Source organism: Melitaea cinxia, chromosome 1 (assembly GCF_905220565.1).
Source record: "Melitaea cinxia chromosome 1, ilMelCinx1.1, whole genome shotgun sequence".
Taxonomy (NCBI): domain Eukaryota; kingdom Metazoa; phylum Arthropoda; class Insecta; order Lepidoptera; family Nymphalidae; genus Melitaea; species Melitaea cinxia.
In genome coordinates this window covers 12,225,334-12,513,691 of record NC_059394.1, presented here as the reverse complement: position 1 = coordinate 12,513,691, position 288,358 = coordinate 12,225,334, and the positions used below count along the sequence as shown (strand labels likewise).

Sequence of the window (288,358 nt, the reverse complement as noted above, 5' to 3'; positions counted from 1 at the left end):
GTTGGAAAGGGGATATCTCTAGTTTGGTACCATGATAAGGAAACCAGGATCTGATGATGGGATCCCAGAGAAATCGAGGGAAACTCTCGAAAATCCGCAATAACTTTTTACTGGGTGTACCGATTTTGATAATTTTTAATTTAAACGAAAGCTGATGTTTATCATGTGGCCACATATAAATTTTATCGAGATCTAATAACTACTTTTTGAGTAATCTTTGATAACGCGTAGTTGCTTGACTATTTTTTCGTCGATTTACGTTGTATTACTTGTCGATGTATTTGAAGTCGGTTTTTTTTTCGTTTGCGAGCAAACACAATTATTTTACTAAAATTGTGTTGTAAAAATGCGGCCATTCATTGAAAGCCAATTATTTGGTTTTTCATTTCTTTTCCTTACAATTTCACAAATGGAAATGATAATATGTTCGCTATACCCTACAATCTATTATCTATTCTATACAAATAAATAAAATTGAAGTGTCTGTTTGTAATATTAAAATAGCCCCTTCTTACTTAATGTATACGGATGCATACGCGGTACATATGCCAAAATAACATTTTATACGATTTTTGTCTGTCTGTCTGTCTCTTTGTTTGTTCCGGCTAATCTCTGAAACGGCTCTACTGATTTTGACGGGACTTTCACTGGCAGATAGCTGTAATAAGGAGTAAGTATGTAATAAGTCTACTTTTATTTTAGAAATTTATTTATTTTATAACTCAGCGAATTGAACTTGATAACTTCTTTGTTAAATTCCACGCTAACGAAGTCGCGGGTACAGCTAGTTATAAAATAAAAATACAGTTAACGAGAAATGCAAATAGGTACGTAGACAAGGGAATTTACATTCGTACTTTTATGAGAAAAAGTATCTAAGGGGTTTAGATTAATAATATTAATAATATTGGGGTTAGGATAAATCGATCTAGCTTGGATTCAGTTTTAGAAAATGTCGTTCGAATTGTCGTTGTCATCTGTGTTTTCAGAATATCAGTAGAAGGTAAGGTAAGTTTATTTATTCTTTAAAATGTTACAATACCTTAGGTGGGAAATCGGGCGGTACCAACACGAGAAGACTTCGATTCAAATGCACTTGTCTCATGATCGATTAATTTTTTCTATTTTTTTTTTTTTTCTAATTGTCCTCGTGATTTTTTTATTTAAATAATCAGTTCATATTTTGTTATCATTATGGTGGCAAGATCTAAAAATATTATTCATATTAAATATTACATCAGTATTTAATTCGCATTTAATACAATTTTCAAAAAACACGATTTACCAATATATTTAAGGAGTTAGCTTTAAAAATAAAAATGATGTTAGGAGGTTGATCAATATTATAGTAAATTGGTTATCCGTTGAAAACATTTTAATAATGTAAATCATTATAACTCCTGAATTTTTCAATCTCAGAAGTTTACTCTCGATTTTTAGCTGAATTCAAAAAAGGAGAAGGTTAGATATATATGTATTTTTTATGTGTGTTGCGGATTACTTCGTCGATTATGAACCGATTTTGATGTTTTTTTTTTGAAAAGGCGATATCTCAAGAGTGGTACCATGATAAGGAAACCAGGATTTGATTATGGATAGCATCCAAGAGAAATCGAGGGGTACCTTCGAAAATCGTGCGATGTACCTAATTGATGTCGGTTTTTTTCGTTTTCCAGCAAACACAGTTATTAAAATTGTTTGCTTTAGATAGCCAGGTTACGGAAAATTATAAAATATTAACCCACGGCATTATCTTATTAAAATGACGATAACGATTGGGTATAGGTTTGAGTTTGTTTATTACACATGTTGCATTTTATAAACTACGAATACAATATATATATATGTCCTTTGGATCAGACTAACATTTAATTTAACTCTTAAAATTTGTCGATTTCATACGATAATGATTTTCGATAATGATATAGACCAAAATAAAAGGGTATTATCGGGAGTAGCTTTGATACCGTTGATTTGTTTGAGTTTTCTATGAACAAAAATATTTATTTTAATGATCTAGATTATAATGTAAGTCTGCGTAATTCTTATTATTATTTTTTTCTGTATGTAAGCCTGAGACAATTCTATTATTAAAAATTATGTCAATTCATATTTAGTAAAGAATGCTGAACTAAAAAAGAAATGATAAGTTGTTTCGTTAAAAATTTCTTAAATAGTAATAAAACGTCATGTATGTTATTAATTGATTACATGTTGAATATTCTATGCTATTAATTTCCACTTAAGCTTGATTTTACGAACAAACTTTATCAAATAATTGTTAATATTGATGATTCATACAGTGACAATCATAGATATAATTTTGACGCATTGTTTTAAGTGTATTATTTGCTATTTGATAAGAAATATTTTTTGATATGCTACAGAAAAACGTACAATTTTTAGGTACTATTCAGTACGTTTCAAATGTTTCCATTAATTTAGATCTATTGTAAGTATATAGAATTGTGTCTAGTGTAAGACGTCTCTCTAGCTAAGCTTCCAAGATCTTGCCAAACCGAAAAAGATAAAAATATTTATCGATTATAATCATTAAATAAACAGAAAAGTTTACGGTTACGGTTATTCGGACTTTTAAGCATGCTCAATAAATGTGCAATTTTCCGCAATGCAGAAACTAGAATTATGTGTTAATAGTTCTTTTGGCACTAAAAGGTAAGTTTGATTAGAAAATAAGAAAATAAAAATAGCAGGTGCTTATGATTTCGTCTAATTTTTAATAAAGTCATAAAAAGAATATTAATACCAACAGTAAAAACTAGTAGAATAGCGAAAAAGGCAAAGGTAATTTTTCCTGAAGCATCAAGAAGGCAAAACATGACAGGGACACATCATAAAAAATATAACACTTTAAAATTAGTATTTAAATCGATTACCTGAACATTTTGATAAGATCAATTTCAATCCACAATCATCGAATGTCGAACTCTGAACTATACAACACCAACATTTATAGTTAAGACTCTTTCAAACCACTCGCTACAACATACACTCTTCCCAAAGCCGCAATCAGCAACGGAAAGCGTTCGTTGAATTGATTCAATTAGCCCACTCCTGCGCACTTTGACTGAATTCTTAATCGCGGAGATGTTTTTCCATCGGAGGATCAAATGATACTGTCGCGGTAATCTTTTATCAACGCTTGTCCTTCTGTAGTCCACTGTATCTACTGGAGCTTGAGACAATGGTTACGCGAACAAACGTCGCTGCCGAATCTATTCTAATTGACGAACGCATATCGAAATGCTCCGATTGGTTAAATGATTATACGTATTTGTTCTTGAAATGTGTCTGTGATAATAAAAATGACTGTCTTTGTTTGTTATAACTTTAATAAACTGAATATAATCTACATATTAATACCCGAAGCAAAAACTTCGTAGCCCTTTTTACAAAAATTGCGCGGATGGTGGAGTATGAAATTTCGCACACTTATAGTATATATTATATACTTATAGTATATAGCGTGACTATGGGCAAAACACATGAGTTCACGTTATTTTTGGCGTAAACTTGTGGAGGCCTATGTCCAGCAGTGGACTGTATAGGCTGTAATGATGATGATGATGATAGTATATAGAGATGATAGAGAAGGAGTGCAGAATGTTGGAAGGAGTGCACACTGTTTAATGTTCAAACTTATTATTTAAATCAATTATGGTCGAATTTCAACCACTGGGCGACCACTAGTTTATTGAATTAAGTAAACATAATACGATATAATTGTTTGTTATTTGTAAATGAACCACTTGGAACATTTTATTAGGCAATTATTGATGTTATTATTATATATTAATAATTTATGCAATTTTTGTAAACGATAGTTTCATAGATAGTTATATCTATATATCGATGCCTAACAGCCAAAAAGGGTTAAGCGACATTTTTTGAGAAACTGAGTTATATATATAGTTAGAATCGAATACAACTATATATATAACTCAGTTTCTCAAAAAATGTCACTTAGCCCTTTTTGGCTGTTAGGCATCGATATGTTAGAATCACAATAAAAAAAATTCTTATTTAAACTTATTTCGTCAGATACTTTTAGGACATGTCTACTGATTACTTTTGAGTCGTTTATACTTATTTTACTTACATTTATTATAAGTTTATGGATGCAAAATAGTTTACTTAATATTAGGTCCTTCATATGAAATTGGCGTTTTGTGGTACTGGCCACTTTGATCTCAAATATTTCCTCTTTGGTTAAGAATTCAAAATTCAAATTTATACAGCTTATTTTTACTCATGCATTTGCTTGCGAAAACCGTAATTAATTTGTTTTTTTTTTTCTTTTTTGTTTTTCATCTTTGCGTCACTCAGTTTACAAGATGGAAAACTTGAAATATTGTATTATCTACGAGTACAAGTTCCACCGTGGCACCAGTGCTACAGAAACGGCTCGAAGGGTTAACGATGTGTATGGCTGCGGTGTCGCATAAGAAAACACATTGCAGTTTTGGTTCCAACGTTTTCGTTCTGGAAATTTCGACCTGCAGAACAAGCCCCGTGGACGGCCGGAGACCAAAGTTGATAATGAAGAATTGAAGGCTATTGTGGAAGCGGACCCAGCACAAACCAGTCCGAGTGCAGACTGCGGTATTAGTGATAAAACTGTTTTAATACACTTGAAGCAAATTGGGAAGGTAAAAAAGCTTGAAAGGTGGGTAACTCATGAATTAAGTGAAGCAAACCGACAAACGCGCTTAGACTGCTGCGCTACATTACTCAACCGGAACAATAATGAAGGAATTTTAAATCGAATGTGTGGTGAAAAGTGGATCATAAACGATAATTGGAAGCGCTCATCACAATAGCTGGACCCTGGCGAGTCAGCCAAATCCTACTTCAACTGATAATTGACTCAAAAAAATTTACTCGTGAGCTTTTGGTGGACTAGTGCTGGTGTCGTTCACTACAGCTTTCTTAAATTGGCTAGACAATTACAGCAGATATGTATTGTCAGTAACTACAAACCATGATGGAAAAGCTAGCTGCTAAACAACCAAGGCTAGTCGATCTCTCTAAACCATTGCTGCTTCAGGACAACCATAGACCACTCATCGCATAACAGACGGCTACCAAATTAGGGAAGCTTCAATTAGAATGTCTAAGCCATCAACCCTACTCCCCGGATCTTGCTCCAACAGATTACAATTTTTTTTCGAAATTTGGATAACTTCTTGCAAGGAAAAAAATTCAATTGCGATGCGGCAGTCCAAACCACTTTCAAACATTTTTTTGATTCTCGTCCGAATGGTTTTTTTCGTAAAGTTATTAATAAACTACCAATAAAATGACTTAGGTGCATAGATAGCAATGGTACATGTTTTGATTATTTAAATATATTATATAATAAGTCTTTACCTATGAAATTACAGTTTTTGATGAAATAAGAAGAATAAGAAATAAGATAACGCACTTTTTTTTTCTATATTTTTTATTTTTATTATTCAAAGTAATTACCCATGGAATCAATGCATTTTTGGAACGAAGTTCCTTACGGTAAGCTTGACATTTGGCTGAACGACCGAACTGAAAAAATGTAATACTAAAACCGTAAGAAAAATATATAACGGAAGTGACGTAATATCAGTCACACGACTGTATAATATGACGTTTGTAAAACTAAAATATTACTAGTATTTTTTTTTTAAATTATTTATGTAATTTTATACTGTCGACAAAAATAAATAAAGACACATGTTTTTTTATTTCACTTAATAGTTTGAATTATTATTATTATTATTATTTTGTTAATAAAATATTACACATAAAATTATATACATTTTTGTTTATTTTTTAATAATTGTATAAAAAGCTGAAAAAGTAAAATATATATCGTTTTTGAATTTTGTACCATAAAATTCAAAGCGATAGTTTCGCGTTTGTTTTAGTTTTTCAATAATAAGTTATAATTATGGTGTCTTTGCCTTATAAATTTTATTATTCTGAAGTCATCATGTCGTTAGCCCCTGAAGAATGTACTAGGATTCTGACAATGCTTAAAGAGGGGCATGGGAAGAATCATGCGTTTTTTTTTGTCTTGATTTCGCTGTTGTTATGCAAACATGCAATAATATAACAAAATAGCTATCAAAGTGAACGAACAGCAAATTTCTCGTTCAGATTTTTGTATAAAAATATAATTCAATTTTTCATAATATTTCAAAGCTTTCTACAAATTTTCCCAAAATTTTCTTCATTCAAGACAGCAAAAAACTATGATTTCAATAAAAACAAATAAATTAAATCAATCGAGCTGAGTAGTATATATGAGAACTTTTTTAAATCTAAATATTAGTTCGTGAAGCAAAAACTTTGTACCTCTTTTTACGAAAATATCGCGGATGGAGGAGTATGGAAGTTCGCACACGAATATCGTCAGCAGTTGGATGGTTAGCCCGCCATCAGTTGGCTTTTTAAGTTCCAAGGTGGTAGTGGAACTGTGTTGTCCCTTAGTCGTCTCTTACAACACCCACGGGAAGAGAGGGGATGGCTATATTCTTTAATGTCGTAGCCACACAGATATAATAGAATATATTGAGAGTATTCTTTTAGTACTTACTTTATGCATGCAATTTCTAATTATTACGTAACGTCTCAAAAACAGTTACGTTCTAAGTCTTTTTTTAATACTAGCGCTGTAACTAATTAATTACTGAATTTCACCAGCTTCATTAAAAAAAAAAGAGCTTGGCGCTCAGAGCCTTATATAAAATTTTAATTTGGCTAAAAACCGCGATAAAATTCGAAAAAACTGTTCCATTATAACGATTAAAATTCTGTAAGCATTAGAAAACAATATAAAAATTTAAAATAAAGACAATTGACCTTTCTAAAATATTAATAAAATACACTTTACATTACACAATCAAATCGATCAAATACTCATATAAATTTGAATCGATTTATCGTGGGTATCGAATACCGAGTCGTATGGTAAAAAAAATCATTTATCAATATTTTCAAACTCTATCTCTTTATATCTTTTGATATATACAAAAATTTAAATTGCTCAAAGTGTTAAAAAACTGCTTAAGTTGCATCTATAATTGCTCAAGTACAGTTTGGAACAGATCCACTTTCCTTAATTTTTAAATAAATATAAATAGTTTGAACAAATAAAATAATGATATTTGTAATAATTGTGTTTGCTCGCAAACGAAAAAAAAATCGACTTCAATTACATCGACAAGTAATACAACGTAGATCGACGAAAAAATAGTCAAGCAACTACGCGTTATCAAAGATTACTCAAAAAGTAGTTATCAGATCTCAATAAAATTTATATGTGACCACATGATAAACATCAGCTTTCGATTAAATTAAAAATTATCAAAAACGGTACACCCAATAAAAAGTTATTGCGGATTTTCGAGAGTTTCCCTCGATTTATCTGGGATCCCATCATTAGATCCTGGTTTCCTTATCATGGTACCAAACTAGGGATATCCCCTTTCCAACAAAAAAAGAATTATCAAAATCGGTACATCCAGTAGAAAGTTATGCGGTATAATACAACGTAGGTCGACGAAAAAAGCATCAAGTAAAAACGCATTATTAGATATAACTCAAAAAGTAGTTGTTAGATCTCAAATAAATTTAAATGGGACCAATTGGCACACACCACCTTTCGAGTAAAACAAAATTTGTCGAAATCGGTCTACCCGGTCAAAAGTTCTGATGTAACATACATTAAAAAAAAAAAAAAAATACAGTCGAATTGAGAACCTCCTCCTTTTTTGGAAGTCGGTTAAAAAAATACTAATCGATAGATTTTCAATAGTTCAATTCAACTACGTTGTCCTTTTCAATTGCTCACCTTAAACTATTTAATTAAAAATCAATAATGAATGAATTTTTTTTCAACGACTTTATTAATTTTTAATTAAATAATTCAAGGTGAGCAATTTAAAAGGACAACGTAGTTGAATTGAACTATTGAAAATCTATCGATTAGTATTTTTTTTTTATTACAAATATCATTATTTTGCAGGCTGGGGTGAGGTAGGTCATAGCTATGCTCCATGGTTTTTACCCTGCCGCCATATTGCGAGCACACAGCTGACACCTGACACTTAACAGCGTACAAATATGCGTTCCACTTATAAAATTCGCCCACGCCCGAGGCGTTTTTTACGGTAGTAGAACGATGGCGTCGTGGGCCTTAGGTGGAACGCACTCATTGTTATTACCCCAAATAACGTCATGCGCTCTTAGATATAACGTGGAGTTTCGGCGGGATTTTTAAACAAATAACATTAAAAGATGATTTTGAGTATTTAAAGGGCTATAAATAAATTAAATTAATTTTTTTTATGAAAATAAGTATCCATAAAGATTAATTTAAAATGCTTTCTGAAAATTTGTTCGATCCCCTATTATGTTTTGTTTTTAATCGTACTTACTATTTCTTAATCTTATTGGCCCCGTTCCACCTAGGGCCCACAACGCCATAAATCGCGACCGCTGAAATTGCCGCTCCACTGAGGTAAAAAAAACGCCGCGACCGTTGTACTTATAGGCGAATTTTGTAAGTGGAACGCATATTTGGGAGCTGTCAGATGTCAAGTGTGTGGTCGCAATATACCAGCATGGTGAAAACATGTAGCTGTGGGGGTTATGAGTGAATATTTCGCGAGGATTGGTGTAAAACTTAGTTCAAAATGGTTTCTCGGGAATTAATCGTTTGGTTTCTGCAGATCGAAAGAGAGATAACATTCAAAATGTGACATTGACAGTTGTTTTTTTTAAAGTTCCCACCACGTTGTGATGAAAGCCAACTATGACCCACCTATATTTTGTGGGCGATGTAGTTGCGAAAAGTGACCTTATCTATAACGTTGAGCGATCGCTCGCGATGTAACGATGCGTAGATGGAACGATGGAAAGGGCGCCGAGGGCGTTGCGGACGCTTAGTGGAACGCGGCCATTGTAAAATCTTTCATTTGTGGCTGTCACAAAGACAACATACTGACAGAGAAAAAAGCGCGGGAACTTTGAAGTGAAAAGGCGGTCTTTTTTTTTCAAAAATATTTTATTTATTTTATAATTCATTCACTGGAGTTTTTTATAAATAAATACTTATAAATTAATCAAGAGATGGGGAGAAGTAAGAAAAGGAAAAAGAAGGAGGAAGATAACGCTGAGGACGACTCGTTGAGCTCCGACTCCGAGTCCATAAAATCTGTTGAGCTAACAGACGCCGAAAGGTATGCCCCGTTTCGGGTAGCCGATTACGTGCGGCACTACCCTGAGAACGGGGGTAATTTTGACTATATTGTATTCCTGGAGAGTACAGAGGCTGACAAGCCAATCGGAACAAGAGACATGATGACACTCGCTAATAGCATAAAAAAATATAATAAAGGCGTGAAACAACTAAAACGCATTAATAAAAGTAAAGTTGGAGTTATCTTTGATAGACCTGCTTTTGCTAACGCGGTCTTAGGCAACAAAAAATATCTTGATGGGTACAAACTTAAAGCTTCCCTTCCGGCTGCCGCTACAGAGGTCACTGGGGTAATTTCTCATGTGCCTATAGAATTATCCAATAAAGAAATATATTCAGCTCTAACTAGCACGAAAAATATTATATCTATACGTAGATTTATGCGACGTGTAAGAGAAAATGGAGAAATAAAATTAATCCCCACAAAAACAATTTCTATAACCTTTTCCTGTCCCAATTTACCAGATAGTGTGGACCTCAACAGCTGGCGGTTCGAAGTACGGCAGTACATCCCGCCAGTAAAGCAGTGTCTAAAGTGTTTAAGATATGGTCATATTGCAAAATTCTGTAAAAATTCACAAAGATGCAGCATTTGTGGCGAAGGTCACAATTTTAAAGATTGTCAGACTCCTTATACTGCAGCCAGTTGCTGTCACTGCTCTGGCAATCACATTGCCATATCCCCTGCATGCCCTGTTAAAAAAGAAAAAATCCAGCTTAACAGAGATAAATTTCAGAAAAAAAGCTTTGTTGATGTTTTAAACAGCTCTCACTTTCCATCATTAAACAAAACTGATCAGTTCTTATCTCTTTTAAATTCCGAAATAATACTCAAATCTATTACAGAAGCTTTAGTAAAACTTATAACACTAAACAAAAATAATGAAATACCTATCTCTTCCCAAAATATTAAAAATGTCCTGCAAGATACATTAAAAAAGGTTACTAATAAATAATTTGTACTTTATGGATACTTTAAATATTGTGCAATGGAATGCTCAGAGTATTCTACACAATCAACATATTTTTAATTATTTCCTTTTGGACAAAAATATTCACATTGCGTTAATTTGTGAGACTTGGTTAAAGCCTTGTCAAAAATTTAAGATACGTCATTACAATGTAATTCGTCTTGATTCAGGAAACACCCACAATGGCGTAGCCATATTAATACATAGCTCTATTTCTTATTCTAAAATTGATACTTTTTATGATGACTCCATTCAAAATGTTGTTGTTCGTATAAAATACTCTAGCAACAAAGAACTTACTATCATAAGCTTTTACAGTCCAACTAATTGCAATCCTGCTTTTTCTAAATCTAAACTAGACAGGTTAATTAAAAGTTTACCAGAACCAATCTTCCTAGCAGGAGATTTTAATGGCCTAAACTCAGCCTGGGGCTGTTCTACTTCTAATTGTCGAGGCAAAGACATTTTAGAGTCTATCAATAACAATAATTTGGTTATACTTAATGACGGAAGTATGACCACTGTTGGTTCGCACATATGGAGACAGAATGCTCTTGACTTAACCATAGTATCACCTTCATTGGCTCTAGAGTGTGACTGGTCAGTACATGACGATCCCTTAGGCAGCTACCACTTTCCTGTAATCACAAAAATTTTACTTAATAACAATCATTACAATGCCACTCCTATTCCCAATAGTAGCTCACTACCCTGCTTCCCTAACCTGAACAACGTTGATTGGAACATTTATAATTTAAATGTCCAACTATTGCTCACTGAATTTTCTCTTGATACACAAGACCCCCTTCATAACTACACAAAATTTACAGATATTTTACACTCAGCACTGTGGAAATCATCTTCTATTTCTAAGCACTCTTTGGTTAATACAGCTTTATCTTCATGCTCTCCTTCTAACTTAAATTAAAAAAAAAAAACTTCTTCCTTGGTGGAATTTCAATTGCACCAAAGCCGTATTAAATAGCAAAAACGCTTATTTGACTTTTAAATCTGATCCCACTGAGGCTAATTACATTAATTTTAAAAGACTACAAGCCACCAAAAAATATATTATCAGAAATGAGAGAAGAAACAGTTGGATAAAACTTTGTGAACAATTTAACAGATCGACTCCTATATCAGTCATTTGGACGTATATGCGAAAATTTAACAAAAGCTATTCTCCACCTTCCCATAACAACTCTGACTATTCTTGGATCTTTGATTTTCTCAAAAAATATACTCCAGATACTGTAGAGCCAGCCTTTAATCTTAATTCTTTCTGCCATATTCTTCCTAATCAAAATTTTATTATAAAATCTTTTACCATTGTCGAATTAAATTCTGCTATTTCATCCAGAAAAGACTCTACACCTGGCCTTGACTACATTTCATATAAAATGCTTAAACACCTGTCTTCTCAATCTAAACTAATTTTATTAAATATCCTGAATCTTCTTTGGGAGCATAATCTTATTCCTATGGATTGGAAGGTTGATTGTTTAGTACCTATCTTAAAACCCAACAAGGACAAGTTTAACTTTGATTCATATAGACCTATAGCATTGACTTCTTGCATGGGAAAAATATTTGAACAACTTTTAAAACAAAGATTGGAACATTTCATAGAGTCTAATCATATTTTACCTTCTAATCAGTTTGGTTTTAGAAGAGGCAGGTCTTCAAGGGAGAGCATTGCTCACTTACATCTTGATATTTATAATGCTATACAATCAAAGCAAGCTCTCGCTGGAGTTTTCTTCGATGTAGTTGGAGCCTTTAATAATGTTAACCATCATATTCTATCCACGGAATTAGCTGCGATTGGTTTACCTGTAAAAGTTATACAATGGATTTTTAATTTTTTGCACAGTAGGAAGGTATTTGTTAAGTATAATAATAGACTTATTGGTCCAAGGCTTTCTCATAAAGGTACATGTCAAGGTAGCATTTTGAGTCCATTGATTTTCACACTTTATATACATAGATTAAACTTAATTCTAGGCTCTCATATATACAATTTACAGTTTGCTGATGATTTGGTAGTCTATTGTTCTAGTAATAATATAACTACCCTAAATCTTAAGTTAAACGAAGCTTTAGTTAAATTAAATTCTTATTTTAATTATCTTGCATTGGACATTAGCTTTGAAAAGTCTAAAGTCATAGTTTTTAATAAAGTAGGGTCTGAAAGAATTAAAATAAACTATAATAATATATCTCTTCTTATCACAAATGAAGTTAAATTTTTAGGTGTTATATTCATGAATAACTTATCATGGAACAAATATGTAGACCACATAGTTGATAGAGCTCTTAAGGCTCTTAATATTTTAAAGTCTCTTGCAAAAACATATTGGGGTTCTGATCCAAAAATCCTTCTTACCCTATATAAATCTCTTGTACGCAGTCATTTTGAATATGGATTTCTATGTTTTTCTGCTAATGACAAGTTGGTTAACAAATTAAATATTATTCAAAATCACAGCCTGAGACTTATCACTGGCGCCATGAAAACAACCCCAATTAATTCGTTACAGGTCGAGTGCAACATTTCCCCTTTACACCTTAGATTTAAATATTTGAAATACTGTTTTTTGCTAAAACTGTTTTCCATTAGTAATCATCCTCTAATTAAAAAGCTTAATTACTTACATAGTGAATATCCTGTAAATGCTCCATTAACTTCTAATAACCCATTTATTCTCTTCGAATATTCATTCATGTTAAATCTAAATAACCAACACAAAATACACAGTTCTAGCAATTGGATGTGTTACGAAAAGGAGTTTGACTGTCTTATTAATCAAATCGATATTATTATTGACCATAAGCTAAAAGAGCGCCAGGAAGTTTACAACCTCATAGCACAATACTCTGATAAGTTCAAACAAGTTTACACAGATGGATCAAAAAATGATATAAATGTTTCCATGGCCTATTATGTACCTCATCTGAAGTTTGGCCAAGGCGTCAGATTGAAAAAGGAGATATCAATATTTACAGCTGAAGCTCTAGCAATTACTGCTGCCCTAGAATTCATTAAAAAACAAACTAATCAATATTGGCTGATCATTACTGACAGTATGAGCGTTCTAAAGGCTTTAGATAATTATCAATTCAGTGCTAATACAAACTTCATCATTTTAGAAATAAGACATCTCCTTTATCAACTATCCAGAAGAAACTACAACATCAAATTATTGTGGACACCTTCACATATAGGAGTAAGGGGAAATGAACATGTGGACTTTCTGGCACGTTCAATTGTTGACAGTGACAGCGGCAGCCCTGTTGATGAGAATGTTGCCGTACCATACACTGATCTATTAGTTGCTATTAAATCAAAAATCCTATCTGATTGGCGTGATCTTTGGCGACAAACCTTGTTAAGAAAAGGATCTTGGTATGCTCAGATAAATCAAGATATTGGAAAAAGTCCTTGGTTTACTAAATCGCATCAACATAGAAGCAGAAAATATTATACAATACTATGCCGCTTGAGATTTGGACATTGCAGATTTAATGCACATTTGAATCGTATGCGTATCATCTCATCGCCCGTTTGCCCACATTGCACCAACAACTCTACACAGTCTTTAGATCACATATTTTTTGAATGCTCCGCTTTTAATCTGGAACGCCTCTTATTTATAGCCAACTTGTTATCAACTTCTGGACCAAAAAATGTCCCGCGCAATACACAAGATTTATTGAGTAATTTGGATAACTATACTAGTATATTTGAATTTATTTGCAATACTATCAATGATATTTGAAACAGGATCAGGACCTTCATTCATCGGATGTGAAATTTTATTTTGATATTTCAGGCTTCGGCCTATTACAGACTTGGTTTCGACCTCGCCTATCACTTATAGACAAAGAAGAGTAGACGAAAATATGAAATTTCAGACTTGGTTTCGGCCTTACTCTACCAGTCATCGAATCAGAAGAACAATAAAGTTACTTCAGACTTGGCTCCGGCCTTTTGATATATCAGAACGAAACTTACAAATTCAGACTAGGCTGTATGGATTATAGTCCTTTGCCTTTCCCTATTGGGGATAAATTTTAAAACAACAACAACATACTGACAGAAATGACACATGACAGTTATGACTTTTGTCTCAGCGTTTGCGGCTTTTTGCCTGTGTGTTAATATTTTGGTATAAACAATTTAGTTAAAACATCAATGTTTATAAAAGTTTTTACAAATGAAGATGAACGCTACTAGTTTGTATGTTTCTACTTGTCGTTTGATAATTCTCGCTGACGCAGCTGATAAAAGTTCGTGGACAGACTTGTTTCGTTTGGTTCCTTATTTACGACAATCTCTATCGTGTACTGTGTGCGGTAATTTATTAAAAGAACCTTACACTCCAACTAGCTCCGGCTGTCAACATCACGTCTGTAAAAACTGTAAAGGCGGAAGAAAAAAATTAAAACCATCGTGTAGTTGGTGTAAAGATTATGAGAACTATACAGAAAATTTACAGTTACGCATACTTTTGCAGTGTTACAAAAAACTTTGTGAATATTTTATGGGAACTGATACATATAAAACATTACTCGAAGAAGATGAGATAGCAGCGGGAGTGAATGGCGGTACAGTCGCAAGTTCGGGCTTAATAGATTTAATACAAGAAGGAGCGGGATTTAACGACGACTACAAAAGTACAGCGGGTCTCTCTAAATCCGCTTATAGCATACTACCCTGTGTTTATACCAACTCAGCTTCTACACAGACTCAAGCGGCATCAACATCAAGTAATTCTGATTCAAGATCAACTAATAAAGATTCTCCAAATTCTAGAGATATTTCAAATGGGTCCCCACTTTACTCTGTTATGTATGCAGGTTCGGGAAATAAAATCACGATCAAACGGAAAGCAGTTGATGAAACAGATTCAACACCATCAGAAACCAGACCAAGAGAGAATAAAGTGAGTCAGTCAGGTTAATTAAGAGTTCGCAAATATATTTTATCATTATATTAATATATTTTTTGTTTTCAATTTCAGTCAAATCAGCTCGGTTTTAAGAAGCCATCAAATAGAACACGTAGCTCAACTAGTAGTAAGAGAAAAGGATGTCGATGTGGTAATGCAACTGCGACGCCTGGGAAACTGACATGCTGCGGACAGAGATGTCCATGCTATGTAGAGAGTAAACCGTGTACTGAGTGCAAGTGTAAAGGATGCAGAAACCCTCACAGACCGGATGGAATGAAGGTAATAAAATTTACCATATACATCTAATAATAAAAATAGATAAAATTGTCTTGTATCATTTGTAAAAGGTGTCTTTGTTATTAACAAGGTTAAAACAAAAAACCTTTAATATAAAAATTAAATAATGACAATAGATTTATGTAAAAATTTCAAGAATCAACAATAAACATCTAAATTTTTTCCACAATACATGAAACAAATATTTTTTTATAGATAGGTATTTAGGCAATTTTATAATATACAATTTTTTCATGCAAAATATTAAAATTTTATTTTCTAGGTCAGACCTCACATACCTCAACTAGACACACTTCAACTAACTCTAAGCAGCAACCCAGACAGCTCTCCATCCTGTTCAGGTTCAATGGACAGTCTTGATACTGACACCCTCACCATGGAAGCAATGGAGGAATCGTTAACATTTACCACAGAATTAAAATCATCTAATATTAAAGGTATATTTGATTTATTACACTATATTACACAACTATACAAGTGTAAAATACTGATATATAATGTACTGATCCCCGATGCAAATGTCAGGATGAAAAGTAGCCTGTGTGTTATTGTGAATCTCCAGCTATGAGTGTACTAAATATATTTACTATCAGATCAGTCTGTTAGCAAAAAGAGTAAAAAGTCTCCTAAACTTTCACATTTATAATACAAGTAGGATATGTTAATTGTTTAAGTTTTCCAGTTAAGTGAATGAGTTATTTACTTGTAATAACTTAGTATTTTATATACCTTCCTCAGATATCAGGCTTATCAGCTTTCTTATTAAAATTTGTATTTATTTTACTTAGGAAAATTTTCTTAAGAATCTAATTGAATCCTTGTTATATAAATCATTCTTATTAAATTTATTAGGTTGTAGTTTTTTATCAGTATCTTATCCATACTAATATTATAAAGCTGAGAGAAGAGTTTGTTTGTTTGTTTGCTTGATCGCACTAATCTCAGGAACTATTGCTCCGATTTAAAATTCTTTGATGAGTGTTAGATAGCCAATTTATACAGGAGGGCTATAGGCTATATATCATCACACTAAGACCAATAGGAGCGTAGCACCAATGAAAACGTTTCAAAATCGGGGGTATTTGTCAGGGGTATCCTCCTGAGGAGTATCAGGGGTATCAGGGGGATCCTTTTGAGGGCTTAGAGTTAGCCCAAAGTAACTAGACGTAGACGAAGTTATATGCGGAAGCTAGTTAAATATTTTTTATACTTAATACTTACACTAGCAATATTATTTTCCAGTATACACAAGTCAATTACAAGACATATCACCGTCATTACCAGCTACAATAATGATGGATGAAGAGTTGCCTGGCTCGCCAGATGATGACATGAGTTCCCCTCATGATTACACTCAATGTTCTCCAAGAGATCATGACTTTGATCCCGAATCTCCACAATCAACAGGCACCCATGACCTGAATAGTGACATAGAAGTTGATGTATGACAAAAACTGTCACTTGTAGGTGACTAGGACTATTTATATCCTTGGTGTTTTACCTTGGAAGACACAGAATTTTGTCAAGTTTTGTGGAAACTTGCTAGTCACCCACCTATAGACTTTTGTTAATGTAAGCGTATTATGATTTAAATCAATCTATTAAAATCAAAACTATTTTTGAAGTAAAACTTCTTTCTTAGGGAGTAAGCTCATGAATGCATGACGAGAGCGTTACGAAAAGTGTGCGTGCGAGGCGAATGCAATTTGAGAGGGAGATATAAGTTAGAAAGAGAGAGTGAAGCTAGAAAGACAGAAAGTTACGTTTTGTATATAACTGTAGGGGCAATTAAAGAAGTTTTACTTCAGTCGTGTGGTCTAAAGCACACGATTTTTTTTTTAAGTAATGTCCAATGTAATATAGAGGCTTTTGGTCTGGGATTGTATTAAAATATTTTAAATTGTAGTCACTTAAATTTATCATTTGAATTTGAAATTAATTGCACACAAATTTAAGGAACACATTGTCGGAACTCGACATTCTATTTTTATGTATAAACTTTGAACCAAGTAAGCGTAAACTTCAATATGTAAATAGGATATGGAGCCTTACTCAGGACCAAGAGCTAGCAACATTAAAAATATGTAGTCTAGTAAAATTTCTATGTTTTTATTATAAAGAATAAAATGGATGATGTTTTTTTATAAAAAGTAATCATAACTTTCCAATGAGCGTGTCCCACTGACCGACCGCAGTGACTACAACGTCCTTTCTATCGTTTCATCTGAGGCCCGTGCTCGTCGCGAGCGATCGCTCGACGTCGTGGATGAAGTCACTGTTCGCGACCACATCGCGCCCATTTCGCCCACAAAATATAGGTGGGTTAAAAATATGTTGCTAGTTCTTAGACTTTTCACTTAAATACAATGAATGTCAATAAAATTGTAGTTTGTAATAAAAATGACTTCTCATAAATTTTAAGTCATCAATCTGATATAATTAATTACAGTGTATATATTTTACTTGTATGACTTCATAACGAAAATTATGTAAAAAATCATTTGATTATACTGTTTCTGATTTATTGTTAATATTTGATGAAATTGTACAGAGACTCAGGAAGAAAAATTTCCAGCACTTTCGAATTTTTTCATTTGAAAAATTTATCTTCTAATTTCTGCCTAAAAACAATAATACGATAAATTTAAACAATACACACACACTCTATTTTTAATTATAATTTAAATATTTAGTATCAAGAAAAAGGACATCTAAATGATTTTTTTTTTCAATTATAAAATCGTTCTATGAAATTTATTATTAAAACAGAGGTAAATAAATATAAATATATACGCTTAAAATACTTTGGAAGACCATTTTATATTTCAAGTACTTCTGAATTAATTACTAATTTAATAGCTTTAATTAATAAATGTGTCATACATACATGTCGCATTCAAAATTTAAAAAAAAAAATTGACATATTTAAACTTTACGTAGTTATTGCCTACCATGTTATTTTTAAACTATAGATATAATTTCATGTTTCCAATTTAGTAAAACTGTTATGTTGTCAAGCTCAAACCTTACTGTACTATATATATATGTGTATATGTGTACTATTATATGTGACTATATTTTTACCATGCTGTATAATATTGAAAATAAGAAATGTATTTCCACTTAATTGTTAGAAAAAATTTGGTAAAGCACAACCAGTATTTTTCAGTCTATTGATATAAAAATCCACATAAAACATACCTACGTAGTAAATTTTTTTTAATTAAATTCTGTGTGTACATACATTTAAGAATATATTTTTTATTATTATTTCTTATACTGGGTTGTAATAAGAAATATAATAAGGTTTGGATGTAATATTTATTGTTTGATATTATAATGTTTTTATGTGCAATAATAATATTTGATGATAATTAGGGATGTCTAGGATTTGTTTGAATTTGAAATTGAATTTTTTTTTAAATAAGTAAACATCAAAATTTCAATCTGTACAGATTAAATAGAAAGCACAAAGAATATTTCATCTCTTAACATATAATTGTGGTATATTATGTAAAAAAAAAAAAAAATCAAAGTTGTGATTTTTTTTTTATTTCATTCTAAATTTATACAAATGAACTATAAGACACAAAGACAATTTAGTATCGCTTGTAAATCAGATACAGATACAGAAAAGAGATAACAAGAAATTATGTTTACATTAATAACAATAAATATGAAAATGAAATTTTAAAACAAATGTGCAACTGTTTAGTGGCTGAGTACTTATAAAAGTATGATATAAAATATTATCCTACAATAAAATGTAATGACGAATGATAAGAAGATTGTGAAAAAATCCAGTTAACTTAATAATTTAATTTCCTTTATTTAGTTTATATATACAACATTATGAATTTTCCATTTAAAACACTTTCTATGTTACACATTTCAATTGTGAAAAATATCAAAATAAGCTCGGCCAAAGACATATATTCATAGCGTTGGTTTTATGTACAACTACGATAAAATAATATAGTATAAGCAATAATGTACGTTGTAATGCCAATAAATTAAAAATATTGAAAATAATTACTGTTAGCTAATTAAGTATGTGACTGGAACGAACACAGATAATATTAAGTATTATAATGTGCGAGTGTCGACTATAAGTGAATCTGTGATATCATTATCACCGACATTTAGTTAAATAATCTTGGCGTTTTTAATTATTAATAATTTTGGCATTAACAAAAAGCACACAAGTACAAATGAAATTGTATAAGATGAGAATCATAATTTAAAAAAAATATATATATTATTAATAATAATTAATGCCATTATTATCTTAATTTGTGTATGAAATAAAAACAAATTATTTTTGTTAACTAGATTTTTTATTATTAAAATGTTGCGTTATGTTCCATAGATTCAAAATAGAACTAAAAATTGGACCCTAAACCTAAACCAGACAAGAACGTCAAATAATAATATTTTATTCAAAACCTTATTTTATTCATTATTTATTGTAATTTTTCAAAGATTTTAGACGAGGTCCAAATTCTATCGAATTCCCGTTTTAGGACCGATACCAGTGTTTTTTCAGAAGTGAGAAGTGTGCTGTCTCTGTTGCAATTAACTCGACTTACTTCGTAATCCAATGATCCTACGATCGCAACAGCATCGCGGCAGTTCGCGTCGACTAATAAAAATTCGTGTTCTAACTTCACTTCGGATTTTATAATTTTAACTTCTATACCACCATCGAAGAATGACTTGAAAATTTGCAAGTCGTCACTATCATGCACCACGATTCGTATTTTCGTGTGATTGTTCTGATGTACGCTTAGAAGACATTTGGAAATCGTTTCGCTTCTCAGGGTGGGGACACACACGTCTACAGTCTCAGTTGCGTGCACAATGATGTAATAAATACAGAAGAGATTATTTAAACCCACTTTCTTATTTTTTTCGTCACTGTCTGAACCGTAAAACAAAATTTCGTTTAAAGATTCATTTTGTTTGTTGACGGATATAAAGTCTGTAATTTTTGTTATTTTGGAAACTATTCCCGATAATATCGAAGCACTTCCATATATAAAATTAATCCAATGACTGGAGCTCATTTTGGTCACTAGATAATAGATATTAAAACGAATAGCGTATAAATTACAAAATTGATTTCTGATATTTTCTGACTACCCTATACTCCGATTTCCAAAAAAACGTATTTACTTTACCCACAATAATTTGTAGATAACATTTTTTTAAGCTGGCAAAACGAACAAGACTAATCTACAACTGATGTTTGGTTTACCAAAAAATTATTGGTTATAGATACTACTGAACGATATTAGAATATGTTCAACCGCCCTTCCCAAAAGATGTGTTTTTTTTTTACTTAAACATTGTTGTATAGTGTAGTTTATTTATTTTTATTACTGTATTTTTAGGTTATCATTATGGCTCATTATATTATTTACTAGCTATGCCCCCGGCTTCGTCCGCATGGAATATAACAAAAAATAGTTATAAAATAAATAAATTTCTAAAATAAAAGTAGCCTAAGTTACCCCCTTATTACATCAGCTATCTACCAGCGTAAGTCCCTTCAAAATCGGTCCACCCGTTTCAGAGATTAGCCGGAACAAACAGAAAGACAGACAAAAATTGTAAAAAATGTTATTTTGGTATATGTACCTTGTATAAATCCATATGCATTTAGTAAAAAGCGGTTATTTTAATATTATAAACAGACACTTCAATTTAATTTATTTGTATAGATGTAATGTTGCAAAGAAGAAAAAACGAGTGTGCCTTAGCCCATACGACTTCTTTAGCAATAGGCCTGCACTGTGTCTTAGATATACGAAACGTAACTGGCTATGAGAGAAAGAGAGTAAGAAAATGTGTTCTCGCGCCGTTCTCTCTTGCTCCGTTGGACTCGCCCGATCACATTTTTCGTAACGCTCTCGTCACGCATTCCAGCTTACTTCCCAAGTCAAGCCTGCGTAAAGAAGTTTTACTTCAAAAAGAGAACGTCACATCTAGGTACAAGTAATCAATGTCGGCATTGAAATAATTGTGTTTGCAGGCAAACGAAGAAAAACCGACTTGAATTATATTGACAAGTAATACAACGTAGGCATGTGTGGCTACGGCACTATAGAATTTAGCTACCCCCTCTCATCCCGTGGGTGTCGTAAGAGGCGACTAAGGGATAACACAGTTCCACTACCAACTTGGAACTTAAAAAGCCGACTGATGGCGGGATAACCATCCAACTGCTGGTTTTAAAATACACAGGCCGAAGACGGGCAGCAGCGTCTTCGGTGCGACAAAGCCAGTACTGCGGTCACCAACCCGCCTGCCCAGCGTGGTGACTATGGGCAAAACACATGAGTTCACGTTATTTTTGGCGTAAACTTGTGGAGGCCTATGTTCAGCAGTGGACTGTATAGGCTGTAATGATGACAACGTAGATAGACGAAAAAATAGTCAAGTAAAAACGCATTATCAAAGATTGCTCCAAAAGTTGTAATCAGATCTCGATGAAATTTAATGTGACCACATGATAAACATCGGCTTTCGATTAAATAAAAAATCATCAAAATCCAAACACCCAGTAAAAAGCTATGCGGATTTTCGAGAGTTTCCCTCGATTTCTCTAGGAGCCCATCATCAGATCCTGGTTTCCTTATTATGGTACTAAACTAGGGATATCTCCTTTCCAACAAAAAAGAATTATTAAAATCGGTTCTTAAACGACGGAGTTATCCCAGAACATACATACTATATATATATATATATATATATATATATATATATATATATATATATATACGAATACTGTCGAATTGAGTAACCTTCTCCTTTTTTGAAGTCGGTTAAAAATAATCAATTAAATACGCATTATTAGGAATAACTCAAATAGTACTTGTCAGATCTTGATTAAATTTTCATGGGAATACATGATAAGCACCAGCTTTCGGTTAAATAAAGAATCACTAAATTCGGTTTCACTAATTCACTAATTCTAATTAATAAACACAAAAAATGCAGTCGAACTGAGAAGCCTTTCTTTTTTTAATTCGGTAAAAATATAGAATTGAAGCTTAAAATTTTCAACAAGTAGAATTTAATTTTTAGATTTTAGTCACTTATGATTAGTTATTAATATTATAATATAAAAGTCAATTCTAATCAAACAATAAAAACAAAAATAAGTTAAATATAAATAATAATTAAAAATTTACGCCATCTAGTGTCGAATCGCAATACTGCTTTGCTTTTTGAATATTCAAAAAATAAGATAATTCTTCTTCTCATCGCTAGAGGGGAGATCAATTAGTACATAAAATTTAATTAACGAATTAGTATTGAAAAAAGGGTGTGCTTTAGATCACACGATTTAAGAAAAACTTCTGTAGTTGCCCCTACAGTAAGGGAGAATGACGTCTCTGCTGACCCACTCCGGCGCAAACGTACGGGGGCAAGAAGGAGACGTTTTGCCCACCTCCACCCCCCTCGTAAGAGTGGGGTCGGCGGCCGACAGTCGGGGGACTTCGGCCGGCCGACTCCACACATCTAAGGGGTGGCCTTGTTTTGAGCGAGGCCACCCCACCATTGTGCTGGGGCCCGGGGTCTTTGTCCGGGCCTACCGCCGGGGCGAGGTGGCGAATGCTAGCGCGACCCCATCTTGCCCCACCCAGGTGGACACGTGGTGGTTTTTTAGTCAGTAGGAGTCTGACATAACCCTCTGGCGCCCCCGTGCCGGAAGGCATCCATGATGGTTTTTTCCCACGTAAAAAAAGGGGTTTTTCTCAAAGATAGGATTACAAATGAGATTATCCGCGAGAGAACGAAAGTAACCGACATAGCCCATAGAATTAGCAAATTGAAGTGGCAGTGGGCTGGTCATCTGTGTCGCAGGACCGATGGCCGTTGGAACAGACGGGTCCTGGAGTGGAGACCGCGTCTTGGCAAACGCAGTGTGGGATGTCTTCCGGCCCATTGGACCGACGATCTACGTAAGACTGCCGGTGTAGGCTGGATGAGGATTGCGGAAAACCGGGATGTCTGGCGCGAACTTGGGGCGGCCTATGTCCAGCAGTGGACTGCAATAGGTTGAACTGACTGACTGACAAGATATAATTATGTAGGTGTATAAGGAGAGTATAAACTAATAGTAGGAATTAAGTGCCACCATAATATACAATTGGAAGTATAGGTAAAGAGTATATAAACAAAGTAGGTGCTATTTGTGGTAATAAATATACATCCGAAGTATAATCTGAATGTTGACGTTTATTGATTTTTATACCTTTACAAAAGTCAATTTAAATTATTTTACATTTAAAGATTTTATTGATTGAACTGTTATAAAAGTTTATTTTTTAACTTTATTGAAATGTCTGAAATACGACCAATAGTCGCAAATAATACTACTTGTAAACGTCAACGTGTAAATTTTACTAACGCAGCAGGAGATGTAGTTGCAAAGGAAAATTCCACACATCATAAAACCAGAAATAACATACCAAAGAACCTACGATACGATTTGGAAAATGCTTTAGTTGGAGTAAATACAGTAGTAGTAGTACATAATTCTTAAACCTAGTAAAATTAATCATAACAAGCGCGAAAAGATGGCAGTAGAGTAGAGTTATGCTCGCATTTGTTCATTTTTCTATGATATAAAAAAATCTTATAGCTGTCTTATATTCTTTAATGAATTATTTAACAATTTTGAAATTTTACACTTTAATAACTATATTTGTATAATTCTTAATGTGTTTAGTTGTGTGACGTATGGTTTGAGGAGATCAAGCCGTATCTGATTCGCAACAACATTAAAGTTCACGGTGACGCCGGAGGAGATCTTAAGTGTTCTGCTTCACCTGACTGCTCACACGTCGATCCAGGTACACTTAATGTACGAGCCATCTTTAGCTCTACGTTCCCAAGCCTTTTAAACTACTTTGAAATATCGTAGCTTGACATATGTAATGAATAGGAATAAATATCGGGTCTAGCTATAACTGTCAAGAGATTATATTGTTATCAGAGTTTATTAAGTACAAAATAAATGAATGTCCTTCGATTTAATATAAGTATGGATTTTTCTTTTAGCGTCGACAGCAGTCTCGTGCGAGCTATGTAGACTCCTCTTCAATGCAGCAAACAGCATCGAAAGCGCCGTTTCTCAAGCAAGCGCAGCGGAACCTTCAAGTTCTTGTAGAGAGTAAAATCACAACGCAGAGAGAGGTTTTTAAAAATGTTTTCATTTCCCGTAAATATCATCACAACATTTCGTATATCAGTTGCAGTGCTTTAAGTAATACAATATAACAATTGTGTGCTATAAGTAGTAAAAAAACATTTCTTACATTAAGTTTCTGTCTACAGTGTTGATAATTTACATTGGTGGTTTTTGTAGCTCTATATTTATGAGAGTTACAATTGAATTAAATTAAGATTAATTCTTAATATAATTTAGAAATTCTTTACAGTGCTACTAATCATTTTTTAAATAAACACAATATTTTCCACTATCTAATATCGTACTAACTGGTTATTCAATGATCATCAAAATTAAATTTATTTGGTCTAAATAACGTTAGTGTTATTATTTCTTGTAGAATCAACGAGACAACTGTAAAAAAGAGACAGTAAAAAAACCGCGTAAACGTCGAAAGTGCCCACCGCAAACGCAACCGAGGCAGCTCATACCACGCCTTTGTCGCACTATCAGCTGGCAGCAATACAAAGAAGTATATAGTGTAAATCATGTGATTAAAAAACCTGTGTGTAAAGTTAGTATTCCCAGATGTTAACGTAAAATGTATTACTAGTAACAGTAATTTTAGCTTCAACGTTGTTGCGTTTTTCAAGAATAATATTTAAACTATCTTACAAAATTAAGCATTCAATAAGCGATTGTTGATGTTTTGAGATATATACGAAATTTAGCAATCTGTGAGAAAACAAATCTTTTATTAAATCTAAGAACTTAGGCTGTCTAGATATATACTCTCTTCCATGAACAAAACAGCACTTAATCTTTTGTACGCAGTTCTTAAAACAAAAAAATATTCTTCAAACTGTCGATGCTTCAACACAAACAGAAAAACCGGTGAATTTTATGAAAAAATGTCTCAAAACAAAATCAAATATTAATCCTGAACTATCGAAATTTACGCAACGACCTGCAACTACAACGATTTCTCATCCGAAGAAAAATAAACACTACACAGTAACTCCTTTATTTCAAAACGTCAGTATAGCTACTTTGTTTTTTACTTATATATTTTCAAGAATTTCTATCTATTGCTTTTTTCTCAAAAATATATTGACGAAGTCCATTATAATAGTAGTCATGGGTTTAATCATATTCAAAACCTCTACTAATATGGGATTGTCATTTTAGAAATCTTTAAATAAATATATCTGAGGTAGGATACAGCAGGATATATCCTTCTTAAAATCTGTAGCGGCCTGGCTGGGTAAACACCTCGACCTTACAAAAGACCACAGCTAAATAATACTGCTATGTATTCAAACAATATTGTGGTTCTTGTGGTGAGTAAGGGGACCAGAGCTGCTAGGCGATTTGGCGATAGGATCGGCAACGATTCCGATGCTTTTAGTGTTGCAGGCGTATATAGGCTACGGTAATCGCTTACCATCAGGTCAGCCGTACGATTGTTTGCCGACTTAGTTGTAAAAAAAAAAACACGATATTTTAGGGACGCCATTGTCATGAGCGACACTATAGGACACCATTGACCATGGAATACATGTCTCACAAATATTAGTGTTGATAGTGACCGTGAACTCCATCCCATATCAAACTTCGTCGCCACCTACTTCCCCTTAAAGTGTGACGTAATTTATGGATGGCCCTAAGCGTAAACTGCAAACCCATTCTAACCTAATTAATAATTAATACCTATTTTATTTATTTTAATACTAATATAAAAAAAAATCTTAATATTCCTTTTTAATTTAATTTAAGAACATTTTAATATCCTATAATTTTTTATAATTTTTAATTTTTTTATTATTATTTCTATATGAAAAGTATGAAAAAAATATAGTTTTACTTTTTAGGATATTTTGGATATAATTGCAGAAAAACACGATAAAATGCTTAAAGTTTTATATAAAAGTCCAAGAAAAGAAGAGTGTCCTTCAGTTATGAATTTATTTTCGCCTTCTACGGATTATTGCAAGTCTACAAGATATAACAAAATACCACCTTGGAAATAATGCATCTTCAGAATTGGCGTTACCTAACCTTAAACAGGTTTTTTATTTAAATCGAAGATATGAGAACTTTTTAAACTTTATGCTTTTAGAAAGTAATCCAAATTATTTGTTAGATAATTTTCACCAGTAAGATAAAAATAACATCAACACTCACACGACTTTTTATTGGTATACAACTTAGTCTATCTCTTATCTTACGACTCTTTACAAAATTACAACAGGCATATCGACTATATAAGGGCAGTACAGTTAGTGTTTTCACACAAATAAAATAATTTACAAAAAGTCGAACATATACATCACACGTTTAAATTACTAAATAAATAAGTCACATGTCACCGAGTCTCGATCGCGACCGCGACAACTGGCCGCCGTCCGGCCGGGGCCGACACTCGCACGCTCTTTGGATCCGAGAAGAGTTTATGGAATGTCCACGCATCACATTCACGCTTTTCATCGTCGTTAATTCGTATGCTTCACATAATCAGTCTCGAAGTATGCGGTGGCGCCATGCGCGCCCTTCCTATCGAGCGCACGAACGCGCACGAAAAGAAACGCGGCTACTAAAGATGCCACAACCAATACCAATAATAGCATAACGAGACCAGCTACGAAAGATGGCACGGACATGCATATCGTTTCTGGATCTGTTGCTGGGGACTGGATCACAACAGTCTCATTAGCTGCAGCGTTATTTAAAGCAAAGTTTACGTCTCCTGGTGCTACTACTTGAATCGTTCGACTCGTATTGACATCAGTCATCTCTTGAGTATCACGTTTATAAATTCGTGTTGATACTGATACTGACGTTTCACGTCTCCTTCTTATTCCAAGTAAACTTTCAGGTAAATCTTCTACTGATCGTGGACGTCCGCCTAGTGTTGCAAGGTTACCGTGGCCTTCATCTTTCCTCTTCACTGTGTTGTAAACACCGCGACGTCCCGGTGGTGGAGGCGGTGGTAGATTGACATCATCATCTTCACGATTAGGTGCAGGTGATGATGGACTAGGTGCATTAGGTGTTGATGAAACTTGTGCTTGAGGGGGTGGTACCGAATCCTCTCGTTTTTCTGAATATGCTCCTTGAACATCAGCAGGATGTCGTGGGTCTGGGAATGCTGGTGGCACTCCATATTCAGAATGCGGTGCGGGTGGAGGTGGTCCATATTCTCCATGACCTCCATTGGGTAACCCATACTCTCCTCCTGTTAAGGCATTACCACCCAACAAAGGAACACCATAATCAGCTCCTAAGCCGCCACATTTAGGTTCAGGGCAGTTGTAACGACAAACTTGGATTACACATTGGAAGTGAACATTCATAGAATCTGGGAATTTAAATGCTTGGAAGTAAGCAAATGACACAACTGAGGCGGATTGACCAAAGTTTTTAATTTTTTGGAATTTACTCATTATTTTAGGTCTTACAACGCATCCGTATTGATCTACCAGTTGAATAGGTGCACGTTTACCATCATGTGCGACACAGTTTCTTACAAGCATGTCGAATTTATTTTCGTCATCTTTAATTGCTAGAACCATTGTCATAGTTTGTCCAATTTTTACTATACCCGACACTTCCGAAGCCCAAGGCCCCTTTCCTACTTGTATTTGCATCCAGCATTGCAAGTTGTCGCCGAGAAAGTTAGCTGTAACAGCATGTAACATATCTACTTGGAACGGTCTGAAAGTGACTGCCTTTTCATAAAAGTCGTACCACGTACATCTTAATTTTCGAGCTTGATCCCATACCTCTTGAACGTAGGGGTCGTACTGAACTATGATTGTGTTTTCAACATATGATCCACTTGGTGTAGGACTTCCATAAGCTGCTACGTTGTGATTAGCTGAACTTGACATGCCACAACTATTAAGGAATATTTCAAACGTTGCGCTCAAATGTCCCGTTCCTGGTTTCAAGTGCATGCAGTGAGGATCACTGTAAAATCCCTTTGAGAATATCATACCGTAGAAAGGTCGATCAAATTCGATATTAACTCTCATGTGAGTTTTTTCACATTGCACTTGTAGATGCTTTATTTTTGGACTATCTGGTGTTGCGAGGGGCCAGGGATCATCTGTATGCGAAGCAGGAAGAGGTGGGCCATACGCTCCACCTCGGTGTTCTAAGGGGAGCGAGGCTGAATCTATCGGTGGCTCGCATATTGCATCCTGAAAATAAACAAAAAATATCTATTATATTCTATTTTCAACAAATTAAAGAAAAAAAAAACCTGAAAATTGAATATTTTGTAACTATAAATCGATGAAATTGATGAAGATATATAAGTGTAAGTAGTACTTTTAAAATTTGGTTGAATTTAAAAGTAATATGTACGTATTATAAAAGTAAGTGATTTAATATTTATATGGAATGCATCGTTGGGTATAGAACATTCCGACGCGCGGGCGCGTCGCACTCTAGTTGGCGGCACGCGCGTGCGACTGGCTCGGCATCTCTCGATTGCTCATTCTTTCCGACTTTCTACTCTGATGGATAGCTGGCGAGATCAATTATAATATTAATCAGCGCAATCACACCGTTGAGATGAGTTCCGTCGGCTTTCTACATGCAGCTTCTAGCTGATTCTATAGCCTTATATGTAAGCCTTACGGACGATGGCAGAAAAAAAACAAAATTTTAATTTTAAAAACACGTATTTTCTTCTTGAATCCATATATATATTCTGTTAAATGAACTTCTATTTAAATTGATATATCTAAAAAAACGAAGTTTAATAAACAAGACAGTGAGTAACCTAATTTTTTTATGTGCATTTTACCGGCTATTAAATGTTATTTCATTGTTACTATTTAATCTGTTAATTTACACTTACACAATTATAGATCGTCCTAATTACTTCAGGTACTAACACTTTTAAAGTAACAAATATAAATATGACTTTGACAGGCCCCGGGCTATGCTGTTGCTATCGTATTTTCTAAACCGGTTAGAAATTACCTACTGCTCGAGATCATCGAAGAAAGCACCGGACCTACGCAAACATGCGCAGGTTTAAAAAAAAATTACAGCTTTCTTTGACTATCCGCAAAGAAGGGCATAGTTTTATTGTGAGATCAGTTATTGTAACATCGAAAGTTGAAAGTAGAGTTAGGTATTATAAACTTCACATTTCGCGATATTAACTTGCATCGCGAATATATTTCAAAAAGTATGAAAGCATAACATTGTACTGCGTGCGTGAATGCCAGCGTGACTTTTTACGACTCTGTAATAAAATACTATTTTAATAAGCATATCGTCTGTTTTCATGTTGTAAGCGATGATGTTTAAGAGAAAACAATACTATCATTAATATTCATATCATTGTATGCCTTGGTTGTAAGACGCTATCGATAAGATATCGCTATTCTTTTATAGTTTTAACAGAGAGAAAAATATAAATCACTTAGGAATTGAGGCATTGTAATCTATAACAACTACCTATTAGCTAAAAATAGTTCACGTAACACGAAACTCGTAAAAAAAAATTGAATTTGTATTTTACGGAATGAACACCTATATATAATACTTAATACGTGTCATCATAAGTACGTCTTGTAATGCGCTACTGTAAGAGCGAACAAAGCTTAAAGCTACTTACTTTTTTTTGCTAAAACATTTCCGTGTTTTTCAGTTATAATATATATATGTATAACTATTGAATTCAATACAAACAGGACACAAACGAAGACAATACTTCAATTATAAAAAATTGCAATTTATTCTTACTAGTTATCAAATTGACAAAGTAACATATAAGTGTCAGGTGTCAGTGCGCAGGTGAAAGCATAGGTCTTCAACCACTTCCGTTTCCTCTCGATTGTAATTATCATAATTCCTCAAACATGTAATCATAAAAGTAAACTATAAAAAAATATAATAAACTAGCTGATCAGGCGAACACCAGACTGTCATATGATTTTTTAATGAAGATATCGATTTAAAAAACAATCTTTGAGCAATATTCTGAAAACAAAGAACGCAAAAAAAGACAATTACCCAATTTACTACAATCCCTGGGAAGTATACATTCATCAACAATTTATTTTTATTTATATTAATTGAGAAGTAGCATAATAACGGACTTGTTTAGTTTTTAACAATTAATCTTCTTATATATAAAATTCTCGTGTCACAATGTTAGTTACAATACTGCTCCGAAACAACTGAACTGAAATTTTGTGTGCATATCGGGTAGGTCTCAAAATCGGCCAACATTTATTTTTCATACCCCTAAGTTATAAGGGGATTTACAACATGTATGGCAAAATAACGTTTGCGGCGTCAGATAGTATAATTACAAAAGTTACTCAGGTAGCACATTTATATTAGTAGTTATAAACAGCGAAGTAAATAAAAAATAATCATAAAAAATAGGTAAAGGTCGTCCACAACACAGATAAGACATTCCGTTAAAATTTAGTACAGCAGAGATGAAAGTTGTCCAGACCGGATTTTGTTTTCGTTTAACATTGTTTGTAATTCCTAATAATGTTTAAAGGGTTACATCGGTGTTTATACTGACGATAAAGAGAAGATAGAGAAGAAAATAGATAACAAGATTGTTAACACCGCGACGTGTCTAAAATTGTTTTTGTACAATTGTTTTATGTAAAAACAATTTTCACCAAAATTATTATAATCTCCTCTATAATTATGCTCCAAATAAAATACATATATTTAGAACTAAAAAGTATTTAGATTTGGTTAGTTAGTGTTTCCTCGCGTTACTTCTACGAGTATTTTAGGTTTGTTCCGTATCCAACTCTGACAACTATGACATTGAATTTAAATTGCTACACGAAAATTCTCTTAGATTTTTAGTTACTTTATTTTGGCTAGAAATATCCAATTCTTCAATACGAACTCATAAACATAAATATGTACACGAAAAAAACTGTTCTAATGAAAACTTAAATGTGACCCACACCGCATAAGATTAAGGACCGCTAGGCTAACTGTATAATCTACAAATCGAAGGAAGCGGTATTAATTTTTTTACCTCATTTTTTAAAGCCAAATATTTAGTATTACACTTTCATCTTCAAAACGTAAATACCATTTTATAAAAACGTTTTAGGTCATTCATATCATTAAAAATCTACATTTATTCGCTATTCTAAATTAGCTTTAAATACAAATGCAACATCTTATCAACAATTTTAAAAACCTCAATTTCAAATTTGAAACTAAGATCTATAATTTTTTTAATTTAATACTGTACAAAGTGTCAAAATTTAAATTATTATAATAATTGTATATATTGCAATTTATTCTACTATTATTATTTTTTAATCCCCGACGCAAAAAGAGGGGTGTTATAAGTTTGACGTGTCTGTCTGTCTGTGGCACCGTAGCTTGCGGACGGATGAAGCGATTTTAATTTAGTTTTTTTTTTTGTATGAAAGGTGAGTTACGGGCGAGTGATTTTAGATATGTTGGATAAAAACCGGTTGAATCGTTTAAAAGTTGTGGGGGGTGAAATTGGGGAAGAATAACCGAATGTCTGCAAATATAATCTAATGGGGTCTCAAATGAAAGCGCATCACGTGCGCATTACAAAATAATATGTTCAATGAAAATCGGTTGAGCCCTGAAAAAACTCTGGGGGTAAAAGTGGGGAAAATACCCAATATCTGCAAATATATGTGGTGGGGAGAAACAAAATCTACATTATCATAAGTGTACCTATAAAAAGAAACTCAATCTTAAAGTACCTAAGTATGTACGAGTATTAATAATTCTAAAAAAAAAAATACATCGCGTTAGGGGCCGCTCCAAACCTAACAATTCAATGACAAATAGTCTAAACTTACCTAACTTAACTAAGCAACATAGATGAATTTAGAAATAAAATTATGAAAAGAAAACTTTTATAAAATTACTTCAATATATTGCGTTTCGGATACGACCGTTCGGAAACGACGTCTGCCCAAATAATAAGGCTCGGGTAAAAGAGGTAGGCATGTGATACTAATGAAAAAATAAATAGTAGGTAATAAATAAGTAGTAACGGTTCCTCAACGCGATGTATTTTTTTTTTTTTTTTGAATTATTAATACTCGTACATACTTAGGTACTTTAAGATCGAGTTTCTTTAATTATTTTTTATTTTTTAAAGGCAACTCAGATTATTGTATCGGGTTTTTTTTTTAATTTTTAATTTAATTTTTATTGATCTCGGAGTCGACCTTGCGAAAAATCACGTGCGTGCGCTAAACTTTTCCCTTGAAGCTCTAACTTAGTTTAATTTCGTAAAAAAAGTGACTAATTGACGAAAGGAAAATAACTATTTACGTACTGTACAACTTATGGCACAACTTAAAATTCATTATTAATCTTTAATAAATAGTTATTATTTATAATCTTGAATGTAAAAACTGAAATTTGGGCGCGAATTCTAACTATGAAATTAGTATGTAAAAAGTAGCAATAATAAAAGTTTACCGGCAAACTTTTACTGAAATTCATTTTGTTGGATTCGCGTACTAGACTAGGCTTTCTTTATTATTTAAAGTACATTTTGTTCGTGTACAAATATGTGTACATCATATTAACAATTGTAATAGATTTTTGTTTCCAATAAATTGAAGTGATTGGCAACTCACGTTGTCCTTTACAGATTATTTTTTAATATCAGTACCTGGGTGACAGATATCAGTAGCGGGCTGATGATAAATTACGAATAATATTTTCTGATTTTACCGACATAATAATAAAAATATGAACTGGTTATTTAAAGAAAAAATCATGAGTACAATTAGAAAAAAATGGAAAAAAATAATCGATCTGGAGACCTGGGGATTTGAACTGTGATCTTCTCGGTCGATTCCAACCGGTCGATTTTCCTTCTGAGCTATTACAACTTTATCGACAATTGCGAAATTTACCTTCGTATTCTAACAATATTGTAGCCATTTTTTCATAAGAACAGGGATAAAACGACATTTCTAAAAATAAATCCTAGCTAGATGGATTTATCACCCTCGAAACCTCCTATATACTAAATTTCATGAAAATCGTTAAAGCCGTTTCTGAGATTCAGATTATATATACAATAATTGCTCGTTTAAAAATATTAGATACAATGAGCTATATTAATTTAAAAAATGCTATGTGTGGAAGCAATTAAATGAAATCTTGAATATACTTAAAAAACCAAGCAATATAACTTTACGGCCTGCTAAATTTCACTCAAATTTACTATTCATTAAGTTGTTTGTTTATGAAGATAAGGCTGATTAAAATGAGTAAAAATAACTGCTTAAACTTTTTTTATGACGATAAGTTAGTCTTTGTAATACTTCATATTAGAATTATTCAACTCGCTCAGTAATGATCACGGCTAAAAAGGAAATTGCCCGCACAAAATGTTGCATCATTGTAGTTACAAATTTTACCCACAGTGAAAGTGCAAATCTGAAGGTATTGTAGCGTTTATTGACTCAACGTGACACTCGTTATCGTTTTAAATATCGCGTTAATGATTACGTAATTTATTACTTGCAATACAATTTTAGCTTTTCCATTATAGCGTATTATATAAACTTTATATGTTTTATATTTTATGGTGAAAGCAAACTTTCGACTTAACGTCTCTCAATATTTACATGTAATAATATATTTCAAGTTGAGAAGTTGCGATGTATGAACATCAGTATATGCAGTTAATTTCCAATGGTTCACTGTTTTGTGGATGTGCTAACGGAATCATTAGCCTACTTGCCAGGAACGCGAGCGGAAAAAGCTGAATAACGTAGTAGTGTTGAGAACACATATACGTATATAACAGATATTATACTACTTTATGAATATTTATTTTTATGTTGATAAATAAATGTAATAAAAAATAAAAATATTCTGCTATCGCTACATGATAAAAAAAAATGAAATCTCTAAGTATACTGGTTCCTTTTGCCACTTAAATATATCAATTACTACAAATTGTAACTTAAGTTTATACGTTATGTATTAATAGAACTAACTGGTTATGTTCGTATATGTACTGAAAAATCTGTTAATAATGTCTAAATACATATCGAATTATATTTATAGTACTTGCAGTTGTGAACTTCAATAACTATGTGTTCTTCAATATTAAAATTATTTCCTTACTACTTTTTTTTAACGAAATAGCAGATGTTTATTGGACTATTATTACTATCAATACAACGGAAGCTCTATTTTCTTACTTTTATAATGAGCGATAGTGAATACGTTGATATAAAAATGATTGTAGCTGTTGCGGTGAAATCTAATGGTATATTGTTCAGTGAGCGAACCAATGACGATGCACATATAATAAAAGCCATTAAGCGTTTAGTTTGTACGAACGAAATAGATTTAACGGCATGGTTTCAATATTTTCATTTTGATACTGTAACAAAACTACGTGTAACAAAAATAACTAATGACAGGCATTTATATGTACATATAATTGCGTAATATAAAGAAAAACAAAAAAAGTAAAAAACAATAATTTATCATTGTTATATTAATTTTATTTTCTACTTCTTTATTTGAAAAGTTTAAAGAAGTTATAGTTAGAAGTTAAGTTATAAAGTATACCAAAAAAAATATCACATATATTTATAAAATATTCGCACAAAATATAACAATGAGAAAAAAATTGATAATAAATCACGTGTTAATTTTTTTTCGTTTCCTAGTTCGTAAGTACAACAAAAAAGGTCAAAATTTGTTTTAATTATGAAATCGCTTAATAACAAATTACTATCGATAAAATTAATTGCTTTTTGGAATAGACAAACTCACCTGTAAAAGGAGCGTCGTGAAGACCAGCAGTAACCTGATCCTCTTCATAGTCACAGTCCAGTCAGTCAGCGGCCTGCAACCAACGCAACACATTGAGGTGGGCAAAAGGAACGGCGCACGCGACGCTTCGCAATGCGCGGACGCGTGCGCTAGTGGCGCTTTGGTTGAAACGCAAACGCACCGTGCATGGTGGTAAAGACTGGCATGCGCGGACGCAGTAGCTCGCGAGCCCCTCTCAGTCCCCTCTTAGCCGCGCGTGGGGTTGACCTAATGACCGAGTGCAGCGTGCAGCGCCGGAACTGCACCGGCATATCTTTCACTGATGCGCTCCCGTTGAGACGAGCGGAAACCGCGCGTGGCCTTCACCTCCTAGTCGCAAGGTCGTCTTATATGTACAAGTACACATTTTATTCTAATAAAATGTGTAAAAGCCTATCCATTACTGTTACTACTTATAATAGACTTTTTGTAGCGCCAATAAATTAATTGATGATCTTAAAGTAACCAACTTTAAGTTGTTATTACAAAAAAATATATTTGATAAGTTTTTTTTTTAAATTTTTAAATATAACCTTAACATATTCAATATTGTTTATGAATTTAATACAAGAACTGAATGCTTTGTATATTATATTTTTAGGAATATTGATTCATACCGAAAAACGTAAATAATAAATACTTTGCGGTTACAACTCCGATTATCGATCAAAACTTCGATTGGATTCGATTATAATTTTCTCTCATCAGTCGAATAGTGACTTAGAAAGTTGTCTGTTAACATTATATTTTGTATAAAATACTTAAGGTATTACCTACATATTACAGTTTTTGTGCCTTGTACACTTTTTTTAATAATTCGATATTTTATTAAAGAGAATTATATGTATATAAAAGGGGAATACAATCTAATTCAAGAAAAAATATCTTTGAATATTAAATACATATATAGTATTTTTTGTTTCATCTTCACGTTAATATTATCGTTGCGATGAACATAGCAATTATTTTTTTATGTTGCCGATCAATCGGACCGAAACTAGGCTATTTGTTTGCAAGAAAGTGGACCCTCGGGCATTTGCTATTTTCATATAATCTGTATAGGATATTATAATAATGGTCTGAGTAGCAGGTGCCGAGCAAGTTCAATTAGCGGCGGACAAGAACACGGCAAATATAGGCCGACACTTGTTTAATCAAAATCACGACGTGAGCATAAATATAAACAATAACCCTTAAATAGATTCACTTTCTACTTGTTTTTTTTTTTATAAAACATTGTGTCTGATTTTTTAACGTTATTTAAATCATTAGCTATAATATCGTTTCATTGTAATACAACATTATTACTAAATCCGAAAAAGTTAAAACTATATCGAAAACTGACTGCTTGAACACAAAAATACGAAATGTGTAGATGTTGAAATATTTTAAGTTTTATAATAAGAATTCAAGATTTACTTATGATACAATGGTTTATAATTACAAAAAAGTTAATTATTAACAATAAAAAATGCGATCAAAAATATTAATATATAATGCCATCAATCAAAGCTTTTTGTCAGACTGAAGAGCTTCCTTCAAATCATCCACATCAGTATCTTGACATCTTAATAAATATATTACATTCGTTCCAAATTAGTAGGTATTGTTAGCAATAGTACATTTACTCATTGAACCATTGTAAAGTACACCTAAGGCGACATGCAAAATAGTCTGGCTTATGTTTGGTTATATTATTGTTTCGTTAAACATATCATTTATTTAGTTTTTAGCTGTTTTATTTAAATAATTAAGTTATAATTAATATTTTGTGAGGAGTCTATATTAATATTATTCTATTTTTATTTAGGACTGTCTAGAACTACTTTAAAAAGGTTTGTATATTCACTGATATGAATCGTTTCTAAAATCTCATTGAAAATAAATCAGTTTTCCAAATTACGAACGAGTTGAAAATTAATATACAGATATAAATATAAACAGCAAAACGCAGACTTTACTAAAACACCACATATTTTACTTAAACTCTCTTATATCCGTTACGGAATTATGATAAAATCGATGGTAATAAATAATCTAACAGCAACAGATTTCATTCGAGATGGTTAAAAGAAAGCAACGTGAAATGTAACTTTAGTCAAGACTTTCCATTTCTCTATATCAACTCAGCAATTCAATGCAGCATACGTTTAGAAACCTCACATACGTCATATTTTGCTAAGATGTTCGTTTAAGAGTAAGAAATTAAATACTCGTGTACAAACGCTTGCAATGCGGATTTGCTGCGAGAGTAATCATTCACGGAATTATTTATTATTAAAAGCAAACATATTGTGTATTGCAAAATATTAATGTGTTCCTTTTTATAAAGTATTTTTATAACTTCAAATAATTGTATTATTTAACTAACGAAAAACTTTCCTAAAATGTTACTTTTCGTCATTCTTTAGAACGAAGTATAAACTATTTGAAATTAATCTATATACACACTAAGGATCTTAAGGAAGAATATGTGCTGTACTTAACGGACGGTTAAATGCATTATTTTCATTTATTGAAACTAACTTAGCTATTAAGTCCATCTTTTTCCGGATGCTTTTGACATATTGAGAGCACGTAACTTCAAAACCAAATGTTTACTGTTTTGTACCTATATAATTATTTATATTTAAATTTATTAACATGTAACTACATATAATTAATAAAAGACGTAATATTGATCTATTGATTGTCTGTAACATCCCGCGGCTGGGCATAGGTCTCTTTCTCCGTGTAGAAGAAGGATACATAATATGTTAAAAACTAAATATAAATTAATTAAAATAATATCTTTAAAAATAAAAATTAAAAAGATATACGTATATTATTGAGTCCAAAATCTCTCTAATAAATTTTAGTAAGATGTTAATGCGATTGAAAGTATTTTATTAAAATTATATACCTCCGGTAGAATCGAAAAGAAATAAATGAAAATCAATAAAATAATGATATATAGTTTCTTTAAATTGCTGCACTAATCTTTCCAAGTCACTTTTGGCTCTGATGCACGTGCCTAAATACTGAGACTACTAATTAGTTGGCTATAAGCATAAAGTTTCACTTAATTATAGAATGACTCTTCTTCTAAATTATTCGTTAGTTGTACTCGTAATTTTGTATGTAGAAAGTAAGACTATAACACTAACAAATGTGGGTACGTCTAAACATTTCTTATCATCATAAAATTTATCCTATTACGTATCCAGCTTTCTATTATCATAACAATTATGATGCGAAAAGTGAAATTTAGTTGTTATGTGTGTAAAAAGTTACAAATTTAATGACTTATTTATTGATAATTTAAAACAAAATGAAAAAAAAAAAACGATAATCAACCATACTCAAACCACACATACACATACTAACATCTCACGCTAAGAGATTTCTCTAGAATTTGTCGTCGACTAACTGACAAAAAAGAAAAATAATCTAAGTCTATTGAAGCGTTGCAAGAATAGCATAATTTACTAGCGTTCCACTATCCAACAAGAATGAATTATACTGAGACAAAGATATGGAGGCATTGAATTTGTCTTACTAGCTTTCATTTCTAAGGAAAAACAACCTTCACGTCACTTTTATTGTGCACTGTTTCATTATTTACCAATTTTCATTCAATGATCAAATGCATCAGCATCCAAGTTGTCATTGTTCACAGTTTACAATGACTTAATTTCTCATAAAACAACCATGCCATTGAATATTGTTGATCTTAAGAAATAAAAGATAGAGATTAACGTAGTTCTTGTCAATAGATAATCCTATTATCCAATCACACAAAAAAAACTATTCACACAATTAGTTTTTATAAAAAGAACGGCATTATCATAACTCATTAAAACTAAGGATCGTTTACTAGTGATAATAATATTTTACTATAGCTATAAGTGATTAATAGTAACGATTGGGTTTAAAAAGTATCAACGACAATATTAAAAGTTCGAGTTTTTTTTTTGAATAGGTACTTACATCTGTAATACATTACAATACGTAAATTAAAATAACATAATCCACGTCCTTATGTTTTATATAAATACTAGCTGACCTGGTGAACTTCGTACAGCAATATTTTTTAATTTTGTAGTAAAAATATATCGGTCCTTATTCAAAATAAAATATAGCCTATATTCTACATTGGACAAAGTTACATATCTGTGCAAAATTTCATTAAAATCATTCCAGTAGTGTCAGAGACTCGCCCACATAAATATCGAGACACGAGATGTCTAAGTATATAGATGTATTTACGTAAATTATCTTCTATTTCAAAGCACCTGTAAACGTTAACAATTTGTATTGACACCTATTAGATGATTCGGTGACGAGAATGAGAGCCCACGATGCAGGCTCAAGGTTACGCCACGAAACACTTTCTCCGTTAGCCACAGTTCGTTGCTCTCCGAATTTTGCATCTTTGTATCAATGGAGACCTGACTAACTTTAAAGCTGTGAAACGATTATTATGAATTACTCGAAAATGAATCTAAAATTTTACAAGATAAAGACTGTTATAAATTGCAATCAAGAATGGAGTTAGTGCCAGTCGATGTTTACGTTCAATGCCCATGTTAATGGCACTGAGAAACGTAAGGTGGCCCACTTTCTCTTTTAAGCATACGTGGTCTTTCTCTTACGAGTAAACTCCATACTTGGAAGAGCGAGATAACACTATATTTGAGAGGCAACTTCAGAGCTACCTTGCAGCTCGCTTTCTTCACCGCACTTGGCATTAGAAGAGCGCTAAGTCCGGTAACTTTCGTTAGTATGACAGCGTAGATTCTGCAAGCTTGTTTCGACTATTATTAGTTGTACGCAAACTCAATTGATACGACTAATGATTCTGCCTATTATTACGTAATGTACTGATTAGTAAGGCAGACCACGTTTTTATTGTTCAATAGTATAGTTTAAATTTGCATACAATACTTAACATATTATTTAATATTATATTGTAACATTATTGATATAATTAACCTACTTATGAAATACCACAAAACTTTAGCATATACGTATGTAACTTTAACAGCCAGGATGTTGCTAAATACTATGTCTTGCTAATATAATATAAGATTTATCAATGTTTAATTATACGAGTCCTAGTAATTTCCTATCTTTATTAATTTCGGTTTTTACAAATACTCGGTACATCTTAGGTTTTATCTCAGATATATAAACATCTAGTGAGTTTTGGTAAGCTTGAAGAGGCGTGAAAAGGCGTATTCGGCCGCCGTAGCAAACCCGCACAAAGCCGTAGCAGCCACTACAAATGTATAGAACAATAGCGCGGGCGTAGATACCTACGTTTTGGTTAAGAAAAAGGCGTGCAGGCAGTCTGCAGTATAATAGACCTTAGTAGAGATATGAAGTGTAGTTGGCAAAATTTATAATTTATGAGGATTCCACAGTATATATAAATAAAAATTATGTGGTGTCATGGGACACCAGGTAGGAACGAAGTTCCTTCGGATAGTATAGAAGCAACACAATTTAAAAAAAATGTTAAATTTTATATATATTTTCTAGTTCTTGATTTTTTTTAATTTTGTTGATTGGTTTTTAAGTACATAAAAGTATTTAGGAAATTTAGTATTTTAGGAAATAACAAATACCATATATTACAATATAATTTAATAATAAATAAAATAAATCAAACAAAATAATAATAATAATAATTCAAACTATTAAGTGAAATAAAAAACATATGTCTTTATTTATTTTTGTCGACAGTATAAAATTACATTAATAATTTTAAAAAAGTTTACTAGTAATATTTTAGTTTTACAAACGTCATATTATACAGTCGTGTGACTGATATTACGTCACTTACATACATACCTCATTTATTAATCCTGGTTTTTTTAATTATTATTACATACTATTTTCATATACTTTGTTATTATTAAGAACTGGTGAAACAATAGCTTTAAATGTAGTTTCTCTTTTCAGGTTAGTTTATAAATAATTTTGTATTAAATAATATTTTGTAAAATTAGTTTATATAATAAAAATAAAAAACCTCTCTTTTAACCTCTCCAAAAAGCAACGCAATTATAGTTTTACTGTTTACCATAATATACAAAAAATAATTATAAATTAAGACATTATATACATATATATGTATTAAAGTACTTTTGCTAGGACTCACACCAATTTATAACCTAACTCATATAGGTGTCGTATGAGGCAAGTAAGGGATAACACAGTTCCACTACCACTTTGGAACTTATAAAGCCGACTGATGGCGGGATAACCATCAAACTGCTGGCTTTGAAATACGCAGGCCGAAGACGGGCAGCAGCGTCTTCGGTGCGACAAAGCCAGCCCTGCGGTCACCAACCCGCCTGCCCAGCGTGGTGACTATGGGCAACACATATGAGTTCGCGCCATTTTTTGGCGTGAACTTGTTGAGGCCTGTGTCCAACAGTGGACTGCGATAGGCTGAAGTGTGTGTGTGTGTGTGTGTGTGTGTGTGTGTGTGTGTGTGTGTGTGTGTCTAATCATGCATTTCGATACATTAGATAAAAATTTTCTATATAATGTTGTACAAACACCTAACCGAAGTAAACATATTTAAATGAACTGTGTCTTAATAAATTATATTCTACAACGATATACATAAATTGCTGTAACCTATTTGAACTGATTTACACTTGAAGCTTAAAATATTTAAGTAGGGTAGCAAGTGAAGTTTACAAATAAAGTGCGCTGTCAATTAATAGGTAGCGCTTTCCAATATCAAAACTGTGTTAAGCCTAAAGACCTGCTTCCGTATCTCCTGGAAATTGGCCGCTTTTCTCTGAGAAATTTACATAACTTGTCTATTAGACGTGGACACATCATGTCTATTGACAGAGTCCTATCTAAGATGGTGAAAGAAAAGGATTAAGATGGACAGTTAAGAACAAAGTTAATTTAAAAGTAATAATTAGAAAGGAAATATGAACAAACTACCTCAAAAAATATTTTGGCATAGATTAAGAATCAAAGTATTTAAATGTACTTATTATCTCAAAACATATCTTATCTTATTTTTTATTTGAGATCTAACGACCACTTTTCCAGCTATATCTAATAATGCGTTTTTACTTGACTATTTTTTCGTCAACCTACGTTGTAATACTGCATAACTTTTTACTGGATGTATCGATTTTGTTGTTTTTTAATTTAATCGTAAGCTTGTGTTTATCATATGGTCACATTTAAATTTAACCGAGATCTGATAACAATTTTTTGAGTAATCTTTGATAACGCGTGTTTACTTAACTATTTTTTCGTCTACCTACGTTGTATTACTTGTCGATGTAATTGAAGTCGTTTTTTTTTATACATAAAATTCTCGTGTCACAATGTTAAATAATATACTCCTCCGAAACGGCCGGACCGATTTTTATGAAGTTTTGTGCGCATTTCGGGTAAGTATGAGAATCGTCCAACATCTATTTTTCATATCCCTAAGTTATAAGGGAGGGATTAAGGGGGTTAATAATATATATGTCAAAACAACGTTTGCAGGGTCAGCTAGTATATATATATATGCAATATTGAAGTACAAAGTTAACAACATTTATAACAATTTATAATATATACGAGATGAGATGTATGAAATATAATCGCAGAAAGTCTTAATATTTATTGTCTTGAATTTATTAAACTCCATTTGTCATTAAAACAAATGTGTAATATATATAAAAAAAATTGTCCGCGAATATTATAAATGTGTTAGACACGGTCCGATTCTAGATTATCTCCTCCCAATATTTCCATTCTTGCTCAGCCGGAACTTACGAGCAGAGAAAACTCGCTACATCACTGCACCGCGCAATTTCGCGACATCCGATACCCGGCATCGCATAACAACTGCATTAGATGTCGTTCGATACTATCTATAGAAAACGCGTTCAGTGCTGAACACCTGAGCTTAGAAGTACCTTTTTTCGATATAATTAACTGTGTCCTATATGGCTTTTCTGATTTACTAAGTAGAAGATATACATCGTCATTTAAATACTAAGACATTCTTAGCATAACTACGATAGAGCCGTAATAAGATATTATTCAGTATCTGTATCTAAATATTTAATGTGTTTTTTAATATATTCTTAATTAAGACAGAAATGTACTGCTCTCATTTTTATAACTCACCATAGATTTTCGTATAAATAAAAAAAAACTCTTGTTTCAGTGCGTTAGATTAATGATAAATGAAACGAATTTTCGTTTCTAGTATACTAAATAACAATAGCTCACGATCGAGTCTAGAATGATCAATGGAGTAAAGGCGGACAAACGAGAGAAAGTCGATTTATGTCTCAAGGACGAGGGCGACGTCCGAGGTTGCGCAATACCGTGAGATAATTGATGCGCTCGAAGACCGACCGACAGAGCCGGATGACCAAAAGTATGCATAGCGTGAGGGCTCAAAAAAAAAACTAAGTCAAAGTGATTTATTCCGGACACAGAAGAAAATTCCACTAAGGCCGTTGAGTCCGAAGTGCTTTATTCTTTATCTAGAACCGTCTCATTGTACTTTTATAAATAATACAAAATATTATATAAATACCAAATATTATTCATTAATATTTTGTATAGGGTAAAATTTTATTGTTTTGTAGTTGCTTGTATTCTATAAAAGGAGCAGGGACCTGTGGTTTGGGGGTACTGCATGACCTGATTCGGCCCTGCCGACCAATTATGTTGAAATCACAAAGCGGATACCAATTTAAGGACGATGACTTCATCGCGCCGTGCTTTTGTTATTGTCATCCATAATAGACGGAACTTTCACTCAAAGATTGTATAATCTTGGATTCATATTTAACCATTTTTTGTTACTTTATTTTTATTTCACCATCCACCATGATCTCATTTGAGTTCGTATTTTGTAATAGATTTGAAAATCCAAATGCTGACAGGTTCTATAAATGGGTACCTCCTTACAGTGAAGTAAACTATGTAAGAACATCACGTCAGGTAATAGATATTACAAAGAAACTAAAAGTTTATACATTAATTCCTTTTGTTTTACATAAGAAATAAGTATTTAAAGTTATTTACAGTTGTGTGCCTCCTGAGATGAGAGATATAAGTCGAGTTATACACTTTTTGTGATGTGATTAGATTAGATCAGAAAATTTTAACAAACTTTTTGGTCTAATTCATGTTCTTCTGCTAGGATTTGGAAATATTTTTTTTTGGAAATTGATATAACTGTGTTAAAAATAACACAAGCAATTATAGGTATACTAAGCAAACCAATATTTGATCACTTAATGAACAGACGATCGTATGTTCATGCTATACGATATTTATTTATTTATTGATATCCCTTTGAACCCAAACTTTCGTAAACTGATAAAATTTAAGTAAATTATGTGAAAAGATGAGCGATTAGCACAAGAAACAGTTTAAGTGGTTATATTTTTATCGTTGTTTGAGAAATAGTTCGCTAGGATCATTATTCTAGAGTTTCCACCAAGAAAAGTTATGGGTGAAAAGTAATTTAACTATATAAATATCATTAATTACATAATTTTAGTTCTTAATAATTGTAAAAAAAAGGTTAGTTTTTTCGTAAACTTCTATTAAAATTAAATTTTTCACCAAAAAAGACTAAAATGTATGATAAAATAATAAAAGAGACTGTTTTAATCTACAAAATAAGATACTTCAGTTAAACTTAATCCACTAAGTTCACGAACAAGAATTTTTAAAGCCTTGTTTTTGCTTTTCTGAAAAATGATGTTTTTCAACTTGTATCACTTATCACAAAAGGTAAAGAATTATAAAATCAAGTCAAACAATCCTATATTAATTAACCGACTGATTAATTCTATCGAGTAAAAAATAACTATTAAATGTAGTTCTTTTATAATTTAAACTCCTACATCCGCTGACGAAAAATTTTGGACAATTAACTCCTAAGAGCGTAAGCGAACGAGAAAAGTGTGAACTAAAAGTTTGAATCTTTGTTAGTTTAAAACTTTAATAAATACACACACCTCAAGTTTTGAAAAGTTCCATGTTTAAAAATGATGGAAAAGTGGTCAAAAGGTTTTATCGTAGTCATTTCATTTTCAAATCTAGAACGAAATTCATTACAAAACTTTTTTTAAGTAAATGAATTGATCGATACAGTGAGTCACCTAAAAATATATTTAAAACGTATTTGACTAGAAACTATTACGTTTGTAATCTTTATAATGAAATAAATACAATAAAGACACAACTGATCGCGTTACAAGCGTGATCCTTCAGCGAGCACTTTCACTAGCACGCATTGAGCTTATATTACGGCCTTACAGATGCGTTGCGTAACCGCCCCAGCCTCACTCACACTTAGGTAATTACAAGAATTACAAGAGAAAGTCGTATATTTGGCTAAGAAATGATATACCATACATGAAATATATCAGTTATTTCCGCTTTTTAACGACCATTGCATAATACAATTCAATTGAATTCATGTGTATTATAGTTAAAGACATTGAAAACTGAAATGGGAAAGTGTTCAATGAAATAAAAATTGAATGCGCATTATACTTACGAAAGAATTTTTCGGTGGCATAAAGTCTCCAATTGAAGTTTAGAAAACCTGCAACAATACAGAAAAGTTATTGTTATACTGGGGTCTAAATTTTATATATAATCCCATTTACAATTTATTAAATATTTAAAAATTATACATACTCATAAAAATCTGTTTGTATATGTATCCTATACATATAAGTGCAATCAATGCACGCTATGTTATTAAATAATATTTTACTGTAATAATTATATAAATGTTACAATCATTAAAGCCGTTTTCAAACGACTTTGTTTTGTCTTAATGATAGACACCTTTAAGGGATTTTGTTTAATACTAGCTGTGCCCGCGAATTCGTCCGCGTGGAATTTAACAAAAAAGTTATTGTTCAGTTCTCAGAGTTATAAAATAAATAAATTTTCAAAAGAAAAGTAGCCTCAGTTACTCCTTACTACATCGGCTATAAGCCAGTGAAAGTCCCATCAAAATCGGTACAGCCGTTTTAGAGATTAGCCGGAACAAACAGACAGACAAACAGGTAGACAGACAAAAATTGTAAAAAATGTTATTTTGGTATATGTACCGTATTGACATCCATATGCATTTAGTAAAAAGCGGTTATTTTAATATTACAAACAGACACTCCAATTTTATTTATTTGTATGGATATAGATAGAATTGGGCTTCAATATAAAACAATTTTGTCATAATAATAAACACTTGTCTACTGCTTGTCTTGCAAGTAGAAACCGTCCTTGGGACGATAGCGTGGAAACTAAACAATGAGCTATTTTCGCGATAAACAGGCTTTCCGTATCGCTTCTACGGAAATGAAAGTGAAAGTATTTATACCTTGTATTGTCACAAGTAACAATGGTATATTTAACATAGTATAATGAGACTTTGTTGAAAATAATATTTTATGTAGTAATTAATGCCTTTTATGTAATATCTATTTTTACACCAAATGATTTTAATATAACTTCTAATTAAGAATTTGACGAGAATCAGTTTAAGCGACTTCGCTATTAAATAAATCTTCTTTAGCGCATAGTAAAACGTTTATTTTTGTAACTGCTAATCCTCATACAGTAAAGAATATAGTATAATAGGTCTAGAGTCGCAACATATACTATATAGAAAATAGATACAGTAAATAAAATAGATGAAATTTACTAGTGCGAATGCGTACAAGATGAAAGTGGTGAAATCTTAAACAAGTCGCGAGAAATCGTTGCCATAATAAATAATGCACTAGTTCAGTCAAGCCAGCCCTTCGCTCGCCTTTATCTAACCAAACCAGTTACCAACATATGCATTTTGACGGTGACGCTTTAAGGTATAAATTACTGACGGTTACAACTTTGTAAAATTAGAAATCTGTATAGTTTTTTATTGAAAATAAATTTAGATTCTAATTAAATTGTATAGTATTACAGCAGTTTATCCTCAAATTTTATATTTAATTATTTATTTTAACATTTCACGCATTATATTTACAGAATAAATTTTTGTCGATTGTTTATGAAATAAAATAAACTTACATATGCAACATAACAAAAATTTAAGTATCTACAAACATGCTCGTAAAAATCTATTATTTGTTACAATTAAAAATATTTCAATTTAAATAAAGAAATTCAAACTGTTAAGCTTGTTAAACCTATAATTTATGCAAAAAATCGAAAGTGTATGATTAAATTTTAATGCATGGTAATCCACATCTCCGCATTTTAATATACTAGAAATGAATCTTTAGATTAATGGTTTTGTTATAAATTTAATGACTGTAATTATATAATTTAGCTGTTAAACATGTAATAAAATTATGTTTAAATAATATAAAAAATACTGTGTGTGAGCAATTCTCACCCGGCAGAAGTGAAACTTCTGGAAGGTAGCCTGCGAGAGATTTTTTAAGTAATGTATTTTAAATCATTTTTAATCACCTCCTATACATTTATGTATTTATTTTTTTACGTGTGACGCATTTTGATTTCATCGAGTTTCAAATCACAATCAAGCATTCTAAAGCAATAGAAAAAGGATTAAGAATTACAATATTTAAAATTAAAACCAATTTTATTTTTAATTCAAAAAATCTATTTAATGTGTCGTTAATTTAATTTATTATGGGTTAAGAATATGCAAAATATAAAACTAATTACGACTTTTATTGAACTAAAACTATCTCCTATCTCTGATATTGCCGTAGCTTTCTTATAACTCGATTATCACTTCAACTCGAATCGTATAAAAGCGTAAAATATCATACCACAAAAACTTTTTATACTTAACATTTTATGGTAATAAAAGTTATTGTAAAAGACAACAACATCCGTCACAATTAGAGCAAAATACGCCAGCTTACTTTCTCGTGATGTTTCTCTTATTAATCTTTCAGAACTCAAACGAAATATACATATACAATCACAAAGAGAATAATTAATTGCATTTAGTTTCTCTAACTTTTTATTTTTTGTTAGCATCTGATCTATGTAATTATGTAACATAGAAACTTTTTTATGTCATATTTTTTACATTTCGTATCGATAAATAGAAATAAATTGTTTTCTTGTTAAATTTAATGTTTTTTTTTTGTTTTATAAGATAAACATGTTAGCTGACATAAGCAAACTGGAAATTCTTTTTCTTGTAAAGTTGAAAGATTGTTTATGTGTCAAAAAATTCAAATACTGAATTATTGTAACACATAAAAACTAAAATCACATTACTTACGTGGGTTAGTTAACATAAATAGAATAAAATATTATGTAAAGTCAGTATTTCAAGTCATATAAAAGACTTTATTCTTCCGAAAACTACTCCATTTTTCAATAATATTATTAGTGTTGTTGATTTTTCAATAATGGAATCTATGTAATAATGCACTCATAATTATGGCTATTATTTGAAATAATTTTCTGAGCAATGCTTTTCACAATTACATGAAGGCACTCATAATCAACCGATGTACTTTCGTAGAGCCTCTAGAGAGACCGAAGTGAAATCGTTTAATGTTCCCGTGCCAGTACAAACCGTGATTGCTGCCATATAGGGGCCCTATATCACGAGAGTAATGGTGTTTTATACGGGCGCACTTTACAAATGCCTATTAACATAGAATGTGTTAGTAAAAATTACATTTATATAAGCACTTTCAATTTTATTTTATCTTAAAAAAATAACTATGTTTCCGGTGTACCTATCACCGGAAACTAAATTATTACTTTCGTAAATTAATTGTATGGTAAAGTATTATAATTTACGCTATCTTTAACTTTCTTCGAGTTTTTAAAAATCTACGTATTTTTAACGTGAAATCAAAATATTAATACTATTTTCGCATTACGATGAATATTGAATTACGTAAAATATTCTTGATTTTATATTAAAAAAAAAAAACGATAAATTATTATTTTTCATCAATCATGATATAGTCGGTCATATCCACTAATAAATACAGGTTGTGGCTCATTTCCCAAGCAAAAGAAAGGAGCTCCACTTCTAAACTATGCCTTATAACAATAACGACTTGCTCCCGCGCACTGATGGGATCGCACTTGACGGAGAACAATTAAAGTTTTTCTATAAGATAACTTATCATACTGTGATAGAACAGTCCCATAAATAAAGATGCAATTATGATAAAACGTTTCTTTTCAGCTTAGATTATTATGTTGATCGATGATGATGTACATATTTATTTTAATTCAAAAATAGAAATGGACAACTTTCATAATAGTTGGAACAGAATGATTTAAAAATCGAAACTAGTTCTAGTGTCAAATAGAATGTGTATTAGGCCAATGATAAATTGACATTTTTTTCGTTATAAGAGTAACATATTTACTCGACATAGCGAAAACATTTGTTTATTACGCAAATTGAACTTTTAATCGATTTAATGTTTGTTGTTATATAAATAATTAGAAAATTCCATCGAACTGCTGGCTTTGAAATACACAGGCCGAAGACGGGCAGCAGCGTCTTCGGTGCGACAAAGCCAGCCCTGCGGTCACCAACCCGCCTGCCCTGCGTAGTGACTATGGGCAAAACACATGAGTTGTGGAGACCTATGTCCAGTAGTGGACTGCGAAAGGCTGCTGTGATGACAAATAATTAGAAACACATAAATATTCAATTTGTATGACAAAAATTAAATTATCGTTACTATAACAGATTGAAAAAAAAAACTGTTTTGAGATTGAATTTCTATTATAAAAACTATTCACTGCTGCCTCAATATTTGTTTTACCTTATTTTCAAAAGTCTATGGGTAATTGTTCGCTAATTTTATTTTAATCACAATTAGTTGTTTGAATATATTTCAATGTCCCCAATACATAAGGAATGCAATTACTTGATGTTGACGAAGACGAATTCAAGTCCAGTACCCGGATCGCCATACGTAACCTGCTCCTAGCATTCAGACCACATAGAAACTTTCCTCTGACTTTGAATTAAATATAAAGTTAAATTTTATTAATATTAAGAGCTATATTGATATTGTAAAAATACAAAATCTTAATATGCATATATGGCAGACATTTTTAACCGACTTCAAAAAAGGAGAAGGTACTCAATTCGACTGTTTTTTTACGTATTTACCTCAGAACTTTTGACTAGGTGGACCGAAACCGCGTATACACTTGACTATTTTTAGTCTACCCACGGTGTATTATACTTGTCGATTTAATCGAAGTCGTTTTTTTTTTCGTTTGCGAGCCAATACAATTATACATTTTACCATTAGACAGCTGCGTAATTAAGCGTAAGTTCACTTAGCTAACTAAATTTACATAAATTTTTTTTTCGGCAACATAATAGATTAAATTATAGCGCTTATTAAAAAAAGTTAAAACAAAAATTATAACCGCAAAAAATAACATTGCGCAAAAATAATTAACTGGATACAATGACTATATGTACTTATGTATTGTAAATTCATCATGAATTCATCTAACACAACACGAGAATATTTGTTGTAACATAATAAGTGTATTAGTTGAACAAATCAGGTGTAAAGATAGTACTAGGAGTGGCGAAGCTGGTCTGACACACTGACTCGCTTTCCACTTACGCGCTGAGCACCACTCGACTGGCGACCGCATGCCACGATCCGTTTTAAAACAACTTCCGAATTTCTTGAGCAACAATTATGAAAATGTTGTTGTTATATACCTACGATGCTATTTATAATCAATATTTTATAGTGTGACCTCTATATGAAAAATGATTAAATTTATAATATTTTAATATGTGTAATGTATAATGAATTTAATAAAAAAAAAAACTAAACTAATGAATAATAATTTTGTTAGATATTTAAGTAAGAAAATCAAGTACTTAAGGGTTGTTTAAACAAGTTTAAGTTTTTATCATATACACATTGACATGTGGCGTACTTTTAGCATAAACGCAGAGTACCTACTTAAAACTTAAAAAAATAACTATTTATTAATTTAATACACTAAAAACTAAAATGACAGATATTGTTTGAATATTTAAAATTAAATAATTATAAAACAAATTAAGTGTCAATTCCATTTACCACCGTGAACATTCGAAGTAAAGAAATATGATTGTAAAATAAAAGAATTAAATTGAGATTTTCATTTCATAAACAAAAAACTTAATATCCCTAGTTTGTCTGCAGGGATCTGTCATAGTTACATATTTTAACAATAACTATGCATACCGCATCTAATTTGAAGTGCAACTTTTAAACAAGTAAGTCGTCTTGACGGAAATTAAAACTCTACGTACTCATTAACGCTTTCACCGTGACATTTCCGTTATATTCGAGAATTTATCTCGCAAATACGAAATCTATAAAGTAAGGGAGAAAGTCGCCATTCAAAAGGTTAATAAATGGTAATATAAGATATAAAATACCATGTGATATTCGTTACATCGAGAGGTGATATCAATGATTGCATAATGTCACCATATATAATACTTTTCATGCCTTAAAAATACGTAATTATCGATATTAGTATGTGGAACATATCTTTTTATTCAGTGCTTGTCTGATTTTTATTTAACAATAATATATAAGAGGATATTTTGTTATTATAACTGAACAATTATAGGCAATAGTATTATTGGTATTAAGTAACTAAAATCTAAAATGTTAAAGGTAGTACATTATATATATATATATATATGCTGTTGTATATATATAAATGAATGTTTGTCTGTATTGTCTTATAGAATCGTAAACTATGCATTTAATCATGTCATGATCTTCAGCAGTGTTGAAAAGAAAGCGTAGCAACGCGCGCAGGTTACAGCTAGTACATAATACATACATATTTTAGGAATGCTAAAGATATTAAATAACTACATACTTTAAGAACGTGAAAATTATTAAGTAACTATATGAAATTAAAATTGTAATTAATTTTCCCTTTTGTAATTGAAATGTTTACTTTTTGTGTTTTTAATTGCATGTGTTTTAGTACTCTTATATTCCTTACTTGTGATTTTGTACTATAGTTAAGTTACCCATTTTGTTTTTTTGTTTTTAAAATGCATGCTATGTCCATATCTAGTAGACTCAATTATACATACATACTTTACACCACGTACCTTACTTTATATGTCACTTTACTTTGTGTATAAAACGATTGTGGTCGGTTTTGTAGACTAACTAAAAAAATAAATAAAGAAATAAATTACCCATTAAACTACTAGTTTTCTAAAGTTATCAAGGATGTGTAAACTATGTGTCTTTTTTATATATATAGACTAGCGCTTGACTGCGATCTCACCTGATGGTAAGTGAAGATGCAGCCTAAGATGGTGCGTGCTTGCCTTGAAGATGCTCATTCACTTTTGATTTAAGTTTCTAAATACTTTTAAACAATTACTAGTACCTATTAGGTACTCTCTCTCTTAGTACTCTGTAGTTAGGTATTACCCACCTAACATACATGTGACATAAGCTTTTGTCTTTTGCTTATGTTTCGTAATGTAGCATTAAAATTATTTCTCAACAGTAATGATTCTCTAAGACTCTAAACACCGTAACGTATGGAACGTAATTACGAAAATTTTGTCTCAACAATAGAATGGAAAATCCAACTGCAACCTGCTGAATTTCGTAATTCAAAGCACCGCTGTAAGCTGTTGGTAAATTTCACATCCGGTGGAAAAACATACGAGGACAAACTAGACACAAATTTAAAGCTTAAGCTTTCGTTAAATTTTAGGAAATACAATTCTAAAAATAATATATTTTAGGTAAATGACACAAAAATTAAAACGAGACAACATATTTATATTCGTATGCTTGTCGTCAATTGTTCGGATTAAGATATCATTACTTGTACACGTCGTATGCTGAGTCGCTTTATCTTGCTTTCTCGATCAATTGTAGTGCTTGCTCGTGGTAATTTCACATATTATTAAAGTAAACGAGAAACCCCACAGTATACCTATAAAATGCGAGCTGTGTGACGTTTGACCTACTTTCCACGCTGGGCTTCCACATATCGCTTATTGAGGATCTGATCGCGATTACTGCTTTGGTCTTATTGCTTACACATAGGAGCTATTTTTCAATACCTTAAACAAACGACAGCCGGCGTTTGTCAGTAAAAATCGTTAACAGTATGCAAATATTTTGTTTTTCAAGCGACGTTAAAAATGTAAAAGTTATTTTTAACTTAGTGAAAGTGAAGTTACGCAACTAAATCTTTATCTTTGGTTGATTTTTATGAAAAATATAATTTGAAATATTTTAAAGACGAATCTTTACCAAAATTTGTATGATATAAATGACAATATATTTATTAATCACTTTTCTTACCATTTTCAATGCGTATAAATTTTTGTTACTTTTCTTTAGTACCTATATAATATTACCTAATAATATTTAGGATTAATAGTACCTAATAATATTTTGAATATTGTCTAATTTTAAGGCAAAGTTTTAGTGCAATCAATATCCGAGACACTGCAAATCGGCAACAGACATCCTTATTAAAAATACGTTACAATAACACATGCACTTTCCAAGTTTCCATCACTATTTCCATACAAACACAAATCCATATCCGTACCTTTTCAGGTGAGCTTTCAATGCGGTAAGGGTCTGAAGAAACAGTTTCAGGATAACACAGCGGAGCAACCGATCACTGTTCCGGTCACACAATCACAGTATCACAGTCTGAAGGGTACAGGTATCAGTCACTTTCGTTTTCGCGGATGCGCGAGCGCGGGTGCAGTGGTGTCGGGGGACTGGTCGCGGCCGCCGGCGCCCGCCGCGTTTTATACACGAGAAAGTTACGTCCACACCTGCTGGGTTTCCACGCAACCTCTATCCCGGATCGAGAGGTTTTGGCGCGGATTTGGATTTTGAAATTGTGACGCTATTGACGTCAAACCGATGACTGAATACGTGTAGGCATGAATGAAATTTCGTAACTTTTTATTTTCGTTTGAGTCAGAGTTTTGACTCGCTTATCCTCCTATTACATAAAGGAATACTTAATACGAATATAGCATCTTTTGAAATTTTTAACTCGTTATAGATGCAAAGCATTTTTTTTTATATTTTTAAACATAAAATATTGTATAGACAAAATAATTCAAACTAGATAAAACGTAAGATGATTACAATATAATTACTTTTCCGTTCAAATAAAAAAAAACTTAAAATATCGATTTTTAATGTATTTTTTATATTAAAAATTCAGATAAATTTAAGATAAAAAACAAGTCATATAAAATGAGTAGTAAGTTGTTTAAAACAGTGAAATGAAGGCATCATTTCATAGATTAATATCATTTCATTGTAATACAAAAACAGTAAATTAGTGATATGTTGTAAAAATAAAATTTGGTAAAAATTAGGGAAACTGTAAATAAGAACGCAAATCATCTGTAACTCTATGATTAAATGTACCCCTATATTTTTAAAACTGTAGTTGAAAAAAATATCTAATATATAAAATTCTCGTGTTGCGGTGTTTGTAGTTAAACTCTTCCGGAACGGCTTGACCGATTCTTATGAAATTTCGTGTGCATATTGGGTAGGTCTGAGAATCGAACAACATCTATTTTTCATCTCCCTAAGCTATAACTCGGAGATTAATAACATATATGGCAAAACAACGTTTGCGGGGTCAGCTAGTAATTTATATAAATTGCAACGCTAAAACTATAAATCTATAAGTTCGATTTAAAAATTCCTTTTCATTTTAAAATCCTGCTTAACAATAATTGTTTTTGCTCGTAAACGGAAAAAAACCTACTTCACTTTACATCGACAGTAACACTACGTAACTCTTTATCAAAGATTACTCAAAAAGTGGTCATCAAATATCGATTAAATGGGACTACATGAAAAGTATCAGCTCTTGATTAAAACAAGAATCATCAAAATCGATAGACCCAGTAAAAAGTTATGCGGTATAATACAATGTAGTGCTACGAAAAAATACTCAAATACTCATTATTAAGGATAACACCAAAAATAATCAAATAAAAATGGGACCATGAAAAAGCTTACGATTAAAAGGAGGAATCATCAAAATTGGTGCTTCTACTTCTTAAGGTGCCGTCTCCTTGCGAAGGTTGGCAATCATTAGGGCAATTTCAACTTTTGAGAGCGCTGCTCTAAACAGTGATCTTGTACTCTTCCCGAACCACTGGCGCAAGTTCTGTCGCGGTCAGGCCTCAAAATTGGTGCACCCGATAAAAAATTATGAAACAAAAATTCGTTGAATTAATGTCACTTCTTTTTTTTAACTTTTAAAGTTACTTACAAAGCGACAAATCGAAGCAGTTGACGATATAATTTTTACAATATCCAGGTTTTCTGGATATTGTAAACACCTTCAAAATAATAAATAGTATTTATAAAACGCTTAAATAGTGACACTATTTATTATTTTTGAAGCACAACTTCTTTACGCACGCTTGAGTTGGGGAGTAAGGTGGTGAATACGTGACGAGAGCGTTACGAAAAGTGTGATCGGCGAGGTGAATGTAAGCTGAGAGGGAGATATAAGTAAGATGGAGCTAAAAAAAATTACTGCTGTCGTGTGGTCCAAAACACACTCGCTTTATTTATTTATTTATAGTGACACTTAAAGTTTTCATATTACAGGTACCTTAAAACTGTTACAAAACGAAATTTATTATTTTTATCTATTACTTTCGAATATGTTGACTGTTAAAAATGTTTATCGAAAAGAAAAGCTGTAGCTGTAGAAACCCTTAAAAATTTACCCTGATATGATTTAAAGTCAATGACAGCTTAAAGCCCTAATTTTATTTTAATGACATATTAAAACATTTGTTTAATTTACCATTTTTACTTAAACTACCTTCTTATTGTTGGTTATTTTTATAAAGGTATGTTCCAGTCCTTTAATTTTTATATTATTTATACTACGTATATATCTTCAAATGACATCCAAATCCAGAACTATACTTGCAATTCATTAAAAAATTGTATGATGTTTTTTTTTTATAGGTTCCCAGACTCCTATAATTTTGTAACTTTTGTCTTACTCAATACTACTGTGAAATGAATGATGATGTGAATGTGTGTGTGTGAAATGATATGTTATTTTAACCTAATTTAATTTTTGTTGCATAAAAATCTCCGATTTATTAGGAAACACTAAGATAAAACATATTTTTAATATACGTAGTTATAGGTGGATCAGCAACTAAGCACTTGAATTAAACCGCTAATTAAAAAGCGCACTGTAGTTCAGTTAAATTGTGTTTTTACTAGAAAAAAAAATTCTAGTCTAAGAAATATTTTAAATATATTTATATATGCATTCATATTGGTTGATTGTATTTTTGAAGTTACGCTTCTTTTGGCGCGCTAGGGGAAAATATTATGAGAGTAAATTTTTACGATGCGCACGCACACCGTTACTAAAAAAACCGACACCCTAAAGTTAGCTAGTCAACGAAAAAGAAGTTGACAACGTGAAGTTAGCTAGCCAATGAAGTATAACTTCTTACGTGCGTACGTAAGTACACACACACTTTTTTGTTTAGGCTAATATATGTATACCTATAGAATCTTACTCCTATTATATTTCAGGAAAATAGTAAATGCCTACGAAAGATTTCAACGCGAGTGAAGTTGATAGGACACAGAATCTAACAACAATAGCTTAAAGTAATATTAATAACATGAACAACATAACGGTTTTATTTAATTTAAAATCCCATCGTCATCAAACACGTCTAATAGTCACATATGTCTTATAAAGAGAAATGTAAAAGCAGCACCGGCACTAATCACGGCGCGGGCGCAGCCGCATTATCTCGTATCATGCTGCCACCGCGCATGTCGAGATTAAAACAGAAAGTAATGCTTGCCAAATTCGTGCACCTTACAATGGGCAATTTATTCGATTTCACTCTTTCCGTAAATTTCATATTTTTGTGCGGGCGCAGCGGGCGGTTACGAGAGCATGATGAGTCGATAAAAATTATTTATATATTCACAATTAGTAAGTTATTATTTGAATTTTTAATATAGTTTTAAATTTCATGTATAAGATACCAGATTAACTAATTAGCTGTCTGATAAGCAAATTGATTGAGCGACATCCGAAAGTATGATTGATTGTCTGACTAAATGAATAGCTAATTTCATTGTCACAAAACCTAAATCTAATATAATATTAGATATAAAAACTTCCACCAGCTAGGCGTCTTTTATTACAAACCAGTCATGAAGTAAAAATTATGTATATACATAATTATTCGTCCTGCCTGCGTTAGCATACGGAGCCGAGTGTTGGACACTGAAGAAGGAACTTGTCCACAAGTTTATAGTCGCTCAAAAAGCAATAGAACGGGCTATGTTTAATGTTTCTTTAAAAGATAGAATTAAAAATGAGATTTATATCGATATACAGTTGTATTTTACAAAGACAAACATTTACAAATAATAGTACTAGTAATATAGTAGTTTTATTTATTTATGAACGTACAAATTGTCAATTCACCGTTACGCCTAACTTAATGCCCTTTAGCTAATACGAAAACTTGTCCAACCGCAAGTTATAATTTAGTACAAGCTCAGTAATCTGTAAGAGTAAAAGTGAAATCAAAAGCGAAATTGTAATTTTAACAACGGATATACCTAAATAAATAAAAAACATTCGACTAAAAATAAATGAGACGTAACACGAAGTTCCGCAGTGTCGTAACAGGAAAATACATATCAAATTTAATAATTATTTTGTTATCGAAATTAATCTAAATACAATCACTTCAGCCTGTAATATCCTACTGCTGGGCATAAGCCTATTTCCCCGTGTTGGAGAAGGATCAGAGCTTAATCCACCACGCTGCTCCAAAGGCGTAGTCAATAATCAGTGCAGTCAACTTAACAACCCATTCAATATCACCGATTTTTTTTGTTGTGCTTTAAGTTTTTTTGGCGATTTGTTCCTTATGTTGAGCAATAAAGAAATTTTAGGTGATTTCAGCATGAGCTATATGTTTATTATAATATATAAAGAAATATTAAAAATATCAATAGGTAGGTACAGTTATTACGGGTACATCTATTACGGTAATTTGACAAATACAATCAAATGCTTATTTTTTTTGATTCGGAGTTCTAGAAACGCATAGTTTTTATTGTAATTAAAGTGTATTTGAGCAAAATCTAGCAAAGCACACGAGTTCACGCCATTTTTGGGGCGAACTTGTGGAAGCCTATGTCCAGAAGTGGACTGCGATAGGCTGATGTGTGTGTGTGTGTGTGTGTGAGCGAAATCTACACGTTGGTAGCTACTTTTTCAATTAATGCTACTGTTATTTACTCATTATGTTAAGCGCTTAAAGTTATTGAGAAATATATTTGTCCAGACATATGACCTAAATCAATGACCATTTAGATCCACAGTTGAATTAGAAGCAGACTTTAATACAATTGTACAAAAATTATACACAAATGAAAGAAAGGAAAAATTACGTATTGAAACATAATAACAAATATTACCTAATAGTCTGTTTTTTCAGTAAAATACTTTGTATTTCTTGTATGAATAATATTGTCATCACTCTTTTTTCACTGTGATAAATCATAGCAGCTGTGATAAAGGAAATGTATTTAATTCATAATAATTCCTTTTTTCCTGTAACAAGCTTATCTATATTCTCTTCAAAGTACCAAACACCTAATGTTTTACACATTGCTATTTACATAATGATTTTAAAAAAATGACAACGGAAACAGATGCGGAAACTTAACTATTAAAAATGTCGTTAAAATTTAGAAACTTGTTAGATACATAAAAACATGTCTTTATAGTCAATAAAACAAAATTAATATACCTACGAATATACTGCTACGAATTGCTTAAAAACGAAATACACATTTTTAAATGCATCACCTGACAATCTTTTCACAAATTTCGTCATAATTATATACAACTATCCTTACTTACTTAATTCTTTGATCTGTTCTTACATCTACATAATGAAGATCATCATCATCTCCAATCAAAAATATAGTTCAAGAATGACTGACATCGTCTATATAACAAATAATAAAAAATAGAATAAAACCGTTATAGAATTATTAATTAATTTTAATGGATAGATTTCTATAGAATATAAAATACTAATTCAAAGCAATTAAAGAAACGCTTTCTGCAGTACATAAAGTATTTTCACTTAAGTTATTGTATTACAATGAGCACAACAGCTCTTCAAATCCGCTTTGCATAACAATTGTGTGTCACAACTCAGAACAAATTGGGGTAAATTACTCATCAAACCCGAGTTAATTGCAATATTATAATATTTATTTTAATTAAAATATAAATAATTGCAATATTCGCTAGCATATGCACCTAACATACTCGTATGTCAAAATAGGAAACAAAAATAAAAAATGTTTGATCAATCGATTCAGCCTGAAACATCCCACTACTGGGTATAGGCCTCATTCTCTATATGGGAGAAGTAAAAAAAATAGCTATATAAAGTTAGTAGTTGATACCACAGTTTTGTGCGTACAAAAGTAAATCGGTAAATCATAAACATTACTCAAGTGAAATTCTATACCATACCGTACGTTTTACCCCATACATGCCTGGGGTTTAGGATACAATATTTAATATTTACAATCCGAAGCTTAATCAAAAAAGTAAGATACATTAGAATTAATCCAATTACGTTTTTAATATTAGAATTTCCGAACATTGTAATTGAATATATGTATCGTAAATCATTCCTTGTATTTCATATTTATAGATTTATTTTCCTGTTGAGAATAGGATAGAGTCGGCAACGCGCTTGCGATGCTTCTGGTGTTGTAGACGTCTATAAGCTACGGTAATCGCTTACTATTAGTTGCCAACCTAGTTACATTTAAAAAATAAGGCTGTTAATTAACGAGGATTTTTTTTATAAATGTGATAATCAATCAAGAAAGAAATTTTAGAGTTTAAAACAATAGTACTAGGTAAATAGATTCTTATTATTTATACGGGTAGTATAATGAGTCTTACTATTTCGTGGTTGTCGTAATAGCATGCCATTGACCCTTAGTCCGAAATGATGTATTGTGTAAGTCGTGAACGTAAAAGGAACCATTAAAATGAAACAGGCGTCGGTTATTCAATGCAAGTGAATAGCTGGTGACGCATTTGCTGTTGGATTGGGGTCGGATCTAAGAATTTTGTAATAAGCCCGTACAGATAGATTAGGAAAGTGAGAGTCTTAAACGGATGCGAAGAGAAAATCGTCAAGATCGCATACTGTATTATTTTAATTAAACCGAGTCATAAAATTTTTAAAATTATAATGAAATATAATTATAATTTTTGAATTTTAAATTTTATTCATACTGTTAGCACCAGTCTTTAGTATTTGTTATATTTATTTTAGATTTAAAAAACAAAGTTTTGTAGATCACATTTACTGTTTCATATAACTGGCACACAAAGTTGACATCATAAAATATGTCTACAAATATTCAACATAATATACTAAAATACCAGTTTATCAAAATTTTTATTATGTTACTAACCAATATTTATAAATTATGATAGTTTTATGTTGATTTATTTTCACATAACTACTATATGTAAAACTACTTTCGCAAAATGAATGAAGAATGTAAGTATGTAGTCTCAAAACGATAGCACATCATTGTGTGTAGATTAGTTGGAACGAAGAACTATTGTTGTTCTATTGTTGTTATAATCTTTTTAAATCCCGTGGATTTTCTTGTATTGTCTTAATTAATCAGATCTTTAACAATTTTATTTAATGCTTCTTCAATATATACATTTTATGTGACATAGCTAAGATTAAGGTTTTTAATAACGTATTAAATTTTGGCAGTATTATTCCAACCATCTCTATCAATTAATACTATTTATATCACGACTTTACTAAAACACGTACAATTAATTATTGCCATCCAATTGTTGCGATGAACAATTTAATTAATCAGCCATTTTTTTTTTAATAGTTGTCTTCCAGTTTCTAAACTGTTTTATTTCAAATCCTGAATACAAAAATAAAAATAAATGTTAGTACGTTTAACACTAATATTACATAACGCACTCTAATTATAAAACCACAAATTAAGTTTAATACTGCACGTCGAATAAAATAAAAGTAATTCGTGTCATATACGTAATAAGCATTGGACATAATGATTCATTGTTTGTTATTATTAAACTTTAAATGCGGACGTGTTGCACAATACAACACAAATGTATTGAGAGCGTAGAAGGTCCTGACGACATAACAGCTGTGAGTCACAACGGAGAGTGAAAGTGGCACATTTTGCTCAACTAGCCATGCCATCCGCCCTCTTTTACCCGGACATTAGTTGACATGGCTGTATAGGAATGTTGTAGTAATAATATAATTTGATTTATCACGAAATTCAATGTTAAAATTATACCATAATTTATTTTTGTAAATAATTATATGTATATAAGGAATTTCTTTAAAATACACTAATTGTGTTGCTCTGAAAATAAAGTTTTTATTTCGTTAAATTTTAATTTACATTGTAAGAAAAACCACTTAAATCTATAGACACTCTCACATGAAAATAAAGAAACGATAATTTATGTTTATTATTTCTAACTCTTACTTTATTAATTATACTTTATTATTATTATTCGATTTCATCAGCCACCATATTTTTTATAGTATGATTATTTTTCCATGTCATCTGAAAATGACACTTCAAAACGCTAAATTTAAATATTTAAAGAGAGGATACTCTTTATATATATACTAGCTGTGCCCGCGGCTTCGCCCGCGTTGAAATTAGTATGTCATAAAGTTTTCCCGGCAAACTTCAATTGAAACTCTCATCAAAATCGACTTAGCCGTTCCGTAAACCTTCCTGTTGCAAATGGTGGAGCCCTCTCTCCAATGGTGAAACCGAATGAAAATCCGTTCAGTAGATTTTGAGCGAATCGATCACATACACTTTTGGGGACTTTGTTTTATAATACACTAACTGTTGCCCGCGACTACGTCCGCGTAGTTAGGAAGATATGCATTACTATTAAGATTTTTAACGCAAATTATTTTTTTTATTTCAGTCACTTGAAATGCTTATCAAATTGAGTAACTTTTTAAAAGGCACAATTTAGTATAATTTAATAGTTATTTTTATAAAACCTCTCTATACAACACATTTTTAGTTTTATTTTCAGGCTGTATATGTTCCACACAAACTATTAACCCCAATTAAACCCCCATAGCGGTGAAATATCGTAAAATCCGTTCTTAGCGGACGTCTGCTAACTATAATTTACCTCCCTGCCAAATTTTATCTTTGTTCAACCTGGATGGATACAGCGGTTTTTGAGTTCTCGTGATGAGTGAGTTAGTGACCTTTCTCTTTTAAATATATAGATTATGATGCATTATTTGGACACCTCCTCACCATCTATACAGCATATATTTTAAAATTGAAATCTCTTACTTCAAAAACATAAAACTTTCATACAAACTTCCGACCCCGTTTTATCCCCTTAGGTGTCGATTTTCGTAAAATCAGTTCTTAGCGGATATTAACGCCCTATAAGGAACCTACCTGCCAAATTTCAAGTTTGTAGCTGTTATAGTTTCGGAGGTTCCGTGATGAGTGAATCAACCTACCATCCCCCGTTTTAACCCCAAAAGGGAGTTGATTTCTGAAGATACATTATTTGGACACCTTCTCATCATCTATAGAGCATACATTTTAAATTTCAAGTCTCTTACTTCAAAAAAATAGGACTTTCATACAAACTTGTACACTCTGTTTTACCCCTTTAGGGATCGAGTTTCGTAAAATCCGTTCTTAGCGGATGTCTACGTCCTATAAGGAGCCTACCTGCCAAATTTCAAGTTTGTGGGTGTTATAGTTTCGGAGATTTCGTGATGAGTGAGTGACTTTTCGCTTTTATATATATTATAGATATAAAGTATATTAGTGTGCAAATGTGTGTATTTACGCATGTAGGTGGTCTATATACTTGTATACTTGAAAATATGTGATTTTTTACTAATGTACTAAAGATGTTGAATGGTAAGATTTCTTTAGTTTAAATAATTGTGTTTGCTCGCAAACGAAAAAAAAAAAACGACTTCAATTACATCGACGAGTAATATACAACGTAGATCGACGAAAAAATAGTCAAGTAACTGCGCGTTATCAAAGATTACTCAAAAAGTAGTTATCAGATCTCAATAAAATTTATATGTGACCACATGACAAACATTAGCTAAAAATTATCAAAATCGGTACATCCAGTAGAAAGTTATTGCGGATTTTCGAGAGTTCCCTTCGATTTCTCTGGGATCCCATCATCGGATCCTAGTTTCGTTATCATGGTATCAAACTACGGATATCCCCTATCCAACAAAAAAAGAATTATTAAAATCGGTACATCCAGTAGAAAGTTATTGCGGATTTTCGAGAGTTTCCTTCGATTTCTCTAGGATCCCATCATCAGATCCTAGTTTAGTTATCATGGTAGTAAACTAGGGATATCCCCTTTCCAACAAAAAAAGAATTATCAAAATCGGTACATCCAGTAGAAAGTTATGTGGTATAATACAACGTAGGTCGACGAAAAAAGCGTCAAGTAAAAACGCATTATTAGATATAACTCGAAAAGTAGTTTTTAGATCTCAAATAAATTTAAATGGGACAAATTAGCAAACACTACCTTTCGATTAAAAAAAAATTGTCGAAATCGGTCCACACGGTCAAAAGTTCTGATGTAACATACATAAAAAAAATACAGTCGAATTGAGAACCCCCGCCTTTTTTGGAAGTCGGTTAAAAAATTTTAAAATATTATTTTTGTTTATTTTATTTTTCTCACGTTCGTTCCCTCTCAGTAAGCTCATAAGATAAAGTATATAAGGCAACTTAAGATGAGCCGTCCGTTCAAAGGTTTCTCTCTATACAGTCCGGAAGCCAAGCTATTTGGGTGTTGCACTGAAAATGAGAATCAGACTTAAATACTTTCAGAACAATTTGTAAGGAGTGAAATCAATCTAGACATTTATTAATTATAACTAAGTAGGTACACTTACTATTTACTTATTTACTTACTATTTCAGCTTGGCTCATTCAGTTCCGGAAAGAGAAATTCAGTACAAGAGATAACTAGTATATCCTTGTGATATAAACTCAAATCATGATCAGTTTCGTCATAATTATTCAATAGTTTCGCAACGATATGCGATTAAGCTACAGGAAAACGGACCGAAATAAAGAAAATACATCATTATACTTATGATAACTTGAGCAATAAATAACAATATATAGTTATTTAATAATTATAATTGTAGCTAGTTAGAATTATCATTTTGAAAATGTCACCATCCTTGATTAAATACCTTAAAAGAAAATGTCCTTATACATATGTATGTCACTCGAGTGATGATCAATATGTGAGTTACGTAATAAGCAAAACATTAATCGGAGTATATGTAATTATAATTATGTAAGCTTTTGGGCCATACTTATTATTATTTTTACACCGTACGCTATATAGTTTTGGATCCTTGTTATTTTTCAATTGAATGTTATCCCTGGTCCTCAGTTTAGTCTGCCTTCGTAAACTAGTCGACATATTAAAATGTGTTCAGTGCAAATGGGTGTAAATTAACTTACGTAGTCCATAGACTTAGCGATATGAACTCATTCGCAACACTCCCGCTTATCGTATTACTTTCAAGTAATTGAAAAAATCTTTTGTAATGCTTTGGTAATCATTAAGTATTTCGATATAAAAACATTTCGTTGTCCGATTAATCTCCGTATGTTCCACAATCCTGTACATTTTTGAGACCTTGTATTATCCATAAATAAAAGCAAGCTTTGCTTTTGCTGTGCTGTGTGGCCACGGCACTAAAGAATTTAGCCACCCCCTCTCTTCCCGTGGGTGTCGTAAGAGGCGACTAAGGGATAACAAGGTTCCAGTACCACCTTGGAACTTAAGAAGCCGACCGATGGCGGAATAACCATCCAACTGCTGGCTTTGAAATACACAGGCCGCAGACGGGCAGCAGCGTCTTCGGTGCGACAAAGCCAGTACTGCGGTCACCAACCCGCCTGCCCAGCGTGGTGACTATGGGCAAAACACACGAGTTCACGTTATTTTTGGCGTAAACTTGTGGAGGCCTATGTCCGGGCAGTGGACTGTATAGGCTGTAATGATGAAAGCAAGCTTTGACTTAAGTATTTATAGTTACATGAACTCTTTCTCTGCTTACCAATTTTACATTTTACATATTTGTTTTTCGTTGGTTCTAATATTTTCTCCTTTACCGCGTGATAACATTCCTAACATAGCGTTTATGTCGAAATTATGTATCCATTATAACAGAATGTACATAATTTATAACTGTCTTATAGTTAAAGTACACGCCTATCGAATCAGTTTGGATAATTTGGGATGACATTTAGGGGTAGTCGCTTTTATTTCAAACTAGCTATGATCCGCGGCATAACACGCGTTAATTGGAGAAAAAAATATTGGCTATCTAACACAAAAAGATTTTTACAATTCGAACTAGTAGAAGATTAGCGAGTTTAAACCAACTAGCCAAAAACACAAATTTTTCAGCTTTATAATGTTAGTATAAATGTACAACTGCGATTTAAACTTGCATATCGCAATTTTAGCATGTACTGGCATCAATGGGTCTTTAATTACGGCATTTACGTAAAGCACTAGGGTTGGGGTGGGGTACTAATTATTAAAAAAATAATAATATTCGTTATCTCTTACCCGTGACTGTCACTGGCTTTCAAATACTTCTTCGACCACTTTGATAACTACTTACTATATGTACCGTTCCAATGTAAGCTACTCCCATTAACCTTGATTGCTTATTCATTAGATTCTATTGTTAAGTATAAGGATACTTAAAATCGAAAAGAGTAAAAATGTAAGTATCATTTATTTTATCAATAAATCATTTTAACTAATTAAAATCTCGATTTTAAATGGTTCTAAAATCTCTAAGTTTTACTAAGCAAGTCGGTACAATGTAAAATAGTGTAAATGTTTATTGTCATTTAAATCAACAATTATTGCTTAAACTCGCTTAAATCCGTATATAAATTCCCATAGACCACGTAGGTATTATCATTTTAATTAATATTATGATAAGCGCCCTTAATAGACGCCTTTAGACAGCCTTAATGGACTCAATATCTATAGGATTATTTTAGATCCAAAGAGAGTAAAACGCCGCCGTTGGCGCAACGGTCACAGCCATGGATTGTGCCTGTTGCGCTGGCGGTTGCGGGTTCGATCCCCGCATATGACAAACATTTGTATTTGCCATACAGGTGTTTACCGTGGTCTGGGTGTTTGTGCAGTCCTTGTGGGTCTCCCCACCGTGCCTCGAAGAACACGATAAACCGTCGGTCCCGGTTTTTATTATGTACACCTGACAGCGATCGTTACTCATAGTAGGAAATATATCCACCAATCCGCATTGGAGCAGCGTGGTGGATTAAGCTCTGATCCTTCTCCTACACGGGAAAGAGGCCTATGCGAAAGACAGAAAAGACAGTTCTTTTCTTGCAATAATCTTTAAAAATGAAAAACATTTTTGAAAATTTTGATATACTAGTAAAATGCATAGATACATAAAAATTTATAATATTAATAACTCGAGAATGTATACCTATTATCATAATGAAATATGTAGGTAATTTTAACGATGTACATTACACGAAAAAAAAATTAACAAAAATTATCATTAATTTCTCTCTTATTGTAATTTATAACACAGAATGATATGTTATCTGCGAGTCAGACTAACACGGGCTAATAATTTAACATTGAATTTCACTTTCATACGAAAATTAGACTGAATAAATCTATGTGGAATTTCGAAAGTTATATTTTCCAAATGTAATATTGAGCTTTCACTGGATTACGTAGTATTAACTATTTGTATATCCTTAACATTTTAGTGAATTGGAACACAATCGCACCCTCATGTTTTACAGTGGTCGCCACTTTCACTGTTACAATAGGAGGCTTTGCGGCAATTGTTTACGCCTTAATGTGCCTTTTCTGTCACGAGATGGATCCGGCTGGTGTAGCGGTCATTGACTCAAGAAATCAAGCCAAAGTACGAGTAACATACGTAAATAAAAATGAATTGCTAAATGTTTGTGTTGTTAAGTGCATAATTTGAATGGCTAGACCAACTCGGCTATTTCTTTAAGTTTTGTAATACTTTTTATAAGATAATCTATACAAATAAATAAAATTGGAGTGTCTGTTTGTAATATTAATATAACCCCTTTTTACTTTTACTAAATGCATATAGATATACCAAACACACGGTAGATATACCAAAATCACATTTTTTACGATTTTTGTCTGTCTGTTTGTCTGTTTGTTCCAGCTAATCTCTGAAACGGCTGGACCGATTTTGACAGGACTTTTACTTTTATTTTAGAAATTTATTTATTTTATAACTCTGCGAACTGAACAATAACTTTTTGTTAAATTCCACGCAGACGAAGTCGCTGGCACAGCTAGTAATAATTAAAACGACACTTGGGATTTATTTTATTATTTTTTTATTTTTATTTTAGAAACCTTTTAACCCTGTTTAACAGCTTGGCTATATGAATAAGGGCGAATGGGGCTTGCTTTTCCCTGACTATCATAAAAAGTAATAAGTTGTTTGACATTTCCAGGTCCTGGAGTGGAGATCGGTTGAGCGACTGGAACAGGATTGACTGGTTTGGGGGTTATCAAAGTGGGATTTTGAGTCGGTAGGGGTTTAGGTTGCACAATAGGTTTTGCTGTGGTTGCTGATGGACTTTTGGGTTGAGGAACTGGTTGAGGAATCGGTTGAGGTTTAGAAACCGGTGCAACTGGCTTTGATGGTCCTGCTATTGGAACTGGAACTGGAGTTGGCCGAACATTATCGGGTCTCACTGCTGCCTCCATATTAATAAAATCAATATTAGCATTTTTGTTGATCGGCACAGCTTTACGACCTGAAATATTTATTTTTTAATTTTATTTATTGATATTAAGAATAAAATCCACACACTCATACCTCATAGCCTTTGTGATATCGCAAAGTACAAAATTGATGTTATATGTACTTACTTTTATCTATGAAACTAATTTATTCGGATAATATTAAAACAATATTATATCGCTTGGTATACTAAATACATTGACATAAAAACATTATTTGGCATGATAAAAATTATTACTAATACGATTATGGATTGTTCTGTGAACATACTAGACAAAGAAAAAAGTCAAGATAGAATCAAAACAACTTACATTCGACGTAATACAAGAAAAACAATAAAATAAATGCATAGGTCTTCATTTTCTCACTAAATTCACTCCCAAGTCTTGATTTTTAAGTTTTCTTAGTACTAAATACTACAAGATGATAAGGAAGGTTTACGAATTCGCAAAGAATATTTTGAAGAGTTCGCGTTCACTTTACGCTGTTCTCGAAGCACTGCCCAAGCGGTAATGCCGTTTGCCTTTTCGTTGACCTCTGTCTGTATGACCTCATGATAGCTTATTTCTCAGTATGGAGGTTGAATATTAAACATATCTATACCTCGAATAATATTTGATAATGATTGAATTTTTAATGTCTCGTGTTTATATTATGAGTATTTTTTAAGTGTTACATTTAAAGGTTAAGTTACGAAAAACTGACAGATTTTTCGATTCTTAAAACATGTTATTGGTACTGGTTACTCAGATATTATGAATAAATAATATATTTAATGTTAATCTGTATTTATTAAAAAGTTAAAATCTTTGAATAATTATGACAAACTTACAATAACGATTGCCCTAAATATATTACATTTATGGAAACATTATAATGTCAAGATAAAATAATGATCTCATTCGCACCTAAAGTCTCAATGTATAGTTAGGTACATTACCTGCGACGCACTCAAAACGGAAGATGCTATGAAGTTGCAAATGTAGATATAAATAGTAGGTACATCAGTATACTATGTTATCCTCATTAGATGTTATCTTCTTATTTTTTTTTACATGTAACGAAATATTTCCTTACGTTCCAACTATATAACATAATATCAAGTAATTGGAGAAAAAGGAAATTGTTTTGTTTGTTTGTAACATAATTTATGAACAGACGTAATCAAGATAGTATTACTTTTAATCTTATTTACATTTATTTATTGTAAGATACATCTATTTCGCAAGAAATCGTTAATAAGCATTGATAAATCTGACATAAATATACAGGATCGTAGCAATGTGATAATTTGTTTTGTAAATAAAAATTTTCATCAATCAATTTACCTGTTGTCGATATTAGCACTTATGAAACGGAACGGTAAGAATACCCATATATCAGTGAGGATCTAAGGTACGGTAAATGTATATGCATATATACATAAAGAAAGATACGATTTTCCCGCAGCGCATCTGCGTGGCACGCAACAGTTGCATTGCACATGTGCGCTCGCCTGTAACCGTTCGCTGAACATGTTAATGACTCTTTTGTGACTTTCTTTTGAAATACTGTAGTTCCACTTTGATGTATACAATGTTCTTGATTATTAAATTATTAATACAAAATTGGACGTTTTTATAAACATGCTGTGTGGTTATGGCAGTAAGAATATAGCCACCCCATCTCTTCCCGTGGGCGTCATAAGAGGCGACTAAGGGACAACACAGTTCCACTACCACCTTGGAACTTAAAAAGCCGACCGATGGCGGGATAACCATCCAACTGCTGGCTTTGAAATACACAGGCCGAAGACGGACAGCAGCGTCTTCGATGCGACAAAGCCAGCCCTGCGGTCACCAATCTGCCTGCCCAGCGTGGTGACTATGGGCAAAACACATGAGTGCACGCCAGTTTTGGCGCGAACTTTTGGAGGACTATGTCCAGCAGTGGACTATATTAGGCTGCAGTTAAGATAAAGTCCCAAACTTTCAAAGCGTTTACTTCAATCAATCTTTTCCTATTCCGCTACGAGTTAAAGGTATTTTCTTACTGCGATTAACGATCGTTATAAGGTGTTTAGGATAACAGTCGGCTCTTACGTTCTGGACATGACACGGAAACATAAAAACAAATATCAAAAATTTTTACAAATACAATGCAAGCCGCTATCTCCGGTCGTTTTAAAACCTACATCGCGGTTACAATAGAACGGTTCTCATATATTAATTCATTATTTTTAAAAATTAATTTAAAGCACAAACAAAAATTGTTTTAAAATATCTCTGAATCTCACAAAAACAAGAAAGTGTCATTTAAATAAACAGTTAAGCAGATATATTTCAATATACATAGATTCCTAACAAATAACTGAACTTACTAAACTAATCCAGACTGCAAACGTGCCAGTTTTTGGTAAAAACCTCTTCTGCGTATAGACGAAGAAGGTAGGGAGGGCCAACTAATAAACGAAAAATTAAAAACTAGTCTGTACTGCAACTTTGTTAGTGAATGTCATCCATTTCATTATTAATGCTATAAAGTATGAACACTAGTTTATATCGGCTCAATTTAAACTAGAGTCCATACCCGTTCAATGGTTATCTCTATATTCCAAATTTTAAGTTCATTAGATATAATACGATTCGGTCAAAATTTATGTTATTCCTAAACTAACAAACGAAATACTTATACTTTGATGTTTTAATTGATGACAAATGTACCTATCAATTGTAAAAGTCTTCCATAATAGTTTTTCAAAATATCTTTTATGCACAGAATTAAATCTAGTAAACTTTTTGTACATGTTGAGATATAGAAACAAAGGACATGACATAATGAACGCTCTAAAACAAACTAGAACTAATTCAATCAACGCGAGTTGTAAGGCATAATTATATGACATCCATCAACGTAGTAGACTTAACATTTTGAGTGGGCTAATAATATAAGAAAGAAAACATAACAGTATATTTTACATGAATTAGGTAAAGATCCTGAAGACGTTTCTACGATTCAACCTGTAAATCCCATTACTGGACATAGGCTTTTTTCTCCATGTAGGAGAAGGGAAGACGTTGCTAATTGAGATATTGTTACAGTTGAAAACATACACACGGAAATTTAATACAACGTATACCTACGATAATTAAACTTAAAATTGAGTATGGAGGTCAAATTTGTTTACCGTGTCTAAAAAGTAGCATTTCGCATCATTAATTCAGGGCAGTCACCGCTTCTAAAACTGGAAATCCGCAGTCTGAATCTCAATAACATGCCGTATATTATACATGTAGGATGACGTCATTTAAAGGTCGCGCAGTATCGTTTAGTTAGTTTGGCCTCAGAGATCACTAGTGCGCCGTGATCGCGCTACTCTAAACGTACAACTTGTCCAAGATGAAACTCATACTAGCTCTCCTACTTTGTGTAGCGGTTTGCCGCGCCGATGACTTAGCATCAGCTGCGGGACAAATATTTAATAGCATTCTACCAAATTTGATCAGTAACTCTGTAACCGGTCAACAAGGAAATACCGCCACAAACACTCTAAATCAAATAGGAGCTGTTGTAGGAGGAGTTGTCGACTATGCTCACAAGAAGAGTTACGAAGACATGCTGCGTCAAGTGCAAGATTCGACAACTGACGACGACCTGCTCCGTATCAGTGAAGAAATGTTCAACGCGGATATTAACAACGCATTCAACTACATTCAGGTCAATCTGCAAGGCAAAACCAGTCCTATGTCAAAAAACGACGAAGCGCAGTCAAAGTAAGCAATATTATAAATGTAAATAGTATAATCAGATTTATAAATGCCGTCAATGAAATAATTTACATTGTTCCTGTAATTCAATTCAAATGAATTTATTACTGCTCATTTTATTGATATAATTACCATATCATTATGCAATTATACCAAATACGAAAACAAAACCAAGGGTGAAATTACGTATTTTTAGACTCACTTTGAAGGCTATATCTACCCTTACTTTATTACTGTTTATGAGGCAAGTTTTTGCCATTAATAATAATTATTAATGTAAAGTATTGTTATTGTATATTTGTCACTATTACTATTTCAAATAATAAAAAAAAAAATGCTCTTATAAAGTTTTGCAAAGACCACGCGTACTATTTTCTTTCTTATGTATATTTTTATTGCCTAACATTGTTTGGCTTTATCATTTTAACATTTTTTTTATTCCAGTAATAAGTATAGATATAAACGTATGTAATACATGATACTGGTATTGCACTACAACAAAGCCGTTATAGCACAAACGGTATGTGAGATCAGATTGTGGTGACGCCACCACCGCTTCGGAATGTTGATATTACCGAGAATAAGATACTAAATAGTTATAATTTTATAGTCCATACTCGTTTCTTTAATAATTAATTTAGTTCAATTCTAGTAATACCTGTTACAACGTTTTTTTTTCATACCTAACAAAAGATCACTAACATAAAAGCCTTTTGATGTGTATGCCACATTTGTGGTTATCGGAAGAAGCTGTTAAGAAATATAGTAGGTATAATAGATGTTAGAACTGATTTAGTTTAATAAACAAGTCTAGTTAAGCAACGAAGCTATGACCCTAATAAGTCATCGGGGTTAACGTAGATAAACATATCATTGGCACGTTTAATAATATTATTATTAAAAAGATATTCTAGATAATGCTGTGTGGTTACGGCATCAAAGAATATAGTCACCCCCTCTCTTCCCGTGGGTGACGTAAGAGGCGACTAAGGGATAACACAGTTCCACTACTACCTTGGAACTTAAAAATCCGACCGATGGTGGGATAACCATCCAACTGCTAGCTTTGAAATACACATGCCGAAGACGGGCAGTAGCGTCTTCGGTGCGACAATGCCAGCCCTGTGGTCACCAACCCGCCTGCCCAGCGTAGTGACTATGGGCAAAACACACGAGGATGATGTGGAGGCCTATGTCCAGTAGTGGACTGCGAAAGGCTACTGTGATGGTGATTCTAGATAATACATTATCAAATCATATTCTTGTTTTCACAGTCTTTTATCGGTTCCGGAGAACGTATGGAATGGACCGACAATCAGACCTTTTGCTGCTCTCTTCGACAATTACCACAAAAACGTGATTAGACCGGAATTCGTAACACCAAATGTAAGTCTAAATAAGGAAGTTTCTTGTCCGCTCTTTGTTTAGTTACTCTTCTAAACGACTTCGCCTTTGTTTTTACCTGCAAAAGAAATAAAAATAAAACAGTGAACAGTAATTCTTAACAAAAACTTAATTAAAAAAGTCTAAAATAATTCAACTAACATGGAGCAAGAATTGTTCAGAAAGCTGTAGAGTGCAAGTAGAAATGACCTTAGGATGTGTCAATTAGACATGATGCACTTTTTTGTTAACAAGCTTTACGCCTGCGGCTTCGCCCACGTGGGTTGCACGATTTTGGCTGTCCCGTAGTATCCCTTTGTAATATATTACTCAGTAACACCGTACCATTTTACTAGTGTAAAAGTTTTTAAAATTAATGGTGTCGGAAAAAAAATTGGAAAATCCAAAAGTGCGCGCATCCAAGTTTTGTATTTATTAGATAATAATAACTATTCAGTTTACCACTCATAAAAATACAAGCTTTAATTTTTAATAATAATTTAGTTTTTTTTATTGTTAACTAGCTGTGCTCGCGACTTGGTCCGCGTGTAATTTAACAAAAAATATTGTTCAGTTCACGGAGTTAAAAAATAAAACAATTTCTAAAATAAAAGTAGTCTAACTTACTCCTTACTACATCAGCTAGGTATATAGCTCTCGTCAAAAGCCGCTAAGCCAGCCGTTTCAGAGAATAGCCGAAAGAAACAGACAGACAGACAAAAATTGTAAAAAATGTTATTTTGGTATATGTAGCGTGTATGGTATACATCCATAATATGCATTTAGTATAAAGCGGTTATTTTAATTTTACAAACAGACACTCCAATTTTATAGATTTGTATAGATTAATTATATTCATTTTATTATCTTTGAGTTCATAGCTCAAAATAATAATAAAAAATTGAAATGTTTATTGTAAAACATTACAGATGATATCATTGTATATTATTTCTCTTTTCTTCGATTTAATTATATAATATGTGCTGGAGAGACGATTATATTATGTTGGTATATTTAGTTATTGATATGCTGTTTATTACATTTATATAAAATAATATATTAATGCATGGCTTAAATAAATTTCTAGCACCCTAAACTAAACTAACACATAGCAAGCTTAGGGCAAAATAGCTAATCAAAAATAAATCAGCTACATCCTACAAAGGCGGATAATATAATGTTTTATATTATTCCTATAAACATTCTTCTTCCATGGTCGTAGTATAACTAGTTAAAACAGAGCGCAAGACGGTCTAATCTAATTAAAACTATAAAATCTTTCCGTTATCTTCAGAAACTAGATGGCACAAATAAAATATTTGTTTATAAATAAAAACAGCATTAAGTAGATATAAACGTTTTTAAGTCTGTAGCCACTCTTGCGCAGATTTATTCTGTTAATTTAAAAAACTATTTGAAAATTAATATATGGTTAATAAAACTTGAAACACAAAAATAAAAACATTTATTACAGGAAGAAACAGAACAGATAACATACATAAACACCATTTTGGCCACAGGCCCGATAAGAACTTTAATGAATTTCCTCGTCAGCAAAGGTGAGCAAACGACCACGAATAAGTATAACCACATCAAATGAGGTAATCAAATTACTCATTAATAATTGCGTCGCGTAATTAAGTCGCGCGTGTAGTGACGCCAACAACAAAAATAACAATTTGTTAATCTATTTTATTATTTCAGCCTTTGTCATTGATTTGAAAGCATTTGTCATAAGCAATAACACGTTTAAAGATTGAAAGTTACTTAGAATGTATTGTACGGTTTTCATAAAAATTTTAAACAAACATTTAGTACTTTTGCTGTTACGCTTTCTTAAACAAACACTCTCAGTCAGATAGTCATTTCTAAAATTAATAGAAACATCTTAGTAAATTTCAATATTTTTTACAAATTTTAAAAATGTACAATCACCTATTAATTTTTGAAGTATGTGTGTGTAAGTATATAGTTATAATTGTCATAATTATATTATGTGCAAAAGTAATTGCATATCTCAGCCATTCATTTGATCGTTTTTCCAGTAGCACTAGGATAACGTCGCAAATTAGATTCTAATCCGTGTGCTTAACAGTGGTAGAAGTCTTAACCTAGCGGTCGAAAATACTCAAGTTGTTACAGTGTTTATACACTTAGGACTACCAACCAAACTAACTCAACTTGAGTACCAAACTACCAAAACGTAACAATTATCCGTTCATAACTTCATACAAAGTCTGTAAATATATTTTTTACGATTAAAGGTTTGAACCAAATGAACGAGTACAACGAACAAACGCAATTGTTGAAGAAAATATGGTTCACTAAATATGCACGCCACTGGACCGGCCTGTGCAAGTGCAGCTGTGCCTTCGAAAACATATTCATGGCTGAGCTTAAATCAAATGACGTATTAGGTAAGTATTGTAATTTATACATAAAATAATTTGATAACGGACTGAGGAAATGTATAGACTATAGCATAATCAAGTTAAAATTAATGTAATAATTGTGGTAGCTCGCAAACAAAAAAAAAAACTGACTTCAAAATTACATTGACCATTAATACATCGTAAGTAGACGAAGAGATAGTCAAATAAATACGCAATATTAGAAGTAAATCAAAAAGCACTCGACAGATTAAAAAAAGAATCATTAAAATTGGTCTACTTAGTCAAAAGTTCTGAGTTAATATTTAAAAAAAATACAGTCGTAGTATTGAGAACCTTCTCCTTTTTTGAAGTCAGTTAACAAAAATCGAATAAATTCTTGAGCCCTTTTGCGTTACGGTGCGATAAAGAAAGTAAATGTAATTATGCTTAAAGGTTTTTGGAAGTATGATATGCAATACAAAAACGCTTTGTCTTCTGTCTAGTACGCAGCCTGCTTGACTATACGTACACTACTCTTGGGATAAAACTAATCAAAAAGTTGATAAATAATAGAAGTTGTTCATTTCATTTCATTTTGAAAGTCTTTTTGAATCACTGATAAGATGATTTTATAATTAACAGGTCTACATAGTTGGTTGTTCTTCGCTAAACGCGAAATGGATCACAAAGCAAACTACTTGGGATACATCGACAAACTTGACTTGTCTGGCGTAAGTTACCATTTGACAATTGAATTGTGACAGTAACATTTTAAGTTGTTGCACTCTTTAATTAATTTTTTTTTGTAATGTTTTATTTAATGACTACTTCTTGCATTAAAAAATTAACACCTATCAAAATTATAGTTGATAAAGCGAGTCCACCTAAAAAAAACGAGCGTGCTTTAGACCACACGACTGAAGTAAAACTTCTTTAGCTCCATCTAACTTATATCTCCGTCTCAATTTCCCTTCTTCTCAACCGATTACACTTTTCGTAACGCTCTCCTCACGCATTCACCAGCTTACTCCTCAAGTCAAGCATGCGTAAAAAGTTTTACTTCAAAAATGCTTTTTAAGTACATTTTTTACAGTTGCTTAATTAAATGATGTTTACGATTCATCTTGAAATTTATATACGTGAGCTTAAGACACATATATTTTATAATAATTCTACCTTTATTTTATGTTACAGAAAGGATTGATTCTAAAGCAACATTCCATTCTCAGTGAGACCAAAGACGCTCCAGAGCTCACCATGTTTGTAGGCACTTCCCCTGAGTTGGAAACCGCTCTGTACACCCTATGCTTCATGGCGCGCCCGGACCGCCCTTGCAAGCTGCGATACAACAACGTACCCTTCACCATACACACTAAGACAGTAAAATCTGAAAACATTCTGCTTATTGACACTGCTTATCCAAGTTACTAATTTTGTACAAAATAGATTTAAAAAAATATTTGTAAAAATGTACCAAGAAATATGTATATGATGTAGGTAGTTACGTTTTTACGTATGAAGGTGGACCATGACTTACTATGTAATATTTCACCGTTATTTACATGAAATAAATACTTTACATTCATACTTATTTGTGTATGCATATCAATATAAATAGTTTATATATATAGATATATATTAAATTTTTTATAACGCTTACTTCATTCATGAAAATATTTCTATTAAACTGCCAAGTGCCAGGTAAGACAAATACTCCTCCTAATAAACTTTTTGTGCAAATATTATGAAAAATGTGTCAAGCGAGAAAACAACAATAAAGGTCATTTTTGCAACAACTCAACTGCCTCTATTTTTTAATTCAATTGCTAACAAAACCTGCGACTTTGCTGAGAATCCTAAATAAATATATAGAATGAATATGAAATAAAATGAATCGAAACTGACAAAAATAACGATTTATTAATTTGATGGTTCTGTCCGATCAGACACCACTACGTAATTAAGAAACCGAAACTAAAGCTTAGTAAAAAGTAAAGAAAGTGTCCGTAAAAGCGTTTTTTTTAAGTTTATAATTTTTCGAAATTATTCGAATTATCAGTTCTCATAATTAAGAATTATTATTGCTGTTTCGATACGTAACGATTGCTGTTTTCATTTTAATTAATTTAGTTTTCTTATTCAATATGTTAAAATTTTAATATTAAGTTATGCGGTATATTCAAGTCGAACTTGCAAATCTCGAGATCTGTAGATGCAAAAAATGGTACCTATGACTATGAGAATAGTTTAGAGGTGTGACCAGCTTTGGCTTACGCCTACTTGAGATAACCCTTTATTAGCGAAAATCATGTAGTTATGATTCATAAATGTGTTTGTATGTATCTATGTGAATAAAAAGATAGAAAAAATGAGGACTGTGAAGGAGAGGAAACTGCATTATTTTGGTCACATAATGAGAGGACACAGATATCGGATTCTTCAGCTTGTGATTCAAGGAAAAATCGAGGGTAAACGCCGACCTGGCAGAAAAAAAACATCCTGGCTGAAGAATCTCCGTGAGTGGTTTGGGCTAAGTACTCGCTCGCTCTTCCGTACTGCAGCTTCGAAGATTAAGATAGCCATGGTGGTCGCCAACCTTCGTAGAGAAGAGGCAACGTGAGAAGAAGAAGTTTGTTTGTATAAAGGCGATAGTAGTAGATATACGTATTAATTCTACGCCGTCACACCGTCACACAGTCAACACTTCGTGACGTAGAAAGAAGGATGAAATCGGGACATTTGTTTCTTTTTCTAATTTAAAAGTTAAATATCCATATTTACCTCACTAAAATAAATATTTTCAATTTAACTGTCTATGTATGTTAGTAGCCGAGTGTGAAAATTCGTTCTCAAATCGTGAACTACAAAACCAATTTCAATAAATAAGTAATGATGTGTGTGTCTGGGAGGGTTCCGCCTGTGGGCACTCTAAAAATTAAATTAATTAAAGAAATACAAGACGGGCATTAGCAAAAGAAACTTTGTTAAATTGACACAAATAAAAGCTATACAATGAAGACCTAATTGAGCTGACTTAACCTTATATAGATGTATTGCTTTATAAATAAAGAATTGAAATAAATATAAGAATATTAACGAACAAGAAAAAACTGTAAATGCTTGAACAGCGCCATCTGTCAGCGAATAGAATGATTACGTCGTAGTGCATATTATAATATAATTATGTTCAGCTTTATATGGCACAGCATGAAATATCCTGCTTAAAATCTGAACTAGCCCGACTGGGGAAATTCCACGACCTTATAAAAGATAACACACAGCTAAATAATACTGCTTTCAAACGGTGTTGTATTCCTGTGGTTAGATGACCAGAACTCCATCCAGGGATTGGGAGAATGGTCGGCAACGCGCTTACGATGCTTCTGGTGTTGCAAGCGTCTATAAGATACGGTAATCGCACGCTTGTTTGCCGACCTAGTTGTATAAAAAAAATATACCTACCTATATTGTGAATTATTAGAACAATGACGAATTTTTGGTTCAATTCACGTTATTCTATCTCTTACAGTTAACTAGCCCGTTGGCGCAGTTTGTGAGCCTGCTTTCTACTCAGCGGATTGCCAGTTCCATTCCCACCTGAGTCTGGGTGTAATATTTGTATTTGTATTTATATATGTACTATTTCTATATATATTTACCAAAAGTTTTTTTAGCTATAACAGTCGACGGTTACCTACTACTTATTACTAGCGATTGTATTGAATTTTACATTAAATTTTTAGTGCATTTTTCGTAAATAGTAATATGTTAAGAGATATTCTTTTGAACCTAAAACTTTCGTAAACTGGTAAAATTCAGGTAAATTGTGTGAATGTGATAACTAAAATAAATAAATCTAAAGGGTTATCTTAATCTTTTGTTCGAAAAACCATGCGCTAGAATTTTTATTCTAGAGCTTAAACGAAGACCAGTTATAGTTGTGAAGTAATTTAATTATACAAGTATCATTTATCACAAAATTAAAGCATTTCATAATTGTGAAAAAAGAAAACTATTTCCTAAAGTACCTTAAACATTATATCTAGGAAAAAAACTTATATATTGAAAGAATGTTTTACTCTACAAAAGAAGATTCTCCGATTAAATTGAGACCACTTTGATCGAGAATAAGAATTTTTCGAAACGTTGTTTTTGCTCTCCTGTAAAATGATAATTTTTGACATATATCACTTGCCACAGAAGGTACAGAATTAACTATTAATGTTTCAAAACATTTTGTAAAATAGGACATAACCATTTTACGAAATGGTCTACTATTTTATAGTTGACTATAAAATATTGTCTTTAGATCCCATTCATTTCAAAACAATCGCTCCCTCGCTTCAGCCTGTAATATCCCACTGCTTCTTATGTGCCTCCTTCCCCACGTAGGAGAAGAATTGGAACTTAATCCACCAAGCTGCTCCAATGCGGGTTGGCGGATATATTCCCTTCTATGAGTAACTATCACTATCAGGTCACAGGTGTACATGATAACAACCGGGACCGACGGCTTAACGTGCTCTCCGAGGCACGGTGGGGAGACCCACAAGGACTGCACAAACACCCAAACCACGGAAAACATTTGTATGGCCAATACAAATGTTAGTCATGCACGGGAATCGAACCCGCAAACAGCCACAAAGCAGTGCTGTGACCGTTGCGCCAACGCGTCGTCAAAACAATCACTAAAGGTAAGAAATCAAACTACTTTTACTTATACTTGATAATTTATTGTCAAGCAATTTGGTACACTGTAAAATACTGTCTTTAACAAGTTTATTTTAAATATAGTGTACACTATTACTAAAATTTATATAAGGTGTTCGATTCCTAACTGCGTTCCTTCAAATGGGGGGGTGGGGGGTAGGTGTAATGGATCATGTTCCGCGCAAAAAAAAATATCCTAGCCCATTTTTGAATTTGACTTCGTTTAAATAGACGAGCTTTTTTGATGGACTAGTTCTGCATACCTTTCGTAAGCGCGTAAGCAGGGCTATAACTTACAACGAAAATATTCTAAGAGAATAAGCATTTGTTTCCATATGCAATTCTTTACTTGTATACGGCAGTGACTATTAGTATTTAACTTTGTCGACGTTTTTTAGGGATAAGTAAGAAAAATAGTATTGGACAGTTGTACAGCGTTGCCAGGGTAGCTCTTACATTTGATAATAAAATTTAAAAAAGGCTAGGAATTTTCTTTTAAAGCGGAATGTGATCTAAACACCTTCAGAATCCTCCATTTGAAGGAATGCAGTTAGGAGTTGAACACATATATATCAAAACGTAACTAAAATATCAAAAAAAAAGAAAGTAATGATTTATAAAAATACGCACTTAGCGTCCTAGTGGCAAGACACATTTTAAATAAAAATACGGTTGATATTATCAAATATACAAACAAAATTCTCACTATACAAATAGAATTTTTAAAATTTAAAAAACCGAACAAAATAACATAGCAATTGACTTATACATTTTATGAGCACTAGTTAAACTTTGTAACAGATAACCTCATGACTAGTATCAAAACAAAAATACATCGAGTAATCATAGGACTGTTATAGCTTACAATAAAATATCATATTAAAAAAAACAGTTGACTTAATTTTTGAGTGATTGTTTGAGATTTTAAGTTAATTGGTATGGGAAATGATCAACAAGTGTAAAACAGAAAATCCGACTGTAAATTAGAAACATGCAGACAAAAAAAATTCTAAAAATCCTTAAATACAATGGTTAGCTAGACTACAATATGACTAAAGACTTCACATTAAAATGACTATGATATTTTAAAAATACTATTAAACTACTTTATTAATAATATGGCTATTGAAGACTACAAATATGACTTAATTATCTGAATTTTTGACAAAGACATCACTGTCTCATATAGACGTATAAAATATATTTTACGCTTCTACATTTGCTGAACAAATACCTACTATTTATACATTAAATAGCTATGTATTTTCTTGCCTTTCATCTTTGTAACAGTACCAGTCAGATTCTACTTTGAGACTACTAAAGATGTATGTTGTTATTGTAAATTATCATCAATATATTATCAACTATAAAACAATATCAATGAACATGTTACATTTGTCAGATCTGTTAATTGAAATTTAAGTATGAATGCAAATTTAACTACAAATTTCTATTGTAATACCTATGTAAAAATGCAACAGTTTTCTATAATATAAAAATTTTGAGCACTACTATTAACAATATGTGTGTTAATTTAAAATTTCGATGTGATTTTGTTCCATAGAAATACATTAGTATTATTTTGTTTCACTGAAAAATTTGTATGAATAGATGATACAATTATTAGAAAAATTGTCTAATTTTCAAAATCATCAATTCATGTTTTCTATAGTTTTTAAAATACAAATACTGATATGTTTAAAAAACTGTGAAAATTGGCAATTTGAAGTTATTTAGAAATATCAATAAGACTAACAACTGTATACATAAATTGCCTAAGACTAAAAATATATAATTATTTTCAAAATACTTTTAATAAAAATGATTGATACCATTCTGTTGTAACGAAAAATAAATTAAACTTAATTTTCTAATGTCTTTCTAAGAGAGTATTTGATTTTAACTTGTGACTAAATTTACTGATTTCTAATTTTATTTGTGCTGTACTATTAGTGTATATACGCTACAACAACAAAAAAGATATGTTTTTATCAGTAGGTGAAGAGTTCCCAATAGCTAGAGGTGTTAGACAAGGTGATTCACTCTCACCAAAACAATTCTCTGCAATCCTGGAAAGTGTATTTAGGAATCTCGAATGGGACAAGTTTGGGATCAATAGACGGAAATTACGACTTAGACGGAGAACACCGGAGCGCTCCAGCATATGCTTCAACAGCTAAATGAGGCAAGCGAAGTTGTGGGTCTTACAATGAATAAGTCAAAAACAAAAATAATGACAAATAAATAAGAAATTGCCATAAAAGTAGACCACGATGAAATAGAATGTCATTCTGCCATCAAATGTAAATTGAGAGGAGAGTGACTTTCACCTGGAAAATATATTGGTCGCTCAAATAAGTATTTAAGAGTAGATACCTTCCTTTAATAGACAAGAACAGGTGTTAAACTTGGGCGCTGCCTCAAAAACACTATTTGAACCTGAGTTGGACGCATCATGGTAATGGAGAGGAGCAATTGGAGGAACGATTTGTTCAAGGAAAATTAAAAATAGGGAAAATGGAAATAGCTGGGAGCAGCCTGTCTCAAGACACTCTGATTACTAAGCCGAGAAACTCGACGTACTAATATGATTGTTATGTATATGCGATTAATGATGTGTAATTTTGTACTTCTATATATTATTTTTCAATTCTTCTCTGCAGAATCTACATTCCGAATCGGTGGTAGCTTTACTTTTACAAAAATAATAATTTATACAATTAACATGAACATGATTTTTGGTTGTTGCCTGTAGCTTTATTTATTCTCTATTCAACCTTAAAATCTAACAACAATATTGTAATGCAACTTTCCAAAATTATACTGTACTCTTACCTATCTAAAATATATTTTACTAACTAAATCCTGTACAAAAATATCCTTACAAAATATAAAATAAACAAATGTAAATATATATCGTTTAAAAATTGATTACTTAGCGACTAACAAAAACATGCATTATTTTAAACAAAATAGGATCCATACTCGTGTGGCATTACACCACGTCGAGGGTAGAAAGTGTGAGTTAAGGAATAATTTAATAGGTTCCTTATATTCGAAGTGTAAATGTCTGCAAATCTAAACAGACGTCTTGAAAAATATGTTGGATTGTGATATGTCCGGAACACGCTACCAAATTGAGGATTGAAGACTGACTTTGTTGCATTTCTGTAATAATATAAATAAAGTATAAAACATTTTGTACGATCAATTAAGAGTTCATGAGAAAATATTTCATGACATTTTAAAGAAATCCAGTTACGACTTAACGTAATAAAACTTTAATTTTTTTTTAATATGTAACAAATATAAAAATATAAAATGCAAAGTTACTTTTTCCTCTTTATTGTAACAGAAGGCTAAAAAAGGAAAGGTTAATCAGAATCCAGAACGTCAGTATAAATTAATTTAACCAATAAGTACTCTATAATAATCATACTATTTTATTGATATAAATACTATAAAGTGTAAAACTGTATAAAATAACAGATTTGAAAATGAATAATAGCTTAATTAATATGCACTTTTTGTGTCTTTTATGCGAATTATATACCAGAACAAATAATAAAATTTTCAATGATATTTATCCTATATAAAACTTACAATGAATTCCATCCACACATATGTCTGAAATAATGGGTGAAATTTTATTAATAGAAATACAACTATAAATAAAATATGAATACAACTAGTTTCGCTAAGTAATGATGTAGTTACCGTAGGTGGTCGCGTTCTGCCATCCATTGACCAATCACCTCCAAAGCTTCTGGTTGCTTATAATCTTGGTGGTCTTCAATGAGTTGAGTGAGCATTTGTAGCCAGTTAGCGTTTTCTTTGAACGATTGTGTGTTCAGAGTGTTAATTTCGTGCTAAAAAATAAACATATTAATTGTATTCTGATTGTTCTGTATTTATTGTTAACTAGCTGCCCGGACAGACTTCGTTCTGTCAAAAAATAATAGTAAAAATTATTTTTTTTTAAAGTATAAAACTTTTCGTGGGCCTTAAGGAACATACAAAAAAATAAATTAGCCGAATTGGTCGAGCCATTCTCGAGTTATGTGGTTAGCAACACTCATCATTTCAGCCTATTGCAGTCCACTGCTGGACATAGGTCTCCACAAGTTCGTGCCAAATATGGCGCGAACTCATGTGTATTGCCCATAGTCACCACGCTGGGCAGGCGGGTTGGTGGCCGCAGGGCTGGCTTTGTCGCACCTAAGACGCTGCTGACCGTCTTCGGCATATGTATTTCAAAGCCAGCAGTTAGATGGTTATCTCGCCATCGGTCGGCTTTATAAGTTCCAAGGTGGTAGTGGAACTATGCTATCCCTTAGTCACCTCTTACGACACCGACGGGAAGAGAGGGTGGCTATATTCTTTGATGCCGTAGCCATAGCAACACTCACTTTTATTTATATAATAATATAAGGTTACTAGCGACTCGCCCCGGCCACGCACGTTCACATAAACTATCAGTGTTCCTCTACTATATTATACATGTATTATAATGTCTTCCTCTGGAATCACTCTATTTACTAAAGAAAACCGCATCGAAATCCGTTGCGTAGTTTTAAAGATCTAAGCGTACAGCGGGACAGCGGGAAGCGACTTTGTTTTATATTATGTAATTATTGACAACAAATCTTTGAATTTGAACACTCAAATCTTGTTTTGACATTTGAAGCCCATGTCTGTATTGTGTATTCCTTTTTTTTTTGGAACAAAATAATAATGATCATTTTGTTTTATGCATATACATTTTTAATGAAACACAATTCAAAACATTGATTGATTGGTTTAATGGCTTTCAGTTGTGTCAAAGTAACACGGTTATTCCGCCAATGTCACGTAGAGAATTCAAAACATACGAAACCATACAATATTAGACATTTTTGCCACATTTACACTATTTTTTTTAGGCACTTGTAACAATTTCGTAATAGTAGTTTATGCAACTGTCATATAATGAAGGGTATTAAAACACGAGTGTGAGTTTATGAAACGAGCGCAGCGAGTTTCATAATAGTAACGAGTGTTTTAATACCCGTGTTATATGCAGTTGCATACACTGCTTTATCTTCACTAATGCAATTAATCAAACAACAAGAGTAAAAGCTGACAATAGTTTATTTATAATAATTGTTCAAAGGACAATGCCCATTTTCTATGAAGCCGTGCTCCGGTACGTGCTTTGACGTGTTCAGACAATTCATATATTTAAGTATCCTTTATTAATTGAAAATATATTTTTAATAATATTCTAAAATTGATTAAATCCGTAGTTTATACTTTAATTAAAAAAGATATTTTATTTGTATTCCGGGTTTGTGCTGTCAAAACATATTAAATATAAATACCAAGTCGGAAACGCAACTATAGAAATAAACGCTTTTTTTTAAATTAAATTATAAACCCCAACACGACCAGAAAATTGACATATTAAAGTTTTCTTTATTAATTAAAACTAGATTTTTAATAATAGTCTAAAAGTGATCAAAGCCGTGTTTTATAGTTTAATTAAAAAAAGCATTTGTTTGTATGGTTGCTATGACGACTTGCTATTTATAATTAATCTATTTTGACATAAGAAACGCGGAATACAAATAAAATATTAAATTAAATTCACGCGTACGTGTATTGTCACAGTGATTTTGCCGCCATTAAAATCTAACCAATGAGAGCGCAGCTGCGCGCATGCGCGCGATGTTATAATGAGATTTTACGATATCGATGTGGATATTATACCATCATGTGAAATTGCTTAAATTGAGTGTTTTGTTGTCTGCGCTATAACAGTAGTAGTTATAAGTCAAGTATTGGAAACATAAGTAGAATGTTACAACATTAGTGTAGATAAAATAATTTATATTTTGCGTATTTAAAATAATATGAGTAATTTTTCTACATAATAATTTTCAAGCAAAGATTTATATTTCCCTATACAGTTTCATTCGCGGTAAATTGGTCCTTCGCGGTAACGTTTGATAGATTATATTGCGTTGTTGTTATTGCTATAACTATGCTAGGTTAATAGCATCGCAGCACAGTATCTTGTGACTATAATCACAGCAAATTACTGTTACACGAGTGGTCGCCCCCTTATAATAAATTTTGTTTTGTTTTGGACGTTTCTTTGTGTCGTATGTAATACTAGGCCCTTTATAAGGGTTTCTCTTCCTACTAGAGAGCATGAAATGTAATGGAATTTTTATGTGTTTATTTTACAACATATTCATATTGTGTTTGCTCGCAAACGAATAAAAATCGACTTCAATTACATTGAGAAGTAATACAACATACCTAACTATACGAAAAAGTAGTCAAGTAAATACGCGCTATCAAAGATCATTCTAAAAGTAGTCATCAGATCTCGATCAAACTTAAATGGGACAACAAGACAAGCATCCGCTTTCGATTGAAACAAGAATCATCTAAATTATTTATAAAGAATAAACTGCTACCCTAGCTAATACAGATACGTTATAGTAAATGTGGCCACGTAACATCCTTTCATCGATATTCACTGAAGTAATTTTACCTAATTCAGATAGATGGAGTTGGACATCTGGCGTTGCGACAAAGTATCAGTCATCAAAGATTACTCAAAAAGTACTTATTATATCTCGATCATATTTAAATTTGACCGCATGACGCGCAACACCTTTTAATTAAAAAAATCATCAAAATCGGTCCCACCAGTCAAAAGTTCTGAAGTAACATACAATTTAAAAAAAAGAATCGAATTAAGAACCTCCTCCTTTTTTGGACGTCGGTTAGAAAGTACACGAAATGAATACGTTTACAAACACTGGAAACGTTTCACAAAAGACCTACATTATCAGTATATAATCTATGTATAAGGCGTTCGTTCAACTACTAACTGCGGTCATTCAAATGGGTGATCATGTAGGTATTTATAGATCACCTACAACGTGAAAAAAAATGTAAATTTTTTAAAATTTTATTTTGTCTTAATATACGAGCTACTCCATAAGATAGTATACGCTGCATAAGCCGTCCTATCATTAATATAATAATAACTGTGCTTACACGGATTGGACATTACGAGTAATTTACTTTGTAGAAGATTCTTACGAAATAAAATTTTAAGAAAATTGGGCATAAAATTGTAAGAAAATCATTAACGTATTTTTTTTTACGTTTGACAAGATAAAGTTTTGAGCTAGTTATGTAAAGTGAAGTGGTATAACTGACCGTGAGCTCGTTGATGATGGCGCCAGTCCGCCAGCCGTGCTCCAGTGTTACATCAGCCAGGTCACTGTAGGGGTGGTCCCCGAAATACAGCACTTGGTGACCACTCCAGCCTGTCAGGTCCTGCAGCTGTTTAACAGTACCCTAAAAACCGGATAAGATATTAGTTAAAATTAAACTTATTGCAATAATTGTGGAATCGTCGAACAAGTGATTGCTAGTAATCATATTTAGTATAATTGTATAAAGAGGGTATTGAGAAATTGAGAATAAAATAATTTCAAGCACTCAAAACACTTTTATGTTTGTGGATCATACTTTTTTAAGAGATCTCATTGAGGTAAAGCAGGAAATGGAGCAGCCCGACTGGGGAAGTACCTCAATCTTAAGAGAAGATAACAGCTAAATAATACTACTATTAAGTAAGGTGAGGGGCTTAGCGCTTGCGATGCTTCTGATATTGCAGGCGTCTATAAGCTACGGTATTCGCTTACCAACAGGTGAGCCGTATACTTCGATCTACTTTGTCGACCCAGTTGTTTGAAAAATAAAAATAATGAGAATTTCCTCACAAAACCTTAGCATTCTCGCAGTCGAGTAATTGAATTTAAAATTTTCAAAAATAAAATATTTTTGTCGTTAATTTGAAAGCTATTTATGAAACATCAAAATAAAATACCTCATAATAGATGATGCCCTTTTCTAACGATGTAACTTTTTCCCATATATGCGTATTTGCAGTTTTATCAAAAACGCGTATAGGACGTGAGACTTCCGTGAAGAACTTCGGCTTGTTAGCATTCACTATCACAACATCGAAGAAATCACGCCAGTCCGAGCCTACTAGCATTTCCATACCTGCATTTCTTTAAAAAAAAAAAACTTTAATTTTAATATGGGATAAAATATCAATGATGCTATTGTAAAATAGATTGTGAAATATTTTAGTTTCAAGGTTTTTGGCTTAGGAAAAATATTTATTTTTAAAGTGCAGACTTATATTACAGACAAGGATCGTTTGCATAAAGCAAGGTTCTACTTCAATTTGGAGAACAACTTAATTATTGCGACATTAAATCTCCAAAATAATTTACTTACACAAAATGATATGGACTGTTTGTGACTAAAAACAATTTTTTGTCGCTTTCCTGCAATAATTGGAAATACTTTTTCAGATCAGGATTCGGTCTTATGTATTCCTCGACATTTTGAGCAACAATTTTATGCATTATGGGATGACAGCTCTGGACAGAATTCTGAAAAATAATATAAAAAAAGTTTATTACACATAAATTTGAAATTACTTATTAAAATGGTATAAAGTCAAAAAGGAACTCAAGAAAATAATTTATGAAATTTATTACTGAGCTGGTTGTTTCTTATTTTAATGCTGTAAATATCAAGAACTACAAAAAGGTTGCATAAAATAATAATGTAACAATAAAACAATTGCCATACTATTTGGGTGTTATTGCTTACCTTAACATCTAAGAACAATATTTCTGGATGATAATCTATGTGATTTTTTATAAAATATTCTGCTACATTGCACAATAAACCCATTTCTGGCACTGAGAACAAATCTGCTAGATGCACCATTTTTGAGCGATTAGCCTGGAAACAAAATTATTAAATATATACTACAGAGAACTATTTATTTGCTTACTATTCTATTTATTCAGTGTCGTAGCAAGGGGGCAATGAGGGGGGGGGTGATGCCCCGGGCGCTATTCACAAAAGCGCGCTAAATCGTCTGCAAAAAAATAGCTGGACATATTATATGGTTTTCGAATAGGGACGGGTGCGGGGGGTTGAAAAGGTATTTTGCCCCGGGCGCGAGTTAAGCTTGCTACGTCACTGTATTTATTCATAAATCAATATATGTATAGTGTATTTATTATACCTACCATGGATAACAATTTTTACAGACTCGTCAGAATTAATGGAAAGTTGAGTGTTATAGAAACATTTATAACTCCTTTCTACAAAAATACTGAATTAAGAAATAAAATCGCAAATTTATAATATTTTTTTAATTACCATATAAGTACCTATTTTAAGTCAACTTTTACCCTTGGTTTTTCGATACATGTTTTACTTAATTATTGTATTCTTTGTCCGCGTGGAATAGTGACTTTACATGTTCAACGTGATTCTTTAATTTGGCATATCTTTTTTATTTATGAATCGATTGACATGGAAAAAAGCTTACCACAATATACTAAGCTTGCCACAATATATTAGTAAAAACCACACATAAATCGGATAAGCCGTTTCTGAGATTAGCGTGCACAAACGCACAGACAAAAATACAAAAAATCTGAGACTCATTGTTTTTTGTGCTATTTGCGTTGATAAAGGTCCCAATAATATATTTTCATATATTAAATGTACAGACAGCCACCCGTTACATTTTTATTATATGTATTGATGAACGAAAAAGTCCTATTTACCTATTTAACGGACGGGCATTTTTTTTTAAAAGATTACGATGTATACAAGTTATTTTATTACCCTAAAATACTTTTATCACATACGCTCACAGTTAACAGTCACGTTTTATTATTGTGAGCGGGCAAAACCGAGTAAGAGGGTAAGAAATATAACTATATCTATCTAATATTATAAAGCTGAAGATTTTGTTTGTTTCGACGCTGTAATCTCAGGAACTGGCATCAATTCAAAAATTCTTTTTGTGTTGAATAGTCCATTTACCGTGGAAAGCTATAGGGCCTATAATTTAGGCTACATAATATTTTAGTATGTTCTTCAATTTTACGTGGGCGAAACCGCGGGGCATATCTAGTAAGGCATAAATAAGTTCCGAAATGTTCCACAAACACGATTAAAAAAAAAAAAATCGGAAAACACCGAATCCCTTGTAAATTAGTGAACGAAGCTCTATCGAATCAGGCAAACAATATTATTAATCTCAGTTCGTACTAATGTACGTTGGTGGTTTTTATTTAACCACTAGGATGGCACACAAGCATACGATCCGCCTAATGGTAAGCTAATACCAGGCCTATGAATGGCTGGAAATCGAAAGCATTGTAAGCGCATTGTCAATTCTACCCCCGACCTGCCCAGGACGAGCTCTGGCTACCTCGGCAAGAATACAACACCACTGTTTTATTTTTCTGTGATCTTTCGTAAGATTAAGGAACTTCCTTTAAGAAGTTCCTTTCTAAGTTACTTACAAAAATTTTGAGCCTGGTATGTTTGCGAAATGCGTTTCCCAGTATCATACTGCTTCAAAATTTGAGCAACATACCGAATTGCTGTTTGCCCTACCTCACTAAAATGTATATGCGATAACTAGGTCGGCAACCAAGCGTAAGGCTCACCTGATTGTAATCGATTATCGTAAATTATAGACGTTTGCAACACTAAAAACAAAGCAAGTGTTGCACCGACCCTATGGTCGGCAACGCACCAGGTCCCCGCATAAGGCTATCCTTATTCCCCCCAGGAGCTCTGGCCACCTTACTCACCAACAGGAACACAACACTGCTTAAAAACAGTATTATTTAACTGTGATCTTCTGTAAGATCTCGGTACTACCCTCGTCAGGCTGGTCCATATTTTGAGCAGGAAATTACCTGCTGTGACCTTAGATACCTGAATATGTCGAAAAGTTGAAAAAACAAATCTCAACGTTTGAATATATATATTTAAGATTTTGAAGATAATTTTAAAAAAATAATAATATTTGTCTTCCTTCTGATTTATGACACCAACATTACTAGAAATATCAATTGGTAAATCCAGAAAAACATAAATTTCTGGATGTACGTATAGACAGACTGTTGAGTTTTAGTACTATTCATCAATAAATCCACATATGTTGTGCATTATTTACTAACTCTCAGATGACACAACCTTGTAGGAGCTAGTTAAATGACAATTGCAAGGGGAACATATAAATGAATGATTGGTTACAATAGCTCTGTTTATTTTATTTACTACTAGCTGAAAATTTGGAAAATGTACATTGTTTTTATTTTTTATTTTATCACTTGCTTTTATTTTAAACTATTAAAATATTAGGTAATTAAATTATTCAAATATTTAAAATAAAATATTCTTAATTCAATAAATTAAAAAAATAAATAGTTATTATTTTATTTAATAAGTATTTATATAATTAAAGCTAAGCTAAAGTTAATTTAAAGTTTTGTGTTTTGTTCATTTAATGCTTGTCAATTTAAAAGTAATTATAATAACATTTAATTTAAATAAAAAGTAGAAGAATATATAATATAAGAGACAGTGGTTCAGGAAGTACTTGCTAAAATAATTCCATTTATTATTTCACCTAAGACAATATTAGAAAGTAAACTTGTACCGATTATAATAGGATATTTTTTAAAGAGAGACTTACTAAAAATTATATTTTAGGTATTTGCACTATGTCACATTTGGTTTGAAATGAATTAAAATGATTTCAATCTTAAACCAGTTATGCAAATTACCTCTTGAAATATTTAAACTGTTTTGTAATATGTATTTGTTTGAATCTATATTTACAGATCATATTATCAAAACACAATAAATAATAATCAAAAATTGATAATCTTATATAAATGAAAATATTTTTCTGAAGTTTCTACTCACTTTATGAACCCTCATATCTCCTTCGACATACGCGATAGGGATTATTCTATTTTTGTATAATTTAAGAACTTCCTCCGTGGACACTGGTGTTAGACCTCTATATACTGCGCCAAATTGAATTTGAAGAAATGAGTCCAATTTTAAAAGAAGACCTTTTTCAATATCATAATGAAGGCCTCTCACAGCAAAATTTGGCTTGTACTCTAATTTTGAAATTTCTTGTGGGTACTAAAAATAAACAATTAAAAAATTACCTACATTTTTATTACTACAAAAATAATATAAGTTATGTTATTATAGTATTTAAAAGGAATACAATAAGTTAGTCATTTTACATATCAGGCATGTCATTAGTAAAAATAATATATAAATAAAGAAGATGCAATATTTTTTTTAAACAGTATAGATTAAGATTAACATCTACCTTATATTTTTCTAGAAGCATGTCCCTTCCGAGGTTATAAAGCAAATGCTCCAAAGTTGGCTTATAATGTGCTAGAGTATAATCATAATCAAACCCATATACACTAACTTCTGATAGATCCAACTCATTACAAGCAAATACTCCTTGTGGATTTACATCTTGAGGTAATTTTTTTGCTAAAAATCATACAATATTAAACACCCTTTCACTTTTCTTTTATTGTTAAAAATGTTTATTTTTTTTGGAATTATACTTACATCGACACTTCAATTTTGTGCGACAGTAGGCTTCCTTTAATAATTCTCGAGTAGAATAATTAGTAGACTGTAGTACATAATTATTTTTTACACTTTTATGTGATAAACTACGATTTAATTTTGAAATTCTACCCAGTAAAGTACTCATTTTACTTTTATATTTATAAAATATACAATAACTTATAAGTGCTTATACTACGTATACGAAAAGGAACTATTATAAGATGTCATTGTAGATACACGATTTTAACATAAATAAAACGAACAGTTATTATTGCATAATTCGTTGGTTTTCTGCTAAAATTATTTCTATCTTACACGTGCACATAAATAGCAGAATTACAAGTAACTGAACCTGGCATCAAACTTCAAAGGCATATAGCATAAACTATTACGTTTCAATTTTGACATAAATAAACGAATCATCGAGATAGTACATTTTCGATTATACTGTGAGTACGACACATTTGACTCGATGTGTATCGTTGCATAGTTGCATAGCGATTAGTGATCCGATTTTTCACAGAGAGCAAAAATGAAACGTATAAAGGTTTCGTATCGAATATGTATTTAGTTAAGTATATAAAATACGAATATTAATATCGTTCGATATTTTTTTTTCTTAAATTTTTACTTTAGTTTGAAAATATAAACGTTGGTAATGAGTACCTATTATTAGTCCACCACTCAACACCCAATTTTTAAAGCTGAAGACCAAGCTGATTAAGTGTCTAACGTCATCTAAAGAAAAGAAAATTAAGCAGCATTTGATGCACGAGGAGCTTGGAGACCGTAAGCCCGCTTAATTTTTACGCCATTTAAAGAGTCTTGCTGGTGCCAATGTTCCTGATGATTTCATACGGACCATTTGGGTTAGTAGTCTCTCGCATGGTATCCAGACAGTGCTCCCAGGCCAATCATCTTCAACATGCATCGACGATTTGGCAGATTTAGCTGATCGTGTCCACGAGTTGGCTACTCCGTCACCCGTGGTGGCGTCTGCAAGCCAACTTCAAGCCAGTTCCAGCTCAGCAGTTGAAGCACTAACAAGAGAAGTCGCCGAACTTGGGAGATAGTTCCAGCAACTAGAGTCGGAGAGAAGAAGTAGATCCAATACCAGATCCGCAAGATCATCTCAGCGCAGATCGGCATCCAGGTCTAGACGATCCCAGTCGAACTTCAGGAAGTATCCACTTTGCTGGTACCACTGGAAGTTTGAAGTGAAAGCCAGCAAATGTGTAAAACCATGCGACTTCAAGGAGGGAAACGCCAGGGGCGGTCAATAATAGCGACTGCTGACTGCCCATCCTCTGCTACTGGTCGCCTATTTCTCACGGATCGAGTTTCGAAGGTGCAGTTTTTGATCGATACAGGAAGTGATCTAAGTGTCTACCCTTGGTCCCTTCTTCGATATCGTCGTGCCAAAACGAACTACAATCTGTGTGCTGCAAATGGTTCTATCATAGCTACATATGGTTTTGTACACTTTAATCTGGACTTTGGCTTGCGAAGATTGTTTAGTTGGCGATTTGTTATAGCCGATGTAACTAAACCTATAATAGGCGTAGATTTTTTGAACTTTTATGGTCTCATTGTTGATTGTCGTAACAAACGCTTGTTAGATAGAGTAACTTCCATTTCATCCACAGCCAAAGTCGTAAGTTGTAGTAATATAGCCTCTGTCAAAATCTTGACCGGTGAGACTCGGTATCACAAAATTCTTGAGGAATTTCCCGAAATCACCCGTCCAAATGGTATACATCGTGACATTAAACACAATACTGTACACCATATTCGCACCACTCCAGGCCCTCCAGTATCTTGTACTCCACGTAGATTAGCACCCGATAAACTCAAAATTGCTCAACAGGAGTTCGAAGCTATGCTTGCTCACGGGACGAGATACAACGCCCGTCTAGTTTGAGGGTTAAACAATATATTTTATTTAGGGTTTAGCACTCAAACAATATATATTCGTTATTCACAATTATATTTGTTAAAAACCAAATTACATTTTTCTCGCTAGCCCTTGTCAAAATTCTCGATCATGCGCTCTGAGCTCTTTCTAGAGCGTTCTTTAAAAAATGCCAAATTAACAACAAATTTAAAAATTGCGAAAAAAATAACTAATGTCAAATACGCCGTATACTACGGGTATCGTGTGGATATGCTTGTTTATTAAATATATATAAAATAATATTGAATAAATTAAATAGTAAAAGTGAATATATGTGTAATACAAATAAATATAATATACATAAACGAATAATAAATGTCAGGTAGCCTACCCCCCCCCAGAGACCGTCAAGGTCGATAAAAATCAGGAAAATGAACTCGACGTCCAGAACAAGTTGTATGTTTTTTCTGAACATCTGGCAAAGGCTCTGGTTCAGAAGATTCTTGTAAATAAATACGTAACTTGAAAATTTAAATTTTTGTTTATAGGGATATCATTTTGAAATTAGTCTTTATAGAAAGGTCTTGACTCAAAACTATTTTACAAAAAGACTCAAGTCAATAGGGCTTATAGTTTTTAAGATATTCACGGAAATGTATTAAATTAATAGAATGAGTGTAACACCTATAATTAAGATAACGCTTAGCTATTAAGATCTTTTGTTTATGATTGTAACTGTCTATTGTCAGTATACTATCTTGTTGGTGTTAAATAAAAAAATAAATAAAAAATTATGTGGTGTCATGGGACACCAGGTAGGAACGAAATTTTTTCGGATATTAAAGAAGCAACACAATTTGAAAAAAAAAAATGTTGAATTTTATATACATATATTTTCTAGTTCTTGATTTTTTTTTTTAATTTTGTTAATTGGTTTTTAATTAAGTACATATAACTATTTAGGAAAATTAGTATTTTAGAAAATAACAAATACCGTAAAATAACATAAATCAAACAAAATAATAATAATAATAATTCAAACTATTAAGTGAAATAAAAAAACATATGTCTATTTATTTTTGTCGACAGTATAAAATTACATAAATAATTTAATTATTACATAAATAGTCTTTCTTAGGAGGACCACGTGGCATAGGTGTTGTAATATTTTAGTTTTACAAACGTCATATTATACAGTCGTGTGACTGATGTTACGTCACTTCCGTTATATATTTTTCTTACGGTTTTAGTATCACATTTTAGTTGCATTTTTTACCTTGTTTATTCCTTACTAGCTGTTTCCCGCCCGCTTCGCGTGGCGTAAGCTTTGCTCCGCGAGGAATAGTTATTCTATTCGGATTGAAGAACTTGATTGCTCTAAGTTAACAGGAAAAACCCCATGCAACAGCGAAGCTTTAGAAGTTTAGACGAAATGACTAGATTACGAAATAGTTCGTAAGCCATTTTAATACTATCACATGACCGCAAATAGTTAATTGAAAAATCGAACTAAAAAATGAAAAATAAATTATAGTTTAAAAAAAACTAGAAAACCACGCTTTTATAGCTAATCGAACTAAAAAGTAGAAAATAATTTTTAATTATAAAGAGTTTATAATACAGTAGTAGAAAATCGCACAATCAATCATAATTAATTACTTCAATTCAGAGTAAAAAGCGTGGGGTGCTTGATATATTACGAGTAAATGTAACAATTATTCTACTTGCAACCATCTATGTGCGGAGAGTTATAAAAACATAGTAAAAAGTTATGAAAATATAGTAAAATACACCTCACGTTTTTTACTCTGAATTGAAGTATTCTCTTCAAAACCTAAATTTTATTGTAATTATATTTGAAGTAATTACTTAGGTTTCAGATCCACAAGGACAGATATCCAAACCGGAAAGAAATTTTTTACAAATACAATTAATATCCATCCAGAGCGGGAATCGAACCCGCAAACCGTCGGTGTTTTAGGAAAATGGCTTTTTAATGAAATAAAAGGCAACATGATAAACAAATGCTAAAAAATTTAATAGACATAGAACAGTATATAATGTGTACTTAGACTAGATAACATAATAAACTTGAGTGTATTATATTTTTCGTACCACTTGCTCAAAAAAGTGACATTCTATTCCACAAAAAGCGAACATAACAATAGTCATTTTTAATCTGTTAAAAACAGAGAAAAAAAATTATGTTATGATTATTAAATAAAAATACGAAAATCTACGAGGCCGTATGAGCTTGATGCCTTTGCTGCTTTTCCGACAAAAAAATATTAGCCTAGGAATTTGCCGCGTTTTTGTTTTCTTCAAATAGGTACATAAACGTTAAGTTTATTTTAATTTATTTTTATAAACAAGTTAATGTTCTAAAAATACGTTACGATGTTAAATCAAAGCGACAGTGACAGTGAATTGTCGGATTCCAAGGGTGCAAATGCTGCCAGAGAAATACTCAAATCAACTCATCAACAATAAATGTACCAAACAAAAATGTAACTCTCTCTATCAATAATTGGACCAATGTTTCGAATGTTAACTTTTACTTTTCATTATTTTTAATAAATGCTTATCTCATATTATTATTGTGTTAATTTTTCGCAAATGGTACGAAAAGTAGAGTATTTTCCTCGGTGATAAAGCTGTCTTAGTCTTGGGTGAACTTAAATCCCTCGCTACACTCAGGACTGGTCTTAAATCCCTCGCTTCGCTCGTGATTTCAGTTTTTAACACCCTCGCTACGCTCGGGAGTAAACCTCGAGTCCTTCATTACGCTCGCGATTTAAATCGTCACCCGCGACAGAAGACACTGCTTTATCCCCTTGGTTAATAATCTACTAATAAGTTAATTATCAGTGGTGGATTTACCAGCAGGCTGAGTATGTTGGAGCTTATGGCTGCATATTTGCGAGGGCGTCGAATCTGACTTAATTTAAGAATAACCGTGTGTTGTTGTGGGACACTAGATAGCAACGAAGTTCCTTATTATAAAATATTAATTTCAAGTTCTATTCGAGGTATAAAGAAAATAATTATTCGCGTATACATTTAATATTATGATATTTTTATCGATATAAATTAAAAAATACTACTTTACAAAATTATCTGAACACCTTTCTTTTATTTACAATGATAACACGTAGACTATGCATTAGACTTTGTATAGCCATCATACATGACTATAAATAAGAATCTTACGGTTTTATTTAACGTTACGGGCGTTTTTTACCGGCTAAAATTAGTTTCGAAAACTTAACGAGTCGGCGGCAAAAACGTAATGAGTCTACTGGCGGCAAATTTGTAATTTCGCCACTGTTAATTATACTGCAAAGCTTGTTATATCTGTGGAAAGGCACTGCCGATATAGTTTTTGCTGCGATATCTATAATTATACGTAATTATTTTAATATCTTTCGAGTCAAGCTTGAGATTACAATCATTATCTACTCTCGTAACGTAACATAGAGTATAAAGGGCTATTTCCAATTCAGGCGATGTGCCTATGAACATAGAGTTTATGGGCTTGTCGACTCCTTGCTGGTTCATGTGCATTTTAAGAATAGCTCCTTTCTGAAATAGGAGTAAAGTATTCTCCATTAATAAAATAAAAACAAAATTTGTGTGGACGATTACCGCGATGCGTGTTAAATTTTTTTATAATGAAATCAAATTATAATTATCTAGCTGTTGCCTGTGTTTTCAGCTAGATTAATTTGAAACAAAAAATGTACTAAAATATTTTAAAGCCTCGCTCGGGAACTAACCAACACATTAAATAATTTTTCAATCAAACCAGTCGTTCCTGAGATTAGGGCGTTCAAACAAACATACAAACAAATAAACTCTTTAGCTTTATAATATTAGTATAGATTAAAATAATAAAACTCTTAAATAAAATTATAAGTTGAGGCTTATATTGATATTGGTACATTAAATGCTGGTTGAGATATAGAATTAATGGAGAAATGTTTTCCGATATTGTACTTACATTATTGAAAGTAACGTATTTCAAGTAACCTAAATAGTTGATACGATTTGCGGATTCTTCTTTCGAAAAATATATCCAATTGTGTAATCCTGCAACAAATAAATAATTAAATAAATGAAGTTTACAAAACTTCATTAAGTTTATTCAAATTTTATATTATATTACCTAAGACTTCGAGGTTTTTAAGCTCAGATACAAACACGTGTTCGAAGCCTGAACTGCTTATTTTTCCTTTACCTCTAGAATATAAACCGAACCACATTTGTTTCAAGTAATCTCTTTGTTGTTTAGGATCTGGTGTGACGTATCCTGAAAAAAAAAAACAACACATCGCACCTTTAATAAAACAAAGATGTAACTCAAAATTTGTGGATTTGGAGATTTTACAACCAAACGTGTCTTCGTCGCGTAAAGAATAGGTAGACTTCGACTCCGGCGTTTTAACTATAAGATACAGAGAGATACGCGATTGTTGCTCTCTTTTCTATCAACTGGAGCTGACAAGTCAGTTCTTATAAAGTGGCGTGATTCAGAGATGCACCGGCAGTGAGCGTAGATTGAAGTTCTGTCGTTTTGAATAACATCAAATAATTTAATATTGGATTAAAAGGTAAATATGGAATATTTTATTATTTAAAAATAAAAAGATAATTTTTGTTATACTTCATTCTCTCAGAAAACGCATTTGATGACGATGTGATGACATTTGGATTTACTTCGTTTTTGTTTTAAAAATTGACAAATTTTACAAAGTTAACGCCTAACACTTCAGTTTTATATTGAAATATATGCCCTAGTCGTTGGAGTAATTGATTAAGTATCACTTTATTGTAATAAATAAGGCTGTTTATAAAAGTTACTTTTGTTTACTTCTTTTTATTATTTAGAATGACGAAAGATAAGTAAAAACTTTCAACATTAATTCACTTTTCGTGTAAAAGTTAAGAATAACTTGTAACTGTTGTGCTTATTTGTATAGGTTTTGAAAATTGTGTCGTCTTAGAGCTCACAATTTTTTTTAAGTTTAATACCACAATCAGAAACTGAACACCACAATGAAGAGTTACAGCGTATCGAGCGTAAAAGTTATAAGATAAACATAATAGTGTAATAAGTTATAATTTGTTTTTCATCTGATTACTGTAATAAATGTGAAAGTTTATGAGGATGACGTATGGATGGATGTTTGTTACTCTTTTACGGCAAAACGACTGAATAGATCATTGTCATTCAACAATCCTGCTACTTTGACGTTAAATAATTATGATTATTATTCACCCTTAAAATATACTGCAGTATTATCAATTATTGTTATTTTAGACTAAAGAAGTTATGCAGGTTGAAGAGGAAAATTAACAAAATACATATATCTCCAGAGCCCAAAAAGGTAACCGAAGAGCTGACGAAAATGATGACACCGACTCAATATTTTACTGTCACTTATGAGTTGACGAGAAAAATGACACCTAAATAATACTAGCCATTTACAGTCCTCTAGTTCGTCTTCAAGATCATCTTCATCTAGTTCCGATTCATCTAGCTCATCATCGTCAAGCTCTTCTAGCTCATCTTCATCCAGTTTTTCAAGCTCCAATAGTTCAATGCCTACCCAAAACCCTGCCCCACAAAACGTTACAACGGATTGTAAAGAAAAGACGTCTTACACCAATTCACCACAAAATAGTGAGAGGCAGCAAATTCAGCTGAGAGAGCGACGAAATTAAAATAATGTGGCCAGTTACAATATTTCTCCAGCATACACAGATCTAAGTGACGTCGACCTGAGTGACGACGATCCACTGTAGATTTTAATACGTTGTTTAATAAGCCTATCAACAGAAGAAATTTTATGTTTGAAAATCAAAGTTCTTCTGACTCTGACTGCAATAATAAACCAAATATTTGTCAGTCAGTTCAGCCTATTGCAATGCACTGCTGGACATAGGCCTCCCCAAGTTCGCGCTAGACACCCGGTTTTCCGCAATTCTTATCCAGCTTACATCGGCAATCTTACGTAGGTCGTCGGCCCAACGGGCCAGAGGACGTCACACACTGTGTTTGCCAAGAAGCGGTCTCTACTCCAGGACGCGTCTGCTCCAACAGCCACCGGTCCTGCGACACAGATGACCAGCCCACTGCCACTCCAACTTGCTAATTCTGTAGGCTATGTCGGTTACTTTCGTTCTCTCGCGGTAGTCTCGTTTCTAATCCTATCTTTGAGGGAAACCCCAAGCATGGCCAGTTCCATTGCACGTTGAGGGACTTTATATTTGTGGACCAGTCCCTTCGTCAGTGTCCATGTGTCGGCTCGGTATGTTAACACAGGCAGGACGTATTGCTCGAAGACTTTTGTCTTCAAGCATTGCGGAATCTTCGAAGTGAAGACTCGACGAAGCCTGCCAAATGCCGCCCAGCCCCACCGAATCCTCCTATCGGCCTCCTTCTCAAAGTTGTTGCACTCTAGTTGGATAGTATGGCCTAAGTAAATATAATCCTGAACAGTTTATGACTCGTTAGCTCAGTGGTTAGAGCGCCGATAATCCAATTGCAAACTCATCGGAGGTCGAAGGTTCGAATCCTTTCACGAGTCCATTATTAACTGAGGTAGGGCACAGCAGGAATTTCCTGCTCAAAATATGGAGCAGCCCGACTGGGGTAGTACCTCGACCTTACAGAAGATCACAGCTAAATAATACTGTTTTTAAGCAGTATTGTGTTCCTGTTGGTGAGTAAGGTGACCAGAGCTCCTGGGGGGATTGGGAATTGGGTCGGCAACGCGCTTGCGATGCTTTTGGTGTTGCAGGTCTATAAGCTACGGTAATCGCTTACCATCAGGTGAGCCGTACGCTTGTTTGCCGACCTAGTGACATAAAAAAAAAAAAAAAAAAAAACTAAGAGAAGGGTAACATCGACCAATACCTGTCTCGGTATGACTTGGTTGTTAGACATAGCTTTCGTTTTGTCCAAGTTCATACAGAGAACGACACGTCGGGAGGACTCATTTAGACCGGCTAGCATTTGGCCTAACTCATCTAACGTGTCCTCGAAGATGACGATATCGTCGGCGAAACGAAGGTGAGAGATGTATTCACCGCTGACGTTGATGCCTTGTTCCCCCCAATCCAAGGTCTTAAAGATATCCTCCAGCGCAGTGGTAAACAGTTTCAGTGATATTACATCTTGCTGTTTTACCCCACACCGCAGGGAAATAGGTCTTGTTCTCTGGTCCTGGACATGAACGGTCATCGTCGTTGCGTCGTACATACATCTCAGTACCACGATATATCGCCAGTCGATATGACATCTCTACAGAGAGTCCAGGACAGCCCAGGTCTCGACAGAGTTGAAGGCTTTCTCGCAGTCCACAAATTCCATACACAACGGCTGATTATATGTCTTTGTCTTTTGAATAATCTGCCGAACAGTATGGATGTGGTCTACGGTGTTGTAGCCATTTCGAAACCCAACCTGCTCTGGTGGTTGAAATTCGTCGAGTCTTATGGCGAGACGATTCGAAACTACCCTCGAAAACAGCTTATATACGTGACTCAGAAGTGAGATCGGTTTGTAATTCTTCAGCAGAGACTTAACGCCTCTCCTAAAGAACAGCACCACCACACTCCTGGACCAAAACTCCGGCGTAGTACCTCGGTGGATGTCAGTGTTAAAGAGTCTTGCCATGTCTTTTAGGGCAGGTCGCTCTGCGGCTTTAAGAAGCTCAGTTGTACAAATATGTGTGGGGGGCGCAAAAGGTCACTAAACGTTGAAAAATGGCATCAAATTAGAGCAAAACGGCTCAGAAACATAGGCCAATCATATACGTCAGTGTCAAAAGCTCGTAAACAAATCCAGCTCGTTTTATAAAAGATTATTATTATTATTATTATTTTTAACTTAGGGCTATGAAAAATAGATGTTGTTCGATTCTCAGACCTACTCGATATGCAGACAAAATTTCGTGTGAATCGGTCTAGCCGTTTCGGAGGAGTTTAACTACAAACACCGCGACACGAGAATTTTATATATTAGATTATTTGTGGTTAGTAATTATTTGTGATTTTAGGAGATATTTACTGGAGACTAATTGTATCTAATTCTTATAATAGTATATAGCTTTTGTTTTATTTAAAAAACAATATTTGTAGCCATAAAGAAATATATAAATATCAGATGATTCATAAAAATTTGTTTAATTTAAAAAAAAGGTGATAAATTTCAGTTTTTGTTTTATAAAAAAATGATACATTAGTACATACAACGTCATAATTACAATTAAATAATCATAAAACGAAATATTGTGATTTATTTTTAAAACTTTTTGTTATGTTTTAATACTAAAGAGAATTTTTTTGAAATACTACCTAAAATATTAAGTAATTTTTGGCATAAAGAGATTTAAGTCGGAACTTTTTTTTCATCTCCATTTTACAGCTATTATAGACTGTAACACAGTTGTTTTTCTATTATTCTATTAATCTCCGTACTTTAAACTACTGATATCAATAGTAAAAGTCATTAAGAGCATTACAAATAATTGGTAATTTTTAATCAAACACAATGCGGAAAAAGTGCCAAACTTCAAACGCCAATTCCCACAAATTGCGATTTTTGAGTTACATCTTTGTTTTATTAAGGGTGCGACATATAAATTTTTTATTTTAATCTTTATATGTTTGTTGTCGTGCGGCTACGGGTGCCGTGTGGCTACGGTACTAAAGAATATAACCACCCCCTCTCTTCCCGTGGGTGTCGTAAGCGGTGACTAAGGGATAACACAGTTCCACTACCACACTGGAACTTAAAAAGCCGACTATAATTTATTAATATATAATATATAATTATTAATAAAGGTTGTCTGGAAGAGATCGCTACTAAGCGATAAGATCGCCTTTGTACATTAGTATCTCTGTGTGTAAATAACTGTTTTATGTATTTTTTTTTCTGAGTGGTGTGCAATAAAGTTTATTCTATTCTATTCGATTCCACTACCATCTTGGAACTTAAAAAGTCGACCGATGGCGGGATAACCATCCAACTGCTGGTTTTGAAATACACAGGCCAAAGACAGGCAGCAGCGTCTTCGGTGCGACAAAGCCAGCCTTGCGGCCACCAACCCGCCCGCCCATCGTGGTGACTATGGGGAATACACAGAATTTCGCGCCATTTTTGGCGTGAACTTGTGAAGGCCTATGTCCAGTAGTGGAGTGTAATAGGCTAAAATGATGATGATGATGTTTTTATTATACTTGTTGTATTCAGGGTTCTATTCCCAAACCAACAGGATAGGACTGCTTTCAGAACTTGAATTTGAAATCTTGTCCTGACAATAACGAACAAAAAAAATATCCAATTTGGTGCAGCCGTGTGGAAGTAATGCGCTCATATTGAAGTAATGTAAAAAAACTAAAAAATTAGATGTAGAAGTTTCAGGACATACAATTAACGTGACTTATATACTTTGCAGTATTTTAACAGTATTTAATCTATTTCTTTACCTTTATCTTTTAGGAAACTCATTAAATGGCGAATCACAGTCGTAGACATAATTGCATCCAAAAATGCGTTCTCTTCATTCCGTTCCTGTAATTTGGAATAACGTAATAAATTACCTTAAATTCCAAACATATTTTATAAATTAATTGATTAGCTATGATTGTTTACCTGCGCTGTGACGTGTTCGTTGTCTGAAGTATCTCTTTCATAATTATCCAATAGCGGCAACATTTTTTGTATCGTCGTAATATTCCATACTTCGGGCGCAATAGTAAGCAAACTGAAAATATAAATTTGATAATTCTTATACCTACCAAAGCTATATAGGTACATAAGAAAATTTAAACTGATTGTTTTTCTTTAGTTCGTTTATCATTAAGAAACATAATTATATCCTTTCGCGTTCGAAGGGCACAAACTGATTGCCGCGGCTTACGTAAGAAACTAGCATATTGTTATAATGGATTTGTTTACACAATTAACAACGGCGTATCATATTGAATAGAAGATGTTTTAACCGGACATATGATAGCTGACGATTTAAGCATTCCAGGAAAGTTTCAAATTTTTTATTAATTTTAAAGTAAAGTTACTTACGGTAATGGAGCTTTATCATCTTTAGAAATTCCTGTTGTTTTCTCCTGATAGTTTACTGTTATATATTTAGCGGCGTTATTTACGTCTTTACGAAGCAATTCTTCGCTTAATGTTTGTAACTCAACATCACTCGGCCCATTTGAATTTGAATTTTGACCTTGATTATTGACTATAGTACTGGGTAAAACAGGACTTCCAGGCCGATTTGTTGGTTGTAAATTATTGTTTGAAACACCTGGTTTTGAAGGAGGGGATGTAGGTTTATTTGAACCTGATATGACTGAACTAAAGCTTATCGGTTTTGGAGTATTAGCTGTTGATACAGTTGAGTCATGATTACCATGCTGCGTTGGTACTTTGTCACCTTTGGGTAGTAATACAGAACTATAACTAGGTTTTTGCGACGGTGCCGTTCCACCTGTAGATATACTATCATACAAGTTAATGAGATCTTTTACTTTTCCAGTCGTTGGCTGCGGATTTCCGTGGTTTGATGGTGGTGCCACATAATCTCTCTTAGGAGGACCACGTGGCATAGGTGTTGTATTAGAAGTAGACTGATGTGATTGAGTTCCGATAGGTTTCAAAGTAGGAAACTGGGGAGCTACATAGTCCCTTTTAGGAGAGAGTGAAGTTGTTCCAGTATTGGTAAATGAATTTACTGGAGGTTTAGATGTTGACGAAGGTACAACTGTTGGACGTTGAGGGGCAACGTAGTCACGTTTACCGGATGGCTGTGGTTTTGTTGAAGAAATATAATTAATATTAGTGTTTGGAGTAGATTGAATCGGTTTCGACGATGGCAAACTTGGAAAATTTGCGTTATAATTATTATTCTTATCATTTGATGGAATACCACCAGCTTCGTGAAGTAAAAAGTCGTTGATTGGATTATGTCGTTGGTCTCTGGTAGAGCCTGGGAAAACAAAAAAAAGTAATGTATCCGGTAACATATTTATATTCAATTATTTTAAGGAATAATAAATAAGTAAATAACACTTAAAAATAATAAAGTCAATTGGGTTTAGTAAATGTATGAAGTTGACTTAATTGTTTTTAACCGACCTCCAAAAAAGGAAGAGGTAGGTTTCAATTAGATTTTTTTTAATGTAAGTTACCCCAGAACTTTTGACTGGATGGACCGTGTCTTTTGATCCCATTAAAGTTCAATTGAGATCTGACAACCTAGTTAACAAGTGACGCAAATTTACGTAAATGTGATATTAATGTGATATAAAACAATGTGATATATTTATACTGGGAAGTACTTTTCGAGTTATATTTAATAATGCGTATTGGCCTATTTTTTCACCAACCTACTTTTTATCATACCGCATAACTTTTTACTGGGTTTATCGATTTTTATGATTTTTGTTGTAATATAAAGTTGATGCTTGTTTTGCGGTTCCACCCTGTGGAAAAACTTCGATATAAAATGTTAACTTCCATTGGGGATCCTGATAGATCTATCTGGATCGAAAAATGCCCAGATAAAAATTTTATTTTAACGTATCAAATTTGAATAAAGTAAAGTAAATAAATAAACGCTTTACACTCAACGGCCTCCCAGTAGGATTTTCTACTGTGTTCGGGATCCGGAAACCCACACAATACACAAACACAAACGCCCAGACCACGACAAACATTTATATGGCCAATCCAAATGTGTCGTGAGCGGGGATCGAGCCCGCGACTGCCAGCGCGACAGCCAGTGCTGTGACCGCTGCACTAACGCGTCGTCAAAAGTATTTGGAATCCCTATTTCAATCATACAACAGTTTATAATAACTGCCCATCAATCATCGTTTTTTAATTGGATCTATCTGGAACTTTCAGCAGGGCATTTAAATTTGATCTGATGATTACCTTTTGAGTAATGTTTGATAACACATATTTACTGGACTATTGTTTTGCCTACCTACGTTGTATTATTTGTCGATGTATTTGAACTCGTTTTTTTTATTTGTGAGCAAACACAATTACTTTTATATGTATCCTAGTGTTACGTAAGACTAAAATTATAAAGCGCATTTAATATTACGTAATTAACCCCATATAGACTTGAAATTATTCCATCCTATTATCTGCAATCATCAAACTTCTTATCTCTTGTTGAAAGATGTAAAAAATTATGAATGATGATGAATTTTATAAAAATAACTCGAAAAATGCACGTTGTTTACATTTTAATTCTATTTATTGGTGACAAGTCACGTATTTTATTTTACTATTTTTTGTTATTGTATGCCAGTTCCCACTGTGTAAATTAAGCTAAATTTCTTATTTTAACTTGGGTGTTTGAGAATTATACAAAACTAGCTCAGGGTTTCACACGCGTTAATTTGGAAAAAAAAATAGCCAATAACCTTCCTCGATAAATGGGCTGTCTAACACTGAAATAATTTTTCAAATCGGACCAGTAGTTTCTGAGATTAGCGCGTTCAAACGAACAAACAAACAAACAACCTCTTCAGCTTCATAATATTAGTATAGATTAAGTGCATAACGATCCTATAATGAGTCCTTGCGCATTTAATTCCTACTGGACTGTAAATTTGTATTTATGGTAATATTTCTTTCTGGTCTAAACTTTTGGACAAAGGTATTCCTTCACGGTGACCAGAAAGGCATGAAAGTCGTTGAATAATAGGATTTTATCATCAAAAGTATATATAAATACTTCTTATAGAATCTATGATAACTTATATTTTATTAAGAACATTTATAATTTTTTAAATATTTTTTCTGATTGAAAATATTGTTTCGGGCTTCTTTCGCCAGTTGTGGATCTGTCAAATAGCGTTATCTACAACAAGGTGAAACCAGCCCTTAATGTGAAATATTTTCGTTTAATTTAGTTGTATAATATATAATATATAAGAATTACGATTAACGTGTGATTTTAAGTGAAACATCACGTATTTATTACTTTCAAATATTATCTACAGTTTCCTTTTTTTCGTAGTTTTTACGGTTTTTACCTCGTTTGATAGGGTTCGAGATAGGTTTCAAAGAAGTACCCATGGCAAATTTTATTATTTAAGGCGAAGTCCAATACGCAATAAATTAAAATAAATCTTAGGAAAGAATTTGTAACGTATTATTTATTTATTGTTTATTCGTGTAAATATTTTTTCGGAAGTGTCCTCGAACAAAATTTAATTTAACTCGGAGACAAGTCTATTTCGATTGCAATTCTATATAGTTGATTATAGTGATGATTTAGTACTTTAAACGATGGCAAAACCTAACTGATATCTAGCTTCAAAATAACGCACGTCATAATTGCTAAACTTGCTACACATAACAAAACAAAACTTGATATAAAATAAGATACAAATAAAATGGAAAACCTTATACTTAAATGTATAACTAGCTGACCCCGCAAACATTGTTTTTCCATTTATGTTATTAACCCCTTAATCCCCCCTTATAACTTAGGGGTAAGAAAAATAAATGCTGGCCGATTCTCAGACCTACCCGATATGCACACAAAATTTTATAAAATTCGGTCCAGCCGTTTCGGAGAAGTATTGTAACTAACATTGTGACAAGAGAATTTTATATATAAGATGTATCTGAACTTTAGTAAAATATATTTTCGTACGACGACATAATATTTCGTATGTCCTTACATTGTCACCTTATGCAAACAATTTTTTTTTGTAATAATCAAATTGGCACTTAAATTTTAAGAATAAGTAGGTAAAGTCAGCAAGGAGAAGACCCTGACATCGATTAATTTATCCTGTTAGATAAAAACTGACTGCAGATATTATTTTAAATCAAGGAAAAAAAATTAGGGTAGACGATATCAGCCGTATTTTAATTTTAAAAATAAAAAGTAAGATTTTTCTAAAAAAAACTTTCTAAATTTGCCATCTACATGCTTATGTACTTTAATAGTGCATACGAAATTAAAAAATGTGAACGTGAACAAGAATTAGTAACACTTTTTACATATACTAAACATTAAAGAATTCTTATATTTGTTATGATTTTATAAGACAAATCTTTAAACTACAGTAACCTTGACTTTTAACTTTTCTAATCACAAGAAGTGATAAATCGTAATTTCAAGTGAATAATAGGTACTTACATATTTTTATATACAAAGCTAATGCTAGGAAGATAAGGCGAGCACTTTCCATTTTTCCTAAGTACGGACAATAACCTACTTAAAATACATTTAATACTGAGTTTGATCACAACCACTAATTTAAATAGTAAATAAAAAAAAAAAACTATTGTATAGAATATAATATTATATAGACGAAGTTTGTTTACGCAACCAGATGAGAGTTGCACCGTGCACAGATGATTGGTGAATGATTCTGTATCTACGGAAACTGCTTTGAATTGTTAATTGAGTTGATTTAAGAGTGCTTGCTTAGACAAAAAAACCTAAATGCTTGGTTTTTGTGAATCGACGTCTTACATAATTTCGTTTTTCGCAGATGTGATTATTAATTTATAATTTTGTAATATTCCATACCAGAAAATAAAAAATAATATAGGTATTTTTTATACAGTTTATGTGTAAAAAAAATTATGGAACTTCAAATTAATAAATATGGCGGTATTTTTAATGAGCTATGGGCCTTAATTTAGTCATATTCAAATAATGCAAACAATCGTATGGAGATGCGCTTTGAGGTGAGAAATATATTTATTATTTAATTGGAGATACGACGAGATTATTGTTGTCAGATGCTCACTCAGAATAAAATAATTTTGCAATTCCTACCGTAGGACATTAGGAATCCTACAATGTACGATTAATATAATTGTCTATGAATATAATGTGGTTGTATATCCTTGGTATATCCTGTGGTGTAAAAAATGTCAATTTTGGCTTTGATAGTTTGGTGAAAGCCGGCAAAATTAAAAAAGCCATTAAACCAATCAATCAATCAATCAAAATTAAAAAAAAAGTATTCATTTAATCTCCGTAATGATGAAGAAACGTACAGACTTACAATCATGATGAAAATAATTATTCCAAAAATAGAATTATATATTTACTTTTCTTTATGGATATTTGCAAATATATATTCTCTGTATAAACTAATAGAAAATCAGAGAGGTATATATAAATAAATTTATTTAATAATAAATATTTATGGATTGTTTGTTTAAAAAAAAACTTATCTCCCCAGATATAGTAGAGAAAGAAGAAAAGGTTGTCTTTTCTTTAAGTGACTTACAACAAGGTTGGAGCTTATTATCAAGATACAAAGATGGTTCAGATATTGAATGGAGTAGCTGGAAATACTTTCTTCAAACTTCATGGCCTTACTTGATTTTTCAGTTTGTGATTTCTGAGGTCATACGTGAAGCATATATTTCCGTTTTGAAGTATTGGTATATATTATCAAGTATTATTTTTGTCACAATTTACATGGGATATAAACAATTATTGATTATATTTGCTCAACCAGTGATATATGCTTTGATATTACTTTTCGGAGGAAAAAAATTGAGTATTTGGATCACAAGTGTAATATTATTGCTAAGCTACAATTCACTGAAATATAAATACTATTTTTGGAGTTTTTTGGATCATGATGATATGTATGATGAAGAGGTGTATCTTATTTTATTTAGTGTTGCCTGGATTGAACTACGATGCATAAGTTATTCCCTAGACTATATTGACAGTAAAAATGCAAGATTATTGAAATTTGATGATATTGTCAAAATGTTTAGTTACATATTATACTTGCCTTTACTTTACATGGGTCCGATAATACTTTATGACGAGTTTGAAAAAAGTTTTACAACCAATAGAGAAAAGTTGAAAACCAGGATAAAGAGATTTGCTATAGACATAGTACTTTTTCAGCTGTATACATGTGTTTTGGATTTATCTTTACATTATATATACTTTTTTGCTATGCAAAATAATATGGAGGTAGGTACAATAAATAAAAAAAAAAAAAATTAAAATATATATGAGTACTCTAGTAAGTTTAGTAAAATTTTGACACAAACAGTATGTTGGCTGATGTAGTTTTTTAAAAGCAAATTAGACCTCATTCTTATTAAAAAATAATATTTACAATAAAAAAAAATTATCTTGTTTTAGTTGATTAGAAAGCTTCCGACAGTTGCACTTTGCGGTGCTGGGTTATGGATGGGTTTGGAATTTCACATGAAGTATGTTGTTTCATATGGTACTACTGCAGCATTTTCTAGACTAGATAATATGGTTCCACCACCTACTCCAAGATGTATAGCTAGAATTCACGTTTATTCTCAGATGTGGCGTTATTTTGATGTTGGACTTTACAGATTTTTAGTAAAGTAAGCTTTCAAAAAAATACTTATGTATCTTAGAGCTTGTTTCACTGGATGTGTTAATGCTATTTTGTATTCTTCAGATAAAAGTTTTTTCATATACATATTATTGAACTTAAAAAGCTGTTAGTCTATTTTCGACTTATTTGCAGGATAAACTTTATTCACAACCAGTGTAACCGATTATTAGGTTTATTGATTAAAAAAATTGATATCACTGTATATTTAGTGTACTTAAATAGTGCATTATTCTTTATTACAGATATATATACAAACCTGGGTATGGACTGTTATGTAAGTGCAATCATTTACCAAAAGTCATCCACAAGCTACTGGCATCACTAGTTACTTTTACTTTCATTTTTGTATGGCATGGAATTGTATGGCATATACTTATTTGGTCAGTAATAAACTATTTAGGAATTACGCTAGAACATATAGGTAAAGCCATTTCAAAACAAAAAATATATGAAAGTTTTAAAACAAATATTTTAAAAACTAAAGCCATGGAGGTGCGATTTATAGCTCTTTTATGTTCACCGTTACTAGCACTTTCTGCAATATCAAACTTTTATTTATTTGCTGGTAGTGATGTCGGTAATTTATTTGTTGAATCTTTTACTCATCCATCATTTGTAAATTCTTTTCTATTAATTTTAGCTTTATATTGTTGTTGTCATGTTTCCATAGCTCTGGAAGATGTTCCAACTAGAAACAGTTCTTTAAAAAATAAGTAAAGAAGTTTTTGTTTTTTAAATATATTTTTGTATACAATTCCTGAACTAAGCATTTTGAAATATATTTTTTATATGTAAGCCTGCTTTTTTATCCTAAAGATTTCTAAGTAAATTTCAATATCATACTTTATATCAAAAATATATTAATTGGATGGAAACTGTGAGTAATCAACTATATGAAAACATAGTTCAATTAATTTTATCTTGAAATTGTTGATTGGTCAACGTAATTAATAGAAATCAATTTTAATTAAACAAAGCAATTTTGAGTTTGTATAAGAATATATTTCATAAATTTTATAACTTTGTAACATAACAAACTTTAAATTGCAACTAACTGATATAAATTGGATCCTTTCAGTAGTAAATAGGAATGTATGTGCATTGCTTCAATTAGATCATTTGCATCACCACTGATACCGACAGATTTGTGTATTTGTATTAATTCTTGTCTAGTAAATACGTCTTTACCTAATTGATGAGATCGATGACTTAAAGCATCTAAAAATCGCTTTAGCTGAAAAATAAAAAAACAGTATTACAATATTTAAAGTTACTTAATAATTTGTCAGTCAATGTGGAAAACCGAGCCCACAACAATACAATACAATTATTAATTTGTCTTAGTGAAATTCAATGATTATTTTTTACAGGTATTTTATAACTTTTTAACATCTTGATATTAATTTGTACAATTTTATTTTTGTGTTACCCACACATTAGGGAATTCTAAAGATTTTTTAATATCATATCAAACTTCGCTTAATTAACGGTCGCTTAGACCGAATATAAGATCATCATATCAAAAATTTCGATCTAGAGCGTACATCGTTCTATAGCTTAATTGGCTAGAGCACCGACACGGTCAGTCGGAGATGCAGGTTCGATCCCCACTGGAACAGTCGATTTTTGATATGATATTAAAAAATCTTGATATTAATTGGTTGATAAAATATTTTAAGCTATTTTGCCTGTTATAATATTACGAATGACGAAAAACGCAACACACTTAATTACAAGCGCGTTGCCGAAACTAAACTAGACTCTCCACAGGAGCTCTGGTCACCTTACTTGTGGTGACACAGGAATACAATACTTTGTAAGCAGTATTATTTAGCTGTGATCTTCGGGTAAGGTTGAGGTACTTCCCCATTCGGGATGCTCTTGAGGGTAGGGAATATCTTGCTCTCTATTTTGAGCAAGATATTCCCTACTGTGTCCCACGGCCTATCTAATATATACGATGATACGAATAATTGGTTTGGTAAGTGATTTTCTTTGAAATTACCTTATTTCGCGAACTAACTCCAGAGCCGTTTATTGAGCGTGATAATTCAATATTACCGTATTCGTCGCTAAATGTATCCACAAGACTATGTTTAACTAAACTGATTACGTCATGCGCATCTTGAACCGTTGCTTCTTCTCGTAAATCTACTCTTGCTCTTGCCTGTAAATAATTGTTATATAAATTTCCTTGGTCTAACTATCCATAAAATGTAGGTATTTGTGACTCCCGTTAAATGATTATATTCGTGTATTGTAGTTGCACGATTTTCGTTTAGAAGAGTTGTTTATCAGAATATTTGTTTTTGGTCAGGGTTTGGTCCTTGTAAGTCTCTCTCCACTGTGCAGAACATGTCGTTTTTGGTTGCGGTTGTTATGACAAAAATCTGATAAAGGTAGTTTTCTAAGATAGGAAAATATTTCCAGTGAAGTAGTGTAGTAGATTAAGCTTCGCCTTTTTGTCTGACATTACCCAGATTTATTTAAAGAGTTTGTTTTGAATGAGCTAAGCTAATCGTGGGAAATACCGACTTGATATAGGCGTAAAAGTGAGGCTAGTAAATTTATCACTAAATTAAACATCGGGATTGTATGTGTGGAAAATAAGTATAAAATTGCGAATAATATGATAAAAATTATGTCAGTATTAAAGTTTATCAACTATAGCACCTGCGTTAGCCGTATACATGCTTCAAGTTGCCTTGTGGTTATGGGCGCTCCGTCGGAATTCTGATGTTTGCTACGAAGTTCTAAATAAAAATCTTGAAGTACATTCGCAGCTTCCTTACTCAGTTTGGGATGGACATATCTTCTTGCGTATGCGATGTATTTCCGAAGTAATACTAATGGTAATGTATCAATTACTTCACTGGGCTTAAGACGTAATTTTTTACTGTAAGACAAGAGTGATAATTATACTGAAAATTTCATGAGAACTGAACTTAAAAATATATTTAAGTATTTATTATTAAAGAACAAAACTGTATTATAAATAATAAAGTCCCAATAGTTTCAGAGTAAAACTATAAAATTAAATATGCAGAGTAAAACTATAAAATTAAATAAGCACTGGCGTTTGCGTCTGCGGTCGCAGGTTCTTTCGTTCTTTATCCGCTCATGACATACTATGTATTGGTCATATAGATTTTTGTCGTGGTCTGGGTTTTTGCCCTTGTGTTTTATGTTTGTATCGTGTGAAGCGTTTGTTCGTATTTATAAAAAATTATTACCTTAGTGAAACTTCATTATCACTTTGGCTCGAATATATACTTATATTTAAATTACTAGTTTCGCCGCCGTCAATTTTCTTTCTTTTCGCACCGGAGTGTAAGGCCAACACATGTTCAGATAGCATTGCATCGATTTTCTAAAATATGATATTTTTAGTGATGAAAATAAGTGTGAATGTACAAATTTTATACTAGTTAATTTCATTAACCTCATCTGGCTGATCTAATAAAATGAATACTAGATCAAATCTTGATAGTAGTGCTGAGTTCAATTTTAAATTTTCAGCTACTGTTTTTGATCTGCAAACATAAAGTGGAATAATATAATATCGGTATATTGTTAAAAAAAAAAAAGTGATATTGTGATCGTGGTTTTTCATATGATAGTCAAGAATTAATGGATTAGGTGGTCGACTTTCCGACGACTGTCAGAGTCGAATGTGATCGGGTAGTGCCGTAGGGTACGACTGGGGCGTGGCCACCGGCGACACTGCGCGGTAGCTGCTAGTACGGCGCGGCAGGAGCGGCGACAGGTACCTGCGGTAGGCGCCGGCGGCGGGGTTGGCGGCGGCCAGCACGGTGGCGCGCGCCGCGAGGCTGCACACGACGCCGCCCTTCGCCACGCTGACGCGCCTTTGCTCCATCGCCTCCAGCAGGCTACTGTGGTGCGCGCCCATCTGTGTCGTGACCATGACTTACTAACTTCCAGCTATACCAGCTGTTACTTACGTGTGACGTGTTTACACGTTTTATAGAAATAGTTAACAACGAGCTGCAGGTTTCCCACCCGATGTTAAGGATGATTGCTGTGATGTGATGGTTTGATTGAAAATATTTTAGACGGCATTCTTTTCAATTACGTTTTAATTCTTTTAAGAAATATTACGAATAATAATTGATTTTTCACAAGTGTATTATGGGAACAATTAGGTCGATACAAGATAATTATTATAAAGATCGTATGTACAGACACAAAAATTTAATCCACCATTTTAAAAAAGGTAATTAAACCATAAACAGAAAATATAAAATCTTTAATTAACCTTATCTAATTCATCGACACAGCAAACACCTTTGTCAGCCAACACCAATGCTCCAGCCTCGAGCGCGTAATCGCCCCCCGACTCCCTCCCCAGAGCTACTGTGAGACCTCCCGCTGAAGCAGACGCACCGCACACGTACACACCTGACACAATTGTTTACAATTGTAATAAAAACGTAAGGCTTTAAGTACATTTAATCAGTTTCAATAACATTATTATTTACTATAAAAACAGTAAAACAAGTGATGGTTAAAAACCTAAAACCCATCTTCTATCTACTTAGATAAAAAAAAATTCAGTGATGATCAAATCATTGTCAAATTGTTGTGGCTGGTAGACTACTAATGATATCATATAAAATTTAACTTGCTTAATGAACAGACTTTCTACTAAAATCAATTCTTTTTAAAATCATACTAATTTACTTTTTAATTGTATCAAATTGGCGTAAATACACACCCCTTGGAGCTGCATGTGCGGCTGCTTGCAATAACTGAGATTTTCCTAATCCAGGGTCTCCAACAATCAATACATGAGGATTTGATCTTGTACCATTTTCTAACTCAGTTCCTCCAAAAAGACCTAAAATTAGACCGGCTTTAACAGCCTCTTGACCAAATATTGTGGGACACAGAGAATGGACCAAAAGTCTGAAGACATTCTCGGAAGCATGAATTTCCTGTAAAAAAAAATATCTTAGAATATTAAAAATATTTTTACCTAATTAAAATATTTTTAAAAAGCATGGTCAAATAAATAGTTGTTTGTTGAGTACCTGAATTGCATAATAGTCTTTTAAAGTAAATGATAAAGTGGGATTGCTCAAGTTTCTTTGGCTGTGTATGGAAACTGCTTCTACATATAACTGTAAGAGTCTAGCAGCTCTTCTACCATCTTCACCTCCTTTGCTCTCACCACGAACCTGATGGAAAATACAAATTTTGAAGTTAATATTAACTTTATGCAAATAAAACTTATAATAAACATTAATATATTTCTATACTTCTAGAGTATATTTTTGTTGTTTGTATAAGTTTCGTCTAATGCTATGTAATAGCCTTTAAATCTCTTTATATAAAACAGGTTTTACCTGTACTATGCCTGTGACAGAGAGAACATCTCCAGGACATGCACTACCCACCAGGTCACCTTGCAGTTCTATCTCTACCGTTCGAGGTATAGTTCCTGACAAGCTCTAAAAATATGAAAATTATTATTTTACTAGCTGCTGCCCGCGACGTCGTCTGCGTGAACGCTATACAGCACCAAAAATACTTACGATTATACCTTTTAAAATAACATTCATACCCATTTCTTCTTTAAATTTCATATCTACAGAAAAATCTCATAGATAGCGCTGCTTTAAAATTGTCTTGTCTACTTATATTCATTTAATTGTGTTTATTGGCTTAGTTACTTATATTGCGTGATTTTTATAGTGTGAAGCGAACTTATATAGCATGGTTATTAACATAATAACAACAACATTCAAATATGCGTCGTTAGATTACACGTTGTTACAGAATGCATTGAGGAAATAAAGGTTCACTGCTCGTTCCCAGTAGGTGAATGCATGATAATATATAGCCTATATGTTGACCCGACTTCTTAATAAAATTCGTGCCAAATTTTAAGTAAATCCATGCAGTACTTTTTGAGTTTATCCCGGACATACATACAGACAAACAGACAAAAATTCTAAAAACTATATTTTTGGCTTCGGTATCAATTGTAGATCACACCACAAGTATTCTTTTTTAAAAAATTTAAATGTACAGTTTTGACTTTCCTACCATTTTATTATTCATATAGATTAGCAATATCACTTTAATTGTTACTTTCATTTGGTTGTCTTATTAAAAATGTAGCTAAATTATTGACAGTTAGATGAAATTGTAACATAAGTAAACTTAGAAAATATATATTATATAGGATGTTAACACCTTACACCATAGTATATATATATATATATATATATATATATATATATATATATATATATATATATATATATATGTATATTAAACAGATTTAAATTTTTGTGTTATGAAGTTAAAACAAGTAACTTTGTTCGTTGTTACTAGTTGAATACAACCGTTTTTTAAAATAGTTTTATTACTCAGGACTACTTTTTTATATACACCAAGTAGCTACAATAATAAAATAAGTGTATGAAAACTTTTCTTACCTGTGATTGTATCTCTTGTATTTTAGCTATTTGCCAGTCAGTTGTATTTGTGAATGTAGAGGATTGCAATGGTTCAAATTTATTACCACTTTTACATTTCTGGCAACAGTTTGGAGCTGTAAAAATAAAAATAAATATATATAGGGGATAAATATATATAGGGGTTTCTCTTGGTCATGTCATAACTTTAGATCGAATTTACTAATTTAGTAAATATATTTTTTTTAGGGTTTTTGATAGTTTGTTAAGTTTTTATGAAATAAAAAAAATAAAATTTTCACTTCACTTCAGCCTATCGCAGTCCACTGCTGGACATAGGCCTCCCCAAGTTCGCGCCACACATCCCGATCTTCCGCAATCCTCATCCAGCCTTCACCGGCAATCTTACGTAGATCGTCGGTCCAACGGGCCGGAGGACGTCCCACACTGCGTTTGCCAAGACGCGGTCTCCACTCTAGGACCCGTCTACTCCAACGGCCATCGGTCCTGCGACACAGACGACCAGCCCACTGCCACTTCAACTTGCTAATTCTGTGGGCTATGTCGGTTACCTTCGTTCTCTCGCGGATAGTCTCATTTCTAATCCTGTCTTTGAGAGAGACCCCAAGCATAGCCCGTTCCATTGCACGTTGAGCGACTTTAAACTTGTGGACCAGTCCCTTGGTCAGTGTCCACGTCTCGGCTCCGTATGTTAACACAGGCAGGACGCATTACTCGAAAACTTTTGTCTTCAAGCATTGCGGAATCTTCGAAGTGAAGACTCGACGGAGCCTGCCAAACGCCGCCCAGCCCAACCAAATCCTCCTATCGGCCTCTTTCTCGAAGTTGTTGCGGCCTAGTTGGATAGTATGGCCTAGGTAAATATAATCCTGAACAACTTCGAGAAGGGTACCATCGACCGATACCGGTATCGGTATGACTTGGTTGTTAAACATAACTTTCGTCTTATCCAAGTTCATACAGAGACCGACACGTCGGGAGGACTCGTTTAGGCCGGCCAGCATTTGGCCTAACTCATCCAGCGTCTCCGCAAAGATGACAATATCGTCGGCGAAACGAAGGTGAGAGATGAATTCACCGTTGACGTTGATGCCCCGTTCCCCCCAATCCAAGGTCTTAAAAACATCCTCTAGCGCAGTGGTAAACAGTTTCGGTGATATTACATCCCCCTGTCTTACCCCGCGCCGGAGGGAAATAGGTCTTGTTCTTTGGTCATTGACATGAACGGTCATCGTCGCCGCGTCGTACATAGATTTTAGTACCTCGATATATCGCCAGTCGATATGACATCTCCGCAGAGAGTCCAGCCGGCCTAGCATGCATACAACGAGATATTTCTTGACGAGAGAGAGAGATAATGTCTACATCGAGTATTTTCTCGATTACCCTAACATGCGCACTACGAGAGACAAAATTCTCTTCCGAAGACTTCGCCTTGTCGAGTAGAGAAACATTATCAACCATAATCACAACTGAATATCATTCTTATTTCTTATGTCGTAAAGTTGAATTTACAAGGTTATTGACCAATGCCAAACCGGGATGAGCCAACGTTTGTATAATTTCAAACGAGTGACACATGTTTTATTTAACAATGTTCTCGGCCTTTTGGCTAAGATAAAAAGTGTATATCTAATTTAAAAAATCTAATATGGAAAATAAAACGGCGTAAGTAAATGAATTTAATTATATATGTAAAACAATATGCTCGTGTTGTGCTTTATATCTTGTCGCACATTAGATAATTGTAATTCTATCACGCATTGTTTTTTTTTTTTTTAATTTTTAAAATTTTTTGAATTTTTGAATTTTTTTTTTGATTATTGATTTTACTTTTATTCTATTTAATTTTATTTTTACTTATTGATTTTTTTAATATAATTTTGTTTTGTTTTTTATTCTGAATGTTGTCTTGTCTTGTTGTACTAACCCAATATGGACTTATACTTTGGTCTGAAATAAAGTATTATTATTATTATTATTTAGAATAAGAAGCAACAGGGCGCAAATACGTTTTTTGTGTCATTATATGGCACACTTCACTCGACTTTTCGCATTTCCCGCTCTTCGTATACCGAAATTATATAATTATAATAGGGAAACGCCATGGTATACAAAATATAGGCACCCGGTTTTATTTATTTTTTATTTATCGTCTTTCTCGTCGATAATATTGAAAACGAGAAGTTTCTCTTCCTAAAACGACGAAATTCGACAAAATTACGATGTCATGTTAGCTTCTGTAGAGATAAATATCACAGATCACTAAAATTTAATGATTATCTCTTCTATTGACGTAACGAGAAGAGTATCGCGTGCACGCATGTTAGCTACTGTAGACATAGAGAGATAATACGAGAAAAGGGGTAGACAAAATTTTGTCGTGGCGCGCATGCTAGGTCTGCAGGACAGCCCAGGTCTCGACGGAGTCGAAGGCTTTCTCGTAGTCCACAAATGCCATACACAGCGGTTGATTATATTCTTCCGTCTTTTGGATAATCTGCCGAACAGTATGGATGTGGTCCACGGTGCTGTAGCCATTTCGAAACCCAGCCTGCTTTGGTGGTTGGAATTCGTCGAGTCTTCTGGCGAGACGATTCGTAACAACCCTCGAAAACAGCTTATAGACGTGGCCCAGAAGTGAGATCGGTCTGTAATTCTTTAACAGAGACTTATCGCCTCTCTTAAAGAACAGCACCACCACACTCCCGGACCACGCCTCCGGCGTGGTACCCCGGTGGATGACGGCGTTAAATAGTCTTGCCAAGGCTTTCAGGACAGGTCGCCCTGCGGCTTTAAGGAGTTCAGTGGTAACTCCGTCATCCCCCGGGGCCCTCCCGTTTTTAAGCTGCCCGAGCGCTGCACCAATCTCATCCTCTTCGAATTCCGGGATACACTCCGAATAATGGCGCAACAATGGTGCCCGTGGATCTTCGGTGTCCCAAGTCGCAGGCTTGCGTGCGCTCGACGAGTACAGCTGTCCATAAAAATTCTCAACCTCTTTTCGGACCTGAGGGCGAGAGCAGACGGTTCTGCCATCTGCTGTTTTAAGCTTCGCAAGAAGGCTTCTCCCCAATGGTCTTTGGAAAACTTTGGACCCCCTATTCTGCTCAATCAGAGTAGCAACCTCTCTCGTATTTGAGCAGCGGAGGTCTCGGCGAATAATTTTCCGTACCCTCTTGGAAAGAGCCCTCTGTTCTGGCGAAGCAGCCGGCAACTCGCGCCTCTGCCGCATCAGATCCAAGGCTTCGGGAGAAAGTTTGGACTGCTTCGTTAGCTTTGTTGGTGGAAAGTGCCTGCGACCCAGTGTACACACCGTCTTCACCACGTTGTCGGTTATCTCGTCCACGTCGCTAGTAGTTTCCAGCGAATCGAATCGGTTTTGGAGTTCCAACTGGAACTGCTCGGAGCCACATAGTATTTGGGGCAGCGTAGGTCGGAGAGTAGATTTCATCAAGCGGGTCCGCTCCTTTCGGAGACATATATTCAGAGTGCCCCGTACTAGCCGGTGGTCGCTGCCGGTGTTAAACCTGTTAGCCACTGAGACATCTCTGAATATATGCCTTTTATCCGCTATGATGAAATCTATCTCGTTCCTCGTCACAGTATCGGGGCTTTGCCATGTCCACCTCCTTTGGGGCTTCTTCTCAAAAAATGAGTTCATCAAGAAGAGCCCCTCCGATTCGAGGAAGTTGATAAGCGTCTGCCCCCTGTGATTCCTGTGCCCCAATCCGTGTGGTCCGATGCTCGATCCGTCGCGGCCTTGTACTCCCACTTTAGCGTTGAAGTCTCCCATAACAACGCTGTAGAAGGTCGAAGTAGTGCCATGTATGGCCCTTGTAATATTTTCATACAAGGCTTCGACTTCATCGTCAGAGTGTGCCGAGGTCGGCGCATATACCTGTATCACTTTCAGGGAGTACCTGTCGGTGAGCTTAAGTACAAGGTACGCTACCCGGGTCGACACACTACTGACTTCCACAACGCTGTTAGTGAGAGTCTTGTGAACCAGAAAAAACCGACGCCACCTTGGGAAAGCCCATCACCTTCACGGAAGTAGAACAAGTGCCCGGAGTCCAGGATCATCGTGTCCTCTCCCTCTCTTCGGACTTCAGACAACCCCAGTATGCTCCACTTAATGTGACTAAGTTCTACCTCAAGTTCGGTGAGGTGATGGTCCAACCGTAGCGTGCGTCCATTATACGTAGCTAGGAATATTTTTCTATGGCAGCCTCCCGTACCCCGGTGATTCTTGGCACCCTCTACCTCACCGTTACCATGGCCGCTGCCGTAGCCGGGAATAGTGGGGCTGCCGGGAACTGAGGGCCTTATTTTTAAGCTCGAACTCATGGGGGTTTTTGCCCATAGTCACCACGCTGGGCAGGCGGGTTGGTGACCGCAGGGCTGACTTTGTCGCACCGAAGACGCTGCTGCCCGTCCTCGGTCTGTGCATTTAAAAAGCCAGAAGTTGGATGGCTATCCCGCCATCGGTCGGCCTTTTAAGTTCCAAGGTGGTAGTGGAACTGTGCTATCCCTTAGTCGCCTCTTACGACACCCATGGGAAGAGATGGGGTGGCTAAATTCTTTAGTGCCGTAACCACACAGCACAAAAAAAAATAAAATTTTATTTTATAAAAATGAAAAATAAGAAAATTATTTCAACTTCACCCATTTGACTGTTCATAAGACAATACCTACAAGGATAGAATATATAGAATAGTATTATGTACCTGTGAATACACCCTGAGGTTGCATTACAGCTTGAATGCTATGACAACTTGAACACTCAAATGCCATTGAATTGCATATAAGCCCAACACTTCCTACTCTGATTACAGTGCCTTTGATGGTAACTAATTTTCCTGAAAATTGATAAAGTGATATGCTACTATGACAGATACAAATTTTAAGTTAAAATATGTTGAAATAAAATTAATTTGATGCTAAAGCTTGTTATACATACCAAAATAATTAACTTTTAAATTAGCTATTGGAATAATTGGTTCATGGTTTAATATTCTAACCCTTATGCGAGCTTCACATTTGAGTTTCTGTAAGTACATATATAATATTCTACAGTAACGGTTGTTGTATAACACTGAGTACATTACCTAAGTTTCTAATGTACCTAGTGTTATGATGTACTAATTTTTAAATTGTCTATTGTTTTTGCTATCTTTTCTTTTTGTTTTCTTATTTAGTTTTTTGACAATCTAGACATAATTTCTTTTGACATTCGCTAAATGTGTAAAACCACCTTATAGTAAAATCAATATATTCATTTTACAATTATAAATGAACTAAAATAAGAAATACTCGAAGTTTTACCTCATGTAAGCAGTACTCCAAAATTCTCAAAGTTGTCTCTGGGTTTTCAAATAAGTCGCTTTGAAAGGAAGGCCAAGTATTTTTGAAATCCATATCATTTGTCAAGTTTTGTACATCTAAAGGAATACTGCGAGTCTGATCAATCTTCTCTAAATCAAATAAACTTCTATTCTTTTCTATGTAATCTTGAAAACTCTTAATATTTTTAGCCATTTCTAAATTTGAAGATTGCTCTAAAAATATAATAGAGGGAAATTTTTAAAATTAGATTTATAACAAATTTCTTAGATACTTTCGATACGTACCTTCTGAAGGAAAATAAAGTTTCCATACATTCTTTTCAGTATATATGGGTATTACAATAGGAATTTGATTTGCTGGAGCCCTTGAAGAATTTGAAGCAGTTGAAGCTATCAAAGACGATGATGAAGAATTATTAAGGCTCCGATTATCAGAAGTATTATTTGGCCTTTTATTTCGGTTCCAATTATTTCTGTAACGACCTCTCCAGTTGCGACGCATTTTATTCTATATTAGTTTACGAAAACATTAAAAATACACGGACAACTAATTTGTTAAAAAAATATTTGTTTTTGTTTCATTTATCTCCATCAAGAGGCAAAATTAAATGAAAAAACAAATTTGACACATTTGCGCGCTCTTTATTTAAGACACAGCCACATTTCACTAAGCGTCCTCACCGCCCGAGGCGCCTATTCTGGTCGCGTTCCACTAAGCGTCCGCAACGCCCGCAGCGCCTATTCTTTCGTTCCACCTAAGGTCCGTGATCGTTGTAAGCGATCGTTCGACGTCATGGATGACGTCACTGGTCACTACCACGTCGCCCACAAAGTATATGTTGGCTTTTATCAAAACCTGGCAGAAATTAAACAAAAAAAAAAAAAACTGTCATTGTCAAATTGTGAATGGTATATCGCATTTGATTTTGCAAAAACTGATTGAAAAATTGCCCTGAGGATAAAAAAATAACCTATTACGATTCAACAAAATAGAATCGATATTTTATTTATGTATTATCTAACACATAAATTTTAAAGTGTTCTTAGATAGGTGACATTAAAAAAAATCAAACATGGCGGCTGCGCGAAGCCATTGTAGTTAATGAAAAAAAAATTTTTTTCTCGAATACTACAATATGGGTATCAAATTGAAGGGCACAATACAAGGATTTTAAAAAGGTATATAATGATTATTATTCAAACGTTATTTTATTGGAACGAAGTTCCTTATGGGGCTTTGCGAAAGGGTACCCTAGCCGGCAAAAAACACATGTAACGTTAAATAAAAGCGTAAGATTCCTATGTATAGTGTTAGCATTTAAATTTTTATTTCTATTTTAAAATATTGGATTTTGTATTGATAATACTTTTATAATTTATTCGTTTAATACCGGAATAGTACAAAGATGTGAAAACCGTCTTCCGAATGGTTAATATTAATTTACGATTAGTCAGTCGTCATCTTTATTCTCTGTTTTGTAGGGTAGTTACCCAATAAATACTGTACTCATTTAAATTTATGCTTCTAACAATTTTATAAGATTGTATTAATTGCAATTTCATTAGGTTGTAGCGTTCTTACTGTACTTGTTATTTGTTGAAGTACCGGAAGAGAATAAAGATGGTGGTACCATCTTCCGAATAGATATGATAATTTGTAAATAAACAGCCAGTTATTTTATAATTATTATTGTGCGCCTAGCGTTGTTGCTCGATAAGTGGCGTATAAGTGGTTAGTGTGAAAACGTATTCAATGTGGTTATGTGTGTATTGTTAATGAATAACTATAGATTTGAAACGATAAATTTAAGTTTCGTTGAGTGTTTTCAGTCGTGTTCTACAATAGTTATGTATGTTGGCTATACAGTGTCTAATGTATCGTATAGTGATGACTGTTATTATTATTGCAGTTTAGTATTAAGTATTATTATATCATTCGATAATTATTAAATATTTTTATAAATCACTAGCTGACCTGGCGAACTTCGTATCACCTTATTTTTTTCTGAAATATAATAATAACATAATATATCAAAATAAAATATAGCCTATCTTTTAAGTTGGATCAAACTGCACACGGTGTGCAAATTTGACTAAAATCGGTTAAGTAGTTTAGGAGTCCATTGAGGACAAACATTGTGACACGAGATTTATATATATTAAGATTATCAATAAAATAAAGGTGTTAAGATAATTTTGTAAAGTGTTTTTTTTTATCGATAAAAGAATCATTATAAAAAATGTAGTTACCTACGAATAATTATTTTCTTTAATCTGAATAGAACTTAAAATTAATATTTTATGATAAGGAGCTTCGTTCCTATATCTGGTGTCCCATGACATCGCACGTTTTTTTTTAATACAATTAAATGTAGGTAAATACAATGAATACAATAACAAGGCACGATGAAGCTTATTTGAATAAGTTAATTACCTGCTTATCTTTTTGATTGATTGATAGGCTTTCAATTGTGCTATTGAAGTACGTTTGTTTAAATTTTTTAGGAAAATAACTCATTTGTTATTTTATTGGTGCTTCATCTGTGGTTCCGTCTAAAAACCAGTTTTCAATTTTTAAAGTATCCGACTTTTATAAAACACATTTGATTATATTATTTATAGCTGTTATACTGGGCATTGTTTGGTATTGTTTATTTCGTATTTTTATCGTTATAATGTAAAACTATATTATTCATGATAATATATTATATGTAATTTATTATTCAGTGTAATATAATTGTAAGATTAAAATTTTATTTGATCCTATTATACTTTTTTTAACGTAAATAAAGAAATTATGGTTTGTTTACCTATATTAGTAAGTTGAAGTTGTGCTACTTTTCTCATTTCCCTCTGCTCTTCTTGTTTTGAAGTTGCTTGTGTAGGAAGCCAACCCCTTAAATGTTTTTATTTCAGCCAAATCCAATTTGAGCTAGACCATTTTATCTTACACGGATGATAGCAATGGCTTAGGCTCAACAAGAAATTTAACTGTTTATATTATCGGTTAAACTAGTTTTCTAGCTAAACTATACACCCACGACTACCACTGGGCTAATACTAAACTATAATACACTAATTGAAAGATCGGATAACTCTTCCGAAAAAAATTAGGTACTAGATATACCCCTAAATTGGACCTCCTTTTTGTTATACAAGACAAGGCATACACTTTCTTGGCATTAGAAGAAATAAATTAGTTAACTACGTCGTTTCTGAATTTCTCAAATTAAAAATAACTATAAGCAAACTTTTGAATTTAAACTAAAATTGTTTACGCTTCAGCCTGTAATATCCCACTGCTGGGCATAAGCCTCGTTCCCCATCTAGGAGAAGGATCAGAGCTTAATTCACCACCCTGCTTCAATGCGGGTTGGCGGATGTATTCCCTACTATGAGTAATGAATCAGGTGTACATGATAACAATCGGGACTGATGACTTAACGTGCTCTCCAAAGTACAGCGGGGAGACTCATAAGGACTGCACAAACATCCAGACCACAGCAAAAACATCTGTATGGCCAATACAAATGTCTGTCGTGTGCGCAACCACCAGCAGAACAGCCACAAACCAGTGCTGCGACCGTTACGCCAACGCGTCGTCAACGCGTCAAAATTTAAACTGCCATATCCCAATATTTGTAGGAACTGGTTTGGATTTAATGGTATTACTTTAAATTCGTCTTTAGCTAGTAAGATAATTATAATTTGTTACACACTAATTGATTGATTGATTGATTCAGCTTTATCCACCACATTGCTTTACTGCAAGTTGGCACACACAACTCACGCACCTCTACATCAGAACGACGCCTCTGATGATTATAACACATATCTTAAAATTATTGTCTATAATGAAGTGCAGTTCAACTTACTAACATATAATAGTTTATTGCAATTGCTATGTACCAGAGAGCAAATATGATTATTCCCTCCCCCATGTTTTTTTAAAACACTGTAATAAGAAAAGCGCATAAGCGTTTCGCCTTATTTATCGTAAACAAAATCAAAATAGAAAGAAAAATTAACTTTAAAATTAAAGTGTAGGTATAATGTGTATATTATACTATTTCAGTAGGTACTACTTTTTTACGATTAAGTTTTGTCTTAATCGTAAAAAACTTAGGTTACTATTCCTTACTTGGGTTAGATATTTTATATACATATTACATACTTACTGTTTAATTTGATATTTTGTACATTATTTTTAAGCTGTTTTTAAATAAAGGACTTTATAATAGACGTAGCTGTATATCAACATAAGTGTGATCAATTGAAGTGTCAGAGTGATAACATATACACAAAAAAAAGAGTAAATAATCATTAGACATTATATATATATGTATATAATGTATATATATAAATATTAGATATTAACTAAATAATAAGGTAAATATTGTTTACAATATGTGATAATCATATACCATTACACAATATATTTTTATTTTTCGTTTTATAGTGTATCTTATTTATTAATGTGTAAACCTTTTAGCAGCAATTATCATATAGTTTAAATTTAGAATTATTCATGTTTAATTCAAATAGAATTGTCAATTTAGTTGATCAAAAAACCTGAACGTCTTTTTGTGTCAATTTGTAATAATTTAATATAAAATATAAAATATTTTAAGAATTTTAATATTTTGTATATAATTATAAAGCAATGTCTAAGGAAGGTAATGAGGGTCCGCCGGATGTACCACCCGATGCTTTAGACACTGAAGAACCGGGTGATACAGGTGTTCCGAAGGAGGGTCCTTCCGAGACACACGCAGAAGATGTGGAGCACACTGCTGTAAAAATAGACGAAGTTGTGAGGAGGATTTCACGGAAGCAGTCCGTATATCCAGCTACACCTGGACCATCAACACAAATTGTAGATATAGACCGGACTGCTTTAGATGCTATTCTCGATGTCTCTTCAAGATTGAAAGACATTCAGAAGAAAAGTAAAGTTTCAATGAGTACTTTGGCTCTAGCTCATGAATCTTACAAGGACAAACAAGTAAATAAAGTTGTTAACTAGTAAAATGTGTTTAATTTACTTTTTCTCATCACGAATGTTATATTTTAGGCAAAAGCGAAAGAAGCTCGCCAAAATAGAATAGGAGGATTGAAGTCTCAGAGTAGGTTTCTATTGGAAGTCGCAGCTTCGCTTTTAAATAAATCTGTCGAATATGTATTGGTAACGAAAACATTATGATAAAAGATTTTTTTTTAATCCAAAGTTTTTTTTTAAGATTTATTTCAAATATACTTTCAGGAAGGTGTATATGATGCGGATCATCATATTGATATTTTAGATAGCGTTTTAGTTGAAGGGGGTAGGAGTTGTTGCGTTCTTTGTGACGCTGTTTTGCCACCTTTGAAAATGGGTGAGTTCTGTATCTCAAAATCGAGCTAATCGTTGTTTTAATTCTTTATAACAACAAAGAAGTGGAAGCAATGCTTAATCATGATTTTTTTTATGAATAGAGTCTGGAAGATTTGTACCAAATCAGAAAGGTAAGATGGAAAGGACGTACATTTCTGATACAGCAACAATAGGAACTGAAGGAATGTGTGTAGCAATGTACAGAATAAAAAATAAAACTGTTGATATGAAATCAGTTGCGGATGTAAGAAAAAAACATAATCCCAACTTAAAAATGTAGATCTAAAAATTGTCTTTGTAGTATAGGAATAATGCTATAGTAAGTAACTAACATGTAAATTTTTAAGGACTTCTTTTTGGTAATTTTTGATATGAATCAAGAAACTGAAAATGTCGTGTCTGGTATATATAAGACTATGAAACGTGTATACGTACCGGCTTTACAAGCGTGTAAGGCTTGGGGAGATTTAAACCCTCCTAATCCCAAAAGTGAAGATATTATAAAAAGCTATATATCCAAGATCATGCTGTTTATTGACTATCTAGCGAGTAAGTAATATTTTAACTTACTCAGAACCAATTTATTTTTGACAACTTAAAATATTTTCAATTGATTGTTATCTTTTAATATACATTTTAAATTAAACAAGGGTAGACGTAAGACACTATTTATAAGGAAATTGAAATGAACTGTAAAATATGGCATTTTTTCTCAGAAACCAAAATCGACTTGGATTGCTGTACGAAGTTTAAAATAAACTTGGTACTTTATGAAGAAGAATTGGCTGATCAGGATAAAATGAAATTAGCGGTTACAAAAACACACGTCCTAGAAGAAATTTGTTCTTTTGTGAAGCAGTGGGTCAAACAGATAATGAGGGTATGGTTTTAGTGAAGTGGTTCTTGTCGATGTTATAATATGTTTTTTTTTCTTAGTGAAATGTTTATTAGAGTCAGACCAGTATATAAGCTACACTGGTTCATTAGGTTAAAATTACCGCAAGAAATTACATTTCAAATTACAGATTTAGAGGTTTGTTAATATTTCGTTTGTTAATTAGGTTTTAGTACAAAGTCAGCAGTTACGTCGAGAACCTTCCAATATTGGTCCTTTAGCTGAGTTGGATCATTGGCGGCGACAACTTACATCATTTACCTCAATCATAGAGCACATCAAAAGCGACCCATGTCAAATGTATATTCATACATTGATTCGAGCAAAATCTAAGCTTATCAAGGTAATTATAGGAATAAAGATACGGTTGAGTTTAAAGGTAGAAAATAACGTCACTTAACTAAAAATACACCTAAATTGTGCTAGCTTTGTAGGTTTGGTTGATAGGTTTGTATGGGAATTGACTATAGGTCGTGTATGTTATATGTTAATATGCCTGTACTGCCAGCCATATTGTGTGTGTAAGCATATGTATTTTTAATCTTACTAATTCCTCTGTTTTTTTTTGCCTCAATACAAAATGTTGCGTTGCCAAACGGTTGCTTACGTTTGGCAACGTTGCAATAGATATCTGTTTTTAAATATAAATATTATTGATCCCGTGTTAGTAAAAGGTATTGTATTTTGTTTAAATAAATGTTTATTAATTTGTTAATTAATAGAAATGGCGACTCATCGACAATCAAGTGACTGACTATTATAATGAAGCATTCGATAATGTGAAATATTTATATGCCTTAGAAAAGTATTGTGAACCACTTTATAGGTATATTATTAATATTTTCCTATTTATTTTATACTTATGAGCTTATATAAATACACATTTTTTTTTTATACAAAGGTGTGATCCACTGACAATGCAGCAGTTTATTCCGGGCTTACTATACACGGTTCGAATGGTATATGCCACATCGAGATATTACAATACTACAAAACAAATATCCACCTTGCTTGTGAAGGTTACTAATCAAATTCTGAACATGTGCATGAATTACTTGACAAATGGCGATAGAAAGACAATCTGGAATCAGGACAAACTCAGGTTTATTAAAAAGGCTAAGGTAAATTTTACAACAATATATTTGACACGACAATAATTTTGTAAAAACTATTTAATGGAATAAGTTAGTATTTATTTATTTTATTTGAGTTAATGATATTAAAAAAAATGTTTTCAGTTGTGTTTGAATCTCTATAGCTTTTATCGGGAATGTTATAACGAGACTCAATTGGAAATGATGGAAGCCGCGGATGAGCGACCGTTCGATTGTTCCGAAATGTATATTTTTGGAAAGTTTGAAACTTTCAAAAAAAGATTGCTAAAGGTATTTCGATATAAAATGTATCCAAGATACGTAGACTCTATATTAGTTCAATAAAATGGAGAAATTTCTATATAGAAAACTTGACCCAGAAAAATGATAATATAGAAATAAGCTTCTTAAGTTAGAATTCAGCAATGGGTTAGTAAGCACTCTTGATGTTAAAAAGCCTAAAGGATAATATTCCTAGTTATTCGTGTTATTTTTAATTTTATACTATAATAATAATTTATTGTTTTTCATGACGATTACAACGGTCACAGCATTGGTTTGTGGCTGTTGCGCTGGCGGTTGTGGGTTCGATCCCCGCACATGGCAAACATTTGTATTGGCCATACAAACTACATATATAGATGTTTGCCGTGGTCTGGGCCTTTGTGCTTGTCTACATATTGTGTGTATTTCCGGAGTTCCGACACAGGAAATAATCCTACTTGCCATTGAGTGTAAGGCGTTTATTTATTTATTCATTTATTTTTATTTCTATATAGATTGTCGATCTTTTTCAAACGTATATAACTTATTACGTTCTAAACAAGACTACACTCGAAGGTATCGAGGAGTTTGCGGTAAATTTTAATAAACTCTTCAAAACCATTTCCTCGAAAACTTATGATGCTTTGGATCACAGGTGAATAATTATACTAAAACATAAATTATAATTTTACTGTGTTTTCTTTTTTACATATTACTAAGTTTAATATCTATATTAATTTCCTTAAAGACGACCTGATTTTGACAAAGATTACAAACTGTACAAAGACAGTGTAGCGACACAGGAATTACTGCTGGAGAATTTTATGATTACGGTAAATACTTTTCAGCATTTTCACGTATTTTTATCATCTTTAAAAAAGGAGGAGGTTCTTAATTCGGTTGTATTTTTTTATGTGTATTAGAATTTTTGACCGAGTGGACTGCTTCCGATGATTTTTTTTTAATCGAAAGGTGTTGCGGTCATGTACTTTTTGAGTTATCGCTACTAATGCGTATTAACTTGACTATTTTTTTCGTCGACCTGCGTTGTATTATACCGTATAAATTTTTACTGGGTTTACCGATTTTGATGATTCTTATTTTATTAGCGAGCGATTTTTGTCTTGTAGTCTGATTTAAATTTGATTTAGAATTAACTAGTGCTTTTTGCGTTATCTCTAATAACTCGCAATTACTTGAAGTACAACGTTCCAACTGGGGAAGTACTTCGACCTTACAGAAGATAACGTTCGTCTCAGTCGCGTAGACACTGTTAGAGATCTCGGCGTAATGATTGATTCCAAGCTAACTTTTGTTCCTCATATTGATAATAATGTGAAGAAAGCTTCTAAAATGTTGGGATTTCTTATTAGAAACCTAAAATTATTCCGGTCTCTAAATACTAAAAATTTACTGTATAATGGATCTTGTAAGAAGCATACTTGAGTATTGCGTCGTAGCTTGGCGGCCTCATTATACAACACATAGCCTAAAAATCGAGCGAATCCAAAAGCGATTTGTACATCATCTAGCGTACTCTACCGGTGTTGCTAAAAAACAACCTAGCTATTTGAAAAGCCTGAAATATTTCAAAATGGATTCATTAGAGAAGCGTAGGAACTTATCCGATTTATTATTTTTGTTTAAATTGTTACGTAACAATATTGACTGTTCTGAATTACTATCAAAATTTAATTTCACTATCCATCGCAAAATATCCTAGAAAACCAATTATGCTCCTGTATCCCCCTTTTCGAAGATCAGTTTTGGGCACTAACTCGCCAGTTTCACGGCTAAGTAAGATATACAATCACTAAAGCAAACAGATTGATATATTTGGCACAACATTTCCGCATTTTAGGAGCCAAGTCCATAATCTTGCTTTTGATTTGCCATCAGTTTTGTAGTATTAGTTTAATCACTGTTTTGGATAACTGATCTTATGTTTGTTTACTGAATTGTATTTACCTATATGCGGTGTTTACCTACATGAGTTGTGCACTTAGATTAAGTATAATGTATGTTCCGTTTTGTAATGAATGTTTTAGTGTAATAACTGCTGGTAAACCAATAAATAAATAAATAAATAAATAAATAACAGCTAAATAATACTGCTTACAAGCAGTGTTGTGTTCCTGTTGGTGATTAATTTGACCAGAGCTCTTGGGGGCGAATCGGGGATAGGGTCGGCAACGCGCTTGAAATGCTTTTGGTGTTTTCTATAAGCTACGGTAGTCGCTTATCATCACAGTACGCTTGTTTGCAGACCTAGTTACATTAAAAAAAATGTTGTATTGAAGCCATATTGACTCCTTATGTGAGTTATCAGATATCCGTAAACATCAGTAATACGTAACTATAAAGTCAAGTTTTTCTTGCTTTGTTTGACATAGGCATTGCAGAATAGTATGGCATAAGTTAAATTCACCAAACATATTTAGTTTTTATGAGGATAGGTGGCGTTTTCATGTTGAAGTAACAAATATGAATTAAAATATTAGACAGATTAGAATAAAAGTAAAAAGAAGGTTAACTATTTCGTACTCTATGACTAATAATATATGGATTTGTTAATTAGCCTGAGTTCATATTTTATCTTCGGCCACTCAATTAAGGCCTTTATATGTATAACTGTATGGTATTGCTTTCGCTACATCTACAATTTCTTCTTCTTCATTTTAAATTACAGAGCGTAAACAAATGTCCAACAACAGAAATCGCATTACACCTACTGAACAGGTTTAAAAAGCTGGAACTTGACTGTTTGTACTTAGAAGACCAATACTATGATTTAATAAGCAAGTACACTGCTGAGATTGAATCTATCCGTGACAGGTAGGTTTTATGTATGTTTAGATAGTAGAACAGTTTTCTAACAATAATTAGACCAAGTTTTAATGTCACATAATTATAGCATCTTTTTGTACATAAATTGATTTTATAAAAGTATCGTAAAACCAATATATAAGACAACTAATTAAAATGACACTAATATTTTTATTATACTAAATATTTCGTAGATATAACGAAGAAAGGGAAAATCCTGATCTTCCAAGGAATATGCCTCCAGTTTCAGGCAGAGTAATGTGGATACGTTTCTATGATAAAAATATTAAATTCCCTATGAAGGAGTTTATGAAACATCACGAAGTAATCACACACATGGTAATATTAGCGATATTGATTCATATGTTTCCTTATAACTTGATACTAAAAAGATTCCTCTTATGTAGAATACACAGAGGTGCATTAAGTTGTTTAACGTAATGTGCATTGTTTTTACGGAATTTGAATATATTTATCACTATGCCTGGACTGAAAATGTGGGACAGGTGAGTTATTTATTACTTTAGTTTAAGTAAGTTCCTGACTATATTTACCGCTACGAGTCTGTACAGTTATGAAATACGTTCGTAAGTTGGCAATCACTAAAAACATCATATTTTCAATTCATATTTATGTTACATCACTTACAACAATCGTAAATTTGCAACTTTATTAGAATACTTTATATATTATGTACCTTTATATTTTTATTCCTTGTTTTCGGTATCGTCTTAATCTAAACCTAGGTTTTAGGAATGATAGCATTTAAATAATATAGAACGTTTATTTGCTATTTCCATATAAAAGAAGTTGTTCAGATTATATGTAACCGTACAGATAACCGAACAGATAGAAATAACCGATTTCACACCGAAGCTTTTATTCCATATTTCATTCCTTCAGAATTTTCCAATAATCCTTCTTTGATTGAATGTTAAAGGTTATGAAGTCAGCTTAAGGGTCAAATTTCATAAGCCTAACTTAAATAGTTTTTACTGAGTATTGATAAATTATTTATTCGGTGACATTACTTTTCAAGTATTTTTTTAGTAAATCTTTATGCACGCTTGACTTGGGGAGTAAGCTGGTGAATGCGCGACGAGAGCGTTACGAGAAGTGTAATCGGGTGAGGCGAATGGAGCTAGAGAGTCAGTTGCGAGAACACATTTTCTTTCTATCTTTCTTTCATAGCCCGTTACGTATCGTATATCTAAGACACAGTGCAGACCTATTGTGGAGGCCTATTACTGAAGAAATTTTTTCACACTCATTTTTTTAAATTTCTCGTTAATTTAGTAAGTTGCCAAAATATTTGGTAACCAGTAACATAACTAATCATTAATCCACTAATGGTTACAATTTTAAGGTATCAATGGAACATAACAAAAATATTAATATTTTTTGACTAATAGCGTAAACTTCTAAAGTTCTCAGATATATTTTAAAAAGTTAGTATAACTATAACATTTTTAAAGGTGAGATTGGGTCTGGTGTCTCCTCTTCTCATTCGTCATCCAGTGACAAATAGGTTCATTGTGAACTTTAATATTTACATACCTGAGTGCATTCGGGAGGTTGAGTACATGTGGCAGTTGGGCCTCAGTAAGTTAATAGTTCTGCTCATATATTTTTTAAACTTATTGTAGAACTGCATATTTCTTTTCACAATCAACGATTATCAAAAATTGTTTTTGAATATCACGAAATCAGATCGCAAAATAGTCAAACACCAAATTAATTAAAACATGGATAAGCTAAATGTTATAAATATGAAATAATTATGTTCATTACAAAATAAACAAAACGTTTCTAGGTGTACCTGACACAGCCCAAATTGTTGCTTTTTGCAAAGAAAAGATATTCGCTGACTATGAACGAATCAAATATTTGGTGGACCGAAACGATCAAATTAGAAGGTCATAATTAAATAGGACTACGTTTTATCATTACTATATTTTTTCGGATTTCTATAAAATTCTTTTTTTAAATAATAGTATTCCAAAATATCTTGTAGTATAAAATAAAGCTTTAAGAAATATAGTTATTATTTTAATACATTTTAGGAGTATGCCAAAACTCTACCTACCTTTACTACGTGCGCAACTTGTCAAGTTGGACAGTGCTTTTCAGCCTGGTCTTTCTATTATAACTTGGACATCTTTAGAAATAGGTGCATATTGTGACAACATTGAGCGAGTGTTAGACGAAGTGGATCTTTTTGTTAAAGAGGTATGTTACTTTATCCATGGTAATGCTATAAACGTTACCATGTGTAAAGTTTTAAGTTTGTGTGTTGTATTGTGCTTTAAATTATCCGTAATAATCAGCATAATATCTTCATGGAGATTATAAAATTTATTGTTTGAAAGTTCTTACGTATTTTAGAGAATATTTAAATGTTTAGATGCTATTAAAACAATTTTTACACAACAAGATAATTTTTTAGTAAATATTTTCCTATTATATTATTATATTTACTACATTTATTAGGTAGTGGATTTGAAAGAAGCTCGTATTGACGCTATTTTACAATCGATAACTAAGACCTTATTAGTGTATCTCCCTGAAAAGGCAGTTGATCCAAATATCTTTTACGAAGAAAACCTTATAAGACGAGATGAAATAGGTAAGAAAAATAATAAAAATTGCAATGGCGATGTTAAAACCTTCTTATTGTACAACCAGATGTACCCGCAACTTCGTCCGTGTGGAATAAAAAAATATTGTTAAGTTTGGAGGGTTACAAAAAAAAATACAATTTTTTTTTCATACGTTAGAATAAGAACCGGTCGGTGGACTCACGTCTTCGTTGGAGACATTAAGTTAGTCTAATTTAAACAATGATGTTGCTGAATAACGCCTATCTTGATTTAAAAAAATGCATGTTTTAGAAATAAAAAAGGACATGGGTTCAAGTGCCCGTGGATGTATATTACTTATATATAAAAAATATCTAAAATAAAAGTAGCCTAAGTTATGCCTTATTACATCAACTATCTGCCAGTGACAGTCCCGACAAAATTGGTCGAGCCATTTAGGAGATTAGCTGGAACAAACAGACAGACAGACCAAAATTATATAAAATATTATTTTGGTATTTGTACCGTATATACATTCATATGCATTAAATAAAAAGCGGTTAATTTAATATTGCAAACAGACACTCTATTTTTATTTATTTCCATAGATTTATTTATAATCTATCATTTTATCATACATTTTATAGCTACGGATTTACAACAGAAGTCATGGAATGCAGAAATTGCTGTTATAGAGCTGATAAATAAATTTTTGGACAGTGTCCCTTCTCAACAGATACGGGACTTAAAAGATAATTGGTAAGAATGTCCTTATGAATGAAGACGGTTTTGTTATAGAGGTGCTTAAGTACCCACGTCTCCCTCTTCATCCTTGTGGATCTTCCCACTGTACTTCAGAGAGTACGTGAAGCATTACTACGTTTTGAAATTATGATTTTGTTGTAATTTAGATTGACTAAGGCCACATAACTCCACTCGTGATGTTAAAATGTGTTAGAGTAAATAAATAATGAAATACTAAAAAAAAATTTAAATACTCACTGGATACATTATCTCGTTTTTGTATTTATTATGAGTTTTAATTAATTTAATTTACGTCTATATTTTTAGGTTGGACGTAGATAAAGCTTTGAAGCAAGTCACATCAGCTACAAGAGTGTTTCCAGAAGATGCCGGTAAATGACCTTTTAGCAAATATTTTTTCCTTTTTTAATATGTTTACATTAAAATAATCAAAAACAAATCAAAATATATACCTATAAATAATATAAAACGAGCAAATAATTTATACGTTAGTTTGTGGTATTTGTAACAATTAGGAAAGTTGGTTATGCTACAATGGTTAAACCGATTAAAGCTCAACAGCAAAAAAAAAACCGGATACAAAGATTTGGTCTTATAATTATTTTGTTACTTAGAGCTGCGAATAGGTCCGACAGGTAAATCAACTTCAAGACAAATAAATTAAATCTGAGTTTTATCTAATTGTTTACTAATCCTGAAGGGATTAGTTCAATAGACTTAGATCCTACATTCTCTGTAATAACTAGAATACCCACAAAAACAAACATGTTGCTGAAAATTAGCTTTTAATACGAAAAATATGAAGTGTCTGGTTTTTTGCTGTTGAGTGTATTTAGTACTATTTTATTTCTAGTTTAGGCGAGTAGGTTTTAGACTTAAGTATTTGTTTAATTTTTTATTATTAAAATGATCATTTTAGCTTTTATGGAAATCGAAAATCCTGATAGATTTGAGCCTACACATGCAATTAACGAGTGTAATGAACTATTTGCATATTTCGCTACGAAGTGTTTGGAATCCCTTATTAAGTGCACAAGACAAAGTTTGGACATATTAAGAAAAAGGGCTTCAGTATCTAGGTAAAAAATATTTCTAAAATTGATAACAGTTAATAAATTTACTGAATACGTTTTGTTTCATACAAAATAATAATTCAATAACAGTTTTCTAACGATGACTACTGATCCTGAAGAACAAAAGAAATTGAAACCACTCATGTTGACCATGATGTTTTTGGAAATACCGAAAATATTGATAAAACCTACCCTAGAAGAGATCCAATCTGCATTTTCACAGGTATTAATTTCGTGAGGTGTAACATTATGGTAGGTTTATATTTTAAATCGTTAAATAATTTGATTTGTTAGGTTGTGCTAAATTGCATAATGGATATACATCGTAACGTGTTCATGTGGGGTCAACAAGAGATGATAAAAAAGGAGACGCTAAAGGGTCACTCGCTTACAGCTACTAGAAGTGTTAGTGGTAAGAAAAAATGATTTTATGATGCGGTTAAAAACGTTTAATTTCCTACTTTAAGACATAGTATCTCACAAAAGTTTTATTGAGGGGAACAAAGTAACACTGGTCTCAAGTTGTGTTAAGTTCCTGTGTTGAGTAATGTAGCCAAAGTTTCTGAATTAAGGGTAGGGCTGGCAATGCGCTTATGATGTGTCTGATGTTGCAAGTGCCGGTACGCTACGATAACCACTTACTATGAGGCGGACCATAAGTTTGCTTGCCACAATAGTGGTATAAAGACAACATAAAATTAAAATTTATTTCAGCTGGTTCCAGATCTGGTTCAAATATTGTGGGAATCAGAAGCTATTTCCGAATGGTATCAGAGCACAAGGATATTGTTCGGGCTGTAATGGCGCTACAGGGAATGATGTATATGTTCAAACCAGATATTGCAAAATTATTAGATGTACGATATAAATTATTATTTATTTTACGAAATAATATTTACAGTACGATTTTCCGTAACTAATAAAGGACGTTTTGATATTAGGCCAACTTCTATGATTTGGTATATATTTATGCATTAAGCCTGTAACATCCCACGCCATAGGCATCTGTCTCCGTGGATGCATGCTCATATTTCTGTTTAATATTATGTGTAGGATTTAAAAAAAATATCTTCGATTTTTTTTTTTACAAATACGCTCGCTAAACACCGTTTTAAACAAATATACTAATATTGTTCAGATCCTACCTACCTAGCTAATTAGATTGTTTTAGCTTGACAGTAGAAATAAATATCAAATTAATTATAGCCGACAGCGTAGCAGCTAATCAGATCATTTCATTATTCAGGGCTATACTAGATTTTCTCATTTATGGGCTGAAGATAGAGTGCAACAAGTCCAAAGCTTTGTCGATACGAATCCTTTGAATGTTATCATCAGAGATATGTTCAAGAAATATGAAAATCAAACCGAAGAAGTTCTAAACTTACCAGAGAAGCACATTATAGGATCCATTCAGATAGATATGGGTACTGCTAAATACATAAAATAGATCTTATTTATAATGTAGTACAGTTAGTACTTGGGCTAATCTCCCATTTCAAGGAAATCTGAACATTAATGAGACATTAATGAAAAAAAATTACATTTACGATTTTAGTATCAATTATAGAGCACTCTTTAAATTTTTTATTTAAATATCTTTCATGCCACTGATTGGACCTGTTATAGTTTTATTATTATTATAAACTCGCACCTTAAATTTGTCTATCTTGTAGATAAAATCAAATTGGCTCTTCATATTGAGTCAGTGGAATGGAAGAGAATTTTGGGTAAACTACTGAGTCAAGCTTATAAAGACAGGGTACTTAAGTTGATGCAGTTTATAAAAGACCGTATGAAAACCATGAGTAAGAAAATTAAAGATTTAGATGACGTCAGAGTTGCTATGTTATGCTTGGAAATGATTCGAGAGGAATTTATTGGGTTTGCACATTTGGCCATATTATATAGTTTTATTGTATACGTGTATTATAGTTTGATAAATTATAATGAGACAATTTTTTGTCGTTATATTTTAGTAGCTTTTATTATATATTGAATTACTTAGTTAATGATTTTGGAGTAATATTCTTTAGGAGTTTCAATATTCATATGATTATATTTGTAAATCATTGTATTATCATTGGTATAACGAATTTCAGAATGGATGTAGAATTAGATCTTATCGAAGAGAGTTACGGTACTTTTCAACAATTCAATATTGATATACCTAAAGAGGACGCTGATATGGTATATGGTTTGCGTTATGCCTTCCAAAATATGTTGTCGACGGTGAGTTATATAGACACGCGAAAATATTAAAACAAGAAATATTTCATACTTTCTTCCATCGTATTTTTAATAAACAAAGAAGAGATCAGAGATAAGTTATTAAATTCATGTGGAACAAATTAGATTGTTTATTACATTATATACTATTATCATTAAACCATTATTTCAATAAGTTTGCGGTGTTTACATAGTGACGTTTATGTGTAAAAATGTCCCTGTTGTCTCCTCTATAGACAGCTGTAGTCAAACTAATCTTATTATTTAATGTTCAGGCTGCACAAGTTCAGCAAAGGATAGTTGATATGCAAGGTCCCCTTCAAAAGGAACTAAACGAAGGCGTTGCAGCTTTTAATACAGATGTGCTTAAATTTGATGCTGACTACGAAGCATGGGGACCTATGACACCCGGACTAACAGCGCGAGAGGCTAGCGATAGGTAAATTCATGTTTTTTTGGCATTAATAATTTTTATAATTCTGAATTTTACTGCGATTGTAATAATATAATCGTTTATTTCTCTAACTCTAAGAGAATATACAAAATATAAAAATGTACTTAAATAGGATAAAGAAGCAAGAAGAAAAAGAAGCAATGCCCCTACTATTTACCTTTAATACTAGCTATATATTATAGTGAACAATCGCCTTGGTGTAGTGGTGCGAGTAATCGTCTAAGTCACCGACGGTCTGCGATGTTTGGATGTCTCTCCTCGCCTCGGAGATCACGTTATTCCGTCGGTCTCGGTTGTTATTATATATACCTGATAGCGATCGTAACTCATAATAAGGAACATTTTTGCCATCTAGCAGTGTAGCAGCGTGGTGGATTAAGCTCCAATCCTTCTCCTACATAGAGCAAGAGGCATATGCCCAACAGTGGGATGTCACAGGCTGAATGCTATACTTGCTTTTTCATATATTATATATTCGAATTCACCTTACTGGCACTTAAAATAAGTAATTGTTAAATGTATTTCTAATTTATAATAAAACAACAAGTATAATAAATAATGTCCAGAATTTATAAATTTCAGGGTTATTATGTTCCAATCACGATTCGACGAATTGTGGCGTCGATTCGAAATGTACTCGAGTGGTGAAAAATTATTTGGAATGGAAGTTAAGGATTATCCAATACTTCACCAGAAGAAGAAGGAGTTTAATTTGCTTAGCAAACTGTTTGTAATTTTAACTTAGCATATTTTAAAATCAATGAAAATGTTTATTATTAATCCGTTATTTTTTACAGGTATAGCCTTTATTTGTCGGTGATGAATTCTATTGATGGGTATTTTGAAACCCCATGGGTGGCGATTGATATTGAGCAAATAGTTTCGCAATTGGCAGATTTCGACCTAAGGTAAAAAAATATAAAACTAAAATAATAGGAAGAAAAATAATTAACAAATATAATTATTAATGAAATTTTTAAAAAATATAATTATTATTAATAATTTTTAACTAAAATAATTACGTTAATGTTAATTATATTTTAAAACACATCTAGAATTTTTCTTAAGTTATTTTTCATTATTTATTCAACGAGGTTTAAATAAAATATGTTAAAATTTTCTTAGTACTCGTAACTTTTTAAATAAAATGCAGATGTCGAAAGTTACCAAGAGGAATGAAAGATTGGCCCGCATATATTGATTTGAAGAATAAGATCGACGACTTTAATCAAACTTGTCCTTTACTGGAATTGATGGCTGATAAATCGATGAAAGACAGACATTGGAAGCGATTAGAAAATCTAATGAGTATGAAATTATATTAACCGACTTCAAAAAAGTTCGTTTATTTTTCTAAAGAAAGCACTTAAGTCCATTCGATTGACATTTTACAGATTGTGTCTTAGATGTAGAATCGGACACATTTACTTTAGCAAATGTCATGGAAGCTCCGTTACTGAAGTACAAAGAGGATGTAGAAGTAAGCTTGTTTTTTAAACGACTTCAAAAAAGGAGGAATATCTTAATTGGACTCTATATTTTTATGTTAACTCATAGCTTTTTACTGGGCGTATCGATTTTGATGATTCGTTTTTTAATCAAAAATAGGGATCTGTCGAGTAGTTCTTGAGTTATCTCTAATAATGGGTATTTATTTGACCGTTTTTTCGTCTACGTACGTTGTATTACTTATCGATGTGATTGCAGTCGTTTTACTTTGTTTGCAAGCAAACGATATTGTTGATTTTTTGTTAATGATCTTAACAAAGTTTTAACATAATATAGGATTTGTCAATATCGAATAATTAATTTAATTTTTTGAATTTTTGTCTTTCAAACATTTTTTTAAGTAATACTATACATGTTTATGTAATAAGGTTCATATTGTAGTCTTATTTTTAGTTTTGAATCTATTTAAAACTTAGTTATTGCAAATGTTTTCATTATTGTTACAAGAGAAGTATTTTGCGCTTGCTATAGTTTAGCGTATAGCTTTCTATGAAGAACAAATTAGCTGACTCTTATTATATAAATGTCAATAATAAAACTTTGGAAAAAACAGTTTAAGTTACTAAATGTATATTAGTAACTTAAACTTTTCCAAAAATTTGTAACATGTGTTACTTTCAGGATATATGTATAAGTGCAGTAAAAGAAAAAGATATAGAAGCGAAACTAAAGCAAGTTATAGCTGATTGGGCAGTTGTAGACCTTACCTTCGCACCGTTTAAAAATCGAGGGGAACTGCTAATTAAACCTCAAGAGACGCTTGATATTATAACAATGCTCGAAGACTCGTTGATGATTTTAAATTCACTGGCTTCTAATAGGTCGATTTAGTCATTGTAGTAGATATTTTAACAATAAAGTATTTTAAAATAATTCCTACTAATAATATAAATGTTAATGTAAGTTTGTTACGCTTTCACGCGAAAACTACTGAACCGATCATCATGAAACTTTGTATACATATTCTTGCAGGTATTAGAAGTAACATAGAATACTTTTTATTTTAAAAAAATCAATGCGAGTGAAACCGCGGGTAAAAACTAGTTCATAAATTAAGCAATAATACATTTTGAGCTTCTTCCTTGCTTGAGAAATAATATTTCATACTAAAATCTTTTTTGGTTTTAAAGATATAATGCGCCATTTAAGAGGGACATATTATTATGGATAAACAAATTAGTTGGTACCACAGACATTTTAGAGAAGTGGCTTCAGGTTCAAAACTTGTGGATGTATCTGGAAGCTGTGTTTGTTGGTGGAGATATTGCTAAACAGTTGCCGGCCGAAGCGAAGAGATTTGCGGTCAGTGTTCTAAACTTAATTTTGGATATAATAAGCATTTCTTAAAATCGGTAGAGGCTTGGGTTACATTACTATCGCATTGTTCAATTTTATATCGTATAGTAAAGATTAACTAAGAATACTTTTCACTGTAGTTAGCTACATTTGCTAATCATTTGAATTATCTTATTTTTTTTTTCGTCTAGACTATAGACAAGACTTACGTTAAAATAATGTATCGTGCACGAGATATAGTGAATTGCGTGGAAACATGTGTGTCAGATGATACTTTAAAACAACTACTACCGCATCTGATAGAACAACTCGAGGCTTGTCAAAAATCCCTCACGGGATATCTGGAGACAAAGCGACTTATCTTTCCGAGATTCTTCTTTGTATCGGATCCTGTACTTCTGGAAATTCTTGGACAAGCGTCCAATCCTCATTCTATTCAGGTATGTCGTCATACCATACTAAGAATCGGTAATATTTATTTGAGTTCTTAATAATATAATCTTTATCGCTTAGAACGAATCATCATATCAAAAATTTCGATCTAGCGTGTAGATCGTTCCATAGCTTAATTGGCTAAAGCACTGACACGGTCAGTCGGAGATGCAGGTTCGATCCCCGCTGGAACGGTCGATTTTTGATATGATATTAAAAATTGTTTAATATAATCTATTTCAAACATTTTGTAGCCACATTTACCAAGTATATTCGATGCTATATACACGGTCGATTTTGACGATAAAGATCGAATAATAAATATGAATTCTGATAATGGGGAGTCTATTCCTTTGGACAGACCCGTTAATTGCATTGGTGGAGTTGAGGTATGATTTAGTTTTTGTTGTTAGTGTTGCATTCTATAAAGCTAAAGCAATTAACTTGTTGTATTTGGGCATATGATGTATGTATTTAAGTTTACAATATTTAGGATCTTGTTAATTTAAGTTTTTTCTAGATATGGCTTAATACTTTGTTGGACACGATGAAAGATACTGTCAGAAACATTATCGCTAACATTGCGCAAACAATGGCAGGCGATCCAGAATTTGAATTTTTGGTTGGTTTTTGGAATTTTCCTGGACAGGTTGGCTACTTTCATACTTTGCGTATATAGGCGTATAGTTAATTTTATATTTAAGTTTTTTTTCGAAACATAGTCGCTTACTTAGTGACGCTTTGAAGAAAATGTAACATTTTTGTTTTGAAATTATTAAAGGCAAGTCTTTTGGGAATGCAAATATTGTGGACTAGTGATGCAGAGTATGCTTTGAAGAAAGCAAGAGTTGATCGCTTTATTATGAGGTTAACTAATCAAAAGAATTTGGATTTACTAAATGGGCTGATTGATCAAACTGTTAAAGATTTAGCGCCTCTGGATCGAACCAGAGTTGAAACTATGATTACGATTCATGTGCATCAAAGGTATAAATTTAACTATTCCATTATGATTTAAGTATTTGCTAAGATTATATTAACGAGATCGTATATTAGACAGAACACATGAGTGTTATTCGAAAGGTAACAGGTTCAAATTAAGGTTGAATTTTAAATATAGATAAGGCGTTCTCAATAGTGAAGTAAACAAATCATGAGGAAACATGTAAAAATCCGAAAAACATTTTTGAGATGCGATAAACCAGTACATGGTTATGTAGCATGGCGCATGGCGGACTGTTTCCATTTTGCTTTGTAATATGAGATTCTCATAATCTTTTACAGCCTGTTACTATCGTATTGTCAGTTGTTATTTAGAATTATTGCATATTACAGTATTATTTTTGCATGAAATGCATATTTCAGAGATATATTTGACGATCTTGTGAAAATGAGAATCAAGACGCCAGCCGATTTCGAATGGCAGAAGCAAGCTCGTTTCTATTATTTCGAAGATAGTGATGACTGCATTGTTTCTATTACTGATGTCGATTTTCTATACCAGGTATTTCATTGATTTAACAAACTAATAACGAAAATTTATATAAAATAGTATTGAAAAAATAATATAAGATATAGTGATAAAACCAGCCTAGTTATATAATGTAAAGCATCTCAATTTAGACCTTCACTTTTTATAATTCAATTAGAACGAGTACTTGGGTATAACTGAGCGACTTGTAATTACTCCACTGACGGATCGTTGCTATATTACACTATCGCAAGCGATAGGCATGAGCATGGGAGGTGCACCCGCTGGACCAGCTGGTACTGGCAAGACCGAGACCACTAAAGATATGGCGAGAACATTGGGCAAATTGGTCATAGTATTTAACTGCTCAGATCAAATGGACTTTAGAGGTAAATCCTAGAAAAAAATGTATTAGTTCTTATTTTTGTTGTAGTATAAGTGCTATTTTTATTTGTAAGTGGTTTATTTTTGAATACATTGAATAATATAAAGAAGTTCTAACAAATTTGAAGTTCTTTAGCAACACTGGTTGCATAATTAATGTCTAGGTACTAACATTTTTTTGCAGGATTGGGTCGTATATACAAAGGTTTGGCTCAATCTGGAACGTGGGGTTGCTTCGACGAATTCAATCGTATTGAGTTGCCTGTCCTTTCTGTGGCAGCTCAGCAGATTTATATTTGTCTGACAGCCAGAAGACAGAAGAAAGACTTCTTTATTTTTAGGTACATCAACAATTACGAAACATTTGTTTTATCATAATTTATTTAGGTATTTCTTTTTTATTACAATGTTTTGTTTTTGTTTTTAGTGATGGAGATACAGTAAGTTTGAATCCGGAATTTGCGTTTATTATTACAATGAACCCTGGATACGCTGGAAGACAAGAGTTACCAGAAAATTTAAAGATTCAGTTCCGTTCAGTGGCCATGATGGTACCTGATAGACAAATTATTATCAGAGTGAAGTTGGCCAGTTGTGGTTTTAAGGAAAATATTTTATTAGGTTACTTTTTGTTTTTTAACGAGTAGATTATGACTGTTACTAATAAAACTATTCGCAACTATTAGCAAGTGTTTGATATATTAATTTCATTTTCAGCCCGAAAGTTCTTTACTTTATACAAGCTTTGTGAAGAGCAATTGTCGAAACAAGTACATTACGATTTTGGACTTCGTAATATTTTGTCAGTATTAAGAACAATGGGTTCACAGAAGCGGGCAAATCCAGAAAGTACAGAAGAAAACATTATGATGAGAGTATTGAAGTGGGTTATTTTGCCTATTAATTACATTTTATTTTACGATGAAATTTATCGAAATTTTAATTAAAGGAATGTTTTAGAGAAATGAATGTATCAAAACTTGTTGATGAAGACGAGCCATTATTCGTTTCTCTAATTGAGGATTTATTCCCTGGTATTAAACTAAGTCAGACATCACACAAGTGAGTTAACACATGAAACCGAACAAAAATGCGTATTACTTAGTCCAGAACAATTTCTTGAATCTAGAATATTTATCTAATTCATAAATATATAATATATAGGGAAATGCAGCGCGCTATTAATATAGTAACAGAGCGAACGGGCTTAGTAAATCACCCGGAATGGAATTTAAAGATTATTCAATTGTATGAAACGTCACTGGTACGACATGGACTAATGACAATGGGGCCAACTGGATCTGGAAAAACAACATGCATCCACACTTTGATGGCAGCCCTGACAGAAGTTGGTAAACCTCATAGAGAAATGAGAATGAATCCAAAAGTAAGTTTTTAGGAAAATTATACTTTTACTTTTCAATTTCTTTTGTTTTAACAATAAAAAAAAACTTGTCATGTGTTTAGGCTATCACAGCTCCACAAATGTTTGGCCGATTAGATGTTGCGACCAACGATTGGACGGATGGTATATTTTCTACTTTATGGCGAAGAGCTTTGAAAGTCAAGAAATCAGATACCACTTGGATTGTTTTAGGTAAGACATACAATCTCATTATTTGTTCTTTTTGTAGTTTACTCACAGTACTTTTAAATAATACAAGGAACTGTTTACTTTGTACTAAATTATATATTTTTAATATGTTATAGTCTTAATTTAAATTTTGATAAAATTTAATAAATAATTCAACAGATGGCCCAGTAGATGCTGTGTGGATTGAAAATTTAAATTCTGTATTAGATGACAATAAAACATTAACATTAGCAAATGGCGATCGTATTTCAATGGCCCAAAATAGTAAGCTAGTATTTGAGCCTGACAACGTCGACAACGCCTCGCCTGCGACTGTCAGTCGAATGGGCATGGTCTTCTTATCTTCTTCCGTATTAAAGTGGCAGCCGATCTTAGAAGTTAGTAAAGTTATGATTTCAAATTAAATAATATAATATATAATATTTAATTAGTAGAATTAATTCGGCTCAGAGACGTAATAAATCCATACAAGGCTTCAAATGAAAATTCGTTAACAGGTTATCACGGATTTTTGTCTAATTTTAAATTATATTTTAATTTATAAAAATGCGAATTTTATTTTATTTTTAAGGGATGGCTTAAAACAAGACCGCAAAAAGAAGCAGACGTATTTAGAACTGCTTTTAATAAAGTGTATGATGATGTCCATTCTTTTGTACAACAAAAACTACCCGCTAAGATGAAGTTGCTAGAGGCTATTTACATTAGGTTTGATTCTTCATTATTTTATTTTTAAGGTAAAAAAAACTATCGAAGTTCATGAGTTTTAATTTTTCAGGCAATGTATTGACGTTCTAATGGGATTATTGCAAATAGAAATTCCTGGTGGCAGTAAGTTACAGACTGAATAACTTTTCATTTAAATGACCTTTGTTTAAATATAAATAATTTTAATATACTTATTTTACAATAGAACTACACACTGATCGCCATTTGGAAAGATTATTTGTGTTTTCAATGATGTGGTCACTGGGAACAGCGTTAGAATTAGACGCCCGTTTCCGTATGGCCGAATTTATGACAAAACTGCCAGTTCGTATGGATTGGCCCGGGGCTCGATCCAAGGAGTGGGTTATGCCTTTCGAATATATGGTCAACGAAGTCGGCCAATGGCAACACTGGTGATTTGTTTTTTATGTATAAATTAATATTTACCTTTACCTACTTATTAGGGCTAAATAACAAAGAAGCTATTGAGTTAATCATATCCAAGATTATTTAAAACTATTTTCAATAGACGTGAAACTTTTAGGTCTGAAAGCGTAGAAGACTTCTATTACCCACCAGATACCGTACCTGAATATGCTTCTATATTGGTTCCTAATATTGATAATGTTTGTATATCATTCCTAATTGATACGATTGCTAAACAAAATAAAGCAGTTCTATTAATTGGTGAGCAAGGAACCGCTAAAACTGTAATGCTTAAGAGTTACATGTCGAAATATGATAGTGAAGTCAAACTGTATAAGATGATAAACTTCTCATCTGCTACCACTCCAAACATGTTCCAGGTAAATATTTATGATCCATGGAAATGATACGTTATCTTATTTTTTCCGCTAATATATGGAGCTTTGTGGAGATAGATGTGTGCATGGATTGTCGCTTTTTTATGTTAATACTACTGAAACAAAATAATAGCTATTGTCAGAATTGCGTGAGTTAAATCCCGAGATTCAGTAGTATTAATTTCGTATGTGATAATTTACATTAAAAATTGGTGCTATAAGAGAGAGTATTACACAATTCTGAAAACGGGCCCAAGATTGACGTTGAAGCTACCTGTAGATATATATTCTAATAAGCTTTTATTAAACATGTTTGAGCTCAAATTTATTTTGTCCTAGCGGATAATTGAGTCTTATGTTGAAAAAAGAGTGGGAATGACCTATGGACCACCAAGCGGAAGGTCCATGACAGTCTTTGTAGATGACATCAACATGCCTGTCGTCAACGAATGGGGTGACCAGGTACAAATAATTATTTATTGATTAATAATTACGTAAAGTTTTCATTAAAAAAAAAACAATAAAAGAAACGTATTAAGCCAAGAATACAGAAAGAAATATTTAATCAAATCAGTATTTTCATTTGATTTTTATTGGAAATGTGTCTTTTATAGGTTACTAATGAAATAGTGCGTCAAATGATGGAATGTGGAGGATTTTACTCTTTAGATAAACCTGGAGATTTTATTATAATTGCTGACATACAAATGTTTGGAGCAATGATTCATCCTGGTTAGTTAAAGTTGAAAATGAAATGTTTAAGTATTTTACTACAAAGTTGTTTTTCAAATACACAATAACCAACAAAGCATATTGGTTAAGATCGATTTTAATAAAAAACGGGCGGTTTTTACAGTATAAAATGTAAATGGTGCAGATTTTACTTATTCATTTCCAGTAACCATAACGAATCACCATAAAACTCTAACATAATTTTAGTGGTATTGCATTACTTATCCATTACGCTATAACATAGTATTTAAATATTTAGGTGGCTGATAAAGATATTCAGTTTTATAAGTGGTATTTTTTTTAATAGATTGCTCAAAATTTCTCTTTTATTATTATCTTTTTTTAATCACATTTAATTAGTGTGGATCAGATTAGGAATAGTTTTCCGATAAAATCTAATTTGATCTCAGGTGGTGGGCGAAACGACATTCCACCACGGTTGAAACGCCAATTTAATATATTTAATTGCACTTTGCCAAGTACTGTTTCAATGGATAAAATATTTGGTAAGCTTGTTCGATTTTGACTTTGGAAAATAATATTACTACTGACTTATAACTGAATTTCGAATATTTATAGAAACCATAAGTGCTGGTTACTTTTGCAAGACGCGATTTGATAAAAAGATAGTCGATTTCATGCCAAGGTTGGTTCCCGTTACGCGAATAATATGGCAACAGACAAAAGTAAGTTGAATAAAATTATTTTTATTCTATATATAGAAATTGATTTCAGTTATTATTAATCGTAATATTGTATAAAACTACTCAGATTAAAATGTTACCAACACCGGCGAAGTTTCACTACGTGTTTAATCTCAGGGATTTGTCTCGAATTTGGGAAGGTATTCTCACTATCAAGCGAGAAGAATTGCAATCTATCAAAACTGCACTTAAGTTGTGGTTCCACGAGTGTTTGAGAGTCATTTCAGATAGGTATAGTAGATAATGATAATATTTAGAAATTTGCAATATACGCGCATTTATCACGCGATTGTTGGTGTCCGTTTAAGTTAAATTTTATGTTTGACAATGGAGTGAGTGACTAATACTTTTTTTGTTTATTGACTATATCTTTATTGTTTTTGACAGACAATGTTTAGGAAAGATTAGGTTTAAAAATAAACTGTAAATAATAATACAGGTTCACGACATTCGACGATAAAGATTGGTTTGTGGCCAACTTTTGGAAAACTGCTACCCAAGAATTGTCGGATGTGATTAACGAATTTCCCGAAGAGGAGACGTACTTCGTTAATTTCTTGAGAGAACCGGTCGATCCTACGGGAGACGAAGAGGAAGACTTTAGCACTGATGCACCTAAAATATACGAGGAACTTCCTTCGTTAGTTCGCTAAATATAGTCCTTTGTGTTATTAAATTGGAATTATTTTAATTATTAATTGTTCTGTAGTCTCTGCTACAACCCTATTTACTCATAAACTTCTGCATGGAAGAGAAGTTTTAGATCTTGAAATCATATATACAAAGTTCGTCAGGTTATCTAGTTAAATGTGTCGTGGAAACTAAAATAATGTGTTATGGGCGATTTCTTCAACAATAAACAATATTTTAGTTGGGAGTTCGTGCTAACGAAACTAGGTCAATTCCAAGATCAATTCAATGAGCAAATTAGAGGAGCTCATTTAGATTTGGTGTTCTTCCATGATGCGATGGTCCACTTATTTATAATATCGAGAATTATCAATACAGCACGGTGAGATATTTTGTACTTAAATTTCGATTAGGTGACAGTGATGTTTCTCGTGATAATAATTTTATATACATATATTTCAGTGGAAATGCTTTGCTCGTAGGCGTCGGAGGCTCTGGTAAACAAAGTTTAACTAAGTTGGCAACGTTTATTGCAAATTTCTCATTTTATCAAATAACATTAACGAGGTGAGTTTCATATATTATTTTACATTAAAATGTAAAGTGAATAAGACATTTTATTAACATTTATATTTACATTCAAGTTTTATGCTTTCATTAAATCATATTATCTAATATTATAACGTTGAAGCTAAAATAATGGTTGCTATATAGCCCTTATTTCGAGCGTTTATTGCTTTTGTTAAAGGGCGTATAACGTGAATAATTTTATGGACGACATAAAAATTTTGTACCGAATGGCTGGTCTTCAGGGACAAGGTGTTTCGTTCATATTTACGGACAATGATATTAAAGATGAACAATTTCTTGAATTTCTGAATAATATTTTGAGTTCTGGTGAAATTGCTAACCTTTTCCCAAAGGATGAATTGGGTATATAGATCATCTTTTTATAAATATAAGATTTTTTTTTATTTAATAAGAAAACGTGAAAGTTTTATCGTAAAAGCTAAAAAAAATTAAAGCTATAAATCGTCTAATTGGTATTTTAATTTTCTGCTCCATTTTGTAAGCCGTGAAGTGATACTTTATATTTTCTTCGATAAAAAAGCTTCCGAAAAAAAAAATATTTATTTGAAAATGAACTAATATGTGATGATATGTAAACTGTAATCACTTATCAATACAGTATGGTGTTCTTTATAGATGAAATACTTAATGAACTAATGCCGATAATGAAGAAATACGCTCCAAAACGAATTCCGGTTCCCGATGTATTATATGAGTACTTTATCATGCGCTCAAGAGCAAATCTGCACGTTGTTTTATGCTTCTCGCCGGTTATACGATTGTTTTTAAGTTTCTTTTTCAATTTTATAAAAAAAATCATAATAATTATAATTACTTAACGTAGGTCGGCGAGAAATTCCGAAGTAGAGCATTAAAATTCCCAGGTCTAATATCTGGATCAACAATGGATTGGTTTCAAAAATGGCCCAGAGAGGCGTTGATCGAAGTAGCGCATCATTTCCTTTGGGATTTTAATGTTAGTTAATTTTTTGTTTTAAATACATACAAAATAAAATATTAATTAAGTAATGAATGTATTCATTACTTTTCGTAGTTTTTGTACTTTAAGATCCATTTACTCTTTAAATATAATTTAATTATTGAAGCATTGGCATAAATCAGCAAAAAATTTTTAGCACGTGAGTCTCAACGGAAGCCACAAATTTTAATTTTATTTAAGTTATAGAATGTAATAGTTGCTAACCCTCTTTTTGTTTTATTTTATTTTAAGGGTATTTGTTACTAACACATAATTTAATTTAATTTAATTTTGAATATGGATTTATTTCTGAAATAAATGATGATTATTATTATTATTATTATCACTATTATTATTATTATTATAAAAAAGTTAATATTTTGTATAATGAAGGTGGTGTGTTCTACTGAAACGAAAACTCAGTTGATAGAGATAATGGGAATGGTACAAGATAACGTTGCTGATACATGCACAATGTATTATGAAAAGTTTAGAAGGCAGACACACGTCACTCCTAAGTCTTATCTATCCTTCCTCGAAGGGTATAAAGTGTTATATAAGGAGAAGCACATGCAGATAGCTGAATTAGCTCGAAGGTTTGTTTACAAAATATTCATTTTGATAATATTTGATACGTATTATAAAATATTATATACGAATAGTTTTAAGGATGTATGTAAAGACAAATCCGCAGTACATCTATTTATTTTTTATGGCTAATTTTCATGTTGAAAAGTCAATGGCGAATAATTTCTGTTTTCATTTTATAATTTGTAATGAAAAAATTATGTCATTTGGTTTAACAATTTACGATTTTAGTCAAATTAATACTAAATTCGACATTTTTGTGTACTTAGTTTAACAGCAGTTCACAGAGCACTACTGAAACGTCAAAAGTTAATCACAAATATCTCCATAGCGCCATCGGTAACAGTGGTTTTTTTTCGTGAAAAAATGAAAAAATGTATGAAGTTTTTGAAAATTATTTTTTTTTGCCCGTGCTTTGACTACGATATATGTACCTTTTTATAATTTTAGTTCGATTTCGTCAACTTCCGGTACGAATAACACGGATATTTAATTAAGCTTTTATTCTTAAATATTTTTTTTAAAACATCGACTAGGTGCCTTTTCCTTTTTTTTATCGATCCAGCGTAATCAACTCTGTTATAAATTCCAAATTTATGGAAAGTTAGACAAGTAGATATATTTCACATACACATAAAAAAAAACGAAAAGTTTAATTACATATATTAAATTTTGATATTAAATCACATCACTTGTTTTTGGTTATATTATTTTTAAGAATGACAACGGGATTGGACAAATTGGTTGAAGCGGCAGCGAGTGTCGATGAGCTTAAGAAAGAGCTAGAAGTCAAAGAATTAGAAATAAAGGAAGCAACGGCTAAAGCGGAAGAAGTAATACATTGCATTTTATTAAATGACCATAATTTTAACATTTTGGATGAAAATGAAAAAAAAAAAATCTGAAATATATATGAAAATAAATAAAACTTTATTAGGTACTGGCTGCTGTAGCAGAATCGGCAGCTGCGGCTGAGGTAGTTAAAGCTGAGGTATTGGCGGTGAAAGACCGTGCCGTGAAACTCGTGAGTGTAATTGCTGCAGAAACTGCTGTTGCTGAAGAAAAACTCGCAGCCGCTAAGCCAGCTCTGGATGCTGCTGAAGCAGCGTTACTGGTATCGTATCAAATAATTACAAATATTTCATAAAAAATAAACATCTTACACTCAACGCCCTCCATGTACGGGGATCGAACCCGTAACCGCTAGCGCGACAGCCATAAGCTTATAAGCCAGTGCTGTGACCGCTGCGCTAACGCGTCGTCAATTATTTGTTTAATCAGTTATGTTACACAATCAATACTCTACTTTTAAACTATTATATGTGCAATTTCAGACAATTAATGCAGCAGATATTGCGACGGTTCGAAAATTGGGCAAGCCACCGTACCTTATCACATTGATCATGGATGCTGTCATACTTCTATTTAGGAAGCGCATTGACCCAATCAGACCTGATCCAGAAAAACAATTTCTTACTGCGTCTTGGGCTGAGTCTTTGAAAGTATGTTTTAAAATATAGTCATGAGTTTTTTTTTATCTAGAAATGTTATTAAAAATTTTCTTTTTTTCTTGTCGTAGGTCATGGCAGATGCGAGATTTTTGAATAATTTAAAATTTTATCCTAAAGATGAAATTAATGCGGAAATGGTAGATTTATTGCAGCCTTATTTTAGTTTCAGGTATTTTGTGTATCCGCATAGTTTATGGTTTTAATATAGTGTAAAAAATAATGAATAATACGTTTTTTAGTCAATATACGTTTGAAGCGGCTAAGATAGCTTGCGGAAATGTTGCTGGCTTGATATCATGGACCATTGCTATGGCACAATTTTACTCGGTAAACAAAGATGTGCTGCCATTAAAAGCTAATCTAGCTGTGATGCAAGGCAAGTATCAAGCAGCCAAACGAGAACTTGAAGCTGCTGAAGCATTATTGGAGGCAAAAGAGGTTAGTGGAAAGAAAAGCTTCGTTAATAGTGCTTACATACTTAATGTCAAAATTAATGAACGTTATTACATTTTTAATCGATAGCGAGAACTAGGTGAAGTACAGCGTCAGTTTGAAGAGGCGATGTCATTGAAGCAAGCAGTGCTAGACGACGCTGCTAAATGTCAACAGAAAATGGACGCCGCAACTGCGCTTATCAACGGTCTCAGTGGTGAACGAATTCGCTGGACAGAACAATCTGCTCTTTTCAAATCCGAGATCGAGAGACTTGTTGGTGATATTCTATTGCTTACTGGGTACGTATTTTTATTAGATTAGAAAAAGAAAAAGGATTGACAGATGACTTAAAGCAAATTTTTTTCTTATTTTTTATTTTACCAAATACTCATAATATACGGGTATTAAGTATACTTTAAATTTCAGAACATGGAGTTTAATCATTGAAATCAATTTTGTATCGAAAATATATTTATATTTTTGTTATTTCTTGAACATGACTCTTTTGTTTGTTTCTGAGATTGCAATAATTTAATTTTTTTTTTGTTTAAAATGTTTTAGATTTTTGTCGTACACTGGACCCTTTAATCAAGAGTTCAGATTACTTTTAATACAAAATTGGCTGCATGAGTTACTAAGAAGAAAAATACCCGTTTCTATGAACTTGAGCATCACTGATCAGCTGACAGATGCTGCTACGGTATACTCATGACTTACGATTTTTTTTAATATCATCAATTTGTTTAATATAAAGCTGTGTAAGTTGATACTTAGAAAATATTTTAGTTTTTAACCGACTTCCAAAAAAGGAGGAGGTTCTCAATTCGACTGTATTTTTTTTTTATGTATGTTACATCAGAACTTTTGACCGGGTAGACCGATTTCGACAAATTTTGTTTTAATCGAAAGGTGGTGTGTGCCAATTGGTCCCATTTAAATTTATTTGAGATCTAACAACCACTTTTCGAGTTATATCTAATAATGCGTTTTTACTTGACGCTTTTTTCGTCGACCTACGTTATATTATACCGCATAACTTTCTACTGGATGTACCGATTTTGATAATTCTTTTTTTGTTGGAAAGAGGATATTCCTAGTTTGGTACCGTGATAAGGAAACCAGGATTTGATGATGGGATCCCAGAGAAATCGAGGGAAACTCTCGAAAATTCGCAATCACTCTCTACTGGGTATACCGATTTTGATAATTTTTAATTTAATCGAAAGCTGATGTTTATCATGTGGTCACATATAAATTTTATCGAGATCTGATAACTACTTTTTGAGTAATCTTTGATAACGCGTAGTTGCTTGACTATTTTTTCGTCGATCTTCGTTGTATTACTTGTCGATGTAATTGAAGTCGGTTTTTTTTTCGTTTGCGAGCAAACACAATTATTTTTTGTATTAACATGGAGATTCAGACCTATGATAAGTATTTAGATTATATGATTATTTTTATAATTAATTTACTTACATTAATAAGAAAATCTGAATTAGGTTGGTGATTGGAACTTATGTGGATTGCCGACAGACGAGTTGTCAGTACAGAACGGTATTATTGTGACGAAGGCTTCTCGATTCCCATTACTCATCGATCCACAGACGCAAGGAAAGATTTGGATTAAAAACATGGAGAAGTTTAACGATCTCATCGTCACTACACTCAATCATAAATATTTTAGGTTGGTTTGTTAAGTTTCAGTATTACAATTAGTTCAGTTATATAGTGAAATTAAATATTAAATAAAAAGCAAAAAGGAAATGTGTAATCAGAAAAATAAATTAATATATTTTTTAGAGTAGTATGAACATATTTTTGTTTTCAGAAACCACGTTGAAGACTGCGTATCTCTCGGTAGACCAATGTTGATTGAAGACGTTGCCGAAGAGTTAGATCCAGCTTTGGATAATATTTTGGAGAAAAATTATATAAAAATTGGTTCTTCTTACAAAGTACTCATACAATAACTTTCATACAAATTTGGCTTACATAATAAAAATATAATATAAATATTATAACCATTTTAATATTTGTAGGTGAAGTTAGGTGATAAAGAAATAGATGTAACTGCGGGTCATAAAATTTATATAACTACAAAACTACCAAATCCTGCTTACACTCCGGAAATATCGGCTCGGACTTCTATTATAGATTTTACGGTCACCATGCAAGGTAAATTAATTAAAAACCGTGGTGTCAAATCAACTAGTTTTATTTTTAAACTAGCAGCTGTGCCCGCGACTTCGTCCGCGTGGAATTTAAAAATAATTATTGTACAGTTCACAGGGTAACAAAATAAATAAATTTATAAAACAAAAGTAGTCTATGTTACTCTTTATCACATCAGCTATCTGCCAGTAAAAGTCCCGTCAAAATCGGTGCAGCCGTTTCAGTGATAAGCCGGAACAAACAGATGTGGTAATTCAATAAGATAAAAGTACTTTCTTTTAAAGCAAATTGAGATTAGAGACGATAGTCTTGCTATAGTTAAAGTTTTGTTGCAGAAATTTCGCAAACCCTAAAGATTATTCTAATATATAAAATTCTCGTGTCATGGTGTTAAACATTGAACTCCTCCGAAACGGCTCGACCGATTTTAATAAAATTTTGTGGGTTATATCGGGTAGGTCTGAGAATCGGCCAACATCTATTTTTAATACCCCTAAGTTATAAGGGGGGAGGGATTAAGCGGGTTAATAACATATATGGCAAATATACGTTTGCGGGGTCAGCTAGTATTTTTATATATTTTACAAATAAATTAAATTAAATAAATATTATATTTTTAAGTTCTTTATGTCAAGACAGTGTCTGTAAAAGAAATATAGTCATAGTATTCGTTTATGCCCTTTAAATGCGGCTTAGCTAAGTTAAACTAAGCTCTATCTTTTTAAATTTCTTAGCTAAAAATAAATAAAGGATTTATAAATGTACATTGTGTGATGATCATTACATAGTGTAAAACAAAGTCGCTTCCCGCTGTCTGTACGCTTAGATCTTTAAAACTACGCAACGGATTTTGATGCGGTTTTCTTTAGTAAATGGTGTGATTTCAGAGGAAGGTTTATATGCATAATACATGCATAATATAGCAGAGTAGAGGAACAGTGATAGTTTTTGTAACCGTGTGAAGCGGGGCGGATCGCTAGTAATATATAAATTACTAGCTGACTCGGCAAATGTTGTCTTGCCGCTAAACGCTATTTACATATAGGGGTTGGTGGTAGAAGGGTGAAAATTTAGGGCTGTATGTATTTTTCAACGCCAAATCATAATAAAATAACAAATAAATAATTTATCTAAAAATTAAAAAAATAGGGGTGGACTACTCTAAACATTTAGGGGGATGAAAAATAGATGTTGTAAGATTCTCACACCTACCCAATATGCACACGAAATTTCATGAGAATCGGTCAAGCCGTTTCGGAGGAGTTTAACTACAAACACCGCGACACGAGAAGTTTATGTATTAGATATACCATCAATAAATTGTATCTTAAAAATACATGGAAATGTATAATTTAAGACTTTACCTATAGTTTGAAACACGTGGCTTCGATTAAGTAAAGGTTAAAATCTGCACTAGCACTGTGAAGTGCTAAAATTTATTATCAAAATACATCTTATTCGCGACTAGTAAAATAAATAATAAAAATAATAACAATACTTGGTTATTTCCAAACAAATCGTGCAACGTGTTTTCTCTAATTTGACTGCAGAGTAGCGTAAAAGTGATCATATTTTTTCCCATAATGCTCATTCTTTTTCGATACAGTAAAGTCAATGTTACTGATATGATTGTTTCCTAATTTAGGTCTAGAAGATCAATTATTAGGACGTGTAATTTTAACGGAGAAAGCAGAGATGGAAGCGGAACGAACCCAGTTGATAATGGATGTGACGGCCAACCGGCGAAAAATGCAGGAGCTGGAAGAGAACCTATTGCACAAGCTGACTACCATACAAGGATCATTAGTAGAAGACGTGTCTTTGATACAAGTTTTGAACATCACAAAAGCTACAGCTACTGAGGTAAAACAAACCAAATTAAACAATTTGTGTAAAAGAAAAAAAAAATATATATTTATAAAAAAAAGATAATAATATGACGGTACAAAGTTCGCTGGGTCGGTTAGTTTGTGAAAGATATTTAAATGAGAAATAAACAGTGCATACGATTATGAAAATAAATGGAATTATTACACTATGACTTAATTTACATGTAATGCTTTAAGCAAAATTTCCATATCATAATTATTATAACAATTACAATAATTTAGTTCAACGTTGACAGCAGAAATATGCCACAATTTTTAGTTCTGCGTTACACATAATATATAATTGACTTATAAAAATGGTTTGTGTAATTTTACCAAACGTAGTCAGATGACTTCACTTGGCAGACATCTATCAATTTTTTTTATATTCGGTCACATATTTTTGTGAAGTATAATTTAGGACTACAATTACTAATATACTTATTGTGCATATTTATAACACCGATGCGACATGCGATAACAGTGATGCGAGTAGTCGCCTAAAACACCGATTGTTTGCGGGTTCGATTCCCGTTCGAGATGGATATTTGTATTTGTACAAATATTTCTTTCCGATTTGGATGTCTGTCTTTGTGGGTCTCTCCACCGCGTCTTGCAGAGCGTGTTATGCCGTCCTGGTGGTATCATACATACCTGATAGCGATCGTTACTCATATTAGGGAACATATCCACCAACCCGCAGTGGAGCAGCGTGGTGGATTAAGGCTCTGATCCCTCTCCTATATGGGGAAAGAGGCCTATACCCAGCAGTAGGATGTTTCAGGGTGAATGCTGATGCGGATGCATTCATAACCGTACTTCGTTGTGGGTTATAATAAATAAATAACGACTACTTTAGGTTAAGGAAAAGTTAGACGGTGCAAAAGAAACTGAACAGAAAATTAACATTGCACGTGAAGAGTTCCGTCCAGTTGCGACTCGTGGTTCAGTTTTATACTTCCTGATCTGCAACATGTCGCTTGTGTGCAACATGTACCAGACGTCATTGGCGCAATTTTTGGAAAGATTCGATATTTCCATGGAACGATCTCCGCCAAGCCCAATTACGTTTAAAAGAATTGCTTTCATCATTGAGTATTTGGTTTGTGTCTTAAATATCATATTTTCAATGCTTTTATATTTTTTTCCAAGACGTAAACTTTGATAGAACTTTTTCCTTACTTTTAGACTTACGATGTGTGGAAGTATATAAGTCGAGGCTTTTATGAAAAACATAAGTACCTGTTTACGTTATTGCTTACTCTTAAGATAGATCTACAAAGAGAATACATATCGTATGAAGAATTTCAAACGTTTATAAAAGGTACGTCAGATGTTATTATTGTAAAGAATACTATATTAGTCGTAGATACGTTCGTGTAAAATTAACTTATTTTAAAATACACTTTTCAGGAGGTGCAGCGCTAGATTTGAATGCTTGCCCTCCAAAACCATTTAAATGGATAACTGATATGTCTTGGCTGAATCTGGTCCAACTGTCCAGCTTAAGACAATTTACAAATATACTCGATCAAGTAACAAACAATGAAAAGGGTTGGAAGAATTGGTAAGTTCTTTGTATAAAAAAATAGTTAACAACGGCAAAAAATGATAAAGGAGACGTTATGGTAATTCAGAAATGAAAACTAAACGTGTCATACACAATCGCAGTAGGATTAGTTCTTCAGTTGAGGGTCTGAAAATACGCACAACCAATGTACCAAAATTTACCGAGACAGTTAATTCAACAGCCAATTTCTGGTACCTTAAATGACTTTTAAACCACGTAGATATATACTTTTGTAAATGAATGCTGCGCCGTATTTTTTTAGGTTTGACAAAGAAGCTCCTGAAGATGAACCATTACCTGATGGATATCAGACTTTAGATGTCTTCAGAAAGCTTTTAGTCGTCAGGTCGTGGTGTCCTGATCGAGCGCTGGCACAGAGTTTGTAAGATTTTTCACATTAATATCTTTTTCTAAGAAAAGTATAGGTTAAGCCGTATTTCAAATATGGTATATTTTTTAAAACAACAGTGTTTTTTCAAAAATAATTCGCGCAATAATTCTAGCGCGACAACTAGTTAATAGCACCAAATTATTTTCAGTTGTCGAATATAGTATTTATTTTGTACTATATCACACAGAAAAATTAATTTATTATTATCATACATTATTATCTTCTAGGAAATATGTCATACATTCGATGGGATCGAAATTTTCTGAAGCCGTTATCGTGAATTACGAGGTATAATTTAATTCTTAAAAGTTATTCTTTGTAAAGGAATAAATTTTTTAATCATTCATACTTAATTTGTATCACAAATTCTATTGTAATTGTGTACGTATTATTAAATACAGCAAATGGTAATTGAATCGCGTCCTCTGGTACCGCTCATTGGATTCCTCTCTATGGGTTCGGACCCAACGCCATCTATTGAGCAAACTGCAAAGAAGTTGGAGTGTCTCTGTTCCTCTATATCAATGGGCCAAGGACAGGAGGTCCATGCGAGAAAACTGATTGATAGAGCTCTTAAAGAGGTACATGTATCCTTCGTCCTTGAACAGAATTATATAGTTCAGTTATATAAACCTACTATGAGAGTAAGCTATTATAAGGGATAAAATAAAAGACTAGCATTATTAATTCTTCGTATAATTTGGGAAAATTGCGTTCATGAGATATTATTAATTTTGTATATAGTAGTTTATGCTTACAAAATGAATATAAAAATAAGTGTCTTTTTTATCCGTTACGCTTGAATCGACAAACCACTGTATTATAATGAAATTTAATATTGAAATAGGTTGCAGACCACACATTAGGTATATAATACAGATGCGAACGGGACATATGGGAAAGTGAATGTCACGCGGTATAAGTATCTGGTTACCAAATATTAATAACTGGTAACCATATAGAGAATCTTAAAGTAATTTTTTATCATAATACTGATTATTTCTTTTATGTCAAATGTAGGGATTGTGGGTGTTGCTTCAAAACTGCCACCTTGGTTTAGAATATATGGTCGAAGTGATGGAGCAGTTCGGAGAGTTGGAGAAGGATCCAGAAAAAGTACACGAAACATTTAGGTAAGTGTTTAATTTTGTAAACGGATGACAAGAAATATATCAAACAGATTAAAATATTTTTTTCACAGTATAATCGCCATTTTAGAATATAAAAAAATACTAAATAAAGTTATAGAGTCACTAGTTTTATCCCTTTATGCAGTGATGATGTTTGTTACTTTTGTTAAATTGTTAGGACGTTAAATATTCTTTATAATTACTAAAAATTAAAATTAATGACAGTAGAGAATGTGGGTTATGATGTTAAGTTGCCTTTGAGTTTTAGCTTGGAATCTAAAGCATTATATAGCTTTAGCTCATAATAATTCATTTAGTTTATACTGTAGGATGATACTTATACAGAGTAGAAATGCTTTAATGGTAGAGCCATGTAGTTGCCGGTGTCCACTTGTATACAATTATAGTATCAGACGCACTGAAACTGTATTTGCTTTATATACAGTTCTGCAGTGCAGCTGAATGGCAAAGAAGTGATATCTTTCTAGCAATATATAAATTACGTAATAAAATGAAATGAAAACTGTGAAACCATATAATAAGGAATTTCAAACAATATCAGTAAAACTTTAAATACAATATTTATTACAGCATAATAGGGTACGCAGAAGATGATTTAATTTTTTTTTCTATTCTAGACTTTGGATTACAACTGAAGTTCACGATAAATTTCCTATAACATTATTACAAATGTCTATCAAATATACTTGTGAACCCCCATCGGGTATGCTATGTGCATTATTTATTGTGACATTCTATACCTTGTGTAGCCGTAGTCTAGTTGTAGTAGTTTTTAATGTGTGTATTAGTATAGAAATTAAAACTATTTTATATCAAAACTAGCTGTGCCCCCGACTTCGTTCGCGTGGAATTTTACAAAATAGTTATTGAGTTCGCAGTTATAAAAAATCAAAACTAAAATAAAAGTAGCCTGAGTTGTTCCTAATTACATCAGATATCTGCTAGTGAAAGTCCCGTCAAAATCGTTCCAGCCGTTTCAGAGATTAGAAAAAATAAATAGACAGACAGACAAAAATTATAAAAAATGTTATTTTAGTATATGTACTGTGTATGAATTTAGTAAACAGCGGTTATTTTAATATTACAAACAGACACTCCAATTTAATATATTTGTAGAGATATATAGATATATAGATTTATAGATATAGAAGATAGCTTTGACAAAAGTGTTTAGTTTTAGTGCAGTAAGAATGGTTTTTATTTTAGGCATAAAAGCTGGCTTAATGAGAACGTATGATTCGATGGGTCAAGACTTTTTGGATTATAGCGATAGTCCATTCTATCTTCCTCTGATATACACGATATCATTCCTACACACTGTTGTCCAAGAGAGACGTAAATTTGGTCCTTTGGGATGGAATATTCCATACGAGTTCAATTCAGCGGATTGGTTAGCGTCTTGTATGTTTGTTCAGAATCATTTGGATGTTTTGGAACCTGGACAATCCGTTAGTTGGACAACCGTCAGGTTCGTATTTTTTTTATAATTAGGTACTTGTATTATGTTATCATTAAGAACGGCCTACGTAAATATGTTTGGGTATATGTAGTTGTTTACTTCATCCCTCATTCTAAATGAAGTCATTCTCTTAGATATATGAGGTGAAATAAACGATTATAGCTCCTGAGTGAAAAGCTTTATACGTATGTTACGTAAAGAAGCGTAAGAGTATGCAATTAATTGTCCATCTACTCGGCCTAATGCTATGAAGTCATAATCTTTGAATACGGTGTATGAAATTAATTATTTAGTATTGGATGACAAAATAACGCTTTTCTTTTCCTCGTATTTTGTGAACACCGATTTAATAATAATTGTTCAAAAAGGGATTTCTACTATGAGTAGAAGTTCATAATAATAATAATATTCTTTATTATACACCAAAATATCAATAGGAACAGAAATTTACCAAGAAAAGACGAACAAAGCGAACAAGCGATCTTATCGCTGAAGTGATTTCTTCCATATAACTTTTAGAGATAGGATACGACATACTAGTAACGGTTAGGTAGCACGTAGTAGGTACAAAAAAATCAATAATAAGAAGTTGTTCTTAGAAAACAAAAAAAAAAACGTTTTTTACCAGATATATGGTTTCGGCTGTGCAATATGGTGGTCGGGTCACTGACGATTACGACAATCGCTTGTTAACAACGTTTTGTAAAGTGTGGTTCACTGAACAATTGTTCTCTGAGGACTTCCAATTTTACAAGAACTACGGCATAATGAAGTTCAAGAATATACCTGAATATATAGAAGAAATTGAGAAGATGAAAACCGTCGATCCTCCTCAAGCTTACGGCTTACATACGAATGCCGATATTACGTAAGATTAATAAAGTTACTATATGTATGTAGTCGTCTAAAACGCCGGCGATCGTGATTCTATTCCCGCTCGGGGCAGATATTTTTATAAATATTTGTCGATTATCGTAGACACTTGTAGCCATTGTTACACGTTATAAGGAAATTCCATATGTGTAATGTATATGGAATATCCGTATGTGTAATGTATATGGAATATCCGCATTGGCGCAGCGTTGTGGATTAAGATTCAGCACTTCTTCTGCAAGAAGAGAAAGGCTTTTCCCCATTGGTGGGACAATACAGGCTGAATCAATCAATCAACTAAATAGTTGCATTGGCGCAGCGTTGTGGATTAAGATTCAGCACTTCTTCTGCAAGAAGAGAAAGGCTTTTCCCCATTGGTGGGACAATACAGGCTGAATCAATCAATCAACTAAATAGTTAATGAAAGTGACAATACTGAAATTAATATGTTAATTGTAGTTATCAGAGAAATAAAACTCAGGAATTATTGGATACCATACTCTCAATTCAGCCGAAAGAGTCGAGTTCAGGAGGCGGAGAAACGCGCGAAGCATCGGTTTACAGACAAAGTCTGGAAATGTTAGAGAAAGTACCACCCAATTTTGATCCTCACGAAGTCAAAGAAAGGTTATCTAATGATGAATTCTTTCATTCCATTTATAATTTTATTTTTCTCGCTGTTGTAGAACAAAATAAACAGTAACAAATTTGTGAGTCACACCCGACTTTATAAAATATATTTTTAAGAATAGGAGGAATATTTCCTAATCATCATTTGATACATAAGAATAGATTTTATTATAGTAATTAATAATAACAGTAGCCAATAAATCATAGTTTTTATTGATATGTTTGTTTGTTTATTGTATACTCGCATTAAGCGATATTGCACTAAATAAGACGTAGTTTAATTTGCTTTACTTCTGCACATACATATTCTTTTTGTAGATGTATTATCAGGGATAATTTATTATGAGCTTAGTTAATAAGTATTTAATAAATAAAACAAACATGTTTATAAAATTTAAAAAATAATTCATTTCTTCAGGTTAAGATACTATGGAATACTGAACTCGATGGTTATATTTTTGCGACAAGAAATTGACAGAATGCAAAAAGTAATATCGCTAGTTCGAACAACTCTCAAAGATTTATTGCTCGCCATTGACGGTACAATTATTATGAATGAGGTAATTTTTATAAATCTGAAATTTCATTTGAAAAAACTTTAATCTATATTTAATACTAGCTTACTTAAACTTCTTAACGCCTTTTTTGTGAATATGTTGATTATTTGATTTTTATTTATAAACCTCGTCCTTACAATTGTACACACGTAAAAAAATAATGATTTTCAATAGAGTCGTTCGGAAGTTTTATGCGTACATAAATTACGCTGTTACATTAAAATTTTTGATAATAATCTAAAATGTTAATTCCACTATAATGGTCATTGCTTAAAATTCTTTTACGAAAGCGAAGATCATATTAACCCATGCAAATTAAAGGCGCTCAGAGATTCGCTCGACAACATATACGACGCGAAAGTTCCGAGCATCTGGCAGAAAGGTTCATGGTCATCGTCCACGCTCGGTTTCTGGTTCACGGAATTTTTGGAGCGGAACATTCAGTTCTCGAACTGGTGCTTCCAGGCCAGGCCGTTCTCATTTTGGATGACTGGCTTTTTTAATCCTCAAGGTGCTATTAAAATATGTACAACGTTTCTTAGATTTTAATTTTAACATTTATCGTTACACATGTGTAGGTTTGGTTGCATTTTCTGAATTATTTTTTTATAAATAATATTTTGGTTCCATAGGCTCACTAATCCCATGCCCTTGTTTGTTTTTATATTATTAACTTGCTTTAGTACTTGAGTATATTACGCGGAAACTCATTTTTATATCTAACATTTAGTGTATGTGAGATTTAAACAGATCTGAACGAATTGAAAAAGTTTAAGTAAAGTAAAAAGTTTGCTACTTGTGGGATTAGTGTATCCTATTATAACATGACCTTTGTGTAAGTGGGTATGTTTTTATCATTCTGCTCTTCTAATATTATCTGCATTAATTAAAATTAATTGTTCGACTAACTGTAGACTCTACAAGTTTGAGGTGCCTTTATATTAATCAGAAATATTATTTAAAAGGGTTTTTAACGGCTATGCGACAAGAGGTGACTAGAGCTCATAAGGGATGGGCGTTGGACATGGTTTCACTGCACAATGACGTCACTAAATCCATTTATGATGAAATAAAGGCACCACCTGCGGTAAATGATTATGCATGTAGCTAAACACGTTGAAAAAAAAATATGATGTTAAGCGTAATTATATTAATTAACATTGCTTATTCAATTTTTTTTATTACCAAATCTTTATTGCATAATATACCTTGTTAAAATAAGTATATTGCACAAAAAGGCTGGTTTGCGTTGGCAGTATCAATCAGATAACGTTAAAACATACAAAAGAAGACGTTAATAGGCATGCAAAAAGAAATAATAATAATTCATACCAAAATGTGAAAAAAGACGTTACTAATAAAATAAAATCGAAATAAATGTTATTCAAATAAGCTTTCGAAGTTAATCACGATTGGAAATGTTAGAAGCGTTTTTAATCGTGACTTTACAATAATTTTTAATTATTATTTAATGGAAAACTCCATCTGCTCGAAACTTGCTTATTATATTATGAATCGATAAGAAACTCGATTACAACGAATGCAAATATTTATTTTGTCGATGTGTAGTCGAAATCACAGCAGCTCAATGTTTTTTTTTTATTTAACAGGTTTACCTACAGTTATTTACATTAATATAACTTAAAAATAATTCATTACAAATATTACAAAATTAAATGTAATAACTACTTACAGGTAAACACCACATGTATAACAATAAAGACATTACACAAAAATTACACAATCAGCAAATTTAAATAACTAAAAATATTCAAAACTAGAAAAAGAAAAGTCGTCCGTTGATGGTACCAGACAATAATAAAATTACAAAAACGTTGTCAAATACTGTACATTATATTTTAACAGATTTTTACGATAGGAATAGATGAAATCAGCGTGAAGGTCAACCAAACCACTACAGCCGTTTATAAATTTTGAGATTCGTGACACAAGGGAACTAGAACCTAGAACACTTATTCTAAGAGGGGGGTATAGAGGGGTAATTGGTCTCCTAGGGGTACGTTTGGGAACACGGAGGTTAAAAGAGTGTAACAAATGTGGACAATCAACTTTGTTGTTAAAAATTTTGTGGACAAACATTGCGTCTAATAGTTCTCTAAGTTTTTCTAATGATAGTAGACCAAAATACTGAAGTCTATTACTGTAAGAAGTTACTTTATTCGTCTTTCCTTCGGAGAACGCAAAATGCCACACAAATCGTTTTTGTATTCGCTCTAAACGTAAAGAGTGACGAGAGATGATGCTACGGTTATGGGTTCGATTCCCGCACATGACAAATAATTGTATCTACCATACCGATATTTTTCGTTATCTAGGATTTTAAGTTGTATGTTGTGTAAGCTTAGTCGCGGTAGTGGGGAATAAAACATTTATAACATTTCTGAAGAAAAATAAATGACAGTAATCCATCCCATACTTAATTTGTATTTATTAATAATTTAATTTAGGAGGGAGTGTACGTTCATGGTTTGTTTTTGGACGGCGCGGGTTGGGACCGACGCAATCAGAGGCTAATGGAATCAACACTGAAAGTCTTGTATACTCAGTTGCCAGTTGTACACATCTACGCCATCAACTCCACAGCTCCCAAGGATCCCAAGCTATACCAGGTACCTTATACGTTAAACCTTCTTTCGGCATTTTCTCTTTACTCTGATTTTTATGTGATAAATATTCAAGCATATTATTACTAAATTCTATGCTTTAGTTTAATTTATATTTTTACCCTATGTTACTTTTGGATGGTGTAGCTTTGCATCTATACAAATAAATAAAATGGCAGTGCCTGTTTGTAATATTAAAATATCCACTTTTAACTATATGGATGTACGATGATACACGGTACATATACTAAAATAAGTGGACACTCCAGTCCACTTTCCTGCTAACCGTCAAAGAATACTTATAACAAATGGACACAACGATAAATAATGAAAATTTACCGAGGGGATTTTTTACAATTTTTGTCTGCCTGTCTGTTTGTTCCGGCTAATCTCTGCAATGGCTAGACCGATTTTGACGTGACTTTCACTGGCAGATAGCTGATGTAATAAGGAGTAACTTAGGCTACTTTTATTTTAGAAATTTATTTATTTTATAACTCGGTGGAATGAAGAATAACTTTTTTGTTAAATTTCACGCGGACGCAGTCGCGGGCACAGCTAGTGTTAAATAAATTACGATAGAATTGTATATATACGACATAGTTCTATTAAGAAATATGGCATGTCTTGTTTAGACTTTGAGTTTTCTACTATTACGAATAGCGCTTTTCTTTTTATAAATAAAAATTCTGGGATATGTATATGCCCTAATCTAGATTACTTTTTATGCTGTGTAATGAGTTAAAGATTTGTGTATAAAAATTAATTTGCGTTTTCTAGTGTCCAGTTTACAAGAAACCGCGTCGTACGGATCTCACTTTCATTACACCATTGTGGCTGCCAACTATCAAAAATCCCGATCACTGGATTCTCAGAGGGGTTGCCATTTTATGCGATATTAAGTAAATACATACAGTTACGAGCTTTCGAGCAGTGCAGTGTGCTTTTCTCGTCAGATACATTATTTTGTAATATTTTAATTTTTAGAATATTTAAAGTAAAATAAAAGTCTATATATATTTATAAATGTTTTATTTTCAACTTAAAACATGGAAGCATTGGGAGGTATCTTAATAAATTATTTACAAAGTATTATAAACTAAATTTTTAACAATACTGTTGTTGAATATTCTTAATATTTAATTTCGATCGTCTTGGATGGTATCGATTCATTTGTATCGTTTTAATTGTCGTTTTTACAATTTGTTTTATACGCCGGCTGCCAATCTGCCAATGAAATGACCGATGACCCTCTACGATTTCAATGGACGGAGCAAACTCGCTGACACATTTGAACAGAATTTTCTTGCACAGCAATAGAATGTGTAAATTTATTTAAATAAGATCCACATTATTACTAAACTTTGGTTGTGAATATAGGTACAAATTAATGTTTATAGAAAATCGAAATATCAGTCTATTTATTGTAATGATTAAAGTCAAGTTTTCTATAGTAATTAAAGTAGTATTGGAGATATAAGTTAATGTGTACGACTATTATTTAGCACCTAATGAAATATGTACGTACAATTATAGCAAGTAACGAGATCTAGCATTCCTAACGGGATTTTATAATATAATAACATATACTTAACGTAAGAGTTTAGAACTGAGTTGATGTTACATACAGTCTTATGATATTCACATTATAAACACTAACAACGTTTAACATTAGATATCGACACACTATATATAACGTTTAAGACGTTAGGAATATAGAATTGCGTGTTATATACATTATATTTTAATAAAGCTGACAAATAGATTTTTTAACTTACGTTCTATTCATTTAATTAATTAACATGAGTATGAACTTAGATTGTGGAAGCGACCACGTAACCTTATATACTACATATCATAGTATAGTACCACGTACACTTACACATCTAAAAATAGTTCTACGAGTAAATATTTATATAAATGTTGTTCGCCTTTGGCCTAAAATAAAGTAAAATATTAAATGTTATTGCACTCGATAAAACATATTTGTCTTTGGGGCTTTTGGCTCATCTAGCATTAATCTCTCTTGCCGTCACTGCGAAAATTTCCAAGAGGTTCTACAGATCTTGACCTAGGAGCTCTGGAATTAAAACATTTAAGCTTAGAAATATATTATAACATGTAATAAATATAGTTCACAGAAGATTCGATATTACCTTCTTCTTGAAAGCGTCAATTCTATTTTTCCTTCTTTTACTTGCTTAAACAACGAAATTGCACCAGCGTGGCTGAGTCCACGCGTTGGAACGTTGTTTACAGACAAGATCTCGTCACCTAAACAAAAGATAATATTGGTTAGTTTTGAGAAAGTTAACCTGTAATATTTAAAATAAATAAATAAATGATTAAGATATGTAGTACCTTCATAGATAGTTCCCTTATCGGATGCTTGACCGTTTGGAAAAACTGTTTTAACAAATATTCCCATTTGTCCTTTCGGAGAATCTGTTCCACCAACGATACTAAATCCGAGACTTTTGTGTCCAGGTCCCTTCCAAAATTCTGCCCTATGCAAAGTGTTATGAGAGGCATGTGTGTTCTCTTGTCTGGTATATTCTTGATGTCGGGATACATGTGTATTATAATTAGGCGAACATCTTTGCGAACCAACTCTGTTAAAGAATCTGCTTCTGCTATTACTTCGTAATTGCTCTGGTATACTCTCAAACGATCGATTTTGGTATAGCCGTTGCGCATTTTTAATATAATGGGATGAGTTTTCTTTAATTTCGTTTGATGCGTTGTCGCTACGTACAGATACGCCAAATAATGGTTGAGGCCGCGAACTATGAAGTGATATTGGCCTATAGTTATTGCTGTTTGAGTGTCTTGGTGTAGGGGATGACCTCATTGAAATTTCTATATTTGTGATATTTTGTAGAGACGGATGAGATTGCGTATAACCGTTCCGTTCTAATAACTTTTCGTCGTCACTTTTTTGATTTGATAACAATAGACTATTGTTCACTTGGACTCCGACTTCACATTTTTGATTTGAGTCTGATTTGTCATTGCAATGCTCATTGCCATTATTTGCGTTTTGTGTATAATGATCACCAGTAGGAAAGTGAGTCTCTATTACAATTTGGCTAGAAGGCGATGGTGTATGTACAGTTTGTGATATAATATCAGGCGGTACATTTGACATAGAGTGCATGGAATTAAGTTCACAAGGTTGACTGTTTATTATTCGGCTTAATGAAATAGGAGTAATTTCATCATGAGCCATAACAAGATCCACTTGATATCTTTGAAACAGTGCCCCATCCTCAATTGTTGCTTCTGTAGAACAGGAATTAACAATATGTTGTACATCTCGTAAAGAAGATAGTCCCCGCAAAACTTTTCCATTTACATTAACTATTTCATCACCTATCCGAAGTCTTCCATCTCTATGAGCTATGCCGTCAAAATCAAGTTTTACCACAATGTACCGAATTTCATAATTCGTACCAGCACTATCAAAATCAACTCTATGCTGTGCCAAATAGACTCCTAAACTTTCATCTAATCTTGATTTTAATAGTCTTATTTTTCTGAAACGTTTTGTACATGGACCTCGACCAAGAATATCGATTTCTTGAACTTGTTCATCAATTAAGTCGTCAGACATATTTTCGCTAAGATTCGGTGTTGAGGAATGATCGATAGATACCAATTGAGATTGCAATAATTTTATTTTTCTTGTTTGTACGCGTTCATCTAAAGTAATTGTTTTATAAATGTATGGAATCTTTTTGTTTATAGTTTTCTTTGGTAAAGGCGGTGGTTTGGCATCATTGTAATCGATCATAATATGATTATTAATATCGTTACTTTTGTATTTGTTGGCATCTCGGTTTTCATTTTCATATGATACGTTTTTCTCAACAGGGAATAGCGCACAAGGAGTAGAACTTCGTCTCGTTGGAACTTGGGCTCGGGTCATGTTTATTTTATGATTTAAACTTAACTGACGTGAAAAATTACTGTGATTTATTTCTCCGTTTATATTATTTGACGAATTCTTTTTATTGCGCGCATACCCAGGAGGGGAATGATTTAAGTGTTCATCTGTTGGTCTTCCATCACTATCGTATCCAGATTCATTTGAACTGACGTAATTGCTTAATCGATGAGTTTGAAGAATATCTTGATGGATGCTTTGATTAGAAGATGCTAAATCCGGTTTTATATCTTGTGAGGACCCTAATATCCCATTATATTCATATACTGGCAAACTGTTTCTGTTTCTTGGCATTAGCATTGGATCGTAATCAAGAGGTCCTTTTTGAGATATCATAGATGATCGTCGAAGTGCCTCGTCTGTACGTCGAATTTGATATGTGTTTACATCCGTGTCATTAATACTTCTCATCGAACTTCTGGCAAATTCACAATTACTTCGTAGTCCTGTATTCATAAGTATACTATCTCCATGGACGGATATGTTATCACTGCTTTGATATCGCTCTTCTGATCTGGAATTCGGTAAATATATTCTTTCGCGTCGAAATTTCGGAGATTTGCGATCAATTCTTTCCGAAAAACTTTGTCGTGCGGAGATAGATCTATGCTGTGCTGCCATACTGTTTTCTTCAGGTAAAACTGATAATTTAGACCTTAAAAAAGCATATGGGAAATTTGGTTTCTTACATGATCCTGTGTTTTGGGATCCGTCTAACTTATTTGGAATATTATCACAACTAGCGGCCTTTGACGACGACTTTACTAAGTTTTCTTCGGCCAGTGAATTTTGTTTTTGTTTGGAGGGTGAGATTTTATCAGGATTTGTATTTTGAAGGTCTATGTCATCAGAAGGATCATCGGCTTTAACGTAGGTTGATAAGTGTGATGTAGAACAACTTCGATACAGCGAAGGACCATTAGTAAGAGAGTAATTATCAGACGTTTTCGGTGTATTAAGAGATTGTGTTTTAGAACTATTTAACATTCCAGTTGAGCCCATTCGATGAAAAAAAGATTTGAAGGGACTTGGCGATCTATCTCTTGAACCACTTCTTATAGATTCAGTATCGCTATCCCTTTTTAATGACGCAGAATCAGAACTACTTCTTCCCATTTTCCAATTTCCTTTCTTTTTGTACTGCCCTGTGCTAATCGTCGAATTGTCGTCATTTACATTCACATTTTTCTCTGTTTCCTCAGATGGTTCTTTTATTTCAGCTTTTTTCAACATATCCAGTTTTTTTCCCATGCGGCGACCCCATGTTGTAAACACTGGAAATTAAATTAAATATATGCAATAACAACTAATCAAAGAACGTGTTAGTTTTTTTACACAACAAAAGTCAAGAAAAATAGTCGGTGGCTTTAAAATGACAATAGCCGCTCTGGTATAGTGGTGCAGTGTAAGCACCTAAAACCGGTGGTGGACTGGTTCAATTTCCGTTTGGGATGGATATTTGTATTTGTACAAATATTTTTTTCTGGTTTAAATGCTTGTTCTTGTAGGTCTCGTATCCGTGGCTCGGAGAGCACGTTAAGCTGTCGGTCAAGGTTGTTATCATACACCCTAGATAGCAATCGTTACTTCTAGTAAGGAATAATATACACCAACTCACAGTGAAGCAGCGTGGTCGAATAAGCTCTAATCCGTCTTCTACAGGGGGAAAGAGGACTATGCAGCAGTGGGATGATACTGGTTGAATTGTGATAGTGATCGTTAAAATGAGAAAGACATTCACTTAAGAATACAATTTATTTGTATTATTTATTCAATTTTAATTGAAAACCAATTCAGTTAAAGAAATAAGCTATTCCAACAAATTGTTTGCGATAGTTTTCAATTCAAGTTTAAAATCCAACAGTGATAGAGGGTGGCGTTGTTTTTCTTAAGTAAATATTAAGTCGCTCAGAATTACTGAAAAATGTCAATACCTTTCTTCATATCATTGGCATCGTCCTCCATGACCATGGCGGGGAGTGCGGTGACGAGCGTGTAGTTATGCGGGGTGTGCGCGGCGAGGTCTCCGCGCGGAGACGTCACGGCCTGAGGCCCGGTCACTTCCCTGCGCTTCGGCCCGCGGAAGAGGCGCATGATGACCGATCACGCAAGCATAGCGCGCGCACAACAGACGGTAATCTGCGAAAAGCCGCATCATGTTTATCATCATGATCTGTCGTAAGACTTACTTTAAAATAAGTCTATTTTGTTTTTTAAATATTTCGCTTACTGTATATGTGTTTAAACATTTATCTAATATCTATAACATACACAGATGGTAGTCTGTTCCTAAGGTAAGCAACTTAGTGCTCGTGTTATAGATAAGCAGACTGATATAGCTACATTTTGTTTTTCGATACACGTACATTTAAGTAATACATATATAAATGAATAAATGTATACATAAGGTGTTCGACTTCTAACTGTGTTCCTTCAGATTGAAATTTTTGTAGGTGTATTACGGTTAGATTACGTTCCACGTGAAAAAAATCCAAGTCTTTTTTTAAATTTGACTTTGTTTAAATAGATGAGCTACTTTGATAACTCGTTTCGCATGATACATTTCATGATGCGTAAGCACGGCTATAACTTACAATATAAACATTTTGCGAGATAATTTGATTGCAGGCAAACGAAAAAAAACTGACTTCAATTATATCGACAAGCAATACTGGCACATGGCAATGATTATTATTATTATTATTAATACAACGTAGGCAGGCGAAAAATTTGTCAAGTAAATAGGCATTATCAAAGATTACTCCAAAAGTTGTAATCAGATCTTGATGAAATTTAAATGTGACCACGTGATAAACATCGGCTTTCGATTAAATTACAAAATTATTAAAATCGGTATACCCAGTAAAAAGTTGTGCATATTTTCGAGTTTCCCTCGATTTCTCTGGGTTCCTATCATCAATCCTAGTTTCCTTATAATGGTACCATACCAGGGATATCTCCTTTCCAACAAAAAAAGAATTATCAAAATCGGTACATTGAGTAGAAAGTTATGCGGTATAATACAACGTAGACCGACGAAAAAAGCGTCAAGTAAAAATGCATTATTAGATATAACTCGAAAAGTTATTGTTAGATCTAAAATAAATTTAAATGGGACCATTTGACACACACTACCTTTCGATTAAAAGAAAATTTGTCGAAATTGCTTCACCCAGTCAAAAGTTCTGAAGTGACATATACAAAAATAAAATAAAAAATACAGTCGAATTGAGAACCTCCTCCTTTTTTGGAAGTCGGTTAGAAAAAAGAATTCGTTTCGGTATACGGTTCTTTAATTGTATGCGACAGTTAGAATTAATATTTGCCTTTTTAACGTTTTTGAGGGCTAAGGATAAATAGTATTGGACGGTTATGAATAAGTACGTTCCAGAGTAGCTCGTATATACATTGGCCAACTATTCTATCTAGTCTTAACATAACTTACATATATATTACGTAACGTAAATTCTAGGCATTTACAAAGTTTATAACTCTAAAAAGAGCATTCGTAAACATAAAAGTGATGGTGCCCTTTTATTTAATAAGTTTCAAAAGTTATTATGATTTGAATATCAGGAAATAAAAAAAGGTCTGGCTAGGCCTGGTCTGAAAAGGCTATCTGTCTATATTTTGGCAGCGCAACATGCCAAAACTACTGAAGGAAATTAGATAGAACTGAGTACAATTTGAACTCATACACCAAGAGCACCAAAATGCTTCGAAGATCTGAATGTAGAGATCTTTGCTAGAAATTTTATATCTTAGCTAGAGTAATTTGTAAAACGACTATAAAGATCACTAATTATGATATACTGATACCTCCCTTCCTGATTGTATACTTATCGTAATAGAAAATTATTATTTATTATAGATGTACAATATCAATGTATCTAAAAACTAGTGATGAAACGGATAGCAGTTTGGCCGGATACCGGATACCGGATATTCGGCCAACCATGTGGGCGAATAGCCGAATATCCGGCCGCAGAACTTAGATGTTTGGTGTATCGCACACACACTTGCCTTTCTTCCCGTGGGGGTCGTAAAAGGCGACCGAGGGATAGACCTGGCTCAAAATCATCAGGGTCCTGGGGAAGGAAACCTTCATTTGAAACCCGGAATGGGGTCTCCGTCAAGCATTCGTGGCATAGCTGTAAAATGCGAAAGACCCCTGCAGCCGAACTGGCTCCACACGTATCGACTCGTCGTTCCTGTGGGCCTAGTTAGTGAGGTCGAGAAGGTAGCGCAGAGCTTAGGCAACTCTGTGTTTTTCTGAAGAGTGTCCTAGGCGACACAGTGTCTATTTGACACTATCTAAATCGTCTGCAATAGAAGGCTAATGATGATGATACTGAATTACTATCCGGTATCCGGCCGGATATTGAATTACTATCCGGTATCCGGCCGGATAGTGAAAACAAGGCCGGATAGGCCGGATACCGGATAGTTACCGGATATCCGTTTCATCTCTACTAAAAACTAAATACAAACACTACTCATACGGAACTGATCCTATGTTTACGTTTCTAAAGATTTCTTCATCATAATGGAATGGAGAAAGCGATTATTTGCTTGCAGTTTAATTTTAGCAAAGTCATTCTGTTAAAAGACTATTTGTCCATTTGTTACTACTAAGGCTATAAACTATACTATAAGTACTATACAATAAGGCTATAACTATCCAATCGGATCAAATCGGAAAATATTATTCATATTTTGTCAATATGTAATTCGTATTTAAATATGATTTCCAAAAAACACGATTTACTAAAAATACCGAGCTAAGGTCGGTCATCCAGGTACTGATTTAGAAAAAAAAGTTATGACTATAAAATGTTTTTGCTAAGCATGCAGCTGTAGCATTAATATATAATTTACTTGAATAATACAGTTAGGTAAGGTTAGGAATATTTACCAATATATTTTTTTTTATTACGAAATTTTTCGTATACTGAAGATGTTTCTTTAGAAAATATACTTAAAATCATAGAACCAATAGTTTTTAGGGCCAGTCGTTTTCACACTAGTGTAAGAAATAACATGTTTTCTTAAACTGAAATATCAAATCAAATAGTAAGAACCTTATACTAGTATTTCTCTTGTACATTTATTAATATTTAATAAAGCAATAATTCTACGGTGATCGGCGTGGACCGTACTAGAAAAGAGAAGAAAAATATAGTTAAGCATGCACTGTTCAATGTGATAATGGGAAAAGACACTGATAATCCTTAGTTGGATAGGCTGCAAATGTAAAAAAAGAAGAATTAACTTGGTAAATTTAAACGTTATGCTACCAAAGGGAATACGGTAGGATTACGTTCGCAGACAATTACATCAACCGATTATAACTTTATGCTGAATAGTATAGAGTATTCTATAACTTGAGTAATATTGAGTAGACTCACTAGATTATGCAATGATAAGCACGCAGAAAGCGGTGCAGTATATATGCGTAAATATATTGTTTACACGCGATGTTTTCATATGCAAATATGTGATTCTCATACAAATATTACTACCCGATATGGTTTGCTGTACATTTTATGCGTTCGTTCTCAATACAACTATGCAACTATGTAATTATGTAACATTGTCCTATATAGAAACTTTTGCTGATACGAAAATTGCCTTAATTGTCATTTTGAAACATAAGATATTTCAGCGACGTTGCTGACGTCATGGTCAGGGCGATACACTCCCCGTGGCCATTGTCCCATGACCATTGGTATATTCGAAAAGTCGTAAGTTTCAAAATTATTATCTTGGTAAGTCCCGTATAATTAAAGGTTTAATTTTTTCATTTCGTTTTCATTATTAAATTATCAATGTAACTACAAAACCCTGTTTATTTTTTTAAACATAATTATAATGAAATTATGCCAACCTTCGCATAAAAATTACTTAAATTTATACACTCGACCTTGAAAAACACTTGCTTCAAAAGTGATTTGTTAACATAAACTATAGGTAATTGAAAACAGTGAGTAAGGTTAGTTGAATGTGTTTAGGGTTTTTAACGAGCAGTAAGTAGTTTTTATTTTAGAACGTTTTCATCTTTTAATTCCGGTTAACTTTATTTATTTTGATTCAGTAAAAAAACAAACGGTTTGATTGCTATGCTATGCCTTAGTTACGATTTTTTAATGTATGATATAACGCTTTGGTAATAAGAAAATAAGATAGCAATACTAGTAGGCTACGGGAATCTACTACAGTTATTTACGGGTAAGTAAATGGAAAGAAATGCCTGCTAAGGACAAACAACGGTATTACCGCAGATGCGACTCATCTGAATATATCATTACGTCCTACTGTTTGACGGACACGCGTAACAGCTGTAATTAAACCATACGAGATACTCTATTAGAGTATTAGTTGCAGAATAAGTGTACGTTTGAAATTGTTCTTCATACTTGTGTGATTCACCGTATAGTAGTTAGACGAGTTGGCCGGAAATCCGTGCGGCTTCTAAGCGCCAGTATATTTAATTACCTTTTATTATTATATATACGAGCTGGCTATATTTTAAATTTAACGCACGTAGAAATATATGTAATGTATCGTCAAGTACTAATTTATATAATAATATTATTTTAAACAAAAATAGTTATAGAAAGCATAAAATAGTATATTTCTATGAACGTATAAACAGTATCTGCTTTTTACGATCAAAAAAAAATTCAATCTTTCAATCGTTCATTATATTATCTAAAAAGTAATTAACTAGAGAAAAAATATTAATTACGAACATAACATCAAGCGTCATACGAGATGTTGTTTCATTACGAGACATTATAAAGGAAAAATTAATTGGTTCGAAGCAATTATTATTCTTAAAAAATGTTTAATTTAATTATATAGCGAATCATTGCCGGTAGTATCACAGAAGTGATAGATTGTTTAGCACCTTAAGAACATTACCAGTAAATGCGAAATATTACAGAGATGTTCGTGTTTTTTGATTTTTTCTATGGAGATGAAAACTTATTACCCGCCCAGACCGGCATAATTGCCGGATACGTTAAGTGTTGTCTCGAGTTTTTTTTTAACAATGAATCTACTTCTAAATTCAATCGTAATAAAATGGAAATCATCAAATTTTAGTATTACAAAATTTACTTATCTATAATTCATGTTTATCTATACATATCAATGATATAATATTTACTTATATCTATCAAATTGATCTATCAAAATGTTGTGTTAGTTTATATCCTCAATATAATGGTATAAATAATGCTTATATGTATCTGTATTAGAGCTTCCTGATATTTGTATTTGTAACTGTCAGTTATTACTTACGCTACGCTTCAGCCACGTAATATCCCACTGCTATGCAAAGGCCTCTTTCCCCGTGTAGGAGAAGGATCATAGCTTAATCCACCACACTGTTTCAATGCGGTTTGGCGGATATATTCCCTACTATGAGTAACGATCGCTATCAGGTGTACATGATAACAACAGGGACCGACAGCTTAATGTGATCTCCGAGGTTATAGTGGGGAGACCCACAAGGACTAACAACCAGACTGGAAATAAATATTTGTATAAATAAAAATATTCACTCCAAGCGGGGATCGAACCCGCGACTGTCGGTGTTTAGGCTCCACGGATACACGTACCATTACACCAGAGCGGTCGTTATTTTTACTTACGTGACAGTAATAAAAAGCGAAACTAATTTGCGAGGTACTCCAGCGACACTACTAGTATGTATTCTATATATGTATATACGGTATAGGTATACCCGTACACACCAACCCACCAGTGGACTAGCGTGTTGAGTTAAGCTTAAACCCTTTTCTTGCATACAAAAACGCTTCGTTGATATATGAGTTATTTGTAAAACAAAAAATTAAAGCAATATGACTTTTAAATGAAATATAACAAACGTGAAAATAAGGTAATGAACTTAATTCTAAATGCGTCAACGACGACAGGCGGTTCCGTGGTAATTGCATAATTCGAGGCATTCGCTACAAACACGCAAGTCTCTGACGGACCCAACGAATCCTCCGGCTTAGGATTCCTAGATTACTGTACACTTAAGATTCCTTTGTGCGAATGGAAATACCGTGCACGCCATCATTCCTAGAGTTGATTTGTTTACGTACTCAGTAATTACGTTCTTCTTAATGGAGCCAGTGCAACGTGTATTAAGAACATATAAGTGGGCAATGGGCACCTACTTACATAGTATTTCGCGTCTAGGATTTATAGTGAATTAAATCCTGTGCTAAATGAAAAAGTAGAAGAGTAAAATTATAAATGACAGTAAAAGTAAGAAAAGGATTCATGCATCGTTATACAAGGCAGACAGACTATTTATACTCTCTACAAAAAGTATTTTCTAAAAGAACATCTGATTTATTTTTAATTGAAAAAATACAACAAAAACTCTTGAAAAACATTATAAATAATATACATATTTACAACAGTTATAGACACGAAATGACAAACTAACACGTTTTACAAATATGATATGTTTATAATATATCTAATAGTAAGCATACGAATATTTTTAAAACAAAAAATCTATTAAATTAGATCTGTTTTAAGAGACCGATCTCGTTTGAAGTACTGGTTTTTACTTCTAAGCTAATTTTAAGCGGTTGCCCATGTTTTAAGTAAATTATTTTTTAGTTTTCTTTTTAGATTCGATAAATGATCGCTTCACATGCGTGGCAATTGCGGCTATTCCGTTTTTTCTCGTTAAAATAAAGCGGTAACGTAGCCATTCTACTTGAAAGAATTTTCAAAATCGCTTAAGTTTTTGATTTTAACCATTACAAAGAAAAAAATAATTTAATGTTTCCTCATCATAATATTGCGAATTAAGCATATACCTATATGGATGAAATTGAAAATCAAATCCGTTCATGTGGTGACCAACATCAAATTTTTTTTTCGAAAATGCTTTTTAATAAAAAAAAAGTGTGAACAAAAAAGGTGGATGTGACGCAAGAATATTGTATAATTATGTATCAGTCAACTTTTAAATATGAGCGATAGAATGCTTATAGGATGTAAATGAAAACAATATTATAATTATTAATATTATAAAAGCATTTTGTTGGTAGAGCTTTTTAAATTCCCTTTATGGGAGTGAAATGGGGCACAATTTTTTTTTATAGAATATTAATTGAAGGAAAATATGAATTCGTATAGTCTTTGGGTTTTGTAAAGAATTCTTTTTTTTTTAAATAAAATATATAATATGACATGATGCAACATGATATAATGTAACAATATGAAGTCAAAAAATATTACGAAACTATTATTTGTTTGGTAATTTTTGAAATCCAAATTCTGTTTGTCATTTTTTGTTTGTATTTGACTACGATAGAATTTTTTATATAGTTGTTATATTGCACATTTTTTTTTTTGTATACAAGGCATTTCCAGTTGAAAAATAGGTATATCTGGAATTAACTTTGTACCAACGGGGTTGATTATACAATTAGGTAGTGTTTGCATACACAGCTTTTGTTTGTAATATGTAAGTGGCAATGTATAAGTAGTTAGTGCCACGTTTGACGGACATTGACATCAGTTGCGAGGCAGGTGTACGCGCCATACTCCGGCAACGTATCGACTCGGTTATTCTCTACTAATACTTAGCTCACGCACAAGTAGACTAATCTTACGGAAACTGTTTCTTAATCCAACGATTCGTTACTTGACTATTAAACTTTTAACTGGTAACAAATCTTTTGAAACTTACAAAGGTAAGGTAAACAAATAGTAATAATTAGATTTGATAGAGTATTTTTGTATTCCTTATAAAGTTATGGTTTCGTGTATAGGGTAGGGTTTTTCGTCTTTTATAATTGAATATTTTGCTTTAGAGTACGAACCGATAAATCCTCGTATGGTGTTAACTAGAGTTCATAGTTTATAAATATAGTAGCATGACTCACCTCATACCAGGAATGCTCATGGAGCAGACGGACGGCGGCGTGCGCAGGCGACGCTTGACTGAAAAATGAAACAAAAACCTCTTTCAATGACGTTCTGTTTATTTATCTTATAAGTAGGTAGTCTTGTGTAAGTTAAAAAATTACCAGCGCAAGCGCTTCAATTTAATTACGATAGCAAAAAAGTATGTTTAAAATTAAAAATGAGTACCTTATTCCTGCAAATAAGTGATCCAACTATATAAATATGGTAATTGATGCTATAATCGGTTTTATGAGCGTAATAATCTATCTGATTATTTAACGAAAAATCGTAATTCAGTTGGCGTGAAGGGATCGGAAATATAAAAATTCCATCACGTAGTGAATTTATCGCCATTCACGGAGGACAATAGGGCGGCAGTGGCGGTGTTTCTAATAGCAACCAATGAAGTTAGGGTCTTATTCATCAAGCCCGGCATAAAATAAAGTTATTACATGTTTACATATATTGATTTTAGTGTCAGGTGAACGCCATGACATTTATGGTTTTCTTCATCATATTGCAATATTTTTAATATTTCAAAAGTCCCTTTGTTACCTTGGTTTGGTTAAAATGTATTAAAATAAACCTTTTTTATATTATTTAGGACTAGTTGGGTAACGAAGTAAACCTACGTTTATTTTAGTATGTTATAAAATTTTGTGAAAAGAATGAACTAAATTTCTTAACATACTTAAAATAAACGTTATTGTGAAAATAATATTATTATTTTTTTATTACTAAAATCTTGCGGTAATTTTATAAAGTAAAAGTAACCAGACTCTATTTACTATTTATGAAGTTACGAGAATTTTTACAACAATATTCGTTTTATTTTTAACTGTTCATATTATTTATTATGGAAATACCCAATCTCAATTTCTTACAAGGACCAAAACGATAGCATCTAATGAGCTTAGTATTGGTAAGATATTATTTTTAAAATATTTTACAAAGAGCATTTAAATGTAATATAAAATTTTAAGTTTATTTGCTTCCTGTGTTTACGATTAAACGATTCTGTTATTTTATTTCTCTCTTTTATAGTAATTATAATAAGAGTGTGTTACTGTATCTCATAAAATTACTTATATTAGATTAGTAGACTACCACTAGTTCTGGTGGTGAAGTTAAAGTAAAAGTTCTGTTCGAACAGATTTTTTATTTATAAACTAGCGACTCGAGCCAGCTTCACAGGTTGCTAAAAACTCTCAGTATTTCCTCTACTATATTATGCATGTATTATGCATATAAACACTCCTCTAGAATGACTCTATTTACTGAAGGAAACCGCATCAAAATCAGTTGCGTAGTTTTAAAGATAAGCACACAGACAGCGGTAAGCGACTGTGTTTTATACTATGTATATTATATTTCTTTCTTGTCACGGTGTATGTCCTACGGTAAAGGAAGTACGTTATTATTATTAAATAAAATGATTTAATAAAGATATAATTACAGCAGCTGTTGAGTATTTTGTTTTTGTAACATCAAGATATTCTCGAGAATAGGTTCTTAGCTGGTGATCAGAAGTATCAGGTTATCTCGCGCGAGATTGCTCGCTTGAGTATGACAGACACGCTAAAAATGAACTGCTATTATCATGGCTCGCTTCCTTTGAAGACAAATGACTTAAAGTGAGAATATTTCGCAAATTATTTGGGATTAATTTAATTCTAGGCTATCCTCTTTGAGTTTACAACCTATACAAGGATAGCGTATCATCTTGTTGATCTTGTCTCATAATGTTGTAATTAATTATTCGTCTATCTGTTATCGAGCTAAAACTCTGGTATCAAGTGACCCAATATTTTTTAATTTGAAAAATTTTTGGCTTTTGAGAAAAATGCAAATTACGTTTAATGTCTTTTTGTCCTGTCAGTATACCTTAGACGTATTATGTTGATATTCTATTTGACGTTTATTCATGTTTATAAAATGTCTTGTCTATATACTTAAATTAATAGAATTCTTGGGATACTCGTATATATATAGAAATATATAAGACATTCATTATTGTAATCGTACTTGTACGAAGTAGCACCAGATAATTATATTGTTCTCCGAGATGTCGCTAGCATTGCAGAAATACAACTACATTACACGCCTTTTGTTATAAGTAAAAGCAAAATAACATGACCAAAGTTATCTGTCGCAAATATCGTCTTAAACATCGGAGCATGCAATTAAATTGAAAAGAATGATGATCATTTTAGTTTATCATAGTAGCGTACATGCTGTTAAGAACCATTATTGTAATTGCATGTCATGTGAAGTTATGTAACATTGTAGTGTAAAAATTATTGTCATCGTAGCCTGCCAATTCCTTAAGCATGTTATATGGACATATATGATGTTTTGCCGCATCATGTTTTTTAAATATTGTCTAATCCTTTTTTTCTGAGAAAAAGTTGCAGTAGATACGATACGAGTACGTTGCTGGCTTAAATTATTCTTATCAGGTTGTTATTTTGATTTATATTTACAGTTTTACTATAACATAAAAGTTGACAGGAACAGTGTCCATAAACGTGTTAATATGTTTAATATAAATATCATAGATGTCGTAAAATCTTTATCGCACTTAGCTTATTAAATTTATTTATTAAAACCCTTAACGAAGTAAGTAACATTTATATAAGTAACGCAAACGCTCACGCAGTTTTACCTGCATTGCAAGTAAGAAGAAAGCAGTCTTATTATAATGAAACGGCTATCATAGTTATTACACAGGCAATTTGTCGTGAGTGCTGTTAAGAGAACAATTTATAAGAGTGTAGGCGGGCGGCGCACGCGCATCGTAGGCGGACACCATTGACAAGGAATGCCCTTCGCGAGTGCTTCCACCTACTCATTAGATAAGACTTTTACGATCTACTAGAAAAATAATTTGATAAAGCACTCAATACAATAGCTCCTTTCTACAAACGGACAAAGAAAATGAAACAAATTGCACTTGAACACGCAGCAGGCCTGATTTAAGCGTTTTTTATTTTTCTTGTTGTAACCTTGGTACTTTTATCAAACACTATGATTCTTTCACTAAAGGACTTGAGACCGTGTCTTACTAGTGATCGTGAATGCTGATTATATTAGATATTTTTATATCTTATATGTGAAGCAAACTGACTACGCCCAATCCCAAGTAGGTAATTCGAATTCTGACGCAGCTGGAACTTTAATTACTAGTAATAAAACAAATACGACCGTCGTCTGCGATATCTCTAACTATTTCCTGTCACGAAACTGTACTTTAATCGGTTCATAATTTATACAGAATCATACATAACATTAGCTGATTAATTTAAATAAGTCATTTTGATAACATTAATCTCGTACATACGTGAGACATTTTAAATTAGTAGTATGATTTAAATCATCGAATGAAAATGCAATTTAGTTTTACAATGCTAGTAGATCAGATCACGTTTGAGATTCATCCGGAACTCGCGTCGGTCGCGGTTATTAGTTTCACATGTGCGGTGTGAGGAGAAGAATCCAGCGATTATAGCAATTATCTTAAGCCGTTCGTTACGCATCACGGCCACGGAATGAATGATTCTTAAAAGATTTTAAACCCTTTTTAATTGCTTGTTAATTATAGAGAAATTTTCACTTTTATTTCAAAGTTTTATGATGAACATTAAAAAATGAAGCTGTATAACATTATAATGTATTTTTAATTTTAAATGTATCATTAACAATGATTTTTATAATTTTTAGTTGATTTCACTATTTTTGTGTTAAATATAAGAAATATGTTATTTATGAAATTTTGTGTGCATATCGGGTAGGTCTAAGAATCGGCCAACATCTAAGTATTTTTCATACCCCTAAGTTAAAAGGGGGGATTAAGGGAGTTAATGAGATATATGGCAAAACAACGTTTGTGGGGTCAGCTAGTAATAAATAAATTATAAAAATATAAATTAATTATAGAAGGCGTTACGTTTGCAGATTTGTTATTCGCTTACACAATTATTTGTACGAGTCATTCAATTAGACATTTAAGACCCTGCCGTCTCGTATACTGTCAATAATTATCGTCTGTTCGATCACACATATAGAATATCATAGTAACGGTCTTTTTGTGTTATATGATTACTTCAACATACTTTTTTATGAAATAAATTTATATAATAAAAGCCTATTAATTACTAAATATGGATTCAGTTTAATGTAGCTGTAAATTTATTTGTTTATAATATTATGTACAAATAGACACCGGTAACATTTTTTTTTTCACTTGATTTATACGAGACAAATAGAATACAAATATAATACAGAATTATAAATATATTTTTGTAAAACCGTAGTATTAATATATTTTTAATTTATATCTCAAAAAGTTTTAAAATTAATGATTGCGTTCTAAAAACATTAACTTTAATGACTAATTATTTAAAATAATTAATAAATTTCTTATGCGTATAACTTTTTTCTATGTGCTACTGGACTTATTTTGATTTTTGACGAAACTTGTTGCGTGTCTTTAAGTAAATATTTCTCCAGGTGAATATTTACTGCTGAATCCGATTCGTAATATTCTAGTTTATAGTCTATTTTCGTAAAGACAAGGTTGGACAAGTCAATTATTACCTATTTTATTGTTCTGTTGTCAACAAATTGGCTGATGGACGTTAAACATTTCAATTAAATGAATCTTCGCCGTAACAAGTACAGAAATTATCGGCCTCACAGTGTTACCTAAAAGTTGCGTGATGCCACAATTATAACTAGTACCTATTAAGTGAAAGCTATGTTACTTGATCTACGTAATAGATACTAAAAATAATAGATTGGCGGTCGATGACATTCGGTATAAGATCATTTTTCATTAGTCAAATTAAATCTCCAATTAATACTCATGTGTTTTAACTCCGTAGAACCTGTTTGCTTCCGGAGTTACACGAAACCAGTCCGATGTTCACAATATGTTTTTTTTTTTAAAACATCATATTATGCTCGTACGTATCTCGTTCACAGCGCCTCATTATGCGAAGTAATTAAAAGAATTTTTAAAGATAGCAGAATTAAGTGGAATTTATACACTTTTAATGTAAATCGAGTGACTTATGAATACTGACTTAAGTACTGTTTAACTGCTAATTGATATCGAGATGGTAATAAAAATGAAAATATACAGCCGCCTCCCACAACGACAGGAGCAAGAATGTAAGTGATATTTTTATTTTTTAGTAAGATGTGGTCAGTGTGATTGCCGATAAATTAGTAATTACTCGTTATTTCGTGCTTTAAATGTTACTCATGATTAGTTGTACGTATATAATCTAATATAATATTGTAAATGCCACTTCTGTTGTTTATTTATATTGTCGTAATCATACATATAATAAAAATGTAACGGGTCGCTGTCTGCACATTTAAGATATATGAGACAAAATATTATTGGGACCTATATAATACTATTGGGATCAAATACTATTGCAAATAGCACCTAAAACAATGATTTTCAGAATTTTTGTCTGTTTGTCTGTGCGTTTGTGCACGCTAATCTCAGAAACGACTTATCCGATTTAGATGTGGTTTTTACTAATATTTTACATGTAAAGTCACTATTGTACGCGGACGAAGTCGCAAGCACAGCTAGTAATTTAATAAATTGACATGAACAGCTTTAATATTGAAGGAATTAGAGACAAGGCAAAGAAAAAAAAAAAAACAGGAAAGATGACTATTTTGATAGAGATACTTAAATTTTTTTAAGATGCTCAAGGGCATTGGACAAAATTAAAAAATAAAAAATAAATTACACGACTATTATAATATGATGAATGGGAAGCCATTACAATTAAGGACGATTACAACAAATGTGATTTAATTTACGAAGACATAAAATAAAACACAGACAATTATTTAAATTAAGTTAATATCAGTACTACTTATACCAGTTTAATCAACGAATAGGAATATGTCGATGTAAATTTTTTTGTTTATTAAAAGAATGTTTTTTAAACGATTAATAAAAGTATCTATAATGATGTGGTAATTTCGCATTCAGCCTGTAACATTCCACTTCTGGGCATCTGGGAGCTTAATCCACAACACTGCTCTACTGCGTGTTGGTGGATATGTTCCCTACTATGAGTAACGATCGCTATCAGGTATTTATGATGACAACCGGTAACGACGGTTTATCGTGTTCTCCGAGGGACTATGGGGTGACCCACAAGGACAGACACTCAAACCGTAAAGAAATATTTGTACAAATACAAATATCCATCCCGAGAGCGAATCGAATCAGAGCTGTTGTAATTCCAGCTAATGTAGAGTCAATGAGTTACGTGGTAGTGAATCATGATGGCACATATTACAAATGGTAATAGGGTGAAATAAATGAGACGTAATACAAATGAAAGTTTGAAAATATATTATATGATTTTAGTTTTTTGTAAACACAAACTTCGGTGCGACAAAGCCAGCCCTGCGGTCACCAACCCGCCTGCCCAGCGTGGTGACTATGGGCAAAACACATGAGTTTACGCCATTTTTGGCACGAACTTGTGGAGGCCTATGTCCAGCAGTGGACTGTATAGGCTGTAATGATGAAACACAAACTTATGATTTTGAATAATTGTGTTTGCTGGCAAACGAAAAAAACCGACTTCAATTAATCGACAAATAATACAACGTAGGTTGACGAAAAAATAGTCAAGTAAATACGCATTATCAAAGATTACTCCGAAAGTTGTAATCAGATCTCGATGAAATTTAAATGTGACCGCATGATAAACATCAGCTTTCTATTAAATTAAAAATCATCAAAATCAGTACACCCAGTAAAAAGTTATGCGGATTTTAAAAGGTTTCCTTCGATTTCTCTGGGATCCCATCATCAGACCTTGGTTTCCTTATCACGGTACCACACCTGGAATATCTCCTTTCCAACAAACAAAAAAAAAGAATTATCAAAATCGGTTCATAAACGACGAAGTTATGCCCGAACGTACATTAAAATATATACGGTCGAATTGAGTAACTTCCTCCTTTTTTGAAGTCGGTTAATAAAAATGGATATAGTTCTAAGGAGATATATCGGCTTATGGTAGGCTTTTTGGAAATAGGGAAAACATAAACCTTACGCCAGCGGGCAGGAAACGTGAAAAGCCATAAAATGTATTAAACTGATCGAAGGTGCAAGCGGCCGTCTTAACCCGATAAGACTCGGTGGCGAACACTTATCGAAATGCGATAAAACGGATGAGTTAAGGTAAGAAAGTTTGTCATTGAAAGACACCAAGAGCTAACCCAATGATTTTGTTTACTGTATCAAATGTTCGTCATTAAATTATCAAAATATGAAAATAACATAGGTTGAAATTTACATAAAACAAAACATAGACAATTATTTTTAGTTTTAAGTTTCTAAAACATAAGTTGGCGTAAAAAAGGGAGAAAACATTATTTGAACATTACTTTAAAAATACTTCAGCCTGTAATATCTAACTGCTGGGCATAGACCTCTTTCCCCATTTAGGAGAAGGATCAGAGCCTAATCCATCACGCTGCTCCAATGCGGGTTGGTGGATATATTCCCTACTAGGAGTAACGATCGCTATCAGGTGTACATGATAACAACCAGGATCGATGGCTTAACGTGCTCTCCGAAGAAGGGTGAGGAGACCCACAAGGACTGCACAAACACCCAGATCACGGCAAACATTTGTATGGCCAATACAAATAAATGTTTGTCATGTGCGGGGATCGAACCCGCAACTGCTAGCACAAAAATATACATATTAACAAAATCAGATACATTTTTGTCAATAAAAGATTTATAACGTCACTCAATAAGCAATTTTTACAATCGTATACAAGAGAGAAATTTTATAATAGAGATGATTCAGTTATTAAGTAACGAAACGGTAATTTGCAATGCAGATGCAATACTTTAGCGATAGCAATAGTTTCGGACGGTTAAACTTTGAAATTGACAATTTTTTTTATTTAATATTACACAGACACACACACACACACACACACACACGTATATATATATATATATATATATATATATATATATATATATATATATATATAAATATATATATATATATATTAAAATGTGTTTATGAATTAGGAATCATCAATATGCTTCACCTTCACAACACGACTGTGATAGTTGAAGGTAAAGATTATTGCTTATAATTATTTCTACATTAATAGCAGTATAAGATTTCGATTTCGTAATGTTTATAAATCGATATTCTTCTATATGTATCAATTCCGTCACATTATAAAATCTAAAATTATTTTCATAAAAACAGTTATATTTTGTAGGGTTCGTTAAAATTCCAGATTAAGAATGAAGAGTCCAGTATGAATGTCAATAAATTTTATGAAATTATATTCGCAACAATGTATCGTACTGGTTTTGCAAATTATTACACTGATAAGCATTTGCACTTAATACGTATTTCTAGCCACATGTCTTAGCCATAATACGGTCAAGTGTGTGCTCAAATATGTATGTTATCGATTTTTAAATTAAAAATTAATGGATTTCTTTTTATTTTTTGAATGTATCTATATATGCATACATTCAACAAAAACAATTATATAATTCTGTTACATGTAGAAAGTATAATAGAACAATATCAAGGCGTTATGTATATATACTCGTAGTGTAGAAAAATGCAGTAATTCTAAAAGTAAAACATTATAGATATTGGATTTGTAGTTAAATATATCTTATCAGTTGACGACGCGCTAGCGCAACGGTCACATCACTGGTTTGTGGCTGTTGCGCTAGCGGTTGCGGGTTTGATCTCCGCAGATGACAAACATTTGTATTGGACATGCAGATGTTTGCCGTGGTCTGGGTGTTTGGGTAACCCCACCCCGTCTCGAAGACCATTTTAAGCCATCGGTCCCGGTTGTTAGCATGTACACCTGATAGCGATCGTTACTCATAGTAGGAATATATTCGCTAACTCGCATTGTAGCAGCGTGGTGGATTAAGCTTTGATCCTTCTCCTACATGGGCAAAGAGGCCTGTGCCTAGCAGCGGGATATTACAGGCCGAAGCGAAGCGATATCTTATCAGTACTTTTTGGAACGAAGTTCCTTACGGCATGCTTGACATTTGGCTGGGCGACCGAACTGAAATATGTATGAAAAATGATGATTACTAGAGATATACTCTTAGTTAAATAAATCATCCAGTTCCAGCTAAGTTGATAAAAGCTCGAAAGGAATCAATGTTTATTTAATTTTCTTGTCGCTATAAATGAGCTTTATAGTTAGGAAATCGATATAAATCTCACGGTCAAACCCAAAAGTAATATCCTTATAGGATTCTTTTTTATCTATTAAAAATGATTAACAACATTTTAATTATAATTATGAAATATCAAAGTAGTTACTTTTAATAGAGTCATGAGTATTAAGAGTTTTAAAAATCCATCACTTTTCTAGTAAACTTAAAGCGCATTGACGTTATCACAAGTTTTGTTAGGTAATGTTACTAGTTCAAGAGCCTATTAGGTAACCAATACGTAACCAATATATACACAAAACTAACATTTTCTTGCTAATTATATTGTTATTTGGGGTTACTTTTGTGTTCTGCTAAAGATATGAGCGATAACTGAGGTAGGGCACAGCAGGAAATTTCCTCCTCAAAATATGGAGCAGCCCGACTGGGGTAGTACCTAGACCTTACAGAAGATTAAAATAATACTGCTTTCAAGCAGCGTTATGTTCCTGTTGGTGATTAAGGTGAACAGAGCTCCTGGGTCAGAGCTATTGGGGATAGGGTCGGCAACACGCGTTGCAGGCGTCTATAAGCTACGGTGATCGCGTACCATCAGGTAAGCTTTACGCTTGTTTGCCGACCTAGTTGTATAAAACCAAAATCCAAATCAAAAACAGCTTTATTCAAATAGAAAATTTTGTAAAATTTTCAAATAAATGTACCTACATAGTTAAAATAGTAATAGTAATGAGTAGGAAGAAGGTTTGTAAATACATACATTAATTTAATAATTATCTCAATGAGTAATAGAATTAAGTAGCAAGAATGTTGGTCAGTTATGCTTAATAACAACCGCGTTGATGTAGTGACCGGATTATTTCGTGCGATGGTCGAGTGGCATCCAGGTCGCATATGCGCATATGCGTCCTCGCAGTGCTGGCTATTGCGGGCGCTCTTAATGTGCTCCATTCTGCGCAGATAATACTTTTGCCAAGACATTTGTTCCATTTAAAACTAAGCGAGATTCTTATATAGCATTCTGAATTATTATTTAAAGTTATGTAGTATTTATATATCCTTTATGTAAATTTCTGATAATATCAGAACCAAAACAAAAATATTTTTCATTAACAGGCTCTTGAATACTTTGATTTTTTACATAAACATAATTCGAAGTGAAACTGGAATCGTCATATTAACAAAAAACTTATTTATCTTAACATCCAGTAGTCATCATATAACGGGACCGCGGGAATCATTAGGTTTGTCATTATTTCATATCATTAGGCTTCCGTACGTAGACTTTGTATAAAAACCCCATCGTGTTCAGAAACTTGAGACTCTCGGTAGGATAATCGACGTAGTAGTTTATTATAAAGTATAGACAGACAAAGTCGTTAGGAGTTCTTTGATAAAAGGGCTATCACGTGGTAGTTCTTGTAATAAGTATAATTTAAAGGGTAAAAGTATTAGGATAATGACATTCTTTGTACATTTTCATGATATTAATTTTATAAAAATGTTACATTTTTACGCATATTTATTTATTTATTTGTACAAAAATCCACAGCTACATTTTATGTTTCTTAAGCTAATACAGAGCATCCAAACAAAAAGCCAATGTTGGATTTTACATTATTTAAGTTAAATAGTTAAGGTAGACAAAGTTGAGTTGAGGTAGAGTAAAACACAGTTCCAATAAAAATGAGACATATATAAAATGTAAAATATCCATGGTCAATAATGTGTAGATGTGTATGTGTAATTTAAGAATGTATATTAAAGGCATCACACGTAGAGCCAACATACATCGCTTAACTTTGTTTCTTAATTGCTAGTCTGCTAGTTAATTATGTATCCTTTACTTCTTCGAAACCTTTTGGTGCTGTTCCTGATTTAGCACGAAAACGAGTAAACAAAGCAAATAACGTCTGAAACCAGCTCGTTTCATACACATCTGCTCATCCCTTTTCGGTAACTCTCTTAATGTTTGCGTTTGTGTGTAAAAATATACACGTTTTTTTTATGCCTTTGCTGCTTCACGGATGTCACTTTTGTCTCTACTAGACTACAAAGGGTTACGATACCTTTTAAAACTTTTATTTTTTTCCATAAATAGTCCTTAATAAAATGAATTTGTTACGGTAACAGGAACAAATACGTAACCTTTATCTTAACACGGAAATTTAAGAATCATGGTCAAAGTAAGAAATTATTACAGTAACACTTGATTGCTTTTGCTTTATTTACTACGCGCGTCGTAGTGATATTGGTAACACGTTGTTATTTTATTACAAGCTGTTAATATGCCATGTTATAATAATTTAATTTATGGTGAAAATTTCTAAAATGCTAAATAACCGCTCTCAATTATTTCCAAACAAAAGCTAGAAAGTATATTTTAATGCGTCAGCGTCATAAGAATAACTCTTTCATACAATATCTTATGTCTTATTCAATTCCTTTAGGAACATTATTTCCATTAATGATTACGGCTTATCGAGTATTAAGTAAAGTAAAAAGTATACTCATTGAATTTCGTATTTTTTGTTTCAACAATTTTTCACGATGAAATTAAATAAGGTTTATAATTTTTAGACATATAGATTAACTTTGTGCCTTGATTTTACATTATTACTTTGATTGTCTGGTATGTAGTCTGGTATATGTAGTATTTGTATTCCAGTCAGTAATTTTGTTCTCTCATTCAAACTATTTTATTTGATCATGTAAGTACAAGGTTTTTGTGAAATATAAATAATTTAATTTAATTCTTTACAATGGAGAGTGCGCGGTGATTTCACTTTCTACGAATTAGATTAAAACTAATGAGTGTAATTTAAAATTTATATATTTTAAACTGCAAATACATCATAGAATACTATATTTTTCTTTCAACTGTAAACGTATTTCTTATAATAAATAAAATAAAATTTAAAGTGGTGAATGAAGTTATCGTCAATGTACTTACGGTAGTGCTTGTAATGCGACGTATCAAAACAAAAATTGTAAACATTAATCCGATAACTGATAATCACAAGGCATAAGTCACAACACTGAACGGGGCACTGGAGCCGCAACGTCACCCTTGGGTCGTACACGTTATCGCGGATAGCGTAGAGACGTACAGATCGATCCCAATGCGGGAATGTTTTGATAAGGGCGGCTGCGGACGTGAAGAATAGCGTTCGGTGAGAGGAGCGGAGACCTCGGTGTGCGCGGCGCGACTGACGGACAGACGAACGGGCCGCCGTTCGCCTCGACACCTACAACCGACACGAAGGCGCTGTGCTACCTTCACATGTAAACATTGCAGCTGAATAAAAAAATGCTACAGCGAAAGAATTATGTTACGAATTCGGCTACGCTATCACGCCGCGCCTATGTACATTACACTACATGGGCGATACCGTGATAAGCGAAGCCGCATACGACAAGTGCATCCATTCATTCCCTTTCCACTAAACCACTCGCTGTATTTAGATACTGTGGGCCACGAATCAATGCACTCATGTGGTATTGAATACAGATATTTTAATACACAGTTATTAATAGGTGAACTTTAGGCGTACTCTTGTAACATTGTGGATATTAATTTTGAAAAGCAGTTTAACGTTCAAATATACAACAATCTACAATTATAGTTAAGATTTAGCTATAGATAAATTAATTATTAGGAATTGGAAAGCGTAAAGATGCTTAAAATCTTCTTGAATTTTAAATGGACCTGAATAGATGAAGAATACTTTAATGTAAGCTAATCTCTATATTGACGTCGAGTATTTGCTCTTATGAGTTTTAAATCTTTTTAACAAATGTATATTTTACTAAATACGGTATCGCATCCGTTTGTGTATTAAACGGAAAATGAAATACTTTTTTAAATTTAACCTGAGTAAAATACTTAATTTTATGCAATAAAAATGAGCAAAACACTTTATTGTAATTATATACTTTTCAAGAGCAAAAAAATTGTTCGTTGGTTTATTTTAGATATATATATATATATATATATATTTAATAATGATTCTAGCACTCGCACAAAATAGTAACAATGTTGAGTTGTGTAAGTAATAATTATTAAATGATGAATTACATTATGTACAACCTGTACGCATGACGGTACCTGAACAAATTAACCAATTTCTGCGTACAATATTTGATACGAAACATTATTTATCGTATCTTCACGATTTATTAATATTCATGTAAACTAGGACAAGTAACGAAGATTTTTTTTTTTTCATTACAAAAGTTGCTATTCAACATAATTATATGTTAATGTTTTGTAATATCTTGATTTATAAGTAATAGAAAAATCGTAATAGGAGGAAATTGTTAGTTGAAATTTTATACATTCTAATATATAAAATTCTCGTGTCGCGGTGTTTGTAGTTAAACTCCTCCGAAACGGCTTGACCGATTCTCATGAAATTTTGTGTGCGTATTGGGTAGGTCTGAGAATCGAAAAACATCTATTTTTCATCCCCCTAAATGTAAAGGATAGTCCACCCCAATTTTTTTTAATTTTTAGAGAAATTATTTATTTTTTATTTTATTATGATTTAGCATCGAAACATACATACAGCCCTAAATTTTCACCCTTCCCCCTAACCAACCCCTATTTTAAAATAGCGTTTAGCGGCAAGACAACGTTTGCCGAGTCAGCTAGTATGTGTATACAATTATATAAAAAAAAGAACTAATGGGTATCCTTATAATTTCCGGAACTTAATTCATTGTCTTAATATAGTTATAAAGCTTTACAAATTACTACAATTAGATACGCAGTTTTACAATGCGAATACTATTTTAATTTGTTACAACATCTGTGTTTTTATTTTGTTAGAGGTATTTGCACGACTATTGTTTGTAGACAAAATAAAGTGATAAATTTTTTTACTGCATACAGACGCATAACTAACAGAACACAAAACAAAATAAAAAGCGTAACTTCTAACATTATATGCACAAATTGGTTTCAAAGTAGCGATTTACTTTTGAAAATCGAATTGACAAAAACGTTTCAAAAAATAAAGAATTACGTAATACTTTATTAACTGACTTCAAAAAAGGAGGAGGTTACTCAATTCGACCGTATATATATATATATATATATATATATATATATATATATATATATATATATATATATATATGTATATGTATATTATATTCGAAAATAACTTCATCGTTTATAAACCGATTTGATAATTCTTTTTTTTGGAAAGGGGATATCCCAGGTGTGGTACCATAATAAGGAAACCAGGATCTGATGATGGAATTCCAGAGAAATCGATGAAAACTATCGAATATCGTAGGGACGACTAGTGCGTTTGTTGATTTTGTTCGTCTACTTACGTTGTATTACTTGTCCATGTAATTGATGTCGGTTTTTTTCCCTTATATAACTATATATATATATATATACACATATACGATCGAATTGAGTAACCTCCTCCTTTTTTGAAGTCGGTTAAAATGTTCGAGATGATAGAATAAAAGCTGTTAAAATTACATATTTTTGTGATATGCAAGTAATTACATTATAAACATGTACATTTGATAGTGTGCAACAGAGTATTAACCTTGCTCCGGTATGTCGGCGTATATGGTAATAATACTTGAAAATACGAAAGGCTTCCTACGTCATACACGTAATGTATGAGACAGAAGTCGGTATTTTAAATCCAACGTATAATACGTGTACAACAAACTAACAATATACACGTATAATATGTATAGTTACAGTATATATAAGTATAATACGTAAAATACTTATGATACTATGAACATATTTACAAAAAAAGACACGCAAAATTCATCAAACAAAACGCTGTTTGGTATTATTATAGTTCTACTGGCAGTGCCAGGCGCAGGTTGCTTCACCGTCCCAATGAGCTAGTTAATACGTATTTATACAAACAAACGAGCTCTAATTTTCGGCCCGATTTAACCTTATATTACGAAAATCGTTATGAAAACAAAACAAATATTGATAAAAAAAAAAACAAAAACGCTTGGAAAGAAATTTAATCGATGTCAAGGAATTTATGTTTTTAATAATATCAAAGCTGAAAATTCAAGTGGTAGTCTTCATAAGAACAGTTATCTATCTATTTGTACAAGTCCAATTTAGCAGTTAAAAAAATGAATTGAGATACAGTTCAAGGTAGACATACATTAAAAAAAGGTTCTCCTTTGTTCCTAAAATTACCTGAGAATAAGAAAGCTATTTCGAGATACACAGAATCATAGATAGGCCCTAATATATTTTTTTACTAAAATACAATAAAGATATAAAACTTTACCATGTTGTTAAATAAACTCCTTATCATGGCAATATTTGGTACTGTTTTTAACCGCCTTCCAAAAAGGAGGAGGTTCTCAATTCGACTGTATGTTTTTTTTTATGTACCTATGTTACTTCAGAACTTTGACTGGGTGAACCGATTTTGACAATTTTTTTTAATCGAAAGGTGGTGTGTGACATTTGGTCCCATTAAAATTTATTTGAGATGTAATAACTACTTTTCGAGTTATATCTAATAATGCGTTTTACTCGACAATTTTTTTGTCGACCTACGTTGTATTATACCGCATAACTTTTTACTGGTTGTACCGATTTTGATGATTTTTAATTTAATCGAAAGGTGATGTTTATCATGTGGTCACGTTTAAATTTCATCGAGATCTGATGACAACTTTTTGAGTATTCTTTGATAATGCGTATTTACTTGACAAAATTTTCGTCTACCTACGTTGTATTACTTGTCGATATAATTGAAGTCAGTTTTTTTTCGTTTGACTGCAAACACAGTTATCTCGTAGAATGTTTATATTGTAAGTTATAGCCGTGCTTACGCATCACGAAATGTATCATGCTGAACGACTCTATCAAAGTAGCTCATCTATTTAAACAAAGTCATATTTTAAAAAAAGTCGTATATTTAAAAAAAAGTCCGTTTTTTTCGTTTGCGAGCAAATACAATTATTAGAATATTTGGTAAATTGTAGCAAGGTACAAGGCGAGGTGTAGTACAGTTTACAAGCCTAAATGAATTACCAATATTACGAAAGTGGACCGCCAACAGCAAGGTAATTAGTGCTGTATCACGAAATAAATCATAATTATCTTCTTTGCTGAACTAAGACTAAGATCTAAGGTTGGTTAATCAATTTATAAACAGGATGAGTAAGAAATGCGTTGCGGCGACGGACTTAATTTACAGATAGATAAGTATATCTTCGATTCGCCTGATAACCTATGCAACGTTGCAATGTACCTACGATAGTAAATAAGACTAGCGTTTAATTAACTACCATATTAGCTTTTTTACTATATTTTAGCTTCGTCTATTCACTATTAGGCTTGTATAATGATAAGGCTTACTCCAATGTTCATTAATAAAATAAAATACTAATGTTTGTAGATGTTTGTACACCACATATGTAACTATACAATTGAGTATTGTAATCATTATTTTATTATAATAATGTATCGATAATTTATTTAATACAAAAAAAAATACAAAAGTAATGCACTTGTATGGTATTGATTATTGTACAATTTCATCGGAAACAAAACTAAAGAAAGTATCATTTGCTTCACTTCTATATTTAGTTACGGAAACAGTAACATTGTTACGTAAAATAGGAACTGATCTTCTTAAATATCATTTTTTTTTTTTATTTCCTTACGTCAGTATGATTATAAAACTATTGAGTTATTGCATAGCATAAGATTTCCACTCAGATTCAGTTTGCCAACATAACGAATTATGTCTTAATGACTTTGCAATATTATTAGCACGCAAGGCGCGTAAACAAACGTGGAATCAAACGTCAGATGACTTACTGAGATAATGAAAACAAGGCAAATGTAACGAATAAAGATCGACTCACATCCGTCATTGTCCACCTCGTACAGAGCCGGCATTGCACTCATAAATATTAAACATTTATCTTTAAATATACCTATATTTATATCCATTCATTTAGATTAGTTATCAGTGTAGTTATAATTTTATTATATTGCTGTAGTATTTTGAGCATTACAATCCACTATTTGTATTAAGTGTAGTGAGAAAGTACAACATAGATTATGTTATGTAACTTATGTAGATTTAAAACTTTTGAAAGCAATTTGCTTCAAACGAAAATAATTTACAATTTGTTTTTTTTTTTTTTTAAATCTATTACATATAATATCATTTCAACCGATCACAGTCCACTGCTGGACACAGGCCTCCATAAGTTCACGCCAAAAAGGGCGTGAACTCCTGTGTTTTGCCCATAGTCACCACGCTGGGCAGGCGGGTTGGTGACCGCAGGGCTGGCTTTGTCGCACCGAAAACGCTGCTGCCCGTCTTCGGCCTGTGTATTTCAAAGCCAGTAGTTGGATGGTTATCCCGCCATCGGTCGGCTTTGTAAGTTCCAAGGTGGTAGTGGAACTGTGTTATCCCTTAGTCGCCTCTTACGACACCCACGGGTAGAGAGGGGGTGGCTATATTCTTTACTACCGTAGCCACACAGTAGTGTATAATGTGTAGCATATAATATACAATAATAATACATGTAATATAACTATATACGTATAACTATATCCGTATAACTAATATTTCAGGGGAGGAAAACTTATTTACTGTTGTTGACAAAATTTGCATTCACACTATCATGTCTGACACAAATGCTGTACTTGAAGCAACTAGTACAGTAATATTAAAGTGTTGCATGTTTTATAAAGTCTACGCGTATATTCTATTCTATGTAGCAGTCATATTAATAGACAGACAGACATTCAGAGTGATGATATAATATTTTTTACGAAGTTTTACAAGTAAGTACTTATTTCTCCTAAAAAAGTAATATATGGGCGACAATGAAAGATGTTATAATTTTTATTTAAATAATAATATTGAAATTTATTACAAAATTAAATGCATATAAACTTTGGCAAAAGTCCAAAAAAATAACAACTTCGCTAACAACCAAGTCGATAAAAAGTAAGGATCGTGTTATTTTAAGTAGGTACATGCGAGTACTAACCGTGAGAACAAAACTGAAGGAGCAAGGGAATGCAAGAATCAAATACAATTATTTTGTGAGTGGTATGTGGCTGAGACAGGTGTGCGAATGTCAGCGGGATTCCTGTAGCAGTCCGTCAAAAAACTAGAGTTTACATGCGGGAACGCTCGTCTCCACAATTAACCGACTGAAAAATGTCACTCAACATCCTCAGAAATTATTGGATCTAGACACCTGTCTCAAGTTGTACAAGTATAATATGGCTTTATAAAAAAATCTTGACGTCCCTTATTTAGCTTTTAACCCTTTAACTGTAATAGAATTAATATCTCGGGTACATTACCTATACTAATCCTTTTGCGTTCTTTTGCTTCAATTTTGAAAACATTAAAATTTAAATGTAAAATACTAAGAAGAAATAGCTATTATAAATTAGTTTTAAACGATGTCCTCTTAATTTCGAACCTATGGAGTCATTCAAAGCGACTGCATTTTTAAATAACTAAGAATATTTAATTGCGTCCAGCATGTTTTATTAGCGATGAAATTTATTTTCGTCATGGTATAAAAGAGAGCAAAGTATTCACGACTTGAATTTATAAATGTTCAATAAAGTTTATCAAATGCATCAGACAAGATTGAAATGCAGCATAATATTTACAGCCATTATTTTAATTTTTACATTTTATTATGTATGGAGTTGACAAAGATGGCGATGGTGTCTGACTTTGACAAATCGAAAAGTGAATATAAAGCGACGTCGTTTGAGGTAATTCCATTTTGTACTAGTCGTATAATAAAGAAAATGTCAGTCCAAAGCTATTCATTGACTGCAGTCGACGGTATCTCGTACATCGCTATTGTAATGAGACAACGCAGAAAACTCATCGAGCCAAAGAAGAATTTTGCATTTGTTAATAATTTAAGAACATATTATTTATCTTTACCTCATATTGACGATAAATAAAAATCAAATTTCGTTCGTAAATTAAGTTTGTTTTTATAGCAATTTGGTCGAGCAATGCAAGAACAAGAATAGCAATAGTAAATTAATCCTGCAGTGTCACTCTGTGAGAGGACGGCTGTGAATTAGTTTGTAGGCACCAATGCAATACAGCATTATTTTTAAGTCAGATCAGTTAAAGTAAGTATGTCAACTTTTCTTAAAATAGTATACTACATTACAAGTGTGACGATATTTTAGTACTTTTAAAGTTAATTTTGCCGTATTTTAATTCTAATTAATTTTTGACTTTAATTTTCAATAACGGTATAATCTTCGATTTTATCTTAAGAATGATATCAATAAATTATACTAATGGCGTTGCTATTTATTAATTTTAAAGTGCAAATCGTAGGTTTTAAGTGGGCGAGTAATGCTGTTTTATTAATTTTACGTAATATAGGTACATATGTACAAATGTTCTGTTTCAAGTCACGCTTCAGCCTGTGATATCCCACTGCTGGGCATAGGCCTCTTTCTCCATGTAGGATAAACTTATAACAGAACTTAATCCATCACGCTGTTCCAATGTGGGTTGGCGGATATATTATCAACTATGAGTAACGATCATTATCAGATGTACATGATAAGTAAAACCGGGACCGACGCGTAACGTGCTCTCCGAGGCACGGTGGGGAGACCCACAAGGACTGCACAAACAACCAGACCACGGCAAACATCTGTATGGCTAATACAAATGTTAGTCATGTGCGGGAATCGAACCCGCAACCGCCGGCGTAACAGCCACAAACCAGTGCTGTGACCGTTGCGCCAATGCGTTTCAAGTCTAACGATTTTTAAATCTTGCATTGTGTTTAATGTTTGATGACATTACGTTTTCATTCATATTTATAAACAAATGTTTATATCGTTAAGATAAACAATGGTATATAGTAAGCATTACAAACAATTGTGCTTACAATAAATAATACTTGTTCCATTTATTAAGAAGTGAATCAGTCGTTTACGGCCTGATGGTATTATGTTAGAACATACATATATATGTAAGCGAATTTATATCGTAAATACTAAAAGGAATAAGAAAATGAAACCGCAGATAAGATCTGATATATAGTTCAGTAGGCCAAACCAATGGAAATATCGCGAGCTTGGTAATTTCATAACAATATTTATTTATTGATAAGTCAAGGATTTCTGTGTGAAATATTTAATATTTTGAAGTAAATTCGGTATTTTATGAATCATTTTAAATCCCGAGTGTCAAATTGTCAATATTGTTTTGTTGTGTCAACAGTTGAGGTAGATGAATAATTCTTATTTACTTTTAGACAATTGAAAATATTTTGTACTCTACTACTTAAATTTAGTTTTTTTTTTTGTATTTATTAGAGATATCCAATCGTTTCCAAGTGGCAATGTCATAAATAGTATGTATTTGCCTTACAATTACCCCGCGTCAAGGTTATTTATAATTAAGCTGTTATACAGGTCGATAATAGTTGTTCTACTAGACGACAGAGTTTTTTCCTTTTTATGGTCTACCTAAAAATGTAATGGCGTTCGTGGAAGTTTTAATATCACTAATAATATACTAATAATATGAAAATATTGATATCATAAACTAAACGTTTCGCGGTTTATTTTGTTAAATACTAGTGTTAAAATGCACTTTGAATAAATTGTATGCATATAAATGTTGTTCTGTTTATTTTATGTGCACTAAGAAATTTATTTCATGTATAACTTAAGCTGTTAGCAATATCTTAAGTGTATAATTACGAACTATCAGTAGCAGTCAGCTTAACACTGTCAGAGTGTAGACATGGCTGACATTGACTTGCTATTCGCGTCCTGTCGCTCACGTAACGCTTCCCAAAATGGTATGCGCGAGCGCAGGAAGGGCCACTGACTCAACGACCTCATACGACTGCGATGTATCCACGCGCCTTTCACGATAACGAATAGATTCTATGACGCAATGTGGTACGATTAGCATACATTGATACTACACCATATTAAGATCTTTAACAGGTGCGCGTATAATGCAGACATAATTAAAATGCATACAAATATGGTTTTATACCGGTAGCCGTAATGTCTAAGTAAATATTCAAATGTGTACCAGTCAACGTATATTTTATAGAGCCTTTTGTTTTTTGTAAAAAATATGTGACGTTTTAAGTAACTCTATAATTAATTCAACGATAATTCTAAGTCATTTTGGACATAAATATGAACGTATTTGCTAAGAACGTATAAGCTAATGAATTTTTTTTTAATTATATTATGTAGTGAAATGTGAATTAACTAAGTAATTATAATAAATGAAATCACGCTGATGCCAGAGAAATTAATAGTTCTCTGTACATTGTATCTGTATCTTGTTGTTTTGCTTTCATAAACACTTTATTCTTATAATTTTACGATCAAGATAACATTAGTTTATTTGTATGTTTAACATAGAAACGTAAAGTATACGGTTTCCGCAATCGTTTAAGCAGCGGAGAAAGTTTATTAGAGATATAAATTTTAATCAAATCTATCCTTACGGTGTTTTCGTTTTGTCGATAGGATAGCTACGTTAGGATACAATAATAAAACCGTGCTGCTAGTCTCTTGTTAGTAAATATTCTAATTGATATTGTTGTTATCAACAATCCACGACATCGTACACAATATTTGTGAATCGAATACATACTTTTATTATACCAACATGTAATTTTGTTGTCTTCTTCGTAGACCTACGAAGGAATTAATTTTAAATATTTATATTTAGCGTAATTAAGTAAAATAACTTTTTTTAACTTTTATATGTGACAGATAAGACACACGCACCCTCTGCTGTTACGGAAAAAATATTCCGAGATACACATCACCTCATTGCTGTTTTGCGGATATATATTTATATCATAATTCTTATCTAATATGCAACATTTCATCATGTATTGATTTACAGATAACGTGCAAATGATTGAAGAAAAAAAATAGGTAAACATATATTTAATATCTTTAAATGAGTAATTAACGGCTCCAATAATTTCATGAAATTTCAGGGGTCTTCAGGGGTTTCGGGGCGATAAAGTGTGCTAGCTAGGATTCATTTTTAGAAAATGTCGTTTAAGCGGTATTTTCAGGCAATAAAAAACTGCTACAATAGCATGCGAAGGTAAATTTCGCACCATCTACAATGGAAATTCTACATGGCTATAACAGCTCAGGTGAGAAATCGGACGGTCACGAAACCAGAAGATCCCGATTCGAGTCCAAATGTGTCTCCAGTCCGATTATTTTTTCCAGTTATAATAACCAGTTCTTATTTTTTTTATTATTATGTCGGTAAGATTGAAAAATATTATTCATATTTCATCAATACGTAATTCAGGTCATCCAGGTCTTTAATATGTTATACTTACGCATAGTTTTCATGATCCACATTTAGTGTAGTACACATAAGCGAAGAACCGAGTAGGTGATTCCCTAGTATAAAAAAAAAATGTTTACAGAATTTGAATTATGTTTACATATTATGGCGTACTTCACCAGACTATTAATTTAACATTTATTTTAATCTTTATTCTCGATATTTGTCTATTTTTATCTAAGTTTCATCTCTTTGTGGTACTCTCGTGATCGTTGACACTGAACTGTTAGCGCCAACCCGCTCCGCTCGGACTTTCTATAGCGATGATTCTCTCCAATTAACGGAATGATTGGCAGACGAGCATCTTTGTCTGCGCACGCGACACACTTTGCTTTTGCTCTTGTTACGAATCAAGCGAAATTCACGAGTTTGTACTGTACTAAATTGAAATGAGAATTGACAACAATAAAAATAAAATTGACTATTTCGTTCTCAATTGGTTGTTTATTTGAAATAAGAAGGAACTTAATATTTATTTTAAGACTTGGTATTTATTTTGTTTATTTTTGTATATATATGCATATTTTAGTATATTTTGTTATATTTAATCACTATTTCAGTGTGTTTCCGGAAAACTATAACCTGGGGATCTTTAAGTCGCGAGTGAAGGTTACTTCTAGGTAAGCGTGCTCCATCTTATACCGCATTTTACTTATCATCAGGTCAAATAGTGGTCAAACGCAAGCCTATTATGGTATATATATAAATATACACACTCACAATATATATATATATATATTTTGTGATCTCCTTAATGCTTTATTCACTTTATGTCCTTTGCTCTAAAAGAGATCGCTGTTTAATGAATTTATATATTTTTGTTATTGTTCTATTGTTTAATTTGGACTTCGGTGAACAATAAACAATATTTGTATTGTGTTGCTTCATTTTGATTTAATTAAATGTTGAAAAAATTATATTAAGAAACCAGTCAAATACTTTTAAATGGAACAAAGAAAGCTATTATAACGACATTTAAAAAGTAAACAATCCACGTGGATAATTAATTCTATTTCAGTTAAATTAAGAATTACAGCTCTGAATCAAATAGAAAACACGTTTGTTAGTAAAAAAATCACGATAATTGTGCAACTTTTCGTCTTACAATTTTCTATTTTTTTGGCGGATCTTTATAAAATGATGCAATTTATAAATGACACGAATAAAATATGATTAAAAATTAAAAATAATTTTATGTAGGCGATAGATTTTATTTGATTACGGGATGGGTGTCAAGACTCCTAAATTTATTGTGACCTTATGAGTAATAGACAGATAATGTTCTATGTGGGAGCATGACCCTGGTTATAGCCTTTAATAACCAAAATAATATAATAAATAAGACTACGAGTGGGTTTCTGTTTAAAAAAAATACGTATGGAAAAGAAGCAAGCCTCCATAAGGTATGTCTAATTATAGTAAATTTTTAATTTTATTTTATACTCAGATATATTTATAACAACAACGTGAAGTAGATATTTAAATTTAAAAAATTAAAAAATTTGTTAGCAAGTACGAATAGCAGTAATTTTTGTTATTGTAAATTGATTAAAATTTGTAATCGTTACACGGAGGTAATTTCGATGTATTAAAAGTAAAAAAAAAAAAAAATTAAAAAGATTGTGACTGTCAATACCCCGTAAAGTCATAGAGTATTAATATAAGACATTAACACAAATTGATATACAATTTTTGAAATAGGTTTATGAATACGAATAATATAAAGAATACGAGTGACATATACATAAGATTATCAATGATACTTGAACATTTTACTTAAAAGTAATTAAATTAATATCAGTAATTTTTCGCGCTAAAGTTCAATTCTGTTTTAACGTTTTCGATAGAAGTCAAAAAGACGAACACGACGTAGCTAAAAGCGTTAAAACAATTTTTTGTGTAAAACCGTGTTATATTACAAAACATCTTGTTGCGTATTCTACCCTCGTACCACGTTCCCTCATAATGATTATAAAATTTCCTTCTATTATTAGTAATATGATTAACAAATTATTTTATTGTGGGCTTCGTTTAGAAACAGGTTACTGATGTCGGTATTGCTTCCATTTATCTTAAATTTTAATTAAATGGTTTAAGTATAGGACAAAAGGTTAATTTAATTGTTAGCCGGACTATGATACAGGTTTATAGAGAGCTAAGCATTAATTAGAAACAGTGCGCTAATGGGTAGGCAAATGTGGTTTGAGTGACTTCGCATTTGCAGTGGAATTCTTTAGAAAATCACATAACTTGTGGTTTTTAATGATGATCTTCCGCAAAGTACTGCTTTGCGGTACGCTATGAATTTTTTAGCAGATGAGTAAGTACTCTCGTATATGGAAGTATGAAAAAATTATGAAGTATTTAATTTTTTCTTATATTCATTTTATGCACATGACTATGCCTCGTGTACCGTTTATTTAATTTGCTCTCCGTATCGTTTTAAAATCTTGCCGGTGCATGTTTCGTTGGAAGATAGTAGATTATCTAAAGCCAGTGGGCCGTATTATTTATTTAGAAGCCCTCGGTCTATCGCTCATCGAGCGAGTGGGCCGTGGAATGCTATAGTTTCCTGAACGGGTCACTGAACGCTATTTGGCAAGCTTGTTGTTCTGTATCTATCAAAAACTAGAATAAGTGAGACGTGTACACTTACATAACAAAAAAATCAATATGAGAAATATAGTCATAGTAAGAGCGTAGTATTACATCATTTCCTTTCATTTTGTTTGTTAGGCTATACCTACCTAAATATTGGAATACTTACCATATTCAATAAAAATATACGCAGTGACATCGTGACAGTAAGGTGAAGAGCAATGATGATAAAATGAATTAAACAAAACAAATAATATGATGATAATTTCATGTTTCCATTACGCAACATCTGCTTAGCGAGTTATTAAATGTAAATAATTCCATTTAAAGTAGTACGTGTTCTAATCAATAATTAGCCGCGCGGTCGGTCAAACGGTATGCGGATACGCAACTGCGGCGCATTGTGAGTACGACCAGACACACGTCCTTCGAGGTCATTAGTGCCGACCGCTGCCAACCGCATCGTAGTGGGTTAACTAGTAACTAGTACCTACGACTTTATGATTCACTTTAAACTGTATAATCTAATAAAATTGAAGCTTAAATATATTACTAAAAACTTGTATCCCTGTGAAACAAGCGTAATAGATAAAATACATTGTTATAACTATAAAATTTCTTATACATTTTTTTCATTGAATTAAATTGAAGGTACGTGTATATTTATAATTAACAATATCTAATCTTTAAAGTGTGTGAAAACTTATTACAATTGCCTTTTCTTAGTTCGATTATCTACTACGAGTACTATGACCAGTAGCCTCATATTATATTTACAGTCTTCCCCAATATAAAGACCAGAAGTATTTACATCTATACTAATATTATAAAGAGGTAAAGTTTCTAACTTTGTTGTTTGTAGGGGGTAATCTTCGCAAATACTGATCCGATCACGAAAATTCTTTCACTAACAGAAAGCGACACTATTTAGGAGTGACATGGGCTATCTTTTATTGTGATTGAACAAAATTCAGTGAAAAATCTTATATATAAAATTCTCGTGTCACAATGTTAGTTACGATACTCTTCCGAAACGGCTGGACTATTTTTTATGAAATTTTGTGTGCATATCGGTTAGGTCTGAGAATCGGCCAACATCAATTTTTCATAGAGCTATGTTATAAAAGGGGGGGATTAAGGGGGGTTAATATCATATCTGGCAAAACGTTTGCGGAGTCAGCTAGTTCTATATAAAGCCAAAACACGGTCATGGGAAACTGGTTTTGTATACTTTGTATTAACATTTGTAATTTTAATATTGTACAAATTTTTGGTACTGTTTTTATAGTTTAAGACACGTTTACGTAGATTCAGGTTCCGAAATAGAGTGCGTCACTCACACATCGCAACAAGAAATTTTTTGGTAGCTATTTTTTCAATAGGTATTTAATAAAAAAGGAAATAAAAATCATATATATATTTATAAAGGTTTGAAATCAATACTATGATAAATCTTATCATTATTAATTTTTATACAAGGTAAAATATTATTTGCTAAACTGAAACGCAGATAAAGTTAATCTATAGCTATGTTTAGAATGTTAAGTCTTAAGACGTGAGTGCCGCCACCGCGGCACGCGTCATCCATCATTCCTTACATTTTTACGCATTAGGAAGCTATCTGTGATAATATATTCTTGATATTTTTATTGTTTTTATTATTTGGTATTGGAACCTTTAAAGTTATTTTATACCTGCTAACAATAAAAAGCTGTAAATTCCAGAATAATTTAGTTATTGCACAGCTGTTATAAAACGACATATCAGACAAGAACTTAGGTTTCACTGAATTAATAATAAAATTAAATAATAAGGCAGCAAATTATCACAAAGTATGCGATTATCGCAATGTTTCGTTCTTAGATATAAGTGGTAGGTATCTAACGAAAATTACTTAAAAGCACATAATAGTGTAAGACTTGTTTGATAGATCAATTTTAATATACAAACAAGCATTTATAAAGACGTAAAAGCGAGAAGTATTAAATTATATTATATGTTATTATATATACTATTTAAAACCAAAAACATTAAAAATAACACAAAATGTTCGAAGAGTATATGAAATAAAGATGGCAATATTTATGGCACCTATATACTAAGATCTTTTTTTAATCTTTAAATCTTTTACTTATCTAATGTAGGTAGTTACAGTGTACTTGTAATATCTAAATCAATATTATAAAGATATTTTTTTTGATTCTTAATACTAAACTTTGAAGCTACTAAATCTTAGTAACTTATTCTTGTTTATTATGAGAAAAATTTGCAGTATCTAAGTAACACGACCCCCTCTCTTCCCGTGGGTTTCGTATGAGGCGACTAAGGGATAATACCGTTCCACTACCACCCTGGAACTTATAAAGCCGACCGATGGCGGGATAGCCATCCAACTGCTGGTTTTGAAATACACAGGCCGAAGACGGGCAGCAGCGTCTTCGGTGCGACAAAGCAAGCCTTGCGGCCTGCCCAGCGTGGAGACTATGGGCAACACTCATGCGTCCGCGCCATTGATGGCGCGAACTTGTGGGGTCCTATGTCCAGCAGTGGACTGCAATAGGCTGAAATGATGATAAAATGATGAAGTAATACGAAAACATCAAGTTATAGGTACGACTTTTAAAAGCAGACAGTATCAAAAAATGCAACGTGCCTAAAACCACGAGGATCGTTTGAAATAATTATTGTCAGTGCTATTACTGTTATAGGTACCATATATTATTCGTTCATTTAAATCTTATTAAAATATATATCCAGCAATTCTATCAACATAATAATTTGCAGTGTAATTCCTATTAAGGTTACTTTTATATAAATTAGACATCCATTTTAAACGTTCATATATCTTTACTTTTAATTACTCTACAGGTGTTTAATATTTTTTGTTAATTTGTCAATATGTAAACTAAGAAACAGGTTTTAATCTTCTCTTGAGTTATTTTGACATACGCTATAAATATTTGTTGAGTACTGAATAAATTAAAGCGCTTAATTACTCACATTTTATAGTTGCGCGTTTGTAAATTTGATCTTAATTTTATGGTACAAATGCACGGATAGTCGCAATATGCAACATTGCTTTATGTATTTATATGTAGGGATTAATAGATCGATCTATAGTATCGTATAGTTCGATGTAAGTGGTGGGTTTTTTCTGCATATTTCGTCGTCTAAATCTGCAATCAGTTACGTGCCCTAATGCATTAATACATGACACGGCTAAGAATGACTATTATTCAACAATTTCTATACGAATGTCTCGTTTGGATCTATGAAGGCACAAGTTTTTGCGTGATAAAACTCGCAACGCGTATACGTGCTCTTATACGGCTTACGTTTCTTATTGCAAGCGGCTACCGGGAATTTTGAACAAGGACTGTTTATCAAGAAAGCGAGGTACCTACGCATCGGTTCAATTTTTTAATTTACGGCCCAAGTTAATCGAGTAATTTTGTCTTTATAATTATGCATAATAAGTAACCAATATAGATTATAGAGTCGGTAATTTTAAGTGACAAAAAGTAGGATACTTCGTTAAAAGTTTCGTTGGGGATCCAGAAGTTAGCTAAAGTAATGGAGAATATTCTTAAAGTTAAACAGCAGGGTAGATGAAGTTGAATAAAATTATTGGGAGTTTATTTCTAGCGACGTAAAATACCTACTACTACTACCTACGTAAAGTACGTCGTCGGAGATCTGTATAAGAAATTGTCAGTAGTAATGGCAGTAACGGAAGACTAGCCAGCAGTACATATGGCCTTTAAGGGGGGAATTGATTACTGGCTGCGTAAAACCGTAAGTGTCAGAGTTTCATGTAAGAGATGGCCAACAGTTAGTGATAACCAAAAGTTTACAAGATATTATTTAACTACCTGCGAGGAATTGTCGAATGTTTTTAATTGACATTATTTTGTTAAATTGATCTTTAGTATAAAATAATTGTATTAAAATATAGTATATTATTATTAAAATCTGTACGAATAGTAAAACGGTGTTGTCAATGCTGATATATATATATGTTGCAGTCAAAACTCTTAACCAGTCAAAAGCACTATTGACTAGCAAAATCAGTCAGAAGTACTTTTGACCGTTTGCTTTAGTCAATAATACTTTTGACTAAAATAACAGTTAAAAGTACTTTTACCCAATGGAGCTGGTTAAAAGTACTTTTGACTAAATGATTCCGTCAAAAGTGGTTTTGACTGGTTGTATCAGTCAAAACTCTTAAAAAGTTAAGGTGGTCGATAAAAATAACGACAAACGCACATATAAACTTTTATATTACTCATTATTAGTGGAGAACGTGCTGATATTAGAACAAAAATGAGTGACTACGAAAAGAAAGAAGGCTTTTTTCAAAGAATTTTAGCGATGGAAGATATGAAAGATAGTCATTTCAATGTGATGACAAAAGAAAAATTTGAAAAGTTTGCAATGGATGTGGAAGACGCGAAATTTAATGAAAAGGAAACACCATTACAGTACAGTAGACTACAACGCTTTAACACATTGAAGTTTGTGGTATAAAAAAATTAGTTACAAACACAGAACCTGTCAAATATTTTTGCCGGCTGAGGAAATCTACGACATTATTGATGCTGCTAATATTTCTATAGGGTATGGTGGTCGCGATACACTTAAGAATGAAACGGCAAAAAAGTACGCTAATGTTACAAAAGAAATGATTAATATATATTTATCAATTTGCGAAGTATGTCAAAGGAAGAAAAGCAAGAAAAGGATGGGTCAGGTTTAGAAACCGGTTCTGCACACTGAAATGAACAGCCGCTGCCAAGTCGATCTGATTGACATGCAGTCGCAAGAAGATCGCGGGCATATATTTATTATGGTTTATCAGGATCATTTGACTAAATTTATTCACATCTAACGAGTTAATAGTGCTTTTGACTGACGCTTTTTTGCAGTTAAAACTACTTTTGACGGAGAGCGTCAGTCAAAAGTATTTTTAACCGCGAATTTGCAGTCAAAAGTACTAATAACCAATAATTTTCAGTCAAAACCACTTTTGACCAACTTGTCCAGTCAAAAGTACTTTTGACTGATTTCGCTAGTCAATAGTACTTTTGACTGGTTAAGAGTTCTGACTGCAACATATATATACATTCGCGTATCAACTTGCACTCGCTACTTCTCATAAAGAGCAATAAATATTTAAGAATAATTTTGAACTTTATAAATGAGAATTATTAGTAAAGTTTTTAACAAAATAGTGTTTTAAATCGATCGCCATATTGTTTGTATTTTACTAATTTCTTAATTTATTTTGAAATTAGCAACACATATTAATGCACACACTTCTGACTTACCTATATATCAAAAATAGCAATTAAGTGAATAGTATATACAATTTCAACATAATGAACATAAAGATATAATGTTTGGTAACGATTACAATTTTTTTTACGAAAAAAGTAGGTATATAATAAGTATTATGTATGCGATATACCTACATAATATATTACGTAGACCTACATTTGCTAAGATAAGCAAATTAGTTAACCTTTTCCGGGATTGAAATACATTTTTGATAGATGTAATAAAAAGTTTTAGAGCGAAAAGACCTTCATGGTTTTAACCAAACGACGGTTTTACGAAAAAAAAACATAAATACAGTACCCATATTCCAAATAATCGAAAGCGAAAAAAAAACTATGCAAAATGTGAAGGAAAAACTTAAATTAAAAATAATACTGACACAAATAAATCTTTCAAATTATCACCGGAGACAGAAAATTGCGTTTATTATGTGAATTACGTAGTGATGACGATGATGCAACTGTAAGACGCGGGTAATGGCGGTTTAAGATTACTTTTCGACTAGGACCGACGGCATCACGGCACATCCGCAATCAGGTGTAATTGGTCATTCACTCCGTGGATTTTGAACGATCTCACGATGTATGGGAATCTAGAATTACCTATTGATCTTGGCCATATGTTGAGTTTAAATTATATTCATTAAAATGTGCTTAAAGTGTGACGTAATTCTTAATAATAAGTATTTTGGTTACAAAGAAGTATATAATGGAAGTAATTCTTTATGTTCTTATTATATACCTAAAAGCTTTTGCTTCTCATGTCTAAACAATAAATGTAAAAAAAATATTTTAGCGGACGTGGCTTGACCACAAAAACCGCGAATGCAAATATTAAATGTTAGAGAAAATGAAATGTTCATCCATCAATCGTTGAAACGTGATATGGAAATCAATTTTTTTTTAATATTCTTTGAACCAAAACGTGCGTATACAAATTAACATAAATGAAAGTATGTAAGGTACTATGAAAATATGTTAATGTCATTCCATATTTAGCTAAAATCATTTATCAAGATTCGACCCAAATTTAAGTAATGCTCTACAATTCATGTTTATCTTACCTACTGTTATTCACGAATTTTCTTCGTAATAAGTGGATATAGTATGCAATTGTTATAGCGTTGCGCGAACATACACGAGGAATCAGCTATAAAACTGATAAAATGAATGAATAAATAGTTACTGGCTCTAAAAGTTTGAATAATATTCGAGTAAATCTTAGAAACAACCACGTAACAAGTTACAAAATTTGTTATAAATGCATTATTATTACATTATAATAGGAAAACTTACAGCTCACAATACTTACACACATTAGCGTACTTTACATTAGTAGACAAGCTCAAATAGGTTTCACTACTAGTTGTTACAATGTGTGTGCGTTAAAATAATAACAATAATAAAAACTAGACGCAAGCTTTAAAAAAAGGAAAAATATAATTGAGTTAATTAATACAATAAAGTATCAAAAAAGATTCCTCGTAGACTTATCGTTGAGAGAACAATTTTGTATTAACATGCGAGTAAATGATTTTACGGATACGCAATCTTTCGATAAATATTACAATTTATTGATAATAACGATAATCTCGTCGACACGAATTACTAAGATGACCCTTCGTTGTACACTTAATTCTAGGATTAAATTTGTGCAATATCATACAAAATTTTATTATAACACTCTTTCGTAGAGTAAACTGTTAAACTTGAGTGTAAAACCGCAGTATATTCATAACATTTTACATGAAAATATTACTGCGACATAATCGTCGAATCTAAATTAAAAACAAGTAAAATGCATTATAATGTCGACGTAATTTTATTTTAAAATTATATTTTAATTTTTTTCTTTAAAACGTTAAAAAAAGTGTAGTACTGTCAAATGGCGAAGCTTTACAATTTAGCGCCACCTTTAATGGTGAAATACTTAAGATCACCGTAAAATAGTTTGTACGTATAAAGCTAAAACAATGTGTCGGTGTCGTCCGAGTGTAATTAAAGCGAGGAACCGGCTTCATGATCGAATAGCTATTCATCGTAAACAAGGTCCTTGCTGATGCGTGTGCTGTTTCGACGTCTAATGAAATCGCTATCAGTGATACCAGTGTAGAATGACATTTCCCACCGGAAACTCGATGCTGCTCGCTGCAAATGTTGTAACGCGATATTTTAGCTGAATAATATTTGTGAGTAAAATGTTTATTAGACATTATCTATACTCATACAAATAGAAATGAATCCCTAAATCTGCAAAGCTCATAACTCGAGAACGACTGATATCTAAAACGTCGGTATTGCAGAAGACTCTTGAAAAGTTTGAAAAATATCACAGAAATTGATTGATTTTTAACCGACTTCCAAAAAAGGAGGAGGTTCTCAATTCGACTGTATTTTTTTTTTAATGTATGTTACATCAGAACTTTTGACCGGGTAGACCGATTTCGACAAATTTTGTTTTAATCGAAAGGTGGTGTGTGCCAATTGGTCCCATTTAAATTTATTTCAGATCTAACAACTACTTTTCGAGCTATATCTAATAATGCGTTTTTACTTGACGCGTTTTTCGTCGACCTACGTTGTACTATACCGCATAACTTTCTACTGGATGTACCGATTTTGATAAAATTTTTTTGTTGGAAAGGGGATATCCCTAGTTTGGTACCCTGATAAGGAAACCAGGATCTGATGATGGGATCCCAGAGAAATCGAGGAAAACTCTCGAAAATCCGTAATAACTTTTTACTGGGTCTACCGATTTTGATAATTTTTAATTTAATCGAAAGCTGATGTTCATCATGTGGTCACATATAAATTTTATTGCGATCTGATAATTACTTTTTGAGTAATCTTTGATAACGAGTAGTTGCTTGACTATTTTTTCGTCGATCTACGTTGTATTACTTGTCGATGTAATTGAAGTCGGTTTTTTTTTCGTTTGCGAGCAAACACAATTATTTTAATCCTTACGCGTTTGACAGCACGTAAGACAGGGCAACGTCTGTCGTGTCAGCTGGTATACTCGTCCCACAACTAAGTATATGATGGTCGAATATTCAAATCATAAAAGTTCCCTGACCAATTTATGGTCTTTTTTGCATGAGATAGCAAAATGAGGTATATTATTTTCAATAAGATTTATAAATTATTTTTACTATGTAATTAAAAGGCAACTAATCTGACATATGTTGCAGTAAAGTGTTGGCGAAACCTCCTAGATTCATATCTATAACTTATATATACGTACATATCATATAACTGAATGGTTTAATATATAAAAAATTAAATGCTAAACATACATCAAAGTCATGAAATTAAGATTAAAATAATTATGCTTAACATAATCCCATTAAATTAATTATAATTTAATATTGATGTTACTTATGATGAAATAAAATTGTTAATTTTTTTATCTAATAAAATTAATTAAAAAAAAATAAAATTTATTATTAATATACCAATTAAATTGGTAAATATTTAACGTCAAAACGAACTAATTTGATAAATTATAAATATAGGATAATAATTTTAAACTTGGAACTTAGTGTGAGAAATGTACATAGATCTTTGTTAACTGTTTTTTTTTTGCATATAAAAAATTACGATTAAATCTAAACTGATTGTGCTAAGTTTATCATCTAAGCACCTGACTGATATGATTGTGGCAACACTGACTTAGGGACTCGATCCGGGACGCATTCCCGATTCGTTCCCTGTTGTTTTTGCGGCTAGGCACTCGCTAATGGGTACAGGTTTAAAGCCGGCAGGAGCTCCTAACTTGTCGTATATTCCTAAGACAGGATAGTAACCTCACTTAAAAACATTGATGATTCTTAAACAGTTATTTCTATGTAATTTATTCTAATGGTAATGTCTTTTGTTGCGGTTTATTCGAGTGCCGAGTTTTTTGCAGTTTATCGTTTTATGATGCTAGACTCTTGTGTCGAAACTGCACGCTGAGTATAATGGATAAAATATTTTTTATACAGACCACTGAAGGCTGTCTGTTTTAAAAGCCCATATTATAATACTAATGTTTTATACTGGTTTCTACGAAATCATGAAAGCACTTCTGTTACAAGTAAGATAGAGAGTCGATAAAATGTTATAGAAATTATTTAAAATTTTATTTATTGTGATGACAGCGTGTAATATTAGTTGATGTCTTATTCTATTTGGCGTTCGTGCAGATAGCAAAAAAGTGAAAAGTGAAAGTTACTTCTGCTGGGAGATTTTACATTGAAAGCGAAATTATTTTATAAAACGCTTAATATTCTTTATTAAATATATATAACTTTTTAAACTTTATATTAAGTGAGACTTAAAGTATTAATGCAAAAAAACAAGTTTTTGGTTAAAATCTCTACCATCCTCATACTTATTATTATTATCACTTATAACTATTTTAAATTTATATTTAGTTAAAATTGAAAGATCTGATGAAGAAGAGGTAAGCAATTTAAATTAAAAAAAAATAGGGTCAAGTCTTATACTGAGCATCGAAATATAACGAAAAAATATGAACCTGTCTACTATAAACACAGGGTCGTTGATTCTTATTAAGACAATATAATGCCTGCGCTTGATAGCAACTGACTAATACAGCTAAATACTTTTCTGTAAATAAATATGCAATAAATAAAGGTATATTGCATCCAGGCTCGCGGCTAAAATCGAACCCACAACAAGTGGAGAAAAAAGCAAGGTCGCTATAAACTAATAACCAATCAACAATAATTATCATAACCTGCAATATACGTAGATTTATACATAAAACTGATACTAAGAAATATTTAGCGCACACCATAATAGTTTATGGACCGGATACGGATGGAAGAAACCACTATGTACGTATATATTAACATTAACTTACTATGTAACCTACGTTCATCAAGAAATTAGTTATTACGATGTGAAAGTTCCTACTCGATCGGATTTGTTGTTTTTGCGTTAATCTGGAGGAAAACAAACTAGTAAAACTTTCCTCATTACAGCCTTAGTACCTACTTCTTACTAATATAATATCTGGAGGATAATACTTTTATTATTCTTATTAATAACGTAGGTGACGCCGCGTGGGTTTATGTAGCTCATATATGAAAGAGTAGTGATTAATGCACAAGAAAAGCTGTAAAATCTTCATTTAAAATGATTCTTTAAATGACGTGTACACTTTAAACCGCCTACATAAAAGCGTTGTTATAGGTAATGTTTTTATTTATAAAATATGACTTATAAAGCGATAAACTATAAAATAAAGTCGTAAATAAATGTAAAAGTGTAAAGATATGTAATGAATTGTAGGTAGGTTGGTAATAAAGGTATGTAATAATGTAAAAAAATATGTTTGTTTTATGATATAATCAATGAGTATAATAATTTAGCATTTATGATTGTCTTCAATAATAATGATGAGTGAAGTGTGAGACGGATTTATAGAAACGGTTTACGTACAGAATATTTGTAAAGAGCGACGATTTTTGCTTAAATATAAGTGGTATCTTAAGTAGGATGCCACTTTTCACTTTTTTACTTTTCTTGGAATCTCACAAATCACTTTTAAGCATATATGTTGAGCCGATTTAGCTGAAGTTTTATATACACGTTTTGTTTGGATGACAATGTATGGTTAGTTCTGATTAATTAATTTGACTAGCCCGTTTGCGTTGGCGCAATTTGTGGCCCTGCTTTCTGCTCCGCGCGGTGTGGGTTTGATTTCCGACTGAGTCTGGCCGTAATATAATAATAATTTGTATTTTATATATGTACTAGCTGCCCGGACAGACTTCGTTCTGTCAATAGTTAATAGTTATTTTTTTAAGCATTAAAACCTTCCGTGGGCCTTAAGGAACATAAAAAAAAAAATAGCCAAATCGGTTGATCCATTCTCGAGTTATGCGCTTAGCAACATTCATTTTTATTTATAAAGATTATATCTATGTATATTTATTAAATATATATATGTAGTTAACAATCAGCTGTTTCCTATAAAACTTTTGTTATAAGAAAAAAAAAATAACGAGTGAGACAAGCGAGGAAATGGAAGATGTAATTATAAGAAAATTTTAAGTTTGTTAAGCATTACGGCTTAAAATTATTAAAAAAAAAAATAAGACGGACTTAATATGATTCGACGAAATAATGGGCAGCGAAGTTTTAGTAGTAAGACTCCGTTGAGACCCTTAAGGTACGGAAAGCTAGAGTTAATCCACCTTAATGAAATTAACTAAGTTCCTTCCATATACAGACTCTATCACAATTTATAATCAGTTCTATCGTGCTAGCATTTGTAGTCACTGTTTTACTTCTATGACTTAATTATTCACTTACTTTATTATGTAATAATAATAAATTTAACAATTATTTAAACTAACTAAGGGCGACAAGTTTTTATTTCGATATGTTACATTATGAATAATACACAACTTAACAACTAAATATTTACAGATAGCTGCTAATATATTATCGAGAAATCAATATAATAATAATCAAATACTTTTATTATCAGTCAGTTAGTCAGTCAGTTCAGCCTATCGCAGTCCACTGCTGGACATAGGCCTCCCCAAGTTCCAGACAAGCGCCTAACATCCCGGTTTTTCGCAATAAAAGTAAAACAATAAAACAACGAAAGTAACCGACACAGCCCATAAAATTAGCAAGTTGAAGTGGCAGTGGGCTGGTATCTGTGTTGCAGGACCGATGGCCGTTGGAGCAGACGAGTCCTGGAGTGGAGACCGCGTCTTGGCAAACGCAATGTAGGACGTCCTCCGACCCGTTGGACCGACGATCTACGTAAGACTGCCGGTGTAGGCTGGATGAGGATTGCGAAATTTTTTTTTTCTTAGATATGAATAAATATCATTATCCATATTCCAATCACTGCACTGTATTCTTCAGTTTTTTTTATACCTAGGTCAGCAAACAAGCGTACGGCTCACCTGATGGTAAGCGATTACCGTAGCATATAGACGTTTGCAACACTAGAAACATGGCAACCGCTTGCCAACCCTATCCCTATTCTCCCCAGGAGCTCTGGTCACCTTACTCACCAACAAAAATACCACGCTGTTTAAAAATAGTATTATCTTAGCTATGATCTTCTGAAAGGTCGAGGTAGATACTTCCACAGTCGGGCAGCTGCTGACGGGATATTTGAGCAGGATATTTCCTGCTGTGTACCTCAAATACTTTTTTTATTTAAATAATATGCTCTTAAAATCACATTATTAGGTGATTACACAAAGATTGAGCCGTCCCGCTGAGCAATGAATCTTATAAATATTAATTTATATTAATGACAATAAGTAATGAATCTAATATATAAATGTCTCGTGTCGCGGTGTTTGTAGTTAAACTCCTCCGAAACGGCTTGACCGATTCTCATGAAATTTTGAGTGCATATTGAGTAGGTCTGAGAATCGAACAAAATCTATTTTTCATACCACTAAGTTATAAGGGGGTGGGGGAATAAGGGGGTTAATAATATATATGGTAAAACAACGTTTGCGGGGTCAGCTAGTAAGTTAATAAAATGTTTCGTTGTCACTGGTAAGTTTGTGTTGATTGATATAAAATTAATTTCTCTAAATTCTATTTTATCTATTATAAAAGATGAGTTATAAGTAGTAAAAGTATTAAAAGAAATCAATGAATAAAAAGCAGTATTCAAGTTAGCTTTTCAAAGAAATTTGTGAATCTTAAAATTAATATAAATAGTTTACAGTTAATAAGACGCAGACCGTAATTACAATCATAATCTATTCTATTGAGAAGAGTCAGCAAAGAACATAACCCGAATATATTTTCGTATAGTTAAGACTTTTCTATGCTTCGATATTCAAGGTTGCCAACGAAACTTGAGTTTTCTTGTAGTGATTTTTTCTTACCTAGAGAACTTTACTTTAGGAAACTTAATTAATAAGCAAATCCACAACTTTTTCTTAATTTTTTGCAAAATGTATCAACATCATCATCATCATTTCAGCCTATTGCAGTCCACTGCTAGACATAGGCCTCCACAAGTTCGCGCCGATAATGGCGTGAAATCATGTGTGTTGCCCATAGTCACCACGCTGGGCAGGCGGGTTGGTGTCCGGCAAATGTATGATAACTCAAAAAAAATGTGTGTGTTGCCCTGGCTGCTAAGTAAGTAACTTGGTAGCTAAATATAAAATGAACTTGAAATATTAAGGGTGGCTAAGTTAATTAATTATAAGAAAAACACTATGTTGATATGGAGCCATACACACTTTTTTTATGAGCTAAGTAGAATCTGTTTTTAAATATCTGAGTCCCGGGCGATTGCGTTTTCTTGATATAGGAAAAGAGTTTGAGTCTAATACGCAGCACTTTTGCTCATTTCATTTGGGTGTGGTTTGTGGTTAATTTTCCTACCACGAGTAAAGACCCCTCCCTCTTTGATAGATATTAACCAGACTTGACATTTAATTTTTACTTTGTTTATTTTTTAATAAAAGTTATTTATTACGACTATTACGATCCTACAATTGATAAAGCTTACGCAAGCTTTTTAAACTCTAACTTTAATGTTTGTCTTCCTTTTATTTTTATAATAATATTCCAAGCTTCCTTTGTGAATCAGATTTATTATAATTATAAACACGATTTAGTTACAAATAAATAAATAAACTTGACGATTTTGGCAAATAAGTCGATTATAATCGGTTAACAAAGATTTGTTAACCTATGCTCTACGTGCTCTGCGAAATGTGGTCGGGAGACAACCCACAAGGCCATACGTTGAGATCAGATTTTTTTTGTATATAAATGCAAATATCTGTCCCAAGCTAAAATCGAACTACTAGTATGGATGTTCAGCTAACTATACGTGTCACTATACCAAAACGGTCGTATATAAACTTACTATTTATTTAAAAAATTGGTTGATCACCTCATAACTCGTGTTCGAAATACCGCAACATAATGAAATACAAATGGAGGGAAATACGAACCCACCGCAATATAAACGTGGTTGTAACAGTAATAATATCTCCCATCTCTGTTAAAGATACATAAAATATTAATTGCTCGTCGAACGACTTTTTATTGGTGCCATTTTTATTTTATAGACAGTGCCACCAGCCTCACCCGTGTTACTTTGAGACTTTACAGACCGTTTGTGAAATAAAAACTACCATTTATTCGTGAATTTATATTTATACCATAAATACATACATATGTACCTACGTTCAGATCTTGGTAACAATATTGTAAAGATGGAGGAAACATTAAGTAATTGTCACGTGGAGTGTAGACATAGCGATAAGAAGTCGTTTTAGTCAAGTAGATCAGTAGCCTTTTAAAAAACAAGCTTAGACCACCACCTTAAGGAATTCCCGATAAGCAAGAGAAAATAAAAAGTGATATACAATCTGATCGATATCAGGTTGACCTGAAGAAATCAGCTTACAATCGTCTGCAATACAGTCATCCACTTTAACAAAAAAGACATTTTTTTTCATATCCCTGCATATGTTTTATTTATGTAAGTATATTTAAATGTGTATCCATTGAGGAAAATTAATTATGTGGTATAAAATAATTTACAGGCGTGGTCAATGGCTATAATAAAACTTTTACAGGAGTGGAATTAACATTCGCTGTAGGTAGTAGAAATCTTTCGTGCGAGTATGTAGATTGTTTATATCCGCACTTAATTGATTCGTTCTGAAGGTAAGCGAAGTCTCTTTTTCGTGATTAATTATATTTTAGCATGTTGCGACTACACGTTTTCTTATTTCATAAAAATTATCATCAATTCATATCGATCCCATGTTTAAAGTGTTCCTATAACGCGAGACTGATGCAAATATCAATACATTTGACAACGTCATAATCAATTTCTACTAATTCCCCACTAATGTACTCGTAATAAATATGAATGAATTCTATCTTTGACTGACGATTCTATTCAATTTTCAATACAATTTGGTAAAAACTAGACCATGAAAATGGACCTTGAGTCGGCTTTATACCGAAAATAAGGATTAAAGAGGATTGAAATATGGGACAAAAGTCTATATAGAAACTCGTTATTATCAATGATATAATTATATATTTAGCATTTGATAGTTAATGTTAAGTATTATATATAAAATAAGTTTTCTAAAAAAATGAAAGTGGTACTCAAAGTAAGTATTTTACGTAAATGAAGAGCAGTTTGAGCTAAAAAAAATTATTATTATCACACAATAGATGTAGATACATTTTGTTAGAGTTGTATTTTACATTGTACAGAGTATAATGTAGATTGAATTGTTTTAATTAAAATATTCTTTATATCGACTAGTTCTTTGCTTACAAGATTAACGTATTTTTACAAAGAACAACGACCTCGATTTCGTGACTTCCTTTTTAACATTGATGGAGTGGGAAAGTGTCGAGGAATTAACAGGAGCGTGGCGAGGTCTTTTGTTCCTTACCTGGAACAAATCGGCTCGAACGCTCGTAAATGAAGACTCATTACCGAGCTTATTATTACCATAGAAGATTTTTGTTTATATTACCATTTAAATAATACCAGCCTTTTAAGCTGATCAAGCGTTTCGTTTGTTGAATTAAGTTGTTTCTACTGTTTTTTTTGTAACTAGAACTTCTCTAATACTTTCTATTCAAAAATTGTTTGTTGGAAGTACGCTACTACGCGCGTGGTATAACGAAATTTATCGCGATTCATTCGAATACATTTTTTTGAGATCAGATTTACATGATGTGCATATCGACAGCACACATAAAATGACAAGTCATCTGCGCTAATCATTCAACGGTCCCTTTATACATCGGGCCATGTGATTGCACTTTAGAAAGTACACTACACAGGTAATTACTTGCATTAAATGAGCTAGAGAATGTTAACTCCAGAGAGTGCTTGCTTTTTGATAAATTCTTGATAAGGGAATATTAAGTCATTTACTTTAAGCCAATCCTAACACTTTACGATGTCATTGACCCCTAAAATTTCGGAACTCTCTGAATGTAAACATTTTTAAGATAATATTAATTTCGAACACGTGCGAGAACGTGGGGGATTTTTAATGTAAAACTGTGAGATATGTTTACACAATGTGATGTATGGAAGTAATGTTTTTTTTCATTAAGTATGAGTGGTAAATGAGTCAGCATAGATTTTTTACAAGTTTAAGTTTGCACATTGTTTATTTTGTTTTCAGAAATATCTGTTAATGAAACGCTGTAGAGATTGTTTTCGATATTTCTATCGTTGCGTCAATAATTAATGATGCGTTTGCATATATTGTAATTGCTTTGATTTTAAAAAATGTTGTCTAGACGGAGGGTGATATTTAAGCCTGAAACGATGAAGTTTGTATTGTTGCATGGATTTGATATATTTATGGATTAGAAGAATTAAACGGAATATATTTTAATCGGTAAATAAATAAGGAAAACCGATAAGATGACAAAAATGTTCACGTAATTAAAATTCATAAATATGGTAAAGTTTAATTCATACGTAATTACGACTGTTTTTCATTATCTTGTCTCAAAAAAAAAAAAAATAAAAAAATCAAAAGCACCATCCATATTTAGTTTCAGTTTCTGAAGGAGTAGTTTTAAATTTTTCTTGACATGTCTTTATACAAGGAATTTTAGAAACTATTAAATATTAGAATAAACGTTTTAGCGTACACGTTGTTCCATTTAACCGCCTTCCATAAAGGAAGGGGTTCTCAATCCCATTATTTATTTATTTTTTAATGTATGTTACATTACTTTTGACTGGGTCGACCGATTTCGATGAATTTTGTTTTGATTAAAAGTTGTAGTTTGTCATTTGGTCCTATTTAAATTTAATTGCGATCTAACAACTACTTTTTGAGTTATATCTAATAATGCGTTTTTACTTGACTCTTTTTCTGCGCCCTACGTTGTCTTATACCGCATAAATTTTTACTGGGTGTACCGATTTTGATGATTTTTAATTTAATCGAAAGCTGGTGTTTATCATGTGACACATTACATTTCATCGAAATCTGATTACAACTTTTTGAGAAATCTTTGATAACGCGTATTTACTTGACTATTTTTTTCATCTACCTACGTTGTATTACTTGTCAATGCAATTAAAGTCGTTTTCTTTTTAATTTGCGAGCAAACACAATGATTACAATTAAGATTAACCGACAACGATCTAACCAGAACTTTCAAGGTTATATGAATTAATAATAAGCTAATAATTTAAAATTCGCTAAAGTAGTGGACAATTAATCTGGGCGGATCTATCGAATTAGTGAAGTAGGTTATTCAGAAATTAGTTACCCTTGTTTATTGGCAACAGTTTGTCGACCACACTGAAGCAGACAGTGTGAAGTTAATGAAGCGCTCACTCGTTTGCATTAATCGGAGGCACGGGCTCAAGTTACGATTGTGTTTTATCGAAAGCATGTAAAGCTTTGATTATAGATTAATTTCACTTTAAGCGTAGTGTAGAATAAAAAAAAATAATTAAAAAATATAGAACATGACATTTTTTAATTCGCGAAGGATTATTAAATCATTTATGGAGACATTTGTAATTTTAATTTCAGGTCTAGTTATCTGTTAAAAAAATATTAACGCTTACGCATACGTATTCAGCCCGTAACATTCACACGACAAGGACTGGAGCTTAATGCACCACGCTGCATCACTGCGGGTTAGCGGACATGTTCTCTACTATGAGTAACGATCGCTATCAGGTATTTATGAAAACAATCAGGACCGACGGCTTAACGTGCACTCCGAAACTCGGCGGGAAGACCCACAAAGACAGACGTCCAAACCGTAAAGAAATAATTGTACAAATCAAAAATCAATCCCGAGCGGGAGTGTCAGTTTTTTAGGGGACTACTAGCACCACAATACCAGAGCGGTTATAAAAAATATAAAGAAAAACTAATTATTATTTTTATAGCATTATCAATCGTTAGATAAAATATGACTTTATTTTAATGTAGCCATTAAAATGATGGTTATATCTGGTATGGAATGGTATACATTTGGTTTGGTATTGGTTTTTTTTAATTTATGTACGACACTTGAAATGAAGCGACGCCAGATGTCCCTCGGGCCTTTATCAGAGCATGAGATTAGAGTGCACTGGTTTTTGACCGTTTTAAGTTACGTCTGTCTCCCAATAACCGATTCTTTGTATGCTTGAGCGAGATAACGGCGGTAATTGATATGTGTTTGTATAGTTGTATTTAAGTTAAATTGAAAGTACCGAAAGAGCTATGGATTTCAATGTGTGCTGAAGTAATAGGCTGGTAAAATATTTGGATATAAAATAGTGAAAAAATGATACTAGGCATTTTTATACTGATATTTTTAATGAAAATTTGGAAAGTACGAACTTGTAGGTGTAAATTACAATCACACCAGCCTATCGCAGTTTACTACGGACATAGGCTTCCACAAGTTCGAACAAAAAATGGCGTGAACTCATGTGTTCTGCCCATAGTCACCACGTTTGGCAGGCGGGTTGTAATTACAAAATGACGCTTAAAATCAAAAGGTTTTAAATACAAGAAAGACAGTAAAATAGCTATATTAAAACTATTATATTAAATAATAATACGACTATTTCATCAGCAGTTGGAAAGCGTTTCACAACAGATTCCATATGCGTACGTATATAAATTAGGCTGGGACAGTTGTTTGAACAACAGTTATAGTGACATCAACTGCTAATATTGACACAGCGGTGACGGAGCATATTAGAAGACACGGTTACGTTTGAACTGTGAGTTCTCTAATTACGGAACATAGTTTTGAAACGTATAAAAACCTGTCGTAAACATGGACGGATTTTTAAGTGCAATCGAAAATCATTAGCGTTAATACGTACGTAAATATTCGTCGAAGTTGTTATGAAATTAGATTTAATGAAGGAAAATACGAAGAAACTTTGTATTGTTAAAGTAAAACTTTTTTAGGCACGCTTGATTTAGGGAGCGAGCTGGTGAATTCGTAACGAGAGCGTTACTAAAAGTGTGATCGGGCGAGGCGAACGGAAGTTGAGAGGGAGATATAAGGTTTAAGAACTTTATTTCTTATAAGAATAATACAATTCACTTTCATAAGAAACAAAAAATGTAAAAAAATATTGAAGGTAGTTACATAAAGTTTGTTTACAAATGAATATTATGTTTAAAGATTCCTTAGACTATGCGAAACTGGATGTGGCATGTGTGTACTTTAAAGATATATTAATTTTGTGTTTATTATTACTGCGTAATTATTTAGTATGTAGTGGTTATTAATATTTGTTTCTTTAATAGATATAAGTTAGCGAAGATAGAAAGAGAGCGAGAGTTATGTTTCGTAAATTTTACTTCAGTCGTATGGCACACTCGTTTTTTTACAAGATCAAAAGTTTGCATATGAAACAATAAAAAACTCTCTAAATCACAATGTTAGTGATAATAATGTTTTAATGATAAGGCCGCCACTGTACGTGCATTTTAAAAGTTTTTAAATTGTATGTATTCTTGTACTGTGTGCAATAAAGAAGTAACTAAAAAATAAAGTTTTGCCAGGTGTAAGTTATTTTGATAAACTATACTAATTTAATGACAAACAATCCAAATATATATCGACTTTTAATAGAAAATAAAACTTATTTTTTTATATTTCAATATAACAATAATAAGAAAAATTTTACTAGGCAACTTCATAAACATAAAATAACAAATTGTCGCTTCATATTGAGGAATAAAAATATTTAAAACATCTTCTTCAAAGTAAGTTTGCAACTCGAAAAGTAGCCAACGCTATGAATGAAAACGCTGCCAAAAATATAGGGGGAGAAAATTTTGGCAGGGCAACGTTACATAAATTTCTCGAGCGTCATTTATTCTATTGAACGAGCGACCCCAAAAAGGGAACTTTCTCGAAAATAGGCCAGAGAGAACGGCTGATGTTGTAAGAGATTTCTTACAAGTTTTCGTCAGTTCAAAACATTTTGTTTTACCTATGCTATAATTTTATCTTATTTTGCAAAAAGTAGAACCAGTCGTAGTACGTACATTTAGATACAATTTGGACTCGCTCGACCTTTGAAACAGTTTTTGCGAATTATTTTTTATAAATATACAACTTGTTTTATTTTTATATCCACGATATTTTATTGATAACAAAAAATAGCGCAAAATACAACCTCTTTCGACACGAAAAAGTCTAGTAGCTATAATAGTGTAATAATTGATTAAAAAAACATTAATTAATTGATAAAAGTTACGTAATTGTATCCGCGCGCTTAAGAAGGTCACGGCGCGGCGTTTGAACGGTTAAACTAAAGGCCTTGACATTAAAACTATATAATTAAACCCCATTGAATAGTATACCAGTTACACTCGGGTCTGTACTAAGTAATTGAATTAATTCGCACTATTTAGTATCAGACATATAATGATAATGAACCTGTATTTAGTACGCGTAAGAATCGCAATGATACATAATGAAATGATTTTTAACCGACTTCCAAAAAAGGATGAGGTTCTCAATTCGACTGTATTTTTTTTATGTACAGTTCTTTTGACTGGGTGGGCCGATTTCGATGATTTTTTTTAATCGAAAGGTGGTGTGTGTAATTTGGTTCCATTTAAATTTATTTGAGATCTAACAACTACATTTCGAGTTATATCTAATAATGCGTTTTTACTTGATTATTTTTTCGTCGACCTACGCTGTATTATACCACATAACTTTTTACTGGGTGTACTGATTGTGATGATTTTTAATTTAATCAAAAGCTGATATTTATCATGTGGTCACATTTAAATTTCATCGAGATTTAATCACAACTTTTTGAGTAATCTTTGATAACGCGTATTTACTTGACTATTTTTTCGTCTACCTACGTTGTATTACTTGTCGATGTAATTGAAGTCGGTTTTTTTTTTCGTTTGCGAGCAAATACAATTATAAACTCTATTGTAAATTTCTAATTCATTATTTGAATATTTTTACAACTTTTTGTTACATAATGTGACCTATAGAAAAAAATTGAAATAGAAATAAAATGTTTAGTTAAAAGTAGTCAGTATTTCAGAATATTTAATACGAGTAAATACTTAAATAGTAACATTGTTACGCACATAATACAACAAAAGCAAGCACAAAATGAAAAAAAAAACTTTAATGAATGATATAAATTTCAGTTTAATTTAGAATTTGAAAACAAAACTTCGCACGTATTTACAACTCTATACTGGATATATTCAAACAAATTTCTATTGGTCTGTCCACCTTAGAGATAGTTCGATTCAATAAAAGAAGAATTACTAATATACCTACATCGTTTAAATAGTATAATATAGATAAAAAATGCAGTTGCTTTTAGAATATTTTTGTTTTTAAATTAGGCAATTATTTAAAATCCTAGCGAAGTGATATTTTGATACATATTTTGAATACGGAACGTCTTGAACTTAATCGTAAAAAGAGATCTCTTGTAGTAAATAATGAAGTATGCGTGTACTAATTATTTATACTTACATGGCCATGCTTAAAGCACGCTTAATTTAAACAGTGTGTGAACAACATTGTAAAACGAAACCGTGAAGATATAGCTGCGTGACTGCGTTATTAAAAAGCATTCGTAGTTTGAGGCGTTCTCTTCCTAAGATGAATGAACACTAGAAGAGGTAAATTGACGATATAGATTGACATACATATAAAGCTTGAAATGACTTAATGATATTAATCTTACAAATAATATAATAGTGCCTGAAACATATGACATAAAAACTATAATTTATTATTATTATTATATATAATATTAAAATAAATCATTGAGGCTAAAATAAAAATAAAAAAACATTTTTTAACATTTATTTAAAAAATAAACAAATACTAATCATCAAGGCAATCTGCCTATTTTTTGTCATATTGCATAATTAGTTCAATTTGGACATTCCTTTTCGTTTGTTTTATAATATGATATTATGTAGTGTGAAATAAAGTAGAAAGCTTACATTTATCACACAAATAGTAAGTTTTTATCTCAAATAGTCTATTGTCATTTTTACGAGACATTTTCTTCTTAGAACTGTCTAATGTTTATGCAATTGTTTAAAGTTAAACAGAAAGAAAAGTACCGTTTTTATTTGACTTACAGGGCCAAATGTTGCCTGCACTCGTTCCTCTCACAATATTGATACATTTTGTAAACAGTCTTTTATTTAACTAAAGATAGTAAATATGTCAGGTAAACTGACTTGAAGAATGTTATACTTTTTGTTATTAGTATTATTATAGTTGTTACAAGCTGTACTGGCGACATCGCTTGCGATTATAGATTTGGGTTTTATCCTCAATCCCAAGGGATCTGCGCTAAATTTATGGATTAAACGTATCCAGTGTCTCAGTTTGTTATAGTTTAACAAGCTGAGCCCGCAAAACGCTGTTTTGCCATAATTGTTATTAACCCCCTTGATCCCCCCTTATAACTTAGAGGTATAAAAAAATTGATCTTGGCCGATTCTCAGACCTACCCGATATTTACATAAAATTTCATAAAAATTCGTCCATCAGTTTCGGAGGAGTATGGTAATTAACATTGTGAAACGAGGATTTTATATATTAGATTCATATATCTAATAATTGTGTTTGCTGGCAAACGAAAAAAACTGACTTCAATCACATCTATATATACGGTCGAATTGAGTAACCTCCTCCTTTTTTGAAGTCGGTTAAAAATCGAGAACACCGACACATTTGTGCCATGTCTGTTGTAACGCAATAGTGGCGGAAGGATGAACTAAGTTAGATATGTATTTGGTATCAATACTGGACGTTGGCGGTAGGACACGAAAGGTTCCAGGAATGATTCTATACAGTTAAACAGCAATTTTTACATACCTTCTCTCCTTTTAAATAAAAAAAAATATATATTTAATAGTTGATTGATTGATTGATTCAGCCTGCAAAATCCCATTGCTGGGCATAAGTCACTTTTTGCACGAATAAGTTTCGGAGCTTGTACACCACACTGCTCCACTGCGCTGCAATAAACTTATAATTTATCTTTATTAATAAAAATGAATTGCTAAAATATATGTACGCTTATATCTTCCGAACGACTACAACAAATTGAATTACTATTTTTATTTTTGGTGTTCGTTATTGGCTGGACAAGGTTAGTAAAGAAGCGATACGAGTACCTATATCAAAAAAAAAAACAAAAAACAATAATATGGGTGTATAATGTTTGCCAGTTTACCTAGTATTATGTAATTATTTCTTTATTTAAAAACTTTATCATTAGAAGTTGACTCACTAGCAACAAATATTGATCGTACATTCATTGAACTCGATAGTTAATTTGGCACACCTGAGCAAACACGATGTTCCAAAATTTAAAGTGTCGTTTAGTTTGATTACAACAAATCTATAAATTGACACTGCGATTCGAAAAATGAGCTGTTCGGCGCCCATTTATTTGTTTTATGGCTTTAATTTTCTCCGTATCTCAACGACGTATATCTTAATCTTATTATAATTAATAATGTAGTATTAAGTATAATAAAATTCATGTAAAATAATGATACGTTTTATTTTTCGCGTACACTATTTTAAGTGTTAATAATAATTATATTGTTTATTGCAAATTCATTTAATTTTTTTAACTATTCTGATTTATTTACTCTAAAGTTACTCACGTCAATATCAATATGTTTTATAGAAAAAAGTGATAAAGATAAACTGTTGTAGGAACTATATTTTATTTAAGGGAAATACCTAATGCTTTACGAATTTTTACATAGATTAATTGGTACTCAAACAAAAGGGAAGACAGTCATTTTAAAAACGATATAAATTTATAGGTTTTATATAACAAAAGCTTTTTAATTGATTACAATGTTTATCACAAAAATACGTATATATTCACAAAAATACAAAAATGTGTCACAGACTTGATGTTTATAACTTCCCATATAATTAAAAAAAATATTAAATTTAAAGGATAATAAAGTATCATATTAATTAATAGATAGGACAAAAATTCTTTAAGGGGTAAAAGGAAATTTCGTTTAACAGTAACGTAACTGGCCACCCGCGTTTTTAACCGCATTTTAATTGCGATGAGAATAGTGTGCCGGACCGTTTGCTATAATAATTAGTAGTACAGTGTATAATCAACGGCTATTATCTAGCTTAAAGTAATAATAAAACTGATTATTACCATTCTATGTCGTAAAAATAAACGTAGAGCGATGATGACTTTTTATTTTCTTAAATCGAGAAAACAGTTCAGTCAGTCAGAAGTTGTCAAGCAAAATACTTGCAATAAAATGAGAAATTAAGAGTTTACTATCTATGGTATTGTTAAGTAATTAGCGAATTGTTGATTTAATAATGATAAATAAAATAAAATAAATAGTTTTTATCGTAAATGATTTGTAGATGAGCACCTAATCCATACCAAATTATTCGGGATTAAAATCTTTACTTTCAAAGTATTTCAGCAAAGTATACTGCCCATAAAACTGCAATTTGTGTCTACATCGAGTCTCTCCATATGACGGTAGTGATTTATGTTTTACTAACAAAGTAACTTCACAACTTTATTACTTAAATGTTATAACAATAAAGAGGCAATCTATTGCATTATATTGAGTAGTAAAATAAACATAAATTGTTGTCTAAGTAATTTTTAAGATAATCTACTTTGTACCCTAGTGTGGGACGGTGGTTTCAAAGTGTGTTAATATATGATTTACGTCAATAAACCACTTATATTCCCTTTAGGATATTATAGCTATGAGTCAACAGGATACGTACGTGCGTAGGAACACTCATCCGACAGATTACGTCGACTTGTTATTTTGCAATTTCTCTTCGTTTTGAAGCTTCGAACGATTCAATATTGACTTAAGTTTTGATGCGAGGTCTCGGGGATTAACTTTTCCAATTTAACCGCTTGGATGTCTGATAATATATTGTATTTTATGTAGGAGAATTGTGATGATTTTTAAGTACGAGAACATTAACTTTGTAATTATTATAATTAATTATTTTAAAAATCCTCCATATGAGATTTTTTTTTGTTACGTGAAGTTTAATTATTAAATGTGTTACTCATAATTATTGTAAGAAAATATTTTGTTTGTCATAAAGTAAGCATACTGTCCTAGAGTGAAGACAGCGTCTTCGCAAAATCAGTGTGGACGTCCTCCAGCCCGCTGGAGCAACGATCTACGTAAGATTGCCGGTGTGAGCCGGATGAGGATTGCGGAAAACCGGGATGTCTGGCGCGAGCTTGGGGAGGCCTATGTCCAACAGTTGACTGGAATGAGCTGAACTGACCTGAACTGAAGTACTAGTATGAGCGCAGCATGTGGGCTCTTATTGACTTAATTAATATAATATTTTGTGGACAAATTGTGCTTTTTGTACGTAAGCAAATTTTGAGTGAGAGAAAAGTTTATTTGTTAAATGATAGCACCTTTAGAAGCTAGAGAATTATTTCAGCAGTAGAAAGCCCGCATATTGGAGAAGATTAGAAGCTATTAAAACATAACGTAATAACTTATAGTAATAGAGCAGTCTAAAAATCAACGTCTAAGTAGCTCTTTGGCTACGTATACATTCTACCTCTAAAAATACAAAAAAGGCGTACGTATTTCCGTTTAAAATCTAGATGTATCTATATATATCGCAGATGAGTCAACAGATAAGCACGAAATGATAAATAATCATCAGATATACTCCGTTTCTTACTTTCGAAGTCAAACGATCTATTTCAGTCTCAACTAAAATAGTCAGATATGAGATGTATGGGCTATTTAATTTTAATTATCAGCGTGCTTTGAGATAAACAGACTGGTAATGAGTATAATTTTTTAAAGATCATAGAAAAATAAACATCTTATGCTATGAATAATGTTTTGAGATATTTTTAAAAAAACTGTTTGTGTCTAAATTATTTGAAAAGGAACATTTAGAACTCTCCTCTATTACGGTGGAAAACAAGTGTACGGTCCGCTTGATAGTAAGTTCTACTGTAGCCTATGCACACCAGCAACACTAAGTTGTTGCCACACACACAATACAGTTGTCACCACATCCTCACCACTGAAAGCTCCAGCTTCCTTAGCCATCATAAAATCACAGTTCTACTTGAGGGTAATATTGCCCTCAAGTAGAACAATATATATTGTTTGGCGGTGATCTTTTGTACGATTGAAAAACATCCTAGTACGTCACACCCAGTTCGAACACCCCAGTCGGGCGCTTCAGAAATTAAATATCGTATACTAAAATAATTAAAAATGTATTAACACGTACATAGTCACTTACTATAAATAAAGTATCATTATTTGTTTGTTTTTAGTAAATATTCTATATATTAATATGTGAAGCAAAAACTTTGTACCTCTTTTTACGAAAATTGCGCGGACGGAGGAATATGAAACTTTGTACACTAATATAGTTTATATAGAGAAGGAGTGCTAATATTATGCATTTTTTAACAGACTTCCAAAAAAGGAGGAGGTTCTCAATTCGACTGTATTTTTTTTTTAATGTATGTTACATCAGAACTTTTGACCGGGTAGACCGATTTCGACAAATTTTGTTTTAATCGAAAGGTGATGTGTGCCGATTGGTTCCATTTAAATTTATTTGAGATGTAACAACTACTTTTCGAGTTATATCTAATAATGCGTTTTTACTTGACGCTTTTTTCGTCGACCTACGTTGTATTATACCGCATAACTATCTACTGGATGTACCGATTTTGATATTTTTTTTTTTCGTTGGAAAGAGGATATCCGTAGTTTGATGCCATGAATAAGAAACTAGGCACTGATGATGGGATCCTAGAGAAATCGAGGGAAACTCTCGAAAATCCGCAATAACTTTTTACTGGGTGTACCGATTTTGATAATTTTTAACTTAATCAGAAGCTGATGTTTATCATGTGGTCACATATAAATTTTATCGAGATCTGATAACTACTTTTTGAGTAATCTTTGATAACGCGTAGTTACTTGAATATTTTTTTCGTCGATCTACGTTGTATTACTCTTCGATGTAATTAAAGTCGGTTTTTTTTTCGTTTGCCAGCAAACACAATTATTTTAAATTATGCATAAAAATATATTAAATCAATAAAAAGATTTGTACAAACTACCATTTATTTGACACACATGCACATTATACTCTTTTATTGATTGTCAGTCTGGAGTCAAATTGATTTTTTTTTAAAAGGTTCTTTATTTTCATTATTTTTTTTTTATTTAAAATTTTAATTGTGGTCGAATTTCGGCCACTCTGCGACCAATAGTAATTAAAAATATAGGATTGTTTGAAGAAACGATTGATCAAAATACTAAAAGCTTAATCGATAACATAACCCATTAAATAAAACACAGTAAGCATTTGTAACATATTATACACTTTCGTAAACTTCTAAAGAGCTTTCCATTTAATTTTATTATTTTTTAGTTTATTAAAAGAAAATATAATATTAGCCGTTTAATTTTAGATTAACTTCCGTCGTGGGTTTGCCTTTTCTGTCACAGTGTCGTGCTACTGATGTACAAACGAACCTAACGACACGTCATTAGTTCATTCTAACGAAACATCTTCAGGGAAACAAATCCTGAATTTTAGCTTTAGGACAAAACGAGACATAAAGTTGGTTTTAAAAAGAGTTGTATATAAGGAGGAGATTTCTCAATTCGACTGTATATATATAACATACATGAACATATATATATTATGTATGTTCGCGGATAACTTCATCGTTTATGGAACCGATTTTGGTAACTCTTTTTTTCGTTGGAAAGGAAATATCCCAAGTGTACCATGATAAGGAATCTGATGATGGCATCCCAGAGAAATCGAGGGGAACCTTCGTAAATCGAAGTGACGACTAGTTAGTTTGTTTGTTAATTTTTTTCGTTTACTTACGTTGTATATATCAATGTAATTGAAGTCGGTTTTTTTCGTTTGCTAGCAAACACAATAATTTTTATTACACGTCGGTTATTATTAACACAAATACGAATTCGTAATTAACTACGGATTTATATGGTATCTTTGGGGTATGCGAGTCGAATAAACAATTAATGTTCAGATGCGAAGCCTTCGCGGGAGACTTCCGATTGATTTTGTGCTAAAGCTCGCATCGCACATGTCGCGGCGGAAATCACGTTTTTGTTCCTTCCTGTGTTGCTTTGCTGTCTGTATTGTCTTACTTAGTGTTCTTTAATAAACTAGAAAAATGAATCGTTCATAAAATAAGATTTTTTTTTGGAAAAACAATATAAATGTTAAGTACAAAAGAGAAGGAACAAGGCAAACGGAATAATATTTATTATGTAATGGAAGGTTATTTAAATTACTGTAGTGAAATTCAGAGTGTAAACAAACAGTGAAACATGCGTCACGACGATAAAGAGAACTTAATGTTAAACATATATTCTATATAACGCCTAGCCGTCGGCAGTTAGGACCTCTCGGGGCAAACAAATAAAGATCAATGACCGGCTTACGAGACGGCCACCTGATCCTACGTTTATGGAGCTCCCTTATCACACATTTAATAGATCTTCCCATTTTGCTCCTCGTATTTTGTTTATTACACCACTTCGTTTTAGATATATCTTAAGGATATACTGGAAGGCTTTTTGAAACTTTGAAATCTTATCCTTGTCGTTATTCGTTATATCCGACCGCAAAGTTACAAAAACTTCGATATTCAATATCTAGTCCAGCTGACTTTTCCGTGAAATAGAACAATATGTTGAATGGAATTTTTTTTCTTTTTTAACCAGTTAAATTTATCCGCACACACCGATCATAAAAAAAAATATCAACAAAAAAAAAACGTTCACATCTTTTAATCATTATTCTATGTGAGATAAAATAATATAGTAATAGTGTGATAGATATATGTATAATGGTTAGTCATATAATATTGAAATGGCGAGGTATTAAATTTCTGGTAGTTTTATATAATTGTAAGGTCCGGATTTTTGGAAATCCTTATAAATTACAATATTAGACATTGCACATAATAACTTGTACATAAGTAATATACACATTTTGTTTTCTAATGATTAGGCGAATTTCACTCATTATAATGAAACGACATTTTCGGATTGTATCGCGGTTTATTAAGTTTTTTAAATGTTCGACGTTTCGGATACTTTACAGCAACCACTGACTATGGTTACTGTAAAGTATTCACTGACTACCCGTCGACACGGCATACGCATCATTACACCATAGCGGTCGTGTATCGCATATTTTTTATAAATTGAGTAAAACTGACCGTCCCTAAGGTTATGCACAGAGTCACTATCAAAATGGTCAGCGAAATTATTTTTTACTTAAATTTTGTAATTGATTACTAAGGGGAGAACACACGATATCTGTTTTGGTTTAAGTATTAATTGTGGGAAGTTTAAAGATTTGGAACTATTGGGAACTGACCATTTTTTGGCCTGGCGGAACCACTTTTCGAAACATTTTATGGTTACCAACGTAATTTTTTACATAGTCATACTTATAATACTTCTAATGTAAAATAATTTTTGAAATCAGAATGTTAGCTTTCGAAATTTAAGCAGGCAAAACTGAAAAAGTAGGTATAATTTGAAACCATTACACCCTAACGATTTAAAAATAAAGACTTGTAGAATTTAACAAAACTTTGAATTCAAGCAGTATTATAATTTTCCCTTGCTCTTAACATTCAAGGGTTGTCCTCTCAATAAATCGGCGGTTCATATCTGTGAGCAGACTGCGCTGTGTATCGACCCGTCCTGACTCGTCGCGACGCTGGTCTGGGTTGGTCGACGCTCGCGCCGTCTCCTGTCGGTACCTAACTACGTAATATACGCTCGTGAATGAATAACTTTTTGTATATAATGCCTGTAGGTACGTGATAAATTAGCTACTATATTATAGATTTGGGTAAGTAACTTATATTGTAATGTAAGTTTTTAGTTATAGTTTTGCATGAAAGATTTTTTTTTTATATTTGTTCTACTTCCAAACTTTGCTGGGTGTGCCCATTTGGTAATTCTTTTTTTATTATAAATATGATACTTGTCGTGTTGTTCTGAAATTAAAATGGGATCCCATTTAAATTTAATCGACATCTGGCGAGTACGTTTTGAATTATCCCTAATAATGTACATTGTTCTATACTTGTCGATGTATATTGAAGTCGTTTTTTTTGTTCGACAAACACAGTTACACTTAAAATAAAGTTCATACTATTTGTTATATTTCTGTAATATCTAGCTAGTACCCTATTATCAGTGTTGGCTCCAATGTACGTATTACTGTAATGCGAGTTGTACTGCAGATTGTCTTTAAATACAACGACACGGCCGCAGTTGCTAAATGCTAAGTGTAGGATATTAAACGGTTGTCAGTACGTATTGATTATAATATCACTCTCACGCAATATACTCACATACAAACGTCAGACGCAACTCAGCTGTTCTGATTCATCGCACATTCGCCCACTTCAATGAATTAATAATCACGGACGAAACAATTAATCCCTCATACATTTGAATGTTACGTAACTTTTTATTTGGTGATATATCTTCTTCAACAAAATAAATCAACCTATTGCCGTTTTAGACAATTTATTACCGTAATATCATAGGTCTTTTGTAATTTACATGTATTCGTATCTGTCTGTGTTATATAACAAACGAATAGGGATACCTATTCGTTAGGATGAATGGATTCTATATATACATTTTATACCTATTCGTTACGATAGGATGACAATCCAATTATGATCATTGTAGTTGCATTCATTGATACAACTTCACGCATTTTACTATCAGATATGCATGTGGTATATTCGCTATAAAGACCTATATGCGCCACCCAACGACGGTGGTGTATACCAGAAGGCAGTCGTCGGGTGGCGCAGTTTATTTATTTGTTTGGTGGCAGATGTAATTACAACTCTCGCGAAACCACCACACTCGACTCGTTGGACTGGTTTACGATAATATTAATCTTATTAACTAGAGCCCCATATTTGTTGTCACACTATATGCATTATATATGTTTAGCTGTTCAGGTGAGAATAGATGAGGCGAAGAAGCCATGCGTGGTAATTATGTTCATAAGAAGTTATGCCCGTTGTTAACAGTAGCAGGTTACTGTCGAGCAGTTTTAACTGAAATATTATGTTCATAATGAAAATACTATATCAAGTTATTAGATAAGTAAAATTTAGAATCTAGATGATAGGATATTTGAGGAACAACGTTTTTTGTATAATTTACTTTTTTATTATTATTGTTAGGCGTTATCGTTTTCCTTTTTCTGGCCTCTTTATTGGAAATTTTTTTGAATTATTTGTTCTTTTTTTTTTAACCGACTTCCAAAAAAGGAGGAGGTTCTCAATTCGACTGTATTTTTTTTTTTTTATGTATGTTACATCAGAACTTTTGACTGGGTAGACCGATTTCGACAAATTTTGTTTTAATCGAAAGGTGGTGTGTGCCAATTGGTCCCATTTAAATTTATTTGAGATCTAACAACTACTTTTCGAGTTATATCTAATAATGCGTTTTTACTTGACGCTTTCTTCGTCGACCTACGTTGTATTATACCGCATAACTTTCTACTGGATTTACCGATTTTGATAATCCTTTTTTTGTTGGAAAGGGGATATCCCTAGTTTGGTAACGTGATAAGGAAACCAGGATCTGATGATGAGATCCCAGAGAAATCGAAGGAAACTCTCGAAAATCCGTAATAACTTTTTACTGGGTGTACCGATTTTGATAATTTTTAATTTAATCGAAAGCTGATGTTTATCATGTGGTCACATATAAATTTTATCGAGATCTGATAACTACTTTTTGAGTAATCTTTGATAACGCGTAGTTGCTTGACTATTTTTTTGTCGATCTACATTGTATTACTTGTCAATGTAATTGAAGTCGGTTTTTTTTTCGTTTGCGAGCAAACACAATTATTTTCGCTAAAATATTGTTGTGTATGAAAACAGTTGAGAAACCCTTTAACTGAATGTCTTAAGCTCCATTATTATCAATATTATGAAAGGAATACTTTTTTTTCTAGTTTTTGTCCTTTTTGAACCTAACATTTAAAAGATTGTTTCTTTTCTGTTTCCATAGCAACTTCTCTAATCGGTGTACCAATAAAAAATCTGTACTGGATGCAATAAATATACTTGCAATATATTTAAAAAATTCCAATACATATACTTATAATATATTTAAAATATCAGCTAATCAGGTAGCCGTGTAAGATTTGCGTGGCTTTAAACACGATGCCAATCAATTTAAAACTCATTTCAGTTGTCAGTGTTTCCTATCATTATTCAATAGTAACGGCAGTCTAGCGGATGCATAAAGACACCAGGTGCAGCATTATCTACCTAATTTACCTTTACTTATCGCCGTTTACTTTGAAGTATATTAAATAACTTTTATTGTAATTATTTTAAAACGACGTTTACTTTTGTACAGCGTAATAAAAAGGATGTTAAAACGACTGGATATTGCGAATTATTTTTGCCTTTGTTTTTATCAAAACAATCTAAGAATGTTTTAATATTTCCTTCCCAGTGTAATAAATTTCTCCTCTATTCTATTACATGGCAAGTAAATTAACTTTAATTGTTACATTATATATATTTTCACATAAATTAAATTGTAAATATATATTTTATAAAAATGTTTTTTTATTTTATTTTTGGCCTACTGAAAACAATGTATGAATTTTAAATAAGCGAGTAATTATGATATTGTTGGTTTTATGTAATAGATGATACAATTGTTCTGTTCGGACAGCTTTGAGATATTTTGTCATTCATAAAATCTTTTAATGAACAATGCTGTAACGTGAAAATAAACCTGTCATACGATTCACAATTTTCGATCTTCATAAAAGCTAAGGGTCTAAGATACGATTTATTATATACTAGCTTTTACCCGCGGCTTCGCTCGCGTTGATTTTGGTTTAAAATAAAAAGTATTCTGTTACTTCTAATACCTTCAAGAATATGTGTACAAAGTTTCATGATGATTGGTTAAAGCGTGTAAGCGCAACAAACAAACTTACATTCACATTTATAATATTAGTAGTATTTAATAATCCTCTCGGTTTAGGTTCGGTTAGTAATTCGTGAGAAACGATCATATTAGATAATTTAATATTTAACCTTTGGCAAAAAAGTATTATCTAACTTGACTAGTAGAATAACGGACTAACCATTCACCTTTGAACATAAATTTTCCAGCAAAAATAACATTTCAGGCTCTTCCAACTGTCTGAAGATGTCGCCCAGGCCAGCCTGTCGCTGGAGGGACCCTGTTGCCTGCAGATCCGGGACCCTCCAATTAAAGTAGCTGAAGACTCCCGCATGGGTTTGGTCTGTATTGCACCCACAAGTGCTGAAGCCGACATACGGTGCAGGACTGCCTATCCGGGCGTCCTGGATATCACCCGTAAATGGGTTCCCCTTCGATACCAAAAAAAAAGAAAAGCGTCCAGTAGTGGACTGCGAAAGGCTGCTGTGATGAGGATGATGATGATGATAACTATGCTTCAAAAGTTCATCATAATATAAACATGTCACTATTTCTTCTAAAATGCACTAGTTTTTATGATGTTTTTTAAAGGAAATTGAACTTTGATTGAGTTCGGTTCGACTTTGTACGATTTGTGTTAAGTGGACATTTACTGTCTTAAATAACACATATTATTGTATTAATATAAAAAGTGAATTTTGAAACCTTTTTTTTTTATTGAGCGCACTTCTATCCTCGTGTCTTCTTGGTCACGTGTTACGTCGGATCTATAAACACTGCAGCAACTGCGTGCATCTTACGATACTGAAATAGACGCGAATGCAAATCGTGCGCAGGTTCATCATCCGTGTCGCTATTTTAAGTATGCGATGGAGGAACACCTTGTAACTTACTTTTAAATGACAATTTAATATATTTTATGTTTCAATAAAAGTTATAGTGAAATAATTTAATAAAAATAATCTCTTACCAATGTTTTGTTGACGTTTTCTTTATTAGAATCGTTTGTTATAAGTATAAATGAATTTACTTGAATATATAAAATAGATTTTTTTTTAATTGAGGTGCTTGGTATGCTTAGACCAATGCAATGCGGTTTATTTTACTTGGCTTAAAAATCTTTTTTTTTTTTTATTATAAAAATAATATTTTTATCATTAAAGTAATGTAGTTTCCAAGAATATCAGCAGTGAGATAGAATAAATGTTACCCAATTATACTACTCACATTTTCACTCCAGTTAAGAAATTACCTAGTTAAAGAAATTTTACGCAACATTGTTAAATTACCCACAGGTACGTACACATAAACAATACACAACAGACACTTGTTATTACAATGCTTGTATGCTTAACTTGTTCAACACATAAATTTCTTGGAAGGGTTAAAAGTTTACAAATTTGCATTCACGGTTCGGAGCAACGGGAGGTCTTATTTGAATTTTAAATTAATATTTTCGTAATTTTTCCAACGTTTTACACTTCGACGGTACAGCGAACATGTCGCTTTAAAACTAATAGTTACTTCGATTTAACATTAAATAAAAAAAGTAATTTTCATGATTAAAAATAAACTTAATATATAAACCTTTGTAGGTAAAATTCTTTGTCTCCTTTTTAATATTGGCTTCCTATAACACTCAATTATTCTACTTATCGTTTTTTTTTTTAACAATTAAATTACTTAATAATAAATACATTTTTGCACCTGTAGTACATAATTAAAAAGTAAAATGGTCGCGACTTGCAGCGCTATAAATATACTTTGTTATAAGCGGTGATCTAGTGGCATTTCACGATCTAGCAAACATTCCAATGTAGGTCGGAGCTGATTCCGATTCCAGTTAAAAAACACCCAATTATTGGAACAATTTCAAGATTTAAACGTTGATTTTATATTGTCAGTGAGAAACGACTGCTATTTTAACTGCGTAGCGTCCATTAAGCTACATTACTAGCCATCACTATGTTCGAGAAGTTTTCAGGTCATATAGTAACGGGATAGTGAGGGAAAGAAATAATTACACGTCAATTAGGGACGCGTTAAAGGAAATACTGTCGTCCTATAATTGATGACTTTAAAATCACTGGTATGAAAGTAACTGGTTACAAATGAAATATTAATATAGTTTTTTCCAATTCTGTTAATAATTTTAACCTAATATATTTAAGCGTCTTATCGTAAGTGGTCAGTCACATATACGTAGATACATTTTTTGCCGTTTCTATTAACAAGTTTTAATTTAATATATAAAGCGTTGTAACGCTAAATTTTTTAATCAATCAATCAATCATTTCATAGAACCATTATTATTCTTATTTTATTTATTTTTTTCAATCGGTATTATAAGTAGAAAAAAAAAGTGAATTTTAAATTACGTTGTCAAAATGTAAATATTATATTTGTTGAAAAACCTGTAACATTGTATTACGCTGTGACAGATAAAGCAGACAGTGTCCATAATTAATTTATAACTCACCTTAACTATTGATAGTGCCACAGGCTACTATATAAGTGACTAAGTGAAAAGCAAGCGAAACGGGTGTGAAAAAGCAAGCACACAGTAGTATCAATATGTAGTTCACAATAATCATGCATTATTAATAAAACATCACTAGTCAAAGAGTGGGTTAATCAATAAAACAAGAGAAATATCAAACTAAAATTAAATAACAAAAAGTTTTATGAAAAAAAACTAAATTAAAAATTAACTACATATATATGTTTAAGGTCCAAATTATAGCCGATTATCGCAAAACATTGAGAAAATGCGACTTTAAAATGAACAGAACTTTATTACCAATTATTAATATCTAAGAAGCAGTAGTTGTAAGTCGACTTAACAGAATATTTAAATTATTCTTATTATTAAATAATTTCCATATCGTGTACATTTCTTGCGCTTTATTAAGAACGTGCAAACGTACATATCGGGTTAATTACACCACTTTACAGACGCTTAACCATATAAATAATACAAGAGCAAATGTATATAATAAAAACAATTGAACTTTATTTAGAAAAATATTTCAAATAGTTGGTTGCAAAAAAGTAATGAAACTAGTAGCAACATGCAGTGCCTATATTGGTAATAAGCAATTGTAGTTCCAAAGAAAAAAATGATGACTTGACCACATTTTTTCACAGCCATGACAAGTTTATATATGGCTTTTGGTATCGTTTAAGCTCGCTATAAAATGACAACTTACCTGTCAATCTGTGTTATCTAAACAAAGTTTAAACATCGAAATGTATGTACATATTCGGATAACTTGCGTCCGACTGCACCGAATTGTATATTTATTTTTGGGATTTCTTGTGGTCAAATTTGCCCTTCTAAAAGAATATTAAAAAAAACTATTTATCCACAAAAGATAAATAAAGCGGTGAGCGCCAGGTTAAGTCATCACTTCAGCCTATCGCAGTCCACTGCTGGACATAGGCCTCCACAAGTTTGCGTCAAAAATGGCGTGAACTCATATGTGTTGTCCATAGTCAACACGCGGGGAAGGCGGGTGACCGCAGGGCTGGCTTTGTCGCACCGAAGACACTGCTGCCTATCTTCGGCCTGTGTATTTAAAATCCAGCAGTTGGATGGTTATCCCGCCAAGGTGGTAGTTGAATTGTGTTATCCCTTAGTCGCCTTAGTTTTGACAATGTGAAATATGTAGTGTCAATTAAGTGGAAGACACTATTTTAAATGAACATTTTTTTCTTGGCAAAGGAAATCGAGATTAATATTTTTTAGTGTATTTATGAGAAAAACATGCATTTGTTTTGTTATTTAAATGACACGTCGAAAACAAGGAGAAAATTAAAAAATATATATTTCGCGTAGCATGTCATTGACGGGTCTGGTAAAAATATCAATCTGCATAATGTTATCAAAGTGAGCAACTCTGAAAACATTTGCATTCGGCGCTTGCTTACACTTGTCTTTTGCATTTTTATCCTATCGCTGGATAGGCGTGTTTTGAAGTTTAAACAGTTGACGTTATACAATACAGTTGAATTATAAATAAAATTTTAAATTGTATATTATCAGTAAATGTAAAAAAATGAAATATTGAAACATTTCTAGCAAAAAGGTGTACTTTATTAAAATTATCAGTTACAAAGAATACAGATTTTTTTACGTAGATTTAGATGGCTATATAATTCGAATTAGGGTAGATGTATTGCCCTTAATTTTTTTAAAGTATGTATGTATAAAATGGATAATATAATATGTGGATACACAATTAGTAAAAATGTTGCGTGATATGAAAGCTTCGTCAGACCTATAATCTATAGAATGAAAATCTTTCTGCCTTTATAAACTCATATAGTAATAATAGATCTTATAAATTATAAATAAAATTCTATTAATGGAGGCGTTGAAAAGCAAACCGCAATTCTGTGAATCAGTCTTGTTCATAAATAGTGAAAGATGAAATAAAATGGAGATATATAATCCGTATATATACCAATTTATAATCAAAAAGTGCATCACATATCCTATTAAGTTAAAAGTGTAAATGAATAAAGTTTTTGTAACATAAGAAATTAAAACATTGTCTTTTGTCTTAATAATTCTGCCTTAGAATAATTTTAGAAGTCGTAAAATCGATATCTTGTCAACAAGTATCGGATAATATAAATGAGTTATGAACAAATTAATAGTCTTTAGTCCATAATTGAAATTAGAAGAGTGACGTTCATAAACACTGTCACATTATATTTGAATTTAGCTCTCTAAAGGCTTTTACATAGAGATTTCACCTCAGATTGTGCAGTTAAATTTCCTACATACAAGTTTGTCTCTTCCTCGGACAATTTATGCTTGTTGTTAGAGATTATTCATCCATAGTAGTGAATTACACCTTACCACAAATTATGAAAACAACTATAAATATGTATGCCAAAGACGCAGCTTTCGCAAATTTTGACATTGTGTGGTTTGAGTTATTTACCTATCTACGGGCTTAATTCTGGTACAGACACCTGTGATATTCATAAGTTATGTCTGTAGTTAACAATTGCATTGGATTGAGAAATAGTTTCCTCTACATTTTAATTATAACTTTTACAAAAAAATCATTGGCGTAAATATATCAAAACATATTAAGAATAATAACAAAAACACCAGAGTTCAAACACGTGTAATGATATCACTATGGTGATACAAAAAATAAATAAATTAAATCTTATTTAAAATAAATTTCGTGTATGAATTAACGCTGGCTTCTTGAATGAAGACGGGCGTATTGTGAACATAATTCGTTTCAATAAAGAAACAATCTAAATAACGAAGGGCTCAAGCTACTGCGAAAATATCTGAATTGAGTTAACGGCGCAAATATTTGTCACTTTAATTATAATCAAATTTTATTTTTGTGACGTTTTCAGTCGAAATACTTTGAAGTAGCAGATCTAAAAACTGGATTTAGTAAAATATATTTATAGAACTATTTTATTATTATTTTTTTACTTGTACAAAAATACAAAAAACACACTCAACACTTATTCATAAGTCTGCCGCGAATACTCACAAGAGTTTATCCGGGCAAGTCGCTGCGTCGCATACCATATTTCATATAATATTTATATCGTACAGTACCATATTATAGCAATATCTTTCTAATAGCTCATCAAAATAGGTGTATATTTATTATTTTGAAAAATATTTAATCGACTTCCAAAAAAGGAGGAGGTTCTCAATTCGACTGTATTTTTTTTATGTATGTTTCATCAGAACTTTTGACCGGGTGGACTGATTTCGACAAATTTTTTTTTAATCGAAAGGTGGTATGTGTCGATTGGTCCCATTTAAATTTATTTGAGATCTAACAACTACTTTTCGAGTTATATCTAATAATGCGTTTTTACTTGACGCTTTTTTCGTCGACCTACGTTGTATTATACCGCATAACTTTCTACTGGGTGTACGGATTTTGATAATTCTTTTTTTGTTAGAAAGGGGATATCCTAAATTTGGAACTACGATAAGGAAACTAGGATCTGATGATGGGATCCCAGAGAAATCGAGGAAAACTCTCGAAAATCCTACTTTATAATAACTACTTTTTGAGTAATCTTTGATAACGCGTAGTTACTTGACTATTTTTTCGTCAATCTACGTTGTATTACTTGTCGATGTAATTGAAGTCGGTTTTTTTTCGTTTGTCTGCAAACACAATTATTTACATTATTTTTCAAGAGAAATTGAGAATTAATTCAAGGATTTTCTTTTAAGCGAATTTTTCTTTGAGATCATCAACGTCGCAGAAAGAAATTGTCAAATGTTTACGTCCAAAACGCGAAGAAAATATAATACAAATTTTACACATGAAAATTCAGCGCTGCTCGCATTCGAACGTCTGATATCGATTTACGTGTCTACTGAGCCATTCCATTATCATCTGACTCTTTCTGGTAAAAAAAGCATATATTTCGGTAATATATCCGAGACTCTGCTGGAATACAAAGCAAAGGTTTGTGGTTGAATCTCATTTTTTGGTTGAATAAATATATCGATGTTGAAAAAGATAAATATTTGTATTTTAATGTTTCTGTAATGATTTGTGACTAATATTTTTGACAAGTTGGTAATTACATTTATAGCGTAGATTTTTTTATAGTTAACAGTTCAAAAAATTGTGTTTATAAATTAGCAGGCTTAATAGCTTAACATGTTTGCTAATCTACTACAGAAGTATCGATAAAAACAAACCTCGCAAACAAAGGTTTTTAAATAATTAGGTTTACGTATGAGCGAGATTCTATCAATCGAAATGGTACCGAATACAGTTCAAGTTGGAGCACGTTAATATCTAAATATCTACACAATACACACACGGTTGTCTGTTCCTAAAGTAAGCAACTTAATGCTTGTGTTATAGGTAACAGCCGACTGGTATATAGCTACATATATTTTTATCGATAAACATACATATAAATAATACATATATAAATATATAAATAACTATATATATTACACCTAGACTCGGGGTGGGAATCTAACCCAGAACCCTCGGAGCAGAAATCAGGGTCACTACAAGTGCTGTGTGGCTACGGCACTAAAGAATTTAGCCACCCCCTCTCTTCCCGTGAGTGTCGTAAGAGGCGACTAAGGGATAACAAGGTTCTACAACCACCTTGGAACTTACGAAGCCGACCGATGGCGGGATAACCATCCAACTGCTGGCTTTGAAATACACAGGCCGAATACGGGCAGCAGCGTCTCCGGTGCGACAAAGCCAGTACTGCGGTCACCAACCCGCCTGCCCAGCGTGGTGACTATGGGCAAAACACATGAGTTCACGTTATTTTTGGCGTCAACTTGTGGAGGCCTATGTCCAGCAGTGGACTGTATAGGCTGTAATGATTGAACCAGAATTGGCTAAAAATCTTCAACTGCTTTTATTACATTAAAATGTCTTACGGAAGACTGCATCGATCAAAATATTTTTTATATTTATAAACAAATAACAATATTATAAAATGAATTTCCGCTTAACGCCTGTATTACAAACGACCTGTTAATGTTATTTCATTAATTATATCTTCCTGCGAGCGCGGTTTTGGTCGTAAAACACAAATAGTCGAGGGACATACGAAAATAAAACATCTGTTTTTGGTATCAACGGCGGCCATCGCGGTTAAAAACTCGTGTTACATTCCCTTTGCCCTACATCACAAAATATGTAACAATTTACTTTCGAGGATATTAAGCACACGTGTTAACGAAATAAAAAGTTTGTGTGCTATTTTGATTTTTCAAATTAACCGACCAGGTGACCTTCATACAAAAAAAAAATTTTTTTTCGTGATAATATCGATATTTTTAATTTTCTATTTTACGAACATTGTTCTGATCACAACGAACACATTGAAACGAATCATCTCTATATAAATTGGTGCTGTCCGACTACTATTTATTTAATTTTATTGAAAATTTGTTAATTTAGGTAACTCGAATCTTAAAGTTTTTGAAATAAATTAAATATCTCGTGATCTTGACCCGATAAAAAACTAACCCATACATACAGATAATACAATTTTTGTTATCGATTTTATATTATTTAGGCCTTGTACATTTAAATCTTTGACCTCCTTTTATCTTACGCAAAAAAAAACAGCAAGCGTATAAAAATTTCCGTATAATTATGTAATTGTAAAAAATTCTATACAAGAAAGTTATTCTTTTAAGCGTCTTTATTTATAAAAATAAATCAAACTAAATATAATTTATAAAAATAAGTTATAGAAGCTGTTAAACGCAAATAATTATATAATTAATCTAAAAGATTTAAAGTGGACACACTTAACAATGAACGGAAATGGAATCGGTGATATGCTTCAATGATTTCACATAGACTTCTTGACCTTAAGTGAAGGATTTATTGGCAGTTACCTTACAGTGTTGTGACTAGCGGGTGGTTAGCAGGTCGTGATGGTACTTGGTAGACGACGGCCGTTGAAAAATGTTAATTCCTCAATGTCTATTAAGAATTTTTTTTTGATAGATAGAGTTTTATTTTACACTCTCCAGTTCATACAGCCTAAAAAAACTGACCATCATTAATCAGACTGTTTTGATAGATATTCTTTCATTTCTCTAGAAATTTTTAATTTTCAAATAAAAGTATGTTTAATTTTTGGACGGTAACGTAACTGACTTTATATTAGTTAAGGCACGTCGTTTTACGTTGGTTATTGTTACTGAAATTTGGTATGTAACCTTAAGTTCGATGGTATGATGCCACGCCCTGTCTATAGTTTCGTTAGACCAGGATGACATTTAGCCAGTGAGAGGTAATGGATATCGGAGTAAACTGCTGCCTTTAACGTGCATTCACAAACTATAAACTAATAAACACAGTCCCATGTTGCATCATACTTTAATGCACCATTTGATGAACGTGAGTATAGCTACAAATATCCATAACTTTAACTATTTGCCAACTATTGCTAAAACTTTACTACGCTTAATTTATTACACTAAATGTTTACTTCTTTACTAGTCGATTAGTTCTAAAGATAAAGTTTAAAGCGTAGCTTTTTCGTTTATATTAAAAACGATGAAAGGTCTTTGATTATTTTTATATTGGTGAAGAATCTGAACGTGGACATGATATTTTGAACATCAGCAACATTCAGTATCCGGCAGTGAAAACAAACCTCTTCAGTTTATGTGGGTTTAAGTTTCTACTCGTGACCATTCGCCTTGAACGTTGTATTTGATTCTGTAACCAGATAACCGCAATGGAATATTAGCAAGGAGTGCCGATGTTTCGTCGAAAGGGCATCGTTTGTGTATTGATCAAATTGTGTTCTCTTATCGTTACGTGTTTACCATTGTCTAGATAAGTTTACATTACAGCTTTTTCTCATAGGTTTCGGAAGATCGTGCACATAATTTTTGTTTGCAAAAGGTGATTTATACAAAATATTAACTTTCCACATTAATTAAAAATAAATATAATTTTTTTGAAATAAATTTCATTAAAATTAGGCAATTCTCTATACCTCGTGATTCTTTCCGAGAAACACATAATAACGATATGTCTGCATCGAGGCTTAATGCCCGAAGTCAATAAAAACTGGTACATTTGCATTCACAAGGACAAGGATTTGCTCTGAACGTTACGAGACTCAACATGAAATCTCATCATCAACCTATTTACAATAAAATAATTGAATTGATTAGTAATTATTTTTAATTGTAAATTAGTTAATTATAAATTAGTAAAAATTTGGCATTGATAAATTTGATAACAACTAGTTCAACACCAAAATTCAAAAAACATGTAGAAATGAAGACTACAGAGCACTCAATATAAGTTAATGAATTCCGGAAAGCTGATCTCACTTATCTGCACTTAGTTTTGTAAATTTCGTGAAATAATAGTAACGAAAAATGAAGTAACATTCCTCGAAATTTATAGTTATCATTTAAAGCATACTATGTATATATTAAATACTCATGATGAAACTTATGAAGAGTCATGACTAACCTCACGAAATACCAACAAAATCTTATATGCGAATTGATCTTTCATTAGAGGAAGTGCCTACGTAATCGTTCTACAATACAACAATTTCAGTAACGTCAAAAACAATTAATAAGCATGCTATTATGAGATATGTCACCGAATTCATTATGACTCGACTAAAAACGAACGCAGAAAAATCTTGTTGAAGAAGCAAAATCAAGACCGCATATCATTAATAGAACATCTGTGGTACGGAAGGTCGAAGATATGTTGCAGACATAGCTTTTCTATATAGCAACTAAATCAGTATAAACTGTATTATCATAAACATATATAAACCCCACTTGTTAATTTGACGCAAATTATTTTATACACCTGTGCCTCCATTTGCACTTATATTTCTTTCTTGTCAAAACTGTTATACATTGCAGTTCACCAATCTCTAGACATGCTGTATAATTGTTTTATAAGAAACTTTGTAAGTTCACGGGAAATAAGGTACTCTTTATATACAAATTAATAATATTAATGCTGTGTACTTATCTAAACTTACTATCATTATAAGAAACATCCTTTTGGAATAGGTATCTCATTGAAGCTTGTTAATTTTAGTTCTAAGTCCATTGACGACGACTTCCGTAATTCAATTAATCAGTTTGGATATCATAAAAGTTGACAAAGTAGTAATGAAAAGGAGGATATTTACTGAAGGTAGTACGAATAATTTTTATTACACATAAAACTAGAAACTGACTACGCGTACTTGTTTTAATTTTTATCTCAATAGAAATAGTAAAAACTGTAGGACTGCAGTACAAAATATATTTTTAGATGTATAAAATATTAATTAAATTATTACGTTTATTGATACCGGATAGTCGACTGTAGCGGCTTGTAGCATCGTTTATAATGAAAGATAAGAGAAAATATTGACGCATAAAAACTAATTCAATAATTTCCATATAACATCAAGCCACGGTTACACGATTATGTTCTAATTATGCAAAAGAGTCACATGGATAATATGTTATTTCTTGGTATTAAAGTTATGGTTCTCCTATTGCTCGTTTTAAAATTATAGAGCGAAATAATAAAAAAGCCATTTTGTATTTATTATAATTATATTCATAAAGTTACTATATTATATATAATTAAATTATATTAATAAAGTTCTACCATTTCCTTTTTTAAGTATATTCTTTATATTAAGTGAAATATAGATTCTGTATTATTACAGAGAGGTAGAAGTTAACACTGTTCTTTTCAAAATGTATAAGCGACTAATCGTACGAATTACAAAATACCATAGTAAGGTAAAATCAGCTTGACCATTAAAATATCTTCAGAATGTTTTTATCTCTGAGTAAATTTGACAAGACGGTATTAATTTCACAATAATATTTGAATAATAGAAAATATATTTTATTTTCAATGTCTTTGATAAATCTATCAAGCAAGTCCCATTGTATAAGTATCAACGCTTTCATTAATGATTACAACAGTATGTAGTGTAGCCACAAGTCATATCGATGTCTGCATTCCAGTACACCGTCTATAACGCTTATTATAACTATGATTAAAAATAAACCTTATAACATTACGCTTAAGAACCACAGTGTTACGCGGCCCTAAAAGGCCGGTACCTATTATTTGATTTCGTCAGCTAGCGGAAGCTATTGCATAGAACATTCAGCATACGCAGGCAAAATTGCATATTTCCAGTAATAGCGATAAAAGTGAAGTGATTTGGTTCCAAGATTAAATTATATTATATGTTTACATGTTTTATCACCCATCACAAAAGAACAATGAAAGTTTAATTGCACGTTTAAGGACTACGCTTAAGAATCTAGAATATTTTAAATATGGCGTGACTTTAAAGTATATTGTGATTTATGTAATTACTCGTGTTTTGAATTATTCGTATTTAACAAAAGCGATAAATAACCCAGTAATCAATTATATTTGATAAGACCCCATGATCAGTAAATTTCTTAAGGACATTTATGGATGTCCCATAAAATAAATCTTTTTTGTTTGTTTTAATATTCACAATGGAATTTGCAATTACATTAAGGAACTTCAATATAAAGTCTTTTGTGTAACTTTTAAGACGAAATCTCGTGTTGTTGTAAATATCATCACTTTTCCATAGAAATTGCTAAGCCTTCTCAAAATCTTTAATTATTATATGTAAGAATTTAATAATGTTTAACGCTCAGGAAGTTTGCGTCTAATTTAAATTTAGTTGTACAAAATTTTAAATTTATTACGTTGTTTTAATCACGATTTAATTACGTTATATTATTATATTAATATTTTATTTACAAGGTAAAATATTTTATTTTGTTCATGATGATAAGTATAATAGTCATTTTTTTCACTTAATAAAAGAGTAAATATGTGAACTGAACTGTATCATGCTGTAACGGTCTATTTCTACGTGAAGACCTCTTTCTCCAGAGAGGAGGAAAGTTGATGCTTAATCTACCACTGGTGGCTAATTTCTTTAACATACTCATGTTAAGATAAACTCACCTAACACTACGCAATATCTATGATAACAACTGGGATGTTAGCTTAACGTGCTCTCCAAAACACAGGGTGCTCTATAAGAACATATTATAACAAGGTCATAAACAAAAACTTGTACTAATACAGATGTTTCTCTCCAATCGAACCTGCGAAACCAACGGCCTGTATTAGGCGGTCAGTGGTAGGTTGTCAGTTGAAATTATATAAAAACTAAAGTCAACATATTTACGCGAGAAATAAGAAATATACCAGTTCCTTGCGTTTGGTAATTTGTTCAATACGTCGGCGCACTGAAGCATATGTGTAAACTAGTATACTTGTACACGATGATGACACAAAACGACATGCTCCGTAATTTTGGAATGCAACGTTCAGTAATTATACACGGTATATTTATATCGATACCACAAGTTCGGTTCAAAAAGTGGAACACACATAAAAATAAATACAAATTTTTAGGTACGCTTTATGATTTGAATGAATATAGAACGAATGCAATGACTTAAATAACTAATTTGAGTGCCATAAATAATTTATAGTGTCTGGTGACAAATATTGCACATCGATCTTTGGAAAGAGATAATCAGCTTATTTCAGCTTCGTACTGCGTTGTCTCTGGCGCAAATTATCTATGTGACAGATTATGACGTATTGTCAGTCGTTGTTCATGTGTAATAAAGTGCAGTCGCAGCTATTTCAAAAATGTATATCTCTATATATAGATATTAGTACATAGAGAAAAAGAGATAGACAATTAGAGTTGTAAACACCCCAAAACTTAAATAATTTAAACCTGTGCTATGGCATCTTTACGAAAAAATGTAAACCCTTAGAAAGCCAATCACGAGATATTCAATATTTATAAAATTACGGCGCCGACGCGCTGACGGCTGGCTTTGAAATACACAAACCGAAGAGTTGATTATATTAGTTGTCATTATATTAAGTGTTAATTATGGCAACGTAAGGGGTCTGCTAGGCTTCCTCAAGGAGCTAGGCTGGCATGAATGAAGCCCCCAGCCTACCACGCAAAATAGGCGCACTAAGACGTCGAGTTGCGGAGAATAGACCGTGGAGAATCAAAAGTGTTAATTATATTAGTTGTCGATTATATTAGTTGTCGATTATATTAGTTGTAGTAGATTATATTAATTGTAGTAGATTATATTAGTTGTCGATTATTTTGGTTGTAGTAGACTATATTAGTTGTCGATAATATTAGTTGCAATAGATTATATTGGTTGCAGATTATATTAGTTGTAGTAGATTATATTAGGTGTCGATTATATTAGTTGTAGTAGATTATATTAGTTGTAGTAGATTATATTAGTTGTCGATTATATTAGTTGTAGTAGATTATATTAGTTGTCGAATATGTTAGTTGTAGTACATTATATTAGTTTATGTAGAGTATATTAGGTGTCAATTATATTAGCTGTAGTAGATTATATTAGTTGCCACTTATGTTAGTTGTAATCGATTATATTAGTGTGATTGTATTATTGACTAACAAAATATATATTATTGTATTAAAGGAATACTTCCATAATAATAGGAATGTAACGTCTACCGAGACTTTATAGGTTTTATAGGTACTATCTATATAAACTTTGTACCCCTTCTTACGAAAATTGCGCGGGTAGAGGAGTATGAAATTTCGCACACTTATAGTTTATATAGAGAAAGACTGAAAAGGGCTAATATTTTTTAAAATTATGAATAATAATTGTGTTTGCAGACAAACGAAAAAAAAACCGACTTCAATTACATCGACAAGTAATACAACGTAGATCGACGAAAAAATAGTCAAGTAACTACGCGTTATCAAAGATTACTCAAAAAGTAGTTATCAGATCTCGATAAAATTTAAATATGACCACATGATAAACATCAGCTTTTCATTAAATTAAAAATTATCAAAATCGAAACACCCAGTAAAAAGTTATTGCGGATTTTCGAGAGTTTCCTACGATTTCTCTGGGATTCCATCATCAGATCCTGGTTTCCTTATCATGGTACTAAACTAGAAATATTTCCTTTCTAACAAAAAAAAAGAATTATCCAAATCGGTATATCCAGTAGAAAGTTATGCGGTATACAACGTAGGTCGACGAAAAAAGCGTCAAGTAAAAACGCATTATTAGATATAACTCAAAAAGTAGTTGTTAGATCTCAAATAAATTTAAATGGGACCAATTGACACACACCACCTTTCGATTAAAAAAAAATTGTCGAAATCGATCCACCCGATCAAAAGATCTGATGTAACATACATAAAAAAAAACAAAAAAAAAATACAGTCGAATTGAGAACCTCCTCCTTTTTTGGAAGTCAGTTAAAAAAATGGCTATTATGTACCACTTCAGCCTATCGCAGTCCACTGCTGGACATAGGCCTCCCCAAGTTCGCGCCACACATCCCGGTCTTCCGCAATCCTCATCCAGCCTACACCGGCAATCTTACGTAGATCGTCGGTCCAACGGGCCGGAGGACGTCCCACACTGCGTTTGCCAAGACGCGGTCTCCACTCTAGGACCCGTCTACTCCAACGGCCATCGGTCCTGCGACACAGATGACCAGCCCACTGCCACTTCAACTTGCTAATTCTGTGGGCTATGTCGGTTACTTTCGTTCTCCCGCGGATAGTCTCATTTCTAATCCTGTCTTTGAGAGAGACCCCAAGCATAGCCCGTTCCATTGCACGTTGAGCGACTTTAAACTTGTGGACCAGTCCCTTGGTCAGTGTCCACGTCTCGGCTCCGTATGTTAACACAGGCAGGACGCATTGCTCGAAAACTTTTGTCTTCAAGCATTGCGGAATCTTCGAAGTGAAGACTCGACGGAGTCTGCCAAACGCCGCCCAGCCCAACCGAATCCTCCTATCGGCCTCCTTCTCGAAGTTGTTGCGGCCTAGTTGGATAGTATGGCCTAGGTAAATATAATCCTGAACAACTTCGAGAAGGGTACCATCGACCGATACCGGTATCGGTATGACTTGGTTGTTAAACATAACTTTCGTCTTATCCAAGTTCATACAGAGACCGACACGTCGGGAGGACTCGTTTAGGCCGGCCAGCATTTGGCCTAACTCATCCAGCGTCTCCGCAAAGATGACAATATCGTCGGCGAAACGAAGGTGAGAGATGAATTCACCGTTGACGTTGATGCCCCGTTCCCCCCAATCCAAGGTCTTAAAAACATCCTCTAGCGCAGTGGTAAACAGTTTCGGTGATATTACATCCCCCTGTCTTACCCCGCGCCGGTGGGAAATAGGTCTTGTTCTTTGGTCATTGACATGAACGGTCATCGTCGCCGCGTCGTACATAGATTTTAGTACCTCGATATATCGCCAGTCGATATGACATCTCCGCAGAGAGTCCAGGACAGCCCAGGTCTCGACGGAGTCGAAGGCTTTCTCGTAGTCCACAAATGCCATACACAGCGGTTGATTATATTCTTCCGTCTTTTGGATAATCTGCCGAACAGTATGGATGTGGTCCACGGTGCTGTAGCCATTTCGAAACCCAGCCTGCTCTGGTGGTTGGAATTCGTCGAGTCTTCTGGCGAGACGATTCGTAACAACCCTCGAAAACAGCTTATAGACGTGGCTCAGAAGTGAGATCGGTCTGTAATTCTTTAACAGAGACTTATCGCCTCTCTTAAAGAACAGCACCACCACACTCCTGGACCACGCCTCCGGCGTGGTACCTCGGTGGATGACGGCGTTAAATAGTCTTGCCAAGGCTTTCAGGACAGGTCGCCCTGCGGCTTTAAGGAGTTCAGTGGTAACTCCGTCATCCCCCGGGGCCCTTCCGTTTTTAAGCTGCCCGAGCGCTGCACCAATCTCATCCTCTTCGAAGTCCGGGATACACTCCGAATAATGGCGCAACAATGGTGCCCGTGGATCTTCGGTGTCCCAAGTCGCAGGCTTGCGTGCGCTCGACGAGTACAGCTGTCCATAAAAATTCTCAACCTCTTCTCGGACCTGAGGGTGAGAGCAGACGGTTCTGCCATCTGCTGTTTTAAGCTTCGCAAGAAGGCTTCTCCCCAATGGTCTTTGGAAAACTTTGGACCCCCTATTCTGCTCAATCAGAGTAGCAACCTCTCTCGTATTTGAGCAGCGGAGGTCTCGGCGAATAATTTTCCGTACCCTCTTGGAAAGAGCCCTCTGTTCTGGCGAAGCAGCCGGCAACTCGCGCCTCTGCCGCATCAGATCCAAGGCTTCGGGAGAAAGTTTGGACTGCTTCGTTGGCTTTGTTGGTGGAAAGTGCCTGCGACCCAGTGTACACACCGTCTTCACCACGTTGTCGGTTATCTCGTCCACGTCGCTAGTAGTTTCCAGCGAATCGAATCGGTTTTGGAGTTCCAACTGAAACTGCTCGGAGCCACATAGTATTTGGGGCAGCGTAGGTCGGAGAGTAGATTTCATCAAGCGGGTCCGCTCCTTTCGGAGACATATATTCAGAGTGCCCCGTACTAGCCGGTGGTCGCTGCCGGTGTTAAACCTGTTAACCACTGAGACATCTCTGAATATATGCCTTTTATCCGCTATGATGAAATCTATCTCGTTCCTCGTCACAGTATTATGTACAGGTAGATTTTTTTGGGAGGTTACATTTTTGTTATTTCTGACTCTACCTTAATTCCGGTGCTGCGGTAAGTGTACTCATGCTCCGTACTGCACCTATCACGCGTTATTTTCAAACAAATTTACGTAAAAACGATCTTTACTGCAAGAGCAAAATACGATACAAACTGACCTTTAACGACTGATAAATAGACACTTTTAAACAAAATAACGCGTCAGACATAATATTTCAATAAAATTAGTAACATTGCGTGCTAGAATATAGGTATAGAAATTCGAAAAATACCCAAAACTGAATCGGAGCACCCCACTGTCCACGTGGTCTTGGTCTGCCCTACCCCTAGAGTGTTTTTTTAAGCCGGAGGCGCGGAGGTAGGGCGGCGGGTGCTTTCGCATCCAAGGGCGGAAGGTCTGCACTTCCCGCAGCGCCGGAGCCAAGCGTTACTCTGACCTTAAAGGTGGTAGGTTAATTTTTTCCGCTTTAAAAATTGAACCTCAAAACTTCAACCACGATATCTCTGTAACAACGGGGTTTACACGAAAATAGTTGGGGGGTGAAAAACCCACACTCCTGATTCGGCAAACGTTCTCTTGCCGCTAAACGCTATTTAAAACTAGGGATTGGTGGTAGAAGGGTGAAAATTTAGGGTTGTATGTATTTTTTAACGCCAAATCATAATAAAAAAAAAAACAAATTTATCAAAATATAAAAAAATAGGGGTGGACTACCCTTAACATTTAGGGGGATGAAAAATAGATGTTGTTCGATTCTCAGACCCACCCAATATGCACACAAAATTTCATGAGAATCGGTCAAGCCGTTTCGGAGGAGTTTAACTACAAACACCGCGACACGAGAATTTTATATGTCAGATTTCCTAAGGTTGCTGATTAACACTTCTTATAATGACCTAAGTTTGTATGTTAAAATGTAGAAATTTTTAAATTAATTGTCGGTTTTACTAGCATGAAATATTGTTAGTTGTTTGAAAATGTATTTTGTTAAGTGTATATAAAAAAAATAAAAAGTGTGTGTGTCAGCTCCGACGGACGACTGGAGTTTACTCCATGAGATCGACTGTCTAAATAGACGCAAAAAGGCTTACTAGTCGAAGAAAAAGATTAATACGATATCAAATGGTAAATAAACGAATCAAATAAATGAGTCGTAACGAGAAACGTAACGAGGTCATTCGTTCAATAGATTTTACTCCTCATATTTTTTTGAAAATCGATTCTTAACTCCAAAACTCTATGGCGAAATAAATGTTTTCATTTAATTTTATCATTTCATTTAATGGCACTTGTGGCTAAATTTTGATACTTGTTGGTTGCATTAAGATTACCTTATTGTTAAATCTTATTCTGATAGTACTATTCGTAATGGGAAAATGATTTCACAAGCCTACTAATCACTTCATAATCTGTTGCATAGAAATGTACAAATTCTGAAGGTTTATAATATTATATAGAGACATATTTCGTTGACAAAAAAATATTCACAGCAAGAGTGAGTCATCTGTTGCTTAGAGTTCTCCTTATATATTTTGTTAAAATCTATATATCCGATGCGTTGCTAATCGTGGGATTTACTTTGTTACGCTTTTTGTTCTAGAGAATATTCTCACATCTTTGGCACGCAGTTATAGTTCCAACTATAGATGTGTTATTAGAATAGAAAATACTATAAAGGCTGACCAGACAGTAACTTAAGCTAGAATATCACTCGATACAGTAGTGTAGACTACAAACAATGTCGAATGATTATGATGACACATTTTACTAAATTATAAACTGTTGTAATCATACACTATACAACTTGTTTTTTAGAATATGTATACGGTTATTTAACGTATCACTAGGAATTTAGTTTAATTTTACTTTTACTAGCATATAAAAACTATTTAATGAGAACTTTATTAGAAGAATCTGTCAATTACTATAATTATAAAGTTCGAAAATTTCTATTGAATTTACTTTAGACGATGATTTATAATTATAAAACCGCAATGCGTATGTCATAACTGTTTCAGGGGCGACGTCCCTTCTATATTAACGGTTAATGTCTCTTAATGCATGACAATTTCCGCCGCCGCCCCGACGACTTCCTCTGATATCAGCAGCATTAGTGTTGCAAAAATATAACTCAAATATCGACTAAGCAGGGTTCTTGGTAAGTATAGCGGATGTGTGTTTATGTGATTATCACTGGTGTACTTACGAATGATACATGTTCAATGAGGGTAATGCGTCTAGAGTGTGATCGAGTGTTTGTGTTCTTGGAATTACGATCTTTTCTAAGAGTTTATACATTGTTGTGTTATAAGCGGAAGTATCGTGTGTATTTAAATATTTGTAAGTTGATGAAACGGCAAGATTTTATATAGGTTTAATTTAGTATAAGATAACACGTGAAATTTTTGCAAATGTAAAAATTTTTTATTGGAAATATACTTCATACCCAAAATGACATTAAAATGACATGAGATAATTATTAAATGTTTTCAGACTATATAGATTTAAATACTTCTCGCATCATCTTTTATATAATATATTCTTCGTAAAATGTACTTATTTTTTTTTTTAAACATTCCTGAAACTCGTAATTCACTTTTGTTCAGACAATACAAAGAAACAATTAAAATGTCAACTCATAATTTAAATTAAACAAAACATTATCCTTATACAAGTACGATTGTTGTAAATGTTTTCGGCTTCTGTTTTAAGGGAGCAACTTTATCCTCGAAACTGACTACATTTTGCAAACATTGTGCGACTTTTAAGTGTAATGTATTGCAACAAAAGACATTAAGAATTACGCTTTCAAAGACTATTATGCATAATAAAATGATGCTTTCAGGTAAAGCCAAGTCTTTCTATCCATTACCAGCGACCATTCGACCCAGTTATCATTGTGCGGAACGATGAAAGACTCGGCCCTTTGTTGTCACTTTCCGTGCTAAGTTGCGAAGAGAACGATTTTTAAACCACACGTTATTTTATGTATTCATTCATTTCTTGGGTTTAAAGGCTTTAAGTTGTACTAAAGGGGCAAAGTCGATTTCGCCAATGTCACGTAGGAGGGAGAAAACACGAAGGAGGGAGGTAGCTGCGGTTGAGAAACGCAAAATCGTGAGATAATTTCGTTACTATACCCTATTCTTTATTCTGGTATAGATATTAACATCGCAAAGTAACAAAAATGTTCTTATTATTACTTATTAAAATCACAGTTCCAGTACGTTACAGTTCATAGGAAACTTTTAATTACGTGTATTTTTAAAATTATAATTAAACATTCAAATTACTAAAGTTACATTTCAGGAACTCTTTCCAACAAAAACTTATTTTATGAAATAGTCGAAATGATTTATCCGTTTTGTTCTGCTTACTAACAGAAAATATTTAATAAGTCTCTAAAATATTTTTAAATTAATTTAATTTAACGAATTTTATGTTTGGTCATCTTCTATACAAGATGCACTTAGTAATAGTAATAGGTTTCGTTGTATACTTTAATGACAATAAGGATTATTGTTATTATTTTTAACCGACTTCAAAAAAGGAGGAGCTTATTCGACCGTATATATATTTTTATGTATCTTCGGGGATAACTTCGTCGTTTATAAACCAATTTTGATAATTCTTTTTTTGTTGGAAAGGAGATATGCCTGGCGTGGTAAGATAAGTAAGGTAGTAACCATGATAAGGAAACCAGGATCTGATGATGGGATCCCAGAGAAATCGAGGCAAACTCGAAAATCCGCATAAGTTTTTATTGGGTGTACCGATTTTGATAATTTTTAATTTAATTTGATATAATTGAATTCGGTTTTTTTTTTGTTTGCCTGCAAACACAATTATCATGTCTTGCTTTGTATATACGCATAAATTTGTACGTTATTCGAAATCAGTCTTTAGAATAGGTTCCCGTACGAGTCTATTGTTTGAAACCAATTTTGTATTGCGGAAGAGCATTTCCTTTAAGAATATATAATATTGTCTTCACAATATTTGTATTTGAATTAAAAAAAAGATTACAATTAAGAAACCTTATATCATTTTGAAATTTTTTAATAGGTATATAATTACCAACATAGGTATTTATAATTATGATTAATTCGTAATCTGCTGCTTTATTTTATTCTAAATTGTTAAAAAAGCGTAATGAAATACCTGAACTGTATGTAATGTATCAAAGTATGTCTGTCAATATTATTTAAAAATTTCAACAATACGAGACACGTCTGATTATATTTATCTCCGTCTGTAAATACAAATACCTTTTCCAAAATTCCTTTTTCCACAATGACAATTTTTAAGATAAAAATAATTTTGATTTTGAGGTTCAAACAGTTTCAACTTCTCCCCCTAACATAATAAATTTCAATTTATTTTATAAAATGTTTTCATTTTTGGTACCTACCTGTTTAAGTGCAATAGGATAAACTGACTGACTGACTGGCCTGTTTAAGTTAAAGTGTGCATTGTAAAATATTTAAAACTAATTGTAATCACTATCCAACTCAATAAAAATTGTTAAATAATTTAAGTCTGATCTAGTAAAACGAATATTTTCGTCTTCATTTTTGGGATTGGATTTCCCAAACTTTTTTTTTTTCATAAAACTTTGTCATTGATGTTAGGAACACAACGAAAAAGAAAATCTGCTGAATCCCGACGGATTGGATTGGAAAGCCGTTTTGAAGTGATCCAATTGAGAAAACGTGGCAAATTATTTTCATATGTATAATAATAACATTCAGTGACAGAAATTGAATGCTTAATGTCTTGAAAAGAGCGTCTGTCTTTTCATGATAAATCATAATGTTATGAGTATTCTGTCATATCTGTTTGAATACATTTTATAATTAAAATTGTAAAGAATTAGTTTTAAAAAAAAGTAGTTCGAATCACAAATACGTTTTTATTTTAACCTGTGGGCTGTGACCATCTTAATTTAAGGCAAAGGTTTCGTATTCGTGTAGGAAGGAACTTCACAAATCACGCTGCTTCACTGCCAGATGTCATTGAGACTTTATGCTTATATTATATAGTATATTTTACAAAAAGACTTGAGAAAAGAGAAAGATATATATAAAAGAGGAGATTTAATGCTCTATCTCCATTCCCATATGCTATAAAACCTTCTTGCTGTTGTTTTGTAATATAAATTATGTTATTAATGGACAAATATATGTGCCCTAGCACCTAGTTCATTTGTTTAAACAGAAGCAAAATATTAGTTTTAGTATCGGCGCTAATAAATGTTGTAAATCAAGTAGAAGAAAAACAAATCCATAAATAAGGAATAATGTTTGACGCTCTAGTAATAGCATCGATTACATGTGAATATTCAAAGTGGAGGTTCCTTGATTGATATCCCGGAGGCACGAAGGAATCGCCATCATTGGTTTGTTACGCATCATTAGTTACAGCTGCATATAATTTATATTCGTTTTAATAAATAGTTTACTATTACCGTATTATAAAAGAAAATTTATAATGATTTTCTCAATTGATATAGAAATAACTTTAGACATGTTATTGCTACATACAGATATTCTTTATAGATTACCTTCATGCTCACATACAACGTTGTGTTTATTATTTTTGTATGTATTATGAATGGAATTAACATCATTTAGAAGAAGTTTCAACACAATAATTAAATACACAATAATAAACATCACACCCAGACTCAGGCGGGAATCGAACCCGCAACCCGCGGAGCAGAAAGCAGGGCAACTACAAACTGAGCCAACGAGCTAGTCATATCATAGTTCAAAGATTATTAGAATCATCATGCTTTAATAAAGTATGTTGTTATATAATACCGAAAATACTTGAAAAATTATACATATTCCACTAGGCTTGTATGTGCTTTTGCAAATAAATCCCTAAAATAACGTAAATAAATAATATAAAGACATTTTCAGAAATTCGTCAAATAACGGTATGAGAATACAAGAAAAAGATGTAAAATAAATACAAACGGTATAAGGTAAAACATTTATTATTTAATAAAATAACCTAGGGGAGCAGCTGGAGGAGGGTAGATATTAAATATCCTTCGGATATTACAATCCCCTAGACGACAATACGTTGTAACGACCGGCCTACCTCGAAGCGCAGTAAGAGCATTTTCTTGTTGTTATGTAATAAAGTTATGAAAGGGTTGCGTTAAAGTCTTATAACGCCTCAACCAGCTTACCTACATTACAATTTGAAACGTTGTTATATAATCTAGGTATACATATACTTTTTCGTTTAGTTACATACTTTTTTGAACACCAACAAAAAGTCACAAAATTTAATCAAGTTAATATAAATAATAATGTCTCATTAGTTGCAACCCTTATCGCTAAAGCAGCGATTTATTCCTGGCAACCTTTGGGCAGAGACTAGAACTATTAGTGGGGGAAGGGAAAATATATGTATGTACTATCACACATGAACATAAATGCATGCATATTTATACATACATATGTACGTACGTTCGCTGTGTGGTTACAGAAGTAAAGAATATAGCCCCCCCCCCCTCTCTTCCCGTGGTTATCGTAAGAGGCGACTAAGGGTAACATAGTTCCACTACCACCTTGGAACTTAAAAAGCGGACCGATGGCGGGATAACCATCCAACTGCTGGCTTTGAAATACACAGGCCGATGACGGGCAGCAGCGTCTTCGGTGCGACAAAACGGGTGACTATGACAATATTTTATTTTTATTTATTTATTCTTAATGTGCACCAAAATACAGACACATATAAAGAAAGATAGAATACAAGATGTACAAAGGCGATTTTATCGCAAAATAGCGATTTCTTCCAGATAACCTTTGGGTACTTGGATACGACACAGTAGCAGCGGTTAGAAGTGTGCACATATTAAGGAGGAAAAATCAATAATAATTAACGTAACTACCTAAAAATACGAGGCATTATCAGACATACGTAGATATAAAATAGCCATGGATTGTACCTGTTGCGCTGGGGGTTGCGGGTTCGATCCCCGCTTATGACAAACATTTGTATTGGCCATACAGGTGTTTGCCGTGGTCTGGGTGTTTGTGCAGTCCTTGTGGGTCTCCCCAATGTGCCTCGGAGAGCACGTTAAGCCGTCGGTCCTGGTTGTTATCATGTACACCTGATCGTTACTCATAGTAGGGAATATATCCGCCAACCCGCATTGGAGCCGCGTGGTGGATTAAGTTTTGATCCTTCTCCTACATGGGGAAAGAGACCCAGTAGTGGGATATTACAGGCTGAAGCGAAACTACGATATGATAGACTTACATAAATATAAAAAAACTTATATATAGATAAGTAAATATCTTAGTATATAATATATAAAACACATATAAATACACGCATATATACATACACATATATAAATACTACTAAAACTACAAATCACGAAAATTATGACTTAATGAGCGACGTATAATGCTTATTAAGACGTTGCTTAAAACAAGCTTGCGTTGAAGAGAATTCCACAGACGGACAGCATTAACAGTAAAGGATTTGGAGTAGAAGGAAGTAGAAAGGGGAGGAATTTGCTTGTAACATTCCAGTGTTGGGCATAGACTTCTTTCTCGATGTAGGAGAAATATTTAAATTAAAAGATTAGAATTTAATCCGCCATACAAGAAGAAGAAGAAGAAGAAGAAGAAGAAGAAGAAGACGTAGAAGAAGGAGAAGGAGGAGGAGAAGAAGAAGAATAAGGAGAAGAAGGAGTAGGAGAAGGAGTAGGAGAAGGAGAAGAAGAAGAAGAGAAGAAGAAATATTTATAGCGCTATCGTTATTTATAGTGCTATCGTTATTTTCACGGCCCAATGCTTGGCGGACCGTAGAAGCCACTCGGTGTATCTGTTCTATGGTCCCATGATACGCGCGAAATCCAAATTGGTGTTCAGCCGGCCTAGCATGCATACAACGAGATATCTCTTGACGAGAGAGAGAGATAATGTCTACATCGAGTATTTTCTCGATTACCCTAACATGCGCACTACGAGAGACAAAATTCTCTTCCGAAGACTTCGCCTTGTCGAGTAGAGAAACATTATCAACCATAATCACAACTGAATATCATTCTTATTTCTTATGTCGTAAAGTTGAATTTACAAGGTTATTGACCAATCGTGCCAAACCGGGATGAGCCAACGTTTGTATAATTTCAAACGAGTGACACATGTTTTATTTAACAATGTTCTCGGCCTTTTGGCTAAGATAAAAAGTGTATATCTAATTTAAAAAATCTAATATGGAAAATAAAACGGCGTAAGTAAATGAATTTAATTATATATGTAAAACAATATGCTCGTGTTGTGCTTTATATCTTGTCGCACATTAGATAATCGTAATTCTATCACGCATTGTTTTTTTTTTTTTTAATTTTTAAAATTTTTTGAATTTTTGAATTTTTTTTTTTGATTATTGATTTTACTTTTATTCTATTTAATTTTATTTTTACTTATTGATTTTTTTAATATAATTTTGTTTTGTTTTTTATTCTGAATGTTGTCTTGTCTTGTTGTACTAACCCAATATGGACTTATACTTTGGTCTGAAATAAAGTATTATTATTATTTAGAATAAGAAGCAACAGGGCGCGAATACGTTTTTTGTGTCATTATATGGCACACTTTACTCGACTTTTCGCATTTCCCGCTCTTCGTATACCGAAATTATATAATTATAATAGAGAAACGCCATGGTATACAAAAAATAGGCACCCGGTTTTATTTATTTTTTATTTATCGTCTTTCTCGTCGATAATATTGAAAACGAGAAGTTTCTCTTCCTAAAACGACAAAATTCGACAAAATTACGATGTCATGTTAGCTTCCGTAGAGATAAATATCACAGATCACTAAAATTTAATGATTATCTCTTCTATTGACGTAACGAGAAGAGTATCGCGTGCACGCATGTTAGCTACTGTAGACATAGAGAGATAATACGAGAAAAGGGGTAGACAAAATTTTGTCGTGGCGCGCATGCTAGGCCTGCTGGTATAATATTTTGCTCCTCGAGTATCGGATGGAGCCGTCGTAAGAGAAGTTTTTCAAAAAGTTTTGACATTATAGGGAGAAGACTAATTGGCCTGTATGAAGTCACATCTGTGGGAGGTTTTCCAGGGTTGAGAATCATATTTATGATCGAAATCTTCCATAAGAGTGGGAAATACTGCAATCTTAAGACAGCATTAAACAAAATTGTCAGAATATCGCCGTTATGAGATCAAACCCTGGTGCTTTTTTATTATATTGTTAGCATAATCTCGATTATTTTAATACGTTTCGTGACGCCATGCAACAGTGTTAATAAAAATAGTTCCCTACCCGCTAATACGTTTTGTAACGTCATGCAACAACGTCAATAAAAGCAGTCGCTACCCGTTTAGAGGGCTCATTTGCTTCTCGGCTTTCGGAACGATAGGTCGTTGTTTCATGACGAGTCCGTTGATCATTTTTATATTCAAAGCAATGGTTGTTTGCTTGGTTAATTAAAATTGTAATTCTCGGTCATTATTTTCGATTAAGTTAGTGGTTAAGGTTAATTTTTGTGATAATTGTTATTTTTGTAAAAATGAGTAATAAATAGAAGTTAAGTGTTCGGTTTTCTGTCTTTTTTTTTTAAATAAATAAGTTTGTTTCTCCTAAAATCAGAAGTGGGATTGCTCCTTACGACACCACTTCATAAGCAAACAGCCGTTAATTTGAAATTGTCATGCCGCGTTCACGATCGTGCCGTTCGTGTTTACATAGTCGATCAGGTAGGACTCCTAGCCGTGAAAATGGGCAGTCCCGCGGTAAATCTATAAGGAACGAACAAACGCGCAATAGGCCGTCACGGGTAAATCACCGTCGTCATAGATCGCGAAGTGAATCTGACGATGAAAGGTTATCTCAGGTGTGTGCAATCGTCGCGAGTGGGCGTCGTGTCAACTTACTGAACGTTGCCTACGACCACGCAGGCTGTGTTCGGAGAATCGCGAACGGTTATCACGCAGTAGCAGTGAGTATTCGTTACTTTCGGGTAGATATCGTTCGCGCAGTGATAGTAGTTCAATTAATCATACGATAAATTCGATTACGACTCGTCTGTCTGCTATCGAGCAATCGACAGTCAACTCATTACGAAATTTGTTACAAACTGACGTACGAAACTGGTAACGTACTTGTAGTGGAGAACAATGCGTCCACGAGGGCCGCAGAGTTATGTCTCAAATTTATACAGCTGTGCACAATTTTAGAGCGTTTTAAAGTGAAGTAGACGTGAAATAGACGTGTTATAGAAAAGACTTAGAGGGCTTATCGCGAGTCACTAATTGTTTTAAGGGTGATGCCAAGACTTGATTAAACGAATGGACCAGTAATGATCGTTCGTCGTCCAATTTCTGTCGCGAGTTTAGGTCGTGTGGGTCGTTGTTTACGGAATGAAGCGCAGTCGTGGTTAAATGATTGTGTGATGCAGGATAGAACGTGAAGTAGCTTTAAGTCGAGTATCTTTTTAGAAACAGGTAGAATATCTTGGTTGATTAATTTACCAAGGTCAGGTGAGGCCGAGCTTTAGTAAAATTGAGGCACTTATTCAGTCACCGAAGCCTACCAACGCAAGACAGGTTAGCCAATTTCTAGATCTTACAGGCTATATCTGTATTGCCAAACTATTAAGAAACGGCGAATCTTTGCTGTAGAGGACCTTGTCTTTGTGATTAAAATCTAGCAAGCACTTACAGTATGCTTAGCGCACTCCCGCATAACCGATACGAGTTGAAGTTGCTGGCAGGCTCCTATGGTAAGACGATACGAGCAGCCTCTGAACACATGATTCAGTGGCTCGGTGAGTGTATGCCGGACACGTGCTCCGCATTCTTCGATAGCGGTTTGTATACACCGCCATGGTAGCAGTACGGTTAAGCAAACGTGGAGCCTCTGCTATCATTATCATTACAGCCTATACAGTCCACTGCTGGACATGGGCCTCCATAAGTTTGCGCCAAGCGTGGCGTGAACTTGTGTGTTTTGTCCGTGGTCACCACGCTGGAGAGGCGGGTTGGTGGCCGCGGGGCTGACTTTGTCACGCCGGGGGCGCTGCTGCCCATCTTCGGCCGGTGTATTTCGGGGCCAGCGGTTGGATGGTTGTCCCGCCACTGGTCGGCTTTTTGGGTTCCATGGTGGTGGCGGAACTGTGTTGTCCCTTGGTCGCCTTTTACGACACCCGCGGAAAGAGAGGGGGTGGCTATGTTCCTTAGTACCGTAGCCACACAGTACTATATTTACTGCAATATTTTTCATGAATTAGCAAGCTAACCAATTACCGTATTTTACAGCAATGTACATGAATAGTGTGGTATGTGAGATGCCTTTACGTGTGGTCACGCGTGTCGGCGTAGTAATGCGTGTGGTGGCTCCGTATAGGGGTGCGGTGTGGTACGGAGCTGTACACGTGCGATGGCACCTGCACGTTGCTGGCACGACGTGACAAAATGACCGTTTTGTTATTTGAGACAAGCGTAATACTGCCTCTGTCTGCTTTCTGTGATGGGTATTGCGTAATACAGCCTCTGCCCAAGGGATATCGCGTAATACTGCCTCTGTCCCTGGATCACATCGTGGGTATCGCGTAATACTGCCTCTGCCCGTAAGATAAAGTAAATGTTGTGTGATGGGTATTGCGTAATACAGCCTCTGCCCAAGGGATATCGCGTAATACTGCCTCTGTCCCTGGATCACATCGTGGGTATCGCGTAATACTGCCTCTGCCCGTAAGATAAAGTAAATGTTGTGTGATGGGTATTGCGTAATACAGCCTCTGCCCAAGGGATATCGCGTAATACTGCCTCTGTCCCTGGATCACATCGTGGGTATTGCGTAATACTGCCTCTGCCCGTAAGATAAAGTAAATGTTGTGTGATGGGTATTGCGTAATACAGCCTCTGCCCAAGGGATATCGCGTAATACTGCCTCTGTCCCTGGATCACATCGTGGGTATCGCGTAATACTGCCTCTGCCCGTAAAATAAAGTAAATGTTGTGTGATGGGTATTGCGTAATACAGCCTCTGCCCAAGGGATATCGCGTAATACTGCCTCTGTCCATGGATCACATAGTGGGTATCGCGTAATACTGCCTCTGCCCGTAAGGTAAAGTAAATGTTGTGTGATGGGTATTGCGTAATACAGCCTCTGCCCAAGGGATATCGCGTAATACTGCCTCTGTCCCTGGATCACATCGTGGGTATCGCGTAATACTGCCTCTGCCCGTAAGATAAAGTAAATGTTGTGTGATGGGTATTGCGTAATACAGCCTCTGCCCAAGGGATATCGCGTAATACTGCCTCTGTCCGTTGATCACATAGTGGATATCGCGTAATACTGCCTCTGTCCGTTGATTACATAGTGGATATCGCGTAATACTGCCTCTGTCCCTGGATCACATGATGGATATCGCGTAATACTGCCTCTGTCCGTTGATCACATAGTGGATATCGCGTAATACTGCCTCTGTCCGTTGATTACATAGTGGATATCGCGTAATACTGCCTCTGTCCCTGGATCACATGATGGATATCGCGTAATACTGCCTCTGTCCGTTGATCACATAGTGGATATCGCGTAATACTGCCTCTGTCCGTTGATCACATAGTAGGTATCGTGTAATGCTGCCTCTGTCCGTTGATCACATAGTGTGTATCGTGTAATGCTGCCCCTGTCCGTTGATCATATAGTGGATATCGCGTAATACTGCCTCTGTCCGTTGATCACATAGTAGGTATCGTGTAATGCTGCCTCTGTCCGTTGATCACATAGTGGGTATCGTGTAATACTGCCTCTGCCCGAAAGCCATATATGTTTTGTCTGTTCTGTAAGATGAGATATGATGTGAATGTGAGAAATCAAAGAGCCCTTGAAAGACGATGAATGAAAGGCACGCTATACTTCTAACACGTTTCGTTTACTTTTGTACACTTTTCAACAGACGCAAAGTGGTTTTATGCGTGTAGGCCTTGAGAAGTATGAGAGAATAGGCAGCTCTGTGCCAACTGTTGATTAAACTCGTATTTTGTTATTTATTTCTCGTGAACAGAGTCTGCTACAGACGATGAATGTGACAATGCTCAGCTTGGGCCTTCGACGGCTCCCGCTACTGCTTCCCCAGGAGTTCTCCCTGGAGACGGCGAGCTCGAGTCCTTATCAGCGTCCACCGACGGCGTTCGTGGTGAAAATGTGCACCGGGGACGGCGCACGGTCAGGAGAGGCCGTGTTAGTATAATCTCGATTATTTTAATACGTTTCGTGACGCCATGCAACAGTGTTAATAAAAATAGTTCCCTACCCGCTAATACGTTTTGTAACGTCGTGCAACAACGTCAATAAAAGCAGTCCCTACCCGTTCAGAGGGCTCATTTGCTTCTCGGCTTTCGGAACGATAGGTCGTTGTTTCATGACGAGTCCGTTTATCATTTTTATATTCAAATCAATGGTTGTTTGCTTGGTTAATTAAAATTGTAATTCTCGGTCATTATTTTCGATTAAGTTAGTGGTTAAGGTTAATTTTTGTGATAATTGTTATTTTTGTAAAAATGAGTAATAAATAGAAGTTAAGTGTTCGGTTTTCTGTCTTTTTTTTTTAAATAAATAAGTTTGTTTCTCCTAAAAATATTTATTATTAGTAACAATCGCTATCAGGTATTAATTGTATCAATCCGGACCGAAGGCCTTAGCGTGTTCTCCGAGGCAAGGTAGGGAGAATCACGAGGACAGACATCCAAACCGGAAATCAATATTTATACAAATACTTCAATATCCATCCAAATATCCATCCCGAGCACATGGTACACATACAAATATAGAGAGCGATAGATGTACTTATTTATATCATTTCAGCCTAATACAGTCCACTGCTGGACATTATTATGGCTTCTTGATAGAGGAAATAAAAAGATAAAATAATACAGGGGAAACCCGATTAGAAATTATCCTGATTTGGACCTGCACCGGGTCCTGATCCAGTATGCCTTACCAATACTTGATTATATTTTACATCAGGCTGTCCTTATGTGGACTGGACCGGGTCCTGATCCACTATGCCTTACCATACTTGATTATATTTTACATCAGGCTATCCTTGTCTGGACCAGACCTGGTCCTGATAGAGCTTGCCGGATCTGGCATGCCTCATTCTATCCTGATCCGGCCCAGATACATAATCTAGTTAAGCCTGACCTTTTTTCTAGTCGGGAACTCGCCACTTTGCGGTACGTCATTAAATTGTATTATAAATAATACTGTTTTCAAGCAGTATTGTGTTCCTGTTGGTGAGTAAGGTGACCAGAGCTCCTGGGGGAATTGGGGATTGGGTCGGCAACGCGCTTGCGATGCTTCTGGTGTTGCAGGCGTCTATAAGCTACGGTAATCGCTTACCATCAGGTGAGCCGTACGCTTGTTTGCCGACCTAGTGACATAAAAAAAAAACTCAGCATTGATTGTATGCATTGCTGTCGACCACGCGAGTAACAATGGCAAAAACCAAACTGTAAGGGATTATGACGGTTGTATCTAGAAAGAAAAGGAGTCATTTGTTGGTATATATGAAGTTCAAAGACTTCACACAGAAATGGAAGAATGGAAATTGTTCGATAATTGGAATAAGCACAGGGACTTTTAGGAATAATAGGGACTGTTTTTTATAAGGTAGGGAATGTAGAGGACTGTATAGAGAAGTCAAAAGTAGACGTAATTATTGGAGCTACAAGATGAATATTAGACCAAATAGATATATAATTAACCTGATAAATAAAACAGATATATAGATAGATAATTAACCAAAAGGAAATAATTCATCTAATAATTTCTATATCTTACGCATAACTTACGCACGACTACACCAAATTTCATATCTATACGAATATTATAAAGCTGGAGAGTTTGTTCGTTTGCTTAAATTCGCTAATTTCAGGAACTACTGGTCCGATCTAAAAAATTCTTTCAGTGTTAGATAGCCAATTTATTGGGGAAGGCTATACATTATCACGCTAAGACCAATAAGAGCGGAGCACTAATGACGAATGTGTCAAAATCGTTTCGTTGCGTGCGCTGCGTAAACAGTTAAAGTTTCGCAAAAATCATGTACGGCAGAAAGGTTAAAAGGCCCTCCTTAAACGTTCTAAAAAAGTATAAATATAATGCATAAATGAACACATTATTCACATACAAATATGAATAAATGTTTCGATGTAGTTAGTTAGAATAATACTAAATTCTATTAAACTTCTAACAGATCATACAAATTACATTTGATTAGAAGGGCACACAGTGCGTTTATGAAATATTTAAACGCGTAGCACGCGTACAATATTATAATCACGAAGAAAGTACATAATACAGGTAGGAGTCAGTGACCCACGAAATTATCAGTTAAACAAAATGTGTGTACCGTCGATAAAGCTGTTAGAAGATCCCTTCTTTCTAGATAACTCTTCTTATATAAATATATTTGAAATGCGATGTTGGTTACGAAAATAATTGTGTGCGTATGCGATACTAAAAATATTGCGCAAGTCTCGTGTTAAAATGATAATGGATTTCTTATAAATGAAAATGCTTTTCTTTTCAACCGCTGTACTAAGTACGTATCATTATGACGTAGTCATGTCCAAAAATACGGTGCTGTTTAGTCAATGTTAAAGTTACGGACGGACGGACAGACGGATGGACGGACTGACGGACGGACGAACAGACGAAGAAGAGCTTTTGGATCAAGGGTCGGATACAAAAGGCAGTGTTGCTTGAAACGGCCCGCATTGTGAGGAGGTTCTTTAGCCACCGGAGAACTATTGTCTTTATATTTTTAAATATTTTTATTTGTTCTTTTTCTATAAATATATTTAAAAATGTAACGATGAGGAAGCAATTGAATAAAAGATACTAATTATAAAGACTTATGGACTAAGTGATGCTATATTTCATCCAAGATGTTACCAAATTATCTATTATAATTATATATCTATATAAATTATATATTTTTTTCTTAGATTAACTGCTGTTTCCTGTCAGTTCTTCTCAACAAAATCTGCATTCCGAACCGGCGGTAGCTTCACTTTAAAAAATAATAAAACTATCAATTATTATATCGTGCTTTGAAAAGTATACATTGTGCTTTGAAGTTTTTTTGAATAAAGATATTTTGTATTTTAATTTATTACCAAAAAAGAATCATAATTTCAATCAAAAAATTTCACGTCAAAATATCTACTTAAATAATAATTGTGTTTGCTCACAAACTAAAAAAAAAACCGACTTCAATTACATCGACGAGTAATACAACGTAGATCGACGAAAAAATAGTCGCGCGTTATCAAAGATTACTCAAAAAGTAGTTATCAGATCACAATAAAATTTATATGTGACCACATGACAAACATCAGCTTTCGATTAAATTAAAAATTATTAAAATTGGTACACCCGGTAAAAAGTTATTGCGGATTTTCAAGAGTTTCCCTGGGATTTCATCATCAGATCCTGGTTTTCTTATCATGGTACTAAACTAGGGATATCTTCTTTCCAACAAAAAAAGAATTATCAAAATCGGTAGGTACACCCAGTAAAAAGTTATTGCGGATTTTCAAGTTTTTCTCTCGATTTCTCTGGGATACCATCACCAGATCCTGGTTTCCTTATCATGGTACTAAACTAGGGATATCTACTTTCCAACAAAAAAAGAATTATCAAAATCAGTACATCCAGTAGAAAGTAATGCGGTATAATACAACGTAGGTCGACGAAAAAAGCGTCAAGTAAAAACGCATTATTAGATATAACTCGAAAAGTAGTTGTTAGATCTCAAATAAATTTAAATGGGACCAATTGAAACACACCACCTTTCGATTAAAAGAAAATTTGTCGAAATCGGTCCACACGGTCAAAAGTTCTGATATAACATACATAAAAATAAAAAAAACAGTCGAATTGAGAACCTCCTCCTTTTTTGGAAGTCGGTTAAAAAAAGTCAGTGCGCGTTCATCCACTGGAATCTCTAGAAAATATACTATGAAAAATTATTGCAGAAAATGAAAACGAACGAGTAAACTCGAACTCGGATTTTTTTTTAATAAATAATTTTGGTTTATTTATAAAAATTTACACCTTGATTACTCGAAAAATGTAAGTTTCCAAGTTACATTGATAAATTGAATAATTAAAAATTGAAAATTATATTCTACTATAATTAACAAACTAATATAACTTTATACTTTGTTCCATTCAAGGTAATAGTGCCATCTATGAACACTCTTGTGAGTTATTAATGTTATATCATGGTTTAACGCCATCTATGCAAAAGTAGTTCAAACTTTTATTTATTTATATTTAATTTTGTTTCGTGCAACTAAATGAAACTAAATGTAACTGTTAACTTCAATGCAACATAAGTAGGTATATAATTATAGGGACGCCAATACGACAGTATAATTAATAATTATTTATCTGTAGGCATATTGTAAAAATAGCTACCTAGGAAATATTTTTGCTTTTACAATTTTTAACTTGAAGAGATCTTGAGATCTTTATGTGTCATTAATGAGTTATTGTCCTTCGTAAGTATGATTTAGTTGTTGTTAAAAATGAAACAAAATTTTGCTTTAAAATCATTTTAAAACAATAGATATAATTTCATCATTATAATAAAATCATGACATGTAAAATAATATAAATTGCTAAGAATTTTGTACAATTTTCATTCCAACAATATCTAATAAGTTTAAGCAGCCTTAAGTATTGTTTAAAGGTAGATGAAAAAAAAAAATAGACATTATCATGCACAATATTCAGATTGTTCATTGAAATTAAATAATAAAATTACATATTGTTATTAAGAATTCATTGAAATAATTTATGAACGTAATGAAATAGTATATTTTACCTTGTTATTCATTAAAATATGTTTTGACGCCATAAAACTACATACTTTGATATATGTCTGTTTGTGAGTTTGTCATGTTTTCAAGCATTACGAATTACGGGTAGTTATAGATATCGGCACGAATATTGAGCGCTCAGTGATAGTGAGAATCACTTTGCGCATCGTGAAGGGTTCGCAAGCTAGAGGTTGCGAAAGTAAATAGTTTTGTTCTGTACACAATAAATATAAATAAGAATGTAATTGTTTAGTATTCATTCAATGCTATTAGTATTGGTGGTAGTCATTTCGTCGTAAGTATAAAGTGTAGTAGTATATAAAACAATGGAATTTTAATATAGGTAGGTACTGGTTAGTACCAAAGGCGTAGCGCCCCTAGGTAATGGAAATGAACCGATCAGGATAGGCGCACGAGTGGCAGATTCGGCGAAGTGCGATTGACAAATGATGACAATACGATTTCCTCGCTCTTGTGCCTTCTACTACAAAAGAGTTTAAATTCTAATACAAGGATGAAGGTCAGCGCTTAATATACGTGCCGATAATTATTCCAGGATTGTTTAAAAATGTCTGAGAATGTTTTTTGGTGTCATTTATATACTAGTGTATTTCTTTATTTTGATTCATTATAATATCGGTCTCTCTAACTTTAAAATACAGTTTCATATTAGATATTAAACAAAAATTTAAGGTTTTGTTAAGGATGTTGTAAACAATAATACGTCTTACACATTTAACAAATTATAAAAAGTCTACAAAAATGTTCATAAATAGTTTCAAATGAATTAATTGTCTTTTTTTCATACTTTACACAAGCACACTAAGAAGTTTATTTTAATTTCAACTTTGTCATAATATTGATACAAACTATCACAGTAGTCAGATCATTCAGGAAATGAGTGTTTCACTACATACATTTATTAATTTTGTTCTAATGATATCTTAATTGTTCATTTCATTTAGTTATCATCAAATTGTAATCTAATTACAAAAAATTAACGTTTTAATCTAATGGACAACATCTACTCTACGAATGTGTACAAATTTAGCTATAATTTAATTAAACATAATGATACATTAAAATATTACATAAAATTTATTTCAAGACAATTTTTAATACAGAAAATTGTCTAAAAAGTTAAATTAAATTTCATGGGCACTATTTTTTCATGCACATAACCTTTTTGTAGCATAATTATTTAACATACATTTAATGTTTTATTAATATTAACAAGGTGACCCGGTGAACTTCGTATCACCTATTATAAGTACATATATTTGTGAAAAATATGGTCAAAACTTAATACCAAGTTTTTTTTTATCTACATTAAATGCAACACAGTTAAACAATTAATCAATTAAAAGTTGGTGAAAAATCGTCGAAAAAAGAAAATAAATAAATAAATTTCAAGACGATTATTAAAATCTATCAATATATTTGACAACTAATTGACAATTTTTTATTTCTAAAAAGACAAGAGACCTTCTGAACGCACCTATAAATATTTGACAACCAAGTGACAATTTTTTTATTTTTAATAAGACAAAAGACCTCAAATTTTAGTCACAGCTAGGAACATTCTGTATAGAAAAATTAAATTGTCGTTTTTAGTATTTTCCGTTACTTATTATTTGTTTCTCACCGTTTAAACCCTTCCTGAATTTCCATAAATATTTCGAGATCTAAAATAGTCAAATCGGTCCAGCCATTTTCGAGTTTTAGCGAGACAAACGAACCGCAATTGATATATATGTATTATAGACTGACTTACATTCATAGTCTTAACAAGCCCTAAATTTATTGTGAAACTAATTTCATGTAAATACAATATTTTTAAGAAAAATATCAACTGTTCTATTTGTAGGACGAAGGAAGGTGTATTTTTCTACAAAAGTAAATGATTGTACATTAGTTACCTAATTTTATCTTTGGGATAAATCTTATTTAAGAATGTGCAAATTGATTGAGCTGCTCCATAAATTGAAAAAAAAAAAAAAACTTCAGGTACAGGTTTGACGTTCAATTTAGATAAAATAGTACATACAATCGTTTTATATACTATAATTATAAAAAAATTATAAATAAGTTTTAGCTGACATTGTGTTTTATATCTTAAATGGCACAATTGGTTCAAATCATCAATCATTACAAAATAGCTGTTATTATATGTATTTTCACTAAATGTAACAGATAATACAGTAAGTGTTTTGAAAAAGTATTATTTTTATTATGATCTAAGATCCAAGAGATTGTGTTTTATATTTTTCATGAATAATAAAACGCAGGTACGTTTTACATACATAAACTTAAGTAAAATCTGAACCATAGAATAGTTTCTATCAAATTTAATATTTTATTATATAGGTATATCTACTGCTCCTAGTTAAATAACATCTACAGCTGGTTAGTACTTCATGGTTTCTCCGTTGAGTATCAATAGATTTTCTGAAGTTTTTAGCAAGGTGATATTAAGTGTTTTTGACGATACTAGTCCTTAGACTCGTTTACCTTTTTACTTTACAGTGATTTAAAGTTCTATAGGTCTATTTTTTATTTTGTAATTACACTCTAAGTTATGATATCATTTACGATTTATTTGGTTAACTTCAATCGTCGTCATTAAGCAGATCTGTGCAGGATTTGGCTTTGGTAGATCTGGAAATAATATTATTATAAATTAATTTACACCATTAAATATACAAAGTATACCTACCTACATTGGTAGATTCATTGTTATTTTAATTGGGCTATATTCTTAATTAAAATGTCAATAAAGTAAAATAAACGTAAGAAATATCTGTAATTGCCAGTAATTTTCTTTATTGTGACATTATTGATTTATAACCCTTATCAATTGCAACGATATCATGACATAATTATGACCGTACAATATTGTTTACGTTCTCAATACAATGTATACCTAATTCAATGAAGAGGTACTTTAAACATTTTTGTTATAAAAAAATTACTTGTTGGCAATATTAAAAATATTTAGTTCATTAAACCAATTTTTTACCGCAAAAGTTTATGAAGCTATGTTATAATTTTGTTAGACAGTATTTGTTACTTACTGGTTCTTCACTCTGCGACACACTCTAAGTTCGATAGATCCAGATCGCACAGATTTGAAGAGAGCGAGAGCTTCCACGTGTGCTAGCTCGTGACATGCCTGCCCATTAACAGCCAATACTTCATCACCTGTAAAAAAATTACACGATATGTTAAGCACCTCACTACTTATATACACTCTACGTATACTACTTACTCACAGCGTATACTTATCTAGAATTATTAAGGGTGGATCTTGTTTATAATTATGACGTGGTTTTACGCACGTGAGTACCTAAGTACAATATGAATTTTGTGATAAAATGTATGTTGTGTAAGTTCATACTTAACTGTAACGACGTAAAAAATAGACTTATAATTTTTTTAAAGTTGTTAAACTTTAGCAGGAAAGAATAATCCTAGTTCTTAAGGGTAACAAACGGACGTACGTATGTAAGTAGATACTAAAACAAGTATAATATTTATACGAATTGTAACAACACTTATGGATCAGCGCAATAAAGTCTCGCGTATAATTTATAAATCACACCAGTAATTTTAAATATACCTAGTATGTGTACATCTGACATGTGATACCAATATGTACTTAGTTCATAAAACCAATTTAAACCTTAAAAAAAATTATGAAACTATGTTTTAATTTGGTTAGACAGTATTTGTTACTTACTGGCCCTTCGCTCTGCGACAAACTCTAAGTTTAATAGATCCAGATCGTACAGATTTCAACAGAACATTCATTATTAAAAAAACATTTACTTTATTCGATTTTAACTATAAAATTTACGCAAAAGTTAGATATTATCATAACGCTTTAACAAATTTATAGTACTTTTTATCATTATATATTACATTAGTTTCTTGCGAGACAAAAAAATAAACGTAGTACGTAACGTTTGACGCACGTAAAGTTTGTTATAACTATGCTAAATGAATATTTACAAATCAATCAACTTACCAGCTTTGAGTCTTCCATCATCAATCGCTTGACCTTGGGGAAGGATGCTTTTTATAAAAATTCCTAAAGGACCTCGAGGAGAGTCACGTCCTCCAACAATAGTGAAGCCTAGTGGCTTCTTTCCATGACCCTTTTCAAACGTAATCGTATGATACGTATGCGTTGGAGCCCGAGGTCTTCGAGGTAGTGTGCAAAAACTTGTGGTGTTTTGAGTATGTACATCACCTTCACCTTCTTGTTTTTCTGTACTTCGTTCAACACCGTCGGGTACATCAACGTCAACAACATCGCCCGTACAGCTGAGTATCAATCCGTCTTTATTCACACCACCATAACTAACGACTTGTCGACGCAGTAATTTGTTGTTCATACTGCTATAGCTCGCGTTCTGTCCTTTCAGGAAGCGGGAGTGCGTGTCCGCGCCGTCCGCTTCGTCCGGAGTTGATAGCGCGCCGCGATTACACGAGGATTCGTCCTGGGAATGACGTGGATCTATTCTGATATCATATTTATCGTTACGTTTTTCCTTACCTAATATTATTGCGTTTTCGTAATCTACGGAACTTTCTCGCATTAACATGACGTTTCTTTGCGACTGTTCACTTTGTCTTAATTCCGGAGTTGCTTTTTCCCGTTGCCTACAGATAACAATGTCGATTTCAGATGTTCCTGATCGTAAAGCTTCTTTGGCTTCTGACATTGTAAGGTCACGAAGTCTTCTACCGTTTACGTTAAGGAGTTCGTCACCAACGCGTAATGTCCCTTCTCTGCAATTATTAAAAATAATAGTAAGTATTTTAAATGAATTACGAAGATATTAAACGGGGAGTAAGTTGGTGAATGCGTGATGACAGCGTTACAAAAAGTATGATGGGGCGAGGCGAACGGAAATAGAGAGAGATATAAGTTAGTGAAGATAGAAAGAGAGAGAGAGAGTTACATTTCGTCTATTACTGTAGCGGCAAAAGAAGTGAACACATTTTCTTTCTCTCTTTCTCTCATAGCCAATTACGTTTCGTGTATCTAAGACACAGTCTTAACTGAGGTAGGGCATAGCAGGAATTTCCTGCTCAAAATATGGAGCAGCCCGACTGGGGTAGTACCTCGACCTTACAGAAGACCACAGCTAAATAATACTGTTTCCAAGCAGTATTGTGTTCCTGTTGGTGAGTAAGGTGACCAGAGCTCCTGGGGGGAATTGGGTATAGGGTCGGCAGCGCGCTTGCGATGCTTCTGGTGTTGCAGGCGTAAAAAAAACAGTCTATATATACACTGTAGGAGCAAGAGAGAGCAGTGCACGCGCACGTTTTCTTTCTTCCTCTCATAGCCAGTGCATGAAATATATATACCTCAGTCAGTAGTTCGGTTCGTTCGTTCGTTTAATATATGTGTATGTTTACACATGAAGTTATATATATACACACATACATACATGTAGATGGAGCTAAAGAAGTTTAACTTCAGTCGTGTGGTCTTAAGCACAATCATTTCTTTTTAAATTAGTTACATACCTATCAGCTAATCCATCGGGAACAACGTGAGCCACTAAATATCCAATATGGCCCTCATCTAATAGTTTAGTTTTTGCAATAAATATTCCTAGTTCGTCATAAGGACTTTTTCTCATTATTCTAACGACTTTAAATTCTGATTGTACTTTACTGGAACCAGATTTGGCAGGTTTTCGGCATGGGGGTATAGGGGGTATTCCACAGTCACCTTGACTAGCATCTCTTTGTCGCATCCTTTGTTTTTCAGTTAACTGTAAAAATTGTGGTTCAGCGTACTCAGAATTTTTAGGCATTCTTCTGAGTATTTCTTTCCGATCTAATGACAAAGCTCTTTGATTATGACGTAATCTAGGCTTGGGGTGCTCACTTTTTTCTCTGCTTCTTCTATTTGACACACGAACTTTTGTATAAGTTTGATCACCAGAAACACTGCGGCTGTGACAAGATATTTGTGGGTTTGAATGAGAAGCAGAACTTTCACATCGTGAAGATATTCTGTCGCTGTCAAATATGGACGATGCTGCTGATTCATTGACTAGAATACCCGAATCTGCATCTTCACAGTCTTGTATCAAAACATTCTCATCATCGCATGAAACTTGATAAACATCATCATGAAATACAGAGTTATGGCCTTTTTGGAATTCATCTAGTCCAGGCAAAGCTCCATAAGAAAAACTTCTTAGCTTAGCTCGCACACCACCCCTTTTCTTTCGACCTTTACTTATTGCACTGGTTGACTTCGCTATATTATCGTTTTCACCACGCGTTGCATGGTCATCTTCACCGGCTTGTTTATATAACTTAGAAAAAAATTTATTTGTAGAAGATTTAAGATATCTGTCTGACATAGCACGCAGTTTAGCGGAAAGACAGGAACTAGGACCAATTGTATCTTTTTCATCTTTGTGTTTGAGTTTCTCAGTCTTATTGTGAGAATTAATGTTAATCGTTGATTTATTTTCATATGATTCATAGTCGTCATTAAATATTTGATCACTCGATTTAGAAAGTTTTGTTGCAGCTTTTGGTATAACATGATATCGATCACATTCTGAACCAGAACTATAACATCTAGTTCCCCTGTTAGTAAATGATTTGCCTTCTCGCCAATTATATTCTACAGGGCTTTTCGCAAAGAACACATCGTCATCATAATGTTGCATTTTGACCCAAGGGTTGTGATTTTCGAATTCAGTGTGTTCTGGGTAATTATCGGTAAAGCGACAATTTGCTATTTCTTCAACATGACCGAATCCACTACAGTCACTTCCTGACGTGGAAGCAGCGTCATCTCCATGTTTAATTTGGGCGTTAGACTTAAAACACGATAATTTAGTATTTTTAACCTTATCAAGTAACGGGTTTCGTTTTTCTCTATACACCACGTATTCTTTCTCTAAAGAACCTCCGCGGTTTTTGCGACTAGTGTTGTGACTTTCTTCTGGTGAAGTGGTTCCATTTTGCAATGATATTCTACGTGTTACTGGAGTTTCACAGCTTCGATGACATGGGTGGGGAGATTTTTCTACAATTATTATTTGGTCGCTTAAATTGTAAAAATTTGTTTCCACGGAACTACTGCTACTTTTCCTATTAGAATAGTTCACTGGAGACATATCTGGAAAAGAAATATATTCATATTACTAAAATATGGTACTTTTTTTTAATTTATAGAAAGTTTTTGTTATATTATAATGATTACCTATTCTTGATCTTCGTGTAGATCTAGACTCTGCCTCCGGTGAAACAGCAAGCAGCCGCGGCGGCTCACCTTTCTTGAACCACCGCATTTTGCTTTGATTTACACCATTTTCACTCGTTTTTGCTGCAATAAATTAAAAAAAAAAGTATAACATGCATGTTACACAGACAATCCAACTATATATTTTAAATTACAAACATATCATTTTTAATATATTGGTAATAAATTTAAATGTCTAATGTACGTTTCTTTGATATAACTACTGCACCTAATTGATTTCTATCATTATATTATATATAGCTATTTTTTTATAATGTGTGTAACAATATTATAAGTGTATAAACTCAGCACTGATAAAATTTCGAAGAACTTTTGCATTAAAAGCACAAAGTAAATTTTTGTACACATATAAACATGTATTTATTAACTGGTTAGTTTATAAAGTAACGAACTACGCCTCGTAAGTAACGGAGCAGTAGCAAGTTTAAAACAAATGGTAAAGTGCTCTATCAAAAATAAAGTCAATGGTTATTGTACTAACTAAATGTAACCAAAGAAATTAAATTTTGGCGATATTATTTACTCACAAACAGGGTTTCATAATCAAGTTTGTAGATTTTGGTTCCGAAATTAAAATGTAAAAATTGTAGACCTTGACTTGAATAAATTACAGGTACATTTACGGACTAAAATTGACGTTATTGAACATTGGAATGTAGGCGACACAGTGCATAAGTAATGCATGTGTTGACATACTGCAGTTAAGTCAGTTCGTTAAGTATCAATATGGCAAGCAAGTGATAGGAATTTCGTTGATGTCCTTTTACGTGTTACTAACTAATTACTAAAAATAAAACCCGAGAGTGCAGGTGATGGCTATTCTAATTGCAAAAAATTAAGGAATCTTAGAACCAGTTTGTCCGGTATCTAATAGATACACGGTGTTATAACATGTTGAGGCGTTAATGTATTTCTGATCGACTTGATTGGATAATATTTAGTATAATTTTTTTATCAGGAGCCAATCTTTGTTACATAAATAAATCATTAGCGTTATTTATTCTTTTTCGAAGTTTTATTTTAAGTTAATTATGCAAAAGCGTTTGCTTACTTTTTAAAATCTTGATTTACAAGTAACGTCAGGTAACATAAATTAATCCATTTTACTGACTACACTTATAGATGAATTATCTTAGGCGTAGTTAGTAGGAGATACAAATACATTTTTTAAAATGTTCACATTTATTTTAATACGTCAAAGAGAGATTTAACATACGAGTACTGCTTTCCGTTTTTGCGCGAATGACGAATCTTATATCATTTACTAGCTGGAATACTTTACACCTTGATTTATTTAGCTTAAATAAATACAAAGTTATTTAATACATAAATAAAATCTAACCAGGCCAAGCGGCAAACTTATTTAAAATTCGTCATAACATTGCATAGACTGAATATAATTTCGATAAACTAGTTGAGACACGAGACATCACTTTCCACTGTCGCAAGTGTTCTCACTGTATCACGTAACTTCTTAGCCTTGCTCGTGACAAAAGCTTATTGAGTAATCGGCTTTATATATTCGAAGTAATCGAGTTTTCGATCGCGATAACCTTTATCTAGAAGAACATTTTAATAAAGTGTCATGTACACATCAAGAGTGGTTTATATAAATCGAATTCCTGAGATAAAGTTTGCCACGTATGTTTAAATATAAACATCAATAAGTAGCTAATCTGACAATAAAATCATATCTGTGTGAAATGTTTGGATAAAGGACCAAAAGTTCCAAAAAAGTTATCGTTAATTTATTTCCATTGATAATATTATCTCGTAAATTTAGATGACACAATAAGTAAATCTCGGCGCCAGAAGTTCGTCGACCTTTGGTCCTATGAAATGAGTCGTTTCTCAACTTCAAATGTGATAATTTGTGCATATTGCACACATGCATATGCGACTGCATCGTTAGGATCGAGACCGGGTTATCGAGTGTCACGTGAACATCAACAGCAATTTAATTTTAGCTTCAAATTTACGGTCGAATGAAAACAAAATATGAACCTATGTAGATTATAAGCTAGTTAACCAGTTGGTTGTTTTTAGAATTATAATAAATATCTACTATTTTTTAACTACATCATTATTATACTCGAATACTTTATTAATAAATTACAAGTCACAGTTCTTAAGCCATTGCACACATTACCACATGCGCTTTACCTACTTCAAAACAAACTTGAAGAGTATTAGAGTACATTTGAAGAGACGAGCTAAGGGACACCCAGTGCGACGTAAACACTCTCACTAATGACATTCAGTATGCAGGTAATGATGTCCTTACGTGTTTTCCGTGTAAATTCCGAGTGTACAAATCAGGAAGTTGCCAAAGGAAGAAACCATGAGAATACTTCCAATTCATTTTGCGCAACAACAGTTTATTTGGGTTATTTAATTAAGAATAAAATAAAACTTGACCATTTATATTTACAGTTAAATTTTTAAGCTTACGCAATACGAATGTATATAATTTACGCGCATACTCAAGTGATAGCCAATTTTATATACCAACTGCAATAAATTTGTGTCAATATGTTTACTATGTTTTCTTAATTTAGAAATATCATACTTTATACAGCATCAGTGTCCTACGATTAAATAGAAATCTAATTTGTCGCTTAGCCTTTAACTGAATATAAGGAACAAAGTATTTAGTTGTGTAATTACGTGTTTATATAAGTTGAAATACGAGGTAAGGAGTTCGAGTTAAATTCTCATGGCGACTTTTAGCTCATGGACGGGCATTAAGAACCGTGGAGGGATTAAGCTTCCGTATTATCAAGTACGTGTACGTTATGAATCATCGTATACTACTACGTCAGGTGTCTTTGTGACAAGTAGCGTAATTAATACGACTATAACATATCAATATTTCATTCACTTTTAGTTTCTAAAACGATTTCGATTAAAAAAATTCTCTGACTATCAACATGTTAATAAAAATATACATATATGAGGATAAAAACTATGGTAGGTAGTATAAAAATATTTTTAAGTAAGTGTAAATACGTATTTACTTACTGTGTTTATATAAATTGTTTTGGAAGTTATTGTCTGTTCAAGGGTACCTATGCCCCAAAATATCGAATCATATACGCATTATATTTCCTGTTTATTCAATGACTTCATGGTAAAAATATTAAATACAATAAACAGGTTTACCATTTATAAACGGTATTTAGATAATACAAAAAGAATAAATCTTCCTAAAATGCTTATAACATCATAAAATGATTGAACCGTCAGTGATTATAACGCGTAACACGCTATGCATCACAGCGTCCGTTATCGGCTGCAACTGGAGATGATAAGAGTTTAGTAAGCTTAGCAGAGGTGCAAGATAACGTGTGGGCAGTCATTTTACACGAGATAATAGAACTAGTTTGTTACGAAATCGATGATTTCTAGATATGTATTATAGAAATGTGTTAGATAGTATTATATACATACAATTAAATTTATACTTTACTTTTTTCAAACAGATTGATTACGTAATTACCATACGCGTTAAAAAAAACGTCAACAAGCCTTCGATATCATGATTTATAGGTATAGTTTTTATTTCATTATTAATTATTCTACATATATTCAAAGCACGTTTTAAGCATTAGAATACTAATTAAAATATACAATGAAATAGCTGTCTGAACAGTCTTTGTTCTGTCAAAAGTTATTAGTAAATTTATAAAAAAAAAAAATTCAAGTATTAAAACCTTCCGTGGGTCTTAAAGAACATACAAAAAAATAATTGTGTTTGCTCGCAAACGAAAAAAAACCGACTTCAATTACATCGACAAGTAATACAACGTAGATCGACGAAAAAATAGTCAAGTAACTACGCGTTATCAAAGATTACTCAAAAAGTAGTTATCAGATCTCAATAAAATTTATATGTGACCACATGATAAATATCAGCTTTCGATTAAATTAAAAATTATCAAAATCGGTACACCCAGTAAAAAGTTATTGCGGATTTTCGAGAGTTTCCCTCGATTTCTCTGGGATCCCATCATCAGATCCTGGTTTCCTTATCATGGTACTAAACTAGGGATATCCCCTTTCCAACAAAAAAAGAATTATTAAAATCGGTACATCCAGTAGAAAGTTATGCGGTATAATACAACGTAGGTCGACGAAAAAAGCATCAAGTAAAAACGCATTATTAGATATAACTCGAAAAGTAGTTGTTAGATCTCAAATAAATTTAAATGGGACCAATTGGCACACACAACCTTTCGATTAAAACAAAATTTGTCGAAATCGGTCTACCCGGTCAAAAGTTCTGATGTAACATACATAAAAAAAAAAAAAAAATACAGTCGAATTGAGAACCTCCTCCTTTTTTGGAAGTCGGTTAAAAAATAGCCGAATTGGTCAAGCCGTTCTCGAGTTATGCGCTTCACTCACTTCAGCCTATCGCAGTCCACTGCTGGACATAGGCCTCCCCAAGTTCGCGCCACACATCCCGGTCTTCCGCAATCCTCATCCAGCCTACACCGGCAATCTTACGTAGATCGTCGGTCCAACGGGCCGGAGGACGTCCCACACTGCGTTTGCCAAGACGCGGTCTCCACTCTAGGACCCGTCTACTCCAACGGCCATCGGTCCTGCGACACAGATGACCAGCCCACTGCCACTTCAACTTGCTAATTCTGTGGGCTATGTCGGTTACCTTCGTTCTCTCGCGGATAGTCTCATTTCTAATCCTGTCTTTGAGAGAGACCCCAAGCATAGCCCGTTCCATTGCACGTTGAGCGACTTTAAACTTGTGGACCAGTCCCTTGGTCAGTGTCCACGTCTCGGCTCCGTATGTTAACACAGGCAGGACGCATTGCTCGAAAACTTTTGTCTTCAAGCATTGCGGAATCTTCGAAGTGAAGACTCGACGGAGTCTGCCAAACGCCGCCCGGCCCAACCGAATCCTCCTATCGGCCTCCTTC

General features: G+C 32.7%; 12 protein-coding genes and 1 long non-coding RNA gene across 13 annotated transcripts; 6 read left to right on the top strand and 7 right to left on the bottom strand.

Moving 5' to 3' along the window:
- The first annotated feature begins 14,345 nt into the window (after nucleotides 1-14,345).
- LOC123669708 (E3 ubiquitin-protein ligase MSL2) lies at nucleotides 14,346-16,930 on the top strand. Its single transcript, XM_045603301.1, has 4 exons — nucleotides 14,346-15,176; nucleotides 15,255-15,464; nucleotides 15,745-15,919; nucleotides 16,725-16,930. Exons 1-4 carry the CDS (start codon nucleotides 14,448-14,450, stop codon nucleotides 16,928-16,930), a joined length of 1,320 nt encoding a protein of 439 aa, XP_045459257.1. The 5' UTR covers nucleotides 14,346-14,447.
- Nucleotides 16,931-26,838: 9,908 nt separating this feature from the next.
- Nucleotides 26,839-35,520, bottom strand: LOC123669700. The gene is made up of 2 exons (XM_045603293.1): nucleotides 35,473-35,520; nucleotides 26,839-28,865 (listed from the first exon to the last, which is right to left on the bottom strand). The coding sequence occupies exons 1-2, from the start codon at nucleotides 35,518-35,520 to the stop codon at nucleotides 27,156-27,158; spliced, it is 1,758 nt and encodes a 585-aa protein (XP_045459249.1). The 3' UTR covers nucleotides 26,839-27,155.
- A 5,707-nt stretch (nucleotides 35,521-41,227) lies between these two features.
- Nucleotides 41,228-57,911, top strand: LOC123653356. Its single transcript, XR_006743076.1, has 3 exons — nucleotides 41,228-41,237; nucleotides 54,325-54,332; nucleotides 57,835-57,911. It is a non-coding gene; the product is annotated as an uncharacterized LOC123653356 (long non-coding RNA).
- Nucleotides 57,912-68,100: 10,189 nt separating this feature from the next.
- On the bottom strand, nucleotides 68,101-69,072 carry LOC123669690 (alpha carbonic anhydrase 8-like). The gene is made up of 2 exons (XM_045603283.1): nucleotides 68,848-69,072; nucleotides 68,101-68,549 (listed from the first exon to the last, which is right to left on the bottom strand). The coding sequence occupies exons 1-2, from the start codon at nucleotides 68,894-68,896 to the stop codon at nucleotides 68,146-68,148; spliced, it is 453 nt and encodes a 150-aa protein (XP_045459239.1). The 5' UTR covers nucleotides 68,897-69,072; the 3' UTR covers nucleotides 68,101-68,145.
- Nucleotides 69,073-71,841: 2,769 nt separating this feature from the next.
- Nucleotides 71,842-77,624, top strand: LOC123657029 (endoribonuclease CG2145-like). Its single transcript, XM_045592633.1, has 6 exons — nucleotides 71,842-72,288; nucleotides 73,557-73,668; nucleotides 75,140-75,224; nucleotides 75,930-76,082; nucleotides 76,680-76,768; nucleotides 77,232-77,624. Exons 1-6 carry the CDS (start codon nucleotides 71,915-71,917, stop codon nucleotides 77,466-77,468), a joined length of 1,050 nt encoding a protein of 349 aa, XP_045448589.1. The 5' UTR covers nucleotides 71,842-71,914; the 3' UTR covers nucleotides 77,469-77,624.
- A 5,858-nt stretch (nucleotides 77,625-83,482) lies between these two features.
- LOC123653824 (5'-nucleotidase domain-containing protein 3) lies at nucleotides 83,483-93,408 on the bottom strand. Its single transcript, XM_045589807.1, has 9 exons — nucleotides 93,261-93,408; nucleotides 93,004-93,179; nucleotides 92,580-92,807; nucleotides 89,442-89,576; nucleotides 89,061-89,218; nucleotides 88,642-88,828; nucleotides 87,966-88,106; nucleotides 84,465-84,616; nucleotides 83,483-83,915 (listed from the first exon to the last, which is right to left on the bottom strand). Exons 1-9 carry the CDS (start codon nucleotides 93,406-93,408, stop codon nucleotides 83,711-83,713), a joined length of 1,530 nt encoding a protein of 509 aa, XP_045445763.1. The 3' UTR covers nucleotides 83,483-83,710.
- Nucleotides 93,409-94,506: 1,098 nt separating this feature from the next.
- On the top strand, nucleotides 94,507-95,184 carry LOC123653815. The gene has a single exon (XM_045589799.1). The coding sequence runs from the start codon at nucleotides 94,507-94,509 to the stop codon at nucleotides 95,182-95,184; it is 678 nt and encodes a 225-aa protein (XP_045445755.1).
- A 3,043-nt stretch (nucleotides 95,185-98,227) lies between these two features.
- LOC123653804 (endoribonuclease CG2145-like) lies at nucleotides 98,228-108,271 on the bottom strand. The gene is made up of 7 exons (XM_045589788.1): nucleotides 108,229-108,271; nucleotides 105,248-106,163; nucleotides 104,819-104,930; nucleotides 104,653-104,737; nucleotides 99,323-99,466; nucleotides 99,158-99,246; nucleotides 98,228-98,739 (listed from the first exon to the last, which is right to left on the bottom strand). The coding sequence occupies exons 1-7, from the start codon at nucleotides 108,269-108,271 to the stop codon at nucleotides 98,506-98,508; spliced, it is 1,623 nt and encodes a 540-aa protein (XP_045445744.1). The 3' UTR covers nucleotides 98,228-98,505.
- Nucleotides 108,272-110,233: 1,962 nt separating this feature from the next.
- Nucleotides 110,234-112,297, top strand: LOC123657007 (protein-cysteine N-palmitoyltransferase Rasp). Its single transcript, XM_045592613.1, has 4 exons — nucleotides 110,234-110,333; nucleotides 110,407-111,161; nucleotides 111,336-111,553; nucleotides 111,810-112,297. The coding sequence occupies exons 1-4, from the start codon at nucleotides 110,234-110,236 to the stop codon at nucleotides 112,282-112,284; spliced, it is 1,548 nt and encodes a 515-aa protein (XP_045448569.1). The 3' UTR covers nucleotides 112,285-112,297.
- Nucleotides 112,298-112,547: 250 nt separating this feature from the next.
- Nucleotides 112,548-123,896, bottom strand: LOC123657017 (DNA helicase MCM8-like). Its single transcript, XM_045592623.1, has 15 exons — nucleotides 123,665-123,896; nucleotides 123,360-123,592; nucleotides 122,995-123,082; nucleotides 122,762-122,893; nucleotides 118,032-118,147; nucleotides 116,934-117,038; nucleotides 116,619-116,765; nucleotides 116,303-116,522; nucleotides 115,844-115,986; nucleotides 115,338-115,477; nucleotides 115,010-115,100; nucleotides 114,801-114,937; nucleotides 114,241-114,463; nucleotides 113,573-113,734; nucleotides 112,548-112,801 (listed from the first exon to the last, which is right to left on the bottom strand). Exons 1-15 carry the CDS (start codon nucleotides 123,879-123,881, stop codon nucleotides 112,607-112,609), a joined length of 2,349 nt encoding a protein of 782 aa, XP_045448579.1. The 5' UTR covers nucleotides 123,882-123,896; the 3' UTR covers nucleotides 112,548-112,606.
- Nucleotides 123,897-127,844: 3,948 nt separating this feature from the next.
- On the top strand, nucleotides 127,845-169,596 carry LOC123656984 (dynein axonemal heavy chain 8). The gene is made up of 91 exons (XM_045592594.1): nucleotides 127,845-128,384; nucleotides 128,454-128,564; nucleotides 128,643-128,754; nucleotides 128,855-128,997; nucleotides 129,101-129,302; nucleotides 129,470-129,633; nucleotides 129,815-129,991; nucleotides 130,371-130,474; nucleotides 130,550-130,769; nucleotides 130,887-131,033; nucleotides 131,522-131,661; nucleotides 131,755-131,839; nucleotides 133,696-133,841; nucleotides 134,027-134,171; nucleotides 134,240-134,338; nucleotides 135,308-135,434; nucleotides 135,646-135,748; nucleotides 135,896-136,061; nucleotides 136,323-136,458; nucleotides 137,059-137,170; nucleotides 137,483-137,547; nucleotides 138,096-138,255; nucleotides 138,340-138,472; nucleotides 138,544-138,658; nucleotides 138,964-139,106; nucleotides 139,496-139,676; nucleotides 139,926-140,133; nucleotides 140,352-140,481; nucleotides 140,754-140,917; nucleotides 141,515-141,658; nucleotides 141,730-141,840; nucleotides 142,086-142,240; nucleotides 142,327-142,412; nucleotides 143,063-143,262; nucleotides 143,572-143,743; nucleotides 143,929-144,177; nucleotides 144,424-144,558; nucleotides 144,690-144,818; nucleotides 144,951-145,156; nucleotides 145,535-145,673; nucleotides 145,819-146,029; nucleotides 146,209-146,365; nucleotides 146,452-146,645; nucleotides 146,742-146,907; nucleotides 146,985-147,086; nucleotides 147,189-147,411; nucleotides 147,492-147,621; nucleotides 147,778-147,995; nucleotides 148,190-148,326; nucleotides 148,397-148,449; nucleotides 148,532-148,739; nucleotides 148,871-149,132; nucleotides 149,469-149,591; nucleotides 149,744-149,861; nucleotides 150,272-150,367; nucleotides 150,441-150,547; nucleotides 150,633-150,796; nucleotides 151,005-151,205; nucleotides 151,437-151,577; nucleotides 151,658-151,762; nucleotides 151,944-152,128; nucleotides 152,402-152,535; nucleotides 152,610-152,741; nucleotides 153,138-153,340; nucleotides 154,051-154,165; nucleotides 154,270-154,446; nucleotides 154,667-154,834; nucleotides 154,912-155,012; nucleotides 155,083-155,281; nucleotides 155,366-155,577; nucleotides 155,840-155,978; nucleotides 156,778-156,962; nucleotides 157,107-157,233; nucleotides 157,318-157,453; nucleotides 159,096-159,313; nucleotides 160,178-160,420; nucleotides 160,507-160,642; nucleotides 160,732-160,885; nucleotides 161,151-161,270; nucleotides 161,507-161,567; nucleotides 161,681-161,860; nucleotides 162,300-162,412; nucleotides 163,048-163,133; nucleotides 163,637-163,898; nucleotides 164,518-164,757; nucleotides 165,222-165,389; nucleotides 165,811-165,952; nucleotides 166,271-166,460; nucleotides 166,915-167,036; nucleotides 168,418-168,579; nucleotides 169,354-169,596. Exons 1-91 carry the CDS (start codon nucleotides 128,043-128,045, stop codon nucleotides 169,477-169,479), a joined length of 14,058 nt encoding a protein of 4,685 aa, XP_045448550.1. The 5' UTR covers nucleotides 127,845-128,042; the 3' UTR covers nucleotides 169,480-169,596.
- On the bottom strand, nucleotides 169,589-207,911 carry LOC123656996. The gene is made up of 7 exons (XM_045592603.1): nucleotides 207,858-207,911; nucleotides 194,650-194,973; nucleotides 182,443-182,500; nucleotides 174,454-174,658; nucleotides 170,935-173,793; nucleotides 170,730-170,847; nucleotides 169,589-170,653 (listed from the first exon to the last, which is right to left on the bottom strand). The coding sequence occupies exons 4-7, from the start codon at nucleotides 174,611-174,613 to the stop codon at nucleotides 170,590-170,592; spliced, it is 3,201 nt and encodes a 1,066-aa protein (XP_045448559.1). The 5' UTR covers nucleotides 174,614-174,658; nucleotides 182,443-182,500; nucleotides 194,650-194,973; nucleotides 207,858-207,911; the 3' UTR covers nucleotides 169,589-170,589.
- Nucleotides 207,912-277,533: 69,622 nt separating this feature from the next.
- On the bottom strand, nucleotides 277,534-283,446 carry LOC123656973. The gene is made up of 5 exons (XM_045592585.1): nucleotides 283,359-283,446; nucleotides 281,654-283,274; nucleotides 280,143-280,909; nucleotides 279,190-279,316; nucleotides 277,534-278,773 (listed from the first exon to the last, which is right to left on the bottom strand). The coding sequence occupies exons 1-5, from the start codon at nucleotides 283,444-283,446 to the stop codon at nucleotides 278,725-278,727; spliced, it is 2,652 nt and encodes an 883-aa protein (XP_045448541.1). The 3' UTR covers nucleotides 277,534-278,724.
- Nucleotides 283,447-288,358: the final 4,912 nt, after the last annotated feature.

Excerpts from the sequence above, each read along its gene's own strand:
- LOC123669708 (XM_045603301.1), top strand. The coding sequence starts at position 14,448 with ATGAAGATGAACGCTACTAGTTTGTATGTTTCTACTTGTCGTTTGATA. Across the intron at positions 15,177-15,254 it reads CCAGACCAAGAGAGAATAAA|TCAAATCAGCTCGGTTTTAA; the intron begins GTGAGTCAGTCA and ends TTTCAATTTCAG. Across the intron at positions 15,465-15,744 it reads ACAGACCGGATGGAATGAAG|GTCAGACCTCACATACCTCA; the intron begins GTAATAAAATTT and ends TTTATTTTCTAG.
- LOC123669700 (XM_045603293.1), bottom strand. The coding sequence starts at position 35,520 with ATGAAGAGGATCAGGTTACTGCTGGTCTTCACGACGCTCCTTTTACAG. Across the intron at positions 28,866-35,472 it reads TCACGACGCTCCTTTTACAG|GATGCAATATGCGAGCCACC; the intron begins GTGAGTTTGTCT and ends GTTTATTTTCAG.
- LOC123669690 (XM_045603283.1), bottom strand. The coding sequence starts at position 68,896 with ATGAAGACCTATGCATTTATTTTATTGTTTTTCTTGTATTACGTCGAA. Across the intron at positions 68,550-68,847 it reads TTTCTTGTATTACGTCGAAT|GTCGTAAAGCTGTGCCGATC; the intron begins GTAAGTTGTTTT and ends TAAATATTTCAG.
- LOC123657029 (XM_045592633.1), top strand. The coding sequence starts at position 71,915 with ATGAAACTCATACTAGCTCTCCTACTTTGTGTAGCGGTTTGCCGCGCC. Across the intron at positions 72,289-73,556 it reads AACGACGAAGCGCAGTCAAA|TCTTTTATCGGTTCCGGAGA; the intron begins GTAAGCAATATT and ends TTGTTTTCACAG. Across the intron at positions 76,083-76,679 it reads TAAATCAAATGACGTATTAG|GTCTACATAGTTGGTTGTTC; the intron begins GTAAGTATTGTA and ends TATAATTAACAG.
- LOC123653824 (XM_045589807.1), bottom strand. The coding sequence starts at position 93,408 with ATGAGTACTTTACTGGGTAGAATTTCAAAATTAAATCGTAGTTTATCA. Across the intron at positions 92,808-93,003 it reads TGCTTCTAGAAAAATATAAG|TACCCACAAGAAATTTCAAA; the intron begins GTAGATGTTAAT and ends GTTTATTTTTAG. Across the intron at positions 88,107-88,641 it reads AGGGCATCATCTATTATGAG|GGTACTGTTAAACAGCTGCA; the intron begins GTATTTTATTTT and ends TCCGGTTTTTAG.
- LOC123653815 (XM_045589799.1), top strand. The coding sequence starts at position 94,507 with ATGCGACTTCAAGGAGGGAAACGCCAGGGGCGGTCAATAATAGCGACT.
- LOC123653804 (XM_045589788.1), bottom strand. The coding sequence starts at position 108,271 with ATGGGTACTTCTTTGAAACCTATCTCGAACCCTATCAAACGAG. Across the intron at positions 99,467-104,652 it reads GAGTTTCCTAAAAGATAAAG|GATACGTCACACCAGATCCT; the intron begins GTAAAGAAATAG and ends TTTTTTTTTCAG. Across the intron at positions 98,740-99,157 it reads AATACGTTACTTTCAATAAT|AAAGGAGCTATTCTTAAAAT; the intron begins GTAAGTACAATA and ends CTCCTATTTCAG.
- LOC123657007 (XM_045592613.1), top strand. The coding sequence starts at position 110,234 with ATGAAAATAATTATTCCAAAAATAGAATTATATATTTACTTTTCTTTA. Across the intron at positions 110,334-110,406 it reads ACTAATAGAAAATCAGAGAG|ATATAGTAGAGAAAGAAGAA; the intron begins GTATATATAAAT and ends TTATCTCCCCAG. Across the intron at positions 111,162-111,335 it reads CTATGCAAAATAATATGGAG|TTGATTAGAAAGCTTCCGAC; the intron begins GTAGGTACAATA and ends ATCTTGTTTTAG.
- LOC123657017 (XM_045592623.1), bottom strand. The coding sequence starts at position 123,881 with ATGCGTCGCAACTGGAGAGGTCGTTACAGAAATAATTGGAACCGAAAT. Across the intron at positions 123,083-123,359 it reads TGGAGTACTGCTTACATGAG|AAACTCAAATGTGAAGCTCG; the intron begins GTAAAACTTCGA and ends ATGTACTTACAG. Across the intron at positions 114,938-115,009 it reads TATTAGATCAGCCAGATGAG|AAAATCGATGCAATGCTATC; the intron begins GTTAATGAAATT and ends ATCATATTTTAG.
- LOC123656984 (XM_045592594.1), top strand. The coding sequence starts at position 128,043 with ATGTCTAAGGAAGGTAATGAGGGTCCGCCGGATGTACCACCCGATGCT. Across the intron at positions 128,755-128,854 it reads TTTGCCACCTTTGAAAATGG|AGTCTGGAAGATTTGTACCA; the intron begins GTGAGTTCTGTA and ends TTTTATGAATAG. Across the intron at positions 165,953-166,270 it reads GTACAATTATTATGAATGAG|GCGCTCAGAGATTCGCTCGA; the intron begins GTAATTTTTATA and ends TGCAAATTAAAG.
- LOC123656996 (XM_045592603.1), bottom strand. The coding sequence starts at position 174,613 with ATGCGCCTCTTCCGCGGGCCGAAGCGCAGGGAAGTGACCGGGCCTCAG. Across the intron at positions 170,848-170,934 it reads TAAGGGAACTATCTATGAAG|GTGACGAGATCTTGTCTGTA; the intron begins GTACTACATATC and ends TCTTTTGTTTAG. Across the intron at positions 170,654-170,729 it reads TTGACGCTTTCAAGAAGAAG|AGCTCCTAGGTCAAGATCTG; the intron begins GTAATATCGAAT and ends TTTTAATTCCAG.
- LOC123656973 (XM_045592585.1), bottom strand. The coding sequence starts at position 283,446 with ATGCGGTGGTTCAAGAAAGGTGAGCCGCCGCGGCTGCTTGCTGTTTCA. Across the intron at positions 280,910-281,653 it reads CCCGATGGATTAGCTGATAG|AGAAGGGACATTACGCGTTG; the intron begins GTATGTAACTAA and ends TAATAATTGCAG. Across the intron at positions 278,774-279,189 it reads TGTCGCAGAGTGAAGAACCA|ATCTACCAAAGCCAAATCCT; the intron begins GTAAGTAACAAA and ends TATTATTTCCAG.